Below are 288,358 nucleotides of genomic sequence, written 5' to 3' on the forward strand. Positions count from 1 at the left end.
GTCTGTCCAATTAAAAAAAAAAAAAAAAAAAAGGTTCCCAAACAGCAGCAAAATCTACTACACAATCAATTGCATCAAAATCTATTTTAACTACAGCACAGGTATTTTGCGTGTAGATGTTAAGAATATATTTCTCATTACCTTCTACAGTAAGGTGCTGTACAGATCAGTTCTTCTGTACAACATACTCGTAGTTTTACAGCACTCTTCTTATCATCTTACCTGAGCTTACTTTCATTGTTGTTGTTGTTGTTGCTGTTAATCTACCCCTTAAGTTACATCCCCCTAATTGAGGTAAATACCATTCCTCAAAACAAATGCTATTCAGATTTCAGTGGTGCAAGGTTACAGTCTAGAAAGTTACTGATCAAAAAAAAAATTTCCTTTGGAACATCAAAACACTTTATTTGTTTTCTTACATTTCTGACAATGGAGCAGCCAATCAACTGCAGGGATTTCACTCAGAGTCTTTAAACAACTTGTGGTTTGGTCTCTAGTCTCTACTTAGGCACTGTTCCCATATTCATCACTTTAATCACCCACTTCAGAAATAATGGAGATAAGCCAAGGGCAAGATGTTGGTCAATCAACTTTAGCTAATGGAGTAATACCAGAAAGACCAGTCATACAATCCAGAATTGTGATGTTAAACCAAGCTGCATAAGCAAAGCTTCTACAGTAAGCTAAAAAAATAAATTCTAAACATCTTGTGGCACAAGTTCACACTATCTTGTGCCAGAGATGCACATTCTTCTCTCCCACTCATACTGTGTGTACTCTACTAAGCTCCAAAGCTTACTGTATTTCAGTGATGCTGAGTATAAGCCATAAACTAGTATCTGGAATCATCTACTGCAAAAAAAAGTTAAATCTGACAGCCTTTCAATGCCAATTTCTTTAATGGATTAGATCACTATATTTTTCTCTGTCTGGAAGGGTTTTTGTAGCAGTACATGTTTAATTGTCAGTAGTTATACAACATCAATTTTGATCAACTCGTTCGAAAAAGTTTATTGGAAACAGGAATATTTATTTCTCTGCAGAACTAAAGTAACTCAGAACAGAGGAAAAAAACATCCTCAGATTTATTCCCTGTTATAACTTTGTATCTTTAAATCTTACAATGACAGGGAAAAAGTCTATAGACTGATGCATCAGCTGCAAAAAGCTGTTACTTGCATTACTGAATGAATAGGCAAAGACAGCTTTAGGACTACCTCTGGATTAGTCAGTACCAAATATAAGCCAGAGTAGCCATACAGCTATTCTGAATCATGCCAGCTTGTTTTGGTCCTATGGAGCAATTATTCTAGCATGCCTAGACTGAGGCAACATGGGCTTCACTCCAGTAAAGGATTTTTTTTCTTTTTTTACAAAAGAGGATTCATAGCTGTTGTTTGAGACATCTTTCCAACTGCCTTGTACCACCTGGAAAACAGCAAAGAAGCTGAGCACTGGGGATAAGAATATTAAAGGCCACTGATATATTCAAAAATCCCATGGGGTTTAGGTACCAAAAGAGACCTCCTTAGCCAACCTGAATGCCAAGGCAAATCAGTGTACAGAATACAAAAAGATAGTAAAAGTTCCTCACCGGCTGAAGGGCTACTAAACAAGCAACTCTGAGCAAGCACTATCTCCCTGTTCTGTGCTTTCATTTGGACTAGAAGAAGGTATAAAGGCAGCCTCAGGCTCCAAGGCACCTTGGTGAAACACATAAAAAAATCCTAACAATGTCATTTACTGCCCACACAGATAAAAACACTAAGGGTAAAACAAGAAGCTAGATTTACCCCCTAAAACGTTTTTCACCAGCACTGCACACAATGTCACTCAGGGTGCATCTGATTCAGTCTTCAGCTCCTGCGGGACTTGACATCTGTCCTCTCTTCTTCTCTTCAGACAATTCTATAATGGCCTTCAGCTCGGCTTCAGAGAACTTTGGGGTCAATGCCACATTGTCATAATCAAATTCTTCATCGAGTAAGAATGGTTGAACATCATCCCCTAGCAGCTGTAATGAACAAAAACAGATGCATAAATAATATTGCTGCAAGTAATGATAAGGAAGCTCAAAATATAAACTTCTAATTAATATTTAATTAAACTATTTCTTCTGACTCCAGCACTCTCAGCTGATTAAGCTGTTTTTAAGTAAAAGAATAAATTCAATTATTCAATTCGACCTAATTTAAGTCATTTAATGTGCCCCATTTGTACTGCACTATATCTGAATGAATATCATTAGCTAATTTTGCTCGAGGCGAGGAATCTAAAAACCTTCCTTGCACACATCTATTACATTTCTGCCACTTGTAGAGCCAGGGCTGTGGGGATATGGGCAAGTTATGTACAGCCATGTTAAATTTCAAAGACAGATTCCATATCCTTAAAATTTGGGCTAATGACACATAAAATGTCAGTGTACAGCTGATACTAATGTAACGTGCTGCCCAGAACACAGTTTCAACAAAGGACAGGAGTGGAATAAGCAAAAAAAATGACATATAATCAATGTTCAGACTCTAATCATTTTCACCATTTCAGAGATACGCAATTTGATGGTTTGGATTTCTTACATAATGAACACAGGGTCTTACTGCGCTTGCTGATATTTGCTCTCCTGACATATTGTACAGTGTTTCTATATTGCTTCTCATAGAAATATCTTAGAGTTAACTCTCTGCCTATAAAATAAAATAATGAAAACAAATAACTATGGCAGGCTGTGTGCTGAAAAGGAACTGCAGGAGGCCACAGCACAAAAGGTTTATGGTAATCATTTACATAAAATGAATTCCACAGCTACACAGGAGACACATCTTCACTGCCCAAACTGTACAGAAATGTTCTCTATCTTTTGAGAAATTAATATAACATATCTAGAAATTTCAACCATGACAGATAGCACACCTCCTCAAGGGCTTTGTGTTTCCAAGAATCAAGTACTCCAGAACCAAATCAGCCAAACATTTAAACACTTATTTTCAAACATCTGACGAATCCTCATTGAAGCATTACAGTTTACTTAATAATGCATCCTTTACATGGATATTTACGAGATATTCACCGCTATGTCTGGTGGGTGCCCTGCTACTGGAAACTTCTCTGACTTGTTATTATATAATAACATATTATTCTCTGTCATTAACTGTGTCACTGCAGCTTCTTATAAAATAAACATATTAACATAATGTTAACAATGTTAACATAAATTTTGTGGGGTACCGTGTCTTCTAAATTGAGCAGTGGCTTTAAAATGCTGAGTGTCCTTCCTTGCATCCAACAAAACAAATAAGCATATTCTGTCTGATTGAACAGGAAATATTTTTCCAGTTTTGTATAATTTTATTAATCACCTACATTGCTTAATGTTCCAGGGACCTGGCTTACATTGGCTTCAGCAGATGCTGGAGCATATTAATCACCCTAGATACAGACCCCTAGACCACAGGCATTTATAAATAAGATAAATGAACTTTGTAGATAAAGTTGGTCTAGGAAAAGGTATTAATTCTATATGCAAACATTACCTTGCTTATGTCCATAGACTATCCCAGGTAAGCCATCATTAACTTTTATAAACAGCACATTCAGGAAATCTTTACATAACACAAAGCCTGCACACCACAAGCTCTCTTTCCCATTAGGGCTATGATCAACTCCTTGACCTCCTCACTATATTTATGGCCAGTTTCATCTTTCCTACAGGCAAAGACTCCTAAAATTCCGTATAGTAAGGGTACTAGCAATTGGGTTTCATTACTACCTTTCTTTCCTTTGAGGAAATACAAAACACTTGTAAAATCTACTGCAACGTACAAATATTTTTCAGTTAGTTTGGTTGTAAAAATATTCACATCTAAAGGTAATTAAGCTAAGAACAGTTTAAGTTACAGTAAACCTTCATAGGGATTCTATAAGAACAAATCTCTTGTAATACTGTTTACGGAGACAGTCATTCGCTGTGCCCTTGTGTTGAACTTTGTGTCTTTCCAATAACTTTTTATGCAGATGCAGAAAAAAAATGGAAAAAATTTTGGTTAGGAAAAAAAAAAAAAACCAAAATGCTAACTGGAAATAGATGCCAAAGTATAACATACCTGCTTTCACTGATACCTATTTTTCTATTACACATTCACTGCACATTTGAAAAGTTTATTCACATTGCATATTTATCTGTGTGCTTCATCTCTCTAATGAGCATTCAAAGCAGTAGGGATTCTTTTCTTCTTCTCTCAGGAAGCTATTCACTTCAACCTTCCATGCAGACAAGCAGTATAAATTTTTTATATTGCAAACTGCAATTTTGATCTATTTCAAAAGGAAGACATTTTGCAATAGAACACTGAATCCTCTGAGCTGATCAAGTTATTATCTTGTTATTTTTGCCTAAGGAGCTGAGAGAAATATGTGAATTTCAGGTGTCTAATTTAACATCTAATTGAAATCTTTTTGAGAGCTCTCTGGGAATAGAATTCTGCTCTATTAGAAAACTGCCAGTTTGCTTAAGATTGCTCCTGTGATTTACTCTCTGAAGTAAGAATCATTTTCATTTACAGTTCCTGCATGTCCAAATTAAGGGAAAAAGAATGCAATATTCATATTAATAACTGAAGTATTTTGCTAGAGGCTGTTCATAATAATTTTGTAAATAAAATACCTTAAAGTTGAGACTTTCAAAAGTCTATTAATAATTGGCAACTGAGTTCTTTTTATTAATCTGTGTGGAGTTACAGTTAACTGAACAGCTTGACTCTCTTCTTCTAAATCCTGTACTTCTGTGTAATTACGGCACACTACAATTCACTTGTTCAAGTTATGTAAAGGATGTGCATACACTCACTGATGATTTCATTGTATACTCAAAAGAAAACTCACCAACTCAATAACTATGAGTAAAAAAAGGGGGAAAGGCATGTATGCCTTTATATCATATAAACTTAGTATGGGTTACTTGGGGAAAAAAAAGGTTTGTCTTAAACTAGGGGCACTGGACTGAAAGTCAATAAATCATGGCCCATTTTCCACTACCGCTTCATCATCCTGGACAAGTCACTCAATCTCTGTGTCTTTACCAGCCTCTGAAAAGATACAACTCTTCCATCTTCCTTCACTTTGTCAAGCCTTTCTTTAGGTTACAAGTTCTTCCTTGTTCTTGTTTCATTTATGCATAGCACTTAGTAGAAACAAACATCAGTTGAGGCCTAGCAGTAGAATCTTAGACCAAAAGAGGTCAATGGAAGCTGCATTTTAGGTTTTAGATGCTGACATTCCACAGTTAAAATGATAAAAAGGGGCACGGTAAATACTTTTTTGAACGCTCAAACTAAAGACTAACAATGGGGAATAGAAGGGTAGAATTCATCTTTCCTAATCCCAGCTATACAAAAAGTAGGCTTCTAGATTAAAGCAGCCAGCCAAAAAAGAACCAGCCTGAGAGTAAGCCTCTGATATCAGACAGAGATATAATATATCTTAGGACAAATGCTGACAGCAAGTGAGATGAATCACTTACTGGAGGTGCTTCTCTCTTCCTCCTGATGACAGGACTAAATTAGACTAAATTCAGAGCTGAAATTAGGTGAGATGAGCCCCACTTTGAATGAATGTGAATAGTAAGTACGTGAAAAATATGCATTCAACTGAAGTTATATGCATGCAGGGGGGAAATAAGAACAAATAAAGAACCTAGACATTAACACATACAGTTAATAAATAAATAAATATAAAACCTGTCTTTTATGAAAGAAAGTATTAAGTAGAAATAAAGAAGAGAATAAATATCCAGGTAGGGGAGGTAAATGTTACGTGATAATGTATTTCAGTCATGGAGGGAATGCTGCTTCCACTGTTTCAATTTGTGGGAGGTCATGTATGGTGCACTGTCTATATTAAAATTTCAGAATATATATATATATAAAAAAATGTCTAAAACCAGGGTAGAAAGAGGAAGCAAAATTGCTGGCCAAATAATTTCTTGTGTCATTGCTGTATCAACAACTTTTGATAGAAGAAACATGTTCAGGGAGAGCTGTCCTTGAATAATTAGCCAAGTTGTGCACTGGGCTTTAACAGAGCTTCTTTTTTACATTAAACCTTCCCTAGCAATACATTCAGAGATGTAAAACTTCCACTGAAGTCCCTCACAAATATGTCCATAGCACAGATATTCTGCTCCTCCATTGCACTCGTTTATTTTTCAAAGAGAAGGGTTTTCCCTTATGCCCTGCAAAAAACAAATAGGCAGCCACATTCTGTTGCCCTTCCCTAACAGATTTGTTTTGATGGACAGGGAACAGTCATTTCAAAGCAGGGATGTCTTCAGGGTAAATCTTTTTCTCTTTCTCAAGTAGTCCTGCCATAAGCAATGCAAGACTTAATTTTCACAGCAATGACAATTTGAAGCACTGAGGGATTTTAAAATAGACCTGTTCAGCCTTGACAGTTCTAAAAATCAGGCCACATTTCTATTATCTAAGTGAAGGCACTAAAACATGTATAATTTAGGGGAAAGACTGCCTTCATTTTGAGTATTGCAGAGTCTGGCACCAGCCAAACAGTTGTGAAAATCCTAAGTATTTGTTCTTGAAAAATGCAGCAACCCTTAACCAATGTAATAGTAGTCAGTTTCCCTTTCAAAACCCAACTTTTCCTCAAACAGAAATGAATTTTGCATGCAGTGGGATCTTCATCTATTTTTCATGAATTATAACTTAAAGAGTCATATGCAATCATTTATGAACACTGCAGGCTGCTACAACTCTCCTTCTTTGATTTTATACAGAAGTTATCAAATGAGCAAACTATAAAACCTCATTCTACGTTTTTTTGTATGCCAATGGATATTTCTCAAGGCAAAAAACTTTGAATTACGTCAATCCTTAGGGAAAAGAGCAAATATTTTTATTCACAGAATGGAAGGTATTAGAGCTTGAAAGGTCATTTTAGAACATTTACTTTTTCCCAAAGCAGACTTGTTCCTTATAGTAAAGAGTTTATTGCAAAGAACCAACTACAATTCAGCTCTGGAAATGAGACACCATACGCCCTGCCACACCATCAATCCTTCCTTGGTCACACATCATTTATAAACTTGGTTTAAGCCTCATGAGACATCAATAAACATATGAAGCTATCAAAACTGCCCACTTTTAGCCAGAAGCTAACTTCGGCTTTTATTACGATGATCAGGCAACGGAAAAAATGTTGTGAAAAATTCTTTTCAATATAAACATCCTGGAAAGTTAATGCTCACAATGACTATTTGGATAGGAAGTTTAATGACTTAAAGTAAGCCTGTGAGCAATCCACACCTTCTGTTCTAGTTTGAAAAGGTCTGAAATTCTGAGGGAAAATGGCAATTCTAAATTAAAACATGTATTGATTGTGTCTGATTAAAAGGCTGAGACTCCATGCCACAAAGCTCTCCATGCCAGACCTAGATGATACAGATCCTCAGCAGCATCTTGCTACTACTCATTTCCAAAAGAACAAATTCCAATTCTGATCACAATATATTCTAAAACCTTTTTCAAATATCATATTAGTGATCATTCACTACCTCATTGCTGCAGAAGATAGTTCCTATATCCAGCTCAATGAGAACTGCACGATGTTTTAAGACCATGCAATCGCTGGAAAATTAAATGGCCCACGTAAGTTATGATTTCTTAAAAGGTCAGGAAGTGCAAGAGTTTGCTTGAATATTTTGCAAATTACACCAATTAAATATTAAAAAGCCCACATACAACTTGGAGTGTTGTAATTTGTCTGCAATTTGAAAACATAGGATTATATAGCAACAGTATGCAAGATAAAGCAGAGCCTTTGTATTAGAGTATTTACCTCAATTCTTAATGTATTTCAGAATTCATTAATTCAAACATTAAAAATGTGATTTGTAAACTCACAGCAGTTCCACACAACCCCTCTGTCCCCGTGTGAATAACATTAGAAGCCAACAGGTTTAAAAAAAAAAAAGAAGTGTTTAAATAAATAAATCTGACCTCATACCTCTTGTGTTTTGCTGTCCAATGGCTGTGGCACCGATAAGGTTCTGAACTTCTGCTGAACAGGCTTATCAAAAGCTGGTGTACAGCAAGTCAGTGTCTGTTCCACCTGTCCTGGAAGAACTAATGACCCTGCTGAATAAAAAATACTCAACTTTATCCTTCTATCAATGTATGTTAACACAATCGTGTGTAAAATCCTGTAGTGCTTAGATACAGACAGAAGCTTGTTAGTCAGTGTGTTGTACTTATTGTTGCATAATATATAATACAGGCAATTATCTTGCAAACAGATGCATGCAGTCCTGAGCTAGAATCTAGATAATAAAATATACTATACTAAGGAAAAATCAAACTTGATTAAACAGATGGCTAGCTCTTCTTTCCTGAGGATGCTGAATTAAAATTCTGGATCTAGATATTCCTAAACTCAGAGAAAACTTGGGACTAGATTTCTCTCTTTCATGAGAAGGAAGGAAGGACCTGAGCAGAAACTTTGGCAATAGGAGTTATGCACGACCAGGATTAAGTCTGGTATTTTCATTGATTACCTGGGCAGCTCATTTCAATTCTCTTTTCCTGGAGTTTCACCCTCTTATACATTGGGCATAAGGAATCTTTGCAATGCATCTGCCTTAACGTGAATCTCCTGAAGCATAAAGTAAAAATACCTGACAGAAGTAATAATATTTCCCACTAGAGTGCCAGATAACTGTTGTCCAAGGATATTTCAGGGATGTTTGTCCCTCCCTGAACTTTCCGGAGGCACCGAAGAGGAATTCTACATATCCAGGATACAGGAACACACAACCTTTTCACATTGGCAGGATTTGGCCCATAGTTCACAAATACACAGATTTCTGAATCACTTTTCCTTTACACACTTAAGCAAAACGTTCATATTGGGAAAAGTAGATTTACTTTCTGTGACAGCTTAGAAGGATATGCCTTAGATTTTCGAAATATCTTTTAACATGCATCAATCTCAGCTCAGCTACAGCACAGATGTGTCCATCTTGTCTCAGTAATGCTTCCACGAAGAATCTTAAGGGAACCATATGTCTTGCAATTTAGTTGAAGGATTACATAAATCAACCTACTATTTTTTCTGCCTGGTACACAAATTCCTTACAACTTTATACTAGATTTTAGTAGCTTGATTTCCTCTTGAAATCTCAGAATAAACTTTGAAAATGTTGCTTGAATGGTACTTAATGCAACCAACAAGAGGGTATATAGGTCCACAGTGAAAACAAGGAAATGACCATTTATCTCTACCTGCATACATTTTCACCACAGCAGTGTGGTCAAGGACCTGTTATCCTCCTGTAAATCTGCATTTCAAAATAATGATTTCCTAGCTATGCCTTAAAAAAATCCATGATCAAATATTTCATTTAGCTTTTCTCTTGACAACTTTATTTCAAGGCCTATCTACTTTGGGTTTGTAAAGTAGAATGTACTTATTAAAGATCTGAATTTACTCCTTTGGGTATCTCATTTCCTGGATTTTTGTGTTTTGGTTTATGATTCACATATAAATGGTTACAATTTTCATGCCTACACTCTTGGTTGCTTGTATCTACCTCTAGTCATCTACGTGCTTTCAGTCCTTATTCTCAGCATAGCGTTTGATCTTATTCTGCATCAGTCATATAGGACAGCTTTCTGAAAAAAACTATGCAGTCCACAGGACTATATGCTACGGTTTCACATGTTCTGCAACTGCTTTTTTCATTCCCTTATAACTGGTGTCAAAACAGGACAGAAGGAAGATGTGAATGCTCATTAAAAGGCAATGGCATCTTCTGCTATTGTTTCAAACTTGCAGCCTAAATATATACCCTCACTGAAGAGAGGAAAGCCTGGACATCAAGAGGTTTGTATCATCTCCTGATATAAAAACTGCACTTATTTCTGTACTAAGAGCAGTTTTTCCCCCACAACGGACCAATCTGTGGAGAAAAGATGAGGAGGAAGCACTGTTATGTAATCACCTGGCAATGGCTCAAAAAGACAACTCTTAAAAATTGGGACAACAGAAGGAAATTTATTTTTGCTTTTAGCAAGAAGTGCTTGTCATACTCAGAATGTCAATTCCAATTTTTTAAGGCTCGTTAGTAATGCAAACAACGTTTGAAATTTCCTTCAATCACCCCATAAGAATGTGGTAATCAAACTTGGTTTGCCAGTAGACAAGCCAGAAATGAGCTTTGTCTCTCTATCCTGGCTGCATGACAGCATATGAAAGTCTAATCGGTAAATGCTGCTTTCCCTGATAATGTTTAATCAAGAAACTCCTTCAGAGAGAAAAAACAGGGAGTTTTGACAGTCCTTCTCAGTGGGAGCTCCCAAAGGAACTGTAGGCTATTGTAAGTTCTAGCCAGTACCTCACAGCTGGGTTAAGCTGATGCTACAGCAGTAGTGGATGATGATCCTAATTAAGCTGCTAATTATGTTCTCTGTGGAGGTGATTAATTAGCAACAGGAATGCCTTGAATACTGCCAATGACACCATATATAGAGATAATTGAGCAGGCATGATATCAAGAATCTGAGAAGAGATCTTGAAATGCACCTTCCCTCATACCAGGAAGAACCAACTTCCTGGATGATGTGGCAATGAACTTCTACAGTTTTACTCGCGTCCTGCATAGTGCAGTGGAACAGATTAGGAAACCGAGTAATTCTTTAGTTCTTTTTTTTCACGTGATAGACCCACAGAATGTGACTACTAAATTTGTGAACACCACTAAATTGTTTTGTTGCTGTCCGTTTTGTACCATTGACATTAATCATAAATAGAGAAACAAAGAATTTGATGTCATAAATTGGATGTGAACCCTCTGGAGTGAAGAAGTTTGAAGTCTTATCTTTACAATTACCGAGCCAACTGATGCACAGCTCTAGATAGGCTAAGACAGGCTTTACCATACTTTCAGACACTACATTTGACAAAAATTCTGTTGATGGGGAGATGAGGAAGGTAGCAGTAACGAAAAATATTAAAAGCTAAATTTTGCTCTCTCTGTTTCTTGGGCTTCAGACTGCTAGCCCCAAAGAGCTGTCTCGTGTGAAATCATCTTAAGGCAATGTTAAATGGGTTGCAGAGACTGGAGGAGAAAAAAAGCAACAGATTCTTAGGTTTGGTGGAGCCCCATACTTGATAAAAATCTACAGAACTCTGAATCCTGTTCCCCAAGCTGGATTTTTCTGGATGTAAAAATAGGCTCTAAATATATCTGGGAAGGCACAGATTATGGAAAACAATATATTGATATGATTTGCTTAAAGGACTGCTTATTTAAATAATCAAATTGTTATGCTTGCCCTCAAATTCAAATTGACTGAGTCACTCAGTTTCTCCTTAACTTCTGTGGGGCTATGGAAAATTGGTACCTTGAAAAGACAAGTTTTCATCTATCAGTGTTCTAAGCCTGATGAGACTCCAATATCCTTGCTTATGCATCCTCACTCATGCATTTAATTAGTCCTATTTTAATATTCTCCTGTATTTAAAAAAGACCACACTCAAGGTCCCTAGCCATGCTTCTACATATTTTGTATTTTATACAAGTATTACCTACTATTACCTAAGTATCCTTTCAGCCCTACAGCAAGTGATTTGTCTCCAGTCCTGGAAAGGAATTCTGTTGCCAAAGCACAGGTACTAGGCATTCTCCAACTGTCCCTGGAGAAAGCCTGATCATTTCTATTGTTGCCTTAAGCCACTTACAATTATAGATTAAATTCAATGAGAAAAAGCAATTAAACAGTCCACCATACGCATACTGTCTCTACACTATGGGTTAAAGCTATGGTTTAGGGCAGCAATTTTACTTTGCCAATCAAGGTTTACTGAGCCAAAGACACATAATGAAAAAGCACTGCCTTGGTTTCAGGCTTGCAGCCCAGTGCTGTCTAATGAAAACAGCTACAACAAATTTTCATAGTGGCCAAATCTATGGGCTGCTTTTTCCATAAGAAGCAGCTGTGTTCTCACCTCAAAAGATACTGGACATAGGAAAATTAAAAAGAAGACCACTGCTAGAATGATTCTCCCAGATCATCCTCCAAAAAGCACTGGTTTAGATGGGATGTTTTAACACCTATTTTCTACCATGATTTTCACACCTTCAGCTTTGAATCATTTCCCCTTAAGTGTGACTATCTATTGTATGAAGGTACAGTGGATAGCTAAGTGGTCTGCCCTTAAAGCTACATGAAGTACAGAGATACTGAACAGCTGCCAATAACAAGTAGAGATAAAAGCTTGTTGTAATTGTACTGGCAAGGTGTATTTTTCACTGGGTATCCTAGGTTGTTGTGCCAATATGAGCTCTATCATTTGGCATGCAAGTGGCAGCATTTAAAGAGGCCAGCAACAGCATGCCTTTCAAATTTGTGCCATACTTTGCCTCACTTAAAACTAATTGGAACCCTTCACCAGTAATCCTTTATTAAGGTGGCCATTAGCAATATTATGTTACTTCACTATGGCAAACAAGTGAAGTATCAGTATCAGTATCAGTATGAAGTAGCAGTATCAGTTTGTATTTTAATTTGCATGTTGTTGCTATGCTTTCTATAAGAATAAGAATATACATCTCTTTACAATGAAGCCTATCAAGTGGATTTTAACATAAAAGGGAACTATCCAACGATGAGGCCTGTTTTCTGCACACTGACTTAGGAGTCAACGGGGTTGTTTTTTTCTTGACTGAACAGCTGTCTCCATTGAAGCCCTGTGCAAGATCCAGGCTGCGGGTTTCCCAGGTAGAAGTCAGGTTGCTGTTTACTTTCTTTACACAGCAAAGAAGGAATAATTAGCTGCTGGCCACGCAGTGTTTCAATGTTATAAAATACAATCTAAATGCTTCATGTTGTTACTGAGAGCTGTTGATTGCTTAGGGGTTGATGTGGCCTCTTTCTGCACTGAAGGGGTGTGTGCAGAGAGTGCTGTCTCATGGGAGAAGCTGAGGACAGCAGATATTGAAAGCCAAATCAAATGTCACATAAAAAACTACTAATTAGCACACTGATAATCTACAGTAGAGATGGTATAACGTGATGTTTATTATTTTTGATAATTACCAATAAAAGCAGTAACAAAAACTTTCCTGCTGTGGTTTGCACAAAGTGATGTTCAAACAGTACAAGCAGATGATCGTTTTTGTAATTCTCATCTTGTTCAAATGCAGTCTGTATAACTAGGTGTTTCTGGATGTATGCGATTAGCGTTTACCCTCGCACACACACAGAAATGACTTAAAAGCCTGTAGAGAGGCTAGGTCTGACATGGTCCAGAAAGTGGCAGCTACCCCTACGCTCTGCCACAACTCTTCCTTCCTCACTGCCCTGCCTGGTATTTTAGTGCTGGGCTTATTTCTCATCATCCGATTTGGGGGCTGTTTTGAGCTAGAGATATTTAACAATACTTCCACCAAACCAGATACTGAAAAGCCTCTTTGCATCAACGAAATGTGAGTTTAGGCTCCCACTAGTGAGCCCCAGTTTTTAAGATAGTATCACAATATAAGACAAACACAGAACAGTGTCCTAACAAAGGGAAAAACGGGCACACAAACACTGCACCAAAAAGAAATCTTCAATTCCCAGATCTGATGCAGAACAGCTATCTTACTCCCTCCTTTCTGAATGCCCAGTCTAGGTGGAAGAACATTTGCTGTAAATAAACTTGACTTAGGGGGGTCTATTGTTTTCTTCTGAGTTACAACCAAGCTCAATATTCATCAGCTGGAAGTCTGTAAGCCCTCTGGACTTCATAAGGATTCTGCACATACAGAGAGAAAAGACTAATCAAAGAGTTAATGGATTAGACAGACTAATTAAATGGCAGTAACTAAGGACCAAAACAGTGCTCTGTCACAGCTTCTTGCAGTGACCTTAGGCAAATCCCTTAATCTGTGTGGCTTGGTTTCTTTGTGCAGTCACAGATCCAGATGAGGAAAATAAATTTAATCACCAAAAGGTCTTCTGGTGGTAATAAAAACCACACAAACACCTATAATAGACAAATACCTACAAACACTAGATTTTTTATTTACTTTTTAGAAGCAGGAGAGTTAAAATCATTATAGGCATAATGGAGCAGTTCAACACTATGTGAAATGCTCATAATTGGAATGCTAAAGGAAGTTCAATGTGCTTTCCAGGTAAGTCTCATTTATTATAAGCTGAGGACGAAATCACTATAGTGAGTAGGTACAACATTTTCATTTTATAGAACTCTCTCAGCACCCAATTTACTTTTTGGGTTACACTTTGTAATTAAAATAATTTCAGTACAAACAGAAGTGTGGAAAAATGTAGAAAAGTTGCTAGCAAAAAGTTGAGAAACGTTGAAAAAAATCACTGCTCACCAGAACATGGTATAATAAATAAACTTTGTAACTTATTATTTCATTAACTGTTAAATTGAGGAAATAAGTAGTTCCATTCTGGGAGTATGGGCAATTGGGGTAATTTTCTAGCAATGGAAGAACTGAGGAAGAAAATCATTCTTAGAGGAGAAATGGTTCTGTTAAACAGTGTTTCAGAGTCACTAAAAAGAAAGGAATATCCATATACTTCAATCCAAAGACAGACAATCTTTGTGAATATGAAGGGGGAAAAAACGTACCACTGCATGTCTCTTCATCTGTGTCTATGTCTAAGTACTTGTTCACCTGCAGTAAAAACACAAAATTGGAAAAATAGATTAAAATGTATTAATTCCATTCTTTTCAATACAATTTAGAGAAAAGCAAAGAAAAGCATTAAATTTCCTCCTTCATCACCTCCCTTCTCCCCTGCATTTTTCTAGGAAAGCATGTGATTATTTTTTTGAAATGCAAAACCCAAAGGAAATATTTTCAAGTGTAGAGAAAGAATTTCTACTGTAGTTGTTGCATACCAACTACGGTGAAGAGAAAGCTCAAGCTGAACAGCAACTTCTTCAGGAATTTGGTGGGAAGCTGAAGAAGTAAAGTTGTCATATAAAAATCTACATAAATTACTCTGCAGCTTTGCAAAGACACTACATATTACACAGACACAGCACATGCTGCAAGCAAAGGAGAGATGGATCTTCCTATTTTGATACTAATGGTGATCTGAATGGAAAATTTAAAAAGCTAAGAATTATGACATTTTTGATATTTCATCTGGGACGTTTCACTACTGCTTTTACCAGGCTGATGTCCCTTGAAAAATGGTCTAAACTATGTAACATACCACAAGAAGAGTTGCTTCTTATTTCAGGTAACACTCTGAATAAATGCATGGGGTGAGTGTCAAAAGACTTTCCCAGCCTATGTGTAAATGGAAGATTTACTATATGCATTGAGTAGTTTTCTGCGTTTCTATGCAGAAATAAGAGATGTTCTTAGTTCATTTTTTCCAAACTGATTTTACACTATCATCTTGTTCAACCTTTACATTTTAATAGTACATACTCGCTAAAACTTGGAAAAAGATTTGGATGATGATGCTCTCATTCCTTTTTCTCATAGGCATGAAAGAAATACGCTGACAAATTGCAAATACTTTGTAAATGCATAAAGCAAAATTTTCAGTCACCTTCTACTCATAATCCCCACCTTGAAGAAAATCAAAGAAAACCTCACCTTCGCTCTTTCAGATAGACCAAGATCATTTCCATCAGAGCCACCAGCTTTCCAGTTCTCATTCACGACTGTCTGTAGATAGACATGTAGAAATATTCACATGCATGAAACAGAATCAAAATCACAGTCAAAGCTCCTACTGATTTACACAAACAGATCCTTTATGGTGCATTTCAATTTTTATAAAGATTGAATGCAATGCTGCTGAAAATAGAACATATGTAGGTAATCCTCTGAAATCCTACACAGGATCACTGATTCAATTGTAGCAAGAGTATAAGTAATCATAACAGGCCTAAAAAGCAGCATTTAGAACAGAAGCATTGTTTTCAATGTATTTTTTTCCCTTCTTTCCTCAGGGCAGGTTTAAAGGTTACCGTGGCCAACTTACTGCATTGAAGTCTCCTCCCATTACTATTATAGCTGCTTTTCTAATGCATTCTATTATTACCATATTTATTTCTGAAACCACTAATGTGACAAAAACATGAAGTCATGGCTGAAACTTTCTTTTTGTAGCAACAAAAGACAAATATTAAGATGTTCTATTACATAAAGGATAACAGAAGCTGCACATTGCTTTATGGGGCAGCATAAAGCATAAGCCAATTCGAAGTGGCTAAGGAAAGAGACCCAAAGGCTGTCTATCCCAACGAGGCAACCATATTCTTCATAAGAAAAATGACAAAAAAAGATTTTTGTCATTATTGTTATATAATCAACTGACAGAATGTGATTGTTTTTAAAGCCTTACTTGATTCTACCTCAAAGGCATGTGTTAGTAGGGAGGAAAACAACAGCTTTTTCTCTTTGACTGAGGCCTGGCAGCCCCATCATCTGAAGTCATTTGAGTGTGCTGCTCTGTGTATTGCACAAAATGACCTGCTACTTCTTTTTTAATAAGAACCTTAACGAAGATAGTTTTTTTTCTGTTTGTTGGTGGGTTTTTTTTGTGTGTGAGTTTTTTTGGGGGGGGTTGTTGTTGTTTGTTGTTGTTGTTTTTGTTGTTTTTTTCTTCTTTGTTTGCTTGTTTTATTACAGGCAAGATCACAGCTTTATTATTTGTTATTCAGGCAAGAGGGTAGTTCTTAACAAGTGGACTCAGATTTCCATCTTGCTCTCTCCAGATCATGCCTGTGGTTTTCCTCTCCCTACACATTCAATCCCTAATCTCATAGGTTTCAGAAGATTAAAAAGAACTCTGGTTTGCCAACTGTTTTCTTCAGGTAGCTGAAACAATCTAGCTTCAGTAACACAGGATTCAATACTTGCTAAAATCCTCCAACAAAGCAAATCTGTGCATGCTGGCATTCATACTCTCAAGCCTTTTTCCTTTCTGCCAACCCCTACCATTAACCGCAGTCTTCAGTGAAAACCTAACAATGGTCTTTGCAGGGCTCCTTATTTATTAGTCAGATTATGGGGGCTCTGCAAATGCCACTGCCAAATGTGATCCCTGCAGGTGCCTCTGTAAGCATTATACACTTGGGTAGTATTTTAAATATTTACCTCAGATGGGATAATACCATTAGCCTCTAACATTTAGACAGTATATCTCCCCCCACACCTTTTTTTTTCTTTAATCTTCTTGAATGTGATGCTTGCCCGCATGGACAAATGTGAATTCATTACCTCATTCTCATTTGGCGTCTGTGATGGGAGGCGCACTGATATTACTTTGCTTCGTCCAGGTGAGCCACCCTGTTTATCTCCGTTCGAGAACTCAGAAGTAGAAGATGTTTTTCTTAAAGAATTTTTACATCCTTGAATCGTCTTCCCCTCTTCCTCTGCAAGGAGAATCACACCACTTCAGATAACACAATACACCATCCAAGACAAAGAAAAACATGAATTTCATTAGACCTAATACTGACTTCTTTTACATATCCATTTCTCTTCTCATGCTCAGAGCCTCCATGAGCATGATATACATCTATTTTGCAATCTTTATCATAAAGCTGAATACGAAGTTTGAACTTCCAGTGCACAGAGTATGACCTATTCCTTGATACTGAAAAATTCTTTATCTCAAAAGTTTATGCAATATATAGAAAACTTGATATACCATCACATACCTAACTGATGGATTACTTTCTTATCAAGCAGGAGAAAATACTTTGTTTTTTTATCATAGTGCAATGATGATCTGGCCCCCCAAAAAATATGTATTTTCTACCTCAATATCTTGGTATCACCAAGACTTACAAACAGCCATATGCCAGTGATATTTAGTTGTCAGAAGTTTAGGTCTTGCGATTAAAGATTAAATACTGGTGTTCAAGTAGGATCAGTTCCCTTAGAGGATTCCTCTGGCCTTCAAAGAGGGACTGGAAAAACAGTCCCTCAGAATTACGACATGGCTAGGCCATCATCAAACAAAAACTCAACAGTACAGATTTAGCTAAGAGCTGATCAGAGATCGAGACAAGTATGTGCACAGAAGTTTGGATTTCCAAACTCATGCTGAACAGTTGTTTTCCGACAAAATAGAAAAAAAAATGGAGAAAAAAAAAAAAAACTAATCATGGCCAAGATAGAACTGCCTTTTTATTAAAAAAAAAAAAATCCATTATCAAGTATGGAGCAGCTATAGTACAATAAATGCAAGTGAACTTCACACTACGTGTTCTTAATGAAAAATAAATGCTGATTTTAACTGCGTTTCTTGGGTTTAGCTTGAAAAATCTACTTTATAACAATAAGAAACACTGCAGTGCATTTCTAAAGCATAATTATACATTACAGGCATTAAAGGAATTCTTGCGGAGAGTCTTAATGATGCCCTTGGGGTTAGTACATTCAGCAGTCCACTTTCCCAAAGACTTATTAATCCCCATGGACAGCTCTGTGCCACAGTTACTATGACTCACAGAAAGGGCTGGCATTCTGGACATAACCTGAAGTCCACACTCACAAAAGTCAAGGTTTATAAAAAGTAAATTGCACTAGATCGGAACAGCCTAGCAAACAGTTTTCTTCTCTCAGACCACAGATGGATCCTCTGAATAATTCCTAAATCCCAGGTCCCTTGATAAGACATCTGGCTTATCTTTGCTTTTTTAGCAAGCACTTTCCTAAAAAAAATATTTGGGAACAGCACTACATATGCGCAATGTCTTCTTCCTATATGCTCTCTTTTTCAAGCCATGGAAATGAAGCTGTATTCCATCCAAAACCCTCTTTTAAACTGTTGACAGGTAAAGCGATCATCCACTAATTGAAGATGTTCTTATTGTCACCCTACTTTATAGGAAGAACTAGAAGAGTTGCTCAAAAAGTTTCAAACTTCTGTTATTACAGAGGTAAACAGGATCAACCTCCTGTTTCATACTAAGAACTGAGAAGTTTTATATTAAAGACTGACAAGACACAGAAGGATATTCATGTCTTCATGCAGCCAAATGTGTGCAGCCCTACAGTGCAACTAGCAATAGGGGTTGAGGGGCCAGTATCCTCACTGTGCACATTTAGGGGGCCTTCACTACGAAATCTGGAAGAAAGCGCCTGGAAGCCATATACATTTCTCATCACAATCAAGACAGAGACAAAAGGAATCATCAATGTGAATGATCAGCATCATAACTCATACACCGATAAGCTCTGAATAAGCGTAAGATTCCTGCACAAACCAGTGCCTATCATGGGTGCCACTGTGGTCATTCTTCTGGGCTACAATCAGACCCACCTTCTCCAAAGTGTAGACTCTGAATACTCCAAACAGAAGAATATCACTTAACGTCAGAAGGCATATGACACATAGTTGAGCAGTTATGATTAGACAGTACACATGAGCCCACTAATTTATTTTATTACATTATATATTTTCTGGATAGCTGAGCTACTGTCACAGATAAAAGACTGATAGATTAAGTGAGCTAACAAGAAATCAAGAGCATTCACAGTATTTCTGTGCCACTCACTCACCCGAGACTACAGCCAGAAGCACTATATCCCTTTTCTAAAGAGATTAGTCATAAGCGGCTGTCAGAAACTTTTGGCTAAGACCTTTGCAGCACTGTTGGGTTAGATAACATAAAACATTATATTTGATGAAACGTTCACAACTGCAATTTGATACTAGAAAATTTACAAGGAAAGCATCTGAGCAGCACAAAGCAGTTGTGAAACGCATGCTGCAGACAGACTGCCAGCCATGCAACCCTATGCATGATGAGCCTGTGCCACATAAACAGGTGGGAGGTAGGTGAACCAAAACTTATGCTGCAAACGCAGCCCCCGGGGCCAGTGAGGCCCACCCTTCAGGTGTCTGAAGTAAGCACTGATACCTGCAGTTTCTCATCCTGCATCATGTAACCGGCTCTCTTGAGGTCTTAACAGTTCTGATCTCAAAGAAGTATTAAAAAGAACACAAATTATACTAAATCGAAAGAAACTGCAACTTGCAGAGAAATCTCACAGCTTTATTCCTTTGACGGTGTTCTCCATTCCAACCCTTTCTGTCCCTACTTTTGCAAGAGAATGGGAAGGAGAAGGGGTCAGATGTAAACCAGCAAAAGGCTCGCTCAGCCTACCCCCGGCCAAGTGATAATTGACTCATTAGGCACAGTCACAGTTCGCAACCTGTCAAGACTTGCACGTACAAAAATGGCCTTTACCATATGTGACAACATAAATAAATAAATAAGGGTACAAGCACAATAAAAAGTAGCAGAAGAAGGTGGAAATGACGGAAAGATTCATATATTCACTCCACAGTTTTTCAGTTTTACTTTTTAGAAATTCCACTGACACTACCTTCACAATGAAATAACAAGCAAGCTTAGGTCTCTAGAAAAGTAAATCTCAGTCTCTCAAGAGTAATATCCATCATTACTGAGTGTCACTGAAAGGTATGTTGCAGACTTCAGAAACATTTCTATCAGAGAGTATATCCAGCTTGATACATCCTTTCTGGCCAGCTATCTATCCTTTCTATTGCCTAAAATTCTCTTTGTCTTCCAATTTGGAAAGGAACCTTTTGAAAACATCCAGTGATCACCCATATATTTCAAACAGTGGGGTCACTTATCACGAAGCCAGAGAAGAGAGCTATCAGGAGTTATCAGGAAAAACTTCCTGTCAGTAAAATCTATTAGATGAAATAGGAGCCCCAGAAGAATGACAGAAACCCCATGGTTTAAAACATTTCATAGCAAGACCAGACATGGCAATCAATAATATGCTGTAGAATACCTGGCCTGGGATAACATAATGGACAAAACAATAGCAGCTACCAGGTATTTCCCTCCTCCTTCAATTCAATGAATGAATTCCAAAAATGTTTATAAAAATTGGCTGAGAATAAGGCCCTTTTTAACTATAAAAAAAAAATGAATACAACAAAGCTACTATTGTAAGTTCCAATTTACTTCTTGTCCTTAAAACACTGGACAGAGGGCCAGCAAAAGGCCTGTGAATCCCTTAAAGCCTTTCCAAATTATGCTTTGATGGAACACCTGGGATTCAAATAACACAGCGGCTTTGTGCAGGGCTCCTGAACAAAAAGTAATTTTACTCACAGAAGCATGGTAACTGAGTACAAGAGGTACATGGTACAGAGGTACAGAGGCATGGTAGAGAGGTCAAGAGCACGAGTTTCAATTTCATTTATTATCTCAAACACATCAGCAAACTGCTTCATTTAAAAGCATGAACAAACCCTGTCACTGAAATGCTTCCATAAAATACCACTTCGGGATGTTCAACAGATGGAGACAGAGTAGGAGAACCTGGATTTACCTATTTGCAGCTATGTACACTGTTATATTGCTGAGATAATTTACCCTAAATGCCAAGCCATAAGAAAAAAAAACAGATTTAAAACCTGAAAATCCAATTTGTTGGGAGGATAAGTTTTAAAGCTTTCTATTTTCTTTCTTTTCTTTTTCTTTAATAATTCATCCAAACCAGCCCCCAGATATAATTCTGCAGTACCTCAATCTAAATTTGCAGCCTCCCCCTGCTTATGTAGTGCACACTGAGAACAGAACTTGGTGTTTTCAGTTACTTAACCAAGAAAATCTGCTCTGATTTACATTCTTGAGCTATCTTCCTGTTCCCATGTATTTAAAGGCATAAATCGCTGTAAATCAATGCAGAGTTTGCCCAACTTTTCATGACAAACAAAAAGCCCAATTACCCCACACAGTACACAGCAGGAGGATTTCGGAATTAGGCACCTGTATGTCTGTCCCAGTACAACTCAAGTACTTGAACAGTAATCTAGTGCTCTTTTAAGAGCATTATGGTATCCTGCCTATCCTCCTGCTGCTACTCAGAAAGGCAGTGGATTTTCCATAGATACTGTATCTTACCTGCCAACCCTGAGCATCTGAAATACCTATCCCCTAGACATCCAAATTCCTAAAGTCCTATTCAAGCCTTGCTCAACCAAAACCCTCGCTGATTTCAAAGACACTGATCTCACTGCAGCACGAGAAGCAGAACTCCTCTGTCAAAGTAACTCAACCTATAAAGCCAAGAAAATAAAAACTTACTTGCCTCAGTGTACAAATTAATATTCATAACACATCTTGCAAGTGCAATACGTAAAAGATCATGGTCTTCCATTTCTACACTTCACCTCCTATTCAGTTAACAAGGGCATTTACACTGCTTGATCCCCTTCCTTCACTGCAGTTTTGCATCAGCGTAACTCATGGATGCCTATGGAATGCTCTGCAGTTTATACAAGCGCTGAGATTCACTTGGTATAGCCTTTCTCCTCATGTCTTTGATCTTACCCTGACTAAATCACAAGTAATCAGCAAGAAGGATTGTTTACTTGTAATTTTTTTTTTCAATTAAAAGGTCAGCTTTTACTATATTCACTAATAAGGGCTTGATTCTTTTTTCACTAACACCAACTTACTAATGAAATTTCACTATGTCAGGTCCTCAGCTAGAATAAATAAATAATCCATGGACTGGGCCAACAACTTCAGTCAGACTATTTCTGACTTAAATGGGTAAACTCTTAAGTCCTAATTATTACTTTTAACTGCCATTTTTTAACATTTTACTGTAATATATTTTAAAAAACAGACAGGAAAGGACTTTTTGTATGTGCTTCTTCAGAGGAAAGAAGAATGACTTATATCAAGTATATTTCAGCCACTCATACACCTGCTTTAGCTTAATGTACAGCAATATTTCTTCATAACTAACTCAGCTCTTCATTTTCAAAAGCTGAACTGTTCTTTTACTGTATCAGTTTCTCTCCCGTTTTCCTTAATGGAATCTATATGGTGTGTTTTTACGTACTGTTTTATCTGTATCAATATCTGTATCTCTGTTGGGCTTTAAATATTGTCAGTGTTAGAAAAGTGGCAATATTTCCTGTTTATGCCACATTCAGCCCAGCTGATCATTTAAAAACATACATTATTCTGCCACGGTTCAACAGTGCTGTCGCCAGATACCTTCTCCATTTGAATACTATAATGCAGTCAGTTAAGTAACGCAGCAAATGTGCATTTGACCATCTCAGCAGCTTTCAAGAGCAAAATCTTGCTTCTTCCAACAGATGATGACCAAAAATAATCTTTTAAAAGTTCAGAAAACCGTAACAGAAGTCTTAAAGTAGATTCTCAACTGACATTAACCAGTTCAATCCTAGTAAGGGAGCTACGCCTCTTAATATCTACCAGGGATCACGTGGCATCTACCACAGCCAACTAGTACCGGTGCACTAGATGAGATCTCTAGTTCCAACAATTTTTATTTATTTATTTATTTATTTATTTATTTATTTATTACAGTCAAAGCAACCACAAATGTGCTTAAATTCATCCTCAGCACAACGAAACTACTTTAAATACACATCATGGGAACACTTTAAAAGAACAGGTGGCTTACTAACAAATCAGGACAGAACTGGTTTTGAAATCCTTCTGTGTAATTGCATACTAGAAGAATTCAACACTAGCTGATACGTAGATAAGCACTGTAAGAAACAGGGGAATGATATATAACTAAAAGCAACTCAACACAAAGTATTCCTTTCTTAACAAATAGTACCAGTAAAAAGATTACAGCAGGTGGGAACTAATTAACTAACGTCTGACATCCCAAGATTTCAAAAAATGCTTGATTTTCGACATCATAATTGAGAAATTAAGGTATCTTCAGAAAGGCCTGATTTTAAAAAATGACAAATACTCACTTTCTTGAAATCAGGCATTTCAATGTGATTTTATACTGGACACAGAGAAGAACAAAAGTGAGGTCACTTGATTTCTGTTTCTGATTGTCCTGCCGAGCCACTCAGAGCTGCCAAGCTCTGACCTCTGACATTATTTGCTTTGTGTAATTTCCACACGTAGAAAAGAGGGCTAACAGTTTCTCACCTCACTGGAGTGTCATGAAACTTAGCCAACAGATGCATTTAGCAGTTCAATGCCTTTCAAGGCAAGGTGATGAGGTAGAGCAAGAGTTCATTCCATGTTACTGTTTTATATAGCATAACAGAATTTAACCATAGTCAATATACCACTATCAGATGAAATCTGTACTAAAATAACAACAGCAAAGCTACTATTTCCCTTCCCTTTATTCTAGGCAGAATCTAAGTTATGCAACAGAATAGAAATACCTTTTTTTTCCATCTGAAACAGACTTTAGAAATTGTTCAAGTGAAATAGGCATCACAGAAAAAAAAAATGCTATCAGGGAAGCACCACTGCTCACACGCTGTCCAACTTTCAGGGAGCCAGGGTGCCTTTGTCCTTACCCGGGGCTGCCAGTGAGTTGCTGTGTTCAGCAATTCCCCCTCTTCATGCCTTACTTTTTTTTCTGTCTGTACAAGGGAAATGAAGTTCTTTACATAGCAAATACCACTGAGATCTAAGGACAACAAACAACCATAAAACAGATCCCCGCTATTTCAAAAATCATCTATTATGCTTGCACCCCTATGTCTTTTCTTCTACCTTTAGGGGCTCTGTACGATATTTGACTTCATATCACATTGAATGAAGGTTACAGAGAGATAGCTACTACATTTATGATCAATAGAAAACTGCAGATTTTTTCTCCCAGCCAAATCTTTCCAATGATCCAGCAAAACACATCAATAAAAAGCTCTGAATTGATGCTGTTTCCCTATTTCATGCCCTGTTTAAGTTCCCTGGGGATGACAGATTAATTTAATTAGTTTTATTGAACTGCCTAGTTGTTTTTATTGGCAAATCCACTCATACAAAGAAGGCTGCAAATTTCTCTTGGGGTTAGCATTGTCCTACTGGTCCATTTTTTAAAATTAAAGTAAATTTACTGTCATTTCTTATATAGTTTTCTGGTATGCTTTTTGTGGTTAGACTCAGATTTGTAAAGTGCCTTTGCTGACACTTATGTAGGAAGTTTAAAGTTGTTTTTTCTAAACATGGTTAACAAAAAAAGGGAAGGAGACAGCTACCTTTAAATGGACTGTGAACTAAACATCACTAAGCTTTCACTGGGGAATTAAACTAATTTGATCACAACACAAAATATGGCTCTTGTATGGCACCTGGAAGCGGAGGAATGGTCAGCCACTTCCAACTTCCTTTGCCTGACAGCCTGCTGGGCACAGAAGCATCAAAAGAGCAGCACTGAGGCTATAAAGCACATAGCCAAGGTTCAGTTTGCTTAGAGATGGGTCTGATCAAAGCCCTCAGACCTCAACTCAGCGCCAGGCAGGATAAAGTAGATCAAATGGAGCAAACTTAATAGCAGGAAGAGACTGAATTTAATCCCAGTGGCCAAATGGCCAGGAGCATGGAAAAACTGTGAGTCAAAACTTGGGTTTAGATAAGAATTTTATTCTAGCAGCAACTTTTTTATTCTAGCAGCTGACTGATCCAGGACCCTGGAATTTTTTCTTTTCTTTTTTTTTTTTTTTTAAAAATAAAAAAAGTGAGAGGAGTAATTTAAAATCTAGATGAAAAACATAAAGTTTGGACTTCATTTTTCTGTGCTTTTTTTATTTGTTTTGTTTTGTTTATAGAAGGTCAAAGGAAATATTTTATGCTCCAGTGAATTTGCCAATCTTCCTCTGAGTTTAGAAGCAGATGCTGTTTTCTAATTTTGGACACCTAATTCTTTCCACCAGATTTCAAGCATTCTTTCTAAGATCTGAAAGAGCCCTGTGCAGCATTTTTTTAAAAAGAGGAGATTGGGTCTATTTCAATGAGATTTTGTCCAAATATGTTCTAGTGTTTAGTTTTGAAGAGTTCACTCATTGACCACATCTACAGAAATCTGTATCATGAATTCTTTTGTAAATCCAACTCTTTTGAGGCTTCAACTGCATAGTCAAGACATTCACAATTTTTCATTGGGCTTATACAACACAGAAGAGTTGTACAACCTCAAAGCAAATGCCAGCTAGATGTTCTATTACTGGACTTTTTTATAATCAAAGCTAAAAGAGCAAACTAACAAAAACTGAATACGTTAACTTGGCAAAAGCATACGGATATTCAGTGATTCTGAAAGTAACACAAATTAATGCTTTAAAATAAATTATTATAGATAGCCCAGAACAGTCAATGGTGCTTGGGTTTTGTACTCAAGGTATATTCTTTTCAACTTCAACTTGCGTGTAAATTTAATTGATCAAGAAAAATAAAATATTAGTTAGCAAATCAGATTCTTATGAGATGCTTGTAAGAATAATGAAGAAACTCCTAGTGAAAATATTCTTGCAATCCAATCTGGGAGCTAGTACAAATTCATGTACAAGTGGAAATCATCTTATATAAATACAGTACTCTGTGAAATCAGTGGAATCCAATTATTTCTCTATGTTTCTTCTGTTTTCAACGGTACAACAGTCAAAAATCTATTACACGGTGATGATTTTCAATTTTTTTTTAAGACCTTCTCTATATTGACATACACAATTGAATAGGCTGGGTCATTTGTGTGTACAAACAGGTATCTCCATACCTAATTATGCAGGATGGCAAACTCTAATTCAAATGATAATTATACTAAGAGGCAGAGTATGGATCTACACTATTATCAGGCCAAATTCAGAAAGGTAATCTGTAAACAGCCAGATTTTACTTGACACTAACCACAAATGTATGTCCACAGTGAATATCAGAACTCATGACACGAAAGAGAGCATTTCTGGAGCCTATTAACAGACAGTCTTACTAAGCTATCATAGTTGCTTTTTAAAATTATATTTTTAGAAGCCAAATGACTTATTTTTCAAGTGCAAAATTAAGAAACTAAGAATGTGATATTTTGCAGAGTATTTTGCACTGTTCTGATACTGAAATGCCTTGTGCCTTACTTAAGTGGAATTTTTGCAGGTCATTAGTTTATAATACAAACCAGCACCTTTGGGTATTTAGAGGAAAATGAAGACAGGAGAAAAACAACCTGAGCTATTTTGCTTATACAAACATAGGAAACTACATTTCTAAGCATTTGATTCAGTTAAAACCCTACCTTTGATAAACAAAGTTTTAGTGGCAGATGCTGTAGTGACAATGAGAGCAACCGAAATACATGCTGAGGCTTTTTGCAAGTAATATCATGATATGCAGCAAGCTTCTAAGATAGGGCCTATCCCCAGTGTATCAATCATACAAAGATACAAAGATCATAAAAAAGACCAGAACCTAATTTTCAATCCTCTTATCTCATCTCCCAGCGCCTCCTTTCTCTTCTATTTTTTACTGGGAGGAGAGACAGAAGGCTGCCACAAAATTATTTCTACGGCAGCTTCAACTCCCCCACTGGTTTTCTGCTCAGTGCCTGTGACTGACACTTAGTTCTGCCTGAAGGACAAGGACAGGACAGACTTCTGAGTGCCAATCAATGGAGCATGCTGCATAGTGTAATTGGAAAATACAGTGCTTCTGCAATAAGATGAGGATATCATTCCAAGTGCAAAGCTGTGGTAAAGACAATTATAACTGAGTAATATGTAACTCCCCTTTATCTTTATTGCACCTGACTTAAAACAGACAGAATAAATGAACCTCAGCTACATAATTTGGGTACAGATCGAAACTTCCTGTAATCAGAAGTGCTCAGATCAAAGTTAAGCCCCACCTTTTATTTTATCTGCAAAGCATAAGGTCTTTTCAGCCTAACTACCCTATAGGATGTCCCTTCATCCACGTTATTTGTACAGCCAGCTTGGTGCATACCACAGCGTTACACAGCAAGCCAGAGTTAAACTGCACATCCCTGGTCCTAGGTCATGTACTATTAAGTACTTTCCTTAGGCTCTTCTTGTCTCAGTATTTCCCTAGCAAAATGACATGGGACTTACTTGGAGAGTCTATCCTTCCACATACTGTCCCCCACAACCTCCCTAAACTGAGCAAAACATGGTTAACCATCTGTAGGGCCCTACCTTAGCAGTCTGTGAACCAAGCTAAGGAAAACTGTCATGAGGGATTTCACTGCTGATAGGAAAAACAAAAGCATCAAAAGGATTTGCCTAAGGTCATGTAGCAAGTGAGTAACAGAACAACACTAAATACTACTCCTTCTCTTTTCACCTTCCCTTCTGGCTGCAATTTCTAATGGGAAATTTGGGTGGTACATACCTTTCAAAAGATAAGTGAATGAGTTTAGAAACTCGTCATACGACTGCTCATGGCTATTAATAAATTGATCAAGGATGCCGTTGTTTAACGATTGTTCTTCCATGATCCACACCTTCACAGTCAGACAGGTATATCTGCTTTAGTAGGCTTCTTCTGCAACAAAAAGAAAAGAGCCATGTGTATCTGTAGGCAGAAAATACGTTAACTGATGAGTCCCTAACCCATATTTATAAGCACCAGAATGTCAATTTTTATTTCACTCCTTGTGAAATACTGATCTCTGCAGTGGGACTTTACACCACATTTTCCCAGAACTCGAGGAGACACAGTAATTTTAAGTGCAAAGGAAGACTCTGAAGATGTATGCCTGAAATTTAAGTCCTCGGGCACCATGGGCCACAGAAGTGCCAGACTCTCTCAGTGGGGCTCCTTCCCCTCGTTGCAAGTTGCTTGGTGTTAAAACTGCCAAACCCCTGTCTTCTTTGCAGAAATAGTGACACCACTCGCTAGCACATTGGATTTTACAAGTAGGACACCTGTACATTCAAAACTTGGACTGAATCCATCATTTTGCAGGTGCACTATTCACTGTGCCATCAAAGCCACTAAACCCAGATGTTGTAGGGCACGTTAAATTATGGTGATGTGCGCGTGCATGCTGAGGCTGCACACCGGCCGAGAAGAGCATGATGGAGCGGGGCCACGCAGGAGGGCCAAAACCCCATCCTGAGAAGGAAACAAACGCGGAGAGCTGAAGAAACGTTGTGGATGCTTTTCTTAACCTGTATAAACACATTTTAACAGCTCTGTGATATTAGTTAGTTAATATTACTAATTTTTTATGCATATGGAGCCAGAGTACTGGAAGTAGAAAGACACAGGTGAAGGCATGGGCAGACCTAACTCTCTCATACATGGCAACCTAACTAAAAAAATTAAATGACCAGTTTGCATACATTAATATGATAAAGACACAAGAATGCAATATTCACCTAGGGCATGATTTTTACATGTTCCGACTTTTCTTCCCCTGATATACCACAGCATTAGGAAGTGTCTCTGGGGAATGAAACCTTAATTCTTCAGCAAAATCTCAAATCAACTACACTAAGGAAGGGCTGAGAACCTGATTTTAAAGTTAAATAAGGTTGAACAAGAATTGTTCCAAGCCCAGCAGGAAAATAAAGCATGATTTCTAATGTCAAGCTCTAATTTTGTTGGACTGCCAGCGCGTAAACGCAGCTGATGTTCTGAAGATGTAAAAGCACCTGCACAACCACATAACCTGAAGTTTAAGTCTTCTCATGTTTTGCAAAAAACAAACAAGCATTAATCTCTCTGTGGACAGACCACGCAGAATATCATTTACCAGAGTCCAGAGTGGTTTATGCAAATTAGAGTAGTTTCAGAGGGAAGCATGCCTTTCTATTCCTCATTACTGCTCAGTTATTAGAGTCATCATTTGAGGTAAATTTCATTATGTGAAGGACTGCAGTGATTTGTAAGGCCAGTGTCAAAGGGAAAAATATACATACATATATTTAATCAAGAAAATGGTAATAATTTTTAGTTTTTCTTTGGCGTCTGGCATCTAGGATCTCCAAGTCCTTTATAAACACTAATGAAATAAACTTCACAATAGTCCCATGAGGAAGAAAAAATATTATTCCCAATAACAGATGAGAAAAACTGAGTCACAGAGAGTTTAAATGACTTATTAACAAAACAGAGGACGTCTGGCAATACAGATTAGATTCCTTTACTCTAAAATGCTCTAATAAGATAGAAAGTTGGTAATTTGGGGAAACAGTTGTATAATTAACCAAAGTGAATGGCTGCTTTCTCAGTGGCTACAGCCACCCAGCCATCAGCTTAGAATTAAGCATCCAGACCAGGTGCTAGCAAAATGCTCTAGCTCAATTCTCACCCTCCTGTGCAGCCTTTACTTTCTGCACAACTTGGGACACTTCCTTCAGGTTTTAACATCCTGTACTGGACAAGCTGTGGATGAGCAATAGTACAACAACACCCTGGATAAACACCAGGTTTTGACTCCGTATGGTTAGCTAGGGAACGCAGTGCTGAACTCAGCTTGACAAAGTTTTAGCCATATTACAATTGTAAAAACCTGAATATCAGCCTCATGAAAAAGCCAGCAATGGATGCTGCTAGAATATAATCTAATATTCAATACCTGAAATCTCCTGATATACCCTATAAAGGAAGTTATCCCTAAGGGTTTTAAACATACATTTCACTGAGCCTATGCATTTTCATCTGGCATGTACTTCAATATGCATGCACCGGGAGAAGCTTCACCAAAATAGTATTACTTTAAAAAAATAAAAAAAAAAATAAAAAGCAGAGAAAATTCCCTGGATAGTCCAAGCATGGGAAAAGATTTCTTTCTCAAGAGTGACAGGGTTTTTCTACCAAAATATGGACCAATTTTTTACCCAAGGCAAAGCAGTAAATCCAGAGTATTTCTCGTACAGCCAATATAGTTGTTGCTGGCTGACACTAGTATATGAGGTTTGCTACCAGCTGTGTCAAAGCCATTCATCATGGTTAAGGAAATAACTTACAACTCATAGGTGGCATTTCTTTATTTTTTCCTTATTAAAAAACACAAAGAATATATTCTGCAACATGAGTGCAATGAATTATTCATATTTTAATAAATCCTAAATTGGAAAAGAGGGGAGAAAACCCTATTTGTAGTTTTGGCATTCGTCTGCTTATTTTATCTCCATTGCTTTTTATGAGAAATTCACAGTTTTGTTTAAAAAATATAAAGCAAGAAATAAAATGCAAAATGGAATACAGAAGTAACAGTCCAACACAGTCTTAACCTTTCCTAGCACAGCCACAAAGCTGTTATTTAATTCTACAGAATCAGGATATCAGACAGAAGAACCAGCTAGGTCCTAATAAAAGCTTAGGTTCTATCAGAAGAACATCCCTTCTCTCAACCAACAGAGAGGAAAGACTGGCAGCTAGACCTACCTGTCCAACATATTTTCAATTACTTTGAAGAACGGCAGGGCGCTATTTCATCACCCTACATGAAAGCACAGATGTCAGTATTTGGAGAACGAGTACTATTCCTGAAACTGAACATATGGTTAGGATGGATGATACCATGATGAGGTGTTCAAAAACTTAGCTCTCAAACTGTTATGGTCTTTATATTTTTCATTTTCATTTCACTTTGGTTTTCTGCTGTTTCCCCATCTCCTTTATTTCTAAGTCTCTCTTAAATGAACCCCAAAATGTGTGAGGTGCAGAGTTTTGTGATGTAAAGAACTGCAAACAAACTGACGAGAAGACTCTCCAGAAAAAAATAAAATAATAAATCTAGGTTATTTTAATTTATAATGATGGATTGGAATCACCTGCAATTTATGAACTGGATACAATCACACCTCTAGGAATGAAACGACTGCGCTGTTCTGCTAGACAGTAACTACCCCCGGAACCAAAAACTTACCTTTCTCCCGAAGGGCATCAACCTTCATCAAAGGTTTCAAAGAAAGTAAGGCAAAGATATCTGATCCTTTCCCTGTGCTGGCTCTGGATAGATTTAGAGTCAAATATCAGCAAGAGATGTATTCAAGCAGCAGCTATCCTTTTTTCTTTTTGCATTTCACTGCTGTTCACTCATCCAAATTACTATAATGAGGTTTCTTGAGGCAATCATTCATTCAGTCTTGCTGATCGTCAGCAGATTGTGTAAAATCAATTTTATTTCTCAAAATGCAGTCTTCTTTCCAGCAGTTTAAGCCAAATCAGAAATCTCTGCATTGAATCACAAAGGAAGGTCAAGTGAGTATTAGCGTGATTTCAATTATGCAGTTGTTAGTTCTATTAAACAACAAAGGAGTGTGGTGGAATATGGTTTTCCTTGTGTATGCTGCATTTTGAATGTTTTATTATGTTTCTTTTATACAGAGCATAGGTAATGAATGAAAAATCAGGATTCTGAATTTTTAAATGGGAAGAGCAATGACCTACTCCTCTCTACAAAGTCAATAAAACCTCACATAATTTTATTATACTGAAAAAGAAAAAATAAAAAAACACTTCTCTAGTCCTTTTGGCATAGGTTAAAGTCAGGTTGCTACAATATGAACTTGACCTACCAAAAATCATTCTTGATTAAAATAAGAAATATTTGTTTATAGATCACTTGCAGGCTCATGGGAAGCATCACTAAATACACCTGTTCTCAAGATTTTATAGACTATGTCTGTACAAATCAGATTGAACACAAATACATTATCGTTACTTCCTCTACGCCGGACACTGCCTGATCTTTTTCCCTGTACAGCTAACACAGCAACTAAACCTCTCACAACCTTTTTCAAAGGAGTCTTTAATACTTCAGATTTAACTAACCTCTCATAAAAGCAACCACACTGTCTTACAGCCCACAACACAGAACAAAGCAACAAATATTTCTGTAGCAGCTCTCACCCACAGAGCATTCACATGTTGGTCTGCACTAGGACGACCTGGATTTCCAGGACTCTTTTGGCCTGGCTAGTTCAGGAAGGAAGCACGCGAAGGTAGAACTCCTGCATGTCCTTAGATAAATGCTTTTTTGTTGCATACGGACTGCAGTCACCCTAAGAAGCATCCCAGGATGGCACCTGGAAAGTGGGCTAAGGGAAGGGATCGATCCTGCGAGTTCCTGACTACTAGAAAGGCATCACACGTTTTCAGTGGGGCAGCACAGAAAGGTTACCCACACTCCGGTGAGCTGTTCCCTTGTTGCCTGGACACCTGCAGAGCTACAGCCACAGAAGCAAGCCCGCCCTGCCCGCAGTCCTGCCCTACTTCTCTTTCTTCTCCTTCTTATCCTTCTCCTTCTTATCCTCCTCCTCTTCCTCCCCCTGCAGCCCTCCAGCTGCAGGGCGGCAGGGCCGCACCAGCCTGACCACAGGATGCCCTGGCCACAGCCAGCTGCGGGTCAACCCAACCGCGGGGACAAGCTAAATAAAGTTTCAATTACGAAGCACAAAACCTTTCGAAGGACGTTTCTTGCAGCGCCTCTCAATTCAGCACGATCTGCAACAGCTAATCCCGCTTAAATCAACTGGACGTTTGCCACTGCCTTCAGCAGGAGAAGGTCTTAAGGGCACGCACTTAATGCATCAGCAATTTGCTCGAACAGGAGCTGCATCTGCTTATGTAAGCTCATTACCGAGCCCCAGAGCCGACCTTCGTGATGGTCAGAGCCCCGCGCCTGTCACGCGCAGCTCGTACGGGCTTTTAAGGCCTGCATCTGAGGGCTCTAATTGCCAGCAGGCACACTGATCCTGGGGGATTTTGGTGCTACTGTGTCAGCCCCGGGGCATGATCAGAGGGGTGGGTTTTTTGTTGCTGTTCTTGTTTTTTTGATGAGTTTCCAATCTCTTCAAGTGTGCCGTGCACTTTAAAGACCACCCGGAGGCCTCTGACAAGGGTAACCCTTCCTGCGCGCCAAACGCCTGTGAAGCACGGTGGCCGCTGGGATGTCGCAGTCAAAGCACAGCTGGGTGTGATCAGCTGCCCTAAATGAGGCCTCCAAACACAGCCCTGTCTCTCACACGTTAAATACCGGTTACTGGTGGTTTTAGATGAGACTCTAGGACACCGGATGCCCCGTGCCATTTTTTTTCTCCACAGGTTTCAGCCCCTGGGTCTCGGCTAAACGTCCAGGCGGGCACTTGCAGGCTGGCTGGCGAGGCTTACACAAGTCAGACGGCCTTGCCTTCCTCGGCCTCGCTGGAGCGTATTGCTGCCACCCCCAGAGACCAACCTCTGAGCTGACTGCACTTCACCCGCAGAAAATATGCTGAAAAGCCTGGAAACGCCTCGATGCAATTTGGAATGAAGACGTAAACCACATATTATTTTTACTAATTAACTGTAGGAGAAGAAAATCAAGTGAAACTAAGCATTTCCGTGACAGTGAGCAAGCTGCTGAAAACATACTACCTTGGTCAATGTTATTAAAATAGAAATTGTGAAGAAGAAGTCTATTTTTTTCATTTTCATGTTGGTTCTCTGCCAAAGGAATTCAGGATGCAAACCCTAGGTGTTCCTGCTATGAGCTGGACAGCTCTAAACATGATTTTTCTGCCTTGTACATACATTATCCCAAAGCTACTTGCTGCTTGCAGCTCCTCCAAAGCAGTTTGCCAGTGACAGTTACAGAAGACCAGCTTGGACAGACCACATCCTCATCCAAAACTGACGTGCCGTTGCCAACAAACTTTAATTTCTCTGTCTTCTCATCCACAGTAACTGGAAAAAGAATTTCTATAGATAAGACGTCAACTGGCAGGAGGAGAATAAAATGAACGTACAATATTAAATGAGACAACTGGGGGCTGGATTTTCTCTCATTTCTATCTCTTTTGTCAGTAGATCTTTTGTTTGCAGACCCAGACAAGGGTTAGACTATGTCAAGCACTCAGATAAGCAGCTGTCAAATATCATCTAAGCACTGCCAAAAATACAAATAGATCTGCTCTGAATACCCTTATATTTTGGGGAAGCTAAGTTCTTTAGCCTTGAACACTGCAGTGCAGTTTACTTCTGCTCTTTGTTTCACTAGAGAAGTAATAGGCCCGTGTGGACGTTACAGGGCACAGTGCCTCAGAGCTGCTGTATTTCAGCTGAGAAACACCACCACATCCTATATGCATTACAGTTATTCAACGTCTCAGGATGATTTTCACAAACATTGGGTATGTTTGCTTTCCTGTAATAACCAAATTCCATTTCAAGCTCTTCCTATTTCTATTCTCACTGCAGTTTCGAATGGGAGATGAGATATTTCTAAAATACTGTGGAGCAGATGTTGTAACTCAGGAGTGGGTGAAGTAGGTCCAGGAAAGCAGAAGCAGGGAGCTATGAAGAGTGAATTGTTTTCCAGGTTCATCTGTTTATTTGCCGTGCAATGTTATGCAAGTGGCTTACCCTCTGTGCCCCAGTGCTGCTAGCTGCTGAAAGAATACGCTCCCATAGGACTTGGCAGAGTCTAATTACATTTTGTAGGAGAAAAGCTCTGTGAATCTGATGAAAACTGCCACAGAAGGGTGCAAACTTTTATTAGTCTCTAAAATCTGATCAGAAGACCACTAAAGCAGGGGGAAAAAAGCATTTCTAATTACTTCAGTGGACTTTGGATTGGAATTTTAGTCAGTCCTCGCTCACTTGGTTGCATGCATTTGCCATTTCCTTTGCTCTGTTTCAATGTCACTACCTACTTGCAGCTGAGCATTCCTGGGGAAAGCAGTTAGTGCACCAGTCTGCCCACGGTTATTTTCTTTTACTAGATATTGAAATGAGTTTGCCTTTAAACTCAAAAATTACTTGCGTTTATATTTTCCATTACATTGCCACTGGAAAATTACAAAAGAGAGCACAAGCTTCACAGGTTTAGCAGTGTAAAGAATTAAACTATGTCTTCCTGCAAGCTTTTACAATCTAAACAACAGACATCTCCTGCCACTCTGGTCTGGTTCAGCTGCAAAGAGTTAACACTTCTAAAGGCTGACAGGTTTCTTGTTGTGCCATCTGAAGACAAGAGAGGAAAGACAAAAAAAAAAAACGGTCACAGCCAGTTAGCCACAGCAGACTGAGTTCTCAGGAGCACATCTGCAAATTAAGCAGATAGATTCCCCTCCATGCCACAAGCCCCCCGTGCTGTCAGAGAAGATTCCTCAAAGTGCTCACATTTGAATCCCAATAACATAGAAAGCTTTCGGAGGACGCAAAAGCACTCTATCAGCCAGGTACGTCTGACTTATTGTTTTGCCCAAAGCAAACTTGGTTGATACACTTAGCAAATGTTTTGAGAAATAGTATATAAAAATTTCCTGTTCTTAATCCTATTTACTGGGCACTTCTAGGCTCCGTAGGTGTCTGGATGCGACTTTGATTGTGAAGAATTTGGGAACAGCACTTGCTTTTCAGGGATATGCTCTATTTCCTTTTGCAAACGGAGACCCCACAGATCAGTCAGACAGAAAGGATACAAATACTGCAAACCAAATTTAATTCTACTGCAGATTACTGTTTTTCTTGCCAAGTTACAATAACTGTAAACTAATGACAGAATCTGATGGTTAGTGATGAGCATTTACCAACGAAGACTCCATGCTATGCTGCAATCCATTTTTTCTCCATATCTAATCAGTGCTGTTGAAATACCTCATTTTGTATCTGAAAGGGACTTTTGGTTTGCATTCATTTTTGATGGCATTCAGATTACCATGAAATTATCATGAATGTGTTTTTTTTAATGTTGACAAAATAAATATTAATATGGAAGATCATACTAAACATCAGTATTGACAGCTTATTGTTCTCCTGTTTAAAATGCTTTCATTGCCTAATTGGGGAGCAGGCACAGCACACAATTACTACTTATGGTGAAAGTGAACAGTACGTGGTAAACACACTCTGGAACTGACTCAGTGCCTTAAGAAATGACATTTTATAAACCCTAGATATGCTAGGACCTAGAGCACAGATCCTATGGGAGACCTGCAGCCTTTCACAGCAGAAGCTAGAAGCCGAGAAGGATAGCCAAAGGCATCTGAAGTATCACTCAATGTTTAGGCATCTGAATCCTACTCTTTCTTTCTAAAGCACACACATCCTGTAATTCTTACTGAATGATTAATATAGTTTCTGAAATAATCCCCCGCACTCAAGATTTTAAATATGTCCCTCTATTTCCATACCAAGAACATTTCAAATCATATTAGCTAGTGCTTTTAGAAGAGCACCTTCTCTCTTAATTTGATCCTCCTCCTTAAATAGATCTCCCTATGAATTTATCTAAATCTGAATTTCTTGTAATATCCTTTTGCAATACAACTATTAACTGAAAAACTCAGCTCAAAATAATAAGTTTGATTTCAAACTAAAATAGAGAGAATATTTGTTTTTGTCTTCTTTTTAGCTTCTAGCTCAGATCTCTACAGTTCACTTTTCAAATTGAGGGGCTATAAAATTAATGTTGAAATTCTCACTTATTTGTACAACCCTTGGAGCTTGGTCTTTTAAAAATATACCAAATACGATAAAGCATGACTCAAGTCACCATAACTGGTAATTGTTTATTTAACTCCACCCTTCTCTTTTCATCCACCTCTTCTTTTTCTTCTTGTATTGTCCTTTCCTCTCTATTTTGTGCTGCATCACGGCTAAGGCATTTGTCTGTTTCCCTTCATTCTGGCACTAATGCCAAGCCCACTCCACAGTGAGATGGTTTTAAGCATAAAGCCACCAAAAAAAAAATCCATATTTTTGGCTCCCTAAAACTGTTCAGGGTCAAAGAAGCATTACCCCAATGGCATCAGTGGTGTTGGAAGGCCAGAAGTGGAGGTGAGCACAGGCCAACCACACAGCGTTACCACAATCAACATGGCACAGTCTGGAAAATCAAAGTAATTCCAGCAAGTGCCTAAAGAGATACATCTGTCACAGAACCTAGGATAAATATTTTCTGCTTTATATACTGATGTGCTTACTTATGTAAAATGCAAGGAACATTAAGAGATGACAAGGAGGAAGTGCGCTTAATTGTGTTTATTTAACCTGTGAGTTTTGTGTGTCTGTCAATCTCACTTTTAATGATTTTCATTCGTCTTTTCTTCACTCTATCTCCAAGAGTTTCTCCAGAAAGTATACACTTTAGAACTGAGCATTGTCAACGGTTCAGTTCAATTGCTTGCCATTTTTAATACTCATTAGATTATTAATACAAACCAGTAGTCACAAAGAACGCTAACTTGCTGATGTGCTCATGGCAACCTCAGAGTAGAAGTTCTATTACTTTTCTAACAACTTCATAAAAAAAAAGGAGCTAAGTAACCACACAGTATGACAGAAGAGACAGAGGAAATACAACCCAGTAAACCCAAATTAGTGCATACTCCTCTAGAAAGACCATTTTTAAATGGTGGTAAGAAACAAGCAGCAGAGATTTCTGTTCAACATCTTGCCTGCAGGTAAACAACCTGGCAAATCTCCCTCCATGCAAACAAGTACAAAACCTGCTGTATACACCAACATCCTCAGAACAGAGTTCACTAATTTAATTACATCTTAACTGAACTTCATCTACAGTGCAGTACTTCTGAAAAGGAACCTAAATTCAGAAAAAACTACTGCCTTTAGGACAGAGGAATTGGCTACACAGTTAACACTACTTGACTGTGATCCTTCAATGATTCCACAGCGTACAAAAAGACTGGTGCGTGTGTGTATATATATATATATATATTATATATTTATATATATAGTTAAATAGACTCAGTAGTGGCCACGTCTACCCTGTCCATGTGCTGTGGCCCAGGCACATCTGGCCAGGCCTACCTACATTTGAAAGCACTGAATAGCAGACCCATACACTAGCTTGCATCCTACAAAGTGGTGCCGGCAGGCAGTGCAGGAACGTGGTGCAACAGTTCTTGCTGTACATGAGAACACACTCCGATGGCAATTTGATGTGGCCAGTGCCGTCAGTTCCCACGATTTCACACGAATCTCACTGCACACAGCTGTCCCGGAATCCCCCGGTTCTGACGGCTCACAACTAGAAAATACGCATCCTTCCTTAGAGAAGAAACCTTGTTTCTTGCTTTTGCTATTAGAGCAAAATGAAAAGCAGGTACAATGAAAATATGAAACCTGAAGATATCAAAAAAAAAAAAAAAAAAAGGAACTATATTTTAAGATGTAAAGCAGGTTTTGTTTTTGTTTGTTGTTGTTGCTGTTTGTTTGCTTTGGGGTTTTTTGCTCTTTTTTTCTTCCAAATATTGTACTTGAAAGATGGTTTACAACCTTACATCACACGGATTTGAGAAGGGCTTCACTAAAGGACTGACTACAAGGCACAACCGTGCTGTCACCAAAGGCCAACGCCACCGAACAGGTCGGCTGTTTTCCTTCCCTAGCACCTGCACTCTCCAAAGCTAGCTCAGAGCTACTACCCAACCCGACTGCACAACGCACTTTAGATTTGTGAACAAAAAAGCACAAACCCAGCCCTTGCAGCCTACTCATGAAAGCACACGCTGACAAATCCGAACGGCAAACACCAGCAACGAGTCGACCGCCCGGCAGCGGGCTGCACAAGCGCCGGATATACATCCCCGAGCGGGCAGCTTCCACCCCAGCGACTTCCTAACGATGGTCTGACACAGAGCTGGGATCGCCTGCTCACCGCCCGCCGCCCCACTCACCCCGCCGCCGGCCCCGCCGGTCCCGCTCCTCAGGCCCGGGGCGGCCCCGGGGCCGAGCCGAGGCGGGCCGGGCCTGCTCCAGCGGCCGAGCGAGAACTACAAGCCCCAGCAGCCCGCGCGGCCGCTGCCTCCACGGCAACGGCCGGGCCCGCTGGGGGGCCTCCGAAACCGCGAGGAGCGGACCCCGGGGCCTGAGGCCTCTGTCCTGGCCCTGCCCCTGCCAAAGTGTTCTGCTTTTGAATTCCAGGCCGTGGTTTTTACAGAATTCCGCAGAATTCATACACAGTTCTCACAGAACCAAAAATGCATATTTCATACCATTTTTTCAAGTAAAGTTACATGCTTTCATAGAGCACTTAAAACATGCTTCTTTCATGTCTTTTTTTTTTCCTCAGATACCAAAATATGACCCAATCAGCAGACGCAATGTCACTGCAGATGGTGTCAGCTGTCAGTAATTCATCCTTGCTTCAGCCGGGCTGTTCGCTGCTGAATTTTGATGGGCATGTCTTCTTTTTTGGGCAGAAAGGATGGCCGAAGAGATCCTGTCCCACTGGTGTTTTCTTCCTTGATATAAAGCAGAATGAGATCAAAATGAAACCTGTCTTCTTCTCTAAGGATTCATGTTACCTTCCCCCTCTCCGCTACCCAGCAATTTGCACGTTTAGAGGCAATGAGGAGTCCGATAAGCACCAGTATATCATTCATGGTGGGAAAACGCCTAACAATGATCTTTCTGATAAGATCTACATTATGAGTCTAGTAAGCAAAACTAGCAAGAAAACCACTTTTCAATGTGTTGAGAAAGATCTGGGTGGGGATGTCCCCGAAGCTAGATACGGACATACAATTAATGTAGTTCATAGCCGGGGAAAAAGCATGAGCGTTATATTTGGAGGTAGATCGTATATTCCTCTCGCACAAAGAACCACTGAAAAATGGAACAGCGTGGTTGACTGTTTGCCGTCTGTGTTTCTTGTTGATTTTGAGTTTGGATGCTGTACATCATACATACTTCCGGAGCTTCAAGATGGACTTTCTTTCCATGTTTCAGTTGCCAGGAATGATACAATCTACATTTTGGGAGGCCATTCACTTCAAAATAACACCCGGTCCCCCAGCTTATACAAGCTAAAAGTTGACCTCCCGCTAGGCAGCCCAGCTCTGACCTGCAGTGTCTTGCCAGGGGGAATATCTGTGTCAAGTGCTATTGTGACTCAGACCAGTGATACTGAATTTGTCCTTGTCGGGGGCTACCAGTCTGACAACCAGAAACGGTTGGTCTGTAACACCATAGTTTTGGAAGATAATAAGATAGAGATTGTTGAAAGGGCAAGCCCGGACTGGACACCAGATATTAAACACTGCAGGATGTGGTTTGGCTGTGATATGGGCAAAGGGTCTGTATTGCTGGGCATTCCAGGGGCCAACAAACAGTTAATCTCAGATGCAAACTACTTCTACATTTTGAGATGCAAAGGCGCAGAAGAGGACGAGGGGGAAGAACTGACAGCACAAATTTGCAGTCAGGCATCTACTGAAGACCAAGGAGACTCCACTCCGTTTGAAGATTCAGAAGAGTTTTGTTTTAGTGCTGAAGCCAGTAGCTTTGATGTTGATGATATCGACACTTACAATGAAGATGATGAAGAAGATGAATCAGAAACGGGTTACTGGATCACCTGCTGTGCCAGCTGCAATATTGATATTAACACTTGGGTGCCTTTTTATTCAACAGAACTCAACAAGCCTGCAATGATCCTGTGTTCCAATGGGGCTGGCCATTGGGTCCATGCACAATGTATGGATCTGTCAGAGAGCATGCTCCTACATCTCTCAGAAGCAAATGTCAAGTATTTCTGCAACGAGCATGTTGACCTTAATAAAGGGCTACAAACTCCCAAAAAGGTGATGCATCTGAAAAAGCAACCCATGAAACCACTGCGCAAAAAGAAAACCATGAATTTAACAACACCAGTGAAAAAGTCCTTTCTTCGGAGATTATTTGAATAGATTTACACCACTGATTTTTATTCAACTGGGAGTCAAAGACAGGGATCTTTTATTTAATTGATTCTAATTATCAATTAAAATAACCAATTACCATTGCAATTTAATTTCAAAGCTCATGAATTTATTTTGTTTCTTATGTATATTTTTTGCAATATCCAGGTAGGAAATTCGTCACAGAGGGCATTGTGCAAACATACAGCGAGATAGTGTTAACTTTGTTCTGTATTTTATACTATAACCAAATCCCCAGTTACCCCACTGAAATTAGTAGAACTGCTTATCCCATGTACTCAGTAGTGTTAGCATCTGTCCATAAAAATAAAAAAATAAATTAAAAAAAACATATTTTCCATTTTAATGTTTTATCTTAGTGAGTAGTTCTAGAAATATTTGGCCTAATTTATAACTGCATTACTCTGATTTTATGTTGAGGTAATGAACTAAAACTAGACTAATTCATCTGGTTTTAAACTGAAGTGATGGCTTAAGTCCCTTGTGTCAGAAATAATGAAATATTCAGACACTGAGGGTCTGTTTTCTTCAGGGACTTCCAAAATGAAAAGCTTACATATCATAGAATCATAGAATCAAAGAATAATTAAGGTTGGAAAAGACCTCCAAGTTCATCTGGTCCAACCATCACCCTACTACCAATGTCACCCACTAAACCATGCCCCTAAGCACCAGGTCCAACCTTTCCTTGAACACCCCCAGGGACGGAGACTCCACCACTTCCCTGGGCAACCCATTCCAATGCCTGACTGCTCTTTCTGAGAAGAAATGTCTCATAATTTCCAACCTAAATCTCCCCTGGCGCAACTTGAGGCCATTCCGTTCACCACTACCCTCTGGGCCCGGCCATCCAGCTGGTTTTTAACCCAGCAGAGTGTGCCTGTCCAAGCCATGGGCTGCCAGCTTCTCCAGGAGAATGCTGTGGGAGACCGTATCAAAGGCCTTGCTGAAATCTAGGTAGACTACATTAACAGGCTTTCCCTCATTGATCAAACAGGTCACCCGGTCATACAAGGACATGAGGTTGGTCAGGCAGGACTTGCCTTTCATGAACCCATGCTGACTGGGCCTGATCCCCCTCCAGGTTGTCCCACATACATTGTGTGATTGCATTCAAGATGAACTGTTCCATCACCTTTCCTGGCACTGAGGTCAGGCTGACAGGCCTGTAGTTCCCTGGGTCCTCCTTACGTCCCTTCTTGTAGATGGGCATCACATTAGCAAGTCTGCAGTCATCTGGGACCTCTCCAGATGACCAAGACCACTGATAGATGATGGAAAGCAGCCCATCAATCACATCCACCAGCTCCACCAGCTCCCTCAGCACCCTCAGGTGGATCCCATCTGACCCCATGGACTTGTGACACTCCAGGTGGAGCAGCAGGTCTCTAACTGTTTCCACCTGAACTGTGGGAGGTTTCTTCTTCTCCCCATCCCAAACTTCCAGGTTGGGCAGCTGAGTACTCCAAGGATAAGTGGTCTGCCTAGTAAAGACAGATGTAAAGAAGGCATTAAGAACCTCAGCCTTTTCCTTATCCTCAGCAGTCGTGTTCCCCCCTGCATCCAGTAAAGGATGGAGATTAACATGGAACATTTCGTTCTGGATAATACATTTTCTATTTTGAAAGGTACTGAATGCTTATATGTCAGTTTTGGCTAGAGTTATGGACTATCACCTCAAAGTAAAAAAAATAAATTCCTTTTTTAAACCTCTGAGCTCAACAACTGACTTGCATTTGTATTTTTTAAATATATATCAGCTAATAAAGTTTATAATAAAAATGAGTGTGTTTTTCGTGTTTTTTGTTTGTTTGTTTTTTGTTTTCCCACCTACTCATGGGCTAAATCAAGCATTATAAATCCTAAAGTCTATGACAGGACAATGTGTCTGCTTGGGAGGTCCATCTGAAGTCTAATAAGGAGTCTGGCTTCACAGCTGCCCCATGCTGTGAGCTTCCATTGACTTCAGAAGAAGTCCCTTCTGATCAACACAACTTTTATTGTTTACTTCAGGTACTCCACTAAACTTTGTCTGCTCCCCCAAGGGTGACTGTGTAGAGTGTGAAAGTATGAAAGTACAAGCTGCTGCTCAGAATGACTCATTGAGCCAGTGGAGCATTGTGAAGGTGGAAACAAATGCAGCTGGCTGCTCAAAGCATGAGGACAAGATTGGATTCAGATTGAAAAGGATGTTGTCAAGGTTGAATAACCCAAGAGTTTACTAACTTCTTTGTGGATTCTTTTATTGGCTATCTGTAAAGCCTCATCACTCTTGACTATTTTTTATTTTTATTACTGTTCCAAACATCTTTTCAAAAAATCAATACTATCCTCTGAACTTTTGTGAGCCAACATTAATAGCTGAGCATCCACATTCTAGTTCTTATGCTGGACCCCTGAATAAAACAGAAAAGCAACTGGAGCAGCTGTCAGCCATCAGATCAGTACGTGCAGACCCTGAGCAGCCACTCCTTTACAAAGCACCGATGTGTTCCCATCAACACAAATGTGTATGCACAGTACTCCCCTTGACACCTTCACGAGTCAACAGTGGAGGATAGTAAAGGGCAACAAGACAAAATTTCAGTTTCCAACCTATTTATATGCTGAGTGAGGTTATAATATGGGAAGAGCTTAAGAGTGGGAGGTAGATCATCCTGAGACCCCTCTCATCAGTTTGATACTAGTATAAACCCATAGATTTTAATGCCAGTTTCTTGTTTCCTTTGTCATGCTCCTTTCTGAGCTCAGAGTACGTAATGCTATATGTTTTCCAAAGGAATACATGAAAATTATGGCCGTGTGAAGTCCCTTCAATAAACAACAATTCAATAAACAACATCCCCTTACATGTCATAGGTCTTACTCAGCTCAATTGTCTTTAAAATATACATTCAGCACACGTGACAAACTTCATTTGCATCAAAAACAAAAAATACCCTCAGCAAAAAATAAAGAATATCATCACAACACCAACAGGTGGACGATATGCACACACAACAAGGCCCTTCACCATTTTACAACAGCAAAAGACTCCTCACAATTATTCCACTCCCTGGCAATGCCCAGTCTGTGTTTTGCCTGTTACCTCTCCCAATTACCGTCGATATCTCAAAGTCCTGAGGCCCAACATTGAGCGATGAATTTGTTTGGTCTGTGCCTTTTTTAAATGTATGTGTTATTTGGCAAGGAGGGAGAAATTGCTTAGTCAAACCATGTCCCAGCCTCACAGCAAAGGGTAGTACAACAAGCATTAAATCACAGCTTAGAGTTACTGCTGGAAAAGAAAGTAATAAGAAAGGTAAAATATAATATTCCTAAGGACTCAAACATACAGAGGTATATGATCAACAACCTGTAGTGAAGACACTTGACATAGCATTCAAGATTGCAGAAAATATTTAATTCCCTAATAATTCTGATGATGCTTTTGAGGCATGTGCTTGTTAGAGTATTGATCGTCTTAAAAACCAGCTGATCAATACAAGATGTTTCTTCCTCATGCAGGGTAGAATTAGAAGATAAAATGAAGCAGATTTGAGTGCTGAAGTAAATCGCTATTGTATCTGCATCCAACTGACCTATGTGTTTTGTAACCACAACAAGCAGCATCAGGGTTCCCAGTCACATTTTAGTAACACTATGTTGTTATTATCAGCTTTTAAGAGAATAATATATGGGTTTTACTGCTTGTGAAAAGTACTTGGACTCCAAAGCACCTGATTAATCTACAGGAAAGGCACGGAACAAACTTTAGTGGTAGCACTAAAGCATGTGTCATAGTTTGGAGTGACTCATTGCACCAATAGACCACTGAAAGAAGTGGAAATAACGCTACTGGAAGCCCACAGGAAAAGGTTGAATTCAGATTGAAACAATCTGTAAAAATATTTCCTGGTAGATTTGGTGCAGTGCAGACAGGACTTGCTTCTGTTTTTAATGATAGGTGACTATAGCTCCCTTCACATTTTATTCCTACCCTGTCCCATTTCAAACAAAACTAAACTTCTGAGAATATATTGAGCAACAGCTCCTGAAAATCAAACTCCAGTTTGGTATCTGTATTTGGCATTTGAAAATTGTGACACCAAAGCCCCTCTTTTCTTTAACAAAAAGCAAGATAATCATGTTATAAACCTTCAGGTTTCACAGAACATACATGTACGTAGGAAGAAGAGAACACTGGCCACTACCACGTGTGCAGGGCCACCTTCAGTTGGTAGCTATACTTCTATTCCCTTGTCCACTGGCTCAAAATGCCCATCTTCACAGGAAGAGCCGGGCACTGAAAATACAGCAATTTCACCTCTTGGCCTCTCTCCTGGTGCTGCTAGAAAAAGTGCTGATTAAATCGTTTCTGTTGTGTCTTTTTGGACTACGGAGAATATTAAGCTTGATGCAGAAGGTAAAGAAGCTGCCACACTCAGGAGTTGCAGCTGGTAAGCTCTGAAAATCGTGCCATATTCAGTCATCTGAAGCTGTGCTCTGAAGAAGAACGATGTTAGGCCTCATCATTCTTCATCTGATTCTGGTTCTAATGAGAATACATGGAAAGTAAAGTTCAGTCAGTTATTATGGATTTAAGAATAAAGGAATTAAATCATCCTAATTTACCAGGAAGCTCTCTGGGGATTGGGTTTGTTTGTTTTTTTATGGTTTCCAATTTTTTCCATCCAGCAAATTTTATTCATGGTCAGCTTAAAGAACTAAGTCGGTTATATAAAGTCTAGGAATTAGATGTCTAATTACCTGATTGCAGCAGGAAATCAGGTAGCTAATAATGTAAATGCTCAATTTGCTTATCATTAATTCCATCCAGACTAGTTGGTTTATGTATGTTTTTTGACCCTGAGATATCATTGCAGGGGAAGTAAGAAAGATTTTCCTAACTGGAGTAAAGGGGAACTAAAAATCAAGAACTAAAAGGTAGATTGAAACTAATTTTTGCAGCTAAGTCTATGTCAGGGACCCAAAATTGGATGTGAAGGATGCATAGAAGCCAGTAAAGAAGCTTAATGTAGCAGTATGGATGTAACAGTGCAAGGCTGGTTTTAAACAAACACTGGGGTGGCATTTGTAAATGAAGCAGAAGTAATTTACAGACTAAATGAAACTGGTTTTATTTTTCTCTCAAACAGCTGCCTGTGAAGAAAGGTGCTAAAAGGACTATTGAGATGCACAGAGCCATCTTCATTTATGTTAACTTGGTGACTTTGGAACAGGACTGAGATCCTAGCTGTAGTCTCTGAGTATTAGAACTGTCCAAATACGAAAAGCATCCGCAATTTGAATGAAAAGCGAGACTGTTACCATGGAATTATGTGCACAGGTGAAAAACTGATAAGAAATCAAAATCCAGAAACTTCAATATTTGCAAGGCCTTTATTTTAAACAGATTTTATGAATAAAGTAACTGCAGTACAATAAGAAAAAGCAAAAGAAGCCATGCTGTGAGACATCACACAGAACTCAGCGCAGTCAGAAATTAGGACGCTGTAAATATCCAGAATTTGTGTCCGAACTACCTGACTAGAAGTCAACGTTGATTTGCTTAAAGTCAATAGAATTAGTCCGGTGAGGAAAAAATACATGAAACCAGAATCATGGCTTCCAACATAGTTCACATCGTTTCATAACAAAGCAATTCACGATATGGAGCCCTTGAATAAAACCAAACAAAACAAGATACATAATGTCATTGTATAAAAAAATGCAGTCAATACAATTTCAAAATAAGAAAAGCATTCACCATGAAGTAATTACTGAAGGATTTGTACCAAGTATTAGCATTAAAAAAGAAAATGTGAAGGTTTGAGAGAGTGCCATGAATAAAAGTGTCTCCACTTTTCTAAAGCCTCTTCAAAACCAAAATGCTTAACAATAGCCTGAGTAAACAAATGATGCACCTGTCTGCAGTCAAAATTTGTTTGCCTTCAGATGCATGCCAGTGTGCAAGCAGCATTGTTATTTTATTCCTGTTTACAAAGCTTCACTTGCAGGTACCTACTCTTTCAGTGCTGTTTGTTTTAATGAGTTCAAAACTCTCAAAGAGAGTCTCCTGATTTACAGGAAACGTCAACAATGGCAAAAAGAAGAAAAGATTAAACTAGATTCAAGTCTAAAGAAAAGGAAAAAGAATAGTAATAGTTGTCTGTGTCAACTGTTCTTACCATACTTGGTGGAATGTGAAATGTGTCTTGATGGCTCAATAAAATCCCACAAAAGAATAATTTTGCATGTCCCTGAATGCCCATGGCCCGGACCATGCGCAGTTCAGCCTGTTGAGTTCAGCCAGGATCTAAGGCTGGTCTTGAGAAATCATACATATATGGATAACACTTACTCAACCCTTTTGAAGGTAGTGAGACGAATCGCTTGCTCTTGTATAAGCAGCTTGTAAAAGTGAATTCGGAATTTGAAAATGTCAGCAAAGTCATTGAAATTACATGTGCAAAATGACCGAAGTCTGGCCTGTCTCTCCAGTGGCACATATGCAATGCAAGGAACAGGTCAGGATTTCTTGTGGGTGAAGTTCACTCCTGTGCAAAGGCAGCATGGATATATAAACCATTTAAAGGGGGTGAAAGCCACCATGAGCTGAGTCAGTACCGTTAAACCAGGCTGTAGGTTATTCGTGTAGAGGCAAGGATAAAACTTAAGGTGATACAGTTGCCCCAAATGGGCACACAAGGGAAAAAAAAGAAAAAAATAGAAGAAGCGTGCAAGTATTTGCATAATGAAACATAGTAGATGAAAAAAATACAAATTTTGTCTGCATTTACATCTAAAAGATGTTCTTTATCACATACCTGATATTTTTACTCCATGGGAAACAGCAGTACTTGTTGTCTGCATTTATTGGTAAAAAACGATACTTATGTAAACCTGGCAGTTATGCTCTATGGGAAATACTTGTTTTATTCAAAGAATTGAAAGAAATAATTTAATCTCGAAATGAACACTCAGTAAGTGCAGATGTATATGGTAAACCATACAAAAGACTGCAGTTCTTATGACTGCTTAGACAAGAAAATATTTTAAGCAAAAGGCATTATTTCCAGCCCAAATTTTTGACATAATATTAAACTATGTTTAAAGACAACATATAAAAACTAAATCCTAAATTACAAAATATTTTAAAAATTAGGATTTAAAATAATAAAATCAAAAGAAAGGCATAATCAGAATGTTATTAATATTTGTACTAGTTACTAACACTTAATCCTACATTTTCATAGTCCATAAACAGTAAATACCAGACCTTCAAAGATGTATTAAATAACATGAGCAAGATACTACTACCCGAACCTCAGACCATCCATTCTTTAAATCTGTTGTATCTCCACACTCACAAACCAGCTCCTGCCACATCAAAATAAAAACAAAAAGCAGGTTCTTTTAGATCTCTGCTTTGATTGTTCATGCATTTATTCTTGTTTCAGAAAGGCTAGGTGATTTAGAGGTATCTCAGATACTTCTGAGTATATTTCTTGGCCATATCATTAAATGAAATTCATATAATTTTAATATTTAAAAATATTTTTAAGATGTAAGCATGCTTGCATTCAACGGTCAACTCACACACTTGAATTTAAGCTTGCACTTGAACACTTTGCTGAATAAAGGTCTAGACCTGTTCCTTTGCAGAGGTGATAGGTCCAGAAATAATCTAGGTTCCAAATCTCAAAGCTTATACGAGTTAATTTTGAAACCCTTTTACCCATGGCTGCTAATGAAAAACTACATTATCCACAAGGATTACCAGTGCAATCTCATCTGATCTAAGCAGCCTTCAGTCACATAGCAATGACACTTCAGAAAGGCAAATACCACCAACATAATGGTACTCTTAATATAGTATAAGATAAGTAGAGGAATGCTAACTAAACATTGTTGTAATGATGTAAAATACACTACGCAGTAATTTCAAGGCAGCTCATTGTTTTCTCACTACGCCTTTATGCAAACTATCCTTGAGGTTAATAAATGTCATTCCCATTTTATATATCTAGAAAATGAGACTGTAAGTGATATATCCCAGATGTGAAAAAGCTCAGCATGGCATACTGTTAGAGCATATCGCAAGTGGTCAGTGAACTATTCTAATACAGAAAATAAGAACACTGACATGTACCTAATCAAGTTAATGCCCATCCCCTGAGAAACCACTCTGCTGTGACTTGTAGTCACCTGGTGAAACTGTGGGGATTCATGACGATTTACTGGTGACTTCAGTAAGGCCAGGAATCCACCCATTAAAATTACACTGATACAAATTATACTATATACCGAGGTTACCATCGAAATCTAAAATGCATATCAAGCAACAAGCTGCACAGCAGAGCTTGAGTGTATTTTGAATAGTGAGATAAGCACAAGACACTGCAAATGCTGATTTAGGAGCACAAGAACTGGTTTGCGTTTTAGAGTAAATGGACTATGATAAAAATATCTTTAAAATATTATAGTTACCTTCCTATATCTTCATATAGTAAATTACCTTGCCAATACCACCACTTGCTCCTAAGCAGTACTACAATCTACATGTTAAATAATATTTTTAAATGTTTGAAATCAGTTTGCATCTTTAGTCAATATATCATATAAAAATACCTGAACTTTATCCCAGAACAATTACCCAACTGTCTCACTGCCAGACCTTGACTTATAAAAGCCAAATAACCATCAATAAAATAATCAAACCCTCTTGAAAAGTAAATAGCAAAATAGTTTAAAAAATGCAAACAGAACAAATAGCCATGCTCACTTCTTCAGCAAGTGTCATAACTCTCCAGAATCATATTCATTCTAAAGTACTGCTCTCTATAAAACCTCGTTTACTTTGGGTTTCTCGTGTATAAACAACGCTGAGACCAAAATAAACTGGAGATGCTTCTTTGCAATTTGTTTCCACTTCCCGCTCACATAATAACTGGTAAATGCACCATTGCATTGCCTCTTTTGGAAGCTCCCAACAGACATGGTATTTTATTAAACTCCACTCAGCACCTTTATATAGAGTATAAAGATGATAGTTTCACGCTTCCCTGTACCTCTACAGGCCTGAGAAGGAAGCTGTCTCCTCACAGGAAGACACCATCACAAACCCAACACCAAGCACACTTTACGTTTAGAGTTCCTCTGAATCATTGCTTTCCAAAGAGACCTCCAGTGGCAAGGAATCACCTAAACTATCCTCTGGATCAATGGTGAAGCCCTGGCTTCTTAATGTTTTATGAGCATTCATGAACTTCTGGAGGTACTTAGATGTATATAGCCAGTGATGCTTCAAGACATCCTCCATTTCATAGAATTTGGACTGCCTGGCATTCATTTTTCGGAACCTCCTAAACAGCTTGTTTCCAGACTCGTTTCCTTCACTTGCCCAGGCTCCAATGGACCCATCTCTTTCAATGATTTCAGGAACATGAGCAAGGGTTTTGTGGAAATAATTTGTAATCTTGCCTTCATATCGGTACTTGAACTTTGTAGATAGGAGCTCAGCAAAACGCTGTGAATTGTAGCTGTACTGGCACAGCAATTCTGGGCACTCCTTGGCAGGACATGAAGATCGCCACACTGGTTTCATTTTCAGATAAAGGTCCATTAGTTCTTTCAGGGCTTCATGCCTTTCCTCACACTTTATTAATTCACATACTGCCTCTACCGTCTCCTTGGACATGAGCTTTCTTGCGAAGTTTCCACTCATCCTTATCATAGGTTTTAAGTTCATCTTCTTCCTGAGGTGTTTGTCAAGAGTCAACTGCCATCTCTTCCTCTCCTCTTTAGATACATCAGGATTCTTGTAGACTTCACCGATCTCCATCTGGAAAATCCTGTAGAACTCCGTTGCATTGCCAATGTCACAGTGCAACGCATCTATGGAGGGAACAGTCTCAATGAAAGGTTTGGCTGAAACACCCTTCACTCTGTCACGGAGCTCATCAACAGATTCGTGATAAGGGTTGGACCTCCATATTTCATATCTCTCCAGATTTTCAGCGTGGCTCCTGGTGATGGAGTGGAAGACCAAATTCTGGGACGCCTCCAGGCGGGTCGCATCACAGAGGGTACAGATGTAAGTGGAACCTGAGGCCTCCAGCCCTTCCACTTCCCGTACAAGTTTCTCATCATATCCTGTACCCCGAAAGATGAATTTGAATGTTCTCAGGATGCCTCCCATTTCAAGTAGCAGTTCGCTGTTCTTCATAGCCTCTCTTTCTGCTATGAGAGGGCTCAGGATCGCCGTCAGAGTTTCGTGATCCGATTCGTCAGCCAGCATAAGGCATAAGGGCTTGCAACATAACTCTGAATTGGGCTTTACTTCTTCAAAGATCCTTATCCTTTCGTTCCCATGGGCTATAGAAATGTTCATAACTGTAAAAGAAAAGCGAACGGCCTTCTCTGGGACAGCAGGCCCATTTCCGTGCTTCTCGCTGACATCTCCCATTCCATCACAGGACTCTTTTACTACCACAGTGAAGGGACCATTCAAGTAGTCATCCAGGTTTTTTGCTTTCATGCCCTCCAAGATCTCTTCTTCCATGTCCTTTAAGGCAGAAACCAAGGCTGTATCATATCGAAATCTCTTCGCAATTGTGTCTACCGGGTAGTCATCAATTGAGAGTGGCAATCCTGATAGCCCGTCTATAATTCCCACTTCTGTGTTAGTGGAGACACTTTTCAAGGGAGGTTTCCACTCGAATGGATGATAACCTGGTAAGAGAGCTTTCTCAGCAGTGCGAAGAGCATGCAGTGGCTGGAAAATCTGCCTCCCACTGACAGCTTTTACAGTTCTATACATTTTGTGATATTGGCTACAGCTGAGAAACGTGTTGACTCGGATCGCCAGGCAGACAGCAGGGTGAAGTCCAGATCCCCTCCCTTGCATTATAGCCTCCAATTCGTCTGCTTGTTTGTGTTCATTTTTTGCTCTTAAAGCTAGCAGGAACAAAGTCATGCATACAGCCTTTATATCACCACCCTCTTCTTTCTCAGCAAAAGCCTTGACTTGACGTTTCAGTTCTCTCAGACGATGTTTCTGAGCTCTCCTGGTCAAAGACAGAAGATGCTGCCTCGGTCGGCCACCTTTATTTATGTGGCTATAGAGCTCTCTCTCTTTCATCTCCTTGTGGCTGGAGAGGTGCTGGCCATATTTTCCATGCAAGATCTCTTCATCACATTCCTTTACAGGGCATCTTATACTCAGGCTATCAAGGATGTTCAGGAACGATCTCACTGGGGTAACCAGATCAGTAGGGAAGCAAGGATACCAGCAGGAGGGGCAATAGCTGCCCATAACTTTGATGCATTTAAGGATGCAAGTTCTGCAAAACAAGTGTCTACATGTTGTTTCCACTGGATCTGCCAAAATATGTTCACAAATCTGGCAAGAAATGGATTTAATGAAATCTACTGGGTAATCAACTGCAAGCAGCTTGGTGCTGAGATGTGTATTCTTGCAATTGGTGATCTCTTTCATTACATTTTTGTTCTTTATCTGTACTTGGTTCTTTATGCCTCTGTTAACTCGAGCACGTTCTGCAATGGTCTTCACACGTTTGCCATGTTGTACGGTGGCTGGCTGGCTTTTTCTTTTGACTCCCCGACTGGTACCACGGCACACATCACAGTTTGCAGAGTGGGGTTGCCACTCCATCGTGCTGTTCCTAGGAAAATATACTTCACATGGAGTGTTACTGAATTTCCTGTGGATAATACTCCAGCAGTTGTGACAAAATCGAGTGGGATGGATAGTGTCAACATCCCCTCTCACATCAATCTTAAAAACCTTAGCGATAAGATCTGGCCAAGAGGTTGCTGTTTTCTCTTTCTTTCTCAGAAGACACAGAGTTTCATCGTCCACTGGCCCATGTACTGGATGACTTCTCTTGTTACAATCAGTTTTAAATGAAACTCCACAGATGCGGCAAAGTTGCTTCAGGTTGTTCTGATGATCTGTGTTGTCTTGTATTTTCATGTCATTGGCATCTTTCCCAAGTGCCTGCCTATTGCCCATTAAGTCCGTCTGTGTCAGAATTAAGTTTTCTCCTCTTGGAACTCCTTCATCTTTATGCAGCATGCCTTTGTCTGTAGAAGCTACCTCTTCTGCTTCATCCTTGTTTATGCACTGGCTGTTATTAGATGTTTTTTCAAATGGTCTCACTTTAAACAGCTTGAATTTCCATTCAGAAAATTTTGTATAAGGATGCTGAATCTCTTCAGGCAGGTCCATTTGTGATGCTATTGACATCTCCGGTGTGTCAGAAACCAAATCACCTGAGAAAGAGAACAAAGCTGTAAGTTAGCTTATACTGCAAAATGAGAAATAATGCCAGTACACAAGCACATGTTTTTTTATAGAACAACTCTAATCACTTTAACTGAGAAATGCTTTGAAGGTAAGTTACCTTCTCACCCAAGACACCTACTGAACTGAGGGGCCCAGATGTGGATGTCCACTCAGTACCTCAGATAAGTACCTGACTGTGTTTTGTCTTTCATGCTGAGGCATCCACAGTCCATTACAACACCAATGCACACTGCATCGAGCCATTAGACATCATATACTAATATCCCAATCTGCCTCTTTCTTCTTATACCTGACTGGTCTTGCCATAAGTAAAGCTATCAGAGAGCAGAATTACATTCTGAAAGTGTGGTGACTTTTTCACATGAAACTGAACCAGCGTGGCCAATTCAAGACACAATTTTGTCTGTCTCATGCTATATTATTTAAGTCACCGAGACCACTGCTCTCACACCACTTCTTAGTCCTTGATTCTGAGCTGAAGCGTCTAATGCATGCCCTTCTGCACAGGCAGAGCAGCACACACAACTCAGTCCCTATGCAGGCTTTATTCAGACCTCAATTTTGTAAGGTACTTTAGTATGTGCATGCTGAATGTGAGTGGCTCCATTAAAGCTGTAGGAGTGTATCCTCTGTCGATGTAAAGCGCTATAGTTCCCTGGATTCTAAAGGAGATACGGCAATTTATGCTGGCTGCATATTTGCTCTAGAGAGAATATTTATACATTTCAAGTTAGTCATCTGTTTAAGTACCCTGCTGAGAACTCTGTTTGTAAGGATTACTGGTACTGGAAAGCTGTAAATGTCTGTTCAAATTTGACCCCAATTTTAGCTTTCATAGAGACGCAACCAAAAGTAATATCAATGTGGTTGCCATGGGAATATGGTATTGTATAAAAATAAATACAAGACTTTCACTTCAAACACTGAAACTTTGTGCTACTGCATCAGACTTAGAAAACAAAATCATGTAGAAACAAACACAAAAGTGACTAACCTGTTTTTCATTACCTGACTATGAGAAGTGCTGAAGGTGAACAAACAGTATAGAGAAGATTAAATCATATTTCCTAATATGATTGGTGTGAGAAAAAAAAATAGAAAAACTAAACATTAAGACCATATATGTTGAATGAGAAATTACATGGGTATGGCTTTGGTTTCTCTGACTGATTATATCCCCACTTAACAATTCACTTAACTTGCTAGAAATCTCAGTTCTGTGTCTATTCGGAAGGTGTCCTTCATAAGAAATACATCCAAGCCATGGTCTAAAGTGATGATGCTCAGGGTGTTTCTGAGATTATTTCATTTATAACCCTTCAATAAAGCAACATTTCTGCACAACCTTTCAGAGTCAGCTGGGAAAGGACAGCATGTTTTGATAAAGTTCCAGACACAGAATGACAAGTCGGTCTACTCAGCTTTTTCCTTAAGAGCTGTGTTTAAGTTCAAAATTTTTTATTAGGCCTTGCCAACTAAAAGTAAGGTTTGTTTCCTTCCCAGCTTCTCTTCATTTCAGCCCAGTGAGAACAAGCTGCCCATACCACTGTCCCCATCTGCCTGCATTGCTCCGTCTAGCTGCCCGTGCTGCTGAACATCACTGTCTGCACTGCATCCCCTGCTGCCGTCGCCGAGGCAGCCTGGCAACATGCTTGCTTGTGCTCTGCTGCCCACAGATCTGCGAGGCGCAGCTGTGCCCAGATACATTCACAGCATTGCTACTGTCCCGCTTTCTTTGCTGTGTCCTGTGGCAGACTTGGTAAAATCTATCCACTGAGCAATAACCTGCTTGCCCCTGAATAGTCCTGCACTCCTACAGGTAGTACGTATGCTCTGTTACCTGCAGAGCTAGGTGCCCTGTGCTGGCCACAGATCCCTTTCTGCCACATAACACCTACGCAAATTTGTGCAGTTTCACCATCTCCCACAGCAACTTCAGAGTGTCTCAAACCACAAGCAATGCCTCCTCAGGGTGATATCTAATTCATTGTAAAGAAATAACCAGCACCGAATACATTTAGAGCAAAATATTTAATACTATCTCTCCTCATCTAGCCTTTTGACTAAGTACCACCGTGGTACCATACTGACCTCCAAACCCATGGCCAATGCTATTAATCGCCAGCTCAAATGAATCTGACAGGGTTTACTTCTGCTCAAGAAAAGTTCAAACAGTTTCTTGTGGGTTTTGTTGTGTGGGGTTTTTTTTCGTTTTTTTTTTTTTTTTGGTTGGTTGGTTGTTGGTTTTTTGTTTTTTTTGTTTTTGTTTTGCCTTCACTGAACATGCCCCACAATAAATGAATGACCAACAAGCCCTTTCAGGTCACCCGACCTTCATCTTCTGCAGGAGATAATATCTGCCAACAGGCATCAAACACTTTGAATTGCCTGGCTCCCAGGCAGTGAAGTTTTCAGCAGCTCTCTCAGGAGAGCTAGAAATATTCCTAGTGCTGGGAATATTTCCTGAAAGATTTGCCTCTGATCTGTTATTCTAGTTGAGGGTCACAGCAAACAATCTTTCTCCTTGCTATTTATCCCACTCAGATTCTTACAGAGTGAACCCCAGCCATGAACCCCAGCCACGGTTATTTAATCAACTCTGACAGCTGTGTTCAGTATCACCTCTTTTTACCTTGAAAAGGGAAAAGAAATCCCTTCCCAGCTCACAATATTTCATACACTTCTGAAGAAGAGCAAGATTATAATACTTTTACTCATGCCAAGTAAGACCTTGCTTTATGAATAGTCTCACTGCACATATAAAATAAAATCATTGACCTGCACATTAAAACAGGAAAAATGAATCAACACTCGGATGTCCTACAAGCACCTGGGTTGCTGTCATTAGTACTGCCAGCCTACCTTTAGCTCACTGTCAGAGCGCAGAGCTGCGGCTATGTCTGCTCAGTTTGCTCCAAATGCCAAGCTTGTGTGCTCTCTCTCATGCGTGCTCTCACTCCTTCTTTGCCCCTCTGCTTTTTAAAGACACTGCAGCGCTGTTTATCTCACTTATCCCTGTCCCTCCGAGCTCCCAGTACCACCCTGCTGCTAACCACAGGTTACTTCAACTAAACACAATACAGAACTCTCGAATCCAGGTGGCACCTGGCAATTTGTGAGGCTTAACCACAAAATTCATAAAAACAAGGTCTTCTTGTGTGAGGCTCCTGGGCTCTGAGATAAGTATGCAGAGCCTCTCTGAGGAGCACCTGCACTGTTTGTTAACACAAAGTTTTGCATTCAGCTTTCTTCTTTCTAGCTTCAGAGCTAGTTTCTTCTCTGTCAGCTATCAGAGAGGAGCCCCTGGTGTCTGGTCACACTACTGTCACACACCAAAGCTATCTCACTGAAGGCTAGCAGCCTGCTTCCTAGGTCAGCCAGGCTTCTGGGGTTTGGGTAAATAGACAGTGGTGTCCTTCCTGCTGATACAAGTTATCTCACCTTCAGGGATATTACCCCTCTGGCGACATCTTGAAAAGCCCAGACAGGGGAACAAATCACCAATGTAAAAAATTGTTATATATTCTGAGTGACTTGTACATACTACACCAGGTGCAGACCAGCTTAGTTTCCACACAGCTACTGTCTCAGAAACTATCTCCATGTGAGAAGAAAACCAATTCTGCCGCACAACAACACCCTGAAAGATTTCGGTCTCCACACATAACGTTGTGCAACAGATTTTAATGATCCACCAGGCCCTTCCAAAAGTGAACATACACGCACACTCCGGAAGTAGGAGCTTGCAATAGCAACACTTGCTACAGGTAAAAAAGGTGGGAGGATTCCCTCCCAATTATCACCTTTGATCTTGTAGAACATCAATTGCTCCTGGTTGTAAGATGCTTGTAAGACTTGTAAGATGACAAGTCTTAGAGAAGTGTAGTTAGACCTCAGTCAGTCACTTGTGCTGTGCCACATGAGAGGCCAACACCTCCTGTAACCAAGTGCAATGATTCATGCCGAAACAAGTGATGTAAGGGCAAAGAAAACAAAGTTTGGGGCCAAACCCTGATAACCTTGCTCAGATTCTGACTCACACAAAGTCCCAGTGTGGCAGTAGAAACAACTGCATGTGTCAGGGCAAGGTGGAACAGAAATCCCAGAGGTTGTTCCCAGGCCAAGGCAGGTTAGGACAAGGATATCCTGACTGAGGCGTTTCTTGACCATGCAGAAGATCATTTGGTTCGGTCCTGAGCCCAGCAATTCTGCTCTCCCTGTTTTGCCAGGACTTCTTAACAACCTGCTTGTATTCACTATCCACTCACTGGCATTTGGAGAGACCTTTTCAAAAAGATATCAGGTCAGGCTGCGACGCCAGATATCAATCAACATCACTCGCTGCAGGCACATGCTGGTTTCCTCCCTTATCTTGAAACAGCAGATGCCGCTCACTGACAATACGCATTGTTAGCGTTGAGGGATATGGGGCTCTTTGAGAAGTAGTTTAGCAAATCTGTCCCTCTGGGGTGCTTATTCAAAACTTCACCTTGGTAGCTGGCTACTGGCCCCATTCCCTGTGAGCTCGAGATCTGGTGCGAGCAGCCCCAGATCATCGAATCAGCCAGGTGAGCACGCGTGAGCGTAGTCAAGCACTTTACTTCCAGTGTACCCAGGAAATCGTCTTGAAAAAAATATTGTCTTGTAGGAATACTGCAGGCAAACAAGGCTTTAATTGATCTCAAATTGCTACAGCTTTAGGTGTGTTTTATGTCTGTACGGGCATAATTGCTCAACAGCTCGAGCTGCACAGATCCAGTGATGGAAAATGTTTTCCCTGTGCAACTGGCACCACCACGTGGAGAGCAGGATTTCTGCACTGCTTTATGTTGCAATATGGGCATTGATACGTGACTGTGGGCCTAAGCTTGCCATAAACCATACAGATTTGGCAACTGCACTGAAAAAAGGCATTTCATTTACATTTGGAGCAGAAACTCCAGATCCGTTCCTTAGATTCCTTCCCAACCCAAATAAACGGGGCATCAGTGCTCTGACTGCCTAACAGATTACTAAAAACTGTAGATTTGGGCCATAGAAAACTGTCCATCTGAGGGTATCTGTTTTACAGAGGTATGGAATGATAAATTTCCTCATTTTACAGATAATGAAAATAACATAATAGTTTGTCCATTCAGCAGGGGAAAAAAAAAAAAAAGGAAAAGAAAAAGAAAAAAAAAAAAGAAGGCTCTGAAATTTAGCCAGTTGCCCAGCAAAGGGTGCACAAAGTTTGTGGAATTACACTTAATATAACTGTTTCTTGTCACACTTCGGAGCCCCATACGAGGACCCCAGCTGCTGCGATTTCTGTCTCTCTCCTCTAACTGTTCGCTCCCTCGTGGGTCCTGGCAGATGTCCTCAGCAACCCTGAGGACAAAAGCAGCTCTCAGAGGGGCGTCTTAGGGGCTGCCGTAAGCCTTTTCTCCAGAGGCAGCATCCTGCCCGCTGCCCGCTCAGCACTCGGGGCAGACGAGCAGTTCTGGTGAGGGCAGGAGCCCGCAGCTCTGCCAGGGACATCACCACAGAGCCGGGACTCCCAGTGCCTGCCCCCCTGACCCAGGGAACAGGACAGCTGCCTGGGTTGAAAATTCGTGCTTGCCTGGGATGCTCGCCAAGGAAAGTCACCGAGGCAAACAGCGAAATTCCCCCTCCTGGTGTTTAAGGAAATGCAGCTGTGCTCGCGTTCGCGCTGCCCGCTTTTTCACTTCCTTAGAGCCGCCCGCTGTGGCGAGCTGCGTTAGAAGCCACCGTCCCCAGCGCCCCAGGCCGGCACCGCGTTGTCCGGCGGGCCTGGTGCGGGGGCACGGCCGTGCCCGCTGGGACACCGCGGCCCGGTGCCGCAGGGACCGCGCTGCTCGGGGCTCCCCTGCAGCGGGCATTTCCCTGCCGCGCGGCCCGAGCGGAGGGATCCCACCGAGGCCTTGCCGGAGAGCGGCGGCGCTCCCGGGCTCGGGGGCAGCAGCGCAGCGTCCCCAGGCGGGACAGGTCCCTAAGCACGGCCCCGCACGCTGCAGCGGGGGGCACCCGCACCCCCTGCTCCTCGCCGCGGCCCAGCTCTGCCCGCGGGCGCCCGTCCGGGCAGCGGCGGCCGGCTCGGGGCTCGGGGCTCGGGGCTCGGGGCTCGGGGCCGGCTGCGGGACCCCGCGCCGACAGGCGGCGCTGCCGCGGGGCCGGGCCCTCGCTCGGGCCGGGCGGCCGCCGCCCCGGTGCCTCCCGAGGAGAAGGCGGAAGCGGCGCCGGCGGGGAGCGGCCGGCGGGGCCGGCGGTGAGCGGGGGCCGGGGCCGGGGGTCGCGGCGCTGCCCGGGCGGAGGGAGCGGGGCGCGGGGCCTCGACCCAGGCCGGGGCTTAGCGGGGAGCGGGCGGCTGCCGGGGCTGGGGCTCGGCCTGAGCGGCGCCAACACGGGAACAGGGCTCGGCCCGGGGCCGCGGGGCTCCACGCGGGGAGCTGCGCCCGGCCGGGGCCCGGCAGGTGCCCGGCGGCTTCTCTGGGGCCTGGGAAGGGCTCAGCCCCCCTCAGCGAGCGCTCCGGGACGCGGTAGCGTGCTGAGGTGCCTGGTGGGAGGCGTTTGCAGGAGGCCGGACTGCTGCTGAAACGGAGAGCTGGGTTTTGTACCCAGCAGCACCATGCGTTTATAACAGGCTTCCTTCCTAACGCCAGCCACCAGTTACTACTTCAGTAGTGCTCTCCATCGCTTTCGTCTGGTTTAGATAGGTCACGGCGAGTCTGTTCGGATGTGAACGGAAGTCTCAGCTGTAGGTGAAAGGAAGATGTGCTAATTATATCCCTTACACCCAGCAGTTAGAGCTAGCCGAAAGTATTTCTCCCTGTTTGCTTCTGACAAGTTCCGCACGCCGCTAGGACGCTGCTAGGGACTGGAAAAGTGCGAGCCGCCGGTGGTGGCAGCGCTGGCAGGTGATCTGTGGAGCTCGCTCCGGCTCCGTTGAATGAGAAGCCAAGGCATGTACGTGGCTGGCTGAGGTCTGTAGCACTGTAACTTTGCAGCCCTGCTTTCTATTTAGATGATGGCCTACTGTATTTAAAAAGGAAACGCGCACAAGGGATGCTTGCTGCCAGAACTTCAGAGTGAAAAAATGGCACGCGTTAGCTAAGTGAATATAAAAAGGTTTTAGATCCGCACTGTTAAAGCTAATGATACAGGCTTCGGAGTATAAAGCACTTCAAAAAGAAAATAAAAGTAAACGTAAGGCAGAGTGAAAAGGGGAAATGCTTGAGCTGTTTCAGGATGTGTGCCTAACTCGTTATTTACTTTCCCAGTGTCTCAAATAATTTTACTAATACCGCATACAGGCTGACTGCTTGTCGAGGTGGATGATAATTAAATCCACTCTGCAGCCTGTGCCTTGCGGAAATGACATTTGTTCGTAGCTCTGCTTTTCCCTACCTCTTCTGGAAGTACTTTCTGTCCTAATGTTTACCTTGTCCGCATTGTGACAGCATCTTAACTTCTCAGCAGATCTGTTGAGGAATACAGAAAGGCACAACACTTATCACAATGTGCAACAGGAAAGCAGAGGCCAAAGAGAGCAGAGTCTCTGCCAAAGTAAAGAATTTGAATCGTATTGTTTTTCTCACTAATAATGCTTGTTTTTGCTAATCTGAACAATTCTCAGTGAAATATCTCTAGAATTTAGTCAGCTGAAGGGCTTGGGGTTTTGTTTTGTTTTTTAGTTAGGGAAAGACCCATGGAATATTTTGGTGTTAAATACAGCGTATGGCACTTCCAGTGCTCAACAAAATTAAATTTGTTTTGACATAGTTAAGTAGGATAAAATACATTCGTAACTTGGCATATGCCTCCATCTAGTCTCCTAATGTAAATGATACACGTGATTAAAGTCTGACAGCATCCTCTCCAAGCTAAGAGAAACCACCTACAAAGGTTCAGAAAGCCCCCAAAGGTCACTCCATGCCGGTGACTGGAGCAGTGGCAGTGCCTGATGAACTTCTCATATTGTTGGTAGGCTGTATGCACCTCAAACAGAAGATTTTATTTAGTGTTTAGTTTCACATGGAGGAATAGTAAGCATATGGGTTCTCCAAGGGACTTGGAAGCCTTAATAGGTATAGATATTAGAGGGGGGAAAAAAAGGTTGATAACAAAATGCTTGTAACGTGCTTGCAGATTTTTACAAGAAACAGAAGCTGTTTTTTGCAGTTATGAGTTCTGCCTGAATCTGCTGCTGCTTTTTCTTGTCTAGCTATTTGATTGCTTTGAAATGAAAGTGCTTTATAGGTATTAATTAAAATGAACTTACATCATTTTATGTTTTTGCCAGGATGGGGCCGTGGTGATGATAATTGTAAACCTGATATTACGAATGCTGCCGAGCATAGTGCTTATCAGTTGTCAGGAGACCATTGATTGATATGCCTGAGAATAAGCATTGCACGTATTGCTTCATAAACAAATCACCCAAAGTCACTCCACTGGTCTGTCAGTCTCATGACCCAGAAATCTGTGCGTACAGAACTGTTCTTAACGAGGCAGAAGGAGAAAAAGCAGAGTTTTGCCTGGAGGCATTGCCCTCTGCTGGCTATGTGTTGGCCAGGCTGAAAGCAGTTTAGTTAGGTTTATGGACCTCAAGTACGGAAAGGGATTTGGAATAGTTCTCTGTATTGATTTCCTTCTTTATGTGGCTACTCAGTATGAACTTTCTAGCAAAGGTCCCATAGAAATTAATTCTATTCAATATTTATGGATTAATATTGAAATTTTTCTGCTTCATGACAACTGCTGCGCTCCCTGTACAGTGTTCCTTCACGTTTGTCAAAAGCACAAAGATACGATTTCATGTTTCAGCGTAAATAGGGTACAATGCCTAGTCTTATCCCCTCCCTATTACTCAAATTGTTGTGTAATTTTCCAGGCAATTGGAAGATATCTTCTGTACCACTAAATGCTTTTGATTTAGAAAAGTTTATAAATTAATCCTGTAGCTCTTAGGTGGAGCTTGAACATCTCTAAAAATCCAAGCTAAATTCCATTTTACTTTGGGGCTTCGCGAGTCAGACTACAGAGCTTTATTGGACACGGTAATTTAAAGTGTAGAAGGTTTTTAATTTAATTGTGAATCATAAGGTACATTATGCTCGCAGGAGTTTGCTGTTCTGGCCTGACCGTGCTATCACAGATTAACCTTATCATTTTGTAATGCAGCAGTGTAAATAGCAACATAGCGCAGGTTACCTACTGAAGAAAGGTTTCGTTATGGTTTAGTCTTAAATTTGGAAAAAAGGGGTTGGGACTCCTGTGTCTGCTCTGGTTTGGGGACATGAAGGTTTGATCTTTAGAGATGGATCGTTCAAGGTTTCTGCAGTATAAATAATGATCAAACATTCTGACCATTACCAGTTAGCCTGGAAAGCACCTTCTTTTCTGTGGCCAAACGATATAAAGCTGTTGCCTTGGAGAGAAAAATAAAAACAAAAAACAGCCTTTGGTGGCCCAAGGACTTTGGGTACCCCATATGTGCAAGCCGAAACCACTATCTGACTGCTCAGCGAGTGTGATGGGACTTCCTAGCTCTAGGGAACAGCGTTTCAGGTGCATTATCAAACATAGTGTTCAGGTTTCCTCTGCCAGAGAAACTTGATCCTAGCAAGAGTTAGAATTGCCACGCAGTGCTCCCTTTTAATTTCAGTTGTTCCTCGAAGCGAGGGCTGGTAGGTTGATGTTGTTCAAACAAAAGTCACAGAATAGGTTACCAGAGTGTTTATTGCATTACACTACCCATGTCAAAAAGCTGGATGAATTCTAAAGGCTCTGGTGTAGACAGGGTATTCAAATTAATATGTACATGTAGTTACACTTCTGTTTGACTCGAGAAACTTTGTTCAGCACAGAGCAAGAAGAGTAACTACTGTTAACGGGACAAAAAGCTGGTGTGGTTTCAGGGGATGTTTGCTAGGTTTTACTTCACTGGTAATCTATTTCATAATTAAAATGAAAGCAATTTGATGTAAATTTTGGGATGTACACTGGGTTTTAAAGGCCATCCTTTTCTAACCTGAAATTTTTTTTAAATTCCCCAGGGAAGAAACTTGCATAACTGCCACAGTAGGCTTACAAACTGTCTTCTACATCTTGGTCAGGGGAAAGACCTGCCATCAACATTAACATTTTAGTCTTCTCTAATTGGTTTTGCCCTCGCACTGCTTTGTTCAAGAAGATTGAGTCTATCTTCTGCTCCTGGAGGGCAAAATGGAACAGAAAATTCCTATTACAGCATTTACAACTTGTGAAGGAATTGCTTTAAACTGTGATGAAGTAATTGGGCTTTGGTTACTAGTCTGAGTAACAGCAGTGTGTGTGGATTTTGATTTGGAAACCTTGTCCCATGCCTATAAATGCGTATGGAGGAAGAAGTTTCCTTAGAGATAAAATGAAGTGGAGCTGAGTAGAAGGAGGAATCCTATTACACGCCTTATGTAAAACATGAACAAAATTCAAGATCTGGCTCTTAATCACCTTTTTTAATTTTCACCTCTTTACAGATAGGGAAATTCAGTCATAAGGAGATAATGATACTTGCACTTCTTTTTTGTGAACCCTTTGGTCATAATGCGGACAAAAAGCTCCATGTAGGAGTGGAGAGTATCACTGAATAGGGGGTTTTTGTGTGAGACTGGGATGTTGACTGGTTGCACTGACTCATTTGTTAAAATGACTCTGGTATAGGATTTTTGTTTCCATAGACTGAATATACATATCTGCTCTGTCTGTAGAAACAGTTTAAATGGGCAAAGAGGACAGCACTTAAATCTACAAAGTGTTCAACTATCAAGAGTCAGGTCCTGTTTCCTTCCTTACAAGAACAGTATTTCAAATTGTAGGTTTTATTTCTAGAAACAGCCCAAGGGAAAAGCAGCTCGCTTTGCAATGAATATGACAGCTGAATTTAAGTAAAGCTGTGATATTTTCCTCCTTGCGACTTCCTGAATTCTTTTGTGACACGGCTAGAGGGATGCATGTTCCTCTTCCCTTTCTTAACCTCACTAAATATACCCTTGTGGTATAGAAGAATGCGAGGTCTTCAGACCCAGACTGGCCTGTGGGCTCCAGTGCAATATTGCTCCGTGCAATATCCTGCACACCCACATTCACACTCCGTTGGCCCAACTTAGTTCCTGGAATTTTTTTCATGAAGTGTGGCCTCTGGACTAATCATCCTCTGCAGCAGCTCTTAAATAAAAGAGACCTGTTGGTGACAGCCTAAAAAAACTTTCTTTCACGGGGCATCTTTCTAAGCATTGATTCTTCTGTTTCCGTTCGAAGTACTTGTGTTCAGTGCCATGGGATTAAACTCGTAATTCTGGGGCTATGCCTCAAGCAACTGCTGGAAAGTTGTTTGGTGGTTTAGTTTGTATTTGCTGTATTTAGGAGCCTTGACTGTAAAGCTTGTTGAGGTAGATGACATACAGGAATAATAAATACGTGGGGACAGAGAGCTGGAGAAGACGTAAGCTTCATCCCTTGGGTGCAGTTCCAGACGGCCGTGCGATGGAAGTATTTCTGCGTGAAGCAGGCATTGCTGCCTGGTGCGGTACAGCTCCAGGCTGTCAAATGGTGCTTTGAGACTGCACCATAACGGTGATTTGGAAGTGGCAGGAACACTACTTTTCAGATACTTCAGACCCTACTCATTCTGCATCCTTGCTGCCCCCAGATTCTGCAGAAGTGATGCAGATCAGTGGTCCTCACAGCCCAGCTCTGAACTAATCCTTAGGCTTCTACCTCCAGTAGGCTTTAAAAGACGCGACGGTATTGCAGTGAGTGCACTAGGTGAACATCTCCAAAGACCTTTGCACTCCTGTTAGCGGGCACCCGGCTTTGTGTGCCTGGCCCTGCAGCCCTCAGCCTGCTCACGCTGCCTTGCACCTCCGAATAATTTAATTGACAACTTGGTGTTGTCAATTAAAGACAATTAACCGCAATAGGGTTCTAGGGAAATGTTTGTAACAATTAAACAACTGGGATAGAGGAAAGTTTCTTGGAGTTTCACAATTGGTATTTGTTGTTTAAACCTTTCTTTAAAGTTCCTTCATTCAGTGTAGAAATATCGACAGGCTGGGGATACCAGCATTTTTTAATTTCATACCCGTGAATTCAACGTGCTTTGTGAGGTGTATTTTAAAAATAGGCCCTACTCTGCTTCAGGGAAGTGTGATTTTTATCTTCTGTTCTTACGGTCATGTCACTTGTCCTCCCTCCCTGCTATACCGGAGGAGGGAGAGGAGAGCAAGAAACCTGTTGAGTGCTACTAGATTGTAGATAGCTTTTTGAGCTGCAGAAATACTAGCCTTGTCTCATGTGCAGCTTCTTACTCCTATTGATGGTTTTAAAATGTTACTAACAGTGCTGTGCATTTGAATTTCATTTGCAGTGTGTCACCTGCTAGGTTTGGGTACCCAGGCTTACGTTTTATTTGTGGATATGCACCTCAACTGATTGGAAACCTATACTACAAATTCTCTGATTTGTACAGAAAATTTTGTACAGAAAATATAGAACAATATTTATACAGAAATTCTGTACAGAAAATATAATGTTTAGTCATTGAAAGGAAAAGATGGAGTTGAAAAGGAGATGAAGGAAAAGGAAAAGATGGAGTTGAGCTACTGCTATCAAGTAAAACTTGTATTTTTCCAGCATTTTTCAATGAAACTAGGAATGCTTTAGAAGTAAATAATACTGAAGGGGTAGAGGCATTTTTAGTAAGCGCAGCAAGGAGAGAGAATATTCCTCCATTTACAAAAAATGGGTAGATGAAAGAGATTACAGAAAGGTGTTTGTGTTTTTGAACCAGGCTGACAGGATGCGGTGCTCTTCCCTTATATCACAAGATAAGTAAAAAAGATATATAGCAGAGAAACTGGGACAATTCAAAACTGGTGATTGTGAGCAGAACCAAATGTGCAGCGCTGTTCCAGTGCTTGTGGCCAGAAATAAGCTCTGTTCGTGTCTGGAAGGGAAGGTCTTGGAATATTTTAAATTAACACATCTTTTTGTCATCTTGCAGAGCGTTTCCGTGTGGTACTTGATCAGCTACTATGAGCTTGCTACAAAGCAATAACGGTTGTGGAGCCCGAGACCTGGAAAGCGGCTGCTGTGCAGCCATGGCCAGCGCCTGCAGCGTAGGAGCGAAAGAAGATAGTGTAAGCGTCAGCAGCGGCACTGGAAACCCTCCAAGTTCGTTTACAGAGGAAACACAAGGATACGATGTGGAGTTTGATCCGCCCTTGGAAAGTAAATATGAGTGTCCAATCTGTCTCATGGCTCTTCGGGAAGCAGTGCAGACGCCATGTGGACACCGTTTCTGCAAAGGCTGCATTGTCAAATCAATAAGGTAAGGGAAAACTTAGGGAAAGTGTTTTTAAGAAGGAATTCACTTGATTGAGCAAATGTTAAATAAAAATAATAAAACTTGGTAGCCAAATCCTCCAAATAAATCCAATCTTCAGCCCGGGATTAAAATACCTGTCCTTCTCCTGTGGTTGTTTCTCTTGATAACTACAGGCAACTGCCAACAATTTGATTTCTTGGCACAGATGGGCAATTCATGCTTTCAGTTCTCTGCTTGCAATCTGCATCCTTGTTGGTCTGGAGATGGTAAGGAGGGAATAGTCTGGGACAAAGAGTTGAGAGAGGGAAATGTCATATGGGGAGGGTAGGAACGAGCTGTGAGGGCAAGAATAAGCCGAACTCATAAAACTGAACGGTTGAAAGAGGACACAAAACCAGAAAGCATGCAGACCTGCACAGCATACTTCCCTCAGACCTGGAGTACAGTCGTTGCTGTCCCGCACATGCCAGTGAGTATTGGAACACATTGATAGAAAGCTAGATATTATGCTGTTTTTTTTTCTAGTCGGCATAAGCCAGATTGTTTTCTTGTAAATTGCTCCCTTAGCTCAAATGTCCCAGGAGTTTGGCAGGAATCTATTTAGCGCTGTGTGACCCATCTGTGGAGTTGGTTAATTTCCCACCTTACTTTGCACACCTTTGTGTATAAGATCATTAAATCATCTTCAGCATTACTTCAAAATGTTTTGTTTTTTTTTTCATGGGCACTTATTTTTAGCGCGCAAAATGAGCAGTGCTTTCTTGATTGGTTTTCCATACCATCTATTCATAGTTCTGTTCCATTTCTTTTTATCCATAGTTCATCATTTGTAGCTCACCAAATATATGGTATGCCAGCAGTGGTATTCTCTGAACACAGAGGGTTTGTGGGTTTTGTGGGCTTCTCTGTAGTTTCTGCACTGTTGTGTCTGATGCTAATGTATTTCTTCATGACATCCCTTTTACATCAAGGAGGAAAGTGTAGGAGCTCAGTACAAGAGGATGAACTTAATTTTGCATTCCCTGCTTATTACTGTTATTCCCTACTTGCAAAAGTTCAAGTTATTTTCCTCTAGAGAGCACAATACTTTGTGTTTGCAGCACAGTTCTTTTTAACATTTAGTTTCATCAGCATTTCTGAGAACAGGATGCAAGTTCGTTATCCAGAAAATGCAGAATACCAAAATCGTTCACCCATGAGAAGTAACTCTCCTGTATATTCTGCTGAGGGAAGCTAAGAGATACTCTGTTCTCTAGTAATCACACCATGAGATCACCCCAATCCCACAGTGTCTTGCCTCATTCACTACATCCCTTAAAAAAATAAAGGGTAAGTCAGATCTTACCCAACTGCATCGTTCAGTGACATTCACATCAGCCAAAAGCATGGAAGAAAGCAAAAATGAAAGTAAACTTGTCGGCTTTGATTGTATGTATCCAACTTCCCAGGCACAAGCTCTTGGCTTCACTTTCTGGCCTTCACTTTGCAGATTCCAGCCTAAATTATTTCAATAGATTATTATACATAAATTCATGTGTCCTTGTAAGTATCAAATTAGACTTTTGTACTTACAAAAGCCATTTTGGAATTCCTTACTCTCTCTGAGTTGCTATGCTTTTTTTGGCAATAGTGGTTTTTACACTCTTCTTTAATTTGGGAATTTCTGGAAGAAGGAAGAGGTAAGAAATCTTTAAACCTTCTCATAGGAGGATGATGCCTGCAAATCGTGAAGGTAAATTAGTCAGTACTGAAGTATTGTGAGCATTAGCAATTTCTATTCACTAGGCATTTCAAAGACAGTCATATTCCTATGATAACTAAACTTAAAATTACCAAAAGTGGATGTCTTGGATCCAGTCTTTTAGATCCTGCATGGTGATCTTGTTTTATAACACTTCTGCTGAAGAGCTGCACAGTTGTGGTCATTGGTTAGAATTTTCCGTGGTACTTAGTGAGGAACTGCAGCAAGCTTGTGCTCACAACATAACATCTCAGAGCAGGTAGAGAAACTTCCTTCTTAAACCTCAGGCATAGGAAATGGTGTCTCTTCTCTTCTCTGTTAAATTAACAGACTATTTGCTCTACGCACACTTTTTGGTCTATAAACAGTTCTCATAACCAGAAGTTTTTCCTTCTTGTATATCTTCCGCTTTTTACTTAACCTCCAGAGGTAAACTTACAGTTCACCTGAATACTGAGCACAGATGGCAAGCTTTTGTGATCTTGGAGGCGATAGATCATCACTGTGATATTTCAAATGTTTCAGTAGTAGTAAATATTTTCCCTCATTCCCCACTGGAATCTGCCTTTGGAGTGCAGTGAATGCTTGTAAAAGCAGAGCAGAACTTGGATTGCCAGGCCCTTCTGAAGGGCTGAATTGCATGCTTAATTGGGATATGTGGAGTGAGCTATTGATTTGGACTATCACTGTAGTCTCCACAGTACAGTATTGATTTGGAGTATGTAGTGTCTACAGTACAGTATTGATGGATGTCATTGAGAAGTTTGTACAGAACTAAAATGAGAATTGAAAGTGATTTTTACATTGTCTAAGTGGTATTTTTTTCATTAAGTGATTGTCACAGCCTTTATGTGGTCAGGAAAAAAGTGCTTCTGTTTTCTTACTAATTTTCCCACTGTCTAGTCTGACTGAACACTGATTGAGGACTTTAAGTGATACAGGATGGACACATAGTTGTTGAGTAATTGCTTCGTGCGACTTAGGCAGCAGTTGTAGTTGCCCATGCTGAAGATGCTGTGCCTGCAGCTAGAAAGATTTGTATTAACAAAAAAAAGGGGGGGGGAGGGGGGCTAAGCACTCTAGCCTTAGATCTTGTAATGGGAGGGACGTGATGGGTTTCAATCGCAGTAAGTGTTCGCTTCCCAGCAAGTCCTGTTATCATTTTAAGTAAGGCAGCCTGAAGTGCTTTAAAGTGCTATGAGTCATGGGAGTGAAGAAGCTTATCTGCTGTGGTAACTACAAATAATAGTTTACAAACATTGCTGCCTACAAAATAGTTGATTAGAAAATTTGGAAGAACTAGGTTCAGATGCAATAGTTAATTAAACTTCACTCTCGTCTTTCTTCTCCTGTCTTAGGTCGAAGCTAACTCAGGGCTTGTAGTAGGGCGGACCAAACAGCAGAACCTCTTTTATCTGATAAGCAGAATTGTGAGCTGGCAAGGGTCAGCAAGGAAAGCTTTGGGTGCTGGCAGTTCATTAGACAACCTACATGGCTCCAATTAAAGTATATGCCGACTATTTTGCTTCTAGGCTAAACTGCTCAGTTGTTAAAATCATGGAGCGGTCTTTTTCTTTAAACTAAATTATCCTGGCTTGGCTTTTCATACCTATGTTTAAAATGCAACAGAAATCATAGGAATATTCATTGTACTTCATGGTAGATGATTACTGTTTCACAGTTACCGTTGTGGGTGGCACAACTCAACCTGGTAAATAGGTTTTTTTTCCAGCACAGGAATTACTTTACCACTGTAAAGTACCTTAGAACAGAGGTGCATAAACTCAGTTGTGTGATAGGAAATGTATAGCACATCTTTGTCTGTGGATGGGTATAAGCAGCCTTTTAAACACAATTCCAATACTTGTTTAATGTCTGTTTAATATCCTACACAATGTGTCTTTGCTCTTTCATTTTTATAATCTTTATAAAACTGCCATTCATTCTTATTTTACCCTTAGACTGCTGGTTATTTAAGCTCGAGATCTAGTGTCATTATTTATAATGAATATATTGTTGGCTATTATTATAGGTGGTTATCTTTCATGTGTAGAAGTAAAGCTACTGTCTTAGCAGCAGGTGTACCAAACTACCATTATACTGCATCAAGCAGGGTGTTTGTAACCAAGTTATACGCGTTAAAAAGTGGCTGCCTGTGGATTGTGTGCGCGTTGGGGGAACACTTCTGAGTTGTGACAAAGATCAGCACGCTGCTCAGGGAGCTATGACACAAAATGGCACACGAGGTTATTTTCTTTTTTCCATTTGTTTAGAAGTATGACTACCAGACTTGTGGCAAGCTAACTCTTGCGAGCAAAACCTCGGAAAGGAAGTTCATTGTCTCTTTCTAAAGTCTAAACATTACCCCCACTTCCTCTAGCAGCATTGCTAATGAAGGAGGTGCTGACCAATTATTTCCTTTTCCAACAAAGAGCACAAATTCCCTCCTGTCCTCCACAGCCCACTAAGTTCTACTTCCCCTCCCGCTTGCAAGCGACGACAATGATCTGACACTTGATCTTTGCAGCACAAGTGCTTTCTCACATTTTTCCACCCCATGTATTTTTCCATATTATTGATGTTTCCAAGTGAGAAGAAAATAGAATCATAGAATATCCCAAGTGAGGAAGAAGGGAGAGAATGTCTAAGAACCTTTAAAGAACTGTTTTGAAATAGTATTGAAATAATACTTTTGTGTTTGAGCTATGTGAAGTACTTACAGAAACGAGACTGTAAGTTCTTAGGTTCTCAACATCCTCCTCAAGTTTATTTGCAAGGTATCTATTGTGCCATTTGGTCAGTTAAAAGCTACTGAGCTAGAACAGCTCTATGATCCCAATACTTCAACCCCAAGTGAAGCTGTGTACTGACTATTTTTGTGATTTACATATCTGATTTACATAACTTCTGGTAATTGTCACATAAATGCCATTGTTTTCAAGGACTATTTTAATGTGTTATTAATTTGCCCACTTATGTCTTGCTAGTGTAAAAATATTTTAAATTAAGGGCAAAGGAAACTCAATCTCTTTTTCCCTTTTTTCTGGCATTGTAGAGATGCAGGTCACAAATGTCCAGTAGACAACGAAATTCTGCTCGAAAATCAACTTTTTCCTGACAACTTCGCTAAACGGGAAATCCTTTCATTAACGGTTAAGTGTCCCAACAAGGGCTGCTGCATGAAGATGGAGCTGAGGCATTTAGAGGTGAGAATTAGTTCTGAAAATATGGAACCTTGTTTTCATGAACACGTAAACAATTCAAAATAACTTACTATAGATGAGCATACCTGATACCTCTTCATGCTGATTCAGTGTGTTGTTCATTCAACCCAATAGCTGCATGTTTGTTTTTTTTTAACGAGTGTTTAGTTGTAATTAGGTGATTCTCAAGTGAATATGGCAGTGCATGAAAATTGTACTAATGCAGCTAGCTCTTTAGGATCATTCATGTTTATCTTTTGATCAGCTTTATCTGTACTTCACACAAGTTCTCTAAGGTCAGTTTAATATTCCTTGAAAGCAGCTAGATACATTAGTTGAAGTAATTGTTTTGGAAAATAACGTACCCAGTTATTAGGAAAAAAACATAAAGCTGAATTTTACCGGAGAGTACTTTTAATATGTGAACGTGTTCGCTCTGAATATATAAAGTCCTGATCTTATTAATGTGACACTGCCAGTAAAGTCAGGGTAAGCATCTGAGGGTTTTCTTGGAGGGAAAGAAGGAAAGATAGCTGTTTGTTTCTCTTGTACTGTGCTTTATTTGAAAAACAGGTGAGCAGTTTGTACCTATTTGTAGTATGAGATCCCTCTTTTGTCCACATTCAGGACCACCAGTCGCATTGTGATTTCTCCACCGTGGAATGCCCGCAGTGCCAAGGAGCCTTTCAGAAGAACCATCTGAAAGAGCACATGACGCAGGAGTGTCTGCGGCGTCAAGTCTGTTGTCCCAACTGTGCCACATCTATGGCTTATGAAGATAAAGAGGTACTTAGTCTTCCAGCCTCCACTTGCAAGGGTTTGCTTTTAAATGTGACATCAATTTAAAAAAAAATGGTCTAGAAGAGCTCTTTTAGCTGCAGAGGTGAGAAGCTACAAACTCCAGGGCATTAGCCTAGAACAGGCAAAAGCTGGGCAGAGGCTGTGCTTAGATACACCATTCTTGGAGACCCTGTGCTGCAAAAAGACTTGTGTGACAACCATTGGTTTTTGGTCTTACCACCAGAGAGGGGTAGCATCTACTGGCAAAGTAACATACAAAGCAATATCACACATGTACAGCTTTTATTCCTGGCAGAAAGGATGTCAGGAGATGCATCTTTTGGGGAATACGTGCTAAAACACAAGACAAGACCTAGGTCACTACTAAAGTTTTCTCCTTGCTATGCTTTTTTTAAATTTTGTTTTACAGTTGCATTCACCTAAATGCAAAATTTGAAAGGTAGATAAAAACATCTCATTAGAAGTGATTAGCATCCTTTTAAATGACATAACATTATTAATTCTTTTTCCTCTCTTTTCTCTGTTTGATAACAGCTTCATGACCAAACCTGTCCCCTTGCCAATGTATTTTGTGAATATTGCAACACAATGCTCATCAGACAGCAGGTAAGAGAGTAGCTTTCTATGCTTAATCTGCATCAGATGTTTTTTATTTACATTGCTGCTTTAATCTGAAATTAAATTTGAAGAAATAGTTTGTCTGCTGGCTAATAGATCTCTCCTTGCCTCTCTTTGAAAAAGTTGCATCCACTGCAGGTGTAATATTAATTTAAACACTGCATCTGCTTGCAGTTGCAGTCTGGTAAGCCACTGTAGGATTTCTAGGTGCAAATCACATTGTTTGGGTATGCTGCTGCTTGACAGTTGCCATGCTGCGTGTTTCTGATCTTGAGTGGGGGTTAAAGAATACCAAATAGCAGCTTGTGATTATGGCTGATGTTAGAAGACAAAGCTTTAATTTGGGCAAAGAGGGAGAATATTTGTAACTGGAAAGCCATTATTGGAAAGTAGCTCTAAATAATTCACTACTGAACTGTAGATGCTGGGTAGAATTCTGCATGTCCATTATTATCATAATAATCATTGCTATTTCTTCTATTCGGTAACACCTTACTTCATTGACAGGAAAATGATAAATGTTACTTAATTTGCAGCCTATCTGTTTGAATGGAATGGCAACTATGTTAATGACTCAGATTAAAATAAAGAATGATCTTGAAAAATCAGAGAAGTACTCTGAAAAACAGGAGTGAGTTCAGTAATGACAACGGCAAAAATGTGTCACTAGATCAAATAATGAGTTGTGAGACTGTGAAACAGAGAATGCTAAAACAGGTATCGATTTAGAATTAATGGATGACCTGTGTTAAGCTCGTGCTCTACTGCATCATGATATTTAAACAAGACGTTTTGGGTTACATAAGCTAGTATTTTGCCTGAGAAACACAGAACTATCTTTTGCTCTGATTAGGGCTGGTAGGGTATCAGCTGAAGCTGTTCAGCTTTTGGGGTGAGGATGGATAGGGAGGATTCAGAGCAGTGAGATAATTGGGTCTGGAAGACATGGACCATAAGAAAAACTGAAATAAATGCGGACTTTCTGAAGAAGAAGATAATGAAGAGTGCCACAGTTGTTTATAAGTATATGCAAATAGCCCTGCAGAAGGGAAAGAAATGGATTGTGATCTAGCTGGAGCATAGGTTAGAAACAAAAGGCTTACATTCATGTGAGGAAAAACCTGAATGCTTTCTGATGCATAATGTAAAAACTATAAGGCAATGAAGTGTTAAAGTACATGCAAGGAGGATACAGAACTTGTATCATTAACTAACATTTGTGTTCAAAGCTTCCATATTTCTTTGAGAACTGATACAGGAATAAACTGATCTGGCTTCAGGTACATAATCAGAGTCCATCCAGCCCTATTCTTTTAGGATGTTATAAGAGAATACTCGTAATGGGAAAATTAATTGCAAATCTTCTTTGTTTTAGATGCCTAACCATTACGATAATGATTGTCCTACTGCCCCAGTACCATGTTTTTACAGTGCCTTTGGGTGCCCTGAAAAGGTAAGCCTTTTATCATAATCAAGAGTTGCAGACCTTCTGCATGTTTCTTTTTTTTAATGTCTTTTTCTGTTCTCATCTCATCTACCTGTCCAAATCTTCACTGTTTTGTGGAGTGTGTTTTTTTTGTTGTTCTGAAGTATTTTAATTATAAAGCACTATGTGCTGATGCAGTGCCTTTCAAAAGTCCTTCTCAAATTTAGAAAAGTGAATTACTTGCTTGATGGACATACTTTTATTAATCCATGAGAGTATTCTCAGCTTTCATACCAATAAAGTAGCTTCTTCTAACATTTCTTGAAAAGTTGTGACCAAATGCAATTATGGCTTTTATAGTTTGGTAAAGAAAACTTGAGAATGTTTTAAATTTGATTAAATCCAAAATTATTTAATCTAGATACTCTCATTTTTAGTTGTGCAATAACTCTAAACATTTATCTTTTCATCCTTTCCCCACTGGTTTTCATACATCTTTATTATCTGGTACTGTGGAGCCATTTCAACAAAACAGTGAAGGAAATACAGTGCTGATTTAGCACACAGAAAAGTACCTGTTTATCACTAACACTTTTACACCGTGTCAATTTTGAGTTGAACAGTATTTGCCCACTGGCATTTGAACATATTTTTTCGTTTGACATAAGTGATCTTAAATTTGAAGCCCTCCATTGGTAGTGCTACTTTGTCACATCATCTTTCTTTGATTTACATTACGTTTTTTCTCATGTAACAGGAGCAACTTGTTTGATTTTCTTCAGAGCCACATTTAGGATGTGATTAGAGAAGATGTGTGATATATTTTTAATGCTACATCTTTTAAATTCTAGATGCAGAGGAATGAACTGGCACGACATATGCAGGAGTTCACTCAGGTTCACATGAGAATGATGGCTCAGAGTTTTCAAAATATCAGTGTTACTGCTACAAATCCTGTACCCTTTATCAATGGACTACCATTTGAGCCTGCCCTCTTCTCCCATGTGTCACATGCCCCATATAATTGTAATCCGGAAGTTGAAAACTTCAAAGAAACTATTCAGCAGTTGGAAGGTCGCCTGGTAAGACAAGATCACCAAATCAGAGAACTCATTGCTAAAATGGAGACTCAGAACATTCACATGGCAGAACTCAAACGTACCATTCGAAATTTGGAGGGAAAAATTACTGAAATGGAGGCACAGCAATGTAATGGTATTTATATATGGAAGATTGAAAACTTCAGTGGACTTCAGAAAGCACAGAAAGAAGAGAGACCTGTTGTGATGCACAGTCCTGGCTTCTATACTGGAAAACCTGGCTACAAGCTGTGTTTGCGCTTGCATATCCAGTTACCAAATGCTCAGCGTTGTGCTAATTTTATATCTCTGTTTGTCCACACTATGCAAGGAGAATACGACAGCCATCTGCCTTGGCCCTTCCAAGGCACTATACGACTTTCTATTTTGGATCAATCAGAAGGCCCTGAACGGCAGAATCATGAAGAAGTAATGGAAGCCAAGCCAGAGTTGCTAGCCTTCCAGAGACCAACAATTCACCGCAATCCAAAAGGTTTTGGTTACGTGACTTTCATGCACCTGCAGAACTTGGAGCAAAGAACCTTCGTAAAAGATGACACCCTTCTGGTACGCTGTGAAGTTCTAACACGGCTAGATTTGAACAGCCTTCGCAGAGAAGGATTTCAAGCTCGCAGTACTGATGGTGCTGTGTAACCTGTAAGTCTTAACCAGAGGAACGGAGCCCCTGGTCATGCTCTTCCACCACAGATTACACGCATGCTTCATTGTCCAATAGGCTGAAAGTGTAAAAAAGATCATAGTTGCCAACATAGTTGATCTTCACCTGAACCGAACTCTGTTGTTGCTCCTTTTTTTTTCCTATGAGGTAATGTGTTCAAATACTACTTATTGTTCTCTATTAAAGTAATAAGCAACTTCTGTAGCAAGCTAACTAAATGAAGTGTGGTTAATCAGCACTTAACTGCCTACAAGAAAATCCTACTGAAGTACCTAGACATTTGTGTTCAGCCAAGCGTACGTCATATCAGAAAAGACCTGTAAATCTTTGAGCCACAGTGCCTTGGAATAGACACTGTAGCAGGGAAAGTGCCTAATTAATAAAGATGAGGGTTTGATTGTTCTGTTTGTTTTTTTTATTATTTACACAGAGCTTGGGTAAGCTTTGTTTTGGAGTTCCGACAGTTTCTATATTGGCTTATCTTGAATTTTGAATTGGCTATGCTTCTCTTGAAATCTGAAGTCAGGTTAAGGCTTTGCTGACATCACCTAGAGTGAGATGCTTTGACCCTTCTCTGCTGAGAAGTTCAAACTTCCTGAAGTTAGCTTCGGGAAGTTGCATGTCAATATAAAGTTGATAATAGAATTGCTGAAAGGTGTGTGGTAGCATTGTGAAGAAGGTTAAATGACTATGAGTCGAGCTCACTGAAGAAATGTCTGAAAGTATCCCCCCTAATTCTCTCTATTTTGACCAATCTTTTTTATAAATGTGTGATCCAAGCCCAGAACGTGGATCACTGTCAGCAGAGCGGTAAAAGTGTGGCATTAGAATGAGATACCTTTGTGCTGATAGGATCTCCTGCTAGCACTGGACGTTTTTCAGGTTGCGGGTGGATATGTGAGCGAAGGTGTATAGTAACTAAACAGCGTCTTGCAGAATTTGTTTTACTGTTGTTGAAACCTGAATTTGTACCGAGTTTAACTTCTGATCTGCATCTGTTTGAGTGATGCCTTGATGTTCTGGGTGATGTATGACCTACATCATTTCCTCTTAATTCTCAGTGGACAGCCGGCCATATCAACATCCAGCTGTTGTGGCCATTTCCTGTCCCATTAGACAATAGGAACTGGGCCACCCTCAACACTTCAGAAAGGAAGAAAAGTCTATTAATTAGTTTGAGGAAAAACTGCAATCCCATTTGCTCTCCGGAAAAAAAAAAATCTGGCTTCCTTAGCATCTCTTTAACCAAACACTAAATTCAATATTTCAAGGATTCATGAGCTTCCTCGTGCTGCACGTATTAGTTTTCTATACTGCTTGTTTGTATGCCATATAAATGTTAGTTTTGACCAGTCAAAGCTGAGTAGTTAAGTTCACTGGTGCTAGTAATTTACCATGGTGCTGATAAGGTTCTGAATCTTCTCCTTTCAAAAGGGGGAAGAAGAAAATTTTGTTCACCCCATAGCTTAAGTACACAGTCTGATACAAAAGAAAGAACTAAGCCATACATAAAACTCCATGAAATAATACTGTAGGATATTGGTATGGGTTAATTCTCTGCCTACCAGCATGAGCTTAAAATTTCCAGGACCCAACCTTACCGATTGTTCGTCATATCCAGCTGAACAAAATTTAATTTTCAGGTAGAGCCTACTAATTGAAGAGGGACTGTATTCAGCTGAGCATTGTCACTACTGAAACCTGAATGTCCTGGCTCATGGTAAACGTGACGGTCAGGACTGACTTGGTGTGTTCTGTGAGTTCAGAGGACAGGTGAACATTTATTACTCGAAAACAGGAAAAGATCCGTGCTTTAAAACTTTTAAACCTCTTAAGTAGTTTTTATACTGAATAGCCTCATCCTGTTAGCTGAATTGTTTTGGAGTGTCTCCAATCAGAGCAGCGTTGGTAGTTAAACCATTCTTAACGAAGATCTTTTCATACATCTAACAGTGCCCAGATCCGCTGCATACAGATGACAGTTCCTAACACTGTATGCTAGTTCTCCAGTCACTTTCAGGCTATGTTCGGTATCCATCCTTTTTCCAAGATGTTCAGAGATGGCCATTATCCTTTTTCTGGGTGTGTTAGGGGAGAAAGGCAGAAGAAGGGCTTGCAATCTGAGAGCTTCTTCCTGGCACAGGTCCTTTCTCAGCCCTAGTGTTGTTAACAAAAACGACCTCAGTCTGTGTTCTAAGTGTTTATAACCAAGACCCACTAAGTGCATTAATACTTCCTGTACTTTTGAAGCTTTGTATTATGAACCCTCAAGTACAACACGCTGAATTTTTGCTTTGAGCCTTATCTGCTACATCTGATAAAGTTCTGCCTTGGGAAGAAACTCAGCTTGGTGGCAGGTTCAGGAGTTTAAATGATTCAGGTTAGTATTGTACGATAGCACAACCCAATAGCAAATAGAAAGCTAGTGCATGTATAATTCTGTATCGACCACAGTAATATGAATGCTTTAGTCACTGCTGCTATTCTACTGGTTTTGTATTTTAATATCACCAAGTAGAACTCTGAGTGATGCCAAATTACTGTAATGCCAGAGTTTTACATAAGAAACTTTGAGAGCTAACATGCTAAATATGAATTTACTTTTTTTAAAGTTAAATATTTCTGTCACATAAATGTCAATGAAGTGTTTATTCATATATTTGTTCCAGTTTCCTCATTCTTTACCCATCTTCCAAACTGCTGTTCACTTCAACTGCAGTTCGCAGAGCTCTCTCTTCCAAGTAAGAATATCACCTTCAGCTAATGGAAGAACTGACGAGTCTGGATTGGTACCATCTCAATGTATAGTCTTCACGACTATGATCTTTAATTCAAACTTTTCTAAGCAATTCAGTTTCTATGTAAAAATAGGTTTGTGTGAAACAGCATCTTGTCCCCTTCTTACAGATTTATTTTTTTTTTGAGAAATCATTATACCATGGTGGATTGAGGTATAATTAGGAGAACTCCTTCACTGGAAGCAGAATGGTATGCAGCCTTGATAGTTGTCTCTAAAACAAACATGAAGAAATACAAGGATTTAATCAGTTTCATGTATAATTTCTTCAGGAATGGTGTTCTCTAGGTCTGTCACTCATGATGCTTTGCAGCATTGTTAGATCTCAAGATGTTTTAGTAAGTGGCTTAGCTTATCTTCCAAATTTCTGTTGTCTTGAATGTGTTAAAAGTCAGATACTCTTAGTATATGTATTTGCACAGCTGCTATGGCACATATTTTCCAATTATAATATATTGCAAATGTGTTTTCTTTTTGCCTTTGAATGTCTTCCCCTGCAGGGCAGGGAAAATTATTTTACTAAAAATGTTGATATGTAATGTATATGTGGGAGCTCAGATAATGTGAGATATATAGACTTGTTTTTTAACTGGTCTCATGATATGCCTGGTCATGTTTGCTGTCAAGGGATTAGACTTGCTAATGAAATAAAATCAGGGTGGCCTTTCTGTTCTTATTTAGAGACGCTTTCTTATCAACTATATGATGATGGATGCAAAAGATTATTCTGGGGTCAGTGTTAAAGGTTTGTATTGGTTTGCATTTGAACAGAATGAAAGTACTCCTGTTCCTTTCGAAGTATCAATAGATTGTTTAATATATTTTGTAATTAATGCACAGCTATATTTCTGACAGGATTTTAAAAAAATAAAGTAATTAAACTGTGCAGTGTATCTTGCATCTTTATTCAGACGGAGGGCTGCTTAAGAAGATGAACGGATAAAGGATTTGCTCTCTGTCTTGTGGATTTCAGAGTTGGCTGGCTTATAATTGAGGGTGATCGTGTATCATAGAGCGGTCAAACACTAAAACCGAAAAGAGCGTATTTCAAGATTAAAAGATTTCTGTAATTTATAAAGGGTAGTGATAGCTTTAGTCATTACTAGAAGATACAGCTAGTGCAAGTCATTACTAGAAGACAGAGATCGTGTAATTGATAGTAAACTGTTTGTGTGATCATCCTGTAATTTAAGATGCAGCTCTGAAAAATAATTAACATTATCACCTGTGGCCACATCCTTCTTGCTTGTTACGTTAGTAGCAAAGACAATGATTTGAAGCTTTGTTGCAAGATGCTCAGAAGTCAAAGGGAGTTTCTCTGTCAGTAAGAGAAATAAATGCTTGTTTTGTGGCAATCTGCTAATTTATTTCACCTGCAACATTCTTCTGGACTTGTCTTTTTAACAGCAGCTGCAGGTAGGAGAAACTTGATCTCAGACTCCATGCCCTTCGGAGTGTATAATTTTCAAGACTCAAATTCCTCTGAGGAAATTTGGTGGTATTTACTAGAGATAATGTCTAATACAGTGCAGTTAAGTATGATTTATATTTCAGTCTGGATGAAATAAGGATGATGGCTGGTGAGTTATGCCTCTTGCACCCTTTGGCTCAAAAGAGAAAGAACGAGAGAGAGAAAGGGGGAGAGGGAGAGAACCACACTCCTACCACTGAAAGAGGAAATAGCTCGTGGGAAGAATGACCATGACCAGAGGAAACACTTCGCCGTCACCACCCCAGTCTCACCCTCTTAATTTTCCCACCACTGAGCCTTTGTCAGTTCTACGTGGAAGGACAAAGTCAGTCTGTCCTGGACAGAGTGGGTTCTGGTGCCACCACCCCCAGTCACAATTTGAGTCTTTGTGACCTGGAACACAAAATTCCAGGATCTGTGGTCCTCATGTCTTTTTTTCTTCGCTGGATTTAATATTAAAAATATATGTATATATTAAACCTCACTTATCTGATAAAAATACATCCCTGTGAAACAGGTAACTATTTAACAGTTCCTATAAGCTTGTCAGGTCTCAGAATGTGTGAAGATTTTTTTGCTTATTGCTGTATCTTCCAGTTCACAAATAACAATAAAAATAAAAAACTGTCTCTCCTTTTTTTTCTTTTCCCCTTGCCTGCAAGGAAGCAGAAAGGGATTCTAATGTAGTAATCATTGCCTGAGTCCACCCTAACTAATGTTTATTCCAAGCAGAACCATTATTACCATCTAGAAGACTGCACTTTTTCTCCATTTGGGAAAAATACACAGTACTGCCTAAATGAATTTACCTTCCTGCTTTGTGATGGAGGGGGTGGGAGGAACAGATAAAGACAGCAGATAATACAGCATTGTGAAGCTTTTTTTTTTTTTTTTTTGCTGAAAACCTGGAGCCCTGCTCCCCTGTCTAGTTTTTTGGGGATTGTGACTGAACCCATTTGTTCCATTCAGAGAAGCACTTGGGATTTGTAACTCTAAAAGGTTTAGGTTGTCAGGTGTTTTTTTTCCCCTCTCTCGGATGGAATGGGGAAATTTCTCAAACTGAGAGGAGGAGGCAGTGAAAGAGGAAAATCATTTCCCTGGTAGCTTTAGTCTAAACTCCAACGCATGAGTTACCTTTTCCTTTCAGTTTGTGCTCTGACTCATCTAAGCCAATGCAGCCCATGAACGTTCCTGAAATCAGTGATTTTGTTTTAGTGGAGGAGGACAGCTGAAGCTGCTGCTTTCCTCTTTTGTCACAACCAGATCTTAACTGCAGCTGAGAGTGAGCTGCTTGCTAATGTGACCATGGATAATTATTTAGGTTGGCACATGGCCCTCTCCTCAGACATTCTTCAAGAGCTGCAGCACAGGAAAGCCCTGGTCTACTCAAATTCCTAAAGATCCTTGAGACTGGTTGAGAGTTTTTCTCTGAGCTACCAGCTGGGTTGACCTAGCTCAGCCAGAGCTGGCAGATGCAGGCCTGTAATTAAATGAATTAATAGGCCATACATATATTTTCTGGTGGCATTTTTGAGAGTCTTACTTAAAAATGAAAGGTCAAAGGCTCCAGGAGGGCAATGTTTAATTGGAGCGGTGTTTTAGCAGTTGGGTAGTGACAATTTTGGAAAAAAAATCCTGCATTCTCTCACCTTATTAAAAGTAGAAGTGCTAGCTCACTAAATACCTTCTGACGAACTGTCCAAAAAATTTTTGTTTCCTTATCCCTCTGTACAGAAACTAATTTCCATGCAACTTACTTGCTATTTAATGTGCTTAAAAAAATAATAAGGCAACAAGAGAAACCTTACCTTATCTCAGTTGATTTGCAGAGAAGGGTGGTTTTTGCAGAGTCCTGTCAGTTCTGCTGCAGACTCATGTTGGTTCCTTCTTGGTTTTCATTTCTGCCTTCAGAAGAAAACATCCCTCTCTGTGACTGCCAGCACCAGCTCCGTAGCAGTGGGTGTGAGGGCACCAGGGTGCCTACAATTTGTTCTGTTCTTAAACATGAAGTCAGTGAGTGTGACTTGTCAAGCCCTAGAACAGTGTGCTATAGCTTAGACTTTTAATTTCCATGTTGGTATTCAGTCATGCATGCATCATGTTGTTTCATCTAAGATTTACCTTTGTTTCTGTTGACGCTTTTAAGAAAGGGGTAGTACCAGCTACATGAATCGTGACTTTGCCAGCATTGCATCAAGGAACCAAGCTACTGCTAAGGAATAGTGGCGCACACAAGTTCTCCCAGTTTCCGTATTACACCAGGTGCGATAAACTTCACATAACGTGAAGTTCAGACTTACTTCAGTAAGTGCCTCTGGTATGATTCACCTCCTAGAAACAGCTCCTTGGGCTAAAGTTGTGGATTCTTCATGCCAATACTCTTCGTATAGGCATATGCCTGTCCTCATACATCCAGTTAAAAAAAAAAAAAGTGAATCAATATTTAAAATTTGACTCGAGACAGTACAAGAAAATGGTGCCTTTGACAGGAAAGATTTAGCTGTTCTTAAATAGGTTTTCAAAATCAAATTGGGTTCTGCCTTTCCTCACAGATGAGCTGATTTGGGGCAGAAAGACCAGAACCATTTCAGACTGCAATAGAAGCAAGCATGTGAATGCAAAGGAACCATACCGTAACTTCTGCCTGTTTCTGATCCTAACAATATTCTCAGTCCAGCCGTAGGCACAGATCGTCCCCAGGTCTGTCCCTCTGAGCCAGATCTGTGTGTCCCACGCCATCACACATCCCTACCTGAATCAGAGAAGGTAAAACAGGGCTAAGTCCTCTTGATTCTTTTCCAGCATCTGCAGTGAAGTGCTTCACTGGAATTATGGAGTCAGACTGCTGGAGGGTATCAAAATGTATTTCAAAGATCCTGTGCCTAAATTTTCTCTCTTAATTTTAATCATTGTCACTGGACAAGGCTTGTTGCTCCTTGAAAAGATAGCTGAATAAAGCACCACCAGGCTGCATGAAGTGAGGATGATGCCATTTACAGAGACCACCTCAAGGAATGGAGCAATGTCCAGGGTGCCCAGACCTCACCCTCTCTCTCAGTTACTCCTGAAAAGTTTTTGTCAATTTACTACTACCTTTGCACCCATTTTGGTCTAGGATTCCTACTGCAAAGTTAAATTCAACTCCTGAAAGTCTGTGAATGCTAACAAAGAGTCAAAGTAATGCAGCCTTTTCAGAAAGAAGGTGTGCTGACCTGCAAAGTTCACTGCCAAAACACAAGTACTTGTCACAGGACAGAGAATCCCAGCTCATGAACAATTTTCTCCAGGATCTGGCAGGATGTAGCCTGCAAAACCATAAGCACGTAACCTACACCCATCCTGCTGTTCCTGCAGACAGCATGACAGACAATTTCTAACAAATTCAGAGCTGGGGGTCTTCCAACACACCAAAACATCAATAGATCCAGTTGATGCTGAGTAGAAAACACACATTACCAGTGAAGTACCCTGCCCTCGGTGCGTCTTGACCACCATAATTCACACTGAATGTGTCTCTTCAGAAGACTGCTTAAGCAGGCCTAATTTAAAAACACCTAAAACTTCCCTGACAAAAGAGATCATTATCTTGGAAGTCATTTCCAGAATAGAAAGGGCTTGGTCATTGTCTAGTTTGTCACAATTTCTCGAAATAGCCCAGAAGGATGGTATGGATAGATTTCCCCTCTCATTTAGGCCTCAAGGTCTGAGATGTGGAGTATTTTAGTTTGGTCTCAGTTGCAACAGCTTTTTGCAGCCTGGGGCCCATCGTGCCAAATCTTTCTCATCAGCTGAGAGCTGATAATATAATTTTGCACTGAAGATACAACTGCCAGCCCTTTTGGCCTGCCTCAGCTCGCGGCGCTGATCGACTTGAGCTGGCGCTACAAGGCCGCATGCCCGGCGTGTCACTACAGCGCGGCCGGCCTGCCCCGCAGGCACGCACGGCTCCCCTCGGCCCGCCAGCCGCCATCACACCCCATCTCCTGACAGGACACACTGGCGCCCAGCAGGGAGATTTTTATTTTTGCCTGGGCAGAATGTCTTTACTGAGCTGAGTTTTTCCACAGACAAAATCACATGGTTGTGTTTTTTTTAAACCCCCATCCCCTCCAACAAGCAGCGTCTCTTTGGGCTGTGGAAAAAAAACAGCCAGGAGGCCAGGCCCCTTTCCTGTCCCATTTGATCCAGCAGCAGCGAGATGCAGGCACCAGCACACCTCCGCTGTCACAAACATGTGCAAAACCCATCCCCAGCCCTGGATCTCCTGCACGGCCGGAGCCTGGGGCTGTGGGGGAGTGTTCGTTCTCCCAGATTTTCAGTTGATGAATTTCCTAACCCATTTCCTTGCCTAGTTTCCCAGATGCTGTTTCTCCGACCAGGCCCCAAGGCCACAGCTCATCCCTGAGCTGTGGTGGGAGGCACAGGAAGGGACGGCTCTGGATGAGCAGTTCTGACACGAAGCAAGGCAGGAACAGGGGTTTCCCCTCTGTTGTGTGGCCTTCAGCCTGCAGAGCTACCTGTGCCTGCTGCTGAGCTCCACCAACTGCCCTTCAGCTGATCTGTTACAGTTGGTTTACCCCTCCATTTGCTTCTACCCTTCAAGGCCATGAGGTACCCTTGTGTACCCTGCACGCTGAATCCCTGAGAGGGCCAATGGGTAATTTCCTCTCACAACAGCATCCCCCTGCTGTCCAGTGACCTAAATAATAGGCCTCTCCCATCCAAGCCTTTCATGGTACATTTCTCACTGGCAGCTTTCTAACAGTGTTGCAGGTTTTGCTATCAATTACCCGTGTCTGAAGCGAACCCGAGATGCCAGCATTAGTGGCAGGGCCAGGAAGGTGGGGTACAGGAGGTGATTTGCAAGGACGTACTGACTACGGGCACGGCTGTGGCTAACCCAAAAATGTGATCTCCTGCATATCACCTCGCTTTTGCCTCAGAGACTGCCTGTGGCATTGAGCACTGGGAGGCTTGGCCTGTGGGTGCTCTCCTCCCCCAAAACAGCCACCTCCACAGCCATAGCAGACAGGAGCGCCTGCTGCTGCACACACCCTTGCAGCTCTTGAACATGGAGCTGAGTTTTCACGACCACCACCAAGCCAGAGGTATGGGCAGAGGGCTGCTGTTGCCCTCTGAAGGCATCGCTCTCTGCAGGTGAGCCTGATGATGACAACTGGTTGGGGAAAAAAAAAGGAGAGACAAGAGGGGGCAGATCTTAACCAATTTCTGCTCCACATTGTACACCAGGAGCAAAGGAGGATGGCAATAATGATGCGGGCAGCCAGTGAATTAGCTTAAGCATCATGGAAAGACAAAGGAATAAGCTTATGAAGATGGGCTTTTCTGTTTCTCTGGGGGCCTTGTTCAGGCCAGCTTGTGCAGTTCAATAAGCCAGGAGGGGACAAAGGGGAAGGTGAGAGGCTGCATGCTGCAGGGGATGGGATTTTGGGTAACAGCAAAGTTTGGGGTGGGAAGGAATCGGGCAGCAGCACTGTGTGACCTACTGTCATCCCAGTGCATTGCTGCCGGCTCAATAGCCTCTGGGGAAGCTTACCAAGCCACAACATAATTATTTATCGCAATACAGCCTCAAAACCTCACGTCTGTGTTTGCACAACCCCTGCAGCCTGCCACAAGCAGAGCTGCTGGGGACCTTACCTCCCAGTGTCACAGCCCCAGCAGCCCTGGCCAGCAGCTCCGGCCGGTCTGTGCTCAGGACCTGGGCATCCATCTCTGCCCCTCCAGCCTGCTGCCAGGTTTCAGGGAGAAAGACACCTCGCGTTTAAGGGCCTCAGGAGATACTGATAGGCAGCACCAGGCTGCACAGCATGGAGGAGCTCCATCTCCTAAGAGCTATCAAAAAATGCGTTGCTCAACATGTGATAGCTGCCCCCCGCTATCTTTTGAGAAGAAACTGAGGACAGGGGAAAATCACAAGAAATCCCCCTCCTCTCTCCTCTGCCCAGCACTAACGCAAATTTGTAAAGGAGAGTCATCTTGAATCCCCAAGATTAAAAGTTCCAGATCCTCATTTGAGCTCCCTTCCCATCCTCCCATCCCCACCAAGGCAAAAAACAGGATTAGAGCAGGGTATTTCTCATAAACACACGGCATATACCAATTAAGGTGGACTTTTTGCACACACACACAGTCCTTCCCCCCCACCCCCATCTTCATTCATGACCTGGACCTTCCTCATTCAACCTGGTATCACCCAGGAGGACTCAGACCCAAATCTGCTTATGTGGGAGCTTTCCAGGTACACATGCCGTCAGTTCCCTCCTCCAGAACAGCCTCTCCCACCTTTTCATTTGCAACCACACAGCAGATAAACGATAATTCACTGAGCTGAGATGAACCTGAAAAAAGGCAGCAGATGGCTCTTGTAATAGTGAAACTGCCCCTTTGAAACACACAAGAGTGAAGGGAGGACTTCTTGTTTCTGCTCCAAGAACCGTCAATATATGTTAGTCAATAGCTGTTTAGTGTGAAGTGGATTAAAAATCCACAGTGGAAAAGAGGGCTTGCTTACCAATGATGGTTATAAATCATTCTAAGAGTCGTACAGCGAAGAGGACGTATGGCACCAATCTTGTGGTTTCTCACTGACATTTAATATACATAAACTCTATTACTTTCCAGCTAGTCCTGCTGCATCACTGACTTTAACCCTGAGCATCTCATAACCAGCCTGTCTACTCTTTGAGGAGCCCACGCAATCCTCACAGAACTCATGTTCTCAGGTTTAAAGAAGAAAAGGACTTTTTTTCAATGATAATAGCAACTGCAGCAAACTTCTGGGTGTGAGCCAATGCAGCTGTCTTCATAAATATTTAGCTCAGAAAGAATGATTCCGTGACTCCAGTCAATTTGCCAATGTAACAGAGGTTGTTGCTATACAGTCCATAATAATTATTCCGCAAGAATTATGAACTGGCTCTTGGCTTAAGTGGGAGTTAGCTCTGAAGCCTAATGACAGACACTTTAAAGAGCAGCTCCCTGAATATTGCTACAATTTACAGCTACTGCAAAGCTGCTCTGTATTGTGGTATGAGTTCAGGGTAGATGAGACCCTTAAGATATTGTTTTGTTTTCGTCTTTTTAAGAGGTTTGCTTTCCTTTTGCTGATTAAAAAGTCTGATGACCAAACAGTAATTAGGCTTCTACGTCACCTTGTGTTATGTCAGTTCTCTGTGAAAAATTAATCCAGCCCTCTATTTCCTTTGCCTGAATGTGTTTCTTCTTCTTCCTTGCCCTCTCCCAGCACATCCTCCCATACGTGGAGGTGACTCCTGCACACACACCCCCCTATTTGTGACCCAGAGAGGGTGTTGGCTATATGCATCTAAAAACTATCGACTGACAACAATTTTCAATTCACTTATTTCCTCACTGTAATTGCCATTTCTTTTTATCATTTGGACTTGACAAACACAGCCCAAACTAGTCATTCATCCTGAGATACCACTCCTGTGTTTGGGACAGCTCTCACCAGACCTGGAGAAGTGCCTGGGGGCAGGCTGCATCCCCTGGAGGGGTTTAACTTACATACCGGGGAGAAGTAACCTGACACAACAATTACACAGCGCACTTTCTTAGCTGGGAACAGCGACTGGATGTAGCTCACACAGGTGCTCAAGGTATCTTTGGGTATATTCTATAGGCAACGAAGGAGCGGCGGCCACTTTCAATAAAGAGCACAATTCACAATGACATTCCTATGGAGGTTGGTGTTTAAGAGAGAGAAGGCAGCTGGCTGTGGGCTGAGCCCCCAGCCTTGGTACAAGGCGCACATCTCTCCCACAACAGGGTGGTTTGCCACAAAGGGCAGGCTCATGGGAACGTGTACGTTCCCATCTTCCCCCAAACATTGTTGAAACAAGCTGCTCACCAAAACACATGGAGGATTCATGAGTCTGTGGGGAAGGGACCAGCTCGTGGCTCACCTGCTTTGCTGTTCACAGCCCTAGGTGGGCACTGGGGCTTGTTTGTAAAGGAAATGGCAGCCTGGGGCTCAGACGTTGCTGCCCAAACAGCTGGGGGCTGAAGGAGCTCTGCTTGATGGCAATAAACCATGCTGCTTGCATGTCAGGCATGCAGGGGGAGAGGCTGGTTATATTGGGAACAGCCTTCTGCTGAGGTCCTCTCAGTACGTGTATGACAGAGTCTCATGGACTTAGAGAGTGAATCACCTTAGAAAGAGAAGGCAGCAGGGTCTAACACTGACAAAAGGAAGATTCAGTGAGGTGGGAAGTAACTTAATCTAGATACATATCTAATTAGAAAGTAACACACAGGCTTTTGGAAGTGGTAAGAGAAATCCCTTCTTCCCATCCTGACGGCTTATTCAGGAGCTTTTCTAAAGTGGAAGAACACAGGATAGCAAAGATCTGCCCTGCACCCTTGCCGTGGCTGTGCAACACAGTGAGCTGAGAGGAGGTGCAACGCCAGACCAGATACCCATATGTAAAATGAAAGTTTTTCTCATGGTTTTCTCAAGTTTTTTCACTCACCCAGGGGCAGTCTCTGCTCTTTCCTTCCAGGGGCTTGGCCTCGGCAGGCTGCGAACATCCTCAGCGGAGCGCAGGACGGCGAGCTGCCCCCCAGTCTTCCCCAGTGGTCCTTCGGTGCCAGCCTCCTGCCACCATCACGGCAGCCTTTCCAAAGGCTTCCAGGGGCACCCAGTCTGCTGGTAACAGGTAGGTGCTGGCAGAGGCTTGTGCCTCCCACATGCCTGTAGAAGCAGTGCTCAGACCCTCAGTGTTGTTTACAGAACAAGTTTTGTTTACTTCAATTTACAAAGGAAAGCCACCAGCTTTAATTTTCCCTAAAAATCAAAACAACTGGGGAAGTGCATGATTCAGAGTGGCTCGGTGCAAATTTTTGCAAAATAACAGGTACAAAATCAAAATAACTCAAATTATACATACATGTAAAATAAAAGAAATTCAAGTTAAAACCAGGACTGGATTCCTATTAGCCCTAGAGATGATCCAAGAGTATGTCAGGAAATAAATAAATCATTCTTATTTTCATCATAAACGAGGGCGCTGCTCACTTATCCAAATGGTTTGAGTATTTACAGAAGGGGAGTGAGAGGAGAAGAAAAGAGAAGACAAGCATTTGTAAGAACGAACCGAAATGCTGCGAGGATACCACTGCCCCACGTGCCCCACCACAGCTCAGAGAAGGCTGCAAGTAGCCAAATAAATTCCTTTTGAGCAGGATGCCACCACCTGCCCCGTGCTGGAAGGACCATGCAAGGTGAGACCGGTGTGGTCTGCTGGGCTTGGCTGCCACCACGGGCATTCTGCAGCTCCACCACAACCCACGGCCATCCTGGGGCAGACAGCATCAAGTAAGTTGGCCTGATCAGTCCAATTTAGGAATAGGAAGGCAATTTCACCTAGAATCCCCCTAAAGGAAAGGCTGCTTACAGCCATGTCTTCCTGCCCCCCAGACTGCGTGCGCTCCTCCTAGGAGGCAGGCAGCTCGGCTAAATCTCTGTCCTTCAGCACACGGGCACAGCTGGCGATCAGAGCGCTGCATTTCCACAAAGGCCAGTAGCGAGGGTGCCGTAGGTGACTGCAAGAAAATGGAGGCCTTTTCAAGTATTTCAGGGCTTGCAAACCACAGGAAGCAAAGCAACACCCTTATTTATCAGCGTGAGCTGATGCTCAGCGATGCTTTGCTATTTCAGATGCTTTGTTACAAAATAATCATCTGCTTGTGCTTTGCTGCACGTGCTCCTAAGGCCAGTTCCTGACAGGTCTGAGCTGTACTCTCGGTGCAGCAAAGGGTGCTTAATGCCCAACAGCAGCAGGGCAAACTCTGTAACTGATGTCATAGCGTGCGAAAAAGAAACATCCTGGAGGCTCTCATCCTAACCTTCTGTTTCCTTGTCAGGATAGATTTATTTGCAGTCAGTACCACAGGGACTGGATTCTAGTGGCAGTGGTGTTATACCCATATTTTTTAATGGGATTTGACATTTAAGGCAGCATTTCAGTTCACCTCTAAGCCTGTAATTACACTTGCAAATCTGCTTAGCAAGACATCAGCAGAGCATCCCAGGGGACTGCTCGAACAGATCGGGTCTGTTCCCATAGAAGCAGCGTTTGAGTGCCGAGTGGGGCTCCAAAGCAAGCGCTGCGGGCTGCAGCGCCTGGCACACACAGACACTGGCAAGCTGGACCCACTCCTGATCTTCAGAATAAAAACAGAAACAAAGGCTGCAAACAGCCCTCGCTTTACCTTAAGAGAAACGCTGCACTGAACCAGATACCACTGGAGGTCAGAAGCACTTCACGAATGTACTACAGAGACAGGCTCCTTCCTGCACCCAGCTGCTTGTCTTTGGTCTCAGGAAATCTGCATGTGCAGGGAGTACCAGCGCAGCCCGAGGATGAAATCCTGTATGTCACCTCCTGGGCTGGAATGGGGATGGCCCAGCCTGGAGAACCTTCAGTTCTCTCTCACAACAGAGGTGCAGACACTGCTGAGCATTGCCTTTCTGAAGGGATCCACTTAGGTTTCTCCTTTCATTGCAGCCCTACCACTGCCAAAATTTTGAGAGAAAATTAGTGCCAAGTGCCAGGATGCTCAGGACTGCATTTTGTCGCTAATTTACACCTCTCTCCTCTGCACCCAATTTACACCACCATTACTGGAACTAAATAAAGTACATTTGAAGTGCTTGTCTGAGATGCCACGTATATTCACTTCTGTTCAGGTATGGGGGGAAAAAATCTGGTTTCTTCAGATTTGGACTTGAAACCCACACCCATGGGAGGCAAGCAAAGGATCCAAAGGATCTCTCACAAGCCACCTGAGCAGACCTTTCTGCAAGACACAAGTGGTTTCACCCCTGAGTTCAACTTAAAAAGAAAAAAATGCAGTCCTCAGCCATTCCCACTCCAGTGCCAGAAGCAGCCAGAACATTCAGCACAGGGCTTTCTACTGCAGGAGCAAAGAGCAAATGAGTAGCATGAAACCGGGAAAGACAGAGAAAAGCAGAAAGAGGCTAATTTATATCATACCAAGGAAACAGAAGGAAACCTGAGACCAGAAGGTTTGGGCTGGTACAGAACAAAAGCTTATATGAAGTAGACTGCAACGTTCAACTTTGCAGCCCTCAGTGCTCGTTCGGGAGCAGGCTGGTACCTCTATCAACAACGATCACAAAGAGGAAAGAAAAACAAATCTAGCATTCCCAAAGAGACATTAGGTCCCACAACGCCATTTCAATGACTGGGGCAAAACATGAGTTTTCCTCTTTTCCCAGCGGGGACGACAAGACAGTTTGTCCAGCTTAGTGCATACAGTTCTCCTCTCCTCGGCAAGGCTTCTAGCTGACCGACGTGCAGTTCAGCTCTGCAGAGTCCTGCCTACCTGCGGCCATGACTCCCTCTGGCCCGTCAGCAATACTGGGCTCGCTGGAGCACTGCCTGTGGCTGAAGCTGGGCTGCAGGAGGAGGCATTTGTCGTTACTGTCTGACTCCTCGATCACCATCCCTGTGTGCATCATGGAGGCCATCGCCAGGAGCTGAATATCCGAGTGAGCGTTGGCAACGGTGTGGCGCCGGATGCTGCCACATTTCTCCAGATAAGCCTCCCCCTCTTGCTCTGTCAGCGGCGTCAGGGCCATCTCGCTGGGCTGCCGACTCGTCACCAGGTGAGACGAATAATTCAGTGCACCAGCCTTAGGACGGGATCTGGAGTACCGTCTCTCTGGAAGAGAAGAAGGAAGCAGGAACGATCAGCAGGGCACAGGCAAAGCCTTGTCTGAACTGCTAGGCTGGCCACAGGGAACAGAGAGGGCTCAGCTTGCAGCCACGCTGAGTTTCCCATCCTGGTGCCACTGTTCGGATGCTCTGCAGTTCATCCTGCCAGGGGTTTGGAAAGGAGATCTGCCTCTCCTGCAGTAAGGAAACACCTCCCACTCCACTGCCAGGCAGCAGAGCTGCTGCCTGCAAGAGGAGCAAGCCAAAAAGCAATGGGTGCAGCAAAGGAACCTTCTTCAGCTTCCTGATTGTCCTCTTACGTACAGAGCGGGTGAGGACAGAGCAGAAGCTCTCATGTGCAAGTTCTCTAAAATCAGTGGCATTTAAGTGCCACAAGTTCCCAGAGAAACATTTGGTGAAGACCTGACTCGCCATCCTTTTATCTGGAAAATTTCTCTCAGGAGATGCCATCAGCTGGTGTCAACGTGACGTTCCCGACGCCAACACTGCACTGCCTCTCTGGCTGCTTGGAAAGGCTGTGCTGGTAGCACCATCCCACTGTATGTTTTTTTAAAGATCATGCAAGGAAAAGAACATTTCATCCACTTCTGAAACACGCCTGCATTTGGGGCTAGACACTGAAAACACCTAACACAGTGCACAGCACAACAGTCTGGGGGGACAGACCATTCAGGGGGACAAACGAGTCTCGGTTTAAAACTTGAGCCCCAGGCACGGTCCCCAGCCCCGCTTCACGGGCGCCATTTCAGTTCTGACACTGAAAATTTTAAGAAAAGCTGGCATCTGGGTTTTTGCCTTGGGTCCCCTGGCAGGTTTAATCAGACAGCATCACTTCTCACCTCCCGTCTTCCACCGCCACGCAGCATCGCTGTGTGGTGGTAAACACCTCATGTGATCTGTCCCCAGGGCAGCTGACAAAGCTATTCCCAGCCTGTCTGTGTATCTCACCAACTTCCTTGAAGCACAGGGTCTCATTTCCTGAAGTCAGAAGCCTTCCAGGCTATGTACAATACTTCCCCCAAGACCGCAAAGCGTAAGAGACAGTAACAAAATTCAAAGCAGAGCGCTCATCACTGAAGGTTATGAAACAGTTTTGGAAGCTTGCATCAGTAAGAAAGGCAGAAAACAAGCTTGATATTGTTACAAAGAGGAATGGCTGAGCAGCCAAAACCCCACCACTGGCAGCAGCCAGGCGATGACAACACTTCACCCCGCTGCTCTCAGTAATGAGTTCATTAAGATGGTTCATTCTGCCCTTAAGAGTGTGCACAAACAAGGTTTTGAGCACCGGCACTGCCAAACCCCGGCACAGCGCTTGTGTTCTGCTGCTGCCCACGCCTGGGTCACAAAAAGTTGCTCTGACATAGGCAAGACTCAGGTAACACAGGAGTCATTGTCTGGTTCTCCAGCGTCCCCAGTAGTTTTTAGGGCTGTTTCATTTCTAACTGCTGTGAGTTAAGTCAGGTACTGATGCCAGAAGAGAGCAGGCAGCAGTAGGGGCAGTGATTTACTTGTAACGGGATTGATCCAGGCTGAGATTCCTAAATGCACTCAGGTGCCCATCTCATGTCTCAGTTCGGAACTCAGCCACCTTTAAGACCTGCTCAGCTCTGTGGCTGAGAGGATAAAGGGAGGCCAGTAGCTTCTTGAGGTTGTGTTCATCACAATGCCCCATTCCACAAATTAACATTTACATTACGTCTGTCCTGCCTTGGCTTCAGCTATGCAGAGGTCTCTTGGCTAGCGAGAGAGGCCTGAGGAGATTAAGCTGAACTGAGCCACGCACAAAGCTGCCAATTCTCCAGACTCCATCGCTGAAGGTTTTGCAGGCAAAGGCAAAATCTTTGCTCTTCTCTGTTCCTAAACAGCAAATTTAAAAATGAAAACATGCTTCATTTAAACAGAGACAGCTTGCAGCACTTCCCAAAAAGCTGGGATACACAGGAAAAAGAAAAATCATGGCCATGGCCTGATGTTCACCTAATAAACAAAAATATTCCCGTGAGAAAAAAATGCCAGTTTGCGTGCAAACTTTTAGTGCTGCTGAAACAGCCAAGCCCGATGACCTGAGAGATTAAAGTCCACTGAGAGCAAGCATAGAGAAGGAAGCAATAACGTTTAATTACTCCTGCCCAGCCTGGCTACCCTGCCAGCACGTACGCTGGAAAATTGGTCCTGACATCCTCTTCTGGTACATCCCTGGCTTCTGTGGCAAAACGGTCAACGAGTGTCCCTTGTTCCATCAACTCCTGCAGCAGTTTGCACTCCAGCCAGCCGCTCTGTATTCATCATTGCAGAGCCTTGTGCACCACGTGTGTACTCGTGCACACGTGAGCATCTGTGCACACACACACGCTCACTGCGGAGCAGACTGTACAGAGCTGATGCGTGAGTCGGTGCCTCAAAATCTGACATCATTCAGCTCTTGAAATCTAACCAGCATCTGGACGGGCAGATTGAAAAAACCTGCTGGTATTGAAGGGAACATGGACAGTAAAGCAGAAGGTGACACTCTTCCCCCCAGACCTACACCAGCATGGGAACAGGCGTAGCGTGCTGCCTGCTGCGTGCACAAATAAAGCAAAGCTCCTGAGCTCCGTGACACTGAAGTAACCGCCATAACCCAGATACACTGCCAGGGCACAGAAGGCACACTGCAGCTGAGCTTGCAAAAACACCCATGAATCAGGAAGAACGTGCATCCACGTGTGGTATTTTCTCCCCACAGCAGCAAAGAAATTAAGCAATGCCTTCCAGTGCCAAATATAAGGTCTGCAATCAACAGACTCTTGAGGAAAAAATATCCGCAGATGATTTTTGTGCAGCAAAGGTAAAATCCTTTATGATGAGAGTCAGATAAAAATTAAGCTAACCTCTGAATATACATTTATTGTTTTACTTTTCCCCCTTTAATTGCTTGATAGAGCAATCACAGTTCCCTGTAAAATTTAAAACAGCCTGCAACTCTTGCACAACGTCCAGCTATGAACCGATGGCTGAGAAGCATCAGACTGTGTGATACCTTCCAGCTTTTTTTTCTGCAAGCCACCTGTCCTTTATCTCTCTCATCTCATTATGCAGTGGGGCACTGCCTCACCTCTGTAATGCTATGTATGCATCGTACCAAGTCACCATAAGAGCTGTAATGCACAGAACTCCATCCAGGTAGACAAAGTCTAAAAGGAAAAGAAGCACATAGCAGCTGAGTGCTGACATAAAGCACGCTGGTCTTGTCCTAGGAGCTTTCTCATTCAAAATCTTCCTCAGAGTAGTCCTCTGGAGAGAAAAGCTTCTCAGGTTAATGCTCCCAAACCCCGCTGCCCAGAGCTATGCTCCAGCATGCTCCATGACTGAAGTTCAACCACAACCACATTGTGGTGTAGAAGGCAAAGGAGCTGGCAGAGAACGCAAACATTAATTCTTGGGCTCCCATGGGCTTCTAGAGGAAAGGAAGTCATCTCACCTCTCAGGGACTGTTGTGCACCTTGCCGATGGCCACAGAAGATGCTCTCCTAAGGGAACTGTCATGCAGTTTTTCAGGGATTTTTTGCAGGCAAACTCAAATCAGCAATAATATTAGGTTTAGTACATGGGGGAAGTAGGGTGAATGTTTTATCTATCTTCTTCCCCATTCGTACTTTAAACATTGTTTCTTAGACAACTGGATCCATTCAGCATACTCCATCCTTACAATGCAGGCTGTGGCTTATTTACATGGAAGAAGCAAGAAGGATGGATAACAGGAGAGTACCACAGCACAGCAAAAGGAACATAAACCAACTGAAGCAGCTACATCCCGATGCTTCCGCCAATGCAGTGGTAACAACAGAGCTCAGAGGTTAAAGTGGGCACAGTTCAACCTGCCTTTGGTATCTGGGATGGGTTTGGGGATACAACATTCTTCCCCATGCTCCATCTTGACTTCGTAATTTGTTGCTTTGATTAGGGAGGGAGGCCGCCTTCTTCGATTCCCTTCTGTGAGCTTCTCTGCTCCCTTTCACAACTATTCCTGCCGCACTCCTCTCTCGATTTAAATCAAGTTTAACATACTGCAGCCTTGAAGGCTGAAGCCTAGTGTTTATTTGCAGCCATGACAAGATACCTTCTTCAGTCACATTTCCCAACACCTGTGCATCTCGAAGGCTGTGGTCCAGATGGCAGTTTGGATTCCACAGCATCCAAAGAGAACACAAGCACACCTGACGCCCAACTGCATGTTTCACAAGAGCTGCTACAGAGCCACTGTATGGCAAGGAACCTACTGGGATCCTCATCATTACTGAGTGCCCAGTGGGAGAATAAACTGGTTCTGAGAAAGCACAAAGGTGACAGAAAGAGAGAAAGAGGAAGAGAAAGAAATTTGATGAGAAATGGCAGTTATTAAAAGAAATCACCACCACAGGAGCACTTTGAAAACAACAAGATTATCTGCAGAAACGTGCTGCTCTTTTGTCAGTGCTGTGTAACACAAACGCAAGTTTTTTCTTTCCTTCTGCTCAGCACAGGGTGGAGCAGGGGCAAAAGGCCACCCTGGAAATATACACAAATAAATCAGAGCTAAAATCAAAGCAAGCACAATGATTTTGAGGCACATAAACTTTACAAGGCCAGTTCATGTGAAATTTTGTTTCATGACACTAGTGCTTTGTTCAGCTGGCAGAAATCCAGGATGGCTAGGAACATCAGCACAAATCAGGCAGCTACACTTCACACTATCCCAGCAGCATGCAGGCATCCATAAACAGCCAAACAAATTTGCTCAGTGTTTATGGAGGTTTGTGGTCTAGATCTAGCCTCAGATCAGGTCTGCAGCTCAATACTGAAGAATCTAACCATGTTAACTTGTATAAAAGATATTGTATTTATTTGCCCAACAACTACAAGAGCTGACACAGATCATCCGAGTCCTGAAAAGTCTTTCTACCATAACACCATCCTTTACCCTGTGCTACTGAGGCACAGTACAAGACAGGCTGCATGTCTTCAGCTAACTTAGGGCTGTCATGAGTGTATCCAGGTAGAGGCTACAGCTTATAAAGTGCCGAAAAGTAGTAGGGGGACCGAAGTTTTCTTCACTTGCTCCATTTAAATCTTCACAGTTACCAAAACAGTATTGCCATAACTATTTCTTAGCTGGTCAATCTTTTCTTGCTCACCATAATTGTGAGCAGAGCTCCTGGATCAGGTCTAAAGTTTTCCACAGTAAGCACCCCCTTTCTGAAGTGCAGTGCCAGTTCTCTCTCCTAGCCCCATCTATCCACCATTTAAATACAGATTTTCTTTTTAAAGAGTCCTCAGATTGAAGAAAGACTCCATGAAAAAAAAAATACAAGAGTAATCTCTCAGGATGAGTAAACAAGAATTTAGCTGGCTGTGAAGGGTGGTGGATGCAGCAGTGAGTGCAGGAGTTGAGGCAGTCAATGCAGGTTAGCGAGCAACAGCAAGCAGGCAGACAAGGAATGGGTGCAATTTCTCACCAGCAAGAGAGGGTGAGGGCAGCACATCAGGCATAGACCAGAGAGAGCAGCTTTCAAATCCCAACTGCCTTCAGAAAGAGGCGAGATTTTGCATGTGTGGGCAGTGGTGGGACCTTTATAGTTCACTCAGTGATGGAAAATAAAAACCACACCATTCAGAAACATATTAATCAGGACCTTCTTGGAAGTGCTTTAACCTTTGCTTTCTCTCTCATGTAGTCATGCACTGTCTCCTTTTCTAGCAGATGTGCACTGCCTCACATTAGCTGACATATGTACCCCAGTAAGAGTGTTTGAAAGAGCTTGTGTATAGTACACACATCTTACCAAGCAAGCAGGTGCCACCAGAGAAGCTGTGATCCTCACACAAACCCAAGTACGGTGACACCACCTGCTTGACCAGTTCTTCCAGCTGTAGGTAGCCCTCACTAGGGCCAGTGGGCTCATGGACACTCTGAAATTCAAACACGAAAAGCCAATGTTACCCTTACATGACTTTGAGTAAGACTCACCGGGTCATTACAAAGCTGACAAACCAAGAGAACTGGGGCACAAAGAGGCATTCAGAGAAGCTGGTAGATGGCGATGTGGAAATAAGAGTTGTGGGACTGTTCCTAGCTGGGGAGACAAGGTACCAAGGAAAATGCAAACACAAAAGAGCAGAACCTGTCCCTCTCAGAAATATCCTTACCCATTTCCAGGAAAGTTCAGGGCATTAACTACTCAAATTTAGCTCTCATTTCTACGTTTACGATTCCAAAATAAGCACACAATTTCCCATTCATTACACCCTCTGCCTTCCCCATTCTCCATTCCAAGATTTGTTTCAGCAAGGTGAGGACAAGAATCGCTAGTGGAGTCAGATGAAGAAATCGAGAGGCTCCTCACCTGCAGAATTAACAGCATCTGGACAATGGAAGCTGGGAGCTTTGACTGGACCAGAGGAAGAATTTCTTCCAACTTCACTTTTAGCAACACCAAGTCTCTGAAGCCAAGAAGAGCAATCTGACGGATAGTCAACTCCTGACCCTGAAAAACACAGTACGCAAAAACCCAAGAGTTAGTAAAGGGCCATGGGAGCACCACACCAATACATACATGCACACAGACAGAAAGGGCCTATCCTGCCCATCGCTGCTGTGGTGAAGCACCTCAGCTGCTCAGTGTGAGGACTTTTGGCACTCTTTGGTAGCTTCCCACTCAGTCTCTGTCCCACATAAATTCTGAAAGGGGTAACACCTCATCTGAGGTTTGGAGTTGGAACTCCAACCACTAGGTTTGGAGTGAAGCCAAACAGGGACTTGTATTTCAGCAAAATGCTGCATATTCATGAAACCCAACTGACAGCAGATCTGGTCACAAACATCTGAAGACAGATGCAGCTGGTACATTTGACAACTGGAGCTGAGAAACCACAAAAGATTTGGCAAAGAAAGGTTGGTACAGAATATTCCTTAACCAAGCCTACCTCTGGTCTGTATTGGATCCTCTTTCTGTTCAACATCTGCACTTTAGACCTTGTTGATAAGACAAAAATCCAGAATGCAGTCCACTGCAGATGTTAGGATTTAGGCTAGAACAAAGCTAATTGGACTGCTTGTACCAACAAAATTTAAAAAAAATAAAATAAAAAATGGACAGATAATGAAAGCAACAGATTTAATTTCCACCACAAGATGTTCTGTGGCCTTTAGCATCAACAACACAAGTGAGCAGGGTTAACAGATGAAGACGTTGTAGTTTTTCTTAGCGCACTTAGACATTGTTGGACTCCATTGGTCATTCTGGTGTTTGTCTTTCCTTCTGTAAGGCTTAACGTACATATGATTTCCTCTTGTCCCACTTAACACAGAAATTTTCCTCCCAGCCCTGCCCAGCACTTTCCAGCCTGAAGAGTTTTCCTAGTTCTCTCCAGCCTGTTAATCTGTGCCCTGCACTCCTTTTTGGAGCCATTTTATAGTCTCCATAACACAACTATCGAGGCAAATATTTAGCTGGAAGGAATTAACACCAGTTAATCATTAATTCATAATGGGTTTAATGTCATAATTAACAGCATCATCAATATGTAAATATGACCTAAAGCAAGTGGTCTGGCAGGCAGCTTGGCCACAGTAAAAGCACTTTGCTGTTTAAACCATCGCTGCATGTTTAAAATCATCAAGGTGTAGAAAGGACTGGTTCATCTCTCTGAACTGTATTTCAGCAGCTGCACACTTTATTTATATCAGGCAGTTTAGTCCCATTAAGTTCGTATCCCATTTCAAAATGCAAACATCTCGCTGTGCCAAACAAAACAAGACTTGCTATTCTTTTTCCACACCAGGTAGTTACATCAACAGCTGAAACTATATAAAAGTCAGTGACCTGTTTACATAGTTTCCCTCTGTACAGCAATTTAACCAACTTGGCTGCTTAAAGGTCATATTTCTGCAACAGCTCTGAGCCTCAGGTTTAAACTTAGCTGAGATAGGAAGTTACTTCTAGTTACTACCATTGGTAACAGACTCACAAGTTTGGCTGACTTACTTTCATTCTGAATGGAGAGTTGCTGGGATCACAGAAGACACAACAAAATGCTTACATTGGCGTTGGCATTTACAACAAAGGAGTCACAGGTGATGGGGAACCAACAACGCAAAGGCTTCCTCAGCTACCAGAGTAGCTCATGGAGAACTGCAGCTTGGTGAAAGGGATTTGCTAGATGACCTCTTTTTAACATTTCCTGATGCACCAGATAAATAGGCACATACAGTTTCTTATTTGTAGGAAAAGGCCAACCTTGTTATCAGGGCACTGCTCTGGAATAAGAGCAATCATGATTCAGTTTCTCGTGGCACCGGCAATTCCCTTTGTTGTAGCCTAAGGCAGCTTACTTTGAGTCAGATTCTTAGATGTATTTATTTAGGGTGTTTAAATCCATACATTTGTGTAGGACTTAGATGCTTGCAAAGCTTTAAATATGTGGTCTGTAACCTTTCAGTTCCTCATTTATAAAATAACAATACGTCCTTAACTTCACAGCTTCTATAAAATAGTTTGGACTCAGATTTTGTGACAACATAGATGCAGTAAGAAAGTTAAGATTTCAGAGAATCTCAGCATCCCATAGTCACGGTTTCATCACCACCACCACCAAGCTACTTCCAAAAGCTGCACCAACCGTGCAGTAGTTTTTGTTCAGATTCTTATTAGAGACATTTAATAGCACCGGAGGAGATTTTTCTGATAAGTGGAAGAATTAATAGCATCTGCAGACATCACGCACAGTTAGCTCAGCTGTTTCTACAGTGCACGGATAGCTGCAGTGCAGACAAACCCCTACATAAATAGATTAGGTCACTCTATGACTGAGAGTTAGTTGCAAAAGGAGAAAAAAATGGAGGATATTATAATTGTGCAGTCTGAGCTGCCAAACACCTACCTTTAAGCATCTGCAGCAAGGAAAGAATAAAAATAAACACAGTAAAAAGGTTAGTGTCTGTCTTTACAGAAGTCCTTTGCTCTTTTAGGAAATGCCAGCTTTAATAGGATTAGAGAAAAAGGGCAACCTCTGAGCTTTACATGCTGCCTTTCAAACAATACAAGGGGAAAATAATATTATAAACAAATAAAAAAAGACTCCAGAAAGCACATCTCATGGAACAGGCATAAGTCAGGATGAGGCAGCTAGCATTTCTCAGAATGTCAGTCTACTCATGAAGTACGTTTTTGCTTCTCCTCTGATGGGACAGAAGATCAAAATAGACTGGGGAGGTATTCAGACTGCTTGTATGGAAACCCTGATCAAAACTACAGGAAAAACTGACACAGCTCAACAATTCCAATGGAATAATCAGCTGTAAAACATCCAGTGTAAATGGGTCTTACATAAAGTTGTTCATTTGTCCTCTACCCAGAAGCTTACTTGCCCCTATATTAAAGATTAAAAAAAAAAAAAAAAAAAAGAGGCTTTTCAAAAGGCACAACTTGGATATAAGCCCTCCAAAAGTAGTTTGGACAAGTCAGACACACTGGTTTCTGTTCTAGTATTCAGAGGAAGAAATCTGAATACAAGTTTACAGTGTTGTCAGGTGCACCAACAGAGCTCCAGAGATTTAAAAATGGAAGAACTTACAATTGCAAATGGTCCAGAGCTTCAGTCTAGACAAAGTACAGTCCAATAATTTCGGTGTACAACCTTAGCTAAGAACAGAGAGTGGATAGACATATGGGAATAAACTCAGCTCAGAAGGCCTGGCTGGTTTTAGCAGTCCTTCTCAGATAACTTGTGCAAACTCTGCTTCCTCCCAGGTGTAGTTTAAAGGTTTTGAGGCCTGTATAGCCACCAGACAAACAGTACTGCTGAAACAGAAGTTTTGATGCGCTGTTAGGAGACACTGTACTTATATTGCTTCACCTGAAGACTGAATTTTAATTGAGATTACCTGGACAGGGTAGAATATTGCCTGGAGTGTTGGAAGAGTCTCTGTAAAGTAGTGATCCCAAATTTCAGACAGGATATCAATGCGATCCTCACCTACACAAACAGAGATTGAGAGTAAGAAAGAGCTTTAGAAAAAGGGACACTACAATCAAGTTGAATTTTCCCACTACTCCATGTGTCCCCAGGTAAGAGATACAAACCCACCCTTCATGTTCCCAGTTTCTTCCCAGAAAGTGGACGTAACCTGGCAAAGCTTTGCCTTAACTGGCAGAGACACCAGGCTGCAACCATGGATTGCTCTGTCACTTACTGCAAAGAGGACAGCTCTGAGCAAAACATGAGACCAGCTCCAACAAAAGTGTGAAGAATGACTTCGGGAGGGGGCTTTACCTCCTCAGCAAAGGACTGGGTAGTCTCACTGTTCTAAATTACCAAATTAGCTAATTACTAAACTAGCAGGGGAGCACGGCTGCATGCTAAGAGCTGCGTATGAAAGCCAGCATTAGCTGTCCTGCAGCAACCGAGTCAGACCATTCATAAGAGCTGACCCCTCTCCACCATCTCAGCAGCCTCAAGCACAGACACAGAAGTCATGAACTCCTGCAGGCTGTTCACCCACAGCTCTGACAAGCCACAAAGCCACCGTGCTCCTCTCAGGGCTTCTCCTCTCTAACGTGGCAATTTGGAAGGCTCCCAAGTGAAATCCACTTGTGGTTACCCCTCATGTGAATCCGACTCCAACAAACATCCCCAAACATAAGTGGATATTTAAAATGAAGGCAGACTAAGTTATGCAACTCGTGACTCCCATAATAAGAATACAACTGTGGTCAAAAGCCTATTATTAACAAAAAATGCTTTACTGAACATAATAGTTTGAATAGACGTTTTAAATTATTCTCCTAGGCTTGACTTACAGAGCTCTATGTTTCTCAGCATTTAGGCCCAAAAAAACTCTGAGCTTTTTAGGGGATTTTTCCAACCCCAAAGGACAAAGTTTTGCAATGTTTTTTCAAGTTTTATATAAAACCCCCAGAAATTTCAGGTGCAAATACAGACCCACATTTAACAACGTAAGTTTTCTGACAAAATCATTTTCCAGGATACCTTTCACAGAGCCTCAGATGGGGCTCACAAGTAGGCAGGACTCAAGGAGCAGCAAGGGAAGCAGCTGCTCAAGGCAGCTTTGGAGTCTCAGCCTCAAGCTTACATGAGGAACTGGAACACATAAAACTGCAACTCAAGGGAGCCTTATCGCTATACGCTGGTGTTTTCCCCATCTGGAGACTTCCACGTGGGCTTTCAGTGTGGTTGACAATGGGTCATGTTGTGTACAACACAGCCAGAGGGCAGAGGCAGCAGGACCAGGTTCTGCAGATGTTTCCTTTCAAGCAGAGACCTCACTGACTGCAGGAGGGCTGAGAGGGAAGCATCTCTCAGATACGACACCAGCTTCAAAACTGGAGCTCCAGGCACACAAGCACCTACCCAACACCCCCGTAACAGCTACCCACTGCCAGAAACTGCCAACCGTAAATGAAAAAGACAACAGGAAACAGATGAATTGAATTCTTAAACTTCTCCCTCTTCTGTCTCTTCCCCACGACTGTAATGCTTTGGTATGTGGAGCTAGAAATGAAATGGCACAGATTCCTTTTCCTTCTGAAGGGAAACAGAGAATGGTTTGTTTCTTCAAGAAATCATAATCCTACAGGCATTGAAAGAGATTCTGAGACTGTATCAAGAAAAATTGTATTAAAATAAGAGGATGAGATTTGAAAAACAGACACAGTGAAACATTGCCATGCCCTGCAGCAGGAACACGATTCCATCATTGAGTACTGGGACGGGAGAAATTTTCCAGGAAGAGAGCACAAGCTGAGAGGCACGTACAAGTTCTTGTTGCTGAGACCGCAAGACCTGGAACAAGCCTACGTGCTGTGAAAGAAAGGTGACAAGAGTCATCTCCTGCAGAGATGCCAGCTTGCACAGGTAAAGTGGCTCCAGTTTCACTTCAAACTGGGGGAAAAAACGAGGCATAGGAAGGGGGTTTTGCTGTCTGCCTGGGAAATCTTATCCTACCCAATCTACCTGAGCAGCTGCAAACTACTTCTGGGCTGCTCTCAGCTTATTGCAGGCTGGACCTCAATGTTCTTCATGCTAAAGCAGAAATTGGAATAATTTTATATTAATACACATAAAACAAAACCTATTATATGCTGCATGGTGTCTTTTCCGAGGAGCTGGCAGCAGCAGGACAGGCACCCATGTTCATGAAAATGTACAAATCTGCCTTTCTTCCCTTCATTACAGAGTCTGTGCCAAGAAGCACACACCAAGCAGGAGGCTGGCAACCGCACAGCTCCAAGGTCCAGTCCCACAGTGTGCTGGCCAAATGGAGAACTCACTCGATGAAGAACAGGGTGGAGTAATCCAGCACCAATAATGACACGAGATTATAAGCGTCTATTGGCATTTAATGACCCAGATACGGCAGGTTGACGATTAGCAAGGGATCTTCCCTACAGGCTACAAAACTGGGTCAAATCAGACGGCAGCCTGGTTTTGAATAAAGCCGTGCTCTGAGCAGCACTCTGTGCTTGAGCAAGCCATTCATAACATGACTAACTCCCCCCACAGCCACCCCCGAGAGTCGCTGCTCCAAGCTGGCCTTGGTCCACAGGCTCTGTGGTAACAAGCGTCTGTGCCCCAGTGGTTTGAACAGAACTTCATCTGTGGTTGGCTTCTTTACTGAAGGATTTCATTCCCATCCAAGTGACCGTTTTTTTCTTTACATTTACACAAGACCTGTTGGTTCAGCTCTCAAAAGCATAATGACACAGTATTGCCGTAACCAAAATCATGCTTCCAAGAGTGCAAACAGCCGGACTGCAGAGCTGCGAATCACGATGAGAAATAACAGGCAGAAGGCTCTCAGCACAGTTTTGCAACAGGATACATGTCCAGCCTAGAACTGCTTTGAGCTCAGGTTCAGATGCCACTCAGGACCCACACTCCTGCTCTTGTGGTGAAGCCATGGCTGATGTGGCTTCAGCCACACGGTTATTCTAACAGCCCACCACCCATAAGCAGCACAGACTGCAGTGCAACCTGGCCCCCAAGAGGTTGTGTGACCCTCTCAGGCAGTACCAGAAAGGGCTGCAGGCATTTCAGCCATGCAAATCATCTCTGGCCAAACATCAAAGCGTGACTCAAAAGGGTGTTCCAAGAGCCCACTCCAAAATGGGTTTCTTTCTATACTTGCCTTCACACAGCTTAACCTTCTCCTCTATAAACAGCAAGCCTTTCGCAAGGAGCTGGTTCTGCCAAGAGAGAAGAGAGAGACATGCATTTGCCTTTTCCAAGATTTAAAATAAACATGGAGGAATATGTGTTTTCTTCAGATGTTATCACTTTACATGCAGTTATCCAACGATTAGTCATGCCACGGTTCTTGCTCCCAGCACCGCCACCAGACCTGGTCTCACTGTGTGTTTTGCACACTGTTTGCCAAAAGTGGGAGGAAAGACCCTGTCCTGGGTCATGGAGAGGGAGTGAAAAAAATAAAATGGTTCTTAACCTAAGAGTGCAGCCACATTAGCTACATCTCAGCCATACGACAGAGGTGATCAAAAGGCCAAATGCTACCATAAAGTCCCACTTTCTTCTTCCTTTCCACTAGCTCACTGCTTGCCCGCACAGTAAGCCAATTCAGCTCCCATATCTTTCTGTCTTTCCCTACTTATTCCCTTTCTGAGGCTTTTTTCTTTTTTCTTTTTTTTTTCCTTTTTCTTTTTTTTTCCTATATTGAGCAGTTGCATCATCTCAGGGTGCAGTGTCAAGCTGCAGAAGAAAGAGGCAGGAGCTACAGTCTTTCTAAATAGTCTTAACTATCATGGATCAGACAGAACAAGATATTAATTAATTAATATCTGTAATTCTAAATGTCCGATAGGCATTCAGGTCCCATTTCCCCAAACATAAAATTGGTGCAAAAAAAAAACCGATACCCACCTTTTTGTTCTCCCAAAAGCATGAGGAAAATCAGTTATTCTGAAATGCTTTGAGAATCCTAGAGAAAGGAGCTGCAGAAGGGTAACATGCTATTACTGCATCCCAGAAGGTTCAGTCCCACCACAGAGATCATACTGATAGAAAATAAAGCCTTTGAAAGGATTCAATATCAGGGTAACACACAATATTCAGAGGTCTCTTGCTCCCTCATGTTCATCCTCCGGCTTTTATTCTTAATGGCTAACCTGGTCAAAGTTGCACCTCTCAACCCCCTTATCAGCCTAGAAGCAAGGCACATCTGTTTTCAATCCCCATGGACGTTGCCTTTACAATATTCTGCCATAGTGCTGCAGCCTCCTGACAGCTGCAATATCACAAACCTGCCCTTGTGCTGCTGCTCTGGGCGTTAGAGCTGCTTCCCATTGCAACCACGTACCAGCCTGGTTCAGTCATGATATACGCAAGCAGGTCGCAGCACCAGTCAGCCCAAGCAGAGAGCAGCACGCCTCTGCATCCTCCCTACAACAAGAAACTACACGAAACTGGGATACTGCTGAAGGGGGAAAAAATAATTAAAAAAAAGAAACATTGCTCTGTGATATTCTCTGCTTGTGCTTCCAGAACAAGCAAAAAACTTTCCACTTACAAGTCCTACTTGTTAGCATCAGGTATCATTGAAATGTGTAGAAAAGGAAGGGCTCTTCTTTAAGTAATTTGTCTAATCAAAAGTCTTTTGCAAATAGATTGAGGCTAATGGACTGAAGAGACACTCCCATACATCCTACCAGTAAGGAAACATCTCCAGATGCACTGTGTTGGTTGGGAATCCCCTTATGTGAATCCAGAGTTGAGACACGACACAGGGAGGAATGACCACCCATTCTACCAGTGGTAAACTCTGTTAGTAGCAGTGATGGTTAAATACCATACAGTGCATCCAAGAGGGAAGCATTTAATGGTCGTGCTTGTTTTAAGCTAATTTAGCCCTGCTAGCAGGAGTCCTCTTTTTTTTGGAATTCGAAACCAAAAATATTTAGAACATTCTTATTCCCAAAGTAACGTAGAATTTAGGTTCCTTTTAAATTAGTTACACAACAAAACCAGAGCACTTTAGGGTCATCACACAGGATGAAGCTGTATTTGAATTGCCCATCCAAGTCACAAGACTTTGACCTTCCCTAATGCTGGCACAAGTGCAAAAGCAATCCTATCCGTGCAGTACAGTCAAACTACTAAAAATTTCCATAGTCTCCTATCCACCAACACCAGTGATTCCAGCACAGGAATCAGAGCTGACCTGAGCAGTCCTGTCTGGCACGGGAACACGCTAAAATTGCCATTCTGCACACAGGCGACTACATGGAGACAGGAGCCCAAAGGACTTTTGCATGCAACCTTCTGAACCTGCTCACAAATAGTGTACAAATGACTCTCATTAACCGCGGTTAAAATGCAGTGGCTGCCAACACAGCACTCTGGTAGTGCTACAGACAGCAAGGCAGCTGCTTCCAAGTCTCAGACCATGCGTGGCTTCCAGTTGAGGAGGGCAGGCTCTGGTCTCTGGTGCCACGTCCACGCAGAGGTGCCCACCTGCCCAGTGGAAACTTCTGAAAATAAATAAATAAAAGCCTACTTTTCTGGACTTTCGATATCCGCAGATTGAAACTCTTTTTGTTTTTTTTTCCCTGCAGATGCCTATTTTCTGATTTAGTCATCATCACCGAGGTGACAACGGGCTGCCAAAGGAAACTGCGGGGAGCAAGGGGAACTTGTCGGTGAGAAACGTTTCATCTGGGCAGTGGCTGGGAACCTTGACTAAGGCTCACTCTTGGGCTGGGGTGAGTGTTAGGGTTGAGAGAAATGGAAAGCCCGAGTTCCCACCAGAGCGGGGAGCAAGGGGCTGCCAAAGGATGGGGCAAGCTGCAGAGAGAAGGTGGCTGGGAAAAGCTTGCCTCCTGGGCGGTGACACCAGCAGCAGGGGGATAAAGATGTTCACGCAGTGAAAACAATTGCAGCACTTCCAAACGTTGCACCAGCTAAAGGAAGGTAACTATTTTGCAAATTTTCTCTAGCAGAAATAAGGGCTTTGGAGAGAGAGGCGAAAATTGTCGGGCTCTCCATTCAAATTTTAGATTGCTTTGGCAGAAATAATTGACTACGTGTCAACTACTTGTGTCGGGCTCTGGACACACACACACAAAATGGCCTTAGAAGACTTTCCAGGAAAAAAAGAAAAAATGTGAAAAAGGAGGGAGGAAGAAATCTGGAATGAAAAAAATTATGGGGAAAAAAGAAAAAATGAGAGCCACTTACACTGTAAACGTTTTTCTGCCTGAACTATAAGGTAATGCTTGGAGTGATATTGCATTTTAATTCTTCCAAATGCTTTCTGTTTATTAATAAAGTATTTCAAGCCTTTATTTTCCAACCTATAGCTCTAGGTAATTACAGATCTTATATACTGCAGGGAAAATTTACAGTTAGTCTTTAATAATGTGGCATTTTAAACTATTACATGATAAAACGGTATATATAAATATATATGAGGATGTCACACTTATTTTCCTGTGTGTGTCTCGAGAAATATGAATGCCTTCTCTATTTGCACTAGAACATTAGGTTTCAATTTACATACTCTTTCTGAGCACTGTAGACACAATTTTCCAGCTACTTTGGTCATAAGTTTGTGTTACTGATGCTTTCTACTTTCAGAGTCATTTTTGTGTATCTGCTGGCAGAGCTGTAAAACATCTGTATACCTTCAGGGGCAGCACGGTTTTATCAATTAAAAAAAAGATATATTAATCATTATCCCAATGCAAAAAATTTATAATGGTTTTAATAAAATCTCTCTCATTTTTTTCATGTGCTAAATGGGTTGCATAATCTCATTCTTAGGGTTTCTAAGAAAAAGTTGAGTTCCACAGCATACAGTTACTGCAGATGTTTCAATCATCCTCTCACATTTTCCCTTTTCCTATGGAAGAGGGAAACTTTAAAAAAAAAAATCAACTACAAAAAAAATCATTTCCCTTCTCCCCATCTGAAAATTTTCTGGAAATGCTATTTCTTTGTCTTTTCTACTGAAGTCACAGGCTTAATAATGGATTCAGTCCAAATACTACCCCCTTGAATCAAGCAAGACAGGTTTTTTCATGAAGAAATCCTACACGGTTTGCTGACTAATCAATACAATTCAATAAACGCAGCCACAGTGGAGGCCTGCACCAGACTTTGTCTAGGTACGTGTCTCATTACTGCTTTATCCCCAGTTGCCAGAGGCAATACAGGGGCACAGAGCTCAGAGGAAAAATAAATGTTACATTGACAAGCAGGACCAGGTTAAGAGGTGCACCATGCAAGCTTGAAGGATGCATTTATCTGAAAAAGTTCAGCTGCCACCTCCCGTCTCTACGCAATTACGGGCTAACTAAGCAGTTATTCCCTCCCTTCCCAAATCAGCTTTCCCTGGCTCCCCACCACGAAGCCCCAGCCCTGCTGTGTGCTCTTTCTGGGTGCCGCAGACCCACCGCTGCTCCTGCTGCAGCGCCTGCCCTGCAAAGCAAAGCCCCGAGCTGACCCCCGCAAGGAAGCGCAGCAGCTGATGCATTTGGAGAGAGGCGTTCTGCAGCCGGTAAAAGTGAACTGGTGAAATCGTACAGGTTGAAAGCCGCCCGTTTTCACGAAGTGCAGAAAACCACAATAGCTGTTTCAGGTCCACCGCTCGTAAATGTGGCTAAAACAAAGCCTTTTTGCAGAGCCAGCAGGATCTGTTCTGGGCAGCGGTCCTGCCGCTAGTGTGCCTTGCTCTGCTGCGGGCGGCGTACTCGAGCAGAAGGTGGTCAACAGCAGCCGAGTAGGTTTCGACAAGAGCTCCACAGAAAACATCAAGGAAGCTTAACCTGTCACAGGAGATGTCACGTCTTGTCTGAGCACCGTGACTAGCAGCCTTAGCGAGGCAAAACAGAGTTCTCCCAAATCAACAAAATATTACTATTCCCCAATAAGCCACCATGCCTGGGGGGAGAAAGGTTTACTTGGACGCCCGTTTAATTACAGACAAATTTTATTTTCCTTTCAGCTCTCCAAGCTGAAGATGGCCAGTATGACTTTTAAAAGCCACATTAATATTAACAAATTAATACTAATTCATTAATCAGAAACAAAAGCTTAGAACACAAGTACGCTGGTCCAGAGCAAACTCAAAATAATTGACCTAATTTTGCTGGTTGGAAAAAAAAAAAAAAAGGTTTATAATCTAAACATTTCACCATTTCTGAAATGCAAACTCCTGCTTTGAACCAACTGGGGCTATGTAATCTACCATTAAACTACACTTCTAGAGGCTCTACAGGCACACTGCCACTCTTTCTTGGATGCTCTGACATTAATTTGAGAAAAAAGTATAATCCAAACATATTTGCTTGGTATTTTCTAACCAGTTATTGCCAGTAGCACACAAGCACATACCTAGTTTTTTTTACAGTGTTTAAGAAAAGCAAACCTCTGTGAGCCACAGAATTTCATACCTGAAGCATGCCCCCATTTGTTCTTTCTAAAAAGAGGCGAAAATGATGATAGAAACAGGGAGGTCATTTTGATCCTACATAGAGAATAAATTGTAAGAGAAAAATGATATAATGTCCTAAAAAAGACTCTAGAGATAGCCGTGCTCAAAATACAGATTGAAAGAGAAACCCCACGTAAAAAGAGAAAGTGAAGCAGAGGGAGTAAGAAGGAGAGCAGACCAGGCAGACGAGTGGGCAGCACTGCTGCAACCTAGACCACAACGTCTCCGCTCTGGCAGTGGCTACAGGAAAATCCCATGCCCGTGCCCACGCAGCTGGGGCGCCGCAAGCATGGCTCTGCACGGAGCCCCGCTGCGGGACAGCCCTGTGTGCAGCCCCGCAGGAAGTTTCGTATGAAACACCCAATGAATCATGCACGTCCACGGAGCAGAGGTGCACGAAGCCTGAAGGCAGGTGCATCTCCTGCCAGTGCCACCCAGGATCAGGTCTTCTGCTGGGCTCACGGTAAGGGGACGAGCTGCTAAGAAAGCTGGACAGTCGCTACGGAGCCTCTGGAGCTGCTCCATGCGAGTTCCGTCCTCGAAAGCGCCAGGCGAAGCAGAAGCAATTAGCAGACCTGCCTGAACAGGGGTTCCCAGCCAGCGAGCAGAGAGAGAGACAATAGCAAAGAGCAGCCTGACCCAACAGCCCCTGGCAGGCACACGGCTGAGCTCCGCAAACCACGCCAGGCTGAAGGTCCCTCCTTCCCTCGCGCAGGGGCTCCAGCCGCTGGCGCTCGCCGGACAAACACCGAGCAGCCACAGTCACTTCAACACCCGCACAACTTCCCTCACCTTACCGTGAAACGGGCAGAAATAGGAGCCTGGCGCCAGGAAGAGAAATGTCACGCATGCCAGCTTTCTGTTTGACTGGGCGAGAAAGAGGGACTCACGATGTTTGCTGCTGCTAGCACGACTTTAAAAAGCAGGCTTTCAAGGGAGAAAAAGCATCAAGAGACATCGGCCGGGCTAGAGTCCTGGGAAGGGATGCAGCAGGGGGTTAAGAAGGGGCCACCTAGCACAGGAGCCAGAGGAGCTCCTTGCTGACTACCCGGGAAGCCCTGCCAGCCGCACTTCTAATGGCGCTAAGGCAGGGGATAGAAAATCGATTTTGGCTCGGGTCAGGGCTTGTGCCGTGGCTGTTGCCGCTTGCTTTTGCAGTTATCCGCTCTGGTCTTGTTATTCTGACTTTGACACCCCAGTGACATGAGTCTTGTACACTGTGGTTAATATGGTTTTGCATGTAAACAGAAAGCCAGGCCTAACTCTGAGTCAAGACTTCTTGCCTCCTGGGGCCCTCCACTGCAACAGGCTGGAAATTATGTAATAGCTTCACTTCTGTTTCTGAGACGCCAAAGCTCTCATTGAAGCAAATGAGCAAACACATCCAACTTGCCTCCTTCAGCTGCCCGCTCTGGCAATGGATCGTCAGGCTCCTGGCCCACACGTGCAGCCCCTGGCAGGGATGGGGTCCCTCTGCTTTGGGGGGAGACAGCTTGGAGTTAACGTGAACAAACCAGGCGGTTCTGCTAAAGCAGTTAGCTGTGAAATGGCTAACATTTCCATTTTCCTCTGCGAGTTTCAAGATTAACAAGCCCCAGAGAGTGAAAAGAAACAGTTGATCCTCTCCAAAGGTGCCGGTTCAGGCTGTGTGCAGAATCAGGAAGATAACGCATCAATTTACCAATGCTCGCTAATTTTATATGTCAGAAATCTTCTTCACAGCCACGAGGGTCAGACAGGAGGAAAACGAAGGGAGCCTACCTGAAAAATCTTACAGCTGCCCCAGAGAAGCCCCAGTCCCCAGTACACCACGTTCCTCCAAATCCCAGCCACTTACCACGGGACTCCTCCCTGCTGCGGCTCAGCTTACTGACCCGCCAGCCAGCTAACCCAGCCGCGGGAGCAGATGGTGCCCCGCTGCGTTACTGAGCAGGGCAGAGAGAGGAGAGGGTGCGAAGTGCCCCTTGGCAGCAGCAGGAAACCATTGCATCAGGACACGGGCGAATGCAGTACTGGAAAGCCTGGAGCGTGGGAGCACTGTGTTAAGGCAGATCTGCAACAAATACCGAGTGTGCTGAGCCCCAGCTATCTGGCATTTACACTCAGACTCTGATCCAAGGATATGGCTTGTATATCTAACAGGGTTGCTAAAGCAGCAGATTTATAAACACAAATCTCCTTGAGAAGGAAACATCTGAGTTTCCACCAGAACCCTTGTAGGAGTTACATTTCTCTTTCAAATACAAACCAGACTCTGGTACGATGAAGGTTTGGTCACAGAGAACAACTTCTTAAACCCCAGCAGATTCCTAAACATTCCTTTAGCAACTTCAGGAGCTAAAAATTGGTAATTTCCACGGGCACTGGAGAAAATGGCTTGTGAGCAATCAGTTCAAATTGATCCCCAAAGCAGTTTGTCTCACTAAAAAAAAACCTTTGCTCCATTTCAGTCTTAAATATCAATGGTTAGGAAAAGAAAAAAAAAAAAAAGTGTTCATATGGGTATAAAATATACCTTATGTAAGAGCCAGGACTCTAAAACAATGGAAAATGCGTTGTACAAAAATGAGCTTAGTGGCTTCCATTACAAGTGCTGTGGCATAAGAAATGGAAAATATTTAAGTCGTTTTGTTGTATCCAAATATTACATGATCCAATTAGATGTTCGAATTGCTGCTAGAATATTTAAAACTGCCTGGTTACACATGAGAGCAGATCTTTCAGGGTTCATTTCAACCTAAGAGAAGAGTAAATTTGGATCTCAGGACAGTTTCTCGACAGGCTTTAAGAGATGTAGGAGGAAGTTCCTGCCAAAAGATGCACTTCACTCCTCACCCCACCCTGGTCACCTGCTCCCATCACCTCCCTCATGTCAGAAGGAGCCAAAATGAGGTAGCTGACCCAACAGAAAAAAAATATATATTTCCTTTTTTTCCCCCTTTTCCTTCGTTTTCAGCCAAATAAACAGGCTGATTCAACTCTGCTCATTTGGTGGAGCAATATATCTTTAAATCAGCTGGCATCAACAGTGAAACAGAATCCACAGACAAATGAAATGGTTTTGTCAGCTCTTCTTTAGCACATGAATAGTCTTTCTTCATTCCACAGCCCTAGGATTTTTAGTAAAGACATTCAGGAGGGAATGGTAACTTTTACCACTGGCACATGCTGTCAATCTAAAATCAGAAATATGCCTGCATCTTAGCTCAGAGCGGGGAAAAAAGCTCATTTCCTACAATAGCCTTTATCTTACATTGTTTGTCTCATGTCTTGCCAGTACTGAGAGTTTTACTTCAGGCTAAGTCAGATGGCTGCCAAGTTACTTCTTTTAAAGTTGAGTTAAAAAAATCCCCCCAAAAATAAATTTTAGTCCCAGTGACTTCAGTGGGAGAACAGCAGCTGCAGCTGAACTACTACATATAGGCTGAGGTATTTCCACAAGTGTGAGCAGACAGACTGACAGAAAAACAAATTCAGAACAGACTGCAGCCAAACCCTTGCACTGCAAGCTCTCTAAGGCAAAGGCCACTGCAACAGCATAGTGCTGAGTACATACATTGTGATTGTGGCCTTCCAATGAAGTAATACAGCCCTGCCATTGGGGCGAAAGAGCACTTTTTTTACTCCTGCTTTTGCAGGAAACAGTGCTGGTGATAAGCTCCTTCTCCCAGGACAAGCTCAGGTGCCTTCTGCTTGCTAACAGCAACACAAAGCAGGTCCAGCAGCGTGGCCCCCAGCAGCAAGCAGTCTCTTCAGTCCTTAGCTCTACAACTAAGAGATCTAAGGAGCATCAGTTAACGCCACTGGCTCTGGCATGATCAGAACAGGCTGGAGATCTGTAAGCTGAAGGAAGAGAACAACTCATCCAAACCCCAGCGCTCAGAGCCGTCCAGTCCCCAGGCATCCTGGGCCCGTCTTGCACAGCAACACAATGCAGCTGCATCTGGTCAGTGCTGGAAGCCACCCAGGCCTTCTCCAGTATGCACTGAATCTTCAAAACCAGATAACAGTCGTGCGTCAGCACCTTGCGTCCCTCAGGAACATGCACGGCCCTGTGCTCTGCTCAGTCTTAAAGACGCACAAAGCTGTCTCTGGAAATTTTCTGCTTATTCCAGACCTCCACGCCTTGCCTAACACCACAGTACCTCAGTGCCTGATGAAGCATTTTCAGATTTCAAATTGCCACATATATTTAGGTGCAAAATTTCAAACGTATTCAAGCTTGCTGGAGCAACAGCAGCTTTCCACTTCAGCCTGCTGTACTATAGGCTTGTACCACGGGCTCACCACCTTTCTGCTGCGCTCCCATTCTAGGAAATGTCCCACCAGAAGCTGCCTCTTTCCAGTAAATGACTTGTGCAGATAGGGCCTAAAGAAGCGAAACGTAACTACCCCCAGGGCAGGAGTTTGTTTCTCACTTGACAGCACAGTGTGGGGGGATTTTTTTAAATCAAGTAATCTAATACTGATAGGAAACAACACAAGTCTTTTTTTTTCCCCTTTCTAAACTATTGGCACGCTACACAGCGGTGTCAGCCACTTCAGAAAGTACTGAAATTCTCTCTCTCTTACTCAAAGGGAATAAAACTGACACAAAAATCCCTCTTGTTTTCAGAAGCCTCCTTCTTCTTTTTTTTAATCAACTGAACAACTTGCAATACTGAAAGCCATCAGCATTCTCTCAAAATCATCTTACACACGCTTTCATGTGGTTGCACGTGAACTTCTGTCTATCCGGACAGTATCAGGAAAAGGCAATAACAGATTTGTGATCGATTAGGTCTTCCCTCATCCTTCATCTTTTGCTTTTTCATAGATTGCGTCTATATTTATAGGACTAAAAGGCAAACAGTAACCAGGTTGATTTCCTGCTGATAGGGACTTCCTTCCGTCCCCCCCCCCCAAAACAGAAAGCCGTTTATCTGTTCTCTTCCCCTTTCCTGGCCCCTGTTTCAGAAAACCTACTCCAAAATTCTCTACACTATAGAAATAGAGTGAAAGAAACTAGGAATAGGCATCCCATCCTTAAAAAAAAAAATAAGCGAATTCCTTCTTGACCATGGCAGGCTGTTAGCAACCTTTCTTTAGTGTAAAGGAAGATTATTCCTAATTTAGCATATGCACCCGTAAATACAGTTACCCTCAGGGCTATATGGTCCATGTTAAAAAAATTCAGGACCTCCAGGACCTTCTGCGGAAAAACAGAAATGAAACTTGTAGGCTACATGCTTGTAACAAGGAGTTCTGTATGCTAAAAAGCTGAAGAGACCAAATCTTAAAGTAAGCAAGTAAATCGTGTAATACTACCTGAAAGTAATCAGTGATGAAGGATCCCAGTTCACTCTTCAGCAGCCGTCTGTAGACAGAAGGAACACATCCATGAAGTAACAGCCATTGCTGGTCGTTTCTAACAGGTATATCCCCGCTTTACTACCAGCCATACCAAAGATACATGAATATACATGAATGTGTCATTTTGGCCACATTTAGATTTCTTTTACATCTAAGTATATATTCTGCTAATGCTTACAAAAGCTGTTGTAAAATTATGAAGAAATGAAATCGTGTCCCTGAAGTCTTCTATTTATAAGCCATGCATTTAGAACAAGCAAAAAAACCCACTGACACCTCCAAATCCACAAAAGGCTAGGATGATAACTTCAAGTTCTCATTTAGTTTGAAATTCATCATTTCTTCTGGTTTTTCCTTTAAACAAAGCAACCTTTCGTTTTATTGAAAATAGCATATCTCCCCAATGTAATACTTCCTTTTCTCTTGGAAGTAGAAGGTGGGCAGATAAGGAGAGGAGCAACAAAGTAAACAATGCAAGCAGAAGCTGTGGCTTCCCCATGACTACTGCGTTAAAAAATACTTTTTAAGAAAGGCACAATTTTCAAGAAAAGAGTTCTAGAAATTTAACAAAATCTGTTTTATGTACATGCAAGCAGAAGGCACTCCTAACAAGTATTTCTGATTAAAAACTGTTGGATTTTAAATCAGTCTATGATAAAGGTTTTTAATTCCTATATATATTTATAGCTCAAAAATCTGCTATGAAAAACAGGTTTGTTTTAAATCAGAAGAAGCATTAAAAAAAAAAACTCACAAAGTTCAGAGCATATCAACTTTCAGCTTTCAGTAACTGTGATGGTAAATTTTGCAGCAGTAAATTCTGCCTAAAATTTAAAAGGTGCTCAACATTTCCCTCTGCAAAACATTGCTTTTTCTGCTGGTTTAGGAGTTTCACTTTTCACCAAAGTGAAGTATTACCAAGAGTGCTCAAAAATAGTATTTGAGTCAGGGACCATCCAGTTCTCGGGCTGGGGTCTTACTAACAAACTACAGCTCTTTTTTCTAGCCTTTTGTGAAAGTAGCTCCTGACACTGACCTTCCTCCTCAAACATTTTGCAAAACTTCTTTATTATTCAGATGTAAACATACCTCTACCCTTTCTCTCTCAGATCAGTTATATTCACCCCACCCATCCTAAAGCACATTTCTATCTCTATGAGATGGATAAACCAGATAAATCTTTGAGGGCCTGTTTGTGAGACTCTCTTCTACTGGCTTCAGCAGACTCCTGAGGGCTTTTGATCAGCTAATTCGCAGACCCTGGCAGGACTTTGGCTCCCTCAGGAAGATCATCTGCACCTGCAACCATAGGCTTGTGCTCCAGAGAGAACCTGGGGGAGTCTCCCCCTAACCATGGCAAGGTCACCCCTTCGTTCCTGAAATCCCATGTCCTGATGGCATTTCTGACATTTCCTCTTGCTGTCACAACCAGCTTTCAGAGCAGTGGAGAAAAAAAAAAAAAAAAAGTATCCAGTGAGATGATATCAAATCACAGCAAGATAAAAACTTTGTGGCAGCGATCCAAAGCAAAATGTTACCACCTGCTCGTCTCTGGGCCTGTCATTATGACTTGAAAACCCTCCTGTGTTCCACTGTCAAGCAATTAAGCACTGTGCAGAGTCTGTGACTACTAAAGTACTGCATTTGCTAACTTCCACTAATGATCCGAGTAGAGGAATACAAAGGAGGAAGACGCAGCAGCTCAATCTAATGGCACAAAAGAGCAGGCTGACAGGTTTGGCTCCTTGCCCAGTGTCAGGCTAGCAGCTCACCTTGCACGCCCAGCACCGACATTTTGTTGGGAGCTATATCAAGAACCACAGGTGCGAAGCTGCAGCTGTGCGCACAAACATGCATGCAGATGCACGTCCGTTGCTCCTTAGTGTGGGACTAATAAGCTACTTGGATGTGTATGCAGCCTATTTAGAGAATGACATTTTGAGACGTAAGCAGTGCGCAGAGCACCTGTAGGAACATCAATCATGTATTTCAAGGTGAGTGCTTCCAAGTGCAGCCTGTGAGTGCCTGTGTGTGGAAAACCCAATTTCCCGTCCCACCACCAGAAGTGCTCGCAAAGCACTCACATTTCACAAAGAACTTCCTGCTCTTCACCCAGCTCTTGACAGTGCAGACTGACTTCAGCGACCAACACAGACACAGCAAGGTCCAACCACAGGGACCAAGCCCAGCCAACGAGCTATTTCTCTCCGGCATACCTCCTCCCCACGAGGCTGGGAAGGAGCACCTGCTTGCACCAGGGTGGGAAAGCAGGCTGCAGCCACCGCAGCGGGCAGCAGCCTGGGAGATGAGCCACAAAACCCAAAGCCAGTCCCCATGTCTGCCAGTGGGCTGTGGGTTAGGGTGTTTCCAAAGCCTTACGACATTTGTTTTTCCTTTCACATACAGAAATCTTCATCCCATGGAGAATTTAGACTGCTGCAAGTACTTAAATCTAACTTGAGGACTTCTGCTTTGAACACACTTAAATACTGCTAAGTAAGGGCACAAGACACTGCCCTTACTCAGCTGTCAAAAGGAATTTTAGAAAGCTTTCACCTTTGGGACCAGGTCAAGTAGGACAGAGTCTCATGCCCTGCAAGCTGCATTTATGTTGAAAGTAGGGAAAGGGGTAGTTTGCTGCTGAGTAAGTGCTTGGCCCTAATAGACACTTAAACTTTAACTTGGCACACAGCTAAAATGCAATAGGGATAGGGCAAGCATACAAACGTGGAAGTTGAGACCTAGATGACAACATTCATGATGGATGAGTATGGATGTAGTGGGAAAGAGACAGGAAGGACGGACTACACTCACGACCTCTGTCAATATTCCTCTGAGCACCACTTGGAACCAGCACAAGAATAGATTGCTCTTTATCTGCTCTACAATCCTGTCTATTGCTAAGTAAAGTTTCCAAACAATCAGAATGAAACCACAGATAACCATGAGAGCTGCCTAAAATAAAAAATGATACTTTTATCGTCAGTCTTAGAAACTGTTTGTTAGAATTCTAGTTTTTTAATCTTTAGGGTTCGTATTTTCAGGTCTCGCTCGGCAATCATCATATGAAGATTAAGATTTTATATGAAATGCTGTGTTTTACTTTCTTTTTAAATGCTCCGTGGTTCTGAGAAATCTGGCTTTAGAGAAAAAAAAAAAAAAAAACAAAAAACACTTGCTACTACCATTATGAATGTCCTGATAAAAATGTGGGGGAAAAAAAGACGGAACAGGAAAACTCCCTAGGAAGGGGCAAGACCCTTACAATCCAAGTCAATACATACCCTCTACTTGTCAAAGCTACGCATCCACATAAGCCAGAGAAACATCACCCAAAAGCCCCATGCTGTTCACACCACCCAATGGCAAAAAAGAGGGAAGATAGCTCAAAACTCTCAAGCTGTGCCTAACTTTGCTCCCACCCCTATTCCTCCCAGCAATGTCCTCTAACTACAGTTCTGTAGGAAACAAAACCAAGCAAATACTGAACAAGCAGCAACAAAAATCCATCTTCCATACATCTCAGCAACCTACCTGATATTTTCATTGAGGGTGTAAAGTTCGTTGTTCTGCAAGCCTCCCCCTTTGAACACATTTATCACTGCTGTTTGAACGCTGCCAAAAAAGAAATGAGACAGTACAATATCCATAAATAATAGCTGCCAGTATGATTTAACACAGAGAGCAACGTGAGCTAGCCGCCAAAAGCTGAGTGGTTATAACGAGGTGGAGAGGTTAATTGCACTTAAATACTTCCACTTTTTCTCCCCTGGAAATCATCACTCTTATTTACCTACATCTCTCACGGGAGACAGAGCAGAACCAACCTTAAACTGTGCCTACGGTAAGCAAGGGAAAGTCATTATAGGGACACCGTTCACAAAGAACATGTTCACACAAAACATATCTTCAAAATGAACATTTAGGAGATCTCTGCTAGGTGCTGCAGGCTAGTGGCTACGAGAAGACATAGATTTTTGTCAATATTTGCCAAGCACATCACACTGCATTATCCAGCAATGCTGGCAGGACTAGCTGAGCCACAGCCACCCGGCCTGCAGCATTTGGCAGGATCCTGGCTGTGCTGGAGCACATTCTGCAGCCAGCATCACTTCAGTCAGACACAATTTTAAGCCCTGCTAATGCTTGTAAGGTGTGGCAACAGCTGTTGGAGGATCTTCTAACTAATACTTCTCTGATCGGTGCAAAGGAAGTGATGAAGTGACAGTATACAGGATGGCTTGCCAGGTCTCAAAACTTGCCACACCCAACAAGAGGAGGTGTCATTCTCTTGATAGGCCTTTCCTTTTGTGAGCAAATTATGGCACTTGTACGCTTCACTGACCTCAGGTCACCAACTATGTGGTGCTTTTGCTGGGCTTCTTCTGTGCAACATTATTAAGCTGAGTTAGGTCAGCAAGAGAAAGGGCTCTGCAGAGCACAGAGCTGCTGCAAAGTAGCAGAGGGAAAGCTGAGAACATCCACCTTTGGTAACAGCAGGCCATTAGATCAGCTCAGGACATCTCACGCTTCACCCTACACATCATTTCTCCAGTGGCCATTGCTGCATGACATGCACTGCAGACAGGATTGGACTGTCTGTATGAAATGCTGGCAGAAGTAGAAGCCACAAGCTTAGTACCTGCCCGGAAGAACTGGACTGTAATAAAAGCTTCATAATATGCAAGTAAATTCCTGCTTTGCATTAAGAAACTGACCTCTGTTACATTAATAACAATGTGCTCGCCTAAAAGGTAACGAAAAAAAAGGAACTGTTAACACAGAGCAATTCTGTTTTACTTCAAGACAATACCTCCGAAAAACACTGGCCAAAACCAAGGCTGACTAAAAGCTACTAGGTCTAACTTGTCACCTCTACAGAGGTTTTAAATGCTGTCAAAGCTTGGGCATGTCAGAAACTCATGCATGCTTATAAACAAATAAGCTTGGCCATAAATGTTCTGAAGTACAAAGACCAGCCACGCACAGTCACTACGGAGGGGCTGCTGCACAGAGAGGGCTTGTCATGAGCGGGTGCTGCTCACCTGTTCCACGCCGAGTTGGAGCTGAGCTGCAGAGCCTGCCGGGCTGCCTGGAAACGTGGCAGGTCACTGAGGACAGGGGAGCTCATGAAGCGAGGTCGTGGCCTTCTGAACGAACCCATCTTGTGGAACTGGAGAGCAAAGGATGGAGCTATGGTGAACCCCCCAGTCATAGGGTCAGGTGGAATGGAGCAGGGCTGTTAGAAAGTCTCTCCTCTTGAAGGTCCAAGTGTGAATCTCACTGGCATCAACAAGTCGTCAAATCCAAGGACTCAGCCTGCAACTAACACAAAGAATCAGCCTCAGACTAGCAGTTCACCACCACGTCAGGTTGTGACATGGACTTGCACTGCAAGAATTGAAGCAGTCCTGCGAAGTGAAGAGAAAGGAAAAGAGCAAGACAGAAAAGGGAGGAGTGAAAATATCCTAACAGCAGACTTGGGCAAATCTTCAGGAGCTCCTCAACAGCAGCTCCCTTTCCCATCTTGCCCCTTAAAGAACAACCCAACATAGCCAGCCAGAAAAACAAGCGTGGTCTCTCTTCCCACTTCTATTAGCAGAGGTGCCTAAACTCTTCAGCCAGAGGCACTTTACAAATACCTTTAAATACAATCAGCCGTTTGGCCAGTATAAAACTAGAGAAACTGGAGAGAAAGAAATCTATGTCATCAGAAAGAAGAAAGGGACAAAAGATGAACGACAGAAGAAAAGATGAAAAGACAAACACTATGGTTTTTGAGAAGGGTTGTGCAAGGGAATAAAACCCACTCATTATCAGTCCTTTACCAAAAGATACCGCAAGGAGCTTCTGTGAAAGAGGTCTGACAACCAGATATTTTGAGGGTAAGCAGGACTGTTTTGTTTGTTTAGTTCTCTATAAAACGAGAAGTAGTTGCTGGCCAAATACGAAATACCCGTACTTTCCCCTCTGATCATCATCTCCATATAGATGAATACGTAGCCCCAAGTAAACCACAGAAACAGAACAAGTTAGAATGAACTTGGATAAAAACCACACAAAAACTCTGGCAAAGCTTCTGCACTTCAAAATCTTCCCACTTCAGACGAATACAAGCAGTAGATGCAGCTGGCAGTTTGAAGAATGAAGATGTGGGAGAAAAGAGAGAGACAGAAAAAGAGTTGTGTAACTGAACTGCACATGGAAGATGTAAAGCAAAATCTTCTCTTTTCCACTACATCTTCAGCACAGGGGGGAAAAGAGATACGATCAGCTAAAGGCATGTTGTGTATCTGCATAGTGCTTCTAATTTAGCTAGTGCTCAGCTTCAGAAATTTTTTTTGCACTCCACAAACTGTAATCAACCGTTTTACATGTAAAAGAACAGCTTTCTTCCCACGTGGCCAGGCCAGCCCCATGCTGTGCTGAGCTCACCTCACCACCCCTGCCTCCACATCGCCTCGTTGGTTCTGATCACCCGCTGTGAAGCCCGAGCAAGCCCTCAGCCTGGCCACGGCCACCACAGGCCCCGCCGCTGGGGATGTTACAGGAGAAAACAGAGAGCAAACACCTCACTTGTTAGGCGCTGGAACGTGAGGTACTGTTGTTCTTGGTATTATTCAAGAAATAAATACACTTGTTATCCCCCACAAGCTGACTACGGTTTGGGTAGAAGTTTAGACAACTCTTTGCTGTCTCACAAGATGACAAAGCCCAGACAGACTTTCATGAAGAAAACAGAGCCCTGACAGGTGTTGCTTGAAAGGGCAGCAAGCTGCAGACTTGGTGGATGCTCTCTTCCAATTAGAAAAACAAACAACAGCAACAAGAAACCCACCATAACGTCTACAGACTAAGAACAAATATAAAATAATACAACTAAATCAGCACCGCCTTCTGTGTGCATTTTGAAATAATATTCAGTTCATTTCACATTGCCTACACATTTTCAATCTGCTAGCAATGTCTCTATTGGCAATTCTAACCACATCAGAAATTGTCAGAGGAAAAAAGCTACAGCACCTTGGAGAGCCGAGGGCAGACTTCTCTCATAACTCACCAAGAGGTGACTGGGAGGCAAAGAGTCACTGTAAGGGATGCTTCTGTTGCAAAACAAGTAATCGTGCCAGTATTTGTCATCTTGAAGTCCCAAAGCTGACAGCGTGAAGAGCTGAAAGAGTGGCAGCTGACTTCTCCCAGCAGTGCAGTAAAATTTCTATTTCAATCATTTTTTATACAGGGAAAACAGCATATATATTTTCAGAGCTGTATAGTAAGATATTTGTTACTTTAGACCAGGCATAGACATTTAGCAGGGCTAGAAAGCAGTGGTTAAGATGCCTGTGTTAGCCCTCAATCCTCCTCTCACTACTCCAGAGGCTGTAACTGCATACAAGCACCCTTATCCCCAGCAATGAAAGCATTTTATAAAGCTGCCTTTCTATTAATTTCAGTTAGACTAAGTTGCAAGGTTGCAAGTTTAAATTCAGAAGTGTAAATCAGGAGAACAGACCTCGTGCCTAAACATACAGATATTTAACTTCTGCACAGGAAATTCTTTGGCACATCTGTGCAGAGGTGAAACAATGCCATCACGAAGGTCTCTCCTGAGCTTGGTCTATGGATTTACGAGACTGACTCCACAACAGCAAAACACGGGGCCCCCCGACAAATTTCCTGAACACTTCTTACCAAGGGAACGTGCTTGCCTCTGCTCACGGAAACATACACGTTGTTTTCCTTAACCTCTGCTAAAGTCACCCGGACAGATAATAACAAGCTCTTGTCTGTGAGGAGCAGATAAGACGTCCCTCTTCCCCATTTTTCTCCCAGCCTCGCAGTTTGCAATCCCGTGTTACTGTCAAGTCAGCTTTATTTCAGTTTCTCATCAGGAATGTAAGAAAAAATCTTCAGCATTAGGCCAGATCCAAAGTCTGAATTTAATTTCTTCAGGATTCAAAGATACAAATCTATCTTACCTAAAATGGCAACTGTTAGATAGCAGGCATAGTAAACTGTTCCTCTGGATGCCAGCTAGCCAAATGGTATCCAAATATAACTGACAGTCCTGTTACCAGAACTGAAATGCCAAGGTCTGTGAGAAGAACTGTCCTCTCCCCATGCCCAGAGCCTGCCTGAACTATTTTCAGAACTTCCTAAAGCCAGAGGTAAGAGAGTGCTTACTAGAAAACAGACTTTTGGCACAACATGTTTGCATTTTGCAGGCATCTGAACATACAACAAAGCCCCCGAACCAGACCCCAGCCTCAAGTAGCTTCTCTGCAATCGCTGCAGAAGTACTCCATCGCCCGCCCACGCTTCCATCAGACCAGATTTTCCTTTCTCAGCAACTAGTTTCCACTCAAAGTTTTCCCAAGAACAAGGCACCCTTGTAAATGCTGCTTCATTTTTGCAGGGAAGTTCCATTAGCAGTTTGTTGGTAACGTCCGTGTTGTGCATTCAATAGTTTGTTGGGTTTTTTCTTCCTTTTTGCTGAGAGAAAACTTGCCTTGTGGCAAGTGAAGCATTAATGCAGGTTAGCAATAAGCTCTTGTGGTATTTGGGCTATTTCATCTAGTGGGAATGAACATTATTGGGCAAAGTGCTAAGTACATCAAGGAAAAATTGTCCTCTCCAGTTTGCCCTGAAAACTCTCAAAGAATTATGCAAAAATATTCAGAAACGGTTATTGTTCTCCTAGAGGCCTTCAGTCCAAACTCCCTCACATCTCCTCTTCCCAAGATTAAAGTGGTTTAGAAGATTATAAAATAAAACCTGCATCTAATAATCACGGTCCTACTATTTATCTACCACAGAACTAGAAAAAGCTTTAGAGATGCAATTATTAAAGAAGAAGAAGAGAGAAGGGAGACACCAGGATCACTTCCACTGTGAGAAAGGAGACACCAGGATGCCAGTTGTTGTAGCCACCAAGCAGCACTACCTCTCACCACTGATTATAAAAGGCACAAAAACCTGGAGACAAAAGTGCAGCGACTGTGTAAGAGACACAAACGTACCAAGATAACCTCTCACTGCCACATGCCCCAGCTGCTGGGGCAGCACTTCAGGTGGCATCAGGGCATTTCAGACTGCTTGCCAGCTGATAAGGGATTCCCCACTCTCCTCCTCTCACTCAATGATCCTGAAAGTCTTTTTTGGCAAGGAGTTTGTCGTAAATCAGAGAAAGATGTATTGCTCTTCCTTCTCTTCCAGCTGTCCTACCCCTGGTCTCTTTTTCACTTATCTGTGATTGTCAGCTCAAAACTCAGCTATCAAAACCCGCTAGATCTCTAACAAGGCAGATGTCAACTGTGTAAAACCCAGGTCTTGGAGTGAGCAAATAACTCAGAGCTGGATGTCAGTGTTCAAAACTGAGGGAGAGAGCAGGACTATGAGGCAATCTGACAACAATGTAATTTTATCCACTTTTAATTCATCACATCTGAGTAAACACTTTGAGAATTAATTTGAATCTTTCAATAGAGGAATCAAACAAGGAGACAAATCTTTTTCCAACACACACACTCACACAGATAGATATAGACATATATAAAAACATTAGTCATCAAACTAGGAATTTTTGTAATTTGTTTCCTGCTAGCCATGAAAACAAACAGAGAAATCATTTTTAAAAAGTTTAATGAAAAGACTTTTTCCTTCCAACAGACCAAAACACCAGTGTCTGTCTGGAGGAAAAGCAAGATCAGGCAATACACCTAGTTCTCTCTCTAACCAAAAAAAAGTATAACCCAAAGAATAGGTTGGCAGCGCTTCCTCCAAATTATGAATCTTCTTGGTAATCCTGGGCCAAAGAACCAAAAGCCCCTGGTAACCAAGACTTAACAAAGGAACAGGCCATTTTAAATTTCCTTTGATGCCTTCTCTGCAGTTCTTAGAGCAACAGCCGCTAATGGAAGTGATGGGACAGCAAGAACTACAACTCTTCTTTTTCTTAGAGGGTAACTTGCACCAATGCTACTTCACATTCACACCAAAAAGCCGCAGGTCGAAACCAGATGGCAAGGGAGGGAAGGGGAGAGGGGGGAATTACAGGAGGCTCTATTCATCCAAAGAAGCATTTCCCAGATCTCCTGAAATACCGCAACAAAGGATGAGGGGTTATCCGGGTATAAGTGATGTCGTGCCATTTGAATTTTTTTAATGGTAGAAAACTCGCCCCCTTCATGAAGAAAGGTAGAGGTTCGCCCATTTTCTTCTCCTTTATACGCTTTGTGCAATTGCGACATTGATGGCCTATGAGTCTGGATACTGCAACATGTGCCAGAATTTTTTGTAATGACTTTGGGCATGGAAGAAGCATAATTTTAAGAAAAATCTGCCCATATTAGACCTAAAGATCCATCATGAGCAGTTTCACCCCACTTCAGACACAAAAATACACAGAAGAGTATCTAGATTCTTATTAGCTGCTTCTCCCTCCAGCCCCACAAATCCTTAACAAACTATGTGATTGGCAAAATCCTTTTTTCAGTTCAACTGACAACATCTCAGGACAACATTACTTCTGACAAAAATCCCTCATTTATTTGTTACACAGCCATAGTGAGAAGTGGAAAAGCAGGGCACAACCTGTAACTTCAAGGCTTTTAATTCGTCACAACTACACACACACATGCATGAACTTAGAAACTAAGAACTAAGAAAACAGACAGCATTTGCTACCGTTAAATCTGCAACACATTTGGTTCCTCTTAGAGCCCCCAGTTGCTCAGATTCTTAATTTAAAAAAAAAAAAAAGTCTTGCTTTTCAGAAAGAGAGATGATCAAATCAAGATTTACTCCATAACTAACAAATTTCCTTCTGGACAGCACTGATCAGAAGATGTATCTTATATGTGTCAGAGGTTACTAAGAGTCTAAAAATTTGTTTGAAGGCAGGCTGGGTCCCAGTCTCAAGGCACAGTCTTTCCTACATCCTCAGCATGCCTTTACGCCTTTGGAAATCTGATTCATGAAAATGTTAGTGCTTAACCCACAGCCCATCAAAAGCAATAAGAATCTAAATGTTGGCGTTCGTGTTTTGGATCAATTCCAAAACAACAAGGCAAAGTGTGGATAATTTGTCATATTAGCAGCCCCTCACATACGCAGCAAAGTATCGTCAGATGTGCTCATGCCAGCAGTGGGAGCACAGCCCCTGCTAAGAGACATTCCCAGTTCAGAGAGGTAAATGGAAGGGTGCAAGGCCAGCCTTCAGGTATGGCAATCTCGTCAGCAGGACTGACTCCAGTTACAGCCTTTAGAAGACAGCTTTTTTCCACCCATATGTTAATGCTACCTGTTTCTGAGATCCCAGTGCCAAGCCCAGCTCAGAACTTCACCAAGCAGAAACTCTGTCGTTAAGCTGTGATCGAGGATCGCAGACCGCAGGCACACTCGGGGCGGGAAGAAGCCAAGTGCTCCACCAGCATCTCACCGGGCTGTGCCCGAGCTGCTGTCCCGCAGGGAGCACCGGTCGGTTCCTCAAGCTCTCGGAGCACACTCCACGCCAGCTGGCAAAGGCAGGACCTCAGCCAGCCAAAGCGCACTACCTGCAGCCCCAGCGCACGGCCTCGCAGCCCCGGCTGGCCCCAGTGCGCGCAGTGCCAAGCGCCGCGGGGATGCCTGCCCGCCCCACGCCGCGCCATGGGAAAGCCCCGAGGCAGCCCAGGCAGGCTCAGCCCCGGGTGGATGGGTCACTCAGCCCTGCAAAACGCTCCTTTCATCGAGAGCTCTAGGAGGATTATTAATAAGGAGAGTAAAAATCATTATCTCCATTTTCTGGCTGAGGAAATGAAGCTGCAAAGCCAGTGAAATGACTCACCCAGGTCTTCCACCTCCCAAGCCAGGATCCTATTCACCAAAAAAACATATACCTCTAAGCTCCTTTAATGAAACTTTTCAAAGGATTCCACACTGTTGTAAAGAACGAGGAATCACCTGATCTACCTCTTCTTTCTGCAGCTGGCTCTATACCAAAAGGTGTCAATTTTTAATTTATTTTTTTTTTTCTGCTGGGCCACCCACCATGAAGGCAGCAACTTGGTGCCCTATAAAGAGTCTGGAGGTGTTCTACTGTGCTCACCTATCCTTAATTAACCCTGATAGATTTTAAGTATGGAGATAAAGTATGTTAAAAAAAAATAAATAAAAGTGGCAACTGCAGAATATGGGAATACACCCCTCCCAATAGTTTGTTGACCTCTGGTATGTACCCATGTAGCCGCAATTTTGTTGCTACTCTTTAACTGCCCAAAACAAGATCTCCCTTTCCCTATCCTCCTATTACACACCCACCTCTCACAAATGAGCCCAGGGTCCCTGCCTCCTTCTGCGTATTTCCTTCCTCCAACTGGAGCCACATCATGCCGTTTTTCATTACATATCCCAAACAAATTCCCTAACAGAAAGACCTCTCTAACTTGGCTTTGGTACCAGAGCCATGTAGCATTTGAAAAGAAACTCCGTGGTTTCCACTTAGTTGTGCTTTGAGTTCTTGAGGTTAAAGCAAACCTGAAACTCAAAGTGAAACTCTGGTTAGAGTGAAGGAAATATATGAGAAGAGGAGGGGGAAAAACCTTTGCTTAGAGCCCACCACAGTCTGAGAAGCTCCTCTGTAATTCAGAGACCATTGCAGCCCCTTTAGAGTTGATGGACTGTTAGAAATAAAACAAATTCAAATCTATACAAACGATAGTACAATTTCTTACAAAAATATATATGAAAACAGGACTGGCACAGAACAAGCCAGTATAACGTGAACTAAAGAGATCAAGTCATAGGAAAGAACTTACAGAAAAAGAAGCATCTTATAACATAGGAGTAGCATTTAGGACAACAAAGGTACTTAGTTCTCTATCACAGGTTTTCTGTATTATCTTAGAAACCTTAGTTAATTCTTTGAACTCACATTCGGAAATGGAGAAAATTGTTAAGGCTGTTAAAAGGCTCCACATATTCATAAAACGCTTTGAAATGCTTGGGTGGAAAATAGAAAAGAACACCTCATAAGAATCACTTAGCTGATCAGTGTGAAGTTAGATACAAATTTGAATTAGATGCATGAACAAGTGACTTAATCTGGTTGAAAACTATTGTACTCCCCGTGGAAGTAACAACCATGCCAAAGACCTAGCTAGGGAAGGCAAGAAGCAGAAATGTAGCAGTTTCAGAATGATAAAACTGATGGACTGAATTGGGACTGAAAAAATCCACTCATGTGTTTCGTTAAATAAGAACCACATCCACAAGAGAGGAGGAAGGGATAAGAGGGAACAAATGGAGATGTATCACCATTTCCTGATCAACGGAAAGGTTATCTGCATCCCTCTGCAGAGCTTCACCCATAACGATGTAGCCAGCTTCCAACACAAGAGTTAAATTCACCATTGTTTTTTCTCCAGTTCTATACTATATATATTACTCATGCTATTACACTCTAAAAAACATAACCGATTTAATAGGAAAATAGTACTCCAAGTTGCTCAGTCCCCAAAGCTGCCTGCAAGTTCAATGGCCTGTTTTATTGCTAGGCCTAGAAGCCTTAAACTCTGCTGATTACCAGAATGACTTTTAATGAGCACAGCTACACTGGAACAAGCAACAGCATGAAAACATTTATACCAGGAAAAAAGGATGACACACACATAAATAGTTATTTCCTTCCACTGTCGGGAATAGCATTTGGTGGATGCACTAGTAAGTGCATCCCTCCTGGAGCACAGCAGGCCAGGAATGTATCACTTGAATGACAACAGTATGAGCAAGCTATCAGGCTTTTTGCTGTAGAAAAGGCTTTAAGATTGAATTGACAAATGTGTTTTCAAACCTAGAAATTAACTTTTAGCAGCTTCAACCTGTTTCCAATAACTCCCCAGTAGCATCTGCTGCAAAAATCAGGAAATACTTGTATTAACTATTTCAAAACAAACTACAAAGTACATTGGCAGTCTGTAGAGACTATAGCAGTTTTGCTCACCATATGGAGAAGCTTTGGGCTGTTGTGGGAATGAAAAATGTAGCTGTTCAACAAATAAACTGTTCATATTCACCAGTTACATGAGCAGCAGAACTAAAACAGGCCTGATCTCCCACATCACGCTCCCTCCTGGGTTTCACATGTGCAGGAGGGGATAACCCTCCCCGGAGCCCTTCCTTCAGCACAGGCTCTAAAAACACTTTCACAAAGCTCAGAGGAACATTATCCTTTTAGACTTTTCCTTCTTTGGTCAAACGCAGCAAAATTCAGTAATTCATAAAGTTACTAGAGGAGAACAGACAAAGGAGAGCCACAGCAATGCTTTCCTAAAGACACCAAGCAGAAGGTCACTCATTTTGAAAAGATGAGGCGGAGGGGAGAACACAGGTTCTCAGGGGAAGCAAAAAGTTGTATCAGTCTAAATGTAATGGCATGTTTAATTTTCTAGGAATGTTAATCAGGAAGCTGGCAAGATACACCTCTTTAAGACCAAACAAAACATCAGCAACTGCAATTACTTTAGGAACTGTCTATGCTGCTAGTAGAATGACAATCTATCTTCCCCGTGCTTTCTTGCACTTCATGCTTTTTCCTTTTTTTTTCTTTTTTTTTTTTCCAGAGTTCCTACTGTTGTTATTAGAAACAGAAGTACACCCCATATTTTTAACCCTAGGACTACAAAACACGGCAGTCAAGTAGCCTGATTTCACATTATAGCCCACCCTCAGCCAGGTCTTGTATCACACGGCTTTTGCAAAAATCTTCAGCACAATCTTCCTTCCTCTGAGTTACACTTAGCCCTATCTCACGGAGTAAGAATGGGTTGTTACGCCCTACTGAATAAGCCCTGGAACCCAGAACATAGTTAGTCAATGTATATTTATGCTTGAATTCACATCAGCAGAAACAGTGGATACAAAAGGCCATACATTACAGAAAGAGAGAGAGAGAGAGAGAGAGAGAGAAATGGGGGGAAATAAAGAACACAAAAACTACAGATGCCTAGAAAATGAGTTTTAAAAGATACCCTTCCAGAGCGTATTTGCCTGCTATATCTAAGCCTTTGATGATCTATTCAAGTCCCATCCCTCCATTCTTTCCAGAAGAATGGAAGCTACATCTATTTATTTCTCAAATAAAATGCCATCTGTCTCACCTATTCTGTGTCTTTCATTGCTGGAAATTCTTCCAGAAGGAACTGAGGAGTCGGTAGATGCTACCTGTGCTCCAGCTGAGCTTTAAAAGTGAACCTTGGAAGTCTTATCAGAGTCTGAGCTGACATCAAACAGTCCATAAACATACTGCATGAAAATAATTACAGAGAATTTTATCTTGAAGGCTGAAGACAAATGTGATACACAGCTAAACTGTCACCTGAAGTCTGCTGTAAAACTACGAGAAGGAAACACTACTAAACTGACATAGAAAAAAAAGATTTCAATACGGGCTTGTGTGCTTGAACTCCCCTGCCCACCTTCGGCACTGCAGTCCCATCAGTGCAACGTGCCATACCTGACCGGACAGCTATTTCAATCAGAGATTCAGAACAGCCCCATTATAGACAAATACAGAATAATCCACCTCTAGAAAGGTTTCTCCCAAGCTTTACCTGCTGCTTCACAAAAAGCAGCTGATTTTTGACTCAAGCCCAAGCGTTTTCCTCCCTCCACTACGTTATCAAAGTGCATGGCACTAAAATCTTAGCAACAATGCCATATGTTGACTATGAACTGCGTATCATGAGCATACCTTGTCTTGGATTACTGTGAAATTTTCATTTACATGGGCTGTTAAGTCTGCTTTTTCTTGTGTTTTGGAACACAAAATAATTGTATTTACATCCTTCAGTTTAGTGATTTGGTTGCACTTTTAAGGTGATGATTCTCCTGCACGTTACAGCTGAACAAAAAGTCGCAGACCTGCTGCGGGAATCCTTGAGCGCTCTGCACCCTGTGTGACAAGTCAGTCAATCATAGTGGTCTCTCCTGGCTGTGAGACATACAAATAGCATTAATAAAAGAAATTGAATCTAATGAGCAAAAAAAGAAAGCAAAGTGCTTTTGCATCACAGTTCTCTACTTACCAACACAGCAATGGCATTAGATTTGGGTTACTGCCACAGATCGTATTCTCGAACCTAACATCTTTCACATGGCTGCAAAATAGCTGGCATATCTTACTGTACATATTTTCAGCTCTAGGTCATTTTTTGTTGCCAAAGCACTCACAAAGTTCTTCACAGGGGTCAGAGGACAGGACTTTACCCCTAGCTAGGTGGCTTCCGAGTTTAAGGAAAGCCGTTTTATCAGGACAGCACAGCGTCTTGTCTCCCATGGTCTGTCTGTACCATTAGGGACTACTGCACAGTTGGACTGTAGCTTCTGTTTTAGAAAAACAAAACAAGACAATACTACATAGCCTACACATCAGCTTCTGTATCTAGGACATGCTGCCTCACCGTGAAATAAGAGCTATGGGTGTATACTTCAAATATGCATGCACACAGCGCTGTATGAAAGATGTAAACAGCTCTTGCACTCTGATCCAGGTACCTTCGAGTTCTGCATAACTGAAACCTCTCATACCACAGAATTGCAGCATCGCCTATAAATACGTTCAGCACTTGTTGCTGACAAACAAAAAGTCCCTCTGCTCGAGACAGCCTGCTTACATGAACAAATCATCATATGACTGGAAAAGGCAGAAAAAAATAGCCCTGCTTTGGACTATTCTTTCAGCACGGACAGCCAGGAGCGGCGTCGGCTGGGGTCACTGCTGGCAGGACCCTTGGCTGCAGCTGACATCCCGCAGCAAAGGGGACGGGGACGGGTTTGACAGCCGAAGAAACGGAAAGTAGATTTCGTCCACGAAAACGGACAGCCCTGGGCACAGAGGCTCCCTGTGCTTCTCAGGGAAATGCGGGTGGCATCACCACCAGGGAGAGGCCCGAGGGAAGGGAGAAAAGGATGGAGCTATGCTTCACTTTTTTCTAACAGGCAGCCCGCTGCTCACGGCTTTTGTCTTCTCCTGCAGCGGCTACGTGTTAATTCAATCTATTTAGCAAAAGAGGGGAGGGAAAAACTCTCTTTCCCTTCACCCCCGGTTTCAGAATTATTGTGTCTCCCGCGGGGAAGGCTGCGACTGAGACATTCGGTTTGGAAATGACTCACTCGGCAGCTCCATGGAGCCGGAGGGGCTATTTTTAATATTTTTAAATGGAGAACTTGCCCCGGCGGCACGGCTGGGCTCGGCCCGGCCGCCTCCCGCGGGTCCCCCCGGCACGAACCCCCCCCCCCTCCCCGTGGCCGCGCTGCCCCCGCTCCCCGCTCCGCAGGGACCCCGGGGGCGTCCCCCGCACTCACCCCGCCGCTCTGCGGGGCGGGCGGCAGCGAAGGGCGCTGCTCCGTGCTGCTCCGTGCTGCTCCGTGCTGCTCCGTGCTGCTCCGTGCTGCTCCCCGCTGCTGCTCCGCACCTCTCCGCCCCGCTCCGCGCCCGCCGCGGGCTGAAGGACGCGCTGCGATCTTCGCCGCGATCTGGCGAAATTTGCCACCAACCGGCCAGGATTTTTACACTTCCTGGCTCCCGGCCAGCCCTTTTTTTTTTTTTTTTTTTTTTTTTACGATCTGCCTTCTGCTGGCTCCTCCCCGCCCAGACAAAAGGCGGCCGGGCCGGGCCGAGCAGGGTCGGGCACCCCCAAGGGGGGCTGCGGCAGCGGCTCCCCCCCCCCCCCCCCTCCCCGGGCTCCGACCCCGGAGTTTGGATTCCTCAGCCCTCGAGGGAAAGAAATCGGGGAGGGAAGGGCCGGGGGAGCTGGGGGCCCGTGCCGGGCCCGGCGGGGCGCACCGAGGGGCCGGGGGATGCCGCAGCCGCCGGCCGGGAGCTTGGCCCCGCAGCGAGCCGCATCTGCTCCCTGCGGGCTGAAACGTTCGCGGCGAGGGCGAAGTGGTTGTGCTGTCTGGAGCTTGCTGGGGGTTCGCCTTACCTTTTGGGGTTCCTCCTGCAGCCCCGTGCGGTGCGTGCTGCTCAGCCGTCGCCGTCTGCAGCAGGTATCGCTCAGGAAACTGCTGAAAAGTTCACGAGATTAAAGAAAAGGCACGAGTAGGTGCAAGCAGCAAGCAGTTGCATCGAATGCATAACTCGGGCAGTCACGGCGACTTTTGGAGAGCTGCTCCTTGGGTTAAGGTGCTGGGATTTGGAGTGCTTGAAGGGGGCAGACCGAATCTGTAAGACGGTGTCATTTGCTCCGAGTGCTTAAAAGGATTATGTGAATTAGCGCGCAGTGTTGCTGATGCCTGGCAACCCAATGCACCATTTTTGCAGACAGTTTTATGTCTTCAAATCATGATTTTACAACAGGGCTGGGTCTGGTCTGAACATCAGAAAAGCTGGTGCTACTCTGGAAGCACCGGGTTAACCCACGAGCCCATGCTGGGATCCTCTGATGCTCTGAGTCGTTCTGGAAGTAGAAGTAGGGAGCTCAGATGACACCACTCACCACACGTCCTTGTAGGAGTGGTGTTCTCATGAGGCTGTTCCTCCTTTTCCATCTCCAGATGTGTAAAACAGAGTCACTGAGGCACTGCGAACCTTACGTACCGCCCACTAGTACTGCCAGAGTTGCACAAATAGGATGTATTCTTATGAACATGAAAACTTGGAATTTGCCTTATGACAAGCTATATGAGCACATACAAAAACATGCTTCCAGCCCCAGAGCGATGAGGCATATGATGACAGCTGGTATCTATCCAGCACTTAAAGATTTAGTGCATCTGATAATCTACCAGCAACTAAAAGCACACATTGTCGTTCATTCTGTATCTGCTTTTCAAGCCAACAATCACTAATTTTTCAGAGACAGTGTTGCATAAGTGGAGTTTGAGTGGTGGTCTCCTATCTGTGGCTCGTGACAGGGCTGGGAAGTGACGGCTGCTCTGAGACTGGAGAAGCAAGGGTGTGGTTTGTCACAGCTGAACTCTTCTCCATGGGCCAGCAAAGATCCTAAAGAATTTACACATGAAGCAAACGGTAACCTCACATACCTGGTCAGTGGTGTGCTCCATCTGAGAGAAACACTGCAAGAAAAAACAGGCAAGTTGTGTGAGAAATAAACATTCAGGTAAAACCAGTACAGACCCTGGGACAGATCTCAGATTCTGACATTATGTGAGCATAGCAAAATCTCTGTGGTTTTTTTTTTTTGGTTGGTTGGTTGTTTTTTTTAGGGGACAAAAAAAGAAGAAAAAAAAAGGGCAAAAAAGCATACAATCCAGCATCTTTCCCCAGGTTTAAACTCACATGGTTATGAATCAAAACGTGAAAATACATTTCAGGTGTGGGATGAACACCTGAATGTGCAGAGGTCTGAGACCCCAAGTTTAGGAGGGGAAAGCTCTTCACCAGACCCCTGGGGCTCTAGCTTCAAGACTACCACCAGGAGACATCATTGCCGCAACACAGACTTGCTGTGACCATCCTGTTGCATGGCTGGACTCCCGCTTGTGGGAGAAGACGGAGAAAAGAGCTGAAACGATCCCTGCCACCACAACAGGAAGAAGGTGGGAGCCACTTTAGTTTACTCTTTAGGAAGCAGCGAGGCCTCTGTGTAAAGGAGACAGCCATCGTCACTTACGCAGGAGCATATGTACTGGGTAGACTTTAATACACAGCAAGGGCAGACAAGAAAGATAATTAGAAATGTTAGCACAGAAGAGAAAGATAAAAGACTTACACTGGGATTCATCTTACCCAACTTTATCTATCTAAGAGAATACAAAACCTCTTGTAATCTACTTGTCTGGGCTCCTTTAGTGAGGAAAGAGGCATGTCCAGAGGTAGTTCACCTCACGTAGGTCAGACAGCTATGTTAGGTTAAGAAGAACTGCCCTCTGGAAACATCTCTCTGCCTCAGCTGGTTATGAAAGCTGCTGCCCAAAACAACACACCTAACTTCTAAAGTTAAGTAACTCCTGCCCTAAAGCTTACCTGAGTGAGACAGAGTTGCAATGGAAGGGATCTGATGAGAAAAGAGCTATCTGCTAGACTGACAGGTGAGGAAAATGACCTTCAGTACCTCAATTCTCTCTTTTAGCTTTGGTGAGACCAAAAAGAAAACAATATGGTTTCTGAAGAAAGGTCCTCGCTTCCCACAGATAAGTGATAATTTACAAATGTCTGTTCTTAGCATTGGAGCCACGAAGAAGTGTGAATGAACTGCTCTTTGCTTTGTGTGCAAGGAATTTTCTCTTTGGCCTTGCTCAAGTCTACAGCATCATCCTAAAGAACTGAAAAGCAAGCGAACTGACAACATCAAAGATGTTGCTACTAACATTCAGATTGAACGGATATATGAAAAATAGCTACAGCCTTAATTTTGTTTTTTTTGACACTCTGCCTTGACACCACACATCCTCTCTGCAGCACACTTGATAGCAAGACAGCCTCGAGCACACACACCTCCTGCTCTCACACAGTTTGGTGTTCAATAAGAGCCAAACCACAAAAGTTGTGACTAACAGATGTGACCTTTAATTGGCTTGCTTTATAATGCACTTGATGATGGGAAGAATCCACGGCATATAGCCATCGCTTTGTGTGTGTGATCTGACAGGTCTTCAGGATGATATGCTTCCCAGAAGTGAGTTCTGGGGAAAAAAACACAGGGTGGTCTAGCAGGGCAATGAGGAGAGTCATAATGTCTGAAGAACATTCCTAATTCTGGCACTAATTTTCAAGGGTCTGAGGGCAGCATCTGAACCAGGTTAAGTGGTTGCCATCATTCAGTTTGCTCTTATTCTAGCCACCAAAGATCTCTTTCCCTTTCCATCTGCTTGGACAGCACGCATTTGCTCTAGCTGTCAAATGAGCAAGTGAGACAGAGAGCACGTAAGCAAGCAATAAAAAATTGACTTCCACTGAAGTGGGTAGTTTTGATAGAAGAGGGTTAGGGAGTAGCTACACTTGTGGTTAACTTGCAGATTCTAGCAAGGAGTGTGGGGCAGATGGCTGGGGATACTCTGGGAACAGCAACCTCCTATCCCAGCTCAGTCACTGTGAGGACAATGAGTTCAGCAGTGCTTGCAGTGACATTGTGGAAATAGTTTTAAAAATTGTTTCACCTTTCTCTTTGAGCAGCAGAGAGGAAATTCCATGTACCAGAGATGCTATGAAGCTCAAAGAACTCATGCAAAAAGATCATTTTTTTTTTTTTAGTTCTTTCTTAATATTAATTTTTATGGTTTCAAACTTGGTGAGGAAAAGGGAGGGAAACATCTCCAAGGCGCAGGGTTGAGAGTACATTATTCTACTAATTTTACAATTCAAAGCTCTGGCACAAATGAGATTCAGCAAACAATATGTAATTCCACAGAAGAAAAAAAAATGCATCTCTATTACATCTGGAGAGAAATAGTTCAAATCACAACTATTCATTGGGAAGGAGGATTCTCAGAAGCTGTAACACCGAAAGTGACCTAGAATAGCAGGACAGCAGACAGTAAATTAGGCATGCCTGTAATATGAGATGATGGGTGGATTGGGGGTGAACAGAAATAACAAAAGAACACAATGGGCAGTATGCTTCATAAACAAAAACTGTAACAAAGGCCTGTGTTAGTGGTATTATAGTATAATCCCCTGGAATATTGCATTCAGTTCTGAACATCTCATCAGAAGGACATTTACAAATATAAAGGAACACATTTTTAGAAAGTAGAAGTGATAAGGACTGATTTACAGACATTGTCATATGAGCCGAAAGAGCTAAACACATCTGATTGTGCTGTGCACGAGCTATAGGACACAATGCTACAAAAATCAGAAGTGGGATAAGGCACTGTGGGAGTTTGCAGAAGTAAGAGCACTGTTATTGTGAAGAAGAAGAAAAGAGGATGAAATGAGACACCAAAGATTAGGATAAGTACTGTTACAATGACTTGGCTATAAGATCCACTACCTGGTAGAGTAGTTGTTCAGGAACACTTCTTCTTGTGGTATTTTAAATAAGCACAATGCTAGTGTTTATGCCTTGGCTTACCAAGCACAGTGGGCTAGTTGATCTTTTACAGAGGAATTTTCCATCTCCAATTTCTGTGTTTCTAAAGCTTACTCTTCTGTAGAGTGCTGTTTGTCACGTCAGTGGCAAACCTCCGACAGAGAAGACAAACAAACCAGCCCTCGGGGAGAGAAGATCTAAATGAAGAAAAGAACTAAAGCATGTTTGTGTGTGATGCTTTACAGTCATACCATGAATCATAGTCAGGCAAAAAGAGTGGCAACAAGCCTTCTTCATACTGACCTCTGTTAGAAATCATAATATAAATTTCCAAAGAGGACAAGCAAGCAGAACAAACCCTTCTTTCCATCTTCCTGCTTTAATTTTTCCCACCCCACTCCCGATTTTGTCTCTTCAGCACCTCCATCTCCCTCTTGGCTTTCATCCCCAAAATTAGTAAACTAAATGTTTAAATTAAGTACTTAGAATCCTACACATCCACCCTAAATCCTCTCAAAAATCTAGTTTCTATACCCTAGACCTGAGTGGTATGTAAAATTTTCAAAATGCCATGTTTCAGTCAATCCTCAGTCCAGCTCCCATCACCTCTGAAGCATCAGCCATTTTTGAAACACACTGCTGTCCTCTTGTAAAATCCTTTTGTCCTGCATGTTCTGTCTCCTTAATTGCTTCATCATTTTATCTTCCTGAAGGAGGGTCTTTTGTTTTGGTCACTCTTCCTTCATCTTGTCTCCAAGTAATTTCACACACCAAAAAAATTAATTTCCAGTGCATGGCTGTACTCTCTACTTTTTCTAGTCTATAATAATATATATATATATATATAAGATATGACCCTTCTGCCCCCTTATTTCAGACCTTTCCTCTCTAGATTCTCATATTCGAGCAATGCCTACATTTTCCTGATACTTTGTGTGGTTTCTTTCAAATAATGTCCTTATTTATTCACAGAGCAATGCATCTTGGCCTGACTTGTCACTTCATATCAAAATTACTGTGATACCTCCTCCTTCAGCTTTCAAAAATGATACGGGTCTTCACTCATACCCACGCAGAGTACTGCTACAAACATCATTGCCCTAGCCTCTCACTTCAAGTGTGATACCTTTTACTTTCCATCCCTCTCTTGGATAGTTCTCTACTTATCACCACAGCTCTCAGCCCCTGCCGAAGAAAGTCACCGCTGTTCTGCACACTCTCTCCTTCCTCTGCCTTCTGACAAAGCTGGCAAAGAGGAACCAAGCTTGTAACAGTGTCTCTGCCTGCCTCCCTGAGAACTCTTTGTGGAGGTCCCATACCTCACTTTTACCCAGTCCAAATCAACTATTTTCCTGTAAAATTAGTCAGAGCTGGTGAGTGATACCAGCCTAAGAGCCCAGGAGAGCTGAGATCCTCAGCGTGTGCCCTTAGAGCAAGGAAGACCCCAGAAAGCAGCGACACAAGTTTCTCTGCTGCTAGCACTACCTGCTTGTGAGCCTGCTTTATGGGGCCACTTTCAGGTCATTCAGGACATGCCAGTTGTGACAGTATAGAGGTCACTGCAGCAAGTAATTTTGGCAAGGTGGCCAATGGCTCGGGTACCAGCTGTGAAGGGTTCTGACATTTCATGTATCAGCTGTCTGCTGGCAGCAGCTTGAGGTTATATTCTCTTTCAGAGCTGCACACCCAAGAGTATGCACATGGTATAAGGCATGTGGTATAAGGCATCTTTCTTATGGCAAAACAAGTGAATCACTAGGTGTTATATGACTCTTACTGGTGAACAAATGCCAAATCACACAGTTCTAGTAACAAGAGGCTTCTAAGATGCCTTCCTGTATTCATCCCTGCTTTGCTGTGATTCATCTGTTGGTTTTTGGTTTGTCTTTTTTTTACTTGCCACATCTTGCTTGCTGACCATGCTATGCTCTGTGGGTATAAAATGGCTGAGACAGAAGCATTCCGATGTGGTGAAAGCCACTTACTGTGGGTAGATCGCTCAGTCAGAAATACAGATTTTCTTCCTTAAAATGTCTAAATGCATTCAGCACCATCGCTGTGCTTTAGTGTAGCTCTCAGAGCCAGCTGAAGTCAATGATTCTGTGTGAACACAGCAGAAGGACACATCCACCTCCTGAGCTGACTGGCACAAGGAGCAGTTTAGTCAGAGGCCAAGAAGAAATCATGTGTTGCACCAGAAGTGATCAGAGTGGCTCTGATGTTTGTATTTTAGCCTTCCCACAACCGGTGGGATGATGGGCAGACATGCCTTTTCCACTCTGAGCAGGTTTCTCATCTGTTGTCACGTGGCATGTGCTGCTGAACTAGCACAGTCACTGACAAATCATCCCCACCTCCCAGGGATGACTGGAACTTGCTTGATAATGGGAGGAACTACAAAACCCAGCCAGGTGCCACAGTCTGAATTTACTGGTTTTCAGTTCAGTGCTTATTTACTCTTCTACTCTTGACTCCCACTGCAAATGCCAGGTTCTTTCTTCCAGACTTAGCAGTACTACTCGAGCTAAACTGGACAATGCCTTTAGTAACTAAAGGATCTTAGTTTGTCTGTCCAGGAAGGGGGTCATGCTGTGGGGGAGAATGCTGTGGTGGGGCACAAAAGGGAAGAAGAAAACCCTTAGCAACTCAAAGAGAAAGGGACTATCAGAGTTAGTGTGTTGTAACTCTGCAACTATACCCCCTTTTCTTGACCAGTTAAACTCTATGTATATAGATACTCTAGAGTGGCGTAGAAGTGATGAGTGAAGCTATATTTTAAGTTTAAAGCAGAGAGGCTGAGAAGGCTTGGTGCACAAACGGAGGGATTTGAATGACGGACTGCATTTGAATACACGGAATAAGATGCAAATACCCAGAATATACACGGCTTGTGATAACTACAGGGATGGTCAAGTGAAGGACAGCTCCAAGGAATATTCCTCCATGTTATCAGACACCTCTGATCCCAAATTATCTATTGGTATGAGATAGCTCTTTCGCAGCAAAAAGCTATAAGCTATACCAGTGTAGCTGAGATGGGTAGTATGTGTAGGGGAGAAAGGATATAACATGAAAAAAGAGTTACTTCACTTAAATGAAGGTGCAGAATGTGCATCAATCTTCTGCGTATGAGAACTCTGTAAGCTAGCAGGGCCTGTGTGCTTGTGGAACACAGCTTGTGATTGCAAGGATGAATGTATTGAACTAGAGAAGCCCATATGCACGTATTCGTACTGCATATGAGCAGTACTGTACGGTGGCCAAATGGCTGTGTGTACAGACATGCTCTCCTGCAGAGAGCTTACTTGGGTGTTTGAGTACCAGCTGTGGAATTTGTCTAGGACTGTACATTTGTGTAGATGAGAGTCGTATCCTAACCGTGCCAATAAGAAGCTGGGCAATGCGGTTTGTCACATCTCCAATTCTCAGAATTTTTCTCAGTCTCTCAGGTTTTTGATTTATTTTCAAAAACTCTCCACAGAGGCTGTTCTTTATGTGAAACTTACCCTTGTGCCAGGCAAGACTGGAATTTCAGCTATTCATAAAGGAAATCCAAGTTTGTGTGTGTGTGTGTGTATGTGCAGTGGCAATTCACTAGAACAGACATAAGGCCAACAATCAGGCTTTGCAACCAAAAAAATACAACAAATAAAACGGCCTCCCTTCCCCACCATTTGCACACCTTGCTGAAATGTGTGAAATACAAAAGGCAAAACCAGTTCAATTAGACAGTAATTTACTCTGGATTATCACTCACCAGTGCCAAGTGTACTGTGCCCTGAGCACGTGTCCTCTCTCACATCCTCTTTCTGCAACACAAAGTGCATCTGCTGAGGTCACAGCTAAGGAAAGGCACAGTCCTGAACTGTGGAAAAAATACCTTTAATGAGACTTCAGTAATGCAATGCCTGGGCTAGCGCTACATCACAGGTCACTACGTCTATCAAGTAGGGCACATATGTAAAGGGCAACAGACTGATGTTCACCTGCACCTGGGAACATGCCTAGTGAAGAGATACTGTGTCAGGCTTTATCTAGTGCATGGGGTTGCTCTGTGAGAAAGAGGTGATGTTCCGGCCTACACAGGATTTTTGAAGTGAAAGGCAAAAGTCAAAGGTATGCAGTTACATGTCATCAGACAGATCGACTTTCACCACGAATGATCAGCCTGTTTATAAATGAGTAGTTCTATCAATGACAGAGATTCTTGGTTAGTCTAATTTTGCTGTCATTACAAGCAACTGAAAATTGGCAACCTATCTGACTGCACAATTCTCAGCTCAGGCAGGCTATCCGGGACCCCAGGTACCTTGTGTTTAGTTACTTGGCAATGTAGCATATTAATGACCAGAAAGGATCTCCATCACTATTTTTACCTGTGTTAGCCAAATTAAAGCTAGCAAGGGATGTTCTTTGCTCTTCATTCACTCCTTCTTTACCATTGCAGACATATTTGAATTTATTTCCACGTCCGTATTGTCCAAGTCTGTGAAGGGCAGATGTCTTGCTGAGGAAAATTCCATGGCACAATGATGGCACCTGATTCTGGGAGGAGGCAAAAGGAAATAACTGGGTTAAGATGAGATAAGAAATGTTGTCGCCAAATATGTAGTCACAGCCTGAACTGCAAAGACGGTGAAGTTGATTCTAACTGACCATAATCCAATTCCATATTGTCCCCTTCTTTATACATACAAATCATAAAATTAACCCCAAAAATTCTGCAATAAATACAGAAGCTTGAGCAATGAATTCTTCTGTCACCTCCCTTACCGCTGTAAGAGACATTTTGCTGACAGAAAGGTATTTTTTTCATCTGATGAAAGTTCCAGTAGGCAGCAGTGCTCAGGGGAAAGAAAGCCTGTGCGCACAGGATACAGGCTGTATGCACGTACCTTCTTGCGTGAGCCTGGCAACAGGGAAGAGAGGGCAGAAGGAGCCCAGATTAGCAGCTGACCCTAGGAAGATGTGGATGCTTATAGTTGCAACATGTTATTACCACTACAGTGAGCTTCCAGTGTTTACTGTACACATACAGAACGCCATGCAAGGCGGTGGGCTGTTTGGATAAATAAACAGAAAAGGCCAGGGTCCGAGTCTGACTGAACAATAGACTGGGGAGAATGTGAGCCTCCTCTTTAACTGGACTTCCCTCCAGGAAACCTAACTTGTAATAAAATCCTCCTGTATCCTGTGCCCTAGTCTGGGGGTGACTCAGTTCCAGCTAATCATGTAGATTGTATTTGCAACAGATGAATGCATGCTGCTGAATGCAACCAAGAAAGTATTCTGGAAGAAATGTTCCTGCACTAGTTGAGAGGAGAGTTGGCCTTAGCATTTGGGAGAGGTTCATCTTTTCCTCAAGCCCCCATAAACCTGACTGCTTCTTTAGTCAAGACATGTACCAGACCTAAAAAATTCAAAAATCCTCTCCTGCTCCTTTATCTTGAGAAATAGGAATGGTTTTACAAACATGGGGAATCTCATGACTCCAAGGGAAGAAGAATTTTAGAATTTGAGTCCCAAGATGCTTGGGTTTTGAACTGCACAGTATTTGAGGCATACCTATTTGGATTAGAAATCTGTCTGGTTCTGAAAATGAAGCTTCTCTTGGACATCTGAAAATCTAAGGCATCCATTTTTCAAACTATGGCTTTATGTAAGCTGGCCACGAGAACAGAGAGAGTTGGGACAGGAAGTTTCTAACTCAGAATCAATACCGGAGCCCAAGCCTGGACCATAAGAAAAGCAGTTCTCAACCTTTTGTAATTAACAGCCCAACTAATTTTCTGGAAAAATATAACAAGGGGGGGACAGGAAACCTCTGTAACATTTTCTATGCTGCTGGTATTTAGCAATCAGGAGATTAATAAATAATGTGTTTGACATCTATTTAATAAAATGCTATTATTTTAGAAAAAAAATTTACATGTTGTAGTTGTAGATGCTTTAACTGGAGTACTGATAATGCAAACTGGCTTTCAGTAGGTGGAAGTCAGCAAGCATTCCACTGACTACTCAAATATCTTACGGAGGGATGGTGGTCCAGCGTTCACAGACTGATAGACACTGTTTTAGAGCATGTGCCAGCAATCTTGAAAATCAAGGTAGTTAGGATCTCTGTGCGCTTTAGTGTTTGCTATGTCACTTTAAAAAAAAAAAAAGCAAATAAGCATTATTTATAGCTGAAACTGATTAGGTCACTATACTTGCCTTGTCAGAACTAAGGTAGAATCCTTTTGGCAAAAAAAGAGATATTTTCACCTCTTTTCGTAGGATTTGGAAGTAGACTATTTCTATTTTTATATTTCCTGTTCCAGGAAGGAAAGAGGGCTTTTCTTTTTATTTTTTTTATTATTTTTTTTTACTCCAGACTTTTCTTTCCTAGTTGAATCAAACTCAAAACAGCGGTGATACCAAAAGAGTTATGCTTCCTGTTTCCTTCTGCTTAATAAGAAAAAAACAACAAAAAAAAATGAACTGCTGAAATGCAGCATATTTAATAATATATTTAATAACTAATTAACATCCCACTTTCTTCACATGCTGTTTAATATTTACCTATTAATGTAAGTCCATACATTAACTAGTATCTCAAATGATTATTTCTTTATTTTTAGAAAGGCAGACAGGAAAAATACCATGGATTTTTGCTTACTGCACAATTTTTTCTAGTTCTGCCCCCTGCTTCAATTTACTGAGTTAGCTAATTTCCACACTATATTTCCCAATTAAACATAGCAGGGAGGATCCTGAGTACTCAAAAATTCACACTGGCTCTTACTATAAAAGCAGAGGCCAATGCTAGACTAAATCCAATTTGGATTGCAATATAATGATTTTACCTAGGAGGTAGGATTTCTTATGCAATTGCTTTTTTTCCTCTCTCTTCCTACAAGTATAGCGTAATTTTGTGTGCTATAAATCACCTGACATGTTCCACTCCAGAAGTGGCTGCAACAACTGCAAGTGTTTACCAGTTATATATGTTGCAAAATATTTCTGGGGCTATAAAATAAAAAGTGTTATTATGACACCTTTTCCTCACTGTTATCAGAATCAACGTTCTCTACATTTACAGCAATGACATGGCATTTGCAGTGTACACACTACCTCATTGATGACTAAATGGAGGAACAAAAATTTCACTCAGTCCATTTCATATATGGGCAGGACGAACAAAAATTAGAAGCCTGATTTTCAGAGGCCAGCTGCAGGCTCTCACACCTCCTGTTGAAAATCAGATGAGGTTACATCTGCATTGTAAAGTTCAGTAGACCAAGAATCTGCGGAGCTAGAGTTGATGCTGAGGATCTGACATCCACACTATACTTATTGAAGGTTTCTTTAATTCAAACCATCTTCATCTGGGTCTCCTGGGCTGAGTACCTATTGAGGTCAGAGTACATTAAGTGCACTTCTTGAGAACACTTTCCAGTTTAGTTTCGCTGCAACATAATCTGTTCCATGCACTCCAAAATCAGCCCGAGAAGCAAAACAAAAAAACAGGAAATGGAGATGACCAGGAGACATGAGATCTCTCACACTAATGAGGACAAATCATAAGTAGTTCTGGCAGGACTGCTGCAACGGGATTTCTGATATTCTGTCCCACATTTACCCTAATTCTCTATAGATTACAACCACAATGTAGAGAAAAGGCATAAATGACTGACATACTTAGTTCTGCTGTTTTCAGATTGGTTATAAGCTCCTGCCTCTGGGCGCATCTCCTGAAGGACTAAGTAATTGTACTTGTCTAAACTGTAATGGTTTGTATCTGAGGATATGAGAATTCACCCTGCATCACTTCCAGACACGCTGATTCAGAATAGCTGGTGTCACTAAGTTGACTTAATACCAAAAACCTGGGCTTGTGTTGATTTAAGCGTTATGTTTCCTGGTGGAAGGAATTTTTCTTGGAAGCATTGCTACAGCTCCATGGTATTTGTGCTACTGTATAATGAAGTTGCATAACATTACATCACTCTATATTGGCAGAGTATCGTGACAACATGAGGATTCAGGCAGTAGTGCTCCCATGTAGCACTGGCGTGAAGAGTTACAGGCAAACCTGGAGAGCCCGTTAAGACCTGGTTTGCTCTGCTATATTTATATTGCCTGGTGTAATCACAGGTTTCTAAACAGACACACTGAAACTATAAATGTCAGCTACCAATGTCCAGCCTTTCTGTTGCATGAATAAATCCTCTTCCTGAGCTGACACAAAACCAGAGAAACACTCTACCAATGAAGCCGTGTCTGCAGCTGTCTTCTCTGAACTCCTGCTCCCAGGCAGTGACTGCTCTGCCAATACAATCTTTCACAGTGAGGATACATGGCCTTGGTAAAAGCAACCAAGTACCTGGTGACAGGGCAACACCAGTAGCTATAAGCCAAGGAATGACTTCCGAGAGACGATGCTAGACTCACAGGCACTGGGTTTACCCTTCAGCTAAGGTAATTTTATAACCTTGTAAGCAGATGGTTTTTACAGAGAAATATTGGGGAGTTTGGTTTAAACAACAGGCATTAAAAAAAAAAAAAGGATTAACAAAAAACAGTAACAGCAACAACAAAATTCTAGGTTCAGCTGCACCATTCTTAAGGCTGTGACACTCATCAGTACCCCTTCAATGCAATCTCTGGTACCACGAGGCATGAATCCCATTGTTGACGCTGACTTGTGGCTTCATTCAAGTGCACAATGCTGTCATTGTGGGGAAGAGGAATGAAGTCAGATTGTTTGCCGGATGTACCATTTCACAGGAAACAAAACAACAAGCACACTAATACTTAGGTGCTCTGCTTGGCATGGCAAAAGATCCAGGCTACCACATCAAACTACCTATCTGAGGTGTCAGGACTACAGATAGCATGCCCTAACAGAATGGGTTTTTTTGCAAGCTCCATTCTGCATGGTCCTTATACTGAGAGGAAAACACCACAAATAGCCATATCCATAACACATTCTGAATAAAAATAAATAAATAAACAATTACATAACATTAAATCAATGAGAACCAATGGGGACTTAGTAAACAAAGCAAAAAATTTATGCTTTCAAAAAATAAGCCATCAGTGACAGCTCCCATCTCCACCAGCTTGCTCTCTCCCCCTTGGCCAGCACGGTGACATGCCCCTCGGCCCCGGCACCTGCTTTGCTGCAGCCCTGCCCTCCGACAAAGCAGCCCTGCTCAACCTCACACAGAGTGGGAAAGTGACACCACCGATGGCCCCCTCCTGCCACCCCATGCCTTGGTTGGCACCTCACACCCTTGCAGTGCCACAGCTGCCATCCTGCATCCCCCTGGGGAGCTGGCACCCACCTGGCACATCCTTCCGTCCTTGGAGAGGCAGAGCTGCTGGGCACGGCCCTGGCCCTGCTGTGCAACCCGGGACAGCGCTGCCTGAAGCATCATGAAAGAACATGTGGGAAACAGTTTTATCTGTTTTCAGCTCCAACAGCACTAATCATTCTCATTACTCAGTGCCTGTAGCCATTGTAGAGCCAGCGTCCTCCAGTTCAGAAAATACACTTAGGTGTATCTTAGTCTACCTGGTTGTTCCCAGTCTGCTCCTTTTCTTAAGCAGGAGAGAACTTGTAGTGGTTCCTGCAGAGGAATAGCAAAATGGACATCAAAAGCTGTCAGAGACTGAAGTGAAATGAAATACTTTACATTTGGGGCAAATCTAGCTTTGTGTTTGCTTAGTAAAAGTGTAGCCCCCGTGGGGCCAGGAAAAAAAAAATCAAATATTATTCTTCTGTCTGCTACCAGGTTTCTCCATGACCCAGGAAAAGTCAACAGGGTTATTTCTGCCTCAGCTACCCAAGCTGTGGTACAGCAGCCCTGTGTTGCATTGCCAAGGGCAGTTCACACACAGAAGCTCTCCTCCACCACACTGTGCTCTCCAGGGCAGAGCTCACGCCCTGCTGGCCCTGGGGGCACTTGTGCTGGTATTTTAGCTGTCTGTTGGCTGTTCTGCTTGGTGTTTCCTGTTGCAGAACGCTCGCCAAAAACCCCAGCCTGTTTTCGACTAAAACAGTCCCAATGCAGGCATAATGCTGGCAAAAGAAATGCAAGTTTCAGGGCTCCCGTGCTTTCAAATGTAGCTCATTATGTTTCCATCCAAACCACATTTTTGGCAATGAGGACTGTGAGGTACAACAAATGCATACACAATGGTAACAGGTATTTCTTCTGGTGAAAGTTGGCACTAATTTCTGTTAAACATGCTTCATTTACTGTGTAGTACATGTTGTGGGCTGGGGGTGAAGACTCTTTCTATGTACCTCACATGACCCACTCGAAGAGCTTTCCTTAAAAGAAAGATAATTATTTTGTACTATTTCATATTTTTTATCCTATTGGTAAGAGGCCAGCAGAGAGCTAGGTGAATTCAATTTGTTTGTGGCATAATGTTTCGCATTAACATAATCTGAAGTCTTAAAGTAATCAGATAATTTCTGCTGTTCTGAGGTGAACAGAAATATAAGCACAAAATTATAGAGCTATCACAGCAAACAATGTGCTCCTAATTTATGGTACGTACCAAGTAAGGAAATGGAATTATTTCTTCTTTTGACTACACTAAAACCATTCTGTTTCATACTGCCACGGTCCTTATTCAGCCCTTATTCCCAGCGTATGTGTGCAAACAGGCATAAACCCAAAGGCTGTAGACACAACTGGCCAGCCATGGCAGGTTCAAGAAGCTCAAGGTCAGCTCTTGCCCCAGGATAACTTGAGCTAGGAGTTTCCATGACAGAGTGGACAGTAATCCACAGCATTCATCACAGCGCTAGTGACACCATGGTCACTAATAGATATTTTAGAAAAATATATAAAAATTGGCAGAAGACAATAACAAATAGACTGCTTACAGGAAGCTTCTTTTTGTAGTCTCATCTGCTAGAGGCTGGCTCATGTCCTGAAATTGTAGGTGCACAAACACAACTACATTTGTGCTATTTCTAAAAGGCCAGAGGTGAAATATCTGATATATCTAGTATATATGAAACACCCCCTCTGGGGATTCACTACCCACACCTAAGCAATAGCAGATAAATAATGAAAAATCAATTATGTTTTAAAGTGCCCTTTAATTTTAATAGTCCATGGTGATGTTAATAACAGAGGGAAGGACATTTTTACAGCATTTATCTTGACATTTACCCTTATGACGCCTTGGCAGTTTAAGAATGTGGTTGTGATGAGGTAGAGCAGAAGAAAGAAGGATATCATTTATATTCTGGTTTCTTAGTATTTACTTCTTTTCTGTTTTGAGGCATTTCTACAGAGATTTTTCTGAGAGTATGGGGTGTACCTCATCTTGTCTGGGTTTTAAGCCACCCAAAACAATTAGAGAAAGAAACTTCTTTTTGATTGTTTTCTTTTTTGTTGCTGTTGTTTCATATGTGTGATGAAGGTATTATTGAAATAAATTGAGGTTTTATGTGTTTCTTGATTATTATTTCTTATTGCTTAAACTTGGACTTCTTTGAACTAGTTGGTATATTAACACAGAACAAAAAGACAATTCCAACTCATTAGACAAAAATAAGCCCTCTGTAATTGCAATTTGAAATCAATAAAAGGCAGGAATTGCAACCAAAGGGGCCTGATTGACTCCTTAATAACGGGATATGAATCCTTTTCCTTACCAAGATGCAATTTAAAGTAATGGTGACTCTTCTGTCACCTGTTCTGATACAAAATGAGCTGATGGGGTTCTTGTTGCAGCCAAGATCACAACTTTACAGCTGTCATTACCTCACAGCCCTGCAGGCAGTCTAAGCCACAAGACCAGCCAATTTCTTGAAGCTTATAAGTGTGTGAGGCCAGCTCTCTCTGCCACTGCCCACAGTGCACCTAACAGCCTGCATTTATCACAAGCACAAGCTGAGCACAACCACATCTAGATGAAGTGGTTGAACACTGGCCTCTTCCTTGGAGCATTTTGTACAGTGCCCTGCAAATTTACAAGCGATTCACGTTACAAAAACGAGTAGTTCTGTGCTCTCTACGCCCTACATCTTGCTTTGAAGAAAACTGCACTGGTGTATTCACAAGCCTTTGCTTACCTGCAGGCAGCATTCCCATCACAGGAGGATGAGTCGGTGCATGAGAGGCTCCCTGCTGGGAGGCCCCCTGGCATCCAGTGGTTAAGGCAGGCAATGCAGAAGACAGTGATCAAGTGGGGTTTAGACTGGAAAAGTGGGAGGAAAGCAAGAAACTTGAGCAGAATAAAAATGGTTAAGCAGAGATTACAGGTTGTATTACCATAACCTTGGTTTGTGCCTGCAGCTGACTCCAAAGGGCTGTGCTGTAGCAAGACTTTGTAATGAATACAGAATTTTAAACTGATGAAATATTTCTACAGTCTGTTTGTTGATACTGGCATCGCTGCATTCTCAGAGTCAGTCCTTGATGTTTCACTCAGTTCTGAAGCCTAAACTGGCTAGAGGTCCCCAGAGTGGCTGGGACTGTCTACACGGAAACTACTCTCCTGCTAGCAATGTTTTCCAGTGATAGGACCTACTAGCCACTTGCCTGCTGAAGGTAAGTGCCTCTGTTGGAAGAAAGAAACCATGCAACTGAAAAGCACGTTTGAGTTTTGCTGTTTTACATATCAGCCTTGAAGGAGCCCTTTCTGGCAGCTGCTGGCAGCTGCAGCTAACCAATGAACTTTGACAGGTTTGAGCCTTTCCCTTTCTGCCTTCTCCTCCATACTGGGACTGGCAGGGTGGGGCAGTGGCCACATTAAAGGGGGAGGCTGGGAGCCCATACTGGTGTTGGCTTTTGCTTCACCGCCCAACCTCAGCATGGCCAAGTCACGCTGAGCGACATCAACAGGCTAATACATTTAAAAGGAGAGAAATGTCCCCTTCCATGAATTTTAAACTTTGTATTTATCCTTTGCCAGCTCTGTGGTTTGTTTGCTTCTTTGTTTTTACAAGAGAGATTAAATGTCTCACTTTTGTCCCTGGTGGTTTGCTCCTTCTGTCTTGCCAGTTCTGACTCTGCTACACTGTCGGGGTTGCAAACACCTCGGGGAAAATGTTTCAAAGAATGCTTTAATTAGCTTTAAAAAAGCAAAATAAGCTCCACTGCTGTAACATATGTTGCATGAAATTTTCTCCCAGGAGTTTTGTGAGCATTAATGGATAGTTGTTAAGTCTGGAGGAGATCTTGGATAAAGAAAGTTGTAAAGGCTTGGTATTATGGTTGGCCAAATGCTTTCTGCTGCAAAATGTTCAGCTTCCTTTAGCTCTTATGATACTTTGCTGTTTGAACACATTCATAGATCTCAAGAACTGACACAGTCTGACCTGTCTGTCAAATTTCATAGGGACTGTATTGCAGCAGGGGGGAGAAAATACCTTAGATGAACGACTAACGTGCAGTGGCTTCTTCACAACAGTGTTAAGCTGCTCAGTTTCCAGTTTTAATACAGATAAGTGTCCACACACTTACACAGCACATGGAGAGTATCTGTTAGCACAGAGCTTTACAGATCACATCTGTCAGCAGTGGTCTCATCCTCTAATTAGCAGTCCCATCTGAAGAGTCTCAAGTATCAGCAACTGAAACTGGGAAGGCACTAGCTGCTTCAGCAGAGAGGCCAGGGAAGAAGGAATACTGTCATCTGAAAAAGATGATTGAGAACTGACTCTGAGGAGTACAAACCTGAGTAATAACCATGTGGTTTTAGTCCATCCCTAAAAAATTCATAAGAACATTCAAAATCTGCCAAGATGACAGCTATCTAGTGTGCAGAGCTGGAGCCAAATGCCACATCAGCGCGACCAGGAAAGATCTCGGTTCTACACTACTTGGACCGCTTTTAGCCACTGGAACAAATGGCAGACTCTGACAATGCACAGGGCACAAAGCCATGCAGAGTCAGGCCAACACTGCTAATGCCAACTATGTGCCTCCAATGGTTCTACCCTACTCTTACGCTCACAAAATCTGGATTCACCAACAGAAATAAATAGTGGAAATTTCAAGAGGAAAAGAGTCTAACATAGACAAGTCCTTAAGGCAAGGGTTATCTGTCAGGTGCAGTGATCAATACAGATTTTTTCCTGAATCATGCAGACCAATCAATGTCTCTGAATTGAAGAAATATGTGTCAAAATGCTAAATACAAGATCCTTGGTTTTGTGCCTGCAAAGGTTTTTAAATCAATGTACATTCAAAGATTGCTGTCGAGTAGCCTTATTTGCATAACTTTTCAATATTTTTAACTGCTTTGTTTCAAAAAGACAGCCATACTTAGTACTTGCCTGTTGTTTTCTATCTTTAAATCTCAAAATTTTTCACAGAAGTAGATACAATTAGTTTTGTGTGTCATTTACCTAGGAGAAATCTAAGGACTTTGGCAAGCAAGCTGTAACAAATCTTGCTGTAGTGTCCTGAGAAATTATAACTCCAAACCTCTCACCCTCTATAGGAAACAGCTATTACTGCAGAAGCATTGCCAGCAGGGAAGGTATGCCTGATGCTCAGATACCCCCATGCAATATCTCCTGTCCAGCTTCAGAATCACAGAACATCCCAAGTTGGAAGGGACACACAAGAATCAGAGTCCAACTCCTTGCTCTACACAGGACCACCCAAAAATCAGACCATGTGTCTGAGAGCATTGTCCAAATGCTTCTTGAACTCCAGCAGGCTTGGTGCTGTTACAGCTTTCTTGGGGAGCCTGTCCCAGTGCCCAACCACCCTCTCGGTGAAGAACTTTTTCCTAACACCCACCCCGACCCTCCCCTGTCACAGTTCCAGGCCATTCCCTCAAGTCCTTTTGCTGGTGACAAAGGTGTCCTGAAGCTGTGTCAGCCTACACTGCAGTGGATGCCGCACAAACAGGCATTTCTCCTGATGACTCTTCTGTGAGCTGGTAACTGCTGACAGGCAGATAGGTGGCCATCCTAAAATCCTGTGCTGTGAAATTCTGCAGGACTTATTTGCCTTCTGTCTGGGGAACAGAGGTTTTCTCTTGGTCACCATGTAGTCTACCTCCAGTTCAACTGACATATACATGATGCCATGCCTCTGCTGCATTAATTTAAAAGCTAAGACCTCTCTCTTCCAATTTAGAAAAGGATAAGCAATTTTATTACTAAGAATATGATTTTTCTTATGGGTATTAGGATGCTGCTGATGTTGTACCAGCTTCTAAGCTTGTGACATGAATGTAAGTAAAAGAAAAAGGTACAAGCAAAGCCCCCTTTTTCTTTTTCTCTTTTTCTTTTTCCTTTTTTTTTTGATACAAGACCATTTTTATTTTACTTTACTTTACTTTACTTTATTTTATTTTATTTTTAATCCATGTAGTCAGCCTGCAGGCTGATAACCCATGGGTAGAAAAAATGCCTCACACTGCACTGTTGGGCTCCCCTACAGGGCTCTGCCAACATGCCTAAAATAACATGGGTTTCATAATCTGAGGATTAAAGTCCTGGATTTTAACCTTTCGTGCCTGCTTATGTTTTCCAGTCTCTCTCTGCCCTTAGGCACAAGAGCTTAGGAGGACTGTTGTAGCTTCTGTTGACTGATATTCATGTAGTGGGTTAGGTGGACTAAACACAGACCAAGTCTTCTGGAAAGCTCATTGCAACTGGAGCAAAAGAAGTGAAGATAAGTATGTGAAAGTTCAATTTGTGCTAGTAAAATAATCTTACTGCTAGTAAATTAAACATGCTCTGGAGTGGTTTCTGTTGCAGAGACCAACTGACATGGGACAGTTTTCATCAGTGTGGCTCTCAGCCTCTTTGGCTGGGTGGCCATATGCATACTGCTCACTGGGGTTACTTCCTAGTCCGTGCTAACTCCTGACCCATACCCTGGAGCTGCTTGGGAGAGTGACAGTTAGTACGAGGGGAAACAATGCCAAGAACAGCACGAGAAATTTAACAGTAATGGCCTCAGGAATGTTCTTTGTCACTGTTTAGTTTACTAATATAGATGTAGCCAGACATCTAGGGGGAAATTTGCCCTACCAGTAAAACATCTAAGCATGATTCCCAGTAACAACAACTGTAAAAGAAACTTCTGTCATAGCCCTGCAATGGAAAGGCTAACATGTCCATCAAAATATAAGATGGTATAAATGGAACTTTAGAAAGTTGGAGACATTTCAGGAAAGTCCTGTTTGGAGAATATGATGACAAGCAGGCAGCTAGTACTAGTAAGCCCAAGTATGCATGCATGCTCTGTGAAAATTTCTTTCCTATTATTTGCTCATTTGTTGCTAAAGAAACACTGTTAAAAACACAAATAATGCAGAAGTAACTAAGGAAAAGATGTCTCTCACACTTTATCTCACTTGCTCTGTAATCCAGAATCACCTACTATGGAGCTCTTCTTAGGCAAGGCAGGAGAACAGCTTCACTTTTCCCTGCAGCAGAGAAATTGCACACACCCAGCAGGGTGCGGTTACACAGCACAGCCCTGCCTTGCAGCAGAAAGCCCACAAAGAAGAAACCATTGTTCTGCAGCAGATGCTCCAGTGAATATAGGCTACAACTGCAGGGAAAAGCCTAACGGTTCTTCCCATCAGAACCTTATTATCCCAAGGATTTCTCTCTGAGGGAGCCTTGAACAGCCAAAGTGAGCTAGAACTGTCAGCATCTTTTCCTGGAGTGTAAAAGGTTAAAGTTCTACAACCAAAAATTGTAAGGAAGCTAAATTTATTCCTTTCCTTTTTTACATCCTAAGGGAAAGAAAAAAAAAAAAAAAAGAAAAGAAAGAGAAGAAAAAAAAGCTGGCAGAAATGGGTTTTGTCAAGTTATTTGCTTGCTTTATTATGTCTATTTTTTACCTTGTTAGGAACAGCAAGACTGACTTTTTCCTCCCAACATATTCCCTCTCAGATACATTTATTTTGGGTGCTCGCTCTAGTTGATGGACTATAACAAAGATGACATTTTTGCAAAATGTTTATCTGTCATTGGAGTTATATAGCTATGTCTAAAAATACAAAGCATGTTTTACACTGACTTACTGAAATTCTTCCATTCAGTTTTCCATCTCTTGATTTTGTCTTGCGGTTTCATGGAATTTATTCTGTCACCATAGTTGACTTCTGTAGAAGAGAAATACTTTGGATGTGAAATACACATAGTTCTTGCAGTGCTTCATATGTGAGATATACCCAGTTCTTCCCGTTAGTTCCCCCTCCTTTCTCTCTCTTTCTGAAAAAAACAGGTCAGCAGTTTCTCTCCATAAAAAAAAAAAAAAAAAAAAAAGGCAAAGGGCAGACAGGCAACTTCCCTCCCAGTATTTTCCAGGTAGGAATATTTAATTACCTCAGAGATATTTAAATACCTCAGAGACCAGTGGAGAGAGCTGCATATGCTTCTGATAACAAGGCAATTCCCCGTGGCTGTTTCTTGCCCCATGTAATTACCCATGTTGCTCTTACAACCACATGAATTTTTGAGGACTCAAAGACTCTCATGACCATGAAGCCTGCTAGCCAGGTAGCAGTAGATACAGAAAACAAAGATAATTTGCTATTTTAAGTGAAAAGGCAAATGAATAACTATTCTCCTACTCCAAGCCCCAGGAGGTCTCCAATTCCCACCAGAAACCTCCCACCTACCCTTCCAAATTCATCCTTTCCCACCTCACCTCCCTTCTCATTCAAGTCATTCCCAGCCAAAAAGGTCACCAATCCTCTCTCCCCATATGAATTACCAGTTCTGAAATGTTTTTGTTTGTTGTTGCTTTTTTTTTCCTGTTTCTTTTTAACATGTCTGGGAATAGAGGTTACACTAGCAGCAAGTAACAAGTATGTATACCCATACGCCCACATCCCCACATTTGGGAGATGTTGAATTCGGAAAGTTATCACCAGTGTCTACGAGGCTCACAGGCTGCTTGATTATCCAGTCCCCTGAACTGTTGTTGCCTGCATAATTTTTTGTATGGATATATCTGCACTATTTGAAGGAGGACAATTTGTAGGTACACTGGCTGGCTCAACCAAGAGAGCTCCAAATCAGTCAGCACTACAGCTGTATCACCCAGGCCTAGGCACAAGTGAATTTGCCCTACACAGAAGCAGAGCTTAGTTTTCAGACTCAGTGACTGGACAAACAGCAGCCTGAGATCCAAGCCAATTCCTGCACAGAGTGCTGTGCTACAGCACCGGCAGCCTCAGAGCTCTCAGCTGGGTCCCACTGGGTGATGCAGACATGAAATCATGGAAAAAAAGGGCTGTGAGAAGATCTAGGAAGGTCATCCAATCTGCCTCATTGCTTTAACTGATGTTTTTTTCAAACTCAGAGAGAATTGCCTCTGGCAGAGCAGATAACTGAGCTGGTGTTTCTCAAAAACTTCGTGATAAGCACACTGATCACAGGACCAGCTTTTCTTACATGATGCAACCTCACCCTTCACCCTCTACTGCTTCAGGAAATCTGACTTTGGAGGTTTGGTCCTTGCGGACAGCTACAGACAGTAGCAAAGGAAGGAAAAACGGTGACAAAACCAAACCAAACCGAAACAAAAATCTACTCATCCTCAGATAAAGCATGTTTACTAAGCACTTCTGTTGGCTTCTGACCACCCATGTGCTACACAAGGAGCACTTTGATTTTGATATTAAATCAAACCTGTCATTATTTCCTCATAATTAGAAGGTTCCCACAGCGAGGAAATGACAACAATAGGAGGTGGACTGGAGAACAAATCCAACATGATGCCAGCAGTGTTCACTGGCAGGCAATATCTTTGTTCTGAATATGTGACTCACAGGTAAATGTTCTCCCTTGCCACATACTTCTTCACAGCAATAATAGTTATCTACTCCCTCTGCTCCCCGCCCCCAGCCGCCCTTTGCAGCCCTCCACCTATTTGTCTGACAAAGTTATTCTGTACAATTAAGTCTTTAACTAGGCAGTAAAATCAATCTGACTTTCATGTAAGTGTTTTAAAGTGATTGCTTTAGAAGAGCCCTGCCAAAACTTAGTGACTGTCTTCCTCAGCTGGAAATGGCATTTCAGAAGCTTTAACAGTTAGAAAAATTCTGCTTACCTCTGATTGTAGAAAATGCTAGTTTTATGGGTTTGTAAACAAAACAAGCAGGAAGAATTTAAGAGATCATTGATACAATTACAATATTAAGTGATATCCTGTATTCAGTTCTGTTTCCCTTTAGGCTTATTTGCCCAGAGATTGTAACATAGTGCTGCCTTTCTTTTTATATCACTTTCATTCAGTTTATGCTTTCACAACCTCTAAATTCACTGCTGATGTTAATAAATGCCCACATTTGTTAATGCAGGGCTTTATGTGACACAGAAGTTACATTACCTTCCTGTCATTCAGGTGACAAAAATGAAGCTACCTAGCTTCATGTGAAAGCTGAAGCAGAATCAGAAAGACACGATTCCAGTTTCCCGGCTCTTAAATCCTGACCTCTAACCACTGCTACATTTTTTTCCTTTGCGATGCAATTGTTTAGATTGCTTACTTGGCAAACCTTAAATTTTGCAAACAAAAACTAGGAGCTCCTTCCCTTCACCTTCTGGTCTGTTCTAATGTATAGCTTGCAGATACTGCTGTATTTGTGTAGGTGGGAAATGATAGCTGTGGCACCAGTGGAAGAAGGACCATCATCAAATCTTTCAGGTTCTTCCTCTTGGGAAGGAATAGACAATGTCACACAGTTCCTGTAATCTGATCCTGTGTAGCTAGTTTTCCTTTTCCGATCAGAGTAAGGAGCTATATAGTTCTACCACCTGGATAAGCAAATGGCATCCACAAGACTCACTGCCCACGTAGTCCTACCACCTAAATTCAGCAGCACATCGGTTCTCCCAGGAAGGCATCTCCATCAAGAAGACTCCATATGGCAGACCTTCAGCCTTCCATAATGTACTGCCTGCACTGGGTTAAACTTATTGGTAACACAGTGCTAGAGAAAGCAGCACAAGTATATTGCAGCTCTCTGAACTGGTCAATCATACTAAGTAATTTGAAGAGGCTACAGATGGTAAACTCATACCCCCAAAACTGTTCCCCCTGAGACTCATTTCCTGTTCCTCATGAAAAATGATAGAAAATAAAATACTTTCCCTTTAGATTCTTCTGCCCTTGAAGGTTTCCCAGCATGAGAAAGTAAAATAAGTTCCTCTGCGAGAGGAATCCCTTTTCTTTGACAAACCTGTGGAGCCCAATGCAAATGACATCCCATTAGCATTTCTTACCATGTATTATTCTGCCTACAGGAGAACAATGCAAACGAAAATGAAGATGTTTTGACAGAAAAGGTGATGAGAAAGCCCATAGATTACACAGATATCCTGGTACCAGATGTGCTGTGAATTATACAAGACAAAACAGAGACAATTTCTCTCTCGGAAAGAGGATTTATTTGAATATCTTTTACAAAGCGTAAAACGTACACAGTTTACTAAGGTAATGGTCCATATCATTGTAGCAATGCCATGATAAATCTTTTGCCTCCAGTTCCCACTGGCTGAAAATAGAGTGTTTACTGCTAAACTCTGCATCCAACAAAGGGATTTGCACTGACAGTAAAAAATTGATTAAATCAGAGAGGGAGAAGCAGAATATTTAGGGCTTACTCTTACCCCAGCGATCTCACTGTTGACACAGGTCATGACTGCACTGTCAGGTACCTGAGGCTCTGATCTCAAGCCCAACTCATGCACCATTCACATGCTACACATCCTACCTTGCACATGCTCCAGAGCAGACTTTGGCCAAATGCTTGCAGGCACTCGAAGAACGGAGGCCGGTCCCCTCAGCGCAAGCTCTTGCTCCTTGGAGCTGCACGGCAGCACTCCACAGGCACCTCGCCTGGGCCTCCACAATGCCATCCTCCCACTGCTGTCCCAAGTCATTTCCTCTCTCAGCATGGAGCAACACCATGAGTTCAGAGTGCAAGCGGCCTGCAGTCAGCCAAGGAGATGGGCGTGAAGCTTGCTGGCACCTCTCGGTGTCACCCCTACCCTTGTGGTAAGGGAGTTTAAGCTGCTACACATGGCTTAAGCTCTGTGTCTGGTTTCACTCTTCATTGCACTGAATGGTGAAACAAAGTATCACTTCATGTATTTCAAAAAGGGCACTGTAGTTGCGTGCGTCTGTAAAATTTTACACAGGATGCATGCTAATTTGGTGCAAAACATTATCCTGCATTTTAGCTCCAATAATTGTCGCAGCAGCTTGTTTTACGGACGTGGAGCTGAGGCTTAAATATTTCACAGCTTTCACTTTTAGCCTGGGTGCGTCAAAGCACGCAAGAAACCCCAGGAAAAGCACAGCCCCTGCACTTGTTACTGCGGGTTTCCGGCCCCGGCGGCCGGACTACAGCGCCCGGCGTGCCCGGCCCCACCGCCCCGCACCGCCCCGCACCGCCCCAACAAGATGGCGGCGGGGCGGGAGGGGAGGGGAGGCGCGGCGTCCGCCCCCGCCGAGGGCGCCAAGATGGCGGCGCTGCGCGAGGGGGAGTTCGCCGCCCTGCAGAGCCTGCTGAAGGTGAGCGGGCCGCGGGGCCGCCGCGCTGCCGCTGCTGCCGGGGGAGGCGGCGCCCAGCCCGGCGGCGGGGGCCGCTTCCTGCCGGGCCGCGGCTGAGCGCGTCCCGCTTTGCTCCCCGGCAGGCGCCGTCGAAGGAGGCCGTGCGGCAGCTGTGCCAGGAGTGCTTCTCCAGCCCGCCCGCCGGCCTCGGCCCGCTGGCGCAGCGCGCCTGCCCCGCCATCGCCGCCGACCCCGAGGAGGCCGCGCAGGTAGGAGCCCCTAGCGAGAGGCGCTGGGTGAAGGCGATCCTCCGCCCGGGGTCCGGCGGTAAAGGGATGCGGAGGGGGCGTGCGTGAGGGGCAGGGGGCTCCTCGTGGGACGGGAGAGCAGTGGGGCTCCCGACCTGCAAAGGCTCTGGTTCCTGCCCTCTGTCGGGGCATGCAGTGCCCCAGCTGCACAGGTATCCTGGCAGGAGCTGTGTCTTGTCAGGGCAATGAGTCCCGTCCCATGCCGTACGCGATGCTTTTCAGCCCTGCGGAGTCCTTTTCCCATCTTCCTTTCCTACAGCTGGTGTCCGCCTTGCACAGCCTCACCAGGCACGTCGTGTACCGCGGCTTGACAAGGGCAGAAGATATCCTCGCTCTCTTTCCAGAAAACTTTCACCAAAACCTGAAAAACCTTTTAACTAAGATAATCTTGGAGAATATGTGAGTGTTACCCACCTGCCATCTGCTTTCGGTTGGAAAGTTAAAGTGTGTTTGTGTGGTTTGGTACGTGGGTAGTTGGCAGCATTCAGAGTTTTGGTTCTGGCAGTCTTGTGTATGCTGCGGGCTTAATCGCACCGCCCGGGATGAGCCGAGTTGAACGAAGTACATCACCTGCATGGAATGGCAAACAGTGCTGCAGTGTGCACGGAGGGCTTTCCCAAGGCTTTTGGAATGGGTGTGGACCTAATTCACATAACGTAAAACCACGTTTGTCTTAACAAAAAGGGACAGGGCAGCCCTGGCTATGTGTACAGACTTGGGGACGGGAGGCTGGAGAGCAGCCCTGCAGATCTGGGGGCTCTGCTGACTGCTGGAGCCCTGGTTACAGGAGCGTTCCTATCAGAGACAAACCACCCTGAATGCTTTTGCTACCTTTATTTTTTATTTTTTTTAAAGTGTTGCTGATACCATTTTTTTTCTTCTTTTCACAGCTCTGCTTGGAGGAATGAGGCACAAGCAAGTCAGAGTAAGTAGTATCTCACATCCGGATGTAATTAATGCTCCTGAGATCATTTGAGAGAGCTTGGAGTTTAGAATAGAGCATCGCAGCATGTTTCAGTGCAGCGTAGCACAAAAGATACTGCTGTTTGCCTTAGATGAAGCTGTATGCTTGGAGCATCATAGAGCTTAGGAGAGGCCAGTAAGTTTGTATTCAGTTCTGTGCTACTGTGCTAAATTGTTTCCAGTCCTCAAGCAATTTCATTTAATGCTCAATCTGTTGCTACATTGCAGAATGCAGTGTGGACATGGCAACTATTTGCCAAACTTCTGAATATGAAGCACTCTAACCTCCCCATTCAGATCTTTAAATGATGTCCATAGTTAACAACTATGAGCTGCAAAGCATACGTACATATTGGGGAATGCCTTATCTGTGCACATTTAGTCACTTCTGTGCATTCTTTCTCTTCCGCACATCTCTCCAGATGTGGCACGTACTCATAACTTGCTTTTTCCTCACCTTTCTGAAGCGTGATGTAGTTAAGCAGTGCAAATGTTATCAGTAGCATCAGCCAGTGAGTTACATTCTGGTTAAGTGTTCCACACAGCTATACTGGTTTGTTTTTTCCCTTAAGAGTTTTTCTTTTAAGCTGTAGCACTTAGAAATGAGAGCTGATTCATAATAAGAATACTCTGAGGTCTGCATAGATCCTCTTGGCCTGCAGAGAAGATAATGTCCAAGAAGTAAACAGTATAGCAAGACCCGGAAAACCACTGTCCCTCAAAAATCTTAATAGCATAAATGGTAGAAAAATAGGGAGGGGGAGGAAGCTATTGCATAATGCTAATACAGTAAATACTGCAGTTGCTTAGTCTAAACATTGTTCTGGCGTTACCAAGACACGCAGTGCTTTTTCCTGTATCCTTAACACTATCATGCCTTAGAGGAAATGAGAACAAGCATGATATGACAGTGACACACTAGCTAGGCCTTCACAAAGGAGAAGCAAGGCTGGGTGTATGGCTCTTGGAGCTTTGCTCTGAGATGCACGTTTTTGTATTTATTAGATGAATATTTAGCCCTGTTGTAATGAGATTGATTTTTTTTTTTTTTAAGCAATGATGGATTATGTTATATTCATGAAATATCCAACACATATTACACAGGGGCCAAGGCAGTGTTTTAAAGAACTGACATTCCAACTGGTTGTTCTGTGTTAATCTAAAAATGTGGATGGTTTCCTGTCCCTCCAAGCTGCCAGCAATCAATCTTTGCAAATTAACATACAAGACTAAACAGATGCATTTTATGTTGTTGCAAATACTGCCAAGTGCCGGCCCTGATGGACTGTAAACTGGAATTTCTTCCAAATACAAGAGCAAGGCAGCCAATTCTGCAGTGCCCCCTGGAGTTCTGAGGGGAGGAGGAACCTTTCCCCAGATAAAGAGAAATTCCTCTGAGCACCAGGAATCAGAAGGAAAGCTAGTGATCAGATGGGATCAGCCCCTGGGGAGGAAACTAGGCACCTTGTGGCATGCAGAATCCAGACAGGCTGTAGTTGCCTGTTGTGACAGTTCTTTCTGCAGCACTCAATGCAGGTTTAGTCTTTGCTTCTTCATCCACCTCTGATACCCTTAAATAGATATCAAACCTGATTGCCAGCAGTTATTTGCCAAGGCTTTGCAAAGATGCTCAAACTTACCAAGCGCCACAACTGAGATTTTAAACTGAGTTTATTCTTAAACTATCATCTCTATACAGATCTTTTATGGGGTTGGTCCTACCTTTCTTTCAGACTCATTTCAAAAGCCTGAGCTACACGGGAACAATGTTTCCTCGTGTGCCTGGTTCTCATTTGTTCTGACATAGCTCTGACAAAGTAGTTAGGCCTGCTAGCTGCAAATGCCTTTTTCAAACTGAGAGGGTTTGTCATTGTTCCCACGTCCCTAGCGTAGACTTTGTTCTAGTGAGAATTTACTGGTTTTCGCAGGAAATTGGATGCTGCACTTCTGAACACAAGAAGCGTAGCTCAGCTTTTACCAGAAAATTGAGTTGAAAAAGATGTGAGAGGTGTTCTGTGTCTTATAAATGCAACAGCTCCAAAGTGGAAATGACAGGGGTCCACAGTGCAACGTGCAGTACTCCATTCAGTACGTGCCATCACAAGTGACTATCCCCATCTCTTCTCAGCAAGGGATAGCTGCACAAGTTTCTTGGCAGGGCAACCAAGTTGGACCTGTTCCTTCCCATTGGAAGGCTGATGGAATTTCCAGCCCCAGAACTATGGATGTCAATACTGCATCAGACTCCTGAATGATTTCTCTTATGCGAGATCTAACTAGGATAAAACTGAAATTACATCTTCAGTATTTTTAACAAGTGGGCAGGATGTGTGAAGATTCTGGTTTCCCAGTTCTGTATTGCTTGTTTTTTTAGGATTCCTATGTACTTTCTTGCCAGTTACAGAACAGAGTATAGTAGGTCCCAGAGTAACTCATGCTTAAACACTGAATCTTGCAGGCAGGGTATGAGGTGAAGATATCTTATTGCTCCCCTTCTCTTAGCTGCTTTGAATTTAGCTGTGCTTGTCTTGCATTTTAGCATCCTTGCTTGTGATGATGGAGAACCCTGTTTGTTATTCAAGTGTCATGTGGAGGCCTTATTGACTGGCTTATTACAACATAAAAATAACGTGAAGCCAGGTAGTAGCACTAAAACTGTACATTTTTCACAGGGCCGGCACGATTCTGTTAGTGGAGAGGCTTGTATATGGTGACAGTCATGGGTTTTGGAGTCACCGTGTGCTGCCAGGCCTAATTGATCCCTGTTTTTTAATGCCTTAGTCTCCTTGCCTCGGCTGGTTGACATGGACTGGAGGGTGGACATCAAGACATCGTCAGACACAATCAACAGAATGGCAGTCCCTACTTGCCTGCTGCAGTTAAAGGTAATGTCAGTACCTGTACAGGACCAAAATAACCGTGTCTAACACCTGATTTACCAGTGGCAGCACAAAATAGTTTGGACAGGCATCTGGTGATTGCTTACTGCCTGAAGGGTGGGAGCAGAGAGGCTCTGAGAAATTAACAGGCTTTCTCAGAGATGATTTTGACATACAACAGAACCTGGAAGTGATCTCTAAGATGAAAGCCATCTTCTTGTACTGATTTCTTTGCATGATGATGAGAGAAAGCAGCATACTTGTGCCTAGTCACCATTGTTCTCTATGGAAAGAAAGATAAATTACAGAGAAGCCATTGGCCTCTAGTTCTAAGTCACTCAGCAATATGTTTAGCTGACTACAGTAGTTGGGAGATGTCTTCTGATTACTAATAATTTCTATCACTGTCCACATCTGTCATTCGGGGACTATAGCCAAGCTTACTGCTCATATTCTACAGAACTCTTGATTCCCCCAAACCAGTAAAAATGGGGTGGGTAGGCTTCAGAGGAGGAGGAACAATCTAATTTCTGTGTGTGGGATGTGATTACTTGTTGTGTGGGGTATCTGCTAAGATGCTTCTGATAGGGATGCGGCTTCCTGCCATGAGTCTCTTCAGAATTCCCCCACATTTACGGCTCTGTGTGCTTACTGGCACTCTGTTAAAGGGAGTGCACTTCACTGGTAAAGGCACACAGCAAGGAAATGGGTTCTGGGCTTCAGGATGGAGCTGGATGCCAAGTTTTTTCTTAATCTGTCCATTAAGCACCGACTTTCCTAGTGGCGCTGGAAAAGACATCAGTGGATTTTTCATACACCTAACAACTCCATTCCTGTTTTCAGATTCAGGAAGATGCTGCCTTATGTGGAAATAGTCCTGTTGTTTCTGCACTGACTGTGGAACTGAGTAAAGAAACATTGGACACTATGTTAGAAGGTCTAGGAAGGATCCGGGACCAACTTTCCGCTGTTGCAAACAAATGAATACCCAAGGACATGAATTCCAGCAACCAGGAAGGGAAGTATTCTACACCTACAGCTTTCCTAAGTTGCAGCCTTGTATAACATGGTTTATGGTTTAACCAAACAAAATTAAGAATATTTCTTTTTTGAGTTAATAAGATAGCTTTTGAAAAGCTAACTCTTAAACATTCCTTTGGCCTGGTGCCAGGAAGTGTTTTCATACTGTTGTTGAACAAAAATTGGTCTGTATTTTGGAAAAGGATTTAAGGGCTCAGAGCTTGGTTTAATCGCAAGGGTCATAATTGGAAATAGCAAATAGCTGCAACCAATGAAGCAAGTGCTATCTCCCTGCCCTGAAATTAGGATCTAAAAGGCTCAAGCTGGTTAATGGGCTGCCTTCCAGCATTAGCAGACAAGGAGGGTACTTCCCTCTGGAATGTGCATGCACTGAGGTGCATGCTAGATGTAGCACTCTCTCCCTTTCAATGAAGCACAGCCATGCTGCAGACTGTTATTACAGGATAATGCTTTGAAATAGGGCAATTATGCTACAACACATTCCCTTCTGATCAGCTTCATAGCACCATTTGCAAAATGACTAGTCTGTACATCTTTAGCAGCAAGTAATTTCCTCCTGTCTGAAAAGAATAAAGGAGTTCAGATAATTCATGTTTGGGTTTATTAGACTTTGGGCTTTGCTTTCCCTGCAGAAGAAAACAGACAGGGAAAGTAAAGAATTGATGGCCTTTGTCTGTGGTGTAGGAAATCTTTCTATGGCAATTGGTGCTTATATTTCCCCAAAGTGTTCTGATGTTTGTTTGTATAAATCTCCCTTCAATTAAAAAGTGAACTGCTAATTGATTTTTGGAGTCCTTTTCTGTGTAAGAGAGATGTTGTCCTGGATTACCTCGGCCTTTTTGTGATGGTGCCTAGTTTCTAGGCTGATGTAATGGATGTTCACTTTTGTTGCTGAAGAGGGGCTCTTTATTTCCCGTTCGAATAGATTCATCTTTTAAACTGTCTCCTATCCCATTTTAGTAACGTCTCAGGGCACATTTTAGCACAGGTACCAGCTCTATGCTAGGTACAGGTGATGACACTGACCTAACCCTTTACAGATACGTGCGTTGTATGGGGAAGTAAGCACAGAAAATGAACAAAATTAGGACTCATCTCTCTGATGATCTTCTATAAGGCACTGAACTGGAACACTGTATCCAAATGCTTTGTTTATGGTGAAGTCCCACCTTTCATAAAACATTTGGCTCTCCTTCAAGACAAAATATTATCTCTTGTGTTTGCAAACATGAAATCAAGTGGGATGTGTACATAAGCTACGGTGCTTTGTTAATTATTTTTATACATCTCCATGCAGGCTAGAATATAGATGTAAATAAAATCCATGCTTTTAAAAGATTGAGGTAATACAGCTTGTGCATCAAGCTGTATGACAAGCCCTGTGTTAGGGTCCACTTAGTGAAGATCATAATACTTGCACTGTCAAGATAACCCAGTAAACTTCCTATTTAATAGGGAAATCCAAAGGCAGAAGACAGATACTCAAGAATCTGTTCCACAAGTTTCAAGCTATGGATAATGTTTATAACCGACTTCTTCAATCTGAGGAAGTTTCGTTGCTTTCCAGCCTAACCTTAAAAGTCTCAAATATATCATGCTGTTGATTTTAGAAGGTAGGAACAACTGAGGAGGTGAATAATGAGATGAAGGACTCATAATATTAGAGGAACAGAGGAGGTCAATACACAGAGGAAAACTTTGAGGTAAATCTTGAAGTTAAAGCCAAAATATTGTAAGGACTAATGAAATGAAGAACTGATAGGTGCAGAGTCCTCATATGAACCCATTACACAACTACAGAATAGCTGTGAGGAAAAGCCTTAGAACTGAAGAGGCTGTCCCAGTGTCGGAGTAGCCCTATCTGCAGGTAGCTAAAAAGTGCTCATGGAGATTTAATAAAGGAGGTTTCCCGCTGAATCAGAGGTATGCCAAACATCTAACGACTTCAAGAGGTATATCTCAAGTCATTCTGCAAGGAGATGCCAGTATTTTCTAGCTCAAGAGGTAGGAGGCTACAAGAGAGCTTCCCTTCAAATCTTTGCATGAAGTGTTAGGCATTTTCTTGTTGGTTCTTAGCACATTTGCCAAGAAGAGCTGAGACTTACCACTCAGAAAAAGCTGTTTAAAGCAAGAGAGGCTGAGTAGGACTGTCATTACCCAACCAGCAAGAGTACTTCATTAAATGTTCCTAAAGTCCTAGCTATGGAGACTGTTTCACGGAGAGAAAATAGCATGCCTGCTCTTCCAGGCAATTATTTGATTTTTTCCATAACATGATTGCTCTCCTAAAATCAGTTTTTTAGCCTCCCTCCACATACTGCTGATGGTTGGAAAGCTAGTCTAAATGTGTTCACTATGAGTTCATTACCAGCTTATTCCTGTGCCAACACTTTCCTCTTTAGCTTAGTTCTCTTCCAGCTTTCCCTTTTTCCCTTATGCCTAGAGATAGCAGTGAAATTCCCCTGCACTTGTGACAACTAAGCATCGTAGGCTCTATTTTCTGTGCCTTTCAGCATCACAGTGGCCATTCTTTACTTACACTTTGCATCTCCCTTGGATGGGGTCACCACAGTTGTTCATTTCTGGAGAAGTCTGGTCCAAAGGCATTAATAAAGAATGGAGCTGTCATAAGTGAATCACCTGAGTGAACTCCTCCTCCCAGGAAAACCCAAGCTCTCATTGTGAAGTGGAGCTTAAAAACTCCAGTATTATTTGATAAGTAGAAAACACCACCTACACATACACTGTTTGTCAAGTGAAAACTTAGCTACACCAAGCAAAGTAAAAATGAGTTATCTCTAAGCAAATTTCTTTTAGTGAAAAATTTGTTTGTAAAATACAAGTATGCACATTGAATTATGATATTACAATTTAAATTCAGACATTGTGTTGGACCTAGCTGTATCAAAGTGTTGGAAAAGCATTAAAACATGAAATTCTACTTCCATAAAATGAAATTTCCTTTCTTCTTATCACAAAGTGACAGAAAGGAAATTTATACATTAGGGCATTCAGGCTAAAAATTCTATAGATGATGTGGGTGAAAGCATGAAGAACTTAAGAGAAAGGCCTTCAGTTGTGGAAGCTAGGAATCATAACGCTCTTTAAACATTGTTTTAAAGTAGCAGAGGAATTTACAAGACTCACGATAGTTTGGTAAAGCTATAATAGTTACTCTGCATTTAAATTTTGGGTTCCATGTATGAAATTTGCATGTTTAAGCTCGTCCAAAACTATCACCTATACAAAGTGTTTGCTTTGTATTTAACTGAGGTGTTACTCTTTCACTCAGAAACATTACTGGTAACACAATGACACGTTTGGATTTTTGTCCTAAGTGAAATATGTTAGTTTCACAACACGTTTGGTATCTCATTATTTCACTGGAGATAATAGTTTATATTTAACAATATATGACAGGCCTTTTGACCAGATAAGGGCTGAAACAGGCCTTTTTGATAGCAAATCTGCGAGAGATCTCTTGTTAAATGAACTCTCTCTTTCAAATATCACAGAAGCTGTGCGTAATGTCAGTTCTTGGTATTAGGAACAACATATTTAGTAGCATCATTTCCTCAGCTGCTTTATGACTAGTAATTCTGAGTCCTAATAATTTTGTTTACAGGCTAAAGAATATTTCAGTAAAAACAACAGCAAAAACCCTACAAAAGTAACCTGGTTAAAGATTATGCTAATCTTTAGCACATATTCCTTAAAAGATTAATCTCACTAAGCTGTAGAGGGGTAAACGTAGGTGCGCAAGGTTGTAGTAAATCAGTAGCAGCACTGGAAATCCCACCTCCCCAGTTCCTTTTCTAACTTCTCGACCCCTTAGTCAGAAACTCAGAAAGTCAGAAAATTTTGTGACAGAGTAATTGCACTAATCTTTGTATTCCCCCCCCCCCCCCCATGTACACAGCCCTTGTGCCTGTTGCTGACTTTTCTATTTTTAATATAAACGGTTAATAATGATTGGGACATTTGGGCCTTGCTTGATTGAATAACTGTCACCTTCGAGATGTAACTCGATTAAGAGGTTATGTAATTTAGTCTCCAGTTGGTTCGCCACTTTCCAACACCCACGTCGGGAGCATCACTGCACTAGCACAGTCCTGCAGCATTACAGTCTGAGACCTGCATTCCCCCCCCCCAGCATCCAGTAATCCTGCCCCGCATTTTCAAACAGCTCTAAGGTTTTCATCCATAGGGCCCCTGCGTGTGAGCACTACACCTGCATTACAACGTTGGTGAGTAAAACCTCGCAAACCCCAGCAAAGGGTCTTTTGTAGCAAGCCTGATGAGAACATGCTCATGAATTTTGGAGTTACACCCAAAAATCCATAAATACCCTTCCAAGCCTCGTGGTAGGCACCAGTTTTTGAAGCGACACACAACAATGAAAGCTAAGGTGTTTTTTGTTTTACTGTGACTAGCCAGCAACTAGATCATCTGCTGTAGCTTTTGTAATTTCCCTGTGCTCCACAGGGCAGTCACTAAGCAGCGCTTGCCATTTTAAATGTTTGAGAACCACCTTCTCCTACAGTCAGCCTTTGACAAAGAAAAGCGAGAATGAAAGGAAGGAAAGACACAAAACTTTCCTGGACGCATATGTGCCTTTTCCCCAGCAGATGGCGAGCTTGGTCTCCCCTCGCCGTCCCACAGCGGTTCCCGCAGGCAGCAGCAGCCTGGGCTGGGAGCAATCGGTGCCTGCAATATCCCCGACAGAGCCATTTACTCCAGCAGCAAAACAGAGGCGACGGGGATATCAGGCACAGGTTAGCAAAAGGTCTGTCATCTGCTAACACAGCTGCGGGGGGAGGCAGCAGAGCACACTTCACGGGATGCCGGCAGGGATGGTAGTAGCCGATGGTTCCCTGCAGCACACCAGTCATTTGGTCACAAAGAAGCATGAATCCTTCCTTTTTTTTTTCTTTTTTTTTTTTTAAAGCCAGGTTAGATGCAAATTCCTCCAGGGACAGGTTTGGGATCACAAGGAAAAGATAAGTGTTGTATCTAAAGAGACGCCAAGAACTTGGAATATTTCAGAACTGGCCCGCCTCAAACCATGCCAGTTTTGTCGTTAAACGGCAGCAAAGAGAGTGCTGCAAAAACCATGTCTGGAGAAGGAGGTCAGATGAGGGGCTGTGGGGGAGAGTTCCTTCTCACCCAAGCATGTTGCAAACCATTTTTGAACCCTGTACTGAGCACAATGACCGGCATCCTACATAGCTGATGTCTGTTCTCTGTGTACGGGCACATTTTCCTGATGTCAGCTCGCTTTTGCTGTTGTTAACACAAGGCCGGGGACAACAGCATCCCCCTCCCCAAAAGGCATCGTCTTGCTGGTTGGAGAGGAGGTGCTAAAGCACACCAGCAACACTGACTCACCACAAAGTGCTGTCAAATGCCCCAAGTAAACGCACTGAGCAGAGATAATTAACTCGAATCTCATTCCCCTCCTTTTTCTCTCCTAGTTACTGCTGTTGCAAAGGCTTGGAACAATTGTAGGTATAGCTTTTTTTCCCCTCCAAGGAAGACATGATTTTTCAAGTTGACAGCGTCCCTTTATGCTGATGAGATAGTGAAGGTTCAGTGCCAGCTAGCAGCAGAAATATAATAGCATCCATTAGAGCTGTTAGCTAGAGTCTGCCAGTGCTTCTGTTTGTAATTTAGAGTGTTATAACTCAGCCATGCAAATAAGATGCAGACAAAACTTTACATTGAAAATCTGGGCCTTACAGCAGGCTTTCTAGTTTCTTACAAAAAAATAAATATCAAATTTGCTTTGACACTCTGGACCATGCTGTAAGAATGAGATAAGAAACCTAAATGAGAAGGCTGAAGTACACCAGCGCCTGGCCTTTGCACTGACAGGGAATCAGGCTAATTGGAAAACGCTGACATCTTTACAACTGTATCGGTGCCTGTAGCTCCAGAGGTGTCCAAGGCCCCATTCTGTACCAGGAAGACTTGAGGCAAATTTCATCGCTGCTTCCACACAAAGCACTATACAAGTCAGCAAGACTTGCTGAGCCGTGCCTCTGCTCTGCATAGCAGCAGGGCTCAGCCTGGATAATAAAGTTCACTTGCAGATTTACGAGCAGAATCAGCGTGTTACGCACTGTCAGAAGTACTCTGGTTCCTTAGCACTTTGTGGGATTTAGGCCTCAGAGCCTCATTCCCAAGCCTGTTTCTGCAGTTACCTCATTTATCTGTCCACAAAGACACATGACCCTTACTTTTGATTATTTTTGGGGGGGAAATCCACTAATAACAGTCACTGTTAGTCCATGCTCTGCTAAACCAGAAAGGCAGAAAGTCATGGAAAATCTAGAAAGTTTGACTTGGATGTCAACAGACAGCTGAGCGCCTTTGTAAAGACGTGTCTGCTGACAAAAAAATAATCAGAAGATCAGAATGAAATAAAAGAAACACAAAATCATGACTGAGTGCACTGCATAACACAAAGTTGAAACGTGGATTTAAAGACAACTTTTTTTTTCCCCCTCTCTGAAAAGGACAGCATGAAAGCGCACTTGACCATCTGTCTCTCGGAATGCTTTCCTCTTCCTGGGCACAGATGGTAAACTTCAAACATCACCATCACTCGTCTGCAACATCAGCCCTGTAAGCAATCTTATTTACAGTTTCTATCCATTGCTTTCCAGTGACCTCATTTCTCATTTTGGTGCCAACTTAGAAGTTCCTGGCTAATACGAAAGGCACTAAAATAGACATGTTCAAAGCTGCCCTTGTGGGTGTGGTAACAGCTCCCAGGAAAGCAAAGACCCTCGAAGTGAAATGAAAGCTGTCCACTTTTTTACCTTGTCCTCAGGGAAGAAACAAATTAAAAACCTTTCCTATGCCTAAAAAGAAAGAAAGAAAGAAAGAAAGAAAGAAAGAAAAGAAAGAAAGAAAGAAAGAAAGAAAGAAAGAAAGAAAGAAAGAAAGAAAGAAAGAAAGAAAGAAAGAAAGAAAGAAAGAAAGGAAAGCAAACCTAAGTAAAAAATCTAATCAACATGCACCTGTCATTCTCTTTTTTTGTCCCAGTTTGCCCAGCACCTCTTTAGACTGCAGGTTCTCTGAGGCAGAGACCTTGTCTTCATAGCGTGCCGCTGCTGCCCCCAGTACTCCCATCAATAACAACAAGGATCTTGTCTGTTGTTTGTGATGCATCAACAAGACAGTTCAGTTATTTCAGGATCAGATTTCAGGCTTTCTAGTTGCTTGACACAGCAGTGGTCTTTTATCTTTTGCTAGATAAGTAAGACAGATCTATGCAGTGTAATGGATGGATTGAGTCTCCAGAGACGGCTCACGGAGCAGCAGTCCCATTTTCAGAGGCATGGAGCCCTTTGGTTGGAACTTCAGATGCTTGTGATAACCCTCCCTCTGGGCTCACCCAGCCTGCAGGATCAGAAGGGGTCCCAGGACTATTCCCAACAAGAGAAGTAATTTTTGTAGCATTTTTGGTTAAAACTTCTTCCTCAACATCTCCAACAAATCATTCTCTATCAAAATGCACTGGCATACTCCACTCCAGAGCAGACCGCACTCTGGCAGTGAAAGGACATCATCCTATTTCAAGAATTCAATAATAATAAATGCAAAGTACCAACATTCAAAATAAAAAAAAAAAATACACAGACTCTCTTAATGCCTCCACTGAAGCAATGAAAAGAGCTATGAAGTCTGCTAGTGACTGAAAATGAACTCGACTTTCAGGTGATGAATTCAATTTATTGGTAATTCTCCAAAGAGAGGGAAATAGCTTTGGGGATGATGACTGCATACAAAATACTGGTCACTAATCATCCTCATCATTAAGCAGAGGCAGCTTAACATTAGCAGGGGTTTGGGGAGGGAGCACTATCTAGCATAGGGTGCTTCTGATGGCGGGCACGGGTGCAGCTCTGGCCCTCAGCTTGGTTTTGCCCAGGGCTCTGCACGCCTCCTGCAGCTCTGGATGAGGGAACAAAATGGGCCCAGGGGAGGAGCTGCAGCTCCCCAGGCACATCAGCGGCGTGCAATGCTGGGCCTGGCCTTCATGCAGGACTGGGGGACTTGATGTCACCTCCGGAGCCTCAGGAAAACTGCAGAGGGCAGCCTTGGTGGAAGTGGAAGTGCAGACTTCTGAGCTGCGTGCCTGTCTCTGCCACAGCTCACCTGATCTCTCTGTCTCCTGCCCAGCAGGTAGAAAGCCAGTCACACCTATTTTAGGGGAGATGGGATAATTAACCAATCCGCTTGGTATTAAGCCTCTAGAAGTGTGTAGGCAAAGGGACTTACAAGAGTGCTGAGCATACTGCCAAGAAAAAGATGTCAATGCCAGAGCATTGTGTTCCCTATGACAGCGCAGGCAGCAGAAATTATTTTCTGCTGCCTACAAAGAAAACAGTGTTGTGCAGAATTTCTCACTCTCTCCGGTTCCTTAGAAGCACAGCACCACACAGTTTTGAAAATACAACAGGCTTTGACTCCTGAACTTAAACCTAAATCATTATTACAATGCTCTTCAAAGGAGTCGTGTCCTGCTGGGGTTTATAGCTGAGAGCAAGTCTTCACCTCTCCCTGACCCACTTTACAAGTTTGTCCTTCCACCTCATTCATATGGAAAAGCTTCAGAAGGAAGCTGTGAATAGAGGCCACAGTGAAGGAGCAGCACATTTGTTTGTTTCGGAAGAGGCCCCGTTTGCCTCATCTCAATTTCAGACCTTCCAGGTAAGCTGGCAGCTGCTTTCTGCAAGCAGCAACCATCGAGATGGTTCTCCTGAATACAGCCTCTGCTCTTCTCCCTACCTCCAGTGCTTTTTGTGCTTTGGCCTTGCCTCTCCTTTCACTCATCTGTGACTGGGGAGATGAATTGGCTGGGTTGTAAGAAATTTTGTGTATTTGAATTCTCCTGGTACTCCTGCCTGTGATGCATGTGCCCCTGCAGAGCAGCGGGGGCTGTGGTGCCTCCGAGTGCTCTGAGCCTGGATGGTCCAAGATTGACTCACGGACAGAAATCTCATCTACACAGCTAGGTCCCTGTTGCCCAGGGTGGTTCGGTTGGAGCTGCCTGGTTTCCTGCCCTTTGCTGTGGGATTTGCTACAGGATTAATCTGTCCTGGAGGGGGGTATAGCCTCAGCAGGCCTTTGGGAAGGGCCTGCAGAGCCTGCAGATCCAGCAGCACCTCAGTGGTGGAGAAGGGCAGGGACCTCACAGGGTCTCAGCCATTCTAGGTGAAACAGAAATACAGATTCTTTTTTTTTTTTTTTTCTGAAGTCAACCAGGGACTTCATGATTGCCATTTATTGCCTTATTAACCCACTTTTATTACCACATTTACGATGTTTGGAAATCCCACACCTGACGGAGAAAGGCCTGTGATGAACCAGTTATGCTCAGGTGTTGTCCTTTATTAGGGCTGGCCCACGAAGAGGTTTACGGGTCCATTACTATCCCCTCGAGATCTATTGTGTCTCAACTTGGGCAGAAAATGTCACAAGCTCTTTTAAAACCTTGATACGGCTCCTCAGACTGCTTCTGCCTCTCGTCCTCCCCTCACGTTCTCGGGAGCGCTCCACCAGGAGCCCCAAGCACATCACAGAAAAGCCCAAGCCGCCTCCCCGGCTGCCCCCTGCCACGTTGCTAGCACATTCATGGCAGTTTGGAGCCTGCTCTGAGGGCAGTCCTGCCACCGGGACCAGGGACTCGTTGATGTCAATCCCAGCCTTGCACGTCTGTGCCATGACTGCGGTCAGCATGGGGCTCTCGGCAGTAAGGGAGCGACAGCACAAGCGCTGCTCTGATTACCACAGCTTTCCTTTTATTTGGCTCTAGGAGCGTTAAAGAAAAAAAGAGAGGGAGGGATGAAGGGGAAGGATCAATTTTACTACACTTTGTGAGCAACGAGACAGAAGACATCAGGCAGTCAGCCCAGCGAGGGCACGAAGGCTGAGATTTGGCCTACACCACGCTGCCATTTCAAAGCACATTCATAGACTGCTAGCACCTGACCAAAATTAGACTTAGACAAACCTTTGGCTTCGAGGATCGATACCTATAGATCGCCAGAAAAAACACAGCTAGTATTAAAAATATACCCACTAATTCTAGCCTGCCCCCGAAAGGTCAGATCCCCCCGAGGCACGCAGTGCTAGGCGCATGCAGAGGATGCGTCTGCGCCCATGGGTTTCGGTGCCTGCTTCAGACAGCTCTGTCTCCAGCTGGTACAGCAGCAGCACGAGCTGGGTGGCAGCTCAGAGATGAGCTTTTGACAGCGAGCAGTTCTTTAGATCATCGGTCGGTATTTGCAATTTAGTGGGCTGTAAGCAGGAAGGTCTCCAGATAAGACCATTAACTGCTGCATAAGGGCTTTTGTGCCTAGCTATTAGTTGGCAACAAAATTGTGCTGATTCTGATGCAACAAGCTTTAATCCTGTTACGTTATCGACTGTATATTTCTGGGTTTAAACATTCCCAGTGGATACAATGTCCTTGAAAACTCATAGTCTCGCTAATTCCCAACATTTCACTTGAAAATATAATCCTAAATATCACAGCAACCAATGGCCCCAGCATCCTGCATCCACTCTGGGACCTTTTTCTGTTTGGTATTTCCTACATGATCACAATCCACTGATCTAGCCTCAGCAGCACTGTTAAGAGACCCAGCACAGCACTGCTGAACCTGGATGATGGATCACCCTAAAACCACATACCCTGACAGTCAAGGAGACAACCAGGGAAGAAATACCTCAGGAAAGGGAAAGTCTTTCAGAAGAGCAGTAAGAAGGAAAGGGCACAGCAGACACTGTCACGCACCTTAGTTTGATTGCAAACTGAGACTGCTCGTGAATGATTCCTTAAAGAGTAATGTCAGTAATGTCAGAGTAATGAGCTTTAAGCTCATGAAAATCTCCTGGTTCAGCCAGTCAGCCCACCACAGTTAAGTAAGCAATCACACCAGCACGTTTTGTATGTTTGATAAGCACAACACTGCAGCGGCATGGCGTAAGGGAGACAAAGAACTAAAGCAGAAACAACAGTACCCAACAATTCTTTCTGTAAGACAAAGAAAAGTAATGAAAAGTAACCCACAGTGTTTTCAGAAGAGGGAGCCAGAGAGAATTAGAAACCTGGGAAACCACTTTTGTCTCTCAAAATGAACTGCCTCTGACATGCCTCGTTCAGACAGGACCTGGTTGGGTTGGAAGTGCCAGGTAAGGCCATGCTGTGTCTCCTGAATGGCTGGGGCTGATCTGCCTCACCGCGTGCTATGTTTTAACGTGTTTTAATAGAAAAGGATTCACAGGAGGTGAACCCACTCAAAGCACCCAGGCACCCACTCTGCAAGTTTCCCAAATTCAAACCCTGAACTAATGTTTGCAACCACCATCCATCCCAGCAGCCAGCTGGGCTCAGAGCTCTGCAGCGCTCAGAAGACGAGATGGAGTTTGCTTGCATGCCACCGAGCCCCTGTTGCAACAAAAGCTCCTCAGCTTGCATGAACAAGCTCCTAGAGTATGCCAGGGAGTCAGCTCTCGTACCAACATTTTGCCTTGCACGCTCTGTCCCCTGCTGAAGATCTGCAGCTCTGAGAGTCTCCGCCAGCGCTCCTGCCCTGCAGGTGAGTGGCAGCCCGGAGCGACAACTGGCTCAGCCCAGGGCAAGGATCACCACCTCTGCGAGCAGATCCCCGCGGCTTTTGGTGCCTTCAGCTTTATCAGGGGGAGCCAGAGAACATCAAATGTGATGGCAGCAGCATGAGTGGGCAGCAAAGGCCAGGAAGCACAGAAAGGTTTTGGGGAATCTGGGGATGGAGAGGTCAGCGTCTGGTATGTAAAACAGCCAATTTCAAGATTAACTCTCATGGCATGCGAAAGGCCTCACGATTAGCTCCAACACTCGCCTCAGGCTCATCAGCCAATTTTCTCATCTGCTCCTGCACCCACACACTGTGCGGTCCCTGTTGCTTAGAAAACACAGCGGGGGGGGGGGGGGGGGGTGGAGGAGAGAGGTCTGCCCCGGTCACACACATTGTGCTCACCGGGACAGCACCTGACCTGAAGGGGATGTGGAGCCTGGATGCAAGTACGTGGTCGGCTCAACCATTTCCAGCTTTGTGCATAAATTACACGTTACAGAGCAAAGGTACTTGCAGGTCTTGGATTCACAGCCCTGTAATTTTGGCTCTGCAGAAAAAGACTGAACATGGCAAACATCAGCAACAGAGCAGAAGGAACAGATACGCTTCTGAGTTGATGAGCAGGAGGGACTGATGCTGGGGTTTTCAGCTCCACCTGCAGGAGCTCCCACCGGTCAGGCACCCAAACAGGACCCTGTGGTTTGGGAATCCAAAGTAGTAAACATGTTTTTCCCCTTTTGCCATCTCACTCTACATTGCTCGTTTGTACGTGCTTAACAGTGAAAGGGTTAACTTGGAGGAAGAAGTCCCCCGATACCCTCCTTTGAATGTGATGGAAATGTCGAGTGACCCCTCTGGTCCAACATGCTCACTCAGACCAGAGGCTGCTTCCTCATTAGCAACAATAAATTCAAAGCAGATGGGAAAATCGCGCTCCATTCTCTGATCCAGCTTTCAAAGTCCTTTGATTTCAGAATCCCTCAGCTGCTCTTTGACTTTCCTCGCCTGTCAAATTCCCTGGCAAGATTGATAGGGTCTGGACAGGGGGGACATCAGTGCAGATTCTGGTACCGGCTCTCTCCCCTGCTGAATCTCCCACATCTGACCATGTTAATTGCAGCTCCTCTCTCTGCCTTTGATGTAAAGATTTGCTTTGATTTTTTCCTATCCTTCTTCCATCACCAGTTTATTACAACACTTTGCAAGGGTCAATGGCCAACTCCTTGCCATGTCTGCATAACTTCCTTTATAAATAAACAGCTGCCTGTGTGTCATGAGGCCAGGCTAGAAACTGCTCAAAGTTACTGAAAGGTTGCTTAGAGAGAGTTCTCTGTTTTTTCCACACCATAAGCCGAAAGGCATGAAGCAAGGGAAAGTTTAGAAAGAACAGCAAAACAGCACCTAAGCACGAAAGTCTCTCCACAAATGACTCCACAGCAAATGTACCACGAGGACAGGGTCAGTGGATGAGCGTGATCTCTCATCTCTCCACATCAAAGCTGGCAGAAAGCTGGGCCAATGGTCTCCACAGACCACCTCCAGCAGGAGACTGATAAAAGGTCATTTCTGACGCCTCTTTCTCTGCGCTGGTATTAAACACTTCCCAACCCTGTGCCCCTCTACTTTTTTAATTATTATTATTAAACAAAGTTATGTTCCCCGGTCGCCAGCCTGGATCTGAATTTTTAGCCAATTTCTACTTGTCCCATCCAGGCAGTGGGAGAACAAATGATCCTCTCCCTCTTTTCAGCAGCCTTTTACGTGTTTGAAGTTTCCTCTCATGCCTCCCCTCACAGCGTCCAAGGCTGCTTGAAAGGGCACTGTGAAATACAACCGGTCATACCCACCTGATTAACAACGCTCCCTCCACTTTGACACTGAACGAACTGCAGCCTCCCAAGGGTTAGCGTTAGGATACAGCCCCAAGTGTTTCTTGTCCAGCCTCTCCAAACACACAGCAGGGTTTACCCGCACAAACCATCACGTTTTAACCTGTGTGCCATGTAATTGTTAACAGACACCTCCTCTCAAAGGCACTGAGATGAGAAGGTTTTACAGAGAGGACACTCAGAAACTGAGTGATTTACATTGGCCACAGCTTTACCGCCTTCCTCGACTCCAGCTCAGCTCCCAGGCCCACTGCACCTGTCCTATGGACATCCCCCAAGCCTCCACCTCAGCAAAAGGTTTTTAGCAGCACTCCTCTCTGCACCGCAGAGGCTCCTTCTCACCTGCAATCCCAGAGGGCAGCCACGCATCCTTGGGGAGCTGTGCAGGAACGCTTCTGGAAGACTGGAGAGGTCTTAGCCGTCCTGGAGTCCTTCTGCCTGGCCCCATCCCTTTGCAAAGGCTCTGGAAGACCACAAAAAGGTTTGTCTAAGCAAGACAAGCTTAAATGAAGAGGTTAAAAGCCATTGCACCACACCCAAACCTCTATTGCCTAGGCAATAAAACCAGCCTCAAATAACATTATCTGGAGGTTTTACCATACTCAGAGCTGGTGAACCAATTGTCTTCTAAAGCATAGCAAAATTCACTTTTAGGCATTATTGTGATGATTCCCTATTGTTTCCAAAAAGGTAGCAATACTTCTTACTAATTGACGGCTACTTGGATGCCTCAGCTCCCACGGCGCTGCACATGGCAGGCAGCGAAAGCAGGGGTAAGTCGGAGACCTCGCTTTAGCTAAAAGCAAGCTCTCTTGTCTCTGTCAGCAGTATTGGGCTCACGATGCACAGATCAGCAAAAAGCTAATTCCTTGTAATGAAAAACAACCGTGTCTTAATTGTGTTTTGGCCTAGACATTCAGATATCCCGGTGCTCGATATCCCAGCTTTTGTCCTCAAAACCACGGCAGGCAACCTAAGTTTTTACACAGCCTGTAGGAAGGCAGAGCCTTAGCACTGGTGTATTCAGCGTGCACAGGGCAGCAGCACCCTTTGGAACACACTTTGCAATTCCAAATCCCGTGGGTGCTTTGGGAGATCTCCTGTTGTGATCCCTCTTCTCCAAGGGGCACACAGACAACGCGGGCATCTGAAATGCCAGCCAGGATCCACTGGTCCTGTCCTGCTCCCGCAGCTCAGGCTGTGGCTCCTCTCTCTGCCTGTGAGATACGCCAGGATAAAAGCTGGACCCGTCACTTCTTCCTTGCTTTCACAGAAGCTGAAATGCTTTAGTTCTCTGTAAGGGACTGCACAGCAGTCTGTGTGATTTCAAGCCACGGCTAGCTTGTTGTTTCAGTTCTCTCCAGAGAGAGCAGTGGATGCGTGTGCGGAGGACAAGCGGAATTTGCTCTTAAGTTACATATTTATTATTCACTAAACCTAGCAGAAAGCACAACGTGATACTGAAGTTTCTCTGCCAGAGTGAGCAGCTGTCACAGTTGTTTTGGCACAGAATTGAGTTGCAGCAAGCTGGGCCATCAGGGCAGCCGGGGCTCCTATTTATTTCTGCTGTGGGAGACGTGATCCTAACAATTTTAACGATCAGAGAAAAGGGTGCAGGAGGAAACCAGGGAACTTGCCACAGAGCAAGGGAAGGTGCAAGGTGATGCTTCCAGGCAGGCTGCAAAACTGTCCTTTGATGGTTATGGAGGTGCTGAACAGGGCTCTGCCTTCCTCCACCCTTCAGGGTGCAACGAGGCACCACAGACACAAGGAAGCCTTTTGTTCACAGCAAACAAAAGCCAAGCAAACAAAACAGATTTCTAGTCCAGCAGAACAGAACAAAGAAAAATTTGGCTGTGTGCTAATGAGGGTGCTGCAGAGACTACAGCCAACAGAAGAGAACAATTAATTTTTACTGGATGTATCACAATGTCAGATGCTGAAATAACAAAGCTTTGGAGATGTGCTTGTCTTGGCTATTGATTTGCTTGTCACCCTCCATGTAGCTGAGTGCAGATGAGGGAGGGGGTTAATCTGCAGCTAAACATACTTCTAAATCTCATTCTTTCCCTCCCAGCCTTAGTAGCTACGCCTGAAACAACGGTGTCACCTCTCCTCTTCCCACCCTGAGGAATTTCATCGTAGTCCGAGTGAATCGCTTGTAACTTCCCAAAGTGCCCAGCAGCTCAGTAACTGCCTCCAGCACCGTGGTACGGGCCAGCAAAGCGGGCTGCAGTGAGCTAGGAAAGTGGCCATAAAGGGGAGGTGCTCCATTGCTCCAGGAGCACAACCCCTGCGATGAGCAGCAAGAGCATCCCTCACGGGCTTCCCCACTGCCACGTCCTGCAACCTTAGGGCACAGTCCACTACCTGCTTTAAAGTCTGGACTTGGAAGTAAGTAAATTATTTCTTCTTGTCATTCTGCCTCCTCACAGAGGCTTATAAATCTTAATACATAGCTCATAAAGCACTCTGCGGTCTCCAGAAAGTAGAGCTGGAAGGCCAGCACGTTGCAGCACCAGCCTGCCTGCTGGCACGGAGCAGGGGCAGCCCAGAGATGGTGCGGAGGGAGTAGGAGAGGGGAGTGAATGAGGCAGCCAGCCCAGGGGCCATGCTCTCCCAGCCCTCTTCTTGACTCCGGGAGAAAGGTATTCTGCTTGCTATAACGCAGTCTAATATTCAGAGGGTCACAGTTTTAGCATTTGCTCCAGGCCTCCCAGAATCTCTAGCACAAATTTCAAATTGCATTAGTTTAGCAATAGAGGCAAACAATTTTTTTTCCCCCCAGGCAATGCTCAAAAGAGAAAGTAAACAAATGTCATTGCTAATACACACAGCCCCCAGGACAGCAACGAGATACACAGACACTGCCTGACCCCCGTGCTTGGACAAGCCTCTATTTCCCTATCTATCACCCCAACATTTTCAGGACAGAACAAAATGTCTCTTTTTGAATATCAGATTATGAAAGATTATCAAACACCTTCCCACTTGCATGCTGGTCCATTTGGTGAATAACACGAAGAGTGGTGGTGGTTTGTTCTCAGTTTTCCATCACCTTCCTTCTCCCAACCTCCTGCATAATTTGCTCTGTCTGGCTATTTCAAAGCACATCTTTATTATGTACTTTTACTCTATTCAGATCGCCATCTGTTTGTTTCATTAGCTGCCTCATTTGTGGGGTGGGTGTATTTAGCAGGGCATTCAACATTCAAAAATTAATAGCCTTGGAACCAACATCATCAACTGGAAAATAACAAAGTGCTATTCTTTGACGTTTTTCAGAGACCTGCCTAAAAGCACCCCAATGCCAATTTCTCGATTCTTTCCCCTCCTCTTTTACCTTTAACTGAGAATCACTGCTCGACTTGCAGACCAAAGAAAAATAAATGCTTCACACGTTTCAAAGACAGGCTGTAAAATAACCCGGCTAATTCTCAATGGATTCACTTATTTATCCAAGTGTTCAGCTCCCAAAGAAACACGATGTTACTACTGGACACCATCGCAGAATCACCAGCCCCTCTATCCCACCTTCAGTGGGGTCAAACCTAGCAGAGACTGCTCCGGGCTGGCGGTTCACAGGCGGGCACACATTTGATTAACGAGAGGGCCGTCACACAGCCCATGTAGAAAAACGCACAATGCCATAAAATACGCAGGCATAAAAAGGGGAGCGTTTTTCAGCCACAGTACCAGTGCCACACAGAAGACGAAGGATCATTTTTCTTGTCTCTACCAGGGAGTGCAAGGTTGCGGGGGACATGATGGCAATTCATTGATCTAGGAAAAGATCCGAGTCATTTCTTGCTGACCCAGATGGAGAGCAATGAATTCAGCTTCATGTCTATGTGCCCCCTTGTTCTGTAGCACAGGATGAAAAATAAACCCAGCCAGAGAAGGAAAAGGAGACTATTGCATTGCATTTGATTATATTGGATTGCATTTGATTAGTGAGGGCAGCATGACTGCCGGGGAAAAACAGAGATCAGGCAGATGAGAAGCATGAAGTGGCATACAGTGATTTGTTTCTTCACTGGGCCATTAACTCAGCAGTAACCATCCCAGATGTTTTATAGTTTTAGATCCTGGATTTGAAAGGTTCTTCCTTAGGCTGTGACTCCTAGACTCACCAGACTACAGCCGAAGCTATAATTTCCTACCGGATAAAACAAGACACTTGAAAAACACAAACACGTCGTAACTAACACGCTGATAATCAGCCTGAACCCAGGCTTCTTACAGAGAAGAATGCTACTACTTCTATCTGCACGGGCCACTGACTATGAAAAATCACTGCATTAAGACGGGGTAAGCGGTGCCTCAACCCCCAGGGATGTCTGGTGCTACCAAGCCATAGCTGATGTACTGCTGGGAGAGACTTCTTCAACCTGCTGCCTCTGAAGAGATGACACTTGCTTCCTTCTTCCCACCGGCCACCTAAAGACACGACAGGCAGGGTACCTCTGGTGGGACAGGAGAACCAAGAAGCTGGTCAAGTCACAGCAGTGCAGGAGCCCAGACCAGCTCCATTGCCACAAGCCAGAGGACAAAACCTGTCATACACGAGGGTACAAAATCCATACAAGACTGCCTCATCCCCTGTTGCCATAGAACCATTGGCAGACGTTGGGCTGTGAGAACATCCCAGAAAAGTTCAGTGATGGCCTTTATCTGCTTGAGTTACCTTCCAACAGCAGGGCACTGCCCAGCAGTCCCGTAAGCAGATGTAAAAGGACTGCAAGGGCAGACCCCAGTCCTCAGGCTGAGCACGTGCTGAAGCACCAGGTCTTCACCACAGGGCAATGCAAAATGAAGCTGACAGAGATCTAGCCATGGGCCCAAGTATGACAAGATTCCTCAGGGCCTCCTTCATTAAACTCTCAGACTAAATGGAGATGGGGGCAGACAGACCCAGTGACATTTCCCTAGCAGAAGAGGGAAGGCTCCCCACCGCCTCTTGGGGCCCTTTGCAGGCCTCTCTCTGCTTGGCTGGCGGTGGGAAGTCAGTTACTCTCCAGAGACTGCAGCACGTGCTTGGTTCATGCCAACATTTCATGTTTAAGAGCAACAGCTCCAAGCTTTTGTTAGAGATGTCACAGCCTTAACGCCACCTAAATCTTACCTCTCCCTCCCCCCCCCTCACTTCTTCCCCCTTTCCCTTTGGATATGTCACGGTCCATTTGGTGAAGGTGAAGCACTTCACTTCTGTTTAAGGGGGTACTTGGATCCCATAACATGGCAAAGGGCTTTCAGACTGGCTTACCCCATGGCTCAGCTACCATACGCAGTGACTGGAAGAGGAAGATGCCTGAAACCCTCAATATCCAGCAGTCCACGATCTCCTCTCATGCTGATCTCATCTCAGTGACCTGAAAATAAAAATTCTAGGAGTGATTAATTACTTAAAGGCTTTCTTACTTCAGAAGTAGGGCAGCAGGTCGAAGTCACCACCAAAAGACAACTCAGCACAGCTCAGCAGGACAAGGGATGAACCAGCTACAGGCGATTGTCTAAGCTCAGTTCTGCCTCTGCTTCCACTGAAAATAGTGCCTATTTCTTCAAAAGAACATGAAATCCTCAGATGTGCCTACGCAGTCACGCTTTGTGTCACTCGGACATCACGGCCCGTGCCTGAAGCTGCCGGTGTCACCCAGCACACCGCGTGGCAGCACCAGCCGTGCGTGGGGCCTCGTTACCAGCAGCTCCGTGGGGCCCTGACACAGCAATGCCCACCTCAGCCCTCGCTGCTGTGTAGTGCACACCGCACCTGGCCTGTGCTGGAAACTGAGCTCCTCTGCTTGCTTTATCAGATTAATATACACAAAAAAATGCTATTGGCACACCGGCAGGCTCTTAATAATGAGTAATAGTTGCAACTGAGGCTTGATTAATGAAGGGAAGGGTTAATGTCAGCATCTCTGTGACTGAGACTGCGAGCAAAGATTAGGGGAAACACCCATCGCATCTCCAAGCTCCTGCCTGCTTCATCTTTCTTTTAAACAGAACCTATTTTGGACAGTATTAAGGCAATTGGGCTCATTAAATTTTTATATTTTTTTCTTTGTCTTTTGCAGACCACAGATTTTTTTCTTCCTCCAGTCACCATCACCATGGGAAATTAGCTCCTAAACTCCTCTTAATTCGTTGCTCGCAGTCTTTAATGGCCTCAATCTTGCAAGGCTTTTCATTCATCCAGCCACCACCAGGCCACGAGAGCACCGGGGTGCTCCCCACCATGCCCCTTCCTCCAAGCAGAGATAAGAGCGCAGCGATTTTAAAAGCAGGAGGTGAGATGAAAGCACCTGCTTCAGATCAGACACCGCTGCCATTCCATAATTAATTTCACCTAAATTTTCAAAGGAAGAAAAAAAAAATCCAGAAATCATTTCAAACCACTCTCTCCCCCACATGTTAGTCATCTCATTCTCACTACTGGTATCAAGGAAAGAAAGTGGGTACTTTCTTCTTTTTCTTAAATAATATCACCAAGCCACCCTTCAAAGCACTATCCTGAGCTCATTTTTCAAATGTCAGCATAAAAGGCAGCCAGGTCGCTCTCTTCTCTCTGTAGTTTCCCATATCACTTTGGGCTACCTATATGCTCGGGTTAAAAACAACGCCTTCTTCCTCCTACCTCCCCCTTGCCCCCTTCCCAACGGCGTAAAGCAAAAGCTGGTGGCATTAGTCATCTGACAACGTGTTGCTACAGCCCCTGCACCCGTAACCCTACCCTTCACACACAAACTGCAGTTTGCATCTATATCAGCATTATTTATGGCACGCCACTTTCAATACACCCTAGCTCCCTTCTGGGAGACGTTCACAGTCCACGTATTTGTTAACCTGTGGAAACCTCCCGAAATACCTACTCAGGATTAAGTGGAAACTTATTCTAGAACAGAAGCCTCCACACACAGAGCTATACAGAATAACTGTTTCAATAATTCTGCAAATATAAATAATGCAAACAAGTACCTAGAGGTTAGAAGAAAATACAGAATTTAAATTTTTGTTTCTACTGCTGCCCTAATTTTTCTGAAAAAGAAGAGAACTTGAAAGAGTTACCCGCAGGTCCAGACTTTCCTTCGACTTTTTTCTTAAATTTGCAGGTGATACACTTCTGTAAAACTGAATGGATTCAGAAGATTATAAATGGATGGATAAGACAGCACACCCAATGGTCAGGAGGCTGGATCTTGGAAGATGACAGTTTTGTTGTTCCCAAAACCAATCTTGATGTCTGGCCTTGTTTCAGATGTTCTCACTTACAAAAGAGTGCAAATCTTTCTCACACCCCTGCAATGGAGAAAAAAGAAGAGGAGTCAGCTGTTAAGAGAAACAAGAGCAGTTAGTTGCTTGAGAAACATGACTTCAGCAAAGAAGCCAGAGGATTTCTATTTAGCTTCCTGAAGGAAAGTGACAGTCATTCCAGAATTATTTTCACATACCAGACAGAACAACATGTGCTGCAAAACCCGTAAGAACCACAGCTTTCACAGCTGTGACTGCTGTCTCAGCACCAGGCCCACCGGAGCTCACAGCATAGGAACTTCTAAGCCTGGGGCCAAGCAGCTTCTGGAGACAGGCCTCGCTAATGAAAACCTGCTCCATCTCTCAGGTGGGCACGCTCTTTTCTTTCTGTTGAAGCTCAGGTAGGGTATTATCTTACATAATCCATGTCTTAACCAGCATATCTAACATGACACCTCGAAAGCAGGTATTTAAGCCAGCTCCATTACTTCTGAAGCAGAGCATTCTCCAAATCCACTTTGGATAATTCATCGGTTCTGCTGACTCCTCTGCACAGCCTACCAAGGGATACCAATAAATACAGCACCAGATGCATGAAGAATTTTTGCTCTCACCTTTGCCTCGTATTTGGGTAAACAGAAACCAGCAAAAGAACAGCCAAATATCAGTGATGTTTCCTTAGTTTGCAAACACATTTACTGTGCAGCATTTAAATACTACTTCTTCAGGTACAACAGGTAGAACATAAAAACACAAGTTGGAAACACCAGTTTTCATTAAAAATAGGGGAAAAATACTGCCACATAGAACAATACACTGGAAAGACAGCCTTCTCCATTGCAAATAAATCCTCTCAAATATACCTGCTATCTCCTCATGACCTGGATCAGGATTGTTTCAGTGAGCACATCCATGCTCCGCTACAACAAGAGGCCACAATATACAGCAAAGGCTATATGAAGAACACTGCTCCTCTCTAGAAAGTATCGTGCAGTAAACTTTGTACCGTACCTCTCATTGCATATTCAGCAGTCACAGGAAATGGTTAATCTGTGATGTGAAAAATTTAGGTCTTTCACTTCATAAGTGTTACTATGCATGGACATGTATAACCCCTTTGGAGGTTTAACATGTATCAAACAACCAACCCTATCTTCCTCTCCCTACCCCAAACCTGTGCAAGCAAGTGCTACTTTCGATGCATTGTTGAGCAAACAGCGTTTTCTAAGATAACCCTGTCACAAATAAATGAGAAGAAAAATCTACTCTGTCAAATAAAACATCATACTTCTTCATCACTGTGCTGTGACATGGCTCACATTTGTCAAGGAAACAGCAGGTATTCCAAATAAATGTGACAGACCACTCATTCATTCAATCAAATTGACACTGCCAGGGTGCTTTTCTAGAAATGAGCAGTTTGAGGTCAAACTAGACTATTACCCGTATTGTTCTTACACTGATGAAGGCTCTTGTAGTTTTGTGCTGAGAAATGACCACACTTAAATTTGAAGGAGTTACAGGCTGTGGCATTAAGTAATGAGATGTTTTTTTGTTGTTGTTTGTTTGTTTGTTTTTACCTCAAGGTGACTGGTATGAATTAATCTTAGGTGAGATCCACTGAGGAAAAAGTACTTGCCTCTATACTGGCTGTTGAGAAGAATATAGGCATTGATGGTCCCAAATCAGTTCTCAATGAAAAAGTGGTCTTCTGTGTGGTCTTCAGCAACTGTGGGACTGAAACTCTTTGGGTGCGCTCCCACAGAAATGCAAAGGGCCAGATCAGCAGCGGTCCCCTCAATGTGGCCATAAGGAACTGTTAGGATTTTGGGAAGCAGAGAAATACGTTTCAGTTTAGCTATTCACACACTGTTTTGCGGATAAACAGAAAATTTAATTCCCTAGAGAGATCAATCCCGTACTTTTCCAAAGGGCTTTATGCAATATGCATACCCTCAACTCTCCTTTGAAAAGCACACTTGAAGAGCTGTGAATTTCCACATGAAGATGCCTCTACTTCAAGTAATAACAGCACATCATTTTGGACTATAGCTCCCCAAAAGGTGAAAAGCCTCATAGCTCTCTCACCAACAGATAACCGAGGCTGAAAGATTAGGAGGCTGCTACAAATCAGCAAGAAAAGATGCCATAAAATCACTGTTGAAATAAACTGCATATTTAATTTTTGAGGTGTAAAAATTAAGGTCTTTAAACAAATTGGAAGCAGAGAGAATAAAAATGATTAATCAGGGAGCTTAGCTGGAGAGCATGCTATTTGTTTTCATAAGCGGCTGTCTTCTGAATCAACATTTCTGAAGCGTAGCTCTTGCTGGGACATGACTGAATGAGCCAGCTCCAAGCTCCCCCCCCCCACGGAGGACACACTGTGGCAGCATCAACAGATCCTTCTCCCTTGCGGTGCTGGAGTGAATTCTGAATCCGCAGCTCTTTATTTTGGGGGCAGTTTGCCAGTGTCGAACAAAGATTACTGTCTGAGCATTTTGGTGAGGGTATGTGACTTAATTAACTGGGATAATGATAAAACTGACATGCCTTTGCCAAGGTAGAGAGTGGAGATGAGTCATGGAAGTGAAATATGTCAGCCTCTATATTCTTTTCGAGACAGAAATATTTTGACATACTATTTGGAGCCATTTTCCTTAGTCTGTGAAAATAACTTTGTAACAGAAAGGGTATTTCTTAACACTAGCCCTCTGAGAGGACTGTGGCTAATCACGTACCTCGACAGGAAGAGTGGCTACGATCCAGACACAAAGTGGATCTGGGCTTGGTGGGCTGAGCAGTTCCCACGATGACGGCAGTGCTCGCATCAGGCGTGTGCCGGGGGAAGCGCCGTGACGTGGGACTCCAGCCAGACACAACCCTCCCCAAAGTGTCTCAACTCGATCCTGGCTCACGTGTCTGGCACGTGGCTCACGGAGCTGGAGATACACAGGGATGTTGTACCGGGGATGCAAGTGGTGGGAAAGGGGCAGGCAGAAAGTGGGAGGTAGAAGCTAATGCTGAAGGCCCTGCAGCTCCGCCGGTAAATCTGTATGCAGCACCAATGCAGAGCACCAGTCTCTGCCAAGGTCTCCAGAGCTTTGCTACAGTCCAGAGAGCAACCGAACAGGGCTGCTTCAGATGCCTCCTCTTTGACAGCACAAACCGAATGGGAAGATAAAGAAATGATGCAATTTTCATTTGTATAAATATGAGACATACGTATCAGTATGTTTTTATACACATATGCACGTGTGGGTTTCCATTATCACTTCCTTTTTAAAAATAGTGTTTAAAACCCACAAGGATTTATCAAAACTTCACAACGAATGCAGAAGTTGGAGGAGACCTCAGGTAGGCGGCTGTAAAGCTAAACCAAACAAGACTTGATGAGATAGGGGACATCTGCACTTGCGAACAGTATTAAAACACCAACTTTATTTAGGAATACAGAATACATTTTCAAAGATTTCCAGTTTACAAAAGTTTAAGACAAGGTTGGGTTTCAACATACAACCTCCCTTAAAGCTCTTACATAACATCTCAATTTCAAGTTAAAAAAAACTCAAACCAGTTAAAAAAAAAAAAAAAGAACAAATGAAGGCCACTATCCTGTACTTGGATACATTCAAGCAGAATCCAGCATGGTATTAAAAGTCTTTCTGCAGTCACATATTTTAGTCCACGAGTGAGTTACAGCCTGGTGCTAATACAATATATTTCAGATCTAGTATGAACTGCAAGAAGAGTGCTCGTCTTACTATTTTAGTTCCAGGTATTATATGCAAAACAGCTTCCAATGAGCAACAGTTAAAAACAGTACTTGCCATTTGATCACCACTTTAAAAATACAGCATTAAATTCCTCCTTAATTTAGACATTTTTAAATATTCATTAAAAATTAAATTCAGAATCAGTATCCCTCTATCCTTTTCATCATTAATAGTTTTTCTTATCTACTAAAACCATTTGTCTTCTCTAAGATGTCTAAAAAGTAAAACGCACAAGATTAACAAGCTGCAGCATTAATTAAAATGAGAGTCATCTCTTTCCTCCACCCAACTTCTAAATCTATCACAAGGGCCCTATTAGCTGTATCAAAGTGAAGTGGTGTAAATAAAACTGATTTGACTTAAAAGGAGAAGAAGAACGAATGCAGAGTTATTTAAAAATCGCATTGCAGTCAGTGTTGTCATGTATGTCACTGCAGACAAGAGCAGAGAAAATTATTCAGAGGCTCTCTTTTAAAAACATTACTGCCAATTTTCCATTAGCACAATACCACCAGAGAGGTAAATTGCAATTTGCCTTACAAGGAACTTCAGATTACTACCAAGCAGACTCACTAATGGCCTAATTTTAAAATACACAGCACTCTGACTTCAGCAGAGGTTACAGACACTCAGAACTTCTGAAGTTTAATTTCATTTTTTTAAATAACCCAAATCTTATTTCTAACAGGCTAAACGTAATTCCTTCATTTACCTCAAGTAGTCAGTCGTTTCTTCAAATTGTTTTGTTGAAACAAATCAAATATATTAATCCCTGCTCTGAGTGGAACTGCTCATTCCAGTGGTCACTATTCAACACAGATATGGAATCACCGTTTGGCTCTGAAGGAAAACTTTAATCTGTTTTACTTGTTTAAGAATAAATCTTTGAAAAAACATTCATTTGTTTAAATATTAAGTAAAAAGGAAAGCTCCTGGAGGACTCACTTCAAACTAAAAGGTTAAGAGCAATTGCAAACAACAGCATGATTAATTCCAAGTTTACTGGCTATAGAAAAGAAATCCTACTACATGGTATTTCATGAACATTTAGCTTCAGCCTTACAAGGCGAAGATCAAGGAACTGCAGGATTTTCAATGAAATATTTAATTTAATCAGCGTGGTTGTTGCTACCATGCTTCTCCAAAGATTCCACTGAATAATGCAGTATAGAGATGTATTAACACTACCAAAAGTGACACGTTATAAACAATTTCTGTATGATACTACAGCAATTTCCAAAGCAACCTGCTAGCAAATCTGTTCTACATACCAGAAAACTGGAGTAAGATGAAAACCTTCCTTCAAGTTTTAGCATGTCCTTTTTGGAACAAGGTACTAACTCCTGTACTCCTCCAAGGTCAATGGTCCCCAAAAGTAACAACAGAGAGGAAGACAAGACTTGGCTCTCTTTTTGGATCTCTAGGCAATGATATGTAACAACATCCAGGAATGTAGTCAACAGCCCAGCAAATCAACATTCAATCAGAAAGGCACAATCTCCTTTTATAACTTGCATTCTTAAAAACTAAAAGATTCCTGTACAAAGATAAATACACCCTTAGCTGGAAGGGAAAATGTCACACCATTTAAAATGCTTCTTCCTCTTTTTTTTTTTCTTTTTTTTTTTTTGTAAAGTCCAAATGGATTATCTTAATGCAAAAGTTACATGAATATATACAGCCTGAAAGAGTATCTTTTATATATATATATACGTATATATGTACACATATGACAGTGACTGACACAGACAGAAGCAGCAAGCTATGTCCACTCTTTTTCTACTTCTTAGCAATGCAAGGCAATGTTTTTCAGACGCCACAGGCAAACGTTTGGTTTGCACACACCCTGGTGACTTTGAACACACATGGTGAAATGCAGTCCCCCATGGAAGGCTTGCATGAGGGCTACGTGCCACATGATTTACACTGGACACAATGAGTTAGTTTCACTACTGTAGCTTTAGGGTACTTAAACAGGAAACATAGAAGTCTAACAAAACCACTGCAAACTTTTCAATAGTACGTTTTAAAGTATAAAACATTTAAAAAACTGCAACAGAAAAATGTTAAGGCCAGCTCTGAGGCTGTATTATGTAGCTCTTACAAAAGGCTGAGCAGAACCCGAAAGTAAGGCAAGGGGGCGCCAGGGCCTGTGCCCACCTTTGCCACAAATTCAGCTACGTACCTGAGTTTAACCTACCTGTAGAATACAGAACAACTGTCTGCTATGTGACAGTAACAACTGTCTGCCTGGTGAGTTGCAAGGAGTGATTAATGAGCCAGGTCCTGCTTTGTGCAGGACAGCATAACTGCATTGCTTGAGCTCTCACCAAGAGTGGAATCTGCCCCAGTGTTACACACTGCTTTACAACGATTGCTTCTCCAGTGTGCTTCAGGATAGGTTGCTTAAGCCCATAAGAAAAGGCTGCTGTTAATTTGTTTCCAGAGCAAGCCAAGACCATAAGCACTAGAGCTCTACAGTCTCCCCACAGGGCCATCTCACTCCTGAAGGACCTCTGCTTGTAAGTCCCTCTGGTGCCTGCCTCCCATATACCATGTCAGTTGACTCCAGACATGGAAATGAAAAAAAAAAATCATAAAACCAATTCAGGTTTATGGGTGGAAACTGAGACTGAACTTGAGTCATTCCTCTACATATACCCATGCTCAAGAATTCTTGAGTCCTGAGCATCTAACCTTTGGGGGAAAGAATTTACCTTAGAAAAGGAGGAAAAAAACAGAGGTTGTGGGAAAACAGTTACTGTCCTTTCCATTAAACAGAAAATCCTGTTTAATGACACTGTTTGTTACATGGAAGAGAAGTGGGAAATGTGTCTAATACACAAGTGGAAATAATTTTTCAAGGCCAATTTCTGTCTGGACAAGAGAAAGACACTGAATTATTTTCTGTATACTAAGCACAAGCACAGCACTGCAGTGGCATTTAAATTCACAGCTTACCTTCTCTCTTTCCACTCTGAACACTTTTACCTTTGAGTTGCTTTCTCAAGGTTGATTCAACACTGTGCACTGAAACACATTTCATGGGAGAACATTCTAAGAGTTAAGACCAAAAAAAAGACAAAAAATGTTTTTCTGAAAAGACGAGAATTTCAACCAAATGAATATGAATAATGGCAAACCATAAAAAAAGCAATGAGAATATCATAAGAGAAACTTTGAAATTTTAGAGTTCTACAGGTACAAATAGAACTAAACCTATGCAATACACTACCTACATACATAGAGTATTAAACACATGTATCCATTCATGTACATAGGCACGGTCTAGATGATGCTAATAAGCCCCAAACCTTTCACTACATCACCTGCTCTGAGTTATTTCAAAGATTAACAAACTAGTCATTCTCACTGAAGCTTTCCACGATGGGTATTTGCTTCAGGATGGTTTTGGTGTTTAAGATCTAGCTGGAAAAGTTTTTTGGGTTTTTGTGTGTGTGGTATTTTGTTGTTGTTTGTTCAAGAAGAAACGCATGGAGCAATGTTGTTTTGCCATGCTTGATGTTGAGAAGCTTCAGTGCCTCTGTGCTCAGCCTTGAAATTTGACAGATAAGCCAACCTTTGTGATTTTCCTGAGGACGTCCATGCAAATTTGGCCTTGATACTAGCATCTGGGAAAAAAAAAACACGCTTGTTTGCTCAGTTAGAGAGCTGTTCTGTTGCATCCTCACAAGTTTAAACTTTGAAAATTACATTCAGAGTGAGAATGTTCCAGACCAGGAAGATAAGGGTCAACTACGGCATTTTCTGCAATTTGAGCACTGCCAGCGGGCTAGGACTGGTTTTCAGACCTCCAAGGTGAAAGACTGCCTCTCTCGTGCTTCAACGACCACCAGTTGGCACTCGGTAGTAGGAAGAAATGGCTCGCACACGACAGCAGACAGTCTGCAAACAAGAGCTCTCTGGCATAGATTTTGTGTGCAACATCTGTATACATTATACATGCACATATATACATTCATATACAGTATATATTCCAAGAAATGCATCGCATCAGTTCTTCAAGGTAGCACTGTTTCTCTTGCTAATCTGAACTGGAACCTGCTTGCAAGAATATTGTGGAGAGCTGATGTGACTCTAGCTCTCTCTTTGATGAGCCCAAAATGTTGAATTAAAAAATTAACTTAACATGGATTCAAATGAAGTCATCATTCAGGCACATTCCTGCCCGAAACTTTTTAGAAACAGCAGATTAACCAATATAGACAAGAAAAAGTAAATCCCTTCCTGCCCATCCAAACTGGAGCAGTTACACTTCTCTTTCATCAACATGGTTGACCAGAGAATCACTTTGATCTGTTGTCCTCTCAAGAAGAGTTCTGTGGCCATCCATGCTGTCATGGACATCTCTTCTCCAACTGCTGTCTGTGCCCTGAGGGCTTCCGGCCACAGGGGTGTCTGTGCTCACCAAGCTTCCCGTCCGTGAGCGGTAAGGAGGAAGATCTGGCTGATTAGGGGATTCAGATTCAGAGCAATAAGGGGGTGGAGGAAGGTCAAACCAAGGTGGTCTGCTGTAAGACACACAACACAGTGAGAGTTACTGAAAACAGCAGTATCGAGTATGTAAGAGTTGTTCAGTTAAGAATAAAACAAGCAGTATTTCTTGGCATTTCCGTGATGACTCCTATCAGGTGATCTCAAACAGACCTATATGCCTTACATCATTCGTGTCATTCCAAAACCTCCACAGCACCATCAGGTACCAAGGCTTCTGGTCAAGATGCAACATAGCTAGTGACTTCCTGCTTAACACGCTACACCTGGATTTTCATTCACGTGTTTACAAACAAGTCTTGGCTCACCCTCAAAGAGGGCTGCAAGAGGTGAGATTTTTCCTCTTTTACATTTACACAATCTGAGAAAGCATTCTAAGAGAAAGTAAGTAAATTAAGCACTGGACTTATACCTATGGATATAGATATGAACACAAGAAAGCTCTGAAGAAACCTCTGTTAAGTGACAGAGATTAATGGCTTACAGTCTACAAATAAACAATGAACTGCATTCTACACAAGACGAATAATTTTTGCCATCATGATATCACATGAAGAGCAACTGCTAAGTAGGCATAGACAAAATGAGCACTGGATTCAGTAAAATTGTTTTTTGGTTCTGATAGTAAACAAGTAAAGGGACTGAAGGGCTTAGCAGACTGATATGAGGTCTTGGGAACAATTAGCTCTGAAATTGCTGATGGTTTGTATCAGCCCAGGTGTGAAGCGATTACAATCTGGACTGCTGCTCATTTAGTTGTCCTTACTAATGAAAAGATATCACTGTTATGAATGTCAATATTAAGACAAGGAAGCTGCTGCCAAATGCAGCAGAGAAAAAGGAACATAAATTATTATATTATCATTCCCAGATCCCAGAGTTTGCACTAAAGAATGCCGACAGAGTGCAAGTGAACGATCTGGATCATCCATACCATGCCCTTTTTATGCACCAAGGACATCAGTTCAGCAGTTTTCTTTGGAAACGATTTACAGATAGGGTTAAAACAAAGGTTAATGACCTACAAATAAAACCAGTATCACCACTACAAAAAGTAACACACCCACAAAACTTCAAAGCACTTACAGCTACTTAAAATAAGAATAGAGCTTTCTATTTGAGAGTACTTCTGTGGGTGAAAAGGGAAGTGGTACAGAGCAGAGGGACAACACAGTTTCTTGATGCCAAATGCAGATCTCAACTTCATATACTTATCACTTATCTCCAGCATCATTTTTTTTTTCCTTTTTAATAATATGTCTTACAGCCTAGCTGGCTTTTGGCAAAAATCCAAATTCAGTTTTCATATTTTGATTCCAGACCAGCACAGGATGTTTCTGTGAGAGAAGCGATACATTTTTTTTTGCATTTTCCTGCAGTGCTCAACTGCATGTGCAGAGAGAGCATGACCTAAGTCTGCCTTATATGCCTGTAATACTAATAAGAGCAAGGGGACCTGACGGAATAGCAACACAGTACCTCCATCAAAAGGAATAATAAGGTTAAACAAGAAGCAGAAGTACACATTCACAGAGCTGCAACCAGCAGTGTGAAACTGGTGAGAGCAGAATCAGCTCCCGTACATACCTTTGGTCTAGCACAGCCTCTGAATAGGATGGTGGAGAGTCCAGATCCACTGGCCTGTGGTAGGCCTGGTTGGACATGTACTGGATCCCATTGTTGACGTTGTAAGTGACGCTGCAGTGGTGCGGGTGATCGAGGACCACCAGCCGGGACAGCAGGACGGGGTGCTGCAGTCGGTGCACCGGCAGGGTCATGAGATTGTTGCGTTTTCGCTGGTGATGCAGGACTAAGGCAAGAAAGGCCACCACGAGTACAAAAATGACGGAGCTGCCAATGATAGCGTACGTAATACTAGGGTAGTAGAGGAGTTGATTTTCTGAGGTCACGTAATCTTGTCCGCTGCCTGCCTCTGCAAGACAAAAGGAGAAGGAAGCCTGAGATAAGTTTCACTATAAAATTGTGTTCTTCAGCCTACACTGCGCTTTCCATTAGCATGCTGTATGACGAAGCAAGTTTTCCTTTTTTTTTTTTCCTGGATGGAAAGAAAATTAGCATATTAAAACCACACGCATACAATTCAGAGATTGGATGACCATCACTCGATCCATCCTCACTCACATTAAGTGCCTGCAGACAAATTAACAGGGAGAGAGAAACGGAAGAACAGGAAAATACACACCTGTATGAAACACGCACCATCTTGAGAATATCTCCCACAGCCCTACCTATCAATCATAACTATTCTTCCACAGGTTAGAACATCCACTTCTGAGACACAAGCACACTACCTTAGCTCTCTATACCTTGCAAAGCTTACTAGAATCAGAGATCTTTAGTTTTAGTGATAACGTGCAGTGCAGTTGAAGCTTACATGGAGTTTATAAAAAAATTTAGGAACTACACCCTCTGCCCCGGAGATCTAGCAGTACAAAACAAATACTAGAGAAAATACAACTAGGTGCTCAGGTAAGTGTGCTTATTTGGATGTTTGCGATCAGCAGACCTCCTGCTGGAAGAAATGCAACAGAAGAAGGGATGTTGGAACTGCAGACAAAAACAGTGATGTCAGCCTGGTAAGATGTGATACCAATAAAAGGTGTGAAAGCTTAAAATCAAAGCGTGCAGTCTAGGAAATGAACGGTAAAAACAAACAAATTAAAAAGATGGGTTAGGGTATAACAAAATGAGGAAAAGTCAAACATGATCAGGGCTGAGGCCGTGACAGATCACGCAAGTGAGCTTCAATTTGACATGGAAATGGTCCGCAGAAAGGCTGGAAAAGGTGAGTGAGTGCCAGGGAGCAGAAGCGTGGCCACAAACAGCAGCGGTAGAAGGAAGATTGATGATGAGAGGAGATACTAAGACCAGACCAGAAGAGGTACTTCACACACCACACAGTCAACGCTTTACGTGCAGGAAGCACTGCGGAATCAGCAAAGTTACCAAGTATTATAAAAAGTTAAAATAGGGTCTGTTCAGAGTCACGACACAGGAGAAGGAATTTCTACCCAGGCTCTGGGCCCAGAGAAATAAAAGGTAATGGACTGACTGTGGACAACATCCGCACGGATCTTGAACTGCATGTAAATCTCAGGAGGAAAAAAAAAATAAGAAAGCCAACAAAATGCAAAGGAGGAAAGAGACTCAGAGAAGCAAAATGACACAGACACACTGATGCGATTGTCACACTTCAGATCAGTGCCAGATCCAGCAGCCACATTCTCCTGACTCCATTTCAGCACCCTGCTGACAAAGTCAAACAGCATTTAAGTATCACCTTCTCTTTTTGGAGGATTTCCACGTCTGTGGAGGCTGTAACTCCTTACAGTCACAAAAATAAAAATGTTATTCTGACACAAGATGTTCACCTTCCTCAATCAAGCAAAAACATGAGGCTGAATAGAAACAAAAAAGAAATCCCAACCCCTTGACCCTCCAAAATCCACACAAGAGGACCATCTATCCAAATTTCTCATTCCCTACAGCAGAAGGCTAGGACAGTAAATCTTAATATATGATTTTTCCTTTCTTTCACCTATCAACTGAAAACACTTCTTGGTCACTCACAATTGCAACTGAGCCACTTACAAAGTTCTCCAGCAACAAAATAATGAAGTATATACACAACGTACCTGGCAGAATAGAAGAGCTTTTAGTAAGAAGGGATGAGAAGGGCAAGAAAGAATTTACCAGAACTGAGAGAGCACGATTATTGGTCCAGTTACTGACTACACAGAAAACTACTGCTCTGTATAGACGTGTCTTACTGATGACGCCACGCTAACCGCAGAGCTGCTCTGCGGGCCAGCTGCAAGCCACATTTCACCACAGAATCATCCCAGTTTTCATGATATCTAGTGTCACACCATAAATTTATTTCCCCACACAACAGTGCTGGAAAGAGAGCAGAAGTCATCGTTACCGCACAACACGAGGGCTCTGCCCTCACACAGCAAAGTGAACAAAGTCTGCATGAAGAATGTACGTCGGGGCAGAAGGGAAGAAAGGAGTGTACATGCACTAGGAAATTTAATTACAGCTCATCACATACTGCTAGGGCTTCCCTGATACGCTGCCTAAATTCACCAGCTGAGTAATGAACGCTTGTCACATAACACAGACAAGGGCCAGCGTAGGGATCAGCTTTATGAAGACACCAACAAGTTTATTTGCAAGGACTGATCCATGGATGAATACCGCTGCCTGCGATTCTTCGGCGCAAGGAAGGTAAATATATTCTGACATCCCAGTAAAATGCCACAAGACTTCCATTCAGCTTGGCTCACTAGTTACGGTGCACTGGCATAGGATTGAGAACAGGATGCCTTTGCAGACTTGATGAGACCTAATTAGTTACCATGGGATCACTCTGCAGCAACACAGCCCCTTCTCTTTATAATCACCATCTTATTAAAAGGGAAGAAAAATGTGAGCAGTGAATTATATGTCAACTTATTTTCAAAACTCTTAGGGTTATCTGTCTGTTTAGGATAGTGTCTTCTAGGTCCCGCATGAAAAGCTTCCATAGATCCAAAGAGATTTTGCCAAAAGCCAGATGTCTTAAAGAGGGATCTCATAACAGCTTTAGGACAATCTGAAGAAAAAATAAAAACCACATTTGTTTTATCTGGTTTTACTGCCCTTTTCACACAACGGTAACCTACCTATCTTACAAAGATTTGGGGTAGGTTTGCACTTAACGTACAGTTTTGGATCTCTGGAATTACTGTGGCTAATCAGTTGTTTGCCACTAATGATCTATTCCTTTTCAGGTTTTTAGATTTATGGCTCGTATTCCCACTTAACTCACCATATCTTTGAGAACAAGAGCAATCTAAGGGCACGTGTACCCAAGGGAACACAGGGCAGTGTAGATCTCTCTAAACCACAAGCACAGCCAAGACGGTGTGGCTTGGAAGAGCGCTACCTGGCAAAGCCTTTGTTTGTACTGCTGGTATTGCTTTTGGGATCTAAATTAGCATCTCCATCAGTTCAGAGAGTACCAGTTTGTGCATGTCTAACATGATGCTGCACTGAGGAGTACAGATATAGCCTCTGAAGAGGGAAAAAATCAGGCTGCATCTGTCAAGTGCTCTTTCTTGAGCCCTGGGCAGTGCCGAGTACTTTGCTAGAGATGTTATCTCCCCACGCAAATAATCCAGCTCCCTAAATAAGCAGCCTCTATACCCACAGAGTGCACCGTACCCCAGAAACAGAGCTCTGCCTAGGAAGATTCGTCTAACAACACTGAAATACCTTCTTCTTCCACCACACAAACAAGCTTATTCTTGCCTTGGAGGTGAGTTTTCTGGCTGAAAATACAAAATCCCAAAGTCTCTTAGCAAAAGACAGTCACAAGTCCAAGGGTATTCCACTTCCATTGTGGTGCAGTTTAAACCAAGACCAATTTATGTCTCAGCTTCTCCTTTTTCCCTAGCAAAATCATTAAATGCAAAACTGTAAAAGATGAAAGTAACGTTACCTGAGCCTGTCATCAGTGCTTGACTTGCAGTCCTAGAGAAAACACTTGCCATGCAAAGAAAAGAAATTAACTTCTCTTAACGGTCTCCTTCCAAAATAATGTTCCAGAAAGACAACTAATCTATATGGCACCTAGAAGTAGCAGAACTATGAGACAGTTTTGACTACAAGAAACATTTAGAACATGCTTTTTCTTCTATTACCTGATCCTGTTGAAATGAGTAACTTATTGACGATTCAACATGTTCTCCCATGCCCTTGCAGTGCCTAAGCTCTTCCGTACCTCTAACATGCAGAATAATGCTCCCTTTCCTCTTACTGCTTTGTCTTGACAATGCCTTTGAATGTGAGGAGAAAGCTTTGCGCAAAGAGAAAACGGGGTGCAAACAGCTGCTTCCGAAGATGTCTCATCCCAGTTCGCTGCGGAGTCATGAGAGTACACAGGGGTGTGGAAGGGAATGATGGGAAGCTGAGACTGCTTTATGAAGCTGTACGCATTTTGTGTGCCTTACAGGGAGAAGGTGAGATACAACACCTGAGAAATTTTAGCTGGACATGCAGTACTACTTCAGAAAGAAAAAGCTGCAACCCTTTCGTTCTGCTCCAGTAACTTTCAGCAAATGTTTACACATCACAGAAGTCACTGAACTGAATTTCTTGGTAATTCAGTCATCTTCTCCCAGAAGCAGCAGGTATTATCCAGGCAGGTTTTAAAAGTTTTGTCTGCTCTTCTATTAAATGCAAATTCACCAAAAAAAAAAAAAAAGGTGAGCAGGCAGTCTAATTTAGCTTAAATTCATGGAGTATTTATTCTTTCATGTTTTTTTCCCTGAAGAAGATCTATGTTTTCTAATCACACCACGTATAAACAGTTTATCAATGCCACTTATGCCTATTAAACCTTATTACCTGGGAAATGCTGAATTTGCAGACTGGAGATTTTGGGAGTGTAAAAACCTTTGTGAATAATTTAGGAAAAGAGTGATAAAGGAAACATAACGGGTTGTGCTCAGAGGGCTATCTTATTGACTGTGAACAAATTTGCTGTCTCAAAGTTTTTAAAAAGATCTGAGTAACTGCATTAAGTCTGCCAGACACTGGGATGAGGGGCTATTATTTTATCTTTCGCAATTCGCTGCTCAAGCCTGGCTTTTCACAGTTCATCAGAGAAAAAGCTTTTGAAATACATAATCTGAGCCGACATCTGTAGCCTTAATGAACACAAGTCACGGTCCATCTCCGACAAAGACGCTACTGTAACAACACATTTAAATTCCAACTGGTTAAAGAGCTGATCTGCAGCTTGGAAGGTTAAAGACGACAAAAATCAAACACAGACGGGCAGAGCCTCCACCCTGTATTTACTTTTTGTACTGCAGTAGTTCCTAGGGCGTCCAGCTAAGTCTCCAAACCTTAAATTTCTCATCTTTGATGACTTTATGTCCCACTAAAACAAGCCTTAAATAGATCTTGCGCACTGGACTTTCAAAATATTCTTTGTTCAAGTGATGACCTTTCTAACCTTGTTATTTATTTTTTAACTCTCCCGACTGTCCTTTTCCAAGCTACAAATACAACCTAATCCAGACAGCACAGGCCCTTGACTCCAGGCAGTTTCATACTCAGTTATCATTTGTTCTCCCTCCCCCAAACAGCTTCATACTTCCCTTAGACACCTGAGAGAAGGATTTGTTTTCAACTGCACTGAAGGAGGAGCATTCCTGTCCTGCTTTGGCTTTCTCTGTTTCAGGCACAGAGGAGAGATTTGTTAATAGAGGTGTTACACATGCTAAACAGACGGTAGCTATGGGTATTGGCCAAAATAATATGGTATGATTACACCTTATTAGGTACTTGGCAAGTGCAGAAGATTTCTAGGAAATGAGCAGATTGAAACCCCTGATTCCTTCCAGCTACAAGAGCGATGGCTTCACATCCAGACAACACTGAGCTGCACAGATGTCCTGGCCTGAAAGGGCCCCAGGCTGTTCTGTGCTTCACCCTGTGCTGACCATGATGTTTGAGAAATGCTGGATACAGCGATAACAAGTGCATGCAAAATCTAGATGTTACTGCCCCTCTGCACTGCTGTTCCTTTCCGAGGGGACAAAAGCGATGCACAGACGGGCTGTTTTGTGCTGTCTTGATCCACCACCCTGCAGACTGCCCCACAGCTCCTGGTCTGTAGACGGGCTCTCAGGACCTTCTTCCGAGACCTTCTGTACTGACAAGAACTACACCTTCCACAACAGCATAAGTATCTCAAATATTGCTCAGAAGTCTAAATAGCACTGCGTGCTCCATCTTTGCCTATTCTTTCGGATGCCTGAAAAGACATTCATGACCTTGAGTACCGAAACAGAGCAGGACATCTTGATATAGAAAGCTTCTTATCCATCCATACTTTTTTTTTTTTTAAGCATTATTGGTATCAGTGTAGCACCTTGAAGCTCTAGTAATGAAAGAGGATTTCCCTGCATTATGTACTGTCCCGGCTCTGAGCAAGATGATGGCCATTATCCAGCAGAGTTTAAGGCCATGCCTAAGACAGACACACAAACACATACGGACACACATACAACTAGCCAGAGAAACACAGATGAACCTCCAGACAGCATTAGTCAGCAAAATCAGCAGCAGTCTCAGCACATCTCATTCAGTGCATCAGAATGAGTACGTTACCCATGCCTTCCCCCCCAGACCTAACCCCCTCATCCTGACCACGTACTAGAGGAGCAGCGCTTTCAAGTCTGTGCAGCTGCCGAAAGAGCAGCTGAGTCATCAGTCTGCAGATCAAGAGCCTCACCTCTCACATACCCTCCTTTTTATCTTCTGCAGGGTTGGATAATTATTCCATTGCACTTCACACATTGCAGTTTAAACATTAAAAGAAAAAGAAAAAAAAAAAAGAAAAAACAGCAAACTGAGCAAATAAGTAGAGAACTAAGAAATACTTAGCAGTAGCCATGGCAACTAAAGTTCTAAAATTAACTTGACAGCAGTGTAAAAACCTGCAAAGCCAAAACGTGCCATTGAGCATGGAAACAAAAGGGCCAGGCTCGGCACCTGGATGGAAGCCAAGGAGGAAAAAAGTGTTACTAGAATGCAATTCAGGATCACTGACATTGATCTAAGCAGCACTTTCTGGACATATCAGTCCAAAAGGCTGGTGTAATTTGATTATTAATTCACAGTCAGAATAGAAACTGCATAAAAGCGGGGAAAGAACACAAAAGGGATGAAGGTTCTCCTACCAAAGTCCTCCTCTCTAGGTAGAGGGGTTTAGTTGCTTCTGTTGGCTTCCTTTTTCTCTTTTGAAAAGGGGATATCAAAATCGAGGAGAATGGCAAGGAGTTTGTTACTGTACGTTTCTCTTAACAACGTTTTATGACAGAAAGATGCCCCTCAGCAAGAGCCTGATGCACTGAAAGCTCAAGGGGCTTCCACTGTTATTGTCCCCCTCCCAGCCACCTGGTTAAACCACTTCTAGAGAATGAAAATCTCAAACGGCACCACTACATCGAAGGCTCTTCTGAAATGCATGCTAACGGTGGCCCAAGGTAACCAAATAAAAAGTGCTTCAAAGAAAAACTGTACTCTCTTTGTATGACAAACGGGCTCTTGTCAAGACCTGTGACAACCAGTAGCATCCCAGGTACTAGCCCCAGTACAAGCACTGCATCCAAACCAGAAATAAGAGCCAATGGTCCTGTGCCACAGCCTGCTCCTCCCCCCTCATCTCCCAGGAGATGTTCCAGTCTTGCCTCATGCAAGTCACAAGCAGCATTCCCCAGCTGCACAGAGAGTCCAGATTCTGATTATCTGGATTATCTATGTAATCCACTGTGTGCAATTAATGAGCAGTGTTGTATAGTCTTAAAAGTTAATGTTGGAAATAACGGAACAGTAAGTACTTGGTCCCACAGCTGGAACAAAATTATGTCACCTGTGTAAGAGGTGTCTCCAGGACGCCCTCCCCACCAAACCTCAGCAAGGTGACATAGGTAGGAGGTCACCAAGGTTCTTGAGAGGCAATATCCATAATCACCTACGCTCTAAAATATTTTAGATTAAAAATAGCATAAAAACAAGAAAAAAAATCAAGGAAAATAATGTTTCAATGGAAAAGTTAACAGAGTTGTGGAATTCAAACAGCAAGACCAAAGGGAACTCAAAGTTAGTCTCCAACATCAGGTTCGTCTTTACTTCTTTAACTAAACAAAGATATTTAGTAGAAAATTCACTTGTCATATCTTTGGGAACACTGGCAAATTTATGCGTAAGTGCACAGTCCTGCCTTCTATAAAGGTTAATTGGTGTAACAGAAGCCTGAGGTTGGTAAGAGCCTGGACGTTGCATCAACTCTGCTCCCTGCCAGCACAGTAGCACGCACTACCTAGATTAATTTTGAAAGGTCTTAAGCAGTTTCAAGTCAAAAGAATGAAGGAAAATAGATTTATCAAAGGCCATGGGTGAGCTTGCCTTTCCTACTCCAGTCTGACCCTGAGAGTTTGGAATCTAAGCTTCCGTGAAACGCTCAGCTAACATTCATTGCAATCGTTTTAGCATCTAGAAAGAAAAAAACAACAGAACACATCAAAACAAAAATTCAATTAATTAAGATGAAAATCAACAGATTAAACGTTTGCATTTTCATCATCTATTGACCCTGAAGCTTAGTTATACCATGTTGCAAAGCTGATACTGCTATCATGGATAATCTAAATCTACATGCCTACAAAAAAATGCGTGTTATTTCAATAAAATGCCTGGAAAAAGCTGAATGTGGGATGCTGCGCAGGAGAGGCAGATGAATTGCATTTTACAGAGTTTATACCGGAGGTTGGTAAGAAGAGAGGCACACTGTTCAGCGAGAATGTGCACATCAACTTCTTCCTAGATGCTGTATTAGTGGTATGGACAGCTGGTGTGTAAGAGGGATAATAAGGCTTGAAGAGACGTGGTGCAGGGTTTATGGAGCCTGCAGAGTCAGCTGTACTTCGCAAGGAATATTGCTAGCTTAAGTGTGATTTAGATACACTGCAAACTAAGTTTTTTAATCAGCTTTTAAATTTAGTCTAATCCTGCAAGGACTGCTTTAAAGGATCTACTTTCTGAAAAACTGCTAGTATGAAGTCCATGCGCTCTGTTTCAGATATTACTATTATGAATCCTATTTTTTGCTAGAATTGTGAAGAGGAAGAAATGTTAACAGATAAGCAGTCTACGCAGCTGTCGTAGTTTTAGCTGGGACAGAGTTAATTTTCTTCGCAGTGGCTCACACGATGTTGTGTTGGATTTTTGATGAAAACAGTGGTGGTAACTCACTCACTTTTCAGTTGCTGCAGAGCAGTGCCTGCACAGAGCCGAGACCTCTCCACCTCCTTGTGCTGCCCTGCCAGTGGGCAGGCTGGGGGTGCCCCAGGAGCTGGGAGGGCACAGAGCCAGGACAGCTGACCCACACTGGCCGAAGGGATGTCCCACACCATGGGATGTCATGCCCAGCAATAACAGCTGGGGTAAAGGAGGAGCAAGGGGGGATGTTCAGAGTGATGGCGTTTGTCCGCCCAAGAAACCGTTCCATGTGACAATCCCTGCTTCCCTGGACGTGGCCGAACACCTGCCTGCCGATGGGCAGTGGTGAATGAATTCCTGGGATGGCTTTGCTTGCGCGTGTGGCTTTTGCTTTACCAAATAAGCTGTCATTATCTCTACCCATGAGTTCTCACGCTTTTACCTTTCCGATTCTCTCCCCCGTCCCACTTGGGGAGTGTGAGAGAGCAGCTGTGTGGTGCTGAGCTGTAAAACCACGACAACATGTCCTAACAATTTAGGAACTGTTAGCAGGATGTGACCTTGAGGAAAAATCAAAGCAGAAAGCACAGACGGACAAGACCTGTTAGGTCACCTAGACGCCGTCCCAACACACTATACATCACCCACTCGTACCTACCCAACACCCCTCCACTGACTGCGTCTGGGATGCAACAGAAAAAAACAGCAGCAAAACCACTCCAGCTAGAGCCCTGCAGGCCACCCTGGCTGGCCTCTGCCTGCCGGAGAGGAAAGCAAGATCTCAGCAACAGAGTGCATTTGGGCAGATGGTTCATACCAAGACAGAGCTCAGCGCTTGGTTCCGCCAGAGAAAGCACCTGTGTGAAGCTGCATGACAGGATGCTGCGCTTCGGAGCCATCCCAACTTTGCATCCCAATTGTTCTATAACCAGTGCTTCCTTACAAGCATCACTGTCTTCCAGGTGGACCTCTAAAAAGGTCTCAACAAATGTCATACTTGGTTGCAAATCAAAATCAAAATCTTTCCTTTAAGATTATAAAAAAAGAAATAATGCCTAAAAAGCAACAGCAAAGATGACAACAATTGGTTGTGACAGCAGTTATTGTATAGTATGGTTTGGCTTTCCAAGTCACAGAACAGACAGCAAAGTCTAAAAAAAAGAAGAGAAAAAAAGAAGTGAAGAAAAAAGAAAAAAATAGAATCAAAGAAAGAAAAAGAGAGAAGCAAATGAAGCAAGGTGGGAAAAAAAAAAACAGAAAAAACTGCCTTTGAAAGTGAGAGCGTACAAATGGGACATCAATGAGCATCTGGAAGGCATTAACACCAGGAAGAAGAAGATAAACTTGTGCTTTTCATCATCTGCTAAAATCTCACTTGATCAGAAAATGTGACAGTGAAAATAGGGAGTGGGAGGGGACCATTCAAAGGCTGTGGTTGCCAGTGGCTCACTACAAACCAGAAAGCATTTCGGAGGGGCCCAAGGGGCTCTATTCTCAACCTGCTGCTGTTCGGTAAGTACCTGAATGACAAAGCGGAGAGAACACACTTACTCAGTTCACTGTTAGGCAATGCTAACAAAGCTCGACAAGATTAAAATTCAGAACGATCTGAAAATAGCTGAAATGGTCTGGGGCAGATGTAGTCAGGTGTCAGCAGAGAACACGGTGTTAATTGGCGATGAAATATGCAACCCCAACACTGCTCAGCTCTCACAGGGTGTCTCTGCTGGAGGATTTAGCAAGCTCAGGACATCGCACTTCAAACAAACAAAACCAACAAAGACCAACAAGAAAACAGAGTTTGGTGGAGAACAGCGTGTCCTGAAGACGCTGTCTACCATGAAAGGTTGCAAGAATCAGGCTTGTTCAGGCTGAAGAAAACATGGGAATTAACCTTAATATTTTCAAATACAGAAGCATTTTGGTTTGGGTTTGAAATGAGAGAGAAAATCGAAACGATACCTGATTTAACAATATAAACTCAGTGCCTTCAAAAGCTGCAGGAAAGTGTTCCGAATGAAGAAAAAGAGAGATCACATCTTTATTTCATACATCTTACTGATTAGAGCTGCTACCTTGTGTTTGAGCTGGAGTAGCTGTAATACCACCACATGCCTCCATGCCTTGTGCTCTGATTTCTGGTTACCCTGCCTGTTCTTGTGGTTTTCTCATGTGGAGTAACATCCCTTTATGTCCTTAGGAGAGTTTTCCAAAGCTTTTCTACAGAATATCAAAAATCCTACAGCTTTCAGTCAAGCCAGGTTGAAGCTGAGCCACCTACCCCAAAAGGCAAAGCCCCACAGCAACCTCCTATCAACTTCCTAAGCCGCACGGGTAGCTCGGTGTCAGAGGCAGCTTTCTAAGTGGCAAGGATAGAAAATCAAGCACTAGAATAGATCGCCTCCAGAGACTCCACACCTGCATCACCGGAGACCTTTGGAACATGGCAGATACGTGTGCCAAGAATAATGGAGATAAAGATGACTTCAGTTCAGCCAACGATGGTCAAGATGCCTCTCTGGAGGTCCCCTGAGACCTTAGATAGTCCTGAATATATATGCTAGCCTGCAGTCCAAAAAACAACAGACCCTGCCAACTAAATATCCCACAACACCCCACAAGACCCAAATTTGGGTTATTTTTCCAAGTAAGCTGACAAGCCAGCACTAGTTTCGCCAAGTCCGTCTTGAGAGAAACAGAAAAAACGACTGAAAAAAACCTCTAACAATGACCACGGATCTCCTCTTAAATAATTTTATTTAATTTGTTGCATGATCTCATCCTACTGCCAAGTTCAGTAGAAGTTCATACTTCATTGACAAACCTATAAATTGTACAAGCCTTCCAGGCTAACCACGCATTAATAAAGGAAGAAGGAGCTCATCTCCTCCTTTCATGTGCAAAGGAAACTTGGATATCTTTCCTTTGTAGATGAATCCAGTATAATATTTCAGACAGTAAATCAAGATATTATAGTACTCGGGACTTTCTCCAGAACCTTCATTCCTCTTTGTGAAATATGCATTATAAAAATTTTGGTCTCACTTCAGCAAGTTTTCACATAAATAAATTAAGCAAAAAATATCTTTAATTACAGAATGAAGAAAATTGCTGCATTTGATGAAAGGTTGTTTATTCAGCACTGACAAACACAGCCTAATGAATGTGAGAGTGCCAGATTTGTTCTCACTGAAGATGAAGTCTTGCTTTTTGTTTCCACAGAGACTGGGGAAACATTTATCTTCCCTTTGACCCTGGCTGACTGACTGAACTAGTCATACTAAATTGTGCAATTCTAGATATGAAAAGCATCTGTGTACAACGCAAGAAAGAAAAATGTATTTTAACGTTTGTATTAAGAAGCAGGAATCATAATTATTAATAACTATGTCAAGATAATTACTGTACACAAGGACAAATGAAGAGATTTTTGGTAGCATACTTACAGTTCACATTCTGTATGGAAAGACTGGAGGCAAATAATAATGATTAGTACAGCTAAGCATAGTTTAAAAGGCCCTGAATTAGCTAATGTGTCACATGAAAATGAACTTTTATTGACAGATTCTTGGTCTAATGCATAGCAGTGGTAAAGAAGGTTAATAGAAAACTGGCTTATCACAAGCAAAGGATATTAAAGTATTGTTGCACGATTCTACAAAACCCCAATGAAACCACGTTTGAACTGTAGCATCCTATTTTGGCCAGCTTATTTGAAGACAGACAGAATTAGGTTGGTGAGAGTACAGCATCAGAAACAAAGATGATGAATGGGGAAACAGAGCTTAAATATCAAGAGAAAAAATGTAGGATTTATTCGGTCTAGAGAAAAGATGATTAAGAGGAGACATGATTGAAGTATTTATAATAGCCATGGGTTATAAAATGAAGCTGGGTGACTCATTTTTAGACTGTTGGGCAGACCACAAATAAAGGTGACAAGGGCAAGAGGGAATAGATACAGGACAAGTTTAACGATACATTTCACAGATAGAAGGGTAAATAGGTGACATGATGTTGCCTGACTATAGTATAAACAAAAGCGGCGTGACTGTATAGAATTATGTGCTGGGGAATAACCACATCATGTGGGACAAGCTTCTTGGGAGCAGCTTTTGTAATAGCTGGGACATATAATTTCAAACTGTAAGAAACGCAAACATTTGCTACTCCTTGATAGTGCATATGCAAATAACTATGCTATTTCTTTTATAGTACTCTTCCTTCAAGTATTTACAGAGAAATCACAAAAACATTATAGCAATGCAACAAGATAGGCAAATATGCTCCTCGCCTAAAAAGCAAGGCTCCAACTGATAAAGTGACTTACCTGAAGCTGCAGAACTCAGCATCAGGATCAGAACCAGGAGTTCTCAGATTCTATCACACAGGTCCTTCTCTCCACACATACTTCTATAGAGATTTACTTTTTCTTTACTACCACAGAAGAGGTAGTTTTATTGCTTTGCTCTAAAGCAAACCTAATTATTCTCAAGCAACTCAGTAGTGTCCACCCCAGCACTATGTTGTATGTTATCATGTAATCTCAAGCGTCCATCATTCAAGACAAGAGATTGAGTTAGCACGTCTACATACGAGATTAAAAACTTGACTAGACGCAAACTAGGAACGAAAATAAAAAAGAATAAAATCACATCAGATTCCAGACTAAGTGGAGCATATCAAACATCTGGGAAGTATTGGGGGAAAAAACACACACACACTTGCTCCTCATGATGCCTCTCTCCTTTTCCAAACCGTTTTCCTTTAATCTTTCAGCTAATTTCTATTTCTGTAGATAAGGACCCCACCAAAAAGACCCCTGGAGGGTAAGGGCCTGACTCTGATCTCAATAACACCGAGTACAGTGAAGTCACTCTTTCCTTGTGCTCCCAAAGATCAGGCTGGTGCCTTGAACTCGCATTCACCTGCGCAACACTACAGCATTCTCTCCGAGCTTTCTGAATACCCAAACAATAAAACGGTGCAATTTGCCTTGATTGGGCTTTTCACACAAGTTTCAAGAGCGGGAGAATTAGAACATAATGGTTACCTATGACTCTTGAAGTGACAGATGACCTTGGAGACCTCTACATGGGAAAACCAGATCCTAGAAGGCCATTTTCACACTCTGGGGTGCAACTACCCTGCCTCAGGAGTTTCACAGCCGTTTTGAAGGAATTAAAACAAAGAACAGCCTCCATAACTAAGCCAGCTAAAAGTTTAATTAAATACAATTGCTTGCTGTGCTTCCCTTCCCCAAACAGCCTCATGCATATTCATCACTGTAATTACAGGAGTAAAAAATCCTCCACAACTAATTATGCCACGCTTCTCATCTTCTGTATGCCTGGAATTTTTTACATAATTACTACTGAAATTAATTGCAAGTTAGTTAATTTTGCACTTTGTCCTTTCAAGCTTAATTGAAAATTAAAATTTCTCAAACCAAGTCATTCTTGTAAGCCTGGTGCTTTTACCTCTGATGGTGCCATACACCAGAATGTTCTTTTAATTGCTTTTAGTAACGTAGCATAGAGTACTGCAAATTTTATCTTTTAAAATAAGAGACTGTTAGCTTAATACATATTTACTATATGCTTGTTAGCTGTGCACTGTTCAAAGAATATTCAGCCTGCCCACTGCCACTCGCCATCTCATGTGATGCATTAGCACGTCATCCCCTGAGACACGAGCTACTCCATCAGTGCCATAGTTAGTTTACATCAAGCTCAAAGCTGGTTTTGTTTTTTGTATGTGGTTCAAACATTCTGCCTAATATTTCAAGGACAACTAATGATTTTGGATGTCCAGTTCAACAAGAGAATTTGAAAATATTCCTTCTCTTGGGAGGCAGGGGAAAAGGAAGAATCAAATAGGAAAGCCACATTTCAGCTTGGCCTAGAAAAATAATTGACTGAAATTTTTTGACTTCGCCTAGAAAAATAATTGCCTAGGAACACATGTTCCATGTGGCAAATTTTTACATAAACAGTTTAAGTCTTTCAAAGCTATAAGCAAATGTTTAACAGGGTCTCCTCATTTGCTGGGGTGGTCTGTTTCATTTGTACATGTGGTGGTGTACTGATTTAGGATATGCCTTTTATGAAGGACCCTGTACTCCATGAAATCTTGCTGTCTACAAAATCCATGTTGTAACAGCAGGCACAAGTCACAAGTCCTAGATGGGGACTCCAGAGGTTTCCATAACGCAACTGGTGGTCAAACAGGACCAGTAATACACTCCTGCACCACATAGCCCCGTGAGAATCAACCAATTATCAAGGTTATTTCATTTAAACCCATATCCTTGCTATCTAATAATGTCAATATTAACTTTCTGGCCAATTGAAATAATTCATCAATGAAAAACAAACAACAAAAAAGTCAACCTATCTCTTCTTCAAATACCTTCATCAGCCTAATTCTAAAGGGTTTCTTTCTGGGTTTGATCAAATTTAAGTTTTTTCTTCTGTCAAGAAAACTTGACAATGTCTAATCAGCTAGTAGGCTTTCAAAAGGACAAGAGAAATTTGCAGACAAAGCACTTGTTCCTTACTCCTCCACAGTCTCTAGGCCATTTACCTAACTCAACTCCACGGGTAAATTTTGTCTAATAATCTTTCAAGGCTTTCAGGAACAAGAGGAGGGTGAATTGCAACAGCAGAAGTTCTCTATCAGAAAGCAAATTCATCTTAAGTTGCATAGCATAGCAACAGCTCCTTGAACAAGACATCATCATCACATCAAGGGAATAAAACAGGTTTATCAGTTCTGCGATTCTGAAAAAATCCCTTTTGCTCCAACAGGGTGAAAGATCTGTCCACAATAAAATTGTGGCAAAGATACACAGGGTGGGCCATCTTGACAGAAGGGAATCATTACTGCTGACTTCTCCCTTACTTACCAAGAGTGAAGATGCAAAGTGCTGAAGAGGAACACCTTAGATATAGCATGATGTCAATACAGGAGATATCAAGAAAAACTGATACAAGCAACCTCAGTTGTAATAAAACCAGAATGTTTCAGGATCTCGTTGCAACAAAAATCAGATCCCAGACGCTTAATCCCATTTCCTGTGTTGGAAACTGCCTCTTAGAGCATGTGACAATAGTGCTGAAGTCTTGAGCAATAAAAAATTGTATGATGGGGCACATGGTTAAAGCAGCCTTGGGCCATGACTACAGTAAGAGACAAACACATTTTCATCACTTCAGGGAGACACACACGTTGTAGTCACTGGAGTTGCTATTATAAGGAAGGTGGAACCTTAATTGCCAAAAAGAATTCCCTGTTTTAAAACTTCTCAGTGTAGAGCAAATAGTGAGTTCCCAGGGTAGATAGGGAGTAATTAAAAAGGTAATTAAGAAAAGCATTGAAAGTCAAGAGCCCAAGAATGCCAAAAAAACACTTTCAGTAAGTGTTGTAAAGAGCTATGATCAGGGATCCCTTACCAGTGCAGGAAATGAGTATGCTATTTGTTCTGTGCCTCTGTACCCTAAGAGCTGTTGAACCTTTGATCCACGTGTGTATTGTTAACCAGGAGGTTCTGAACAAACTAGACCCGGGTACAGTGCCAGAAAGCAACAATTTCTCTTCCACAAATAATATTAAATTCAATGATGAAAAACCCCTGCTTGTTTACCATGTCCAATTTTAAAAGCAATGCAAAATTTAAGTTCAGTTGAATACCTTTATGGACTGCCTGTAGTTAAATACTTCAAGTCACTTAAAATTGCAAAGCTTTGTAATCAAGTCTAACATTTTCTTAAGTAGCTTTTCCTCAATCTGCTAATGGTTAGCAATAACATTACACAGATATACACACAAAAACATAATCAATGGTTTGGTGTGAAATTCTTCCGTTTTTTATGTACTCTGCATCTTTCATCTAGTGAGACTTCAACATCTTACTCAAAACTTGGAAAACAGGTGCCAGGGACATTCCAGGCTAGTCCATATTTTCTAAGGATTTCTCTATACACACTGTACACACTACATACTATAATAAGATTCATTTTTAAAACCGTAGGAAAAAAAAGGAAAAAAAATCAGATGTCAGTCTTGCAAATGTTGACTGTCATTTATCTCAACTACCCACCATAATACTTCTGCTTTAATTAAATATCAAATCGGTCAAGTAGGTATGCAGATTTAATTGCTGCTGAGGCTTAGAAAGAGCCTGTTTCCCCTTGAGACACCAGTGAAGGTTAGCGGGATAACCTCAGACTAATGGAAAATCCTCAGTTTGGCAAGTCGCTGGAAACAGGAATTTGTCCCCTCCGGCACAGCTGAAATACCATTCTCAGCAATACAGCGCTCTCAAAGAAGTACTGGTTTAACAAGTTTAATACAAATACACCTGAGATTTATGACATCTGAACACTTGATGGAAATAAATGAACAGGTCCATTAGAGGGAAATGGCCTGTTCAGCATGAGCTCTGTCACTTCAAGAGGAGTGGGCTCAATGTCATAAGTCCCTCAACATCCTCAGGTCTGACTGGTATTTTTCTCCTCTGGCTCATTATTCTAAGCAACCACTTCACACAGCCACCTTGGCACCGGAGCCAGGGGTCAAATCACTCCAAGGGAAACAGCCAGAGCTCTCATAGAGGATGGCAGGTGCTACAGAAAAGAGAAAAAAAGAAGGGGAAACCTAGGAAACAGCTTCGAGCCAGAAGTGAGAGTCGATGCACCTGAGGGACAGAAGTCTTTCAAGGTACACAGCATCCGTGCAAAGGAGTGTTCCCCATCAGACGTGCAGAATGAGGGCTGTCACTCGAGCGGAGTCTCTGCAGAGTTTTGTTTGCATTGAGGGTTTGGAAGAGACCAAAACCACACCCAACACGATCACAAAAGGTTCTGTTCTCTCCTCACCTTATGCCCGAAAGGGACTTCCAGGCTGGCTGTCGGCAACCTGAAACCCACCTCACCCATTTCCAGTCCTCTGTAAAAGCAAAGCTACGTACATCTGCTTTCTTTTTCTGCACTAAGATTAGCGACCAAGAACCTCAGAAGACTCTGTATCAGATGGAGACTGTGATTCTGGTTCTGGGCAGAACCCAAGCAACAAAAGCCTTTACTTGCTTGTTGATACCTGAGTAGCTGAACACCAAAGCTGTTTAGTAGATAACAGCAGGCATTTGCCTTTATTCAAGAAAACCATACGTATTCCATGGAAAACAGACAGCGGCTGAGAAGGTACTTAGTAACACAGTCCTCTTGCATTTACAAATTGCAGATGTTCCTGGGTATCTTTATAACCCTACTCTAATACACTGTCTAGACAAAAACAAAAAACCAAAGCCCCACAGAACATAACATATGACACTTTCTACATCCTCTGAGGGATATTAACCAATAAATCAGGTTTTGCAGAATAGAAAAAACTGCCTCTTTTTGAAAGTGATTTGCCAAACTTCAGTAAAGGAGGGGTTTTCTGTGCTTGGTAATTAAACCATAATGCTTTAAGGGTAAGCAGCAGGAGACCATTCCCAGGACAATAATTAAACCAGTATAGAAGTAACAATCTGTAGAGGTGAAGGGGGAATCAATGAGAACTTCTGTGCTGCACACCCTCTTTTCAATATGGCATCTTATACAAAGACTTTAAACTTGATGCTCATTGTACAGAACAGATATTTTACCTGTTCTTCATTGCATGCTAATTCCCTAAGAGAACGGCAGCATTACGACATTTAACACAGATTTTTTTTTTCTATTCTCCCTCACCAGCACCTGATAGCAAAGGATATCAGGCTTGTGTGATCTTAACTGCTCAAAGGAATTCAGATCCATGCTCTTTGATCTCCCCGAAGTTATCGAGCCTACTTGGGCTGTAATGTGCGGCCTCGCAATTAGAGAGTTCACCTGGGAAGCAGGAGATGCCAATTCTGATCTCTCACCCAAGGATTGCTTACGGTTTTCTATACAGTGCAACATACAAATGCACAAGCTGTACTTAAGGCAGAGAATGAATACCGAGCTGCCTCCTCCCCAGCCATCTTTGCAGCATCCTGCCTCTGTCTTACCCTCACCAGCCCAAAGACTCTCAAATACTCTCCTACAAAGCAGGAAAAGGAAGGAAAAGAGTGTTTCCACACAAATAGCCTGAAGACATACACGTAACAGCTCTCTCCTAAAGCATATTGGTTTTAATCACCTTAGGATGAGGGCAGCAATGTGTTTCATACCCTTGGACAAAGATTTGACTGTGATAGTGGATGAAAGGGAAAAGCAGCTTATCCTGGGTCTTTTTGAGGCGAGTGGATGCAAATGCTCCATTTCAGGTGGAATTTAATCCTGTTTGTGCATGTCAGTCCTGCACCTTGGGAGGCTTTGGTAAACAAACTCCTGCTGGGAGCATCCCCACCAGACAGAGGTGTGAGACAGATGACAAACTGCTTTGCCCTGCCCAAACGGAAGCAGAAAGAGAATACCTCGTCTGCATTAACCTATGCAGATTTTTATTTTATGTTTTTGAACAACTACTTGCCAGGCCTCGGTGGCAAAGACAAGCGTCCTTCTCGTCCTGCTGTCTCCACCATTATCAGCAGTGTAGTCCTAAACAACGGGGGAAAGACCAGCAACAAATTTTCTTTATGACTTTGTCTTTGATGCAGCCTCTTGGCTGAAACTCCAGATACAATTCTTCATTTGCTTACTAGTTGCTCTCTGTTCCTTTGCTAACCGGATATGAAGTACTTCACTTAATGAACTGCACATCCTTCTTTAATGATCCTTCCTAATGCAGTGCATTTTTTATAGCGGGCTGAGTAGAAAAAAAAAAAAATCCTGCATTACATCACCCAAGACCAACACTTTCTTAACTAAGGGAAACATCCCTTAATCTGAAGCCCAGCAGACAGACTTCATCTCTTCTATTTACTGATACTCAGTGAATGCATGCCACGAAGTGCAGGCGTTTGCCATGGCAATACATTCAGTTCTAGGGCTTCTGGTGTAAGATAAACATTTTAAATACTACATACAAATGCCTTCTTTTCCAGCAGAGGCAAGCTGCTGCTCATTCTTCCATTGTATACTGCACAATTATTTTTAACAGTTCAAGGAGTCGTGTCAATAAGCGCTACCCCAGACTGTGTTGTACAGAAACAGCCCGAGCCTCTGCCTTCCTCCTGTAACTAATGACATTTTTTTCCTGAAGCACCCAGTACATGCTTCCATGTCCATGATCTCTTATTGCAGACTAGCTACTTCTGAATTTTTTCTTCCACCCCTTCCTGGCCCACAGAGAAATCAATCCGTTTCTTCCCATGGGACCCAAAGTTTCTCACGCTGCAAGAACAACTCTGGCACGCTCCTCCTTGCACTGCACGAGTAACTTGGAAACTCCTGGTCATTAAAATGTCCTAGAAAGAGGCAAGCAAGCTCTTTCACCTGCCTAGAAAGATATTCCAACCTAGGGTGAAAGGCTGGAAACAGGACACAGACCTACACTTTGAAAGCCACGACTTGGCCGTGGATAAAGCCTGCTCCTTATTACAGAGATCTTTTTGGCAGGAAGAAAACCTCCCAGGCACTCTGTTCTGCAGTAATAAAGGCACAGGCACACCATGCCGTCTTAACAGTCTGTTCCTTTCTCATTTTCACTTCTGTTTGCTCTGGTCAAACAATTAACCTACTCTGCTGGTTAAAAAGCAACTTCCTCCCCCTTCCAGTCAGTACAGCCTCCTCCCCCTCAACAAAAGCGCACATTCTTCTGCGGGACACCCAGGTCCAAGTTTACTGTCCTGCCTCGGGGTTATGCTGTGCATTTTAAATCAGAAAGCGTTTAAGCTAAAGCCAGCCTTAAGTTTATGACGCTGTTGGTTTTTAAAAGCTAATGATATGTGCTACTTACAGCAAACGGCAAACCCGGTGGGAGGCATTTTAATTAATACAGTTTGTTCAAAGAAAAACAAATGCAACTCCCCCTCATCTGTCAGCCAGCTGCACTGCAACCTGAATGCAAGCAGCAAAGAACAATAAAGCAAGCCTGTGAGAAAAAGCAGACAGAACTGGGACTTGATATGAGAGCAGGACAAATATAAGCCAATTTCGCCAATCTTAGGTAGGAAGTTTTGTAACGTCTACTCTTTAATAGCTACAAATTTCAACCACCTTCTCTGGTTTCAGGTTTATCTTTCCTAGTGTAGATTAGCAGTCAATTTTTAAATACTCCCCTCCAAGGAGGGCTCTTTAATTGTATCACTCAGTGCTCTAGATTACGAGAGCTTGCAAGTTCAGGCACAGACACAAAGCACGGTAGCAAATGTGGGAAAGAACAAAGAAAGGAGTTTGCATGGCAGAACTGGCTCGGAGGATTTCTCCCCTGCCCCTGAAGACATACTTGCTCCAATCAGGGGCCTCCCATTAGCCACTAATCTGATACTGATTTTAATCTCATTTACACAGTATTAATTACAACAATACCAGATGACTTGCTATCCATTTCAAATGGAGTAAGTTATGCTGAGCAGGTCCTTAACATTTTGGTAATCCTAATATTGATTCCCCTAGGGCAACTCGTCTTGGAAAATTCATCTCAGTGACAACTACAAAGCAATTTAAACTACTTACACATCTTTTTTTTTTTTCCCTTCACATTCCCTCCCCCCCATTTTTTTTGTTTGTTTGGTTTTCGTTTTTTTGAAAGCAACAGCAACAAAACAGAAACCTTAGGCCCCTTTGACAAGTTCTCACAGCGTAACAAATACTGTCACACTGATTAGTATTTTGTACGAGCTTCATGCTCCAATACTGGCATCAAACTTAGAGCACTTGCTGAAGCCTGAAGTGAGACGGACATTTCATTTTTCAGACTCATGCAAATGTAAGCTTATTAACATACTGTGCTGTTAAAATAAGACAGCCTCCATCTGAACGTGACGCCAGCCTTATAGCCTACAGGTTAGCTAATAGTTTCCAGTTAGGAAAGGGGTATGAGGACAGGCAGACTTTGACAAAAATCAATCTAGATAATGGAAGGGAAGCAGTCTCTTTCCTTCCTGCTGAGATCAAGTGACCCAAGAGATGTCAACTGATTATTTAAGGTTCGGTATATACACATATGGATGAGGTTAACTTACCATTCAGTAGTGATGCATTATTAGGCTGTCTTCACACACAAACCTGCACAGCTCCATTTTCCTTCACCTCAGAGCTCCATTTCATAATGCCCAAGACTTGTTTTTGTCATAAGATGACTGATACTTAATTTTGGAAAAATGAGTAAAAGATTCAACCAGTTCTTCTCTATAAGACAGAAAATTCACCTGGCCCATGAAAAGAGCGTTTGCAAGAGAGGTAACGTAATGGTCCTTCCTCTCGGCACATTTCCCCTCAAAGCAAAGGGGATGCTACTGCAGGCATTTCTTCTCATTTGACTGAAGGGAAATGAAAATGGGGGGGTACTGCTGCACACTGCAGGTCTGCCTATAAAGATAACAACTCTATCTGGCGTTAGTGAAATTTTAATGTATGTATTTTTTTGCATTGTTTCTCCTTCTTCTCTCCTTCCACACCTCTACAGACACTGAAAGAAATCAAGTAATGCAAATCCCAAAATGTCTCATGGTATAAGGCTTTGCAAAATACACCGCTTTTCAAGCAAAGGGCAATTCTAAGACCACAAGACCCTGAGCAGCTCAGGACGGTGTCCCACCAGTATGACACAACACACAACCAGTACCCAGACAACTGCTGTCACCACCAGCATCCAGTCTTCCCCATGGAGTTGATGACCACACTGCTGCCATTTTTGCTTAGCTTAGTATTACAGAGATATGTAGTCAAGCTCTGTGGTAAATCATATTCACTTGAAAGTGTGTCTACCATGCGGAAACGCAGTAATAGATAACTGCTTTATTGTTCATTGACTACTATAAATTCTAATAATTGTTGCAGCCTCTATTCTTCTCACTTGGCCTTTTCTATTTAGAAAATGATACTCTGAGGTAATGATCTTTTCACCTCACACGGTGTCCTGACCCTTTCTGTTGGATCTTCCATCATCTGGTATCTCTGAACTGATGATTTCAAGTAGTAGAGATTGTACTTCTATCACATTCATCCAATAAATAATTACTGGTATCTTATAAAATGATCAATGGCAAATTTGGGTAACTTGAGGACTGTTTCACTTGGTTATCCAAAGTAATTGAACAGAAGCGGCTTGATGAGCAGCACTGCATATGGAATTCACATTAATGAACTGCGTATCTCACATGTTCTACATGTGTTTTACATGATGTGTTTTATATATTATTTTTTTTTCAGTACTTACAGAATCATATAAACTTCAGACGTGTCTTCAGAATGGAAAAAGACTTTTAATTGTCCTTTTAAGTATCCTTGCAGACTCAAACAACTTTTGGAAATGCCAAAACAAAATAGCTTCTTCCCACATATATATTAGAAAAACAATCAACAAACACGAGATGATCTTTGTGGAGTTGAGGGGGGACAAGAACGTCACAAGCATACAGCCTTGAGATCATCACAAAATGAAGCAGCAATGAGTCTTTGTCCCCTGGTATCTCCACAGCCTTTGCATCACCCCTCAAACTCCAAGGGGCTTGCGTATTTTATCTTCAGGGAAACAGAAGCTAGCATGTACCCAAACCATATGAACATGATCATTATCAAGAGACCAACAAAGAAATTGCTTTGTAAGTAAAAGCCTTCTAAGGAACATCAGACACTTCTTTCTGCTGTTAATTAGTAACAGTGAGACTCCTCCCCTGCTGCTGTAATAAAACAAAAGCTATCCTATCGCTATCCTATCAAATGAAAAAAAAAAAAACCTCAGTACCAACTTCTTCTGTGCTATATCTTGTGTTTTACTTCGTGTTTTGTCCCTTCCTCACTACCTTAAAACTAAACATCAGCTCTTTCTATATCATTGACTTATAAGAAGAGATGCCCTGAATGTGCGTAAACTTAGTTCTTGAAAAAGAACCCTGTGAATACATCGTTAATGCACTGCGTTATCTGAGCTAACAGGTAATTCTCCTGATGAGAAGTGCCTTAATAAAGGCAATCTTTCAAAGAACTAAAATCTGCCTTTCTAATGCACACCAACCTTTAAACGAACGAACAAAACAAAAGCCAAAAAAATACAAACCACAAACCCATGAAAAACTACATTGGAAAGTGAGGACAAAAATATCTATTCTCATTAGAACTGTATGTCAAAATTAGGAAGATGCTACCTAAGCCCTTCATCCTCTCAAAAATAGCGAAATCGATAAATTTCCTACCAGTGTAAGCAAAAAAATAGTACAGAGAATAAGAGACAACTGACAAACTTCATCATTATTCACTTGCACAGTGGAAGCAAAAGAGTGACTAAATTATGTTCTGGGATTCTGATACTTATTTTACCAACTGCCAGGTGGATATCAAATGAAAAGGTATACATACAAAATGGGAGAGTGTATGTTCTCATATTTTGCTAGATAAGAATAAAAACCATTTTATGGAGAGATTTAGAGATCAAAGTGAGTATTCTGAGATCAGAATGTAGATGTGTATAACATCCTCGTCTCCATGTTTTTCCCATATAATTCTCATGTGTTAGCTTCTAGGAACTCAGAGGTGATTGGGTCTTCTTGTCCTCTAATTTCTCAAGAGGATTAACAAAGGATAAAAAAAAGTTGTGTTAAAAACAAGGATTAAAAAGTTAGCATCAGGCTGTATTGATCAGCAAAGGGAACTGCACACATCTGTTTCTTGCACTTCTAAGAGCTGAGAGATACAAGTGTTTGCACATATAGAAAGATTGTCCATGCAGCAGTTAGATAGCAGTTCTGTTTAGCATTTTGGGTAATGAAGTTTTGTTATCTTCTGGGAAACCCCACATACACAAGCTCTACGCTCTCACTGAAATAATCTACTAGCAGAAGCACAAATTGAATCAAATCCCAAAACATACAGTAGGATCCCAGCCCATGAATCACCATCCTACTCCAACACACCTTGCAGCAGATGCCCTGGGAAACTGCATGCATCGACTCAGCCTTTTCCAAGAGTATGTCCAAAAGGTGCAAGGATTCCCAACATGCACTTCATCAACTTCTTCATGAACAGTGCGTTCAGGTGAACTTGTGACAGTATCTTTCTGCCCTGCTGGATACTAAAAGACCAGACTTTAATGCTCACACAGTCTACTAAAATGCACCTGACGGCCATTTTAAGACCACTGGTATAAATACTTTCAGATCTCAGTGCAAGATATTACCACAATTCATTTAGAAAAAAAAAAATCAATGAAATGTATTTTTCCTATTTCTAAGAAGTCCTGCTCTATTTAGACAGTAATTTCTTGCTTTGCAGCTTGTGTAGGTAATACAAAACACGCTGCTAAAAGCAGACAGAGATATAATCTTTCAGCAAATAAGTAACCTACTGCAGAATCCGGATACCACATTAAGGTGCAAACAACATTACCCGAACAGCATGCCTAGGAGATTTTGCCTTTGTCAGCACTCATTTGACGGATTACCTACAACAGAGTTTTGGTGGTTGTTTTTTTTTTTCCCCCCTCTTTTTTAATTACTTGAAATTATAGCTACTCTTTCAAGCTTAAAATTACATAAATGATTCTCCTCCTCCCGTAAAGCTTGTAAGAGCCCATAAGGAGAGAGATGAACCTATTTTACATGTATGCTGTCAAAAATAAGTCAGTTGTGATGGTTGTAAGCATGAAGGGATACCCAATATAAGAAAATCTTAGGACTGCAAAGAACAAAACTGTATCCTACTAACATAACGGTTTGACATTTAAAAATAATTTATGCTGCCTCTTGAAAACACTAAATCAAATAATAAAACTGTTAAGTGTCTGTGATCAGATGTTTACAACTGTGTGTTTATCACCTGTCATTATTTTCTGACAGTTTGGAGAGGAGTGTAAAAACAATGATGTTAAATCTAAATTTGCAGCCCCACTTCTCTAGACCACACAGGCATTATGTGCAAGTAAAAGTTTCTGAAGACAGGCATCACAAGTATCTATCAACTTTGACAGTAAAGCCCTCCTCCTTTTTTTTTAAAAAAAAAAAGAGGGGGACTGGGTGTCAAACACCAAAATGCTGCAGTGGTAAATATAGGCTGAAGTTCTCATCTTACTGCAGCAGAAAAGCCCCACACAAGTGAGCATCACTACAAGGTGTACTAACCCAGCCATTTAGGAGCTGTGGATACACACGTTACTTTCAGAGAAAGAAAGGAAACTCTTCTCTGCCCCTTTTCTTTTCAAGATTTTGTTAGAAAAAGAGTTAGTAGACTGGCAGATCTGTGCTTTGCTTGCATCTGTGGTGGACAAGGCAAATGCTGCCCTTGCTTTTGCTGATGTCTGCCATTTAACAAATACTGAACAAACACAGCAGCATGATGACTAAGAGGCACTAATAAATCTGGGACATCTAGAGTATTCATCCTTCAACAGCTAGCTAGATACAAGCACCACGCAAACACGAGTCAATGCTAGAATACACTGGTCTGGGTGTCACAGAATAACATTAAAAATCCAAACTTTTTGGACTGTTGCAACTCTCATTATCTAAGAGAAAGTCTTAGTAAACAATCAAGAAAAAGTTTATATAATCTCCAACTACATCTTTAGGAGATGCAGGAGCACTTTTATTATTTTAAAATTTGAAAAAAAAAGAAAAAAGGAAATATCAAGGCAGCAACCTGCTGTAGGTTTTGTAGGTCGCATTGTAGGACCACAGATGATCAAGGAACTGCATTCAATCTCTCAATCCTTTGATTAGGATGGCCCAAGTGGCAAGGATGCTTTCTTTGATCTTCACCTTTACGATCTGTGGTGACAATTAGAGCTATGCCAAGAAGCCTACTGACAGATCATCCCTATATTTATACTGCAGCTACAATAGCACAAAAGTCTTTCTGAAAATAAAAATGACATCTTTTTTGACTTGCAAAATTAGTTGCCAACAACGCAGATCCTCCTTTATTAACAGTGAGCAGTTCAGCATTGAGGCAGAGCTCCGCGTGCTCAGCTGGTGAGCACCCCGAGTCACACCACCAAGCGTGTGACCAGATGCTGAGCCCCCTGCCACAGGCTCTGCTCCTCCTTTGGAGGACGCAGTCATCGAGCTGAGCTCCACCGAGACTCGTAAGGAACACTCCCTGCCGCAAAGAGGCTCGTACGGAGGGATCATTAGAATCAGAGTATCAATACAGCAGCAGATTACAACGAGCACAAGACGTATCACCGACACCCTGCTCTGGAGTCCATCAGCAAAGCAATTTGCCGTGCTGGCAGGAGCAGCAGGGATGTTCTCATCTACTTTGCCATTGGCCTGTATCATAAACCACAACAAATTCTGAAGCCACAACGGACTGGAGAATTAGGGATGAAGAAATGAAATTACATCATAATTCTTTACATCTCTGAGGATTAGGAGGGTTCCTCCTTTTAGGCGAGAATGGCGATTTCAGCTCAGGATAGCAGTAAATGGAACATGCAGCAAATCTCTGCTAATCTGTGTGGCTTCAAATACCCGTGTTTTGGATTAGACACGTTCTGCTGAGCAGCTCTGTCTCCAGTGCAGCTCCTGGGGACGCAGACAGTAATCTGAAATCAAAACCACCTTGGCCACATTATACAAAGTGCTGGTTTGGAATAAAACTCGCTACACTGAGGAAATTCATTGAAAATGAGTAAGTGACTGTGCCTGAAGACTTTGTGCTGGATAGGTATCATCTGGCCTCCTCCAGCTGACTAAACTCAGTGTCAAGACTAACAACAAAGCTGTTGGTTGAACAGGTACGGCTGGCTGCCACAGCAGCACACAAATCCAAAATTAATGCTGAGACCAACTTGAAGCAAGAGAGTTTGAAGGCAGGCTGCATTTATCATCCATACCTTATCCATGGGCATCAAATTTAATTCTTTGGGACTGAAAAGCAGGGGCTTTTTGTGTGCTTGTTTGTTGAAGAACTACTGACTACTTTTAGCAATTCTACTGTGGTTCGGAAGCAGTATTATCCACTTCCATCAGGAAAAGAAAGAAACAGAGAGTACAGAAATAATCACAGCCACAAAATTTTTATTGGCAATTATTATGGACAAAGTACGCAAAGAATTAATAGTGCCAAAGGACGCAGCCACGTCCTGAACAAGCTGAACGTTAACCTGATGTGATACCAACTGAAAGAAAAAAAGACTGAAAATATTTGACAGTACATTCTCTGGATTATTAACAGTGTCTAAAAATACCCTTGGTCAGCAGCTTTCCCCAACACAAGCAATCTGTTCAGAAAGATGAGTCAGCCTCCCACTAAATCCTGATCAATAGAAAATCCCCATGGTACAGAAACATCTCTTGGCAAGTTAAACAGCCAGTGCTCTGAACGTCTGAGCAAGCAGTGTAGCATGGGAACCAACGATCACAGTACCAGAAAGCTAGGGAGGTGCACAAGGAGGCAGTGCACAGAGAGAAGTCCAGAAGACTAGTTAGTGTTCAAGCTGCATGTTACTGTGCCTCTCTGTTTACATAGCTGCTCTGAAAACTCACGTAAAATACATGCTTCCTTTGGAAAAAGTGTCTGCTTGGCAAGCAAGAAGCAATCACGTGGTTACATGTTAATAGATAGAAACAGAATGCTCTGAATGCACCTAATTACAGTAATGGGAACCAGAAGGGAAAACATTATCCTCTGGAGTGACAAAGGAGAAGGCAAGTTGTTCCGATAGGAAATCAACCGTATTATTCCAGAGCTTTCTATATGTAGTCCAAAGAAGAACGATCTTCTCTGTGCCATAGTATTCTAAACACAAACCACACTCAGCATGTATGTGATACCTTTGGTAGCAAAGCAGAAAGTTCAAGTATAAATGGTGTAACCCTGGCACAGCACAGATATATTAAAGATAGCACAGTCACACACAGCATGACAACACCACACGCAGTCACTCAGTGTCTATGAAACACTAGAAAACCCCAGCCAAAACAGAATCTAGTTTTCTTTACCTGTACAATGGGAGCATAAAAGCTGGTGAAATGCAGGCAGAAATGGCTCGGTGTGTTTCACCTTACCATGACAGAGACTATGTGTTTACAGTCATAGCAAATTACACAGAACTTGGACATTCAAGTGCAAAGTTCCTAATTTTAAGGTTAATCTTAAGAAAGTTCTATCTCAATTTTCAGATAGGAAAGTGTCTGAAATGGCCCATTTTCAAGTGATAAAAGTATGATGAAACAGGCATACCTGCAGCTCTGGGGCAAAACACGGGAAGGGGTCCAAACATTAGTTCAGATTTCAAAGCAATGACTATATCAGACCAAGAAAAAAATGTTCTGAATGTTAAAATCCATGGTGGTGGATTGCATATGCATGAATCTAGCCATGAAGCCATGAAAAGGAAACCACCACCAGCAGAGGTGATCCAGATCTGCTGATTCCCACAGGGCTGTGCCCGTCACAGATGAGGATATTACTCCAGGAGGCAGTGCCCTGGCTGGTGACTGTGCTGACAGCCAGACTGCATTTGCTGAGATGCTGGGATGGCTCACCTTTGAAGCAGTATTATTAGCAGCATCTGGCTGCAAAGGCCAAGGCAACAAAATTCAGGTCCTTACCTTGCTGGTGTGAGGAGGAAGGAAGATGAAGCATTATTAGAAGGATGCGCTGTAGCACTGGTAATAGCAAAGTAGCATTCAAACCAAACTGCAATACAGATATTGCAGAGATTATATTGAGTAATCATCAAGGTACTGTATGTTACTCTAAGGTTTAAGCCTTCTCATTGCACTGGAGAAATACATGTACACATGAAAATGAAAAGAATTCATATTAGAAAATGGATAGCCATCTCTAGCTACACATAGCTTATTAAATATTCTGCAACAATCAAACTACAGGTCTTCTAGTGCTGAGAAGCCCCATTCTCCATCTTCAGGGCACAACAGAGAGGTGGAAGACAGTTCTTCACTGACAAACAAAATTCTTTAATGCAAAAATCTTATCTCATACCAAGCAACAATCTCACCTAAGGGCATTCACCTAAGGGTGTGGGGTTTTTGTTATTGGTCGTGGGTGTTTTGTTGAGGCCCCCACCTACTCACTTGCCTCTGCCAGCTCTCTGTAACCATCCCCACTTCCCACCTTTCCCTTCTGTTTGAAGTTTGTTAGATCCATTCTAATAAAACATACTTTCAGGGGAGGAAAACAGCCACATAGTAGACTTTACTGAGGCTTCTCTTCTACCTTTCGGTAGGTCAACTACCTGAAGCGGGAGCTCCAGCAACTGCCCTACTTCAGGCTTTGGATTACTCCAGCAATTCCCCTCCTTCCTCCTCACGTTGATCAGCTGTGTAACCAACAACAAACACTGCTGGCCTTCAGAAGCAAGGGAAATAAGGTTTTCTCAGATATCACCCTCCCCACAAACATGTCCTGAATATGCATGGCAAAATTAAGGCTCCAATACTGATTTTTATTTTTTTTTTTTCAATTTTTACCATATAGCCAGAGATACATGTTCTTAAAGTATATTCCTTTCTACAGATTTTCAACCAAGGCACAGCCTCACACACCACACAGCATTTCTTCAGCAGTGCTAGCAATTACACAGCAGCAGTCCACCAAGCCTCAGTGCCATGCATACAGTGCAATGCATACAATGCAATGTGGGTCACTGTCTCATCTGGCAAACACCACTGTCAGACAGTCAGATTTGTTTGTTTTATACTGTCACGATGCTTCAGATTCTTAAAGATTAATTATAAATCAAAGCAACATGACTCGCTTTCAACAGAACAGATAGTTCTGCCTAGCTTTTGCAGGATGCATCCTGTGCAGGGCTCGAGACAGACACGTATTCTCATGGCAAAAGCTCAAGTTAAAAAAATGTATTTACATAATGAGATTGTGAGATAAACTCCTGGAAACCAAGAATTTCAAAGTTAACCATCAGCTCTTTGTCAATGCTAATGATGTGCATACTTGTGTGTGTGTGTGAATGGGCAACAATCATCTGCAAAATGAAGAAACTGCATTTGCATTAAATTTTGAATTTTCTGTCTTGCTTGGGTTGCGGATTTAATTACTTTTTAATACAGGCTTCTTGTCCATTTTCTGGAAAGGAAAAAAATGAAGGTTGGAAAAAAATGAAATTTATTCACAGAACTTTATTGCTTTAGCCAAGTAATTATTTAAGCTGTTTTAATGCTTTGAAACCCATGTCTCAAGTAATCAAACGCCACTTTAAAGAAGCTGTTCATGATACTTGTGAATGCAGTTGCTACAGCAATTTACTCTCAGGTTATTAGCTCATTGGGTCTCGTGGGCCAAGCATAGGATTAGGGTACATGAGTTTCCTGAGATGCATGTGATGGTGTGAAGAGAGGAAGAAACGGAAAGAAAACGAAAACACTACTGCAAACAGTAGAAATAGAAATTCTGCAGATTAGGCAGCCATTTTTAGAGAAAGCCTCAGCATCGCACTAGAAGATTCTGCAACGTTCAAAGGCTTCATTCTGACTGAAACATGGTCCTGTACTTCAAGATTTCAATACCTGATCTGCAGTTCATTTTTGGCATTTTTCACGGGGCTCGTATTACAATGTCTGTGCCCACTGCCCTCAGTGCAACACGTCTGGAAAGCTACCTAAAAGCAGAACTACCACAGCACAAAGCACTCACCGAGAGCAAAGCGGTTTCTCTGTCAGAGCACTCAGACGCCCACTTAGCCTTCTGGACTTCTCCAAACACGTTTCTTTTGAGCAAGTTATTCTAATGAAATTAGCTTTTGGTGGTTTGTGAGGAAAAATTGGAAGTAAAAGGCATCCAACTGAGCATGGAAAGAACCAGCCAGGGCTCTGGAGGCCTACATGAAGTACTATGTTTTTAAAACGTACGTTTGATAGATAAAAATATATGCAACATGAAAAAAGATGCAGTAATATGTTTATCTAACTGACCGTGAGTCAGTACAGCAAGATTACTACGACCTGTAGGAACGAGCACCATGTCTCACCAAGACCCTCTGCTGCCGTGCCAGCTCCCCCTCAGCGGGCCCAACCTCTGCTTCCGTCACAGCGCGCCCAGGGCTCGAGCAGAGCCGGCACCACAATCCGTAACAGTGAGCACTGCTAAGTGACAGCAGACAGCTGCCTCGTCCTAGTGAGGTTCGTGAGCTGAGCTACGCAGGTGAAAGAAGAGGCAGTGGCTTTCTGCAGGGCTGACAGAAAACACTAAGGTACAGGACAGAACGAACTGGGAAAAGCCAGGATGACGCCATCTTCTGCAAACGCGCCCACTCGGAGCATGCCAACGTTCGCCACCCACACTTACCTGCCACAGGACAGCCCTGAAATCCTCGCCCTCCTCTCCCTGAGCCAGCACAGTGGGAAAGGGTCTTATCTCCCACTTATGTTTACTTTTCTACTTTTTCCAGTATTGCTCCTGCACCACTGGAGCCAAAAACATACCAACCACACAGTGCTTTTTCCCCAAAGGCTGTTTGCCATCTCTAGTGGCAAACAGCTCCAGGAAAGGGTGGCATCAGCTACAGCAGAAGAGCCCAGAGCTGCTCTCGTACCACTGAGACATGCTGCCTGACATGCACCATCCCTCTCATGTCCATCAGAAACTGTCAAACGAGCTGGTGGGGAGATGGCAGAGTATTTTGCCTAATTAGAGAGCAAAAGAAGAGAACAGGCAGCCTTCAGAATTACCAGTACGAGCAGTAATCTCCCCTTGTGCTCTTCAATAGTGAACGTATTCTGTCTCGTTTCAGCAGGTCCCCACGGATTCAGCAAGTGACGGAAGGCCAAACGACCGCCTGCACTTGAAGGCACGACTTGAAGGGCAAATGAAAGGCTTTTCACCAAGGGTCGTGAGAGGGCGACTGGTGCCGCACCACCAGCGAATGAATGTGAGACTGAGCACTGAATACCTTTGTGAGACTGCATAAATACCTTTTTAACAAGCAGCAGCAACAAGTTGCTGGGGGTGGGGGTAGAAACGGGACTCTCAGGGAGTTCAGTATTTTGGCCAAAGAAATCCCCCTTTCCACCCAGCTGAACTCCCTCTGACAACTTCTAATGCCCACTCACAGCTTCAGAAGTTTCTGCTTAACATTCGAGTATATTCTTCTAGCAATGATATATTTATTAAAATCTGTCAGTAGCTCACTAACTGACAAAGAAACACTGAGATGAAACAACAAAATGCAAAGAGCTGAGGACTGGAGGGGTGGGCATAGACCCCAGAGCACTGGATGGAGGCTGGTTTTCTGTGCCGACCCCAGGCTCTGGGCAGGTGCCCCTTTTTCTTTGGGCAATGTACAAGGAGGATGTACGCAGCCCATTAACATGTTGCACCCCAGCAAAGCATACAGCATTCCCTCCAGCCTTCTCCCTCCTCCTTGCTATAAACGGCTCAGTGATGTGGCACCAACTCTTCTTGACAATTTTGAATGGGGCTTGTGGGCCTATCTGCAAAAAAAGGATCTGATGAGATGTCCTGAAAGCAAAACAAATGCTAGCAGGTAGCTTCAGTTCTGGAGAATATGACAGCTCACTTGCACAGTCAAAGGAATTGCAGAAGTGGCACTTTGAAGTCTCACCATAGAAAATATCTTTAAAATATATTAAAGAACAAAAAAGCCCAGAACATTTTCCAAGCTAATTAAGATACTTAACACTGCTCTTAAGCAGTATAAATACTTTGAAGCTGCAAATAACCGTTCTGCAAAAGGAACTGGCAGAGAAAGCGATATACATAATGCTCTGAAGAACAAGGTGCCTCAAGTAGTATTACACTTTCTCATTTTTTTTTCAGTATTTATAAAATTACGTCAATTATATCCAGGTTTAAAATGGAAACTAACAAGCCAGTAGGCAGATAATTTAAGTATTTTATAAACCATGATAGGTGTAGTTTCAAAGCAGTAAACCAAAACAAAATGTAAGAACAAAACCCCACAAATCCTATCTTCCACTTCTCCTACCTTCCCAAGGAAGGTCTCCTCCTAACCAGATCTTCTTTCTGGACATTTCATGCAATACTTGGCAAGTAAGACACGTTTCTGCTTCCTGAGAAGAAAGGAAGCATGCTTTCATGCAGTTTAAAATGCCTATGACAACAAATGCTGTCAAGAGCTTGCTGGGGCTACCGCAGAGCTGCCGCCTTTAGCTTGCAGCCCCAGGCACAGTCCCCAGCAAGGAAGGACCTGGCCAGGCTGGGGACAAGGGTCTGGACCCTTGGCTAAGGGGCTAAGGGACAGCCAAGCAAAATGGGAAAGGGAAACCCTGCGCAAAGCTTTCCCCTCCCCAGGCCCACAGGGCACACATTCAGCCTGAAACTCTAAATGTAAACTGTGCAGGGCAGAAGGAGGCCTTGGAAATTGAGATCTAGCAAAACAGAAATAGGTAATAAATTCAACTAGACTGAGGGTGGAGTCATGTTTTTTTATCAGTCACTGACTGTGAGAACCAACTTAAGTCACTTCCATCCATGAGGAGAGAAACTAGTGCCAAGAAAAATGAAAGAGAATCCTTATTTGAATGTTGTTTTGAGATCCAGAGATCAAAAAAGCCCAAACAGTGTAATAAATAAATGAAGTCATAACATCTGCATCCCTCCTGTATTCCTCTGAAATGATGCACCTACGCAAACATATGAGACTTGGGAAAAAAACAAAAACAGAAAACAGAGGACAGAAGGCAATCAGGACAGCATGAACCACACACCAAACATTAATAGTAAGGTCCACATTTAAAGATGAAGCCATAGAGCAACAGTTTAATAGGTCCCTAATGACAGAGCGGGCCTGAATTCAGCTTGATCTCACCACTGAAAAATCAGCAAGCCAGAAGGCATGCTCAGTCCTACCTGACCCTATCTCAGGACAAGCCGAATCTTCTTGTAAGAGTAATTTAGCAACCGTCAGCAACAACCAGCCTGAGACCTTCACAAGAAATGCATGCAGAATGGGTGTTCACTAACACATGGTGCACATTCATGGTATGGTTTATAGTAAGAGTGGAAGTAAAGTAGTGTGGTGGTGCTTTTTAATCTCAACATCAGTCTTCATCCACAAAAGCTGAGATATATCCGTTCCTTGATTTGGGTTCCAGGTATATCTAAGAACTAGAGTTTGTTCTCCATATAAAACAGAAAGGAAAGGTAAAGGTTAGTGTCATTCTCTATCTGCAGTAAGTGACCTGCACTACAGGTTTGTAGGGGCCCAGAAACCAAGCAGGGAATGTAATACTCAAAGAGTTTTACTTTGCTCTAGAGCAGAGGTGAAGTCAGAACAGGAAAACTTACTGCGAGAATTGCAGGTAGAATAATGATCTGGGAACTGTAATGAAATCCTCACTACCTGATGCCTTGAAGCCTGCACTGCACAAAGCCTGGCAGAGCAGCGCTCACAGGGCAAATGGAATTGGCGAGGAGATCATTTCTGAAGCCTCTAACTAGGAGGGAAGTGAAACAAAAGTTCATGTGGTATCTGTTCATATTGGTGCTCTCCCAATCAGAGAAAAGTTCTGTCTGCATTAAGTTTTCTGCAGTGCTTTGTTTTTTATCTCCTTTTTAAAGATCTTGATCTTACATAAAAAGGTGTTGTTTTCAAATATGCCTAGGAGCACAGAACCTACTAAAATTGGCATTATTTGTACATCTAAACACGCACTTTGAAAAAAATCCACCATCACAACTTTTGGTTTTCTTGCTGAAACATAACCACAGCACCCACACGAGAGAGACATTCCTTTCCCTGTGTGAAAAGGATGGAGGTACGCAGCATAAAAGTAGAAGGGACAAGAAGGAAAGAGAAGAGGAAGAGGAAAAAGCTAAAGAAACACCTTCAAACAGCCAAGAGAAGAGATGAACACATTAGGAGAGAGAGAATAATTTGTTGGGATTACACTTCCAGAGGCAACTGCCATAAGATTAATGTAGCTGTTTTGGAGAAGCAGTCTTGTAGCGTCTGGAACAGCAAGGAAGTGAAAAAGGATGACTTTCTCTGTTGGTGGTTTTCTCCCCCTTTTGCTCTCCTCAATCAGCTCCAGAGATGGAAAAGCTTAGGGAAGAGCAGTGCAAAGAACTCAACCCTGTTCCAAATAAAGAAGACTTGTGGTTGAAAAACATCAGAAACCCAGGAGAGATTTTCTTCCAACACACCATTCATGGATGCATAACCATGACAAACGATGCAAGGTGACTTGCAGCAGAAGCCTGCCTTCTGCCATACTGCAAGGTCTCCTCATCCTCCTCCCCTTAACATGGGAGTGAGCAACTTTAACTAGCACAGCTCCTGCCTTGCACCAACTGCTGCGATGCTTCATTTGCTGCCATGGCGGAGGGCTGATCAACTGGTTGCTCACAGCTGGCACCCAGGAGGTAGGTTATTAGCCTAGTTCCTGTGGAAACTTCCCTCTCCAACAGAAGTTTAATGCAGCAGCTTCTTTCAAAATTCCCCTTTCCATTTCACATGCTGGGTTCCGGTGTCCTACAGGAAAACAGTGCTGCCAAAGCACAGAGCTAATGGCAAAAGCATTAGGAGACTGCTCCTACCTGGCAAACCGCATGCATGGAATTGCTAGTGGTGTCAGAGGAACTCACGACATATGCTATAAATCAAGGCAATAAAGCATACGTAGTACAAATCGTGGTAAAACAGGTGGAAAGGAAATTCCTGCTCTAACAGCTTTAGCACAACTGGATCAGGAATTGACTCCTACTCACTCTTACCTGTGACTTACAGACACCATTAAACTTGTAGCATTAAGTCTGTTGAAATTATAAACAAGATGCACATTTGCTATGAATACTGCCAGCTGGATGATGTTCTCAGAGGACCACTATCTGGCACTCATATCAGAGAGGAGAGACATGGTCCACATCAGAGAGCTGTATGGAATTAAGGAATTTCTATCCAGTCTTCTCAGGGATGTATGATTTCTCCCTCTTTTTATTTTTGTTTTCTGAATTTGTGTGTTCAAAGCCTAGACCACCACCTACCCCTCCAGGGTGACACTAGAACATAAGTACTGAATAGGAAAGATTTACCTGAACAGAGCAACAAAATTTGATAGTATTTTAACTCTGTGTAGGTGACTGAAGTCTGAATTCAGCTTAATGTAGAGTTCCCCTCGTTTGATGCGTCAACAAAAGCCAAAACCAAGCACATGAAGAAAACGTGACGAGAACTGGAGAGATAAAGAAAGCAAACTAACAAGAGGAAAAGGTTGGGGTGGTTTATAGGAAAGAATGCAACAAACAAAACCAGAGAGAAGCACAAATTTGACATCATCTAAAATGATGAACACAAAATTGCAAGAACATGTTCAGTCTGTTTTTTCTGCTCCGTATTTATAGTAGGTTTTCAGGAAAGGTTGAACTCAAGACTGATGTACAGATAAGAAAGGCAGAGACCAAAAGCATTCTTGTGTCTTCTTGGAAAATTCATTATTAGCAGGTTAGCTCATTTCTCAAGTGTTTTTCCATGTTGCTCGGTTTCCACCTCCGACAAGCCATACAGCTTGCAAAGGCATCAGGCTGCACCTTGCTGCAGTATGGAAGCTCACGATAACGCCTCAGTGTGCTTCCTCAGGCACCTCCAGCCAGATTCCTTCACGTACAGAGTCCTGAATTACATCCAATTTGGCCAGGAAAGTACTCTCTGGATATTTTCTTACAGTTATCAGTCATAACTAGAATCTGATCTCTCGCTGCCACCAACTAATCATCAACTTTCTGGGATTTATATATCAAAAAGTGGTGAAAAGGGCAGGCTGGAAGACAAGATAGCCCAGCAGCGGCTTGTACAAACACTCAGTGATTCAATCACATGGGTGTTGCAAGCTCAATGGAAAGAATAAGATATCGGGCTCAGGAATGTAAACCTTGGCATCTGATTCATCGCAAAAACAATGGTATGGGTGGGTATAAGAGCTGATTGTTACCACCATCTCAGTCTTCACTCTGTATCAGCTGGATACCACAGAAGAGCAAATGGCAAGACTACAGGACAAGTGATCCTTTCATAAAACAAAATACAATTTTATGAACTAGGAACACGACTTCAGCCCTTCCTATCATCTCCATCCCCTGTTTGAAAGCCAGGCTCTGCACACTACTGCCATGTTTCACTTTTGCCACAACAGCTGCTTCAGTCCTCCCACACCTGCTGCAGCCACCCTGCTGTCTGAGCCCAACTCTTACGGTCCTCTCAGTCCAACTGATCACCAACATACCTGATCCGACCTGGTCAGCCAAAGCTGGATTCACTAGCAAGCATAAACAACAGCAGAAAAAAAAAAAACAGTTGGAATTTGCTAGCTTTTGAACGAACATATGCTCTTCTCATCCTCCTGCCTCTTCCTGGTTGATCATAGTCGTCCAGCTCTTAACCAAGGAAATAACCTCCCTCTCCCTCACCACGTTGCTTTCTTCAAGTCACATGCTTATTGTTTTCTACTTCTACAAACCTTAAGTCTTCACTTGTAAAGGGTAAATCACGAGCACCACCCACCATGGAAAAGCCTATTTCAAGAAGTCTTAGAAGCGTTTTCCTGGACAGCCATCACTACAATGAGGTTGGTGCTTCCTAGCTATGCAGCACATAGGAAGGAAAGGGAAATGAGGATCTAAGAATAAGCAGCTGAACAAATGGAAAATGCTAGTTTAAATCCCTGAGGTTTTAGTACTGTTGAACATATTACCTAACCTCTTAACCAGAACATCATATTCCCAAAATTATTTCCACTTAAGAACTAGTTGGTAATTGCTGCGTTTACTGTGGTGCAATAATGCTATTAAAATAAATTAAAGTAAGGTAGAGAGCAGACCTTGAAGCTTCTGCTTTGAAGCCTGGGAGGATGTAATTTGGCACCAATGCCCGGACCTCACAGTGACTTGCTGGTGCACAGCAGCTGACACATAATATTCAGAAATGATTCATGATATTTATTTTCCTCACATTACTTTATAATCCGTCATAAAGCTTTCAGAAGTAAGAAGTTTGGTATTCTTCATCTGTAAAACAGAGATAAGGCATTTGACAAAAGTTTACCCAAAATGCCCATGGTCAACCAGGTCAACAGGAAGAAGAATCCAGGTGGCTGTCGCTGCTGCTACCTCAGTGCTCAGGACATGAGAAATGCACCCCATTTTCCAAACCTTCAGCCAGGATAATGTAAGTACTACTTAACTACAGGGTGTAGGTACAAACACAACTTCTGCACCCAGTGCTCAGCAGATGCTCTCACCAGATCACTCCTTTCCTTGGCAGCCAATATCTACTTGGACATCTGATCTGGACTGGAACAGAAATACTAAAAGCTAGTTTGGAGACCAGACGTTATGGCACTCCCTCACTGTTTCCTCTGCACTCCTCCCTCTGCTTGTTCTCCAGGTTTTACTGTTTGCATAAACTCCATATTACAAATGAACAGAAAATTAATTATTCAGCTTCTAATTCCCATTGCATGTTGATGTTTATGTAATTGAAAACCATGTAATTGCTTTATGTTTTTAACATCCCTTATAAATATGGATTTTTAACGTAATCTTTTACAGCAAATTAGCACAGAATATCTGGTAATGTGAGATGGGAGCTTGAGTTCGTTTGGCAAGCTCAGGAAGCAGCACACAGACTGAAGACTGGCATGGTGTCTCTCACCACTTCACAACTTTCAGTAGGCAGAAAGCCTGCTGTGGTGCCCAGCTTTCCAAGAAAGCTTGATCAGACTCTGGGACCTAAGTTTTAATGCAAGAGCAGCAAAGAAGGTAAAGCTAAGAATTCAACAGCCCCATCCCTCACAGATTTACAGGTACTGAAATGCTTGACTGGGGATCAATCTTGGTTTAATCTAAAGTCTGGCAACAAACTTTATTTTTGGTGGTAATCCATTTGCTTATCAAGTTTCATTTGCTAGTTTTAGACCAGGCAGCATGAAATACCTTTCTTTGGAACCCCAGCTGGCAACTTCCTTGGGTTTTAAACATCACCCTGAAGCAATTTTGCTCCACAGTGAATACAGCAGACTGGTACAGCAACTGAAGCATGACCTGCAGTAGACACAAAAGCCATTTGCTTCAGCTGCAGAAAGTTAACCCTCCCACTGACCTGGCTGCAACCAGCTTTACATTCCCGCTCCTTCTTCCAAAAAGGCATGGAGATGTCTAGTAGCCACGCTGATGTTAATACCAACACAGCTGTGAGGTATCCCTCAAATACATACAGCTTCCCACACCCTTATTTATCTTAAAATATATGAAGCTGTATTTTCTGTAAGGCAAGGTAAAATTGTGGCCATGCCAGCTACATAAAGCCACTTACAGAAAAAACATAATTAATCTAAACAAGGATTTCTCAAGAAAGCAGACACAAGCTGTCCAGACCTAACAAGGTCCCCCCAACACAGGGTTTTCCGCATTTGAGGGCAATTCTGCATTTCTCACTGCTCTCCTACGAGACAAGTGCAGTGCACCAGCACAGCTTCTAGTTGCAGAGACATCTGGCTGACCCAGACTCACCGCTTTTATTCTTGCTGAGCAGATGTCAGTAAAACTTTTCAACAAACCTTGGTAACCCTGCTCTCGGGGACTGTCTACACAGAAATGATGCTGATTTAAGTCAATTACATAACTGATTCTGTATTAAACTGCTACAACGTCTGGCTATAGACACTAACTTTTACACCTGGTCATGTTGACTTGCTTGTGGCTTTACACTTGAGTAAGAACACACATATGAGCTTTGTCAGAGCTCACATGTCACAAATTATTCCCAGATACAGATTTTAACCACGTGCAAAAATAGTTTCAGCTGGGGACAGAATTGGAGCCTGACATTTTAGGAGCCACTTCCACCAACTTTACTGCAGCAGCTGCAGGAAAAAAAATAAAAATAAAGATGATAGTAATAAAAAGCAAAACCCAAAAGCCACACAGAAGATTCTGGGATGTTTTCTTCCTGCTCACGCAGGTCTGAGCAGCAAAATTGATCTTCAGTGTAATCCTACTGCTGACAAAAAGAACAACTCGCTCCTAAGGAGCAAGAAAATTCTTGTGCTCTCCGCCCAATTTCCTGCACAAACTTCTTAAGGTAGCAAGCTGCCCCAGTCATTCCCTTTAGGAAATCATTTCTAATTAGTGGTTACAGACACAAGAATGCCAAACTAAGATTTGTGAAGGCACTGGAGGTTAAATTAGCATTAGACTTTCTGCTGCCATGGCCAACACAGATAGGTCTCAAAGCTCGATTTATGCTGAAGCTTTATCAGCTAGCTCAGATTAAAGCTAATAGTCAGGCTAAAGACCAAGGATTGCCACCCCGAGGAAGGTGCAGGGCTGATGGGCCAGAGTTGGCAGGAAAGCCATACAGACCAGTTCTCGGCTGGGCTTGGAAGCAGAATTAAAGCAGCCAGGTCTGATGAATGAAGGTTAGGGCTAGAAAATGAAGAGGTGGCCAGTGTAACTCTCACTCTGCTAGTGAGAACTCCTCTTCAATACTTAAACCAGAAAACCTGTGTAGTGGCTCTAAACCAGAAAGCCTTTGCTGTGGCCCTTTTCTCCCTAATTCCTTTTCTCCCATTTGCTATGACAATGACTTTTTCCAACAACAAAACCAACAAAAGATCTTCCTGGTACTGAAACTGTGCTAACAGGAAATCAAGTTTCTTTTTAAATACAAACATTATAATCCTTTTCCACCTTACCTGGAACTGTTTTGACTGGAAAGTCAAAAATCAACATGCGTGCCTTTCATCTGGATTCTCTCCATTGCCAGCGAAAAGACTGGGGGGTTGTGCCTACTGTTCTGCAACAGAAGCCTTCCACACAATTAAATGACACTGACATCTTTGAAAAGTTAATGCAGTTCAGCAGCCAGGACATTGCATGACATTGCCAAAACGTATGGTGTATTTCAAACACCCACATGCTGTTAAAAACTTGTGGAAAAAGTATTTGAAAGGAATTGATTTTTACTAATGAGAGCTCAAGGGAGAATTTAATTAGCCTGAAGAACAATGGGAAAAAATGTCCTTTATTTTAAACTTGTCTTCCTCTAGCTTGACATTTTATCACCTGTTTTTGAAGTTTTGAAGCACAGGCAAAGAAACTGGATACTCATGTCATCACCTTTTTCTGGAGCTGTTAATGAGGCATATGTAACAAAGTGAAGATAAAAATATCTGGACACAATTGTTAAGAGCTCTTATTTCATTTCTGCACAGGTGAGAAAAAACATGCCATTCACAGTCTCAATTCCCAGCTCCCCTAATCAGCCTCTGGCTGAAAGCAAAGCAGCTGATAGGTGATTACTGCCTGCCTGCACTGTTTTCCTACCTAGCTTGAGAACCACAATTTCAGCCTCAGCTACCAAAAAACAAACAAACAAAAAAAAAAACACACCACACCACCACCAGATTACAGCAAGAGTCCAATAATGCACTCCCATAAGAAGGGCATTTCCATCATTAGAGTAAGCTGCAGTTTAGGGAAGGCTTACATAGCATCCTCAAGTAACCTGTTTACAGAACAGGTTTAATACGAGCTGGAGACAGGGACAGGTCCCTGCCCGTGTCCATACAGTCTTTAAGGAACTGCTTTCAGGGCCAGGTGATAGTCGCCAGATCCTCCCCTTTTTTTTTCTGCTTCTAAAGCTGTTGGCAAACACAGTGAGCCCTGAGTAGCAGAACAACTCACCTAAGATTTAATGAAGGTCATACAACTGATTTTTACACTAGCCAAGTCATCTCCTGCTGTAAGTGCTTTCAGCTCCAACCCACGGAAGGTGGGCTGGACACCTCCCAGATGCACAGATAGCCTTTTCAGCAAGTTTGTTGCCCGTTTGGAGACCTGAAGTCACTGCTTGTCTATGGATACGTTACAGCTGCGTCTAGTAGACTAGCCGCTCTCCCAACAGCAGTAGTCTAACATTTCGGCAGCACTTCTGTTACTCTGCCAAAATGCTAGGCCAAAGTGCCCAGGGGCACCGCAAGGCTCCTCCTCAGGCACGTAAGCCTCTTCTGCAGCAAAACCCCTGCATCCCTGCAAGCTGAAGGAACTGCAAGGCGCAGCAACTCGAACACACTCATACCAGATGCCCAGGCTTCTCCCTGTGATCCCCACAGCTTTTTACACTCCCGAAATTGCACAGCCTCCGTGCGCAGTCAGGTCAGGATTCCTCTCCTTGCCCCCTTCAGAAGTCACCATGCTTCTCAACTGGGCTGGGGCCATCTAAAACCTCTGTGTTATTACCTGCTGTTCAAATGAAATGGAAAAATGAACAATTTTACAAAGGAAAGACTGGCTTGAAAGGCAGCGGGGACTGTGGTGTGAAACCCACTGTTGAAACCAGTTCACAGGTGAACTGATCAGCCATCCAAAATGCCAGTACTAACTAGTACCAATGTGGGCATCCTGGAGCTCACCTTACTCCACACAGATGTATCAATCTGTTTTTTGACAAAAACCCTCTCAAACAGTCTCATGAGGAGAGGAAAAGGGAAAGCAGCACCCTGAACTTGATCAGGGAATGGAGAAAAGACAGAATTCACAGTTGACGGGATCACTTCCATCCAGCAAGTGTTATAAAACAGGGTTATTAGAGAGCTAAATATGCTCAGGCATAGCTTCTATTTAATAAAACATTCAGTGACATTTTATTTGTATCCCTTCTGAAGTTTGTGCTTCTGTTCAGTCTACCTCCGAGTATTAAATTCCAGCTGTAGGCTGAATTGGACTAAGCTGACGCACAGTAATTGCCAGTTGAGCTCCAGTTTACAGACTGAGTCAATAATGAGACAAAGAGAGACTCGATAAGAGGAAACGCGTGCAGCCGGACTGAGACTACGGGGCTTTGGGAAGCCTAAGTGATACCACAGCACTCGGGAATTCCAGAATTCCTGTTTGCCGTCTGCAAAGGGCTGGCTACAAGCTCCACATGGAGCAGGATGCTCTGAGAGCTATTTGTTTTGTGTTTTTTTATAGATCGAGTATTGTGGTATATCACTGAAATTTGGAGTGTTTGTTCCACTTGGCTGTCAGATTGTTTGACACGGTCAGATTTTTCAATTTTCAGCGTGCTGCCAATTTTGATACAAGCAATTTATATATGCCATGGAAGGAAGATCAGAGACTTCTGCCAACTGTGTACGCTTCTAAATTTGTTTTAGAATATTGAGGTACATCAAAATCCTAATGAGAACTCAATTAAAAGCACACAAAAATAAATAAGGAAGCATCCACACGTGCAACAGCGGCCATTGCCAAATGTATTGTAGAAATGTAGCACAAACGTGCAAATGAGGACACCTCCAAAACATGTGGTGTATAACTTGACCACAGCGGCACTGTTTACTAACAACTGCGGAGCTCCAATTGTGGCAACATTACTGGAGCCAGCACCAGTCAGTGACTGTGGACTTGGTGCAAAGAAACCCTCTTTCCTAGGCAACGGGGTTAAGGCTAATAAAAGTATTTAACAAACTTAGTAGGAAAGAAAAGAAGGGTCGTGAAAGGAAGAGGAGTTTGAATTCAAATAGCCAGTGTGCTTTTGTTGGTGTTAAATCTTTCTAGACCAACAGTACAAAATGGAGGAGAATTTTAAGGAAGAAGCAGTGTGAAAACACATTTAGATTAAAAGCAATTAAAGGAATAAGTTACCTAGCCCTCGAGCTGAACAAATTTGCATGGTTGTTGAAAAGTATTAAGAACAAGGGATTCCCTTCTGTCAGAGAGCTGTCAGAGAGCAGGGAATCCCCCGTGCTGGGCAGAAGGCCGCTCAGATGGGTTACCACCAGCAGTGGATTCAGGGCATGGGAGAGACTCATAGCTCTAAGAGGAAAAAAGTGGATGGGGAGAGCAACTTTTTTGGATAAAGATCCAGTAAGTGCAGAATGAGAGCAGAAATCCCAGTCACTGCAAGCCCCTGCCACTGCAAGTGTCATTAAAACCAGAATAAAGGCTTTGAAAGAGCAATTCCAGGAGTTACATGTATGTGCTGATATGGATAACCCAAGGAATTATATCCTCCCATCCAGTCCTAAAACCGGGCAGATACTTGGATGAATATACCACAGACTAGACTAAAGGAAAAGTCCGGCCATTCAACTTCAGTGCTGGAAACCAGAGACAAGCGGAGTGTGTCTGGGGTGGGACTAAAGGAACAGCTCTGAGGATTACCACAGCAGCCCAAGGTTAAAATACCCATGTCGGGAAAGAGAGCAGAATCATTTGACTTGCTTCTAGATTGTCTTGGTTTAAGTTTTTAAACTGACCCTTTCCCCCATGACGTACAGACCCTTGTAAAATACGCAGCACTTGCTTGCGCCCTTAAGATGTGCAAACCCTTATAAGATGTGCAACAAGTGCTAAGGACAAAGAAGGGCAGGGAGTTGTTTTCAGAAATCTGACCTTACTCCCGTTTTTGCCTTGGGGCTTCTGTCTCCTCCCCCTGTCCCCAAACAAATCCACCCCTATTTATGACTAAAAGGAATCTTTATAAACCCACAGCTTCGGGCTCATCTCAACTCTCAGCGTTCAAGCAAAGCCATTACTTGTCAAGAAGGGTGCATTTTGAAGTGTTGACCTGGCTTTGACATGGGACACACTTTTCAGAAGGGGGTTACATTCCTCTCTTCCAGCCTGCAGAGTGACCGTGTTTGACTGAAACGAACCCTATGCGTGAAGGAGTACCTGACACAACCCAAACAGATATGCTACCGGAGCTTTCCAGAAATGACAGCAGGATAAAGGAGGCCTTTGAAGTTCATGGAGGAGTAGGAAGGGGTGTTAATTTAGAAAACTTGTCAGTATACCCAAGAGCAGGAGGAGAGCAAAGTACCAATTAATAATTCACACTTCTATTCCACATGTTATCATAGTATCTCAAAACAGTTTGCAAACATTGATTAAGTCTCACGACATTCCCCTGAAGCAGACAAGCAGAGATGAAGCTCTACTACCAGCCCGGATGTTACTCTGAGCGTGTTTTGTTTAGCTGATCTGTGCCTCTTCTTCCCCATCTGTTAAATGGTGATAATGACACTATCATACTACAGGGAGTGGTTCAAAAGCTTAGTGATTGCTAAATCAACAATTTTTTAGATAGGAAAATAGCACAGAAGGGCAATCTCCTACGTCAGACTGCACTCAATTACACTGAATTAAAGCTACTACATTTGACATGATAACATGCCTAGTGGAAAGAAAATCCTCCATCTTACTTTTATAATGCCCTACAGATTTGCTTTGCTCTGTCCCTAAGCACCCAGAACACTCGAGTTCTAGTTAATGACCAGGCTTCTTGGGTGCTGTGTTAACACAAAACTCATCATAATTATGGTAATTATAAATTGCCATAGAAAGAAATGTGAGAAATGAAAGACTCTGTCCACTGTAGCCTCGAATTCTCAATTCACACAAAGTATTTGGTGTCTTTGGGAGCCAGGACTGACATACCCATAGCTGCAAACTCCAGAGGGAATCTTCATTTACATTCAGATGGAAAGCTGAGCACATTACACTGTTTAATCCTCGCTTTGAAAGACAGGTATACAAACGTATCCCACTTACAGATGGGGAAATGGCAATTCAGGGAAGCTCTTGAACTGCTAAAGGACAGAGACAATCACACACGCACCCCACAACCAGAATTTCACCTCAGAAACTCCTTATTCCCAATATTGTACTTTGAGTGTTTTTGTTTTTTAATATATAAATAAAAACAACTCCTTGCTGCTCTGGTCCTAATGAAAGAGTTCCTTTTTCCTTGTTTGGGGGCTCTTTCATGCATAGAAAGAGGCAGAATTACTTTGCTTAACCCCCTTTACTAATCTGACTTTTCCAGAAGGACCAAAGATAAAGACGAAGTAGCGGCTTCATGAAATACAGCTCTTTTCTTCTCCGGAGCCTGACAGTCACTTCCAAAAGCAGATTGTCATGACAACAAACAACCTGGAGGCAATCCAGCCAATTAATCTGCAGAGGAAGCAGCCATCCCAACCTTGGAAAGAACTGCTGCTTTAAGCTACAGAAGCCAAAACAAGAGAAACCCAACAAAAAACCTTACCACACACATTAATCTTATTAGGCTGCCCTAGGCCCATAGTGAAAAACAATTCACCCCTCAGCACAGCAGCACTACTGCAGTAGCAATACAGAGCGTTATGCACTCACAAGCCCTTTTTCCCTTCCCTTTCCCCAAGACGACCGCAGTGCAAGAGGTTCTCTCTGAACTGAGTTACATCCCCGGGACGTGACACAGCCCGGGCAAGTACCAGGGCAAGTACCAGGATGACCCATTCAGCTTTTACATCCCGAGCCCAACAAAGAGCCTGTAGGTTAAGCAGAGAAACCACACAGATGAGATGATCACACACCACTGCTCTAAACCCTTTTTTGTTGACATCGCTGCTGCTTGTTTTCCTTCTTCCCTTATGAGTTGTCAAGAATATTTATCACCGTGTTGAGCTCTGAATTATTTTCTCTTTCATGAAGGACTAAATCATCAGTGCAGCTAAATATTGAAGTAATTCTCCTTCAATTTCTCAGATTCCATCTTTCATACCCTGCCTTATCTCTCCCTTCATGTATCCTGCTCTCTATAGGTCCCAGCGCACTGCAATATCCCTGCAAACATCCACCCAGTCTCCCTTTTTTCCTACTCTGGTCTCTCAGTAGTAACTCAGACATGAAAACGTTTAGCAGCTGATGCCTGATACGCATCATTCGTCACCCTCAGGTCATTCATATATATTTCATGTTTCATAAAATACCATGGTACTAAGTTACAGAAAACAAATGTGAGGAACACTGTATGCAGAGATAGAGCAAAAGTTGAAAAGAAAAAAATGCCAGATTGTGTTTTGAGATTCTCACAAGACTCAATACAAACAATTTTCAATCATTAGTAAAAACTTTTTCCCTGACTTCATTTTTTTTCTCCGTATGAAACAGAAATTAAAAAGGGTAGTAATGTATTCTTTCACTGTAGTCTTCTCCCACAGTGAAACATACCCTGCAGAAAGTAACTGAGCAATGAGGGCCTAAAGCTTTAAGCCTACACGGACTGATCTGGTAAGCGGACAGACCACCAAACTTCCCCAAACTGAAGTTCTATTATTGATCCCTCTGGGTCCAATCCATCTCTCTTGGAAGTCACTAAATGCATTCCCAGCAACTTCAGCGAGCTCTGGATGACAGATTATAAACACTTCCTGCAGAAGTGCGTTTTTATTAATCTGAGAAAGATAACAGTCCTCTGAACACTGTTAATGAAATACACGCATACACACAAACACACACAGTTTTTCACTCATTTGCAGGATTAGGAAACCACAGCTCTAGCAAACACAGAGCAAGCCAAGAGAATCATATTTTCTACTGTGCCTGCTCCGCATTAGTTGGAGTTGGGATAATGTTGCAGATTAGAATAAAAACCCTATGCCTACCTTGAGGGCTTTCACAGCTTTCTTCATCACTGTTGTCTTGACAGTTATTTTGACTGTCGCAGACGAAGCTTTTATCAATGCAAAGACCATTTTTACAGTGGAATCGGGCAGTAGAGCAAAGCAAGGGATTTGCTGCTGCGAAAAGAGAAAGTGAGATCTTTCATTAGAGATTCTCCTATCCGGGCAGTGAAATAGCCTTTAAGCAATCAACAACAACAGGTCACAATGCAACAGTTGGTCAATTCACTGAATACGTGGGAGTAACTTGGCAATCAAACACACCTTCTCTCTCTGAGCAAAGGGAGATTTAATTTCTAATTCATACAAGATTCATTAGAATTAACAGAGGTTTAGTCCACCCACAGTTGTGATAAGCCTTCTGTTCACTTCCATGAGAGTCCCTGTAACAAGCGCTGTTAGGTGCTCAGCTTTTCTTCACCCTGAAGACATACGGAAGGCAGCACTGCCTTTTGCTTCCCCTTATGACAAACTCAGTTTAGCTCAAGTCTTATAAGCCAACAGTGCTAGCTGAGAACTGGTGTGTGGTGTTTAATTTACCACTGGTTCTAGTTTTTCCAACTTGCTTTTTTGAATTGATACAATGGCAGTGTTGACATTTCTCAAATTCTCAGTTTGAATTTGGAATTCCTTTTTGAGGGTAATATGCACCCAGAAAATCCTTTCAGGAAAATAAGGCCCTGTGAGTTTGGTGAATGCACACCCAGTAAGAACAGAATAGTATTTAAACAGACTCATTTAGGTAGAGCAGTCTTTTCACCCACTGTAAACCTAGCACCTTATAGCTTATTTACTGCTCTGTCTAGTCTCATTTAAAAACCTCAGGCAGCACAGTTTCAACATTTCTAGGAGATTACATCCCAGCTTCAATGTGTCTCACTGCCAAGGAGATTTCCTTGATACTCATCTTTGTTTTCTCTTTCCTAATTTCATCCTTCTACTCTTAGCTATACCCCAGCATACATAACTACATAATCCCTCCTTGAACAGTGTTTGCACCCTGCACATACAGCGTAGATAGCCTTATCTTCCTGCGTAGTCATGGCTTAGCTGAGATATGCATAATTTAGCAGTTTTTAATATCTCCTCATAAATCAATCTCTCTGTCCCTTAATCATTTTTGTCACTCTTCTCTGAACTCCCGCCAATTTTTGGTAATGAGGTGACTGAAACCGACTGCAGCATTCCAACTGAAAATCTTAAAAAGCTGTTTAGATGCCTTGTCTGCTTCAAAGTGCTTCTCTGCCACAATAACAAAGGGGATTACAGTTCCCAAATACTGAGTGGCTTCCTATTTTTTTATTCTTTAAAGTAAGAACTGCCCTTAAAGAGTCTTTCAAAAAAAAAAAAAAAAAGACCTTTAAAGTCTGCTATGCATGTAATCTGCAGTATACATAACAAACACTCCCTACATCTGGGCAATTCCTCCAGCTCCCCAAAAGCACATTTATTATGAACATGCCAAATCTCCTTTGGTCTGGAACTGCTGCGTACTTGCAGAGCATGTTGATTTTGCAGGTCACTTTAGGGCCTACAGCGCTGTTTCTCTACATAAGCAAAGCCGTGACAAGACATTTAGGTATGCTGGAAAATACCACGTGTGTGCTTAAACGGCAAAGAGAAAAAGGAAGATCAGTGGCCTGTTGTTATCAGCTGGAAGGCTCTGTTGGAGCTACATGCTACAAGCACGTGAGAAATCAAGGAATTCATAACCATATCCAGTGTGGTTGTTTTAAACTGAAACCTGCCATTTGTCTGTCCACTACCCCAAAGATATTCAAAGCACACTTGTAAAAACCTCTTTCTAGTCCATTTGTTCAAGGATAACCCAAAGACTGCAATGTAATTTCCCTAGCCTTCAACCTTCTTCCACTACCCTCATACTCGCCGTAGAGGTGCTATCTCCCTGCCACAGCCCTCCCAGGAGCCAGAACTCCCTCTTGACCAACAACAGATGGCACCTTTAAAGGATGCTCACGCTGCCAGAGGGACCTCAACACGTGGGGGAAGCACACAAACAAGAAAGGCAAGTCCTCCAAGAATTAGACAGTGATAGATCACGGTAAAGATTGCCTCTTTTGTTATCTTTGAAAATTGGTGTCTGTTGGCCTCCTCCTGACCTTTAAATGACATTAAAAGGAAAAACCCAGCCTGCTCCAACAAGAGAATGAGCAAGTATTTGCTGCGAGCTTCCGCCTACAGACCCACGCAACATCAGGGCTTTTACCAGCTCCTGATAATAGCAGCAGGGCTGCTGGATCGAACGTAACCTTTCCTTACTGCTGTGATAAATCCCTGCTAGAGTTACAGATAGAAATGGATCTATGCAGCCACACGCAAGGGTTTTAGCCCAAGTCAAGTAGTACTTCAAATGATATCTCTGCTGTGACTTCCCTGCAAGCTGCTGAACGACTCAGGAGCTCAAGCTTGCGTGTTGGCAGGCACATCTGACTTTGAGAACCTGCTTCTCCTTCCAAGAACCTGTTTCACTAAACAACCCTTTCTTTTATTTTTTGTTGTTTGATAACATGTATAAACAGAGAAGACTAAATGCTCTGATAAACAAATAATTAATCTTATTCGGTGACAAGAAATGGGAAAATAAGAATTAAACAATTTTAAGTCATATTTGTAATATTTGCCCAATGTGAATTGCATTCAAGTACAGAGAACCTGTTATAAGCAAAGATGCAGCTTAAATCTCATTTCAAAATTACAAATGCGTCTTAACGTAATATACAGACATTATGTACTAAAAAACAGAGCTGGACCTTATAAAAAGATCACTCCTACTGACTGGGTCCTTAAAAATATATTTTTTTAAGGCAAGCCATGTTTTTGTGATGTAGATGTCACACATGGTTCTCTATCTTTGACAGCAGTAAGAGGCTAAATTTTGAGTGTTGCTAATTTTGCTTGACAGTGCACGCAGTAGCACAGGCTCCATCCTGTAGCAATGATTGGCTCAGAAAACATCTTAAAATTAACCAGAAAAAAAACACTGCTGAAGAAATCATCCACTTAGACTGGAAAAAAAAAATACAGTGAAGAAGAAATGGAGAATATACTAATGAAAAAGACAGTGTTTATGTATATGTAGGTGGAAATTGGACACGACCAAAACCAAGATGAAAGCAGGTGAAACCTTGCCTTTATTAGTTAGGCCATCATGCCATTTTAAAATGCAGTGGTTTGCAAAGAAGTTGGATGTCACCCTACCACCACTCTTGAATTGCTTGTTGTAGAGCAATTGCTCTGTTGCATAAGTCTCATCTGAGCTGCTGAACCAACAACCATGAAAATACATGTAACAAGTTGTCCTGTAACAAGTTGCAGGAGGCAGTGCCAGCGCCTGACAAAACTAAGTAGCTAGGTTGGAAGGGAAGATTTGCAGCTTCCCTTCTGCAAACAGCAGTGCTTCAGAGAACATATACACTTCCGAAGGAAGATGAAAGTAAGGCAGTGATTAGTGCAAGGAGGTTGATAAGACTCCTCTGAGGTAAGAACTAAAGTTTACATTTCCTTTTGAGGCAGATTTGACTTATTTTATTAACACCATCAACAGTCGATGCAACTGAGAGACTCTCTCAAAAAAACAAAGAAAGCACACATCATCTAGGTTATCTGACCCAAGCTAAAGGCTAACTAGGCTTCCTTTCCATGTACTATAGATAAGGTAAAAGAAAACATGCTTTCACTCGTGCTTTTTACTTACTGCAGTTTTCCTCATCGCTGCCATCGGGACAGTCCTCAAAGCCGTTGCACCGGAAGCGGCCGATGATGCAGTGGATGCCACTGGCGCAGGGGAAGAACGTGGCACCGCACTTGGACTTGGCTTTCGCTGCAAGAAGGAACGCACAGAAGAGGGTAAAGATTAGGGAAATGTCTTACAAAGGTTAAAAGACATTTCTGTAGCAGTACAGGGTGCTCAGAGAAGCCTACCAGTGGAGAGGCCAAGGTGGATAGGGATAATGAACACAGCAGGAAGTTTGGAGAATTTGGGATCTGAAGGAAGAAATGGGCAAAGACAGGTGTATAAAGATGCAGGAATTATCCAGTGAGGGAAAGGGGAATAGAAAGATACAAAGTGAGTTAATGTCTTTGTGAAAAGACGAAATATAAGAAACCTTCATTAAAGTACTTCTAAGGCTGTAAAAGTCAAATTCAAAAAAAGAAAATGCTATAATTAACACTGCCGTTACTTAGCATAATTTATAGAAAATTATATAAAATTGGGTGCAAAAGGAACATGAGTTGCATGAATTGCATTTGTTACTGTACATCTCTCCATCATATGGCTTTCATTATAAAGCTCTTCAGGACATAAACCACATCTATTTCATAGTACTCGCACAGCAATTCGTAACACTAAATACTAACAATGGCATCAAAACATGTTTAACAAATGATTACAGAATCTCATTTGATCTCAAGCACTTTTCATTTTTTTACTTCACTGCACAGCAACTCTTCGTGGCAGGGAGAAGGGAACACTGCCCTCAGCGAGAGTAATGCAGATGCTTCCTCCACATTGCTCAAGGCAAGCACCAGTGCAGTCTTGTGGTATCACCAGCCTAGAAAAAAACAACTCCCAAAGTAAAGACAATTGAACCTAATTTAGATTTTTTTCTTCCTTCCCTTTTTGAGATTAGCACGCAACTTGATTTTCTGCACTGCATCACAGACCCTTCAGTAAGTGCCCTGGAAAGCAGAGCCTGGCTGACGGCAGGGAGGCGAGCACGGAGGACACCAACATGCCATGATGCCACACGCAGACCACTCACACGAGAACAACAGTAAAGAAGTCAGCTAACTTAAGGGATTTTGAGTAGATTTTTCCTTCTTTCCTTACTTCTACACCAAACGTACAAGATGTGTTTACAACTCCCAGGTTTTGAGACGTGACAGATCTGGAGATCGTGGTGGCAGGCAGTCTTTTTATGTAGCCATATGGCACGCCAATCCGACAACGTGGGCAGTCTTATAAGGTCAGGACAAAGTCAGGGAACACAGAAGTACAGACAAAACAACAACAAAAAGTATACTCAATGGGGACAAGCAGCTTCGTTTTAATTTGGAAGGGAACCTCTCTTGGAAGGATAAAAACAAAGTGCAGCTGTAGCAGAGCCATCTTCCATCACTCAGTGCAGTACATATAAACAGCTTTAAACCACAGCTACAGTAACTCTTGCTTGATTTAGTGTCCTCCCAAGGCAAATTCCTACAAGTTCCTCTGTTACATGTTTTTCTTTATTATTATACCAGTAGTTTTAAGTTAGGATTATGGAGTGTAAAATGGGATGTATCACTGAGTTGCACATATTCAAGTACTACATATTCTGAAGAGAATCCAAGATCCAAGGTCCACTTAGGGGGAAAAAAAAAAAAAAGTGAGCCATTACTTTGTAGGAAAACAGGTGATAAATTACTCTGAAGTAGCTGCCGTGCTCAACACCACCAGCAATGGAAAACCCTCAGCCAAGACACTCGAGCCCCTGAATTCTTCACACAGCTTCAAAGAGCAACTCCCGTGCTGGAGTTTTGCGGCAGACTGATTTCAGCTAAATAATTCAGTAACCACAAGGTCTGAGGCCGTGCCATACCCCAACTCTTCAAACAAAAGCAGCAAAACAAACACTTCAGGAACAGATCCCACGACCGTCACTGAAGCAAGCTGTCCGCATTAGCATTTGACACGCTAACCAGCCAGCCAAACCGCTGCTGGGAACATGTGGTTGTAATGCTCCTGCATAAAGAGGTTCCCAATGCTTTGCCCTTTTTTTATTTCTTCCCCTTTTTCTAAAAGCTAGCATCTCTTCCACACCACGGAGCACACCCCAGACCATTTCCACTCCCCAGACCGAACGGCCGCCTCTGGACAGCTTCCTCCTTTAGACGCGAGTATTTTGAGCCCAAACAGTTCCAAGAAATGGAGGGTAAAGAAGCAGCAACTGTGGGGTTGCCTCTGTTAGCACTTACTGCATCCTGTTTCTTCAAGCAGGTTTACTTCTGTCACAATTTGGGGTCTGAATCTGAAGGCTATCAAGTTTCCGGCCAATATCGCCATCACTGAAAATCCACCCACCCCGCACCACCGCAGCTCTCCCGGCCCCTCAGCCGAGAAGGCCCCAAGCACGTCTGGTGCGCTCCCTTCAGCTACCACAGGCAAACCATAAGCAGTATTTAATGTTTCACAACATCTGGAGGAAAAGGGAGCTGGAGTGACCACAAAAAAAGTCGTATTTCTGGAAAATGCATTCTGTCTGTCCAAAGCGTCCCAATACCCCACCAAAAAGAGGGAGAAATTATTCAGGACACTGATTAATGCAAGTACTGCTGGGACAACTGTTTACTTCAAAATTTTCTCTTCAAACCTTTTCCTAGCTCCTCCTCCTCTTGAAACAGCAAGCCAGAGAACAAGACTTTTTTTTTAATTTATGTATTATATGTTTATTTATCCTTGAAGAAAGGAAACAACAGCAAACAAAAACCAAATGCACTTCCGCATACTTGCAACAGGCATAATACATACACCAGCCAATCCCAACTCAAATGTGCACTCATGTTAGATGCCCTGAAGAGATAAAGGACCGTTTCTAGTGCCGCTGTGACTCACTAGCCACACAGCTTGCAACTGGTAGGCACAAGTCTCACTCCCAAACAGAGCCCTGTCTTCCAAGGTCCAATTCCAAACACAAAACGCATTTCTCATGTGCTGTGTATAAATGCAGGAAAAATGAGGACTAATGGCTTAGTCCAAGCCACATACCCTGAGACTCTTGATATCCCTACTGAGGAATTTCTGCTTTATTTCCAATTTAACGTCCTTGCTGTCCTCTGGTAGAGCTTTCCTGAGGTATTCAGGCAAGAGCTGTTTGATCATTGCTCACAAACTTCCTACGGAAAACACAATTATTTCTTCCCAAGCAAAAATGTACCTTCTCATTCTGCAATGATACCCTTAACACAATGAGGCTATCCATTTTCTTGAGGTCTTCGGCACCCTCACAAGTAACAGATACATCTACCAGGCTCATGACTGCCTGTGGTGGATTCAAATCATTTGCCACACTCTCCACAGCACTCTTCTGCAATTCCTACTCCCATTACATGACTTATGAAAAAGGTTTTCTTCTCCTTTGCGCATCATTGTGCCTTCTGCTGCACAAGCCTCAAGTTTTCAGGCAGATCTGTACATGAAAAGCTTCACTTTTATATAATGGCAGTTACCTATTTGGCTCCTTCAGTGACTTCAGTCTTGATAAGCTCTCAAGGACATCATTATCTTTGCAATCTATATCCTTCTGTCACACTCGGCTGAAATGGGCTCAGGATAATAAAAAATTACTTGGGTATCAGGAGATGGCAGAAGAGCAGTGAAAAAGGACACAGACACACGTGGATCATCTGACCTTCTTTATTCTTTAGCCTTGCTGTTATCACCAGCCAAGGGAAAGGGAAGGGAGAAGTTAGTTGTTTTCAAAGGAACTGGTAAAAATCCTCCCAAGCCCAGGACTCCCGAACCTAAGAAATTGAGGGACCGTGAACTGGGGGGAAGGGGAAAGGACTGAAGGTCACGCTTGGAAAACAGCAAGAAAACACCCAGCAACTCACAAAACTGTGTCTAAAGAAAGGCAACTCAAACAGCAGATCCACTCTGGATCCAGATGACGAATCAGTTGCAGAACTATAACAAGCACAAAAACACCCCAAACCTATGGTGGAAAAGGAGAGATTCACCCCAGTTCTTCTCTTCAGCTGTTACCTAGTCATGGCAGAAGCAATCCAGGAAAGAAACATTAACATGAAATTTATCTACATTAAACAAAATGGAATTCCCATGGTATTTAGAGATAAAGGTGCCAGTGAACTGCCATGCACAGGAGGAGCCTCCCCCGACTCTCCTAAGCATGGGAAGAAACTCTGCTCCTCACTGACAAGTTGTTCTCATCTCTTGAAATTCAAACCTGAAGGAAGGGGATAAGATGATTGCAGAGAACTGCTGGCCACAGTATAAGCTTGCCAAATGTTCCCCCCAGATTGATTTACTTAAGTTCAAGAGAACTATTTTGGCAGTTATGTGCGCGAGTGTGTGAACTCACTCCTTATGTTATGCAGAAACCAATCCTCCCACCCCCTTCTTTTAAGGCTCTAAAAAAAAATTAGTAACTTCCAATCAGGACCGGCTGTACGTTCCCACTGAGGATGTGACAGTTTGCAGGCACAGCTCTACAGCATTAACAGAAAAATATATTACTATCTTTAGGGGACTAAGTGTGAAACAGAAGTATTTTTCGAAAAGTGTAATCCATTTTATTATTTCTCAGCAAAAAGATGAACAGTGGGGGGGGGAAACAGATTTAGCATATGCTTTATGAAACCATATACTGTATATAGATACATCCTTGCACAAAAGCAATTCTGACACCCCTGACTTGGCTACAAGGTCTTAAAACCTGATTAGAAGGTTATAACAAATCTTCTTCAGTTACGGGCAAGCAATTTGCTTTCCGTAGGTAATACGGGAATTGAGCAGCAAGGCATCAAATGATTTCTCTATATATCAGCAAGTGAATTGCAGTTGTGGACTACAGATTTGAGGGATATCGCCAGGACAAAATGGTACAGCCAACCTCTTGGGGAAAAAAAAAGTCTTATGTAACTGTAAGGAGATACTAAACTATTTTGAGAAAATAAAATTTTAGATCTGTTTGTCACTCTAATGAGACATTGCTTGAAAAGAAGACATTATACATTTATAACATTTATTACAAGTCAATTTTCTCTTACAGAAGCCAGTACACAGTCTTGCTAATGAAGCTTTGGGGAAGAAACTTTCTGACAAACCCTTACTGTTGAGCCAGCTCAACCACACCTCCAGCATTTCCCTTCTTTTCACAGCAGATGCAAAGATAGCACGTAACATACCCCACATGATGCAGCCACTAGGACAAGCACATTTCCTTCTTTTAACACTACAAACAATTCTATTTTGAAATGCGTCTCAGTCATTTTGCAATCTGGAGTGAGGAAAACAGGATGCAGCAGATCAGCAGCAGACATTTTGCGACAACCTGCAGCTAGGAGTAAACTCCACAGTATTTCAGCATCAGCATCCTTGCAATCAAACTGTTGCCTCAGAACCCCTCCAGGTAGCAATCAGGCAAAACAGCTGTACGCTGCTTCACACCCACACGTCTCAACCCAGCAATGGCCGGGGATTTATTCAGCTCATCAAAACCTGAGGACTTACATGCAAGAGCAACTCTCTAAACAGAAACTCTTGTGTGCAGATGCTGCACTATTGCCCAGCCACAGGTGTTTTCCTGGCTTTGACAGTGAACCACCTTACGCTTCCCTGAGGTTAATTTGTGTTGAGAGATGCCGCAGCCACATCAGACAGCGCAGTGGGTCCAGGAGTGGCTATGCACAGCATTTCAGCGACAACTCTATGAAGGAGACAAAACCAGCCATCTCTTCAACTTCTCCTCGCTCTTTGAAAAATGGTTTTTAACTTGAATTTACAGAGAAGGATTGATTTTACAACACAACTTAACAGGCAGGATGACACCAAGACAACCTTTCACTTCAAGAACTGCTATAAATGCTAACCCAGCTAATACTAACTTTGGTTAATTGCTGTCTGGGCCTTATTTTCACTTTGGTTCCCAGCAGGAAAGCCACCACTACCTGCAGTCATGCAGCTGCCTCAGCACAGCACGCCAATGCATCATCTGTGGGCTCGCAGAACCCTTCAGCAGGGCAGCCCTGCAGAATGACAAGGAGAAGTTTCACTTCCTCTTCTTGTTTCTTTCTATCTAGAATAAAGGTAGCACTTAAGCAATATTTTCCAGTATTAAATCCACATAAAAGTCTACTACACCAGAAGTTCTCCAATTTGAGACAAACCTTAATGAGTTTTGATCCAAAACACAGCTATTACAAAGCGTTTGTTGCACCTACAAACAGCCCTTGGGGCACTCTTACCTCTGCTCCCTATTTAACCACTCATGTGAAAAACTTGCTAGTCAGAAACTGCTAACTGAAACTCAGAGAAAGTGAGCCTAACAAGTAGCTTGTCTTAAAAGCAGCAATGTTTTTATAAAAATTAGTGAAACTGAAGCCACAGGAAACATCAGAGGTTGCCTCCAACCTAATAAACCATCACCCACTTACGTGGGCAGTATTTACATTATAGTTTATAGTAAGAAAGAAAAATACTGAAGTTAAAAAACAAAAACAAAACAAAACCTCAACTACCACAGAATCAACTGTTTCCTTTGAAAAGGGGAAAAAGAGAAGGCACTTTAGAGTTGGAGTACTGTGGAGACACTGGCCTTTACTTGTTGTCAAAGAGTAAAGTAATGCTTCTTTTAATAATTTCATAGACAAGCACAAATCCTAAGCCAGTTCAGGATTTGTATAAGCAAAAAAGAAGGCAGTAATGGACTTCAGCAGCAGGGGAAACACTCCTGAGGACATCCATGTGGCAAGGACTTTGATCCCTCACCCCATCCATGGCAGTAGCTACCTGATCCGCACTGCATCCTGCCACTGACTGCTCCCAGCTGTTAAACCCGCCCCAGTTCCAAGCTCTCCAAACCGGCTATTTACTGACCCCCATCTAGAGGGGACCATCAAGAGGATTAAATACTTAGCACCACGTACCCTTTTGATCTCCTTGCATAAATAGCCATCAAATGCTGGTTGCTATTGCACTTGCCCTTACTCATGTGTAAATTTCTGCAATTGAGCTTCAAATGAGATGTTCACCATGGTCACTTCATTATAAACTGCATTATAACTAACTCAAAGTGTTTGGTTGCTTAATCATGAATGAAAGTAAGAGTTAATTCTAGTTTGATATTCCGAGTTTGTGAGCCAGCTGAGTAAGTGACAGAAAGATTAGCAGCTGGCTTACAGCATCTTCTCAATTAACGCAGATGCTCATTTCATGCATTGTTTAAAGTTCAGCTTTGTTTAAGAATCCTGATGTTTGTCACCTATCTAAGAAATTTGCTAAAGAACTTCAATAAAGCTGATATTCCAGTGGCTCTGCTGGCTAAACGGCACTCCAAACTATTTTTACATCCTGGAGAGCAGCACATTCAAAGAGCAGTTAAGAAATCCTTTTGCCAAAGATGATGATTCTCCTTTCCCAGCTGAGGTTCTATATTACGAACACAAGATGAAATATAACACCTCTGTACCTGCCCCCCTCACTCCACATGAATGCCAGCAAAGCCTTGACGTTTGATTGCTTACTAGTTGTGTCAGTGAATGTACACCTGAAGGCAGCCAGCAAGATTTTAGAAGCCAATTCCCTTTTTGCTTCACTTCTCATGAGTGCTGTAATACAGGCTGGATTCTTGTGGGTATCTTACCTACAGCAGCTTTGGAAAGAGTATTTTGCTGGAGTGAAAAATTAATGTCCATAAAAACAGTAACAGCTTAATGGCAAAGCCAGCCTTACGCTGGAAACTTATTACAGGTTGGGAGAGCAGGGTTTTCTTCCAGCTTTCAGACTTGCTGTCTAACACTTCACAAATCACTTCAAAACTTGTTATGAGAAATTCCACTCCTGGAAGATAAGACATCACAGAAAAACACACAGGTAAGTCATACCTGTAGGCCTTCAGAGTACCACCACGGTGCGATGGACAGCCTTGGGAAAGCAGGCCCCTGAAGGGACTGAGCTGGGCACTGGGGATCTGACCTGCCTGATTCCTCCGAGTCCTTCCTCGCTCCTGTGGCCAGAGTGTGCCAAATGCTTCCCCATCCCCTCCTGACCCTTCGATCACAGAAGCTTTTCTGTTCCACCGAAGCAACTGAAACAAAGACTCGCACCAAGCGACCTAATCAGTCATTTGAGCTGGATTTTTTTTTAGTCTTCCAAAGGGAATAAGCGAGCAGGGCTGGTACCTGTATCGCACTGATCAAGGAGGCAAGACGTTAGAAGCAGCACAGTCAAGATGCAGCTCAAAGCCCCCCGAAGATCACAAACACTACAGCCAAAAGAACTGCTGTATGATTACTAAAAGCTTCCCAGATTCTAAGCAGAAGTGCAAAACATTGCTCTGCATGAGACAGTGAAAGCTAAGCAGTGATAACGTGGTATACTGATGACTTGCAGGCAAAGGTTCAGTAAGACTTGTGTTCTGCCTTTGAAGCTGGGTTTCCTGAGGAGCTTTGGTTTCCTTCCTGGAATATCAGGAGTTTTTCCCAGGTCTGGCAACCTGGAGGTGTATCTGAAAATTATTTGCAGGCGGTGCATTAGCATCGAGCAACAAATATTCCAGGTCAGCCAGGAAGCATTCAGCAAAATATAAGGATGCCTAAAAGCACTCATTGATCTTAAGACAGAGGTTTTCTGTGCATATATATACACAAGTGCTTTTATAGAGGAACTCCTAACTTTCTGCTATATATTCTAGTTATTCAGAAATATGTTAGTTTCATTAGCCTTTTATACACGTTATTACCAGACTGTAAATAAGAATCAGGCCACTAAAGATTGTTTTTGTATAGTTTTGTAAGATTGTTGTTTGCACAATACCTGTCAGCCTGGAACCTAGTGCATGACAATGCTTACTCCATTAACATAAATACACAAAACCTACTTTGGCTGCAGCTTTTTTACTGTGACTGGCATGGGCTTTCCAGTTTGCAAGCTCTCTTCCCTCATTCTGGTCCTGATGTTACATTTTCTCACCCCATATATTAAAAAAAAAAATAAGTAGTCAAGGAAAAAAAAAACAACAAAAAACTACTTATAGGCTTTATTACAGAAATGGAATAGAAAGGTAGGAGACCACAATGGTAGACTGTTAGTCCAGCTTATATGGAAAGTTAAGTTCCCAGATCATTCTCTCAGAGGGAAAAAAAAAAAAAAAGAGGCAGCTTCATACTTCTACTATTTCACTGATCTTTTAGCAGGAACACTGAGTTTTGAAGTCTTGTAGTTCCTGCAATCATATTAGTTATTTTAATACACTGCTTTTATATTTATCTTGCTTCTTATGTCATCCTCCATGCTCATGGGGGACTGCAGAGTACTTTACATCAGCCAGTACTTGTCTGCTACCTCACTTATGCAGATCAACCGTTCAGCTGTCTCTGAACACATTCATTTACAGCAGAGGCTCATCACCATCTCCAAAACTGCACACAACCAATGCCTGAAGGTCACAGCCACCTAAGCCTCCTGTTAGTACCATGAGCCATGTCACAGCCACTCCACACTTCCTGAAGTGGTGGGTATGGGTTTGAAGAACTGCAGAGCACAAGCTCAGCTCTAACACTTACTTCTGCATCGTGTTAGACTCTTAAGATAAAATTCTCGTAAGCGTCACAGTGATTTTCATGCTGAAGTTCCATTTTTAAAAGTGACAGGTTGCTAAATCACTTACCTGTAAGTATTGATTATTTGTTATCCGTCTTTTCCAAAATGCGATGAGCTTCAATATGACACACTTCACAACTAATTAGCTCATGCCATTATAAGCCGTTAGCAAGCAAGAGAGAATCTCAGTTTATCAGAAACCACCAATGGGAACTTCTCGAAGCTAAAAGTGCACCTGGCTAGCAGGAACAGACTGAAGCAGGTGAGACGATGGGGAGTCCAAGAAGGTGCCGAAGGCATGCAGTGCTGGATCTTATTCCTAGGGATCCAACGGTGTCTCTTGAAAATATCTCTCCCCCTCCTTCTCTGAGGTATTACTCTTAGTTAACATCAAGCTTTAGCTGATGCTTTATGAGTAGTTTTGTGGTGACCACTGATATATTAAACACCACGAAGTCAGTAGTCTTTACAGATGGGTAGAATTAAACCTACTCAAGACTCTTGGCCTGCTGCTGCATTTCTAGGAGATCTCGGCTGGTTTAGACAATCCCTAGAGCTTACTGATGTTAATTCCGAACTGGGCAGGCATTTCTTATTAACAAAATGCTGCAGCTCATTCTCTAGTGCACTGATCTCTGCTCGTTGAGCCTAAAGCCTGGTATTTAAAAGGACAGCAGCCGGAGTTATTTTGTGCCCTTTGTTCCTTTACATGAAAGCCATTCATCAGGCTGACTCTGCTGAGTGGCTAAACCCCAAGCAAAACAACTGCAGCTGTAATAATTGTAGTATGGTAATAAGCAGCCATTAAATAGCTTATAGAGATCGCAGAACCCACTGTCTCCACAAGACCTTTTCTCTCCATCTTTTAAAGTGGCTAGTAGATCTGCTTACTTATTCTTAGCACTGTGGATGTCATGAATTTGACTGCTCTCACAGCAAAGTGTAAGGAGAGGTGAGGACAAACACATAAATCCAGACTCTTACCAGAAAGATTTGGGTCAAAAGCAATGACCTTTTATTAGTAAATTCAGTCCATCTCGCCATTTTAATTTTGAGACTTACACAGGGAAAAACACGAGTACATAGTGTGCCTTAATATAATTCCAGCGTGTAATCTTCCCACAGAACAGATTTGAAGCATGCTCCTAATCCCAAGGGTAAACCTCATGAAACTTTTTTTTTTTTTAAAGCAGTGAGAAGCAAAGATCATCTGAAGGGCCTCTTCTGAAATCTAGCCTGCATCAGCAAGAAGGCAGGACAAGGAGTTTGACCATGCCAACCTGAGGCTTCCACGCACGTGACATGGGTTTTATGCTGGTACAGTTCTCACTCAGTCCCCCTCCTTCCTACTGCTGGCTGCGTTGGGCTTGCACAACCATAGAGCACCTTCATCAGTTATGACTTCAGTTTCAGTAGGCTTTTTTAAAAGGAAAAAAACCTTCCATCCCTCTGACATCGTTTAGCTTTTAACACCCACATTTCTTCATAAACTACCTCTTGTTGAAACTGAATGTAATTAAGTCAGTCAACATACATCTGAAGCACCAGTCTGAAGACGAAAACTGAACAAACCTGCCTTTGTTCTGCAACATTTTCAGTTTTCCAACTGAAAAGGTTTCAGAGCACAGGAAAAGATCCAGCACATAATCTACGAAACTCAGGCTGTTAATTGCAGAGTGTGGGTTTCCTTTAGCATTCTTATAAAAAGACTTTTTCTGTCTTATCCACAACTGTGTGTAATTGTTTGTTACGAACACTTTCCTGCAGCAACTCCATTCCTGAACACGTTGAGCAGTAAAACCTGTTGGAAGTGAACACCAGAGGGAGCAGTAAACATTTGTCTGGTAGGTGGTTTTTAAATTGGAGTCGGAACAAAAACGCACAGGAAACCTTTGGGAAACTTAAAAATGGTTACTGTGGCCTGTATTTTCAGACTACACTATATTGCTAACCCAGTCTAATTCCCCACCAATGCAAGGTCAGTGCAGAGCAAGAGTGCAGACAGAAACATGTAGGAATGACGCAAGTGTAGCTGTGCCACACCTCCCACCCCCTCACTCCACCACCTGACAACACCAAAAGATTCATTAAGTCTTCTGAGACTGTAAGACATTTATATAAAATGTTGCGTGCATTTCGATAGATTACATGGAACTGAAAATACACCCAATATAGAAAAGATAGACGGAGTGGAGTGTGAAAATATACGGTGTTTATATATAAACACACAAGTCAAACTCTACAGGGAAAAAGCAAGAACACGGTTAAGAGACATACAAGAGAAGAAGAAATAAAGGATTAATATGCCAACATCCCATCAAAGAACAAGTAACTACAGTGCTACCTAAAGTATTATTCTGCCAAAGATTTAAAAATGCTTGCAAGAACAATGGAAGTATGGCTACAATCACAAAAATACAAATAGGTCAAGAAAACACTCCTGCTACACACTGCTCAAAGAAGTTCCCCCAGAAAACACTTCTCTTTTAAGGAACTGGACTGAAGAGAAAGACACAAGTTTTCTCAGGCCTTCATCTTAGCACTACAGCATGCGAGTACATGCCTAGACCTGACAGGTCTAGGAGTTCCCTGGTGTAATTGTCACCAAGAGGTGGAAAACCACCAGGGGCCTGGCTTCAGCATGTACTTTGAAAGCATCAGTTCCCTGATTTACAACCAGAAAGGCTCCTACCAGATCTGCTAGGCACCTGAATTGAATTGGCTTCCCATATTGCCCTAACAGGAGTTGCAGCCTTCAAGGCCACGTGAGTTAGCCTGCTGGTGTAGTAACGCAGAGAAGCTTGGCTTAGCACACCACGCAGAGTGCAACCCAGGACTGCAAGCATCATAAGCCCTTCCATCCTGACTGCAAGGGGTCCCTGCACACGTGTGTCTGAAGAAGAATGTGTTCTGCAATCGGGTGAGACTAGGCAGACCCTCAGCAGAAGCTCGCTTGGCAGGTGGCTTCAATACCTGCCTGGGGAACACTAGTTAAAGTTCACCATTTCCATGAAGCGCTTCAGTTAATGAAGACATTCTCCCCCACAGAGAAGACTTGCATGTAAAGACTCTTAACTGTCTGAAGGACGACTAGAGTAAGATCTGCTGTTGCTGAACTGCTGGCAACAAACTGAGCCTTTTCCTACTGCAGTCCCAGACGTTCCTTCATGGGCCAGCTCTCAGAAGCCTGCACAGGTCAGTCTGTTGACAGCACAGTCTTACAAGCACCAACGATGCCCTACTGCTCAGCCATCTCTCAGAACAAAGACTTTATCGTTGATTCAAAAACCTGCTTTTCCTTCATGCTTGAACAAGAAACAGTGGCAACTGGAAACAGAAATGCATGAGATATGTAAGCTCCTAACACAAGAAACCACTGCCCTGAGGCTGTCCATGTGTGAGACCTTTTTCTAGCCCCCAACCCACACCCTTCAGCCCTCAGACTAAGACAGCTGGTCACTGTACTCACTGTGTACCACGACTTGCTCACAGCTGAACACACCAACTTGGCTTGAAAGAAATGGCTTTCGGAAGAGTGGTGAAGGAAAATCTAGACTTCTGGGTATTTGGTATCTCTCATTCTGGCTGCTGTCATGCCAGGCACTTAGCACGGATGATGTGCCATGCTCTGAATCTGCACCATCTGCTGCTCGTTAGCTGACAAAGGCAGCAACGTGCCATCTCTCCACTAGCTGTTGCTCATTAGCTGACAAAAGCCGTTTTCAGTGATCACATTGTTCTTTCGGTAATAGTCTAATACAAAGAAGTACAAAAGAGCAAAGAAAGGAGGAAACAAAGATGACAGAGTACATTAGGAGCTTAACTAAGAACATTATTGTACTCCCAAATCTCCCAGAGAAAACCCTCCCAGCAGCGGGACGGAGGCCTCGGCCCTGCAGGAATATGTCAGCAGGCAGGTATATCGGACAGCATTACAGATAATCCATGTACCTCAAAATGCTTTGAAACATCCAAAAATATTTTTAGGCTCTTCCTCATCAGATTCTCTCACGTGTAACTCTGGATCTTCTACACCTGCTAACAGACTGGGAATGCCGAGCAGCTGACAGCACGCAGCGCCCATCCTGACCCGCGCCAGCGCTACGCTCCAGGCGTACGTACGCCTGGGATATCGCTGGAGCACGATCCAGGAGCTATGCAGTCAACAACTGAATGCTCCCCAGGAAAGTCCTGTTGGTAAAGACTCTGCTCCTGTCAAGAGGAGCCTCAGCTACCATTACAGAGCATGTACACAGCTACAGAGCAATAGTAGCAGCAACTAAAAGCCCACCAGCGTTCAAAGGAGAACTGCACGAGCAGTACGTGAGTTCACAGGCCAGCTAACAATCCAACGGATGAGAAATGGCAGAGCCAGGGGAACAACTTACAGAAAGCTTCTCCATTCTGAGAGATGCACTGAAGGAAGTTATTTGCACTACTGAGAACAAGAAATACTCCGAAACATTTACACTGACATGGTCAATTGCTTTCCAAGCTCAGTTAGTGGCTTGGAGGAAGAGCCAAAGAGATGCTCTGCTTCGAGGAGAGGCATTTCTCATTTACAACAGTAAGTCCCTGTCTCAGCTTCTTCCCTCCCTCTTATGCCTTTTCTCAACCCTCCTGCCTGGATAAAACTGGATGAAGTTTTTCTGTTGCCAAGTCACCATGACATAAGGAAGAGTAAAGATATTCTGTGTGCCAAACAGCGTACAGACAGCTGGCATGGGAAGTGTTAAACTGATCACAGGTCAGGGCAGAGAGGAAGCCAGGAACACGACAGATGGTATGGGTTCTGGCGAATGCAGAAGATGAAGAAAAAACCCACAAGCAAAGTGACATGGTTAACAGAGAAGGTCCTCCACACAGAAGACAGAAAAAGCACAAGTGGAACAGAAGGAAGAGCAGACATGAATGGACAAAGCATACATAATTCTGCTTTTGCAGAATTCCTCCAAATCAAGAACCAGCATTTTTCACACAATGGCTGCAGAAAACAAAAAGCAGAACTTCAGAGTTGTAAGTTTTCATCTCCGAAGGGTAATAAACAGAACAAAATGGCACAGTAATGGAATGCATCAGATATTGCTGGGCACCCATGTTCAACCATAAGGCAATCCAAAAGGGAGGGAAAGACGTTGCACCTGACGGCACACGTGTGAAACTGCCTCCGTGGGCACGCCAAAACACAGCGCACTTGCTTCACAAAGATATCAGCCTGCAGGACCATCTGAATCCAGCAAGCAAGCTCCTATTCACACACAAACATTTTAAAGCAAGGTTAAAGCCTTTAAATGTGAAGTAGTTAGTCGATGAGGAATCACAGACAAAGCAGCTTAAAGCATGGCTCAGGGTAGTAACACACTGGGAACTCAGCCATCTCGTGCTGCTAATGCAACTCCTACGGCTTTGTCTCCACTATCAACAGCTCAGCTAATGCAAAGCAACATCACAGCAGAAAACAAAGGGCGCTGCTTTTGCTTGCAAGGTAAGCTGTAGTAAGCAGAGCCCTATTCTGATAGGAGGAAGGTAACAAAGCCTAGCCTAAAACAATTTTAAAAAAATAAAGCTTTCTACCTATACGCAAACACACACGTCCCTCAAGCCTTGTGATCCTAGAGCAGCACTTTCAGGCACAGCTGCCCTCTCTTAAGGAACTTGGCACTAGTAACCAATGCTGCTGGTGCAGCGACACAGCCAGATGTGACACACACACATCTTGAGTGCCAACCTGCTCAATTTCCCACTGCTGTTTCTGCAGTCAGGAGGATCAGTTCTTAGGCTCCTACACCCCTCTCTCCCCAACACTAAGGACCTGCACATTAACAACACTACATATCTTTAAAAGTCGCTTGCTTCAGCTTCAATCACTGGAAAGTGATTATATATTAGGGGGAAAAAAATCTTGGAAGGGATATACAAACACTGGAGCAGGATTCCAGTGAGGCTGTGGACTCTTCACCCTTGGAGATGCTCAGCAATTGAGCAGACAAGGCTCTAAGCGACTGATCCACACTAGTTCTGCTTTGAGCAGGCAGCTGGACCAAAAGACCTCCAGAATCCTTTCCAGCTTAAATTAATCTATGAACCTCTCTTTAAAGATTGGCACAAGCTGGAGACGGGGAGAAGAGACAAGTGATTTTTCATCCTCCACCGTTCCCAAACGAAATGCCTTTCAATGCTTAGCTCTGACCTAGAAACTCTCTACCACCACTTTTGGATTCCTTAAACTGATCCAAATTTTCATCACCATGTAAAAGACTGGTTGGTGACAACTATAAGAATATCTCAGAAGAGTTGGCCCATTTTCAAAATTCATCACAAAAGCAAAAGAAACTTTTTTTGCGGCACTCACTATACCCACATATTTAAGAGACTGAATTGGCCCTCGTAAGCTTATCAGCAAGTCCAGAAGTCTAGGTGCTTAGTGGGATTCAAAATGGGATATTTCCCGGGTTAGAAGGATCATCCACCCTCGAGACAGTAAACCAGCTTCCTGAACTCAGTCATAAGCCAACAACTAACACCACGAAGCCTTTCCAGCCTCCTTCATAACTCCGTAATTCTGCCTCCCAGGCAGACAGCTCTTGTCCCTTTGCCACACCTGCCAATGAAGGGGACCCTGGTGACGAGATCATTTCTCTTGTGAACTTTGTGACCACTGACATGGTCCTAAACAGGAAAACGCAAACACACACACACACACACCATGACTCTGCAAGGAGCACGGGGCGTAGCACCCCACAAAGAGCGGCTGTTAAAAGCTGTCTAGTAAAACAGAGAGGAAGGAGATGCAAAACAGGCAGCTTGAAACTCTCTGGATGCATTACAGAGCCTTGTTTGCATGAATATTAATTTCTTGCTTGGAGATTCAAATGAGCACTATTTCCATTCTGTTTTGGCTTATCTGACCTGTTAACAGCAAGCCAGCACAGGATATGAATCCCTTGCTCTCCCTGCTGTCTCTTTTCCATGCTAATTTTACATTATAAAGGTGATCAGTTAGAGCAGATAGATGTATGTGAAGAAGAAAGAACAGTCTAATTACCTCCATTAACTTGGGTATGATCAAAAGGATGCTCATCCTGAAAACTGTTAGCCAATCAAGAGAGTTGATAGTCTTTACATGAAAAACCCAAAGAAGAAAAATTCCGCAGAAATATGAATTCGTAGTTGCAACATAACCTAGATCAGTAAGGCTTATTTGAGTCTGTCATGACAAGAATAACTTTTATGAACTGTCATTTTGCAGCTATTTATATTTTATTGTCAGTTACTATGTTCATTATTGCCTGCAGTTCACTAGACCCAACTGATTTTGATAAGAAAGCTTTTGAACAGCAAGTCATGAAGCATATTTTCCCATTACTGATTCATGAGCAAATGTCCAGCCCAGTCTTCATTAAGAAAATCTTCCTTAAGATTACTGTAAATTTTTATTATGATTTTCTAGTCTAACAAGGAGAAGTGAAATTCCTGCAAGGCAGAGGATGACAATATTCTTAGGAGGAGAGACAGAAACCTCTGGGTTTGCATCCTACGAATACAGAGAAGTGCCTTCATTCAGCTCGTTTTAAGAAGCAGTGACTGCACGCCAAAAGCCATGCCAGCAGCATATTCAACAGCTAGGTAATAAGGAACCTGCAAGTCACGCAGCTGCTGTCATCAGGAACATCTGACCGAAAGGTGCATGTTGAACTTTGGACATTTTTTATTCTTGTCAAAGCTCCCCCTAATAACAATTCTGCTAGGGTTTAAAAAGATAGGCACAACTGATCAATCCTTACAACAACAATAAATTAACCTGTCTTCAATGTTGCAGCACAAGTCTGATGCTTTAGAAAGACTACAAAGGATCAGATATTTTATACAGATACTTTTAATGCCTTAGAAGCAGAAAAAAGCTCACTGGTTTAAAGCAGGACTGTGTATGTGGATTTCCACAGCATAGTTATTAAAGACTCCTTATTCTGAAAGGGATGGAAAATTGGAATTAAAGGTGAGGCACCAAATTAAAGAAGCAAACATTTAACAAAACATCGTATTTCTAGTCACTGAATTTGGAAGAAGCTATTCTTTATTCTGCTCCACAAGTGAAGCTAATAACGTCCTTGAAGCGTGTTGGCTGAAAGGTAAGGTTCTCAAAAAGATTAATAAAAACCTCTATAAAGCACACATGTAAAGGAGCAACATTTGTTAGACAAAAAGCACTAACTTACTTCTCAGAAAGTTCTCAGACACTTTAGAAGAACATAACATTTGAGGGTTTTTCCCTCCCAACTGGATTTCATATCATGATGTTATGCTGCAGCATAATTTTGATGTCTGCATATACCGCATAGCCTAGAAAGTTTCATGCTAACTAAATGTTGCAGAATACTAACTAAAACTTAATTAGTGCTAACAAAGAGATGAAATCACAAAGCCTTTTTAAGCTCCCTAGAACTGGGAGTGCTGTAGGGAGGATTAAAACATGCAAACATCATTAGCCAATTCATTCCCTTTATTTTGCAGAAAGTTACTATTAAGTTTCAAAGGGCTAAGAATTACAATTTGAGAGGAGTGGAACACAAGTAACAGGATACAGTTAAAATTTGAAACAAAGGGACTTCTCTTGATGGTTGTGGAGGTCAACTTACAGCAGTACACAACTAAGGTCTTTATTATATAGGCCTTTATGTTGAATCCCTGCAATCACACAGGGCATCAGTCTTCCACTGGAAGAGCCTCAGGTCAAGTCTGTCTCAGTTTATCCATCTGTGAATAGGATTTTAGGTACCTGCTACCAAGCACTGAATGAAAATTGGCCAATTTAAAGAATCTTAAAGACCAGAAATAATAGGAAGGGCCATATATCTTCTCAAACGATAAAGAAATTAAGAAACTGGCAGTAGCTTCATTGCTTACTTAACGTATACTACCAAAACACACCAGTAATGCTACCTAGCCAAGCCTTGTGGTATCAAGCACACCAAGGTCATGGCAATGGTCACTTACGGCATTCCTTCTCATCACTGTCATCGAAGCAATCTGGCAGCCCGTCACACTGCCAGGCCCCTGGGATGCAGCGCCCATTACTGCACATGAAGTTTCCAGGAATGTTGCATTCATTGGTGAAGTTATTCCCAGGCAACAGTTGGCTCTCTGCAACAACAACAAAAAAGAGAAACAGAAAACTTTACAGGGTATTCAAAAAAGACAGCAGAAGCAAGATGTTTATCAGTGGTAGAATGAACTTCAGACAAACAGTCTTGACACCAGTTATCTTGTTATATCATCCTACCAGTATCCTACATATAGTACTTGGTAGTACGTCATTCCTTAAATCATGATTTCACCTGTTCTCCATTCACACTCCCCATTTTACCAATTTCTTTCTTGCTGTCTTCTTCCTGGGTACATATATTGAGCCTTCTGTGTATCCTCAGGTTAAAGTGACTTGCTAAAAAAGCTCTCTAATTCCTAAGTAAAATAGATGAGGCTACAAGACATCAGCTCCACACTCCCATGCTTCTGTCAGACCGGTATTTAGCTTGCAGAATTACTTGTTGTTTTTTGTTGTTGTTGTTACCCAAGGGCTAGGAACTATGTAGCACATTGACTAATTCATACGAGCTTTTCAATTAAGTTTCAAACATAGGGCTGTTCGTCAAAGTCAGAACCGAGCTTCTTGGTCTTAGTCTAACGCCCTGCCATACATTTGTCCACAGGCAAGTAAGGCAACTGCACATTAGAAAGGCTGCCAAGTAGAGAGGGTATAGCAGGAGGATCCAAGAGATAAAGAGAATAGATTTGCCTTTGTAACAGCTCTAGCTAGTAATTTTCATCTATTGTGCCTCCAAATTTCATTGTTTTGGGAACACAGATGACAGAAACATAAACCTCAGGGAAGGAAGTTAATGGCACAAATATTTTAATAAGGCAAAGAGATTCATCCACAGGTCCAAAACGCAGCTTGGGCTTGGAGATTGTGCGAGAGGACTGACACTCCCAAAACAACGGCAGCACGAATGGCATTTCAAGCCATTGATCTGGAGGGAAGCAGCAAGACAAGGCAGAGGACGAGAGAAAGAAGATCGTCCTCCCATCTTCCTCTGTCACAGTCCAGACTAGTCCCAGGCAATGTGCTCCAAGTACACGTTCCACCAAAAAACAGAAACAAAACCCTTCCTGGCAGATCATGGCTGCTGGTGCCCACCACGTTCAGGGAAGAGCCTCTCCTAGCTCAATCCTGCAGCACGGAGGGGAAGGGGTTCGGTGCAGACGATACCTATGGAGAACCGTGCTGCTGAAGCAGCATGCCCCTGAGCACGAGGCTCTCCAGAAGCTCTGGACCCAGCCAGGTGGAGACGGCTCCCCCACGGCGTAGTGAAACGCTCTGCCCTTAGCACAGGCAACACTGCTACGGTTTACATCACTGTTTCAAGACATGCATGACAGGAATGCTTCGGAAAGTATTTTTATGCCTATTTCTGCCCCACACAGCGCATTTCCTTTCAAATTTCCTTCCTTGCAAATGCCTGGCTCTCCTGGGATGTTTTAAGACTCTGCCAGCACAGAGCAGACACCTTAATGGAAATTTGCCCTGAGCTGTTGAAAGACAAGGTAATTCAGAAGCAAAGTGGAAACACAGGCTTGTGAGGCAGATGTGGCAACCTTAACCACTGGCCACACACCTCGAGCCATGTGCAATGTTCCTGCTATTAGCACCTTGAAGGAAGAAAGCGACAGCCAGCAAAAAGCAAGCCCAGGCTACGCAGCTGACAATTTAATGTCTTTTTGCTTTCATCGCTTTCATTCCTTGCATCACTGCTCTTCTGACCAAGAAAGAGTGGTTCTGCTCTCTGTGCCGCGATGCAAAGAGGCTGCTTCTGGGTGCGGACAGGGGGAAGCTCAGCTCCGGCCCGGTGACACCCTGCCTGCCCTCAGAAACATACCTGCTCCCAGCAGCAACGCGGCAAGAGCCGTGCCCAGCCCTTCTTCATGCCCCAGTCCCTAAACCAGGGATGAAAATGGTTTGTCCTTGGCTAGTCCTGCAAGGAAATGCTGATCAGATACAGCACCGTCAGTGACAACCCCTGGGCTTCTGCAGTCTTACAGCATCACTGGTAACAACGTGCTGCAGTTTTATGTTCAACCCAGAAGCGGGGGGTGGGTTTTTGCTTTTGTTTTCCTTAAACCTGGGCTTGAACACATTCAAATCCTTCTTTGTATCACTGACCTGTACCTGGTAAGTAATCACCCAGCCAAGATCACCACACTCAAACAGCTGCACAGAAGGAGAAGCTGTCAGCGTTACACAACCTCCTATTAGCAAACCCCCTGCATGCTAACAACACGTCCGCCTGCAACCGCAGGAAACCTCCCCCGGTTCTGCAAAGTGAGGGGCGCCTTCAGCAGATCAAGACACGGGAGAAATCAGGATTTTCTTTGCAATGGAAAGGCACAGCCAATATGCCACACTCTTAACTTTGTTGTAACGTGTCCAAGAGCTTCAGGAGTAGAATCTAAGCTCCTTCATGACTCTTTAAAAAAAAAAAAAAAGCTTTCATGCCAGTTTGGTACCACTGCAAGACTTTTCAGGTAGTTGACAAAACATATTTATCATCAGAGCAACTTTACAAGTTTGCAGATACTACAAATACAGATTGACAAAGCTAATTTCCAAGCTAAGACTAAATCTCTGCTGTAAAGTGAAGGTGTTTCAAGTGTCACAAGGAAACTAGGAATTACCAAGGATTTAGTTCTCTAAAAACCTAAGCGCCTAGGCAGCACCGTTAGGCAATACCATCAGAAGAAGGTGCCATTCTCATTCGTGTTGTTGCTCTTTGCTAGCTTCGTGTCTAATCCTCCTACCTACAGCTCTCCCCTAACCTGCTCTACTTCCATGTGGAAGCTGCACCTCTCAAACTGAAAACCCCTGCTGTCAACACTCCAGCAAGACCTCCTTGGGCAAGCTGCTAGCTAAGGACACATGCTAGGTCTAGACCTGCCCTAACTAGAAAACTGTCTTTTCCCCTCTAAGCATCGCAGTATTCCTGAGACAACGTGATAACTGGATGCATTTCCAAAGACTCTAACACCTCCTACACAGAGCAACCAAAGTTCAGCTCCTGGCAGATCTGCTGCTGCATCTTGCCTGAAAAGCTGTCAACATGAGCTCTGTATCTCCATACTTCTTTAATGAAAAACGTAGACCAAGCCAAATCATTGAAGAATGTTTTAGGTCTCAAAAAGCAAAAGACAATCCCAGAAACAATGCCCCAAAAAAGCTATCAACACCTTTAAATAAAGGCTGTACTCCAACCCTACTAAAGTGAAGGGACCTGCCAAGAACAGATACCAATTTTGTTTAAAATTAAGCTGTTTGTTTATGTTATACAATAAATATATCCTCTAATGCTCTTCTACCATAAGGATGTAGCACTAACATTTTTACTAAACAGGAAACAAAAGATACAGGCAGATTAAGTTACTTGCTGACAGCCCTGTGCAAGCTCTGCTGCAGAATGGAAACACCGAACTCTGACTCAATTCTATTTCAAAGCAAGAGCACTTTCTCTTAAAATACAACCTTCATCTGCTGCTGGAATGGAGTCGCAGGTTACAGACAGAGCGATTTCAGAGTCACAGTCAATGCACCCAGCAACTCGCTACGTGCGTTACTCCCTCTCCAACAAAGTCCACCAGTGGACAAAGAACTGTCAAAGCAATGGCACATGTGGAACCGCTTAAATCCTATAGCTCGTCTCGCTTCCTTTACTTTGGAAGCCTCCTCTATAGGATATGAAAGCCCTCAGGGCCCACAAGGAAATCCTCCATGTGGTCATCACCTCCCAGCCCGCAGGAATGCGATGCTCCTGCCCACTTGCTGAGTGCACGGCCGCTGCAGGGCCCTGGGGTGCTCTCTACGTGCACGTGGGGAGGAGCGGCGGTACCAGCACGGAAAGGACCAGATTAGATCACCTCGTCCATTTTTCTGGAGGACTGAAGCAGAATTCTGATAAGGTCTGTACAGATGTCAGATTCCGTGCAGCCAACTTGCTATACTGCTTGTTGGCAGGGCAGAAATTCCTTCAATCTGGCAGAGCTGGCTTTCCAATAGCTGACATATTTACCCTGCAGCCTCTCTGACTAATTTTGAATTCAACCCAAATATGAGCTGCACGGATGTGTTCAGTTAAGTGAAGGAGGAGGGGAAGAAGGGGAAAGAAGTAGTCCATTTTCGCTGCGCCACACTGCTCACTTTAAAAAGCATACCATCTGGGCTGAATGGAAAAAAAGGGACTCGTGTTTCACTTTGAAGGGGACTGAGTAAGGAAAGCCAATCTGTTTTAGCAGCCACTTCCAAAAATGCTGGCATCTAAATATTTAATACTTGCTAAACAAGAATCAGAGAAAAAATAAATAAATAAAAGGACAAGTCATACTGAACACTTCACACTACATTAACAAAGCAAGTCAAGGATATCTTTCACACCCCCAAAAAGGAACACCACTTTACCTGAAAGCACTCCAGAGAAGTGCACATTACAGAACAGATCACTGCTGATAACACTGCTGTGTCTGTATCAGAAAGTGTAATCAGTAAGAACAGGCAGTCATTCTGGCCAAGGAGCTTTTGAGGAAGAAATACAAGACACTTATGGGTTTAACATCCTCATGAATGATGTCAGTAACTTCAGCCTCTTTGCAGAGATCTGTCACCGAGGATGAAGTGGATGAACTCCGCTGCCAAACCTCTGACATGCCTTTTGTGGGAATCTTCACTGGATACTTTCAATGGATCTCTGTACAAAATTCTCCAAACACGAAGAGACTGATTTTGATCCAGGCTGGTGTGTAACTGTGATGCTGGATGGGTACTTAAGACTACCCGCCTAGCGCACAATGCACAGTATGCTCCATACTTGAATGAATTCCTTCTTTCTTCCTGATCGTTCCCTTGCCTGGTGTAAATCCACACCAGGTTTGATGCCAGCGCATCAGCAATCTGTCCTCACTCTACTGAGATCTGCAACATGTTGTGAAAACAAAATGAGAAAGAGACTAGAACAAGTCAGTAGCTGGAATTTGCAACAAGACGGCATCAAAAAGACATACCTCCAGTACCTGCCCACCAGCAAATAATATCACATCTAAAGATAGGAGTTACTTTAACTTCCTCTTTTGTGATTAAAACCTCAGTTCATGACTTAACGGTTATGAACCTTTCTAAAAAATATTATTTTTTAGTTAACATAGATATATATAGTCTGTTGTGGGTTTTTTTTTGTAATTTTTTTTATTGGAAGAAACTACAGGGATTTTATTTTAAGTTTTCAGGAGTATTTAAACACTTCTCTGTATATCAGTTAAGAAAGTTGTAAGATGGTGTTCTCAGTGCATTGACCTTGGAACAACAGACATGGTTCAATTTTCAGGCGGTCCTTTGTGGAGCCAGGAGCTGGACTCAATGATCCCTGTGGGTCTTTCAGCTCGGGATATTTTATGATTCTAAGATACCTGCAGACTCCAACAAATGCTTTTATATCTTCCTCAGTCGTCTCAGACAGCAAACAAGCAGTGCTAAGTGCCTGGCAGGATATCACAAGACTTGTTTCTTCAGAAACTGCAAAACTATTTACAAATATTTACATTCAGGTCCAGTTGCTTCTGTGGATTTAGGCGCTGAGGACAGATGCATCTTTTCATATTTCTTCATGTTGATATGAAGCATCTGACTCACCAAATCCACATCTCCTTTGCAGATGTCTACCAACACAGATGCATCCAGCAAAGAAATTCAAAAGCTGAGCATGAAGAAATCCCATACATTATGTTTCACATCAACCTCAGTTTAACACATACATGCACAAACTTCACTGGCTACAAAGGTGTCAGCAAGGTAACACCGGTGGAACTAAGGCCGACGTGGTGTAACAGCTCAGTGAAACCCAAGGTACTGACGATTTGTATTTCTGAGATCACACCGAAGTCAGGACTAGTGCAGCTGCCCAAGGTCTGTGACAGTAGAGATAGTCGACCTCTTCTCTACAATTTACCCATTGTTCAAATGAAAATAAGACACTAGCTTTTAAGAGGAATGTCCCACACTGGATCCAAGTACATAGAGCATAAGTGTCCATTAACAGCACCAGCAGATAAGGGTATGTACACTAACAAGAACTAAGTTTATTTTTCATCTCTTACATAAACACCTTTGATATCACCCAAACAATTCTTTGCAGCTGCGTGTTTGTAAGTGCATCTCATAAATCCCCATAAATGCTTGTCTTCAGCATGATTTGCTTTCCTATGCGCTACTGCAAACATACCTTGCCAGAAGAGAAGAAAAACATCCCAGTGCATATTCAGGATGGCTTTGGGAAGTAAAGAGTAAGACAAGCTCTCTCTTGCTCTGCTGGGAAACCATTGACAACACCTGAGCCATCTGTCACAAGTAAAGGACACCTGCCAGTGATTATCTGACAACTTAAATCCCCTTAAACAATTTTAATCCCTACCCTCCCCTATCCTCATTTAAACTGCCTGATGATTACATTGCTTATACAACATTATAAGTTACGAGGGTTATTTGTAAAGACATATTGACAGCTCCACTGCAATACAAGTTCTCAAAAATGTTTCTTCGCTGAAGCAGCAGGTAAGTTAGTGATTAATTCAAGGAACTGCTCACCGTTTAGGTTCAGCTTTCCCTCCCTCAGTTTTCCAGCTGTGACCTCTGAGATGCAATACATTCTGTATCCAGCATTTTCAAGACTTAAAAATGGATCAGGCCTAGCCAAAAACATCAGAAATTCCTACAGCTACTTCTGATTAAAACACTAAACATTACCAAGGCAAACCAAAGTCAGTGCAAACAGCATTTCTATGGAACGGATAGCTTTTTTCAATTTATACAAAAAAAAACAAAACAGTGCTCAGGAAGTCAGTGTGCTAGTGGATGCCCATCTTTGACCCGCTAATTCCTCACAGCAAAAGATACCTTTTATTGAACTAGAGAGAAATAAACACATCACCAGCTCCACCATACATAATATAATAGGGATAGAATAGAGTATCTCTTTCTAAACATCCTACGGTATTAGTTGAGGCAATTGGCACATTCCATATAGCAGGTGGCTGCCATTCAGCACTTAGCCATGTGAAATCCTGAATTAAATATAGCCTTCTAAATCATTCCCTAATAAACAACCACTTGCTTTTTCCTTGCAACACTAAGTGCAGAAGCAGAAAGCGAGCTGAGGTGAACAAGTTTATTTTAATCCTACAGCCTCGGAGGCTGGATTCTATATTTGGGGGACAGGGCATTTCACTGGAGCCCCCGTATTTGTCTGTCTGCAGTGCAGCTGCTTGAGTACACACCAGAAATAATACATCTCCCAGGTCTGTGGGCTCTAGGCACAGCTAGCGTGGTGGAAGAAAAGCAGGCTATCGGCTGTTAGCAGAACAGAGTGAACAAGGACCACATCCACAGCCCCAAACTAGTACAAGTTTCAACAGAAGAAGAGGCAGAACCACTTATTTAGATTACTGAGTTGGGTACACCTTGAAGAAGGAGCATTCCCCAGCAAGATTCCCAGACATGCACCACAACCTCAGAGCAAGATCAATACTCCAAATTTAGGACTGTTTTGTCTTTCCCAGACTCCTCCCCGGTTCAACCCCGAGGGATTTTAAGCAAACTGTGAAAACCATGACTGCACAGCAAATTGGCACACGCACCTACACAGCACCCTCCGTTCCAGAGGATGTTAATTGTTAGAAACATTTTCCCTAATTATGTGTTTCTTTATATTTTCAGAAGAGCATAGCTGTTATCTCTGGGCACTTAAACGGAAAGTTAACACAATACAAAATAATAATATGAAACACAAAGAATATATTCCACCAACCATCCTCTTCAGGTTACTGAACACTCAATCTTTTTTTTTATCATTTCATCTCATCCACAGGTTACCATCATCTTTCACAAAAGAGCAGATGACACTCAGTGGCACAAAGGAGATTCCAGTAGTGCAGCTGAACAAAAGCAGGCGGCCCGCCCAGTGCACGGAGCAGCCCCCCAGAAACAAGCCCAGGGAGAACCGACCGTCTGACAGAAGGAAGCTGACTGCTCAGTGCCACCACACCAGCTCCACGCTCCGGTTCTTAACCAACCCAACTTTGTATAGCTTGATGGGGAGAGCAGCAAAAACAGCAAGAAAGGACCAAAAGGTAAAGACAATTTCTACATTCAAACAAGTCAGAAGCGAAGCTAATCCTATTGATTTTATACCCTTTCGGCACACTTCATATTTTGCTTTTCTTAACAAATCACATATAGGAAAGAATCTAACTTCTCCACGAACCGCATATATAATACTCCCATCACTACGTTCCAGCTACCTTGTGACAAAGCACAACAGTAAGCCACCTCACGGATCACACTAAGAACCACAGGCACCTACACAGGACAGAAAAGTTAATTGTTTCTAGCATCTCAGAAGGGTATTTTATCTTCTTTTGCTCTGCCTCTCTACCTTTGAAGAAAGGCACCTGCACGTACTTTGTCATAATTATACAGCTACGCTGCCAGGCTGCCTGAAGTCATTGCAGCTTTTGCAACGCCTTCATGACACAGCTAGGTGTGTTACCTTCCTCTCAGATGGATTCAGACCATGGTTTGAAGAGACAGTAAATCAAGTTTTACCATAACTACTGTCACATGAATAAAATACCACGAGAGCTTGACACAGTAAAGAACCTGTGAGACTGTTCTGCCAGTTATGCCTTAAAGGCTTGGATTTTATAAGGGGGGCAGAGGGGTAAGTATGCCTTGGTAAACTTTGTGATCACTACAGCATCATCTGTCCTCCCAGAGCCAACACTGCTGTGTGTTATCTAACAGAACAGATAGACTGTCTGAAGCAAGCCTGCGCTATCTGCTCATCTGGTACTAGTCATCATGAAACCACAGCCTAAATTACTCTTATAGGGCACAGACATAAAGCGAGTGTATGAAGTGAGTAATCCCGCTCTTGTTTATGTTCCAAACAACTGGTCTGATCAAATCTTTACATCAACCTCCCCCCATACTATTACAGAAAATCTCAGTTTAGCAGACCTCATGCTCAAGTTTCCAGCCACCACCCTTTGGGAAGGTACAGCACACGTGATTTCCACAGCCCTAACGCCAGCTCCCTTAGAGCAGAGATGCTGGAAACACTTCCTGAAGCGGCAGAAGCGCTGCACGCCCCAACACCAGCTCTCGCTGCGGGGCCGACCTACCGCAGAGGCTGCGGCCACCCTTCTGGGCGGACCGACACCACTCACGGTCGGGGCAGCCTTTACATTCTTTTATCTACAGCAACTCTTCATGTGGAAACTCCCTCCACCAGTCTCATCTCACTGCTTGCTCTGCTGATAAGATATGGTAAGAGAAATGTACTCATGGTCCACCTCGTGATAAGATTTCCAGGCCGATTCTTTTCTCCTTTCTTCAAGAGCAGGAAGTCAGAGGACTAATCTTGCCTGGCCTACTGATAGGGAGGGGAGAAAAGAAAGTCTCCCATCAACAGATAAACATCTTAGAGGCGGGAAGAATACTACCACTGAGTCTTAGTTTATTCAAGGATCTTCCTTCCCTAAGAAATTAAACACACGCTTGCCTTTATTTCACAGACCACTGAGACAACTACATTCTGTCTGCAAAACACAACAGAACATAAAATTTTAAAATGCTCTCGCAGTGCAGGGCCTGATCAGTCACCCATAAATCAATCCTTTAAATATTCATGTGTGATGAAACCAAACTGCTACATACAGATCTGTATATAGTCACTTTCTGCTGTTATGTCTAGGTTCAAGCTACTTGTTCTCCCAGCAAACACAGCCCTCTTTGTTTTACGTTTTCCTTGGCAGCAGGACGCTTCCGACAGCATCACCGAGTGTAAATCATAAGCTTGTGTAAACCGGTAGGGACAGCTGTCAGAGCGGGACAGTAAATCTCGTACAAAGTGAACACTAAGATTAAGAAAATAATAAAATACATTGTTCAATTAAATGATGGGAAGAAAAAAGAAGAACAAAGCTCGAAGGGAAATTATATCTGGAATTTTGATGAAGGGCTGCAAAGCCTGTAGGAATCCCATCAGTGTAGTTTGGGTACATGCTTTTGAGACAAGTAGGTAAAGAAACATTTTTCAAACACCGCTTTAGCAGGTCTGCATATCCAGAGAAAAAGTGAACTCAATGACCAAAATTAGCCAAATGTAAAGAAATAGCCTGTAACAACAAACCTGACGAATGGAAATTCCATTTAACAACAGGGGCTAAGATCTTTTTTGCTTTGTTTTCCTAACAATTGGAAGGGGCTAAGTTTAAATTCCCTCACACAATATTGCATTGTCAATAGAAATAAAATTTAAAAAAACAACACACCTACCTAGAACAATTGGGTTTAAGTTTCCCAGTCACAAAGTCTGAACTACTATATTCAAAGATCAAAGGTTTTTAATTGCTGTTTGAAACTTACTTCTACAAGGTTGGTTGTTGGGTTTTTTTGCACTACACAGATGCAACAGGTCATAAAAGGCTGCTGTTAACCACATTTTCTTGCTTAAAAACATGTATTGAATTACCTGTACTTAGGGACTTTCACAGATGATTATTAGCAAACTCTAGGACGTCCGGCCTTACTAGCTGAACAGACTCTGTTAGGTCTGGCTTACACCAGACGTAAGAAAAATCCTACGGCCATTCTGTCTGGAGAAAACAACTTATTTCAGTATTAGTTTATTTCCCCACTTTCAAGTGCTAGCTCAATCTGTGCTGTTGTGCCATGTAACGGTAACTTAAACAATGCTCCTATGAGAAGTAATCGCAAGGAGGGGGAACAGTTAACTGTGAACCTTTGCCAGTTACAGTGTAAAGGACAGTAAAGAAAACAAACAAAACAACTCTTATTACAGATGCTCTAGGAGCATTTCACTACATCGAATGGTTGCAGTGTGCTGTAATTTACAGGCATAAAAAGCACTGTAGAAGTTCAGCACTGGTAGCTCATACTGGTAGTACTAGCCCTCTCTACACCCCTGCATACGACAGCAACAGTGCCTGAATTTACAATAAGAGATGAACATAGGAGAGGAAAGGAAACGAAAAGCAGTAACAAAGGAGAATGCTGATCTGCTCCATTAGAAGGATGCTAGGGAGATATCATTTTGCCCCTTCTCCATCAAATAGTCACTCGGCACTCATAAAAATGTTTATTATTTCTGCGCTCCTTTCTCCCAGAGCATCGTACACAGATCCACACACAGAATCAACCTCTGCAAGTGAATGCAATTTAAGTATGAACTACACATTGTAAATGGCTCAGAGAAACTGATGACTAGTAAGCAGAAGAATGTTTCTCCCACCAAGGAGAACAAAACAACTTGCGCACCTCCAGAGACCTTAGGCTCCAAATACGGCAAAGGATGACATTACAGAATGATACTGGTCAGTGGCAGAAGCATGATGGCAAACCTACCGTAGCTGCTTCTTGTACACAGCTGTGATTAGCTAGCTAAAGGTACATCTTCTCAACAGCTTAAGCTGATCTGAATCAGAGCTCAGTAGCCCCTGTCTTTCCCCATTCCCTGGCTATAAACTCGTCTTCCCTCTTGATATCCTGTTCCGCAAACTCCTATACAGGTGGCAGCAAGCCTGAATGAAGTTATCACAAAAGCCTTTAGTTCTTAGTTCTGCATTTTTCAACCCCAAAGACATCACTCAGTCTAATAAATTTGCTTGTCCTTAAGAACCGTGCTACAATTTCTTCTTTAAGCAGCGAGAAGTTTTCAAGAGCAATAATCGTTTTGGCAGCTGCGTATCAAAATCTCTTCCCCAGCAAGGAAGAAAGCCACGTGCCAGAAGCAGACGAGCTGTGCTGTGTCCCAGTAAGCACGTAGGTGGAGGAGGCTGGTATCCCACGCTGATATCTTACCCAGGATGACAGGTATGCTGAGAGGGGACCGCGCAGGGCTCTGAACGCGAACTCGGTGTAAGCATGAAGTGAATCAAGAGGTGGGAGAGCAAACAAAACCATGAATTTCTGATAATATTCTCCTATAATTTATTCACTTAGGACTTGACCGCATGTCAGTGAAGCACAACTGCAAGGGACAGTAAGTGGCAGCGGGAACAAGGGGAGCACTGTGGCTGCGGGCCAGCAAGAGAAGGGCACACCTCAGGGCCCAGCAGTGAAGGAGGCTCTGCAGAGGCCTTGTCCCAGACAGGCCAGGAAGGAGGCCAGGGCGACAAAACAAAACAGCAACAACGTCCTTAACAAGAAAGAAAAAGCCCATAGCCTCTCACTCAACAGCACGGAGCTAATTTCCAAGTGTGAGGAGATTGATGACAGATAACCAAGATTTTAATCTAAGCACAGAGAGAGAGATCCGCAGACTTCCCTGCCCCAGGAAGGCAACTCGGCTCTTGCTTTGAAGTCTTGGCCTACGAACAGAAAACAAGGAGACCAGAAACCTCTCTCCTGAGGCTGCTAAAAAAGTCTGGAAGAGGAACAAGAATGTTTTTCCAAACAATACATTGAACCAACTGCTAAAGTTAGAGGACCAGTTAGCAGAAGGCAATCAGAGCTGAGGAAAGGCAACAGTTTAAGAAGAGCAGAGCGACCGTACTATGTGCCAGTGGCAGCACACTACCTGTGGAGACAGGGCAATGCTGGTCCTGGAAAGAAGCATCAGCTGGAAATAGAGGTAAACCTCTTCAAACAGGAATGTAAATCCAACAGAGAGAAGAGTTAGACCAAAAAGAGGCCAAACGTGAACCTGGAAATGCCACATGACCTGGGTGACAAAACACGGTGCAAAGGGAACTGAGAATATCCTTGAAGCTTCAAGGAGAAAGGCAAACTGTTCCTCTCCAGTGCAATGATAACACAGAAACGGACAGAAGCACCTTTCCAAAAACTAATTCTGAAGTAACAAGCAATAATAGAGCCTTGACTTCAGAGGATCACCAGGTTGGGTTATCAACAGCTAATTTTCAGTCACCCTGTACTGAAAATGTGACAAGCCATGGCGCAGCCAACACCAGCACCCTTCAGACCATCTAGGACTTCCGCATCGTTCTCACAGTGATATTTTAGAGATTGCTGCTCACATACTGGTTTGATTCATCAGCAAGATATCATAAGGCACAAGTCTCTTCAAACATCATGTCCCAGGTCTATCCAAAGAGACTTAGCTTTTACTTTAGACTTGAGAGGTTTCTTTTATAAAAGGTGGTGCACATTTGCCTCTTACTGGTAGCTCTGGTCATGTGTCCTCCACTAAGCAAGCCTCAGAGCAAGTTAAATGGGAGAATAAGATGAGACATGGGAATGACAGATGTATACAACTGGTTATTTAGTTGAAGTTGGGAATTTCCCATAATCACTACCAGAGACCTAGAAAATAATCACTTCAAGTGAAAAATAACAGTTTTTACAACCACCTATCTAAAATGTGATTTTCTCCCGTTCAGAGTTCTTTGATGTGCTCTATGCAGTTATAATAAAAATATATACAGAAGATAAAGCGACTCAGAATTTGCTTCATGGATTAGATTTCTGCTGCTTTCTATAAGCAAATCAATAACAGAAAAATAAATGGCATTTGCATTTTGTCAATGGCAAACATGCTGTTAGGAAGATAGACAGCAGGGATTATATTGAAGTGAGAGGCTCATTCCTTTCACATGAGTTTAGTTTCACCTTATCTATTTCACTTATTCACTGTACCAGAAGCTGAGAGGAATTATGTTTCTCCATTACAGTGGAGCCCGTGCAGTGCCTCCAGGCAGAGGGGATGTTAATGTGGGGTGGGCAGCGTGGGTGTGCCATCTTTTTGTGAGGCAGTTGTGACCGATTCTTCCCAGCAAATACTGCCACAGCAAGACACCATCCATGCACACCATATATTACAAAATGCTTTCAAGCTTGCAGTAAACTCCGGTTTGTCTGCAATACATGCAGTTATGGATTTTGGCTCTTTCAACAGTTGCTACGTTTAACGCTACAGAGAGGAGTGAAGAATACTGGGACAAAGATGAGCAGAAAAGATTTAGAATAAAGCATAAAAACTTTCAATGCATGCATGAGAAAATTGAACGCTCCCCCTAGAGAGCTGGAGGCAACTGTGGCAGAGCTCTGGCCCAAGTCTCTGGAGCCACAGAAGAAACAGTTCAGAATTTAGTCTATGTGATGTAACAGCTTTCTTCTTTTTCCACTTTTCTTCTGATTCCTGCCAACTCCATTTGCTTTATTTCTTAAAATCCTCTGAACAGTATCCAATAAAGAAAAGTAGTACCTGCTTCTTAAATACTAATCCTTGCCTCAGAAAAAAATAGTAAGAAAAGAAAAGAAAGTTATGCTACCACACTCAAGGTGCCTATTAGACAAAAAATCCTGAAGAAAAGTCTCATAGTACGCTCCAGCTAAGGAAGAATTATCCATATATTTTGGGTGCCTCACTTCAACCCCTCGCAGCTTCCAAACCTGGATGTGTTTTAGTAGGATGGACCAAGAATGGGACAGACAGTGAGTTAACACAAATTATCAAGTTTCGGGTTAACTACAAAACCATTCTCACCTTAAGACTTCACTCAACATTTTTTGCATCAGGTATTCTTAAACGCGCCAAAGCAAAACACAGGGAATCTCTCAAACCTTGCTGTAACTTCATGCATCATTTTGCTGGTTAAACGATCCCCAAAAGCTCCACCTTCCCCCTGGCATCTGTCGTATTCATGCAGGCTGCAAGGAGTACTTTCCAATGAAGCTGTGGCAAAGGCATGTCCTGACACACAACACCAAATTGGCAAACGCCAGGAGCTGTGAAGCAAACTGACGAGCTGTGGAACTGCCTGCAGTTTCAGGTGGGGCCTGGAGAGAACAGACTCATGAATTTTGCAAAAACTTTCAACAAATCAAAAGTCAATAATATTATAGGGAACTCAAGATACCTTGGCAGAAGACATGGCTTCTAAATATTCAATATTAAAGTTTTTGTTCTCAAAATGCCTATCTACTTGGTTCCATAACAGGATATGCTTAGTTTCAGACAAAAGCGAACTGAGACTTGGGATCCACTAAGTTTACAGATTTCCCAATCTTCTCTCAAGGTTCTAGGAAAGCAGGTGTTATCACTTGCGGTAGCTCCTGAGATGGACCATAAAAAGGGTTCCCGAATGCCTTGATGAATACGCTAATGAAGAAGCAGTTTCAGCATGTTGCCATTAGGGGTTAATTTTTAATTCTGCATCTCATTGGCTTAGCTGGGCATTGCCATAAATACCAACCCAGCAGATATAATTGCAAAGCAGGTGTGTTTGGCTCCAGTCACTCTAGCCATTTAGTGGCAATGAACGTCTGAAAATTGCAGGGTGTAAATTTAACTGGGTGGGTCTCACACGTTGTGTTTATTTTACTGGTAGACAATGTTATTTGATTAATCAGAATTAAAAGAAAGGTATATCACATTTCAGGAAAGCTTGTTTATTTTTTCTCCTACCTCTGGTTAGAAATAATAACAAGAAAAACCACTGTATTTACTGCATAATGACAAAGGCAGCACGGCTTGTGCATTGCTGAGTTTCAACAGTAATTTCTTTTAGGTCAATGAGCAGAGAATTGCTTGTGCCGAGCAATGCCAAGATTTCTGCAAAGCAGCTATCAAATCTGGGAAAGATGAGGCAAGAAGGAAGAGACAACTCTGCGATAAAGGAGAACCTGAGCATATTTTCTTTGTAACAACCGTGTTCAAACCAGTAACTGGCTAGCTCTGACTAAGGCTCTCTGCTACCACTTACACTTTCCTTCCTGTCCTTCCCACACATTACAACACATTACAAGGAATTCAGAAGACAATGAGAACTGTACATAATGGATGGTTTAAGGGCACTCTGCAGGTAATCGTGCTAGACTGACAGCCACCGCCAAAAAAACACAGACCGCCAGCAAGCCTCTCACATCCCACTTGACACAGGTGGGCAGCAGCAACGACAAGGCAAAGCGGTCTCGTGCCTCTGCATTTCTGAGAGCCATCACATCCGAGCATCGCTGCTGTCACAAGAACTCATTTTTTCTCAAGACAAGAAAAAAAAAAAAAAGCTTGGTAAACTAGGTCCATCGATACTGATGTTTTCTCTCTTCTCTGAATCTGCTTCATTAGGATCACAGAAACCAGCCTCACGGGTAGGGTGCAAAGCTCTCTGAGGTAGTAGACCCTGCTGTGACTTCTGAAAATTAGTTAAAAGCTTAAGGAAGAGATCCAATACTTCAGGCAAGATGCAAGGCAAATAGGAAAAAGCGAAAAAGAGCAGACTTAAGCACCAGCAATTTTCCTCCCACAAAGGAAGTAGGAGGGGGCTTTCATTTAGCACAATTAGACAATCTTTCCTAAACTTACCTTTCACTTCTACTTCTGTAACGTGCTAGTGACACAAAGTGTATGGAGATCAGTACTTAAGCACAGAAGTCAACATTACAAAGTCAAAAATATTTGGTTGAGATGAGGAATCCTGCATTTAGATCATACCGACCACGAATTAGGGATCTTTTTTAATCTTATGTGGAAAAAAAAAAAATGTCACTGTCCTTTAAGATGCTTCCAAGAAGGGACACTCTCCTGTTAAACATTCCTTTCCTTATTGTCCTCAGAAACACTAATGCTGTGTGACACACTGCCACAGCAATTCAACAGGATGGCTACTCCAACCGTGACGTTAGTGGAAGACAACACACGACACTGCCCAGGGCACGGGACAAGCACAGCCAGGAGACAGCGACCTGGCTGGACAACCTGCGGCCCCGTGCTGCACAGCAGGGCGGTTGCTCTGCGCCCAGAGACCCAGCCTGCTCCTTCCCGACAGGCCTTTGCTGGCCTGCATGGAAGAGGATGCTCCTTGGTTATGGTAATGTGGAAGAAAATTCAAGAACTAGAAGTGCTGAGGTTTATGAAAGACACCGACAACTCACCCCGTTCTCCTCTTCGAGTGTGGAGGAAAGCCTGTCTGCACCTCGCACCACTTCGGCTGGAAGGGGCTCCTACCACCCTGGCGACTGGCACACAGAGGAGAGAGTCAAAAGTAGCTTCCTTCAGCAGTGCCTCATTAATAATGTAACCGCTAATGGCCATGTAACTGCAGTATCTGCAGGAAAAATTAACTGCACGGTTGTCCATTATACTGAAGCACTGCTCTTCTACTCTTTGCTTTCTGCTTAAGCAACAGGGCTTCTCTTTTGTTCACGGGTTAGTCCCTTCAAGAAAGGGCTAACATGTGAAGGTCTATTAATAAACTGAATTCGTTTTACTTAAATGCATACCACTCAAAAAGAAAAGAAAAGGCAAGGTGATTATTACGGGTCTTTCCCATCTGCCTAGCCTCCTATGCAATTAATTTTCACATATTCAAACACAATTCAGTCTATAACATGGACGTGCATAAATCTTTCCTTTCTATATCCTGTGGACTAGCTGAAAAATATAAAGGGAAAACTAAGATAGAGAAAACGTAATGCAATGCTAAAACTTGTCCAGGACCCTAGCATCAAACAACTTCTTTCTTGGTAAAGAAGTCACAGGCTGTAAGTGCCCTATGCCATATTCATGTGCTTCTTTATATGAAGCAGATGAGACAGCTTAGCCAGCAACACTTAAATTATCCGCTAGCTCTTTACATTACGGCTTTATTTCCTCCAGATTTCCAGAGAGGCAAATTTAAAAGGAATACTCTGAGTACTGACTACATGACAACTAATGACCGCAAGAACAAACCTAACCAACGTGTTATCACCACTGAACAACACAAGCTAATTCTGCACGTGAGCCTAAAGAAGGGGCACCTCAACGTCTGCAACACAACATTATCCCAAACATGAACGTCCTCAAGCTGATGATAAACGTTCTTTCTTCCTTTCCACTGTCGCTATCTGAGTGCCCATGGAGTATTTCTCAGTACGTTTCAGATAACCCTGCAACCAACGTGTTTCAGGAAGGGCCAGGCCACGCTGACACAACAGGCTCCTGTACCTGGAGTGACGTTTCTCATCAGGCCCAGACGTAGCAGATCGCCACGTCGTTCAGTGTCTGCTGGAGCGGGGTGACACCACAACCCCTCCGGTACGTCAGCATGCAGAAACCCAGCCACTGCTCCCCGTCCACCAGCCCACCTCAGGATGCCTCCTCCCGTTGCACCGGTCCTACGCTGCAGTTGCCCCTTTGAAGCCATCAGAGTCACACTGGAGAAAAGGAGCACAGAGACAAGCATTCTGCTTGTGAAAAACGGAGGCTTAAGCCATTGGTACTCAGGCTTTAAAATTACTATTTTCCTCCCTTCTCAATTCGCTGCCTAGTGAAGTCCGCAATAAATCTTTCCGTGAGTTTTTAAAAAACATAGCTTTAGGAACACACCGCGCAGGCGCATGCCTGCTTGCAACATCCCAGCCACACCAAATTCAAGTCAAACTCCAAGTTTTAACAACAGCTTCACAAGAAGCAGCAGCACCTTTTATGTCCAATTATTCTCTTCTTCCTCTGAAGAGAGGTAAGAGTGACACTGTGTGAAGAGAACAAATTACAGCTGGCTAAAATGATTAACTTCTTTCCGTTTCAATGAAATTTCATCTTTTGAAATATGGTTTTAGAAGCCAACATTTTTTAAAGAAAACTTGCTGACTGGAAATTGAAGAAATGAAGTAATCTTTAGGAAATCCCACAAAGCAGCTTAGTGATGCTGATGTTCTTTCCAGCCCTGTCATTTCAATGAAGTTTAAAGACACCAGAACACCTGAAAACAAAAAGACTCATTTCTGAGAATCAGGTTGTCGATAAACAGGGAGTTAACCCACTGAAATACATTCATGTAGGCTCATTTGAAGAGCAGAAGAATCTGGACACGCAGCCCCAAAAACGTACAAAATAATAATAAAATAATTCTCGATATGTGTTTCAGATAGAGCTAAATCTGTTTGGAATCTATGTAAGTTCATAAAAAAAAAAAAAAAGCAATACATTCCCTTCCAGGGCCTCCTGGGCAAACCAGACTCAGATAAAACACATGCTCTGGAGACTGTGCTATTTATTAGGCCGTAGCACAGCCTTTGGGAAGGATTCACATGGCTGAATCCTACCCAGGTGCTAAGTAGTTAGGATTCTCTACGATAAAGACAACGCCCTGAACTAAAAGTGATCAGAAGATAATGTGATTCAAGTCCTGTTGTACCTGCTTACCTTTGGACAGGACAATGAACCGGGAAAAGAAAAAAAAGCTTACAGCAGGACTAGGGAATAAACTTCTCAGATAAACCAGAAGTCCTTTCCCACCTCTCATTTCTAAGCATGTAAGACTGTCACACCGCACCGCTTCCTCATTTTTATTTTATTCCATACCCTACACGGTACAGAGCCTACCCTATGCTAACAAAAACAAGCACCACATATTTTCCTGGACATCTATTTTAAAGTTCCCCTCTCCAGCATCCAAACTGCTGCCAGAAGAGAAACCTGCCCTTCTCCACGCTGGAGACTGGAGGCACTTGCCCTTTCACGGCTGGGAAACGCTGACGGCTAGGAAGGAGAACCTGCCTAATTCCCAGCCTGTGTCTGATGGGGGGGATCTGAAATGCAATCCTCACAAAAATAGGGCAAAAAACAACTACAGCTGACATCTACCCCAAAATGATAAATTCCTACTTTGATGGAAAACCATCAGAAATAGCCCACATGATTCAAAGCAGGGCTATTAAAGTGACAACTGAAACAGCCTTCTCAGCCACACTTATCGACAACGGCATCGGACCAAGTGGTAGAGCTTTAAGCACTTTGAGCACCAGCAGGAAGAATACTCATCAGTCCAGGAGGAGCCTCTGTATATGAACAAGCGAGAGAAACTGAGGTGACTCGCAGTGACAGCGTGTGCCATGTGTGCAGGTCTGAGCCCTCGACTCCAGCCTGCCTGCAGCCCAGCCCTTCAGGGATGCTACAGATTCAAAAACATCCCCGACTCCATTTGATGCCGTTTGCCTCATCCTTTTTGCAAGCTCCCCAGCTTTATTGTGGCCCTGGGGCAAAGCATCCAGGGAAGAAGAATGAGAAGGCACGTGGACAACTCCCCTGTGAAGCATCTGCCAAAGCAGTGGAGTCAAGCTGACAGGGGACGCTTCCATTTCCTCGCGTCCTACTTACCAAATCAATCAGAAACCAGCTCCAGCAATTAAGTGGTAATGAATTATTGATACCACTCACTTTGAGGAACTGAGCACTTACCAGCGTTTATGAAACCAAAGCGACTGAGGTGGGTAAGTGGCACCGCCATCTGAAGCAAGGCACGAGGAGGCAGACAGCAAGCAATCCGCCTCGCGTCACGTTACGCCTGCCAAGGATCACCGTTATCTCCGGGATGTTATCTCAGCTCTGTTTGTACATGATCACACAACACCCTGATTTGTGTCCCGCTCTACCCATTTGTAAAAAATTCGCACTTCAGAGAGGCACTGTGAGTGCTTCGTGTACAAAATTGAGTAATTTCAGTAACTACTGCAACCTACCACTTTTTCAGAGGAAAGAGAAGACTGTTGTTCAAAGGAAAAGGCAGCAGAAAGGGAAGGCAGGGAAAAAAACACTTTTAAAATGTGATCTACAACATATGTTCAGTGGCAGGATTTGCCCTGAGGAAGCAAAGGTGGTCTTGAAGCCCTACTATTTCAAGAAACTTCAAGCCTGTGCAGAGCATGCCTGCAAATGAGCTTCTTTTTTTTTTTTTTTGCTAATGCAAATAAATTCAACTACAAGCCCAGTAGAAAGACAAGGAATTGAGTCTTGGATTCAAAACACTCTTGCCAGCCACTCGAGGCTGCCAGTAATGCCACACAGGCCCGTTTCCATTGTTAGTGCATAAAAGTAATGTAGGAAAGAGAACTCAGGCCTCTCTCACCACACCTCACACCTGATCCTTCCACTGATGCCATTATTTAGTTGTACCATTAAAACCAAACAGGCAGGGGATGGCATGGACATTCACCTCACACTGTGTTATCCAACCTGTGGAGCTGACAGCCCCACATACTGTCTATGCTCACTTATTTCAGCCTCTCACTCCTGGAGCCTCACCCTGAAAAGCAGCACGAAGCTGGGCCAGGCACGGATTCAGCCCCTCACGCCGGCAGCCGCATCTCATCTGACCCGCGTTAAACAAGCGCTGGTGTAACGCGAGTGTGCCGCCTCCTAATCCGCTCCCCGGCAGGAATGCCAGCGATGTGAGCTCCAGGAGGAGGAGGATTAATGTCAGGACTTGCGGCACAGCCCAGCCTCGCCAACAGGATCCCTTTCAGGAAAGGGCAGCTTTCTGGGTGGAATTTGAGAAGACTGGAGACAGGGTTCAGCCCCACCACAGATGCCTCGTGTGATCATATTACTGTGCTTTCCTTGGCTTCA

The 288,358-nt window shown here is 42.5% G+C and overlaps 6 protein-coding genes across 22 annotated transcripts in view; 3 read left to right on the forward strand and 3 right to left on the reverse strand.

Moving 5' to 3' along the window:
• Positions 1–384: 384 nt before the first annotated feature.
• On the reverse strand, positions 385–39,571 carry IFTAP (intraflagellar transport associated protein). Of its 9 annotated transcripts, none has more exons than XM_083836624.1 (9): positions 39,444–39,548; positions 31,685–31,992; positions 31,201–31,255; positions 28,195–28,347; positions 17,273–17,427; positions 15,641–15,712; positions 14,656–14,701; positions 8,017–8,144; positions 385–2,014 (listed from the first exon to the last, which is right to left on the reverse strand). In XM_083836624.1, the coding sequence occupies exons 4-9, from the start codon at positions 28,295–28,297 to the stop codon at positions 1,850–1,852; spliced, it is 669 nt and encodes a 222-aa protein (XP_083692750.1). In that variant the 5' UTR covers positions 28,298–28,347; positions 31,201–31,255; positions 31,685–31,992; positions 39,444–39,548; the 3' UTR covers positions 385–1,849. The 9 variants fall into 9 exon arrangements, with proteins under 9 accessions (XP_083692750.1, XP_083692746.1, XP_083692747.1 ...); XM_083836620.1 differs by having other exon boundaries at positions 8,017–8,147; XM_083836621.1 differs by lacking the exon at positions 31,201–31,255 and having other exon boundaries at positions 8,017–8,147; positions 28,195–28,344.
• Positions 32,020–43,470, forward strand: RAG2 (recombination activating 2). Of its 2 annotated transcripts, none has more exons than XR_014584616.1 (2): positions 32,020–35,981; positions 36,099–39,236. XR_014584616.1 is itself a non-coding variant. In XM_083836617.1 (2 exons), exon 2 carries the CDS (start codon positions 39,849–39,851, stop codon positions 41,454–41,456), a length of 1,608 nt encoding a protein of 535 aa, XP_083692743.1. In that variant the 5' UTR covers positions 32,020–35,981; positions 39,839–39,848; the 3' UTR covers positions 41,457–43,470. The 2 variants fall into 2 exon arrangements, 1 of the variants encoding a protein (XP_083692743.1); XM_083836617.1 differs by lacking the exon at positions 36,099–39,236 and adding an exon at positions 39,839–43,470.
• A 3,342-nt stretch (positions 43,471–46,812) lies between these two features.
• On the reverse strand, positions 46,813–159,722 carry LOC310900068 (V(D)J recombination-activating protein 1). 4 transcript variants are annotated; one of them, XM_083837382.1, is made up of 16 exons: positions 152,001–159,722; positions 150,608–150,732; positions 144,736–148,136; positions 142,899–143,067; positions 134,512–142,387; positions 133,892–134,062; positions 132,279–132,518; positions 121,594–121,873; positions 120,083–120,163; positions 116,504–116,552; positions 105,878–105,935; positions 102,614–102,705; positions 99,075–99,215; positions 98,514–98,640; positions 92,357–92,695; positions 79,603–89,699 (listed from the first exon to the last, which is right to left on the reverse strand). In XM_083837382.1, the coding sequence occupies exons 8-16, from the start codon at positions 121,761–121,763 to the stop codon at positions 89,539–89,541; spliced, it is 1,218 nt and encodes a 405-aa protein (XP_083693508.1). In that variant the 5' UTR covers positions 121,764–121,873; positions 132,279–132,518; positions 133,892–134,062; positions 134,512–142,387; positions 142,899–143,067; positions 144,736–148,136; positions 150,608–150,732; positions 152,001–159,722; the 3' UTR covers positions 79,603–89,538. The 4 variants fall into 4 exon arrangements, with proteins under 4 accessions (XP_083693506.1, XP_083693507.1, XP_083693508.1 ...); XM_083837383.1 differs by lacking the exons at positions 92,357–92,695; positions 132,279–132,518 and having other exon boundaries at positions 133,892–142,387; XM_083837380.1 differs by lacking the exons at positions 92,357–92,695; positions 98,514–98,640; positions 99,075–99,215; ... (10 more) ...; positions 150,608–150,732; positions 152,001–159,722 and adding exons at positions 46,813–53,747; positions 61,220–61,259 and having other exon boundaries at positions 82,771–82,867; positions 83,263–89,523.
• Positions 59,903–80,376, forward strand: TRAF6 (TNF receptor associated factor 6). The gene is made up of 7 exons (XM_083837384.1): positions 59,903–60,046; positions 66,824–67,150; positions 71,944–72,094; positions 72,719–72,877; positions 73,427–73,498; positions 74,886–74,963; positions 75,788–80,376. The coding sequence occupies exons 2-7, from the start codon at positions 66,855–66,857 to the stop codon at positions 76,667–76,669; spliced, it is 1,638 nt and encodes a 545-aa protein (XP_083693510.1). The 5' UTR covers positions 59,903–60,046; positions 66,824–66,854; the 3' UTR covers positions 76,670–80,376.
• A 185-nt stretch (positions 159,723–159,907) lies between the features above and the next one.
• COMMD9 (COMM domain containing 9) lies at positions 159,908–165,993 on the forward strand. Its single transcript, XM_083837391.1, has 6 exons — positions 159,908–160,040; positions 160,163–160,288; positions 160,587–160,726; positions 161,218–161,252; positions 164,072–164,175; positions 165,013–165,993. The coding sequence occupies exons 1-6, from the start codon at positions 159,930–159,932 to the stop codon at positions 165,151–165,153; spliced, it is 657 nt and encodes a 218-aa protein (XP_083693517.1). The 5' UTR covers positions 159,908–159,929; the 3' UTR covers positions 165,154–165,993.
• A 23,412-nt stretch (positions 165,994–189,405) lies between these two features.
• Positions 189,406–288,358, reverse strand: part of LDLRAD3 (low density lipoprotein receptor class A domain containing 3) — a 121,447-nt gene continuing 22,494 nt past the window's right edge. For 3 of the 5 annotated variants that reach the window (XM_083837388.1, XM_083837385.1, XM_083837386.1), the window contains 6 exons: positions 266,892–267,038; positions 248,271–248,396; positions 244,538–244,672; positions 195,865–196,210; positions 194,192–194,294; positions 189,406–193,394 (listed from right to left, as the gene is read on the reverse strand). In XM_083837388.1, the coding sequence (XP_083693514.1) occupies positions 193,188–193,394; positions 194,192–194,294; positions 195,865–196,210; positions 244,538–244,672; positions 248,271–248,396; positions 266,892–266,979 (1,005 nt within the window). In that variant the 5' untranslated portion in view covers positions 266,980–267,038 and the 3' untranslated portion in view covers positions 189,406–193,187. Of the gene's footprint in view, positions 194,295–195,864; positions 196,211–244,537; positions 244,673–248,270; positions 248,397–266,891; positions 267,039–281,515; positions 282,731–288,358 lie in introns of those variants that run through there. The other 2 variants (XM_083837389.1, XM_083837387.1) reach the window with 2 other exon arrangements.

This window comes from Anser anser (genome assembly GCF_964211835.1).
Source record: "Anser anser genome assembly, chromosome: 5".
Taxonomy (NCBI): Eukaryota; Metazoa; Chordata; class Aves; order Anseriformes; family Anatidae; genus Anser; species Anser anser.

Coding starts and splice junctions, on each gene's coding strand:
- TRAF6 (XM_083837384.1), top strand. CDS start 66,855: ATGAGCTTGCTACAAAGCAATAACGGTTGTGGAGCCCGAGACCTGGAA. Junction 72,095..72,718: donor TGGAGCTGAGGCATTTAGAG/GTGAGAATTAGT, acceptor GTCCACATTCAG/GACCACCAGTCGCATTGTGA. Junction 74,964..75,787: donor CCTTTGGGTGCCCTGAAAAG/GTAAGCCTTTTA, acceptor TTTAAATTCTAG/ATGCAGAGGAATGAACTGGC.
- RAG2 (XM_083836617.1), top strand. CDS start 39,849: ATGACCCAATCAGCAGACGCAATGTCACTGCAGATGGTGTCAGCTGTC.
- COMMD9 (XM_083837391.1), top strand. CDS start 159,930: ATGGCGGCGGGGCGGGAGGGGAGGGGAGGCGCGGCGTCCGCCCCCGCC. Junction 160,041..160,162: donor CCCTGCAGAGCCTGCTGAAG/GTGAGCGGGCCG, acceptor GCTCCCCGGCAG/GCGCCGTCGAAGGAGGCCGT. Junction 164,176..165,012: donor CTTGCCTGCTGCAGTTAAAG/GTAATGTCAGTA, acceptor TCCTGTTTTCAG/ATTCAGGAAGATGCTGCCTT.
- IFTAP (XM_083836622.1), bottom strand. CDS start 28,297: ATGGAAGAACAATCGTTAAACAACGGCATCCTTGATCAATTTATTAAT. Junction 17,428..28,194: donor ATTCACTTATCTTTTGAAAG/GTATGTACCACC, acceptor TTCTCCTTGCAG/AGGAAGAGGGGAAGACGATT. Junction 15,713..17,272: donor AGACGCCAAATGAGAATGAG/GTAATGAATTCA, acceptor GTCTATCTACAG/ACAGTCGTGAATGAGAACTG.
- LOC310900068 (XM_083837380.1), bottom strand. CDS start 61,241: ATGCTGTCACAATGCGGACAAG. Junction 53,748..61,219: donor GCTGTCACAATGCGGACAAG/GTAAACATTAGG, acceptor TCTCTTTCTCAG/GTGATTTGGTTTCTGACACA.